The sequence below is a fragment of the Mytilus californianus genome, unplaced genomic scaffold (assembly GCF_021869535.1).
Source record: "Mytilus californianus isolate M0D057914Y unplaced genomic scaffold, xbMytCali1.0.p SCAF_8, whole genome shotgun sequence".
NCBI lineage: Eukaryota > Metazoa > Mollusca > Bivalvia > Mytilida > Mytilidae > Mytilus > Mytilus californianus.
Window position 1 is genome coordinate 34112096 of NW_026262734.1, and position 288358 is coordinate 34400453.

A 288358-nucleotide genomic window follows, 5' to 3' on the forward strand; every position below is an offset into this window, starting at 1 on the left:
GACTGAACTCGTGTCTAGTGTATCAAATCTTAATCATGGTATCTATGATGAGTTTATTAGTGTAAGAATATTTGCAGTATTGACCGTTTCACTACTGGTCAATCGAAGACGATTAGTTATGTAATTTACAAAGAGCAATATCACTGCGCACGCGACCTTTTTCATTTTAATCACAATTTACATCAAATGATTTAAAAATTAATCAGGCACTTATTTACGACTAGAATATTATATTAATTAAACTATTAAATGTCACCAATCTATAAAATTATCACGCAATTTGACTGCCGGTAACGAAGTGTTATGTCCAATTGAAGATCCAGTCTTCATTTATATGGGTTAACTGGTGGACCCATTGGCAGATCTTTCGGCGGGTCATTTGGGCTCCGACTGGACGGAGTGTAACAATTACATAATACGCCACAATATTTGCTCTATATATCTTTTAATATTGTTTCTCTAATTCTTCGTCAATTTATCCCTTTCTGCACCAATTGTATAAAAAAAATTTAATCAACGTGTGGTTCGTTTGATCTCAGTTCTTCATTAGTTAAAATCCTATTATGACGTCGAATTTTCTTGCTTTCCTCTGAATTTCCTATTGTGACGGCATGAAAAAAGGCGACCATGCCTGATGACGTCACATAGAAAGAACACATCTTTTTGCAGATCAGTCGAAAAGAAGGAATAAATTTGCCTGCGTATTGTTTGAAAATCATTAGAGAAACAGATTCCACCACCAAATCTCGTGTAATAGGATATTTATCCACTCTCGACAGTTAAATTTTAAATATTTAAAACGCTCGGCGAGCCTCGCGTTTTAAATTTGAAAATGTAACTGTCTCGAGTTGATAAATATCGTATCACACTCGATGCAGTGGTAGAATCTATATTTATCTAGTTAATAAAATGAAAACAACACTTTATCAATGCCATGCGTCCGCAGCGCTTTTCTGGATTAAACTTCACCAAGAACGCTCAAAGCAGAATATTTGAAAGCCAATGATGTATCAGAACGGATACATTTGAAGAGTTAATGTTTGTTTACAATTGTGTAGTTTTGTAATAAAGCTGTGATCAAATAGGACAAATGCCCTGTTTGCGATCATTGCGTATCATTAATAAGCACTTTGGTAGATACAGTTTCTTTTGATATTTTTAACCTGAACAGACATAACTGGTAAATCGATATATTCACATAGAGACACTATCTAATAATTCAATTCCCCGTGACAATGGCGAACTTGAAAATCTATCTAAAGAAACTCAGATAGATTCCCAGGAATTGCCGTACTTTAAATACTATATGGAATAATATATACTAAGTACTTGGTGTATCAGAAAAACAAAAAAATAACAAAAATACCGAACTCGAAGGAAAACCCAAAACGAAAAGTCCCTCGTCAAATGGCAAAATCAAAAGCCAAGACAAATTAAACAAATGGAAAAATACTGACATATTCTTGACTTGGTAAAGGTATTTCTTTATGAAGAAGATGGTGGATTAAACCTGGTTTTCTTTCTAGCTAAACCTTTTAATTGTATGACAGTCGCATACAATTTCATTTTATTGACAACAATTGTGAACAAAACAAACAGACATAATGGGTAAAATTGTCAAAAATAGGGGTACAACAGTCAAAATTGTGTTTTAATCTAAATCACTATAAAAACAAACAAAATATGTCAACAAAGAGAAACAAAATGGCATATAAATAAAGCACATAAGCAAAAAAAAGAGAAGAATACAAAAAATGACCACAGCAAAAATACACAAAGCCGGGATGTATACAGTCCTTCGATGGTGTAAACTTCCCACTCACACCATACACCATTACACCATTCACCATACACCATTACACCATACACCTTGTGCCATTACACCATACACGTTACACCTTTGCACCATACACATTACACATAACACCAAACACCATTCCCCATTCTATCTACACGATCCGAAATTACCCATAATGCAATTAAATTTCAAAGAAAGCGTGCGACTACAAAATTATTTATTTGATTTAAAAAACGAATTTTGATCACAACATTGTAAATTAATGTATAAAATTAAAATCTCCGTGGTCATGCCTATGATGGTTATATAAACAATACAGATTAAATATATATACATGTATTTGTAAATAAAGTACGCATAAAACTTTGCTTGTAATGCAAATTTATCCGCGATCTGCCTATCTATAATTTAAAAACGATATTGGTTACAATGCTATTATTATCGGTTTTAACATGTATCGTAAATCTTATAAAATCGACAAACAATGCCAAAAATGAATACTTCAGGATGACTGGTACATGTACAACATGTACAACAAAATTATTTTAAGCATCAACCAAAACTGACCATATTTGCACTTATAATTATAAAATTGAGAATGGAAATGGGGAGTGTGTCAATCTGTTAATTTATATAGGGTTAAAAAATTTGGAAATATTTTTGCCCTCCTTTTATTAAAAATATTGTCTCGCTACAAAATTTCAGTAATTTTGATACCTCAGGCTGACTCATATAACAAAATTATTTAACTCATCAACCAAAACTGACCATAATATTTTCACTTTATTATATAGATCTATATAGCCGCATAGTAAATCAGAAATATTTTGATGTCAGGGTGGATTGTATAAGGGGACGACCATTTGATATTCTGGGGGGGGGGGGGGGGGGGGGGGCAGGAGGATTTTGAAAATAAATAACTCAGCCTTGATAATCACAAAAATAAATGGTTTGTTCTGTGGTTGTTTGAAAATAAATTACCTGACTTGCAATGTATTGAAAATAAATAACTCAGCAGGTCTAATCGAAAGTATGAGATGGCACATTAGATTCTTCATAAATTCATCTTTTTTCCCAAAAAAAAATCGGGAAACACTTCCCATATCTTTTAATAATAAAAGTATAAATATTTAAATATACTTGAAATGTCAGAAAATTGGTTTCATTTAACTTGAGGTTAATTGTCTCAGGAACACTTACCTCACTTTTATTAAATCAGGGCCGTAACTACATTGAGACAAATGCCTCATGTAGGAAATTTCAAAACCAAACGCTTGTCTCCATATCAAATTGTGTTCACCGTGAGTGTCTTGCAAGAAGCAAGTTCTGTTCTCCCTTAGACGTAGCCCCTGATTTTTCGGGATTAATGTTTCTTATTTATTTGTCTTTTGTTCATTGATTGCCCTTCTGTATTCTGTTAGTGTTGCATTCATTTTGTAATTTAGTAATTTTATTATTAACTTGATCATGAGTTTAAAAAAACACAGCAGCCACAGACTTAACTATGTGAATCACATTTTTGCTTTATCATGCATATTTGTCTTTTGATGTTGTCCCTAGAAACTTAAGTCGTACACTGAATCTATAACGTGATTTTGCTTTGAGACCAAAATATTGTCATAAAATTATTAAAACAGAACTTCAATTTTCAGTATAAGAAAGGGTCTGGGGAACACCCAGAAGGCATGATTTTGCATCATTTGATCTATAGCTTCTTGGGCCTTCAGCGGTTCAAAAACCCTTCAAAAAAATTTTGTCTCGCTCCGCTCGGCGAAACATGTTTGCCAATACTTTTAAAAGAGCCTTAGTTACAACCAAACTTTAATACTGTGTATATATGCAATACATGTATATGCATTGGGAAATATAGAAGATTCATTTCTGCAGAGGATAATAATTAATTCTGATTAAATGGTACATAATGACTTGACTATACATGAATTATTTATAATAAACAAATAATTTAAAAATTGTATGTTTTCGAATATTATAAATATAGTTGTGAAAATAAATAATCAGTCCCTTGCTTTAATGAAAATGAAAAATCTTGCTTCAATAGTGCAGAAAATAGATAATCTGCCCTCTCAGTTTACAAAAATAAATAACTGATCCAAAACAAATCCTCCTGGCCCCTCCCCAGAATATCAAATGGTCGTCCCCTAATACAAATGACAGCAACATTGCAAAACAACATGTACAATGACAAAAATTTGTCCCCATCAATCTTGATTGCCAGCATGTCCTCTTTTTATTCAATATATTGTCTCGCAACAAAATTTCAGTAGTTTTGATACCTCAGGTTGACTCTTATAACAAAATTATTTTAACGCATCAACAAAAACTGACCATATTTGCACTTTATTATGTATATCTATAAAGCCACATAGTAAATCAGCAATATCTTGTTGTCAGGATGGATTGTATAACACAAATGACAGCAACAGTGCAATACAATGACAACAAAAATTTGTCCTGATCAATCTAGATAGCCAGCATGACCTCTTTTATTCAAAATATTGTCTCGCAAGAAAATTTCAGTAGTTTTGATACCTCAGGCTGACTCGTATAACAAAATTATTTTAAAGCATCAACCAAAACTGACCATATTTGCACTTTATCATGTAAATCTATATAGCCGCATAGTAAATCAGCAATATTTTGATGTCAGAATGGATTGTATAATACAAATGACAGCAACATTGCAACACAATGACGACAAAAAATATACCCATCAATTTAAATAGCCAGCATGTCCTCTTTTTAATTAAAATATGGTCTCGCAACAATTTTTCAGTAATTTTGATACCTAAGGCTGACTAGTATAACAAAATTATTTAAACGCATCAACAAAAACTGACCATATTTGCACATTAGTATGTATATCTATATAGCCACATAGTAAATCAGCAATATTTTGATGTCAGGATGGATTGTATAATACAAATGACAGCAACATTGCAATACAATGACAACAAAAATTTATTCCCATCAATCTAGATAGCCAGCATGTCCTCTTTTTATTCAAAATATTGTCACGCAACAAAATTTCAGTAGTTTTGATACCTCAGGCTGACTCGTATAACAAAATTATTTAAACGAATCAACCAAAACTGACCATATTTGCATTTTATTATTATGTAAATCTATATAGCCGCATAGTAAATCAACAATATTTTGTTGTCAGAATGGATTGCATTATACAAATGACAGCAACATTGCAACACAATGACAACAAAAATTTGTCCCCATCAATCTAGATTGCAAGCATGTCCTCTTTTTATTCAAAATATTGTGTCACAAGAAAATTTCAGTAGTTTTGATACCTCAGGCTGACTCATATAACAAAACTATTTTAAAGTATCAACCAAAACTGACCATATTTGCACTTTATTATGTAAATCTATATAGCCGCATAGTAAATCAGCAATATTTTGATGTCAGGATGGATTGTATAATACAAATGACAGCAACATTGCAATACAATGACAACAAAAATTTCTCCCCATCAATCTAGATAGCCAGCATGTCCTCTTTTTATTCAAAATATTGTCTCGTAAGAAAATTTCAGTAGTTTTGATACCTCAGGCTGACTTGTATAACAAAATTATTTTACAGCATCAACCAAAACTGACCATATTTGCACTTTTAATATTATGTATATCTATATAGCCACATAGTAAAGCAGCTATATTTTATTGTCAGAATGGATTGTATAATACAAATGACAGCAACATTGCAACACAATGACATCAAAAATTATCCCCATCAATTTAGATTGCCAGCATGTCCTCTTTTTATTCAAAATATTGTCTCGCAACAAAATTTCAGTAATTTTGATACCTAAGGCTGACTAGTATAACAAAATTATTGAAACGCATCAACAAAAACTGACCATATTTGCACATTATTATGTATATCTATATAGCCACATAGTAAATCAGCAATATTTTGATGTCAGGATGGATTGTATAATACAAATGACAGCAACATTGCAATACAATGACAACAACAATTTGTTCCCATCAATCTAGATAGCCAGCATGTCCTCTTTTTATTCAAAATATTGTCTCGTAAGAAAATTTCAGTAGTTTTGATACCTCAGGCTGACTTGTATAACAAAATTATTTTACAGCATCAACCAAAACTGACCATATTTGCACTTTTAATATTATGTATATCTATATATAGCCACATAGTAAAGCAGCTATATTTTATTGTCAGAATGGATTGTATAATACAAATGACAGCAACATTGCAACACAATGACATCAAAAATTATCCCCATCAATTTAGATTGCCAGCATGTCCTCTTTTTATTCAAAATATTGTCTCGCAACAAAATTTCAGTAGTTTTGATACCTAAGGCTGACTAGTATAACAAAATTATTGAAACGCATCAACAAAAACTGACCATATTTGCACATTATTATGTATATCTATATAGCCACATAGTAAATCAGCAATATTTTGATGTCAGGATGGATTGTATAATACAAATGACAGCAACATTGCAATACAATGACAACAACAATTCATTCCCATCAATCTAGATAGCCAGCATGTCCTCTTTTTATTCAAAATATTGTCACGCAACAAAATTTCAGTAGTTTTGATACCTCAGGCTGACTCATATAACAAAATTATTTAAACAAATCAACCAAAACTGACCATATTTGCATTTTATTATGTAAATCTATATAGCCGCATAGTAAATCAGCAATATTTTGTTGTCAGAATGGATTGCATAATACAAATGACAGCAACATTGCAACACAATGACAACAAAAATTTGTCCCCATCAATCTAGATTGCCAGCATGTCCTCTTTTTATTCAAAATATTGTGTCGCAAGAAAATTTCAGTAGTTTTGATACCTCAGGCTGACTCATATAACAAAACTATTTTAAAGTATCAACCAAAACTGACCATATTTGCACTTTATTATGTAAATCTATATAGCCGCATTGTAAATCAGCAATATTTTGATGTCAGGATGGATTGTATAATACAAATGACAGCAACATTGCAATACAATGACAACAACAATTTGTTCCTATCAATCTAGATAGCCAGCATGTACTCTTTTTATTCAAAATATTGTGTCGCAACACAATTTCAGTAGTTTTGATACCTCAGGCTGACTCGTATAACAAAATTATTTAAACGAATCAACCAAAACTGACCATATTTGCACTTTATTATGTAAATCTATATATTGCCGCCTAGTAAACAACAATATTTTGATGTCAGAATGGATTGCATTATACAAATTAAATGACAGCAACATTGCAACACAATGACAACAAAAATTTGTCCCCATCAATCTACATGTAGATAGCCAGCATGTCCTCTTTTTATTCAAAATTTTGTCTCGCATGAAAATTTTAGTAGTTTTTATACCTCAGGCTGACTTGTATAACAAAATTATTTTAAAGCATCAGCCAAAACTGATCATATTAGCACTTTATTATGTCATGTATGTAAATCTATATAGCCGCATAGTAAATCAGCATATAGCCGCAAAGTAAATCAGCAATATTTTGATGTGAGGATGGATTGTATAATACAAATGACAGCAACATTGCAATACAATGACAACAAAAATTTGTCCCCATCAATCTAGATAGCCAGCATGTCCTCTTTTTATTAAAAATATTGTCTCGCAAGAAAATTTCAGTAGTTTTGATACCTCAGGCTGACTCGTATAACAAAACTATTTTAAAGTATCAAACAAAACTGACCATATTTGCACTTTATTATGTAAATCTATATAGCGGCAGCCGCATAGTATATCAGCAATATTTTGATGTCAGGATGGATTGTATAATACAAATGACAGCAACATTGCAATACAATGATAACAAAATCTTGTCCGCTTTAATTTAGAGTGCCAGCATTTCATCTCTGTATTCGTTATATAAAACTGTCACTAAAGTCAGTATCAGTATCTGTATTTCCCACTTCCATGACTTCTGAATATGAACGGGTACATCACAGATTCCTTTTGGGCTATTGTGTGATGGGTTGGTCTGCGCATAAATTAGTCGTGCTTGCTGAGGTGTGATGATTTAAACTCAGTAGTTCAGGATGGTTTGTATAATAAAACTATTCCACCTCATCATCCAACAGTGTGACTGACATGACAGATTTCATTTGTACTTTATAATGAAAAGTATGAGAAGTTCTCTTCTAGGAAAAGTATACTGTTAGTATATTATGTCGGTTGGTTGATTTTATTGGTGGCTAAATATCAAGTGGCAAATATTTCATTCCGTTTCACATAAGTATATTTTTTCGGACGTTCAAGATATCATTTATAATCCGTAAAGACAAATCTAACGAAATTGACGAGATTGTTCATAATTATACAACACCTTATGTGCAATAACACTGTACAATTTTCCTTTGAACATTTTTTGGAAAACAGAATCGTAAATCCAAGGCAAACATAGGTGAATGACGATAAGATATTTATAAAGAGACTGTCAAAAGTGGGGAACGAAGCAACTTTAAAAATGATGTTGATAACCCGTGATATAAAAATACTGTTCCGATGCGTGGATAACCTTTCTATCCGCCTTCTAGTTTAAATAAAATCCTTTCTTTTATGATAACTGCATGTGATCACAAGTGTGTAATTTTAAAGCCATTGTTTAATGTAAATAAGAATATGAAAAAAAAAGATTTTTTAATATGTGTATATTAAATATATATGACATAGAGTCTAACGAGTAATTTGCTTTACTGGGAAAAAAGAACAATAGGATTATTATTATTGTTTATGTTTACAATCCGAAAAATTAAAATAAAATGAACTTCGGTTTCAACCAATGAAATGTCGTACACCATTCATTCACACCATTCCCGATCGCACGTTACACAATCACACCATTCCTCATACACCATTACACCATTCCCCTTACACCATACACCATAGCACCATACACCTTCTACCATTGCACCATATGCCATACACCATTACACCATACACGTTATTTTGGGAAGTTTACACCATCCAAGGGCTGTAAGTACCGAGCCACCCACAGTAAAGGTTCATAATTCACAAATAAAAGAACACTATAACACGTAGAAGTTACTATAGAAGAGCTTTCATTTTGCATGCAATTCTGTAAGTTTGTTCTCAATATTCAAATCAACATTGGTTTACTAGTGTTGACGCATAAATGATGCCAACGGTAGATTCTTTCCCCCCATTTTAGCATCATCAATTTAAGTAACATATGTCAATTTTGCTGTTTAGAGACTTATTACACATTTAAGCGGCAGAGGAGGACGAAGATTGAACCCGTACACTTTGGTCGTGTCTGTAGTGACGTTTTAAATTTCAATGAAAGTAATCTACATGTACGTAGAATTTTTTACGTCAATCACAAAATACTTAAAGCCTTCACCAACATGTAATTCTCTCATAGATACAAATTGTATAAGCGGTTTTTTACAAATTAAGTTTGACGGTGCCTCTAGAAACCTTATTAAAAATGGATAAAACTTTCTTATTTTTACGTTGATGTTGTTTGTTGAGCGCGTTAACTTTGATTGGAATATGCTTATTCGTTAAGGTTATCATTTTAATTATGTACAAAGATCTTTGAATATTGTCTTTTTTATTTCTATCAATGATTTTTTTTTATAATAAATGAAGCGGAGACAATTTCATGTCAAACTCTAAAAAAGACAAAAGTAAAAAATAGTCTTAAAAACAAAACAACGAAACCTTAAGACAGAGCAAAACAACCTCGCCAAATCCGTGCGGTATCAGATTCCTCCGAAGATTTAGCAGGTCCTGCTTACTTTGTATCGCTCTTTATTTTCCTCATATAAGTACAAACAAATTCAGGGATATCATATTCGATGTAAGTGAACGGGAATCTGGTTAAAACAATTGGTACATATCCTTAGTCATCTGTAAAAACAATATTTCATAACAAACTCAGGATTGTCTTTGTAAAATTTTCGAAGAGACGAAATTTTAAAATCTTGGCTTAATAGCTTCCTTATACGCAGAATCCCTCTATCGAGCAAAACATGATATGTAATGCATGCTGTGGAATATTATTTCGGCTGGGAAATATATACTCCATATACAGACCCTGCTGGAATATTGCGACATATTAATGAAAAGTGCAGAATAAGGAAGACGTACTAATCTATTTTATCTTTTAAATCAACCCTCAGTGAAATTCGTTTATTGTTTGAACATAAATCGAGCCTTGGTATTACTGTTTGATTGGTTTTACATTTTTTTATTTTTTTGTTCTTTGATAGCTACCTAGCAATACAATACGGGTTTTTGTTCATTGTTTAAGTAAGAAATAATGGTAAGGTTTTACCTTACCAGATGCGCATTTCAACAATAACTGTCTCTTCAGTGATGTTTGAGGTCAATATATTTGAAAATCCAATGCTTTATAAACAGTTGCAGAGCTGAATATAAATCATTTCAATTATATTTAAATTCGGTTAATTACACCCGCTTGACTAAGTTAAACGAAACATACATAACACTGTTTCCTTTTAATTATTTTATGAAGGTGATCAACACAAATTTATATCATAAATGCAGTGTCATATGTTAAGTTTTTTATATTTTATAAAATCTTCTTATTGGCGAAAACCATCTTTATATAAAATATACAAATAAAGAGTTCGACTAATCTTAGACAGCTATGTCATTCGGGTACATTCACATTCCTTGTCAAAGAAATAAGATCTGACAAGTAATTTGTTTCACACTACCTTTTGTTATTTTATGTATACAAGTGTAGTTATATGATGTATGCATAAGGTTGTTATGACTTTGGTAAATAAAGATTATTATTAATTTCAATTCGGATCAAATAGTATTTGTATTCGATTAAACTATCTTAAAAGAATGCAAGCTGCATTTGAATAATGTTGTAATACAATCGTAGTTGATATCAGATAACGACTTTAAATTTCTATAAGAATATTTTATTTTCATTCTTTCAGATATGGATTGTCGTAATCTCGGTTAAGAGCCAAGTAGTCACCACTTCTGTGTTGATACTAATTATCATTGATATGGTCATAATAATGCAATACCTGTTCAAAAACTGAAATTTTCTTAATACTAATGATTAGAAAACCATATGTATTTGTCAAAACTTTCGGAACTTTGGATCTTGAATGCTCTTCAACTGCATACTTTTTTTGTTTTTTCGAGTGTCAGTGATAAAGTCTCATTGACGATACGCGCGTCTGGCGTACAAAATCTTAATCCTGGTATTATTAAAAGTTTATTAGTGTAAGAATACTTGCATTATTGACTACTTGTCAGTTATCTGTTATACAAAGAGCAATATGAAAGCGCACGCGACTTTTTACATTTTAAATTCCTACGTTCGAACAAAGAAACCGGACGGATTATCATTTAGGTTTGAAAAAAAACACCCTTCCACCACTATATCTCGCACAACTTCGCATTATAAATGAACATGTTTCTGCTGTTAGTGTAATAGATTTTTTAGGATGACCTTTGGCAAACAATTGCGGGAATCATTAACTCAGCAGTAAATGGAGAACATGCATTATTTTGGCGTATGTGTATTTATCTGTTTTGTTTGCTTGGGAACAATGCTTGTATTTGTCCGTTAATATGAACATCACGAACTCTAAATTTAAGAAATAGGCACATTTCGATTTTTTTTCCATATATGCGACATTTTGCGTCAAGTTTCAAGTTAGATCCGAATCATTTGATACTGTATATCTCTGTATCATAGCAACCACTACACAAAAAATGATATATCTCTGTATTCCATTATTCATTCAAATGGATGGTTCGCTCATTGAAAATTTTTAGTAATCTACTAAGTTAGCTAGTTATCTTTTTGTGATTTATCAATATGAAAGTTGACCACGTCCTATTAATCATATGTTTTTTTTTCTTCATTTATAGTCCTTATGAATATCCATATATTTACACAAAATCACATGTACCTTTGTATTATTGTTATCGGTAAAACAAAAAGGCACTAATTCAAATAAGTGTTCTTTCTCATATTTCTTTACAAACACTTTACCTTACTTCATTTTATATATATAGATATATATATATTACATAATTTATATTAGTTTACCAATTTTTTATATTCATTTTACCTGGAGACTAATAAAAATATCAGAATAATTCATAATTTTATGTTTTTGCTTACACGAGAAACGATTTGATCTTTAATTGAATTAAAATGAAGGAAGACAACAAAATTAGTATGATATCAATATTTTAGATGATAATGTCAAAGGGTAAAATGATAAGAACCCACAATGTCAATCATGTTCATTGTGTGTAGAATATGACTTAGGAATAGAAACAGGCATTTACGTACAATGTTAAATGCCGGAATTATTTGTTCAAGCATTTGATATATTCCTTGTAAAATGGATATGTAACAAAAGTTGAGACCCATCTGTCAACTACTATGGACTCAATAGAGTTTCTGTACTCATGGTGTTAAAAAAATTAAATATGTTGTTCATGTAAAAATTGTATTCATAACACCAATCAGAGGCAAAGAAAATCAAACTTGGTATGCATATGCAACCCTTATCATTTAATCAGCTCACCTAACCAATGGTATACCACATGATGGTTAGATTGGTTAATCAGTTAGCAAAACTGTATAAATTGAAACGTCGCATCTTTAAGATTTCATCCGCAAAATAAACATAGAAAGTCGTTGAAATTGTAATTAAAAATGAAAATGGGTAGTTTCAACCTTGTACGATAATACACGTGCATTTAATTACTCTTCTTAGATCAAAATTACAGATCGATTGTTATCTGACTTGTAGATGACTTATGTATATTTAAGAGAATGATGATCTCTCTCGGGATGAGAAAGTACTAGCGTCAACAAATACTTGTACTACTTTCTTGTATGTTCTTTCCGACTGGGCCCGAATTAGTGGTTCTATACCTTAAAAACCAACAGGCACAATTCATGCGTAATCCATCTCTAGTTAAAAGGCTAAATTGAAGGTCACATGAATACGGATTCAATGAGGTCGAATTAATCAGTTGCAAAACATAAATTATTCCAGATTTTATGTACAGATTATTTATCATAATACCATACAAACGATGAGAACGATTATGTAATAATTCAACACTAAATAAATAGTATGCATAGATTAAGAAGTTATACCACCACCATCAATAAGCAAAATACAAAAAAAAAAAAAAAAACAAAACAAAATCAAATACAAATTATAAATCACAGTCAGTTTAGTTCAATCAAATAAATCATATCATAATACATTAATGATAAGATAACATTATCATAGAATACAAATGATTCTGCCAAAAGGTTTTCATTGTCATAAAACGGAATATTGTCTGCCTTTTCTGCATTCAAAGTGTGAATCAACTGATACTAATGACATCAAAATGTTACAAAAAGCAGTAACGTCATGATGGGAAATTCAAAACATTTAAATTATATATAACTTCAGAATAAACAACCACTGGGTCGATGCCACTGCTGGTGGAGTTTTAATTCCCCGAGGGTTGTATTTGGCCTTTTTAACATTTTTTTATTCGAGCGTCACTGATGAGTCTTTTGTAGACGAAACGCGCTTCTGGCGTAAATATTAAATTTTAATCCTGGTATCTATGATGAGTTTAATTATAAGACATATAACAAGAACGAAACCTTATTTCCCAGGGAAAAAAATTGAATCATTACAAAATATAAACTGAAAAATTTATCGTACAGAGATGGTACATAAAAGGATTTGAACTTCGAAAAACGGATATAGACAAACAACTAATATGAAGAAGTTACAAAGCTATCTGTTTCTACAAATGTTTATTAATGCCAATGAAAGTCACCACATAAAATACATTATACCGAGTTCTATGCCCCCTTTAAGTTTTGTGACAATGTTTGTTCAAACTTAACTGCATATTTTTATCATTGTTAAAAATTCAAAAGATCATTGAAGCAATATTAGGTTGCTCTGTATCTGGGCATTATTGTAACGCTTAACGTTGATATCCACAATATGATTAATGGATATGACAAAAACATTGATAAAACGAAAATAGTTATTGGGAATATAATAGTGTTTCCAGCAATTTTTAGTATTTTAAAGAGTCACAATGACACCTCTTAAATATACGAAAGGTCACTGATTAAAATGATCACTAAATCAATAAAAATGATGTATTTGGAAGCGACAACCTTGACCGCTTGTCTCAAAAGTTGTAGGTTTTTAAACTTGTCCTTTTTTCATTTAAAGTCCATATGAATATCCGTATATTTACAAAAAAATTACATGTACCTTTGTAATATTGTTACCGGTATAACAAAAAGGCTCTCATTCGAATAAGTGTTCTATCTCATATTTCTTTACAAACACATCACTTTACCTTTTTTTATATACATATTACACATATAAGTTTACCAATTTTTAACAATCATTAATTTAACCTGGAGACTAATCAAAATATCAGAGTAATTCATACTTTGGTGTTTTTGCTTACACGAGAAACGATTTAATCTTTAATTGAATTAAAATGAAAGAAGACAACAAAATGAGTATGATATAAATATTTTAGTTGATAATGTCAAAGGGTAAAATGATAAGAACCCACAAAGTTCATAATGTTCATTGTTTGTAGAATATGAATTAGGAATAGAAACAGGCTTTTACGTACAATGTTAAATGCCGGAATTAATTTGTTCAAGCATTTGATATATTCCGAGTAAAATGGATATGTAACAAAAGTTGAGAACCATCTATCAACTACTATGGACTGAATTGAGTTTCTGTACTCATGGTGTTAAACAATTAAATATGTTGTTCATGTAAAAATTGTATTTATAACACCAATCAGAGGCAAAGAAAATTAAACTTTGTATGCAACCCTTATCATTTAATCAGCTAACCTAACCAATGATATACCACATGATGGTTAGATTTGTTAATCAGTTAGGAAAACCGTACAAATTGAAACGTCGCATTTTTAAGATTTAATCCGTAAAATAAACGTAGAAAGTCGATAAAATTGTAACTAAAAATTAAAATGGGTAGTTTCAACCTAGTACCATAATACACGCGCATTTAATTACTCTTCTTAGTTCAAAACCACAGATTGATTGTTATCTGACTTATAGATGAATTATGTATATTTAAGAGAATGATGATCTCTCTCGGGATGAGAAAGTACTAGCGTCAACAAATACTTATCATCAAGAAAGGCATAATCTTTCTCTTACAAACTTAAAATATTATAAAGTACTCAAAGCTCAAATGGTGGTTTTATTCAAGAATTTGTTCCATTGTCAGTGCAATGTTTTTAATTAATGGATTGCTCCTTTCTTAGGCTTCTTAATTATATATTAGTCTAAGTGAAGTGAAGACGTAATTGTAGTTTTGGAAATTGTGTACCATTGTGTTTTAGACATTAGTTGACACAACGGTACAATGAAATGGTAGAATTTGTATAAGTTTCTCAATTGTGAGTATGAGTGTAAATTATCTTTTTGTTTATTTACTGTTCAAATTATAAATAAAAAAAAATAGATTTACAACTGTAGTGCATTCCAAAACCAATTTTATTTCAGCATTTACATCAAATGCTACTTAATTAACTTAAATTTAACAAATAAAAGATACTGCGGATACAATAATTGGATTTTTGGTAAGCGTATTATCTAAAAATTCAGGTTAAATTTAATATAAGAAGTGTTTTTTTATTCTCTATCGGCTTTCACATTGCTTTGATATTGCTTATTTTTGTTTTGCAATTTTGAAGTTCTAAATATATTCACCTAATAATCTAAATGATCACAATTATATTTCACACGTAAACTTCGAACATATTTCTTTTCTGTTTTCTTTTCTTCTAAATTGAACATTCAATAATAATCCTGTCAATTTGATAAATGTGCTTCAAGCAGTTGTGACTCATTTCTATAAGTTCTTTTTTTAACTGTAAATAGGCAAAAATGATATTCTTATACCATAGAGAACATGTTTACATTCATTCTTCACAATTAATGAACGCCAAATTTTACAGTTTGATTGGTCGAAAGCACTTTGCTATATATTCTAATATATATATACACATACTAATACTCGATCATCCTTGTTTTCATAGAAAAATCTGATTGTCTTTAATTTTCTATGTACAAAAGCCGTAAAAAGAACTTTAAAAATATGAATATTTGAAAATCGATTGATACCGACATCAAGTTTGTAAATACATCGTAGCTGTATCCAGACTGTTTTGAAACCGATGACATCTAAATCCATAACTCGAATAAAAAAGTCTTAGCACAGAATTTAAAGTCGACCACATATCCTTCCTATAGTTAGAAAAATCAATGCAAATACTAGCTCTCATAAAAGCTTGTATATACCTATTAGAACCATCACGATTATTCAGAAAATCATAATTTATGATAATATCATTTTTCGAAAAATCTTCTCGATAATTCAACCAGGCATATTTCCACTCACAAGAAATCCAAGCTTTCATGCTTTCACGTTCTAAATGATGTATGTCGCTTAGAAGAACGAGAATGCTTTTAAATTTCGATACGGTATCAATTATTTCTTCTTCGCGTGGTCTACCAGGCTGGCAATCGCGATACGGTAGAAAAGATTTAATTCCCCTATCGTTAAGATGCGGTAAAAGCTCACACGATATCCAGTTACGAAGTCCATCGTCGTCTTCATTACAAGATATGTAAATATCATATGTGAAGGAGTTTCTAGAAACTGGCCTGCTAATTTTCTCAAAAAGCGTCGCCAGAGAATATAAATTTCAATATAAAAATTATAGCCCGTAAATGCAAAAATCTCGACAAGGCTTACTATGATTCCAATACATAAGCTGAACCATTTAAGATGATAATCTTCTGTACATCCGAGCTCGCTTTTTGTAATTTGAGTAATAGATTTGTAACTGGTTTCGGTCTTACAGAATATCCGTGTGTTATTATAGCACGGCATTGTTGATGACGGTAGCCAACTCTGGAACCAAAGATCGTTACATGTACAAGCAAGATCTAGTCTTCCTAACTGAACATTGCAAGGCCGTAAGTTTTTTAGAGACATATCAATATCGGGTTATGTTTCATATTAATCATCGTGGTACTTTTTAGCTGATACACAACAAATTCCGAAATACTATCAAAATTGTTTCCTTCAAGATTGCTTTCTTTTATTCGGAAGGTGTAATTCTTTGTTCTTTCAAACTGGTTATCTATATCAGAAATTAAATTCGTAGAAAAATCTAAAGCCAAGTTCTGGTATTCTGGTAAAACTAAAAGAATTTTTTTCGACGCTAATTTCGTACGGCAATTGACAACAGTTTTGTTCTGACTTGGTTGATAAAAGCAATGACATTTGTGAGGACATCTTGCACACATTGAAATGTTGCAGACAAGTTAGTCTGGATAGTGCCGAAAGTTTTTAATAATTTTATTCTTAAACTGCGGTGGGCTATTACATTTGAAGTTGAAATGACTTGCATGCAGAATGTAAGAACTAATAGTAGCCTGCAATAAAAATTGATAGAATTTGCAATCGCATATCCAGTTGTTATACTGAAAGTCCAAACTGTAAAATTGAAGTTTCCCAAATAATTGTATGTCATGAAAACCGATTTTTTCAAAATTGAAAAAAATGGCTAAAATTGTTATATGTGAAGTCAAGATATCCCCCACGGCCGAAATCTTGTTCTGATTGAAATGAAAAGTTTGAGGGATTTGTTATTTCGTTCAGAGCATTATGAGAGAAATTTACAACGCAGAAGTATTGTTGTCTCGTCCAAACCATATGTGTGACGTCGATTTCTGTCATAGTATTAAACGATAGATCAAAATGAAACACACTACCCTCCATATATAGGAAAAATGTCGGTTCCAATTTGGTGATTTGGTTGAAAGAAACATCAACTCTACGGAGATGTTTCATTCCATGGAATGCGTCAACAATCAAAGATTGTATTTTGTTTCCCGCCAAAAGTAATGTATCTAGTAGAGACAAGCATGCGATATTTCGGATATCTATAATTTGATTGAATGACAAGTCGATGTAGACAATTGTATTTAAATTGCAGACTGAAATTGGAACGGCAGTAAGGTTTTCGAATGTGTAAGTTAAATTATAGAAATGAACATCATGGTCTTTAACTCTCAATTCAATATCATTTTTGACAAACAAGACATGAAAATGTCCAACATTAGTACCATTTTGTTTTCCTTCAACTATCCATAATGATGCAGCCGTACATGTACAACATTCCATACTATTTTCAAATCTCATTTTGTTGAGAAAATCTTGGGTTTCACATTCTTTAGCACAAGGTAAATCCGATCTATTGAACATCAATCCAAGTTGTTCGTCTAAAGAGTCACTGAAAAAACCATTACAATATAATATCACAATCAAAAATGGAATGCACAGTTATGACATTTTCCAATAAATGAACATTACCTAAATTCTGTATGCTGCTAACTGCAAGAAATTTAAAGTCATTCCTTCTACCTTGTTTAAATCAAACACATATCTTATTTCAACACAAAGAAAAAATAACATAGATCAATTCATGATTTCAATATTGTATGCTGTTAGCTGGCAGAAATTCAAAATTATTTCTTATTCCTTATTTAAATAAAACACATATCTTATTGTTAACACGAGGAAAAAATAAACGTTGTATAAACACACTTTTCTTTTTCAAAGCTGTTTCCTTTATTCAATTTGATACGACATGGTGATTCTTGTTTCAAGTTAGGGGCATGCATAATACATATTTGTCTATGTTAGGAGCACACATAATACACATGTGTCTATGTTTTCATAGGATTAATGACACAGTTTAACAAAATCGATCAACTTAAGGGTTATGTTAGACCGAGTATAACACAATAAAATCTGGAATAACAAGAATAAGTACATTTGTACTCTCATTGAAATGAATTTCACTATCTATTTGAGTGCCTATCTGTTATGGTTAAAACATAAGAAATAAGCATATTAGTAATTTGAAAGTTAGTTAAAATATTGTAATTTCACTCATAATTATGTCAACATTATTCTGTAGCAACCATCAATATGATTATGTATTTTGCTTCTGGTTACATATTTTGTATGTGTCTGAGTGTTTAAAAATAAGTATAGTGAAGTCGAAGTAAGATTCGGAAAGTTTACTCTCACATTACGTTTTTTTCTAGTGTAATTATTTTCTCATATGCAAAGTTTGATTGATTGATTGATCTATTTGTATTTAACGCCACTTCATCACTATTGTGATATATCTGCACTTTTCCTGACTTGGTACAGGCATTTCCTTGTGTCAAAAATGTTTTAATGGTCTCATAAATAGCCATACCGCATATCCTTATTGTACCCCACTTAATGAAGTGGGAGTAAATAGTGATTTGGTGTCTGTCCGTCCATCTATTCGGAGACAATTTCTACTAAAATTCTACTAAACTAAAGAATGAATCTCAACGAAACTTTCACATCATCTTTATTACGTAATGTATTAGTGCCTCTCTAATTTTACATTTGTTAAGAATAAATTCAGGGGCTTCATCTGACCAAAACATGGACTTTTCAATTAAATGGTATAGGAATGAACATCTCACATCCAAAACTTCTCCTTCACCGGTGACTGCATTTTAATAACAATTTAATGGATTGTTTATTACATAATGTCATGGTGCATCTCTAAATTTACTTTTCGATCCGAATAATTTATGGAGTTTCTTAAACAAAAGGACGGAATTTACCCCGACATATCAAGAAAGTGACCATTCCAATTCCCAGCTCCTCCTGAACTAGTTGATGACTGTCAATCGAACGCTTGCAGATTCTCCACAACATTATGCCATCGTATAATTTTACCTTTTGAACAGAATGATTGTTTAGGTTTCCCAGTCATCAACATGGATTTTGCTATTTCACATTATGATTATTACAATCCAAACTAAAACATCCTAAATCAGGAAAAATGAGATATATATATCAGAAACATCTCCAAGATGACCACATTACTCAAATGGAGGAAACAGGGGGTATACAGAAGTAGGTTTTGCTCACATTGTATTATCTTTTTTTCTTTATTTTAGTATGATTTTCAGAGTTTCCAAAAAAAATTATGTTCTCAACCTTCGAAGCGATGACAAGTTGGTGTATCAATTCACTTGCGAGCTATGTTCACAAATCTTCTATTTTTCATATTCGAAACCTCAAACTACGTAATTTAAATGTAGGTAATGAAAATAAATTTCGTAAATAATCTTAATAAAATAATACAAGCTTGGTAAGAAAGTAGCCGACAAGAACAAATAAAACAAAACAATATACCCAAAAAGCTCAATGTAAAAGGTTTAAAAAACACAAGAGGACATTTAGTCACTGATGCATGATTTTTTATTATTAATTGTTTTGGCTTTTAACTAGCTGTCAGTAACTGCGAGTACTCTCAAATCGTACTTTCTTGTTAATTTGACCTGTTGATACTATTTGTAATGCTTTTTTGTTATTTATTGTTAACATGGATCTTGTCCATATACCAGCTTTGATTATTTGGAATTACTACAAATTTTCACTTCTTCGTACTATGAACATCAAAATTATTTCATTTCTCCTTAAATATTGTTCTTGCACCTGTACAGGAAGTTTTATCTAGCACTAATTGTATAGTTTTATTGTTGATATTCACCCCATATGTACCAAGTGTTAGATTAGTTTTATTTATATTAAAGAAATTTCATGGTATTCCTAAACGGAAGATTTTATACACACAGAAGAATAAGTATACTTAACAACAACATTATTTTCATTTACCTGTGTATAATATGACGCAGTTTTTTTCAAAAGTGATGATTTTCTAAAATTTGTTGAACATTTCACAGTGATATCATACTTTAACTTTGTTTAAACCTGTTTATTTACTTTTGACCTTAATTATTTGTCCCTTATAATTTTTATTAACTATGTATTTTGCATTCGGGTATCACAGATCAAATTTATTCGTTCATTGTGTGTTAATTTGCGTTTTTTGATTGAGTTAAGCCTTTCAATTGATATTTTATAGTATGTTTTTCTATGTTGTGATGTTATACTGTTGTTTCAGAAAAGGGAGAAGGTTTGGTACCATTAAAACGTTTAATCCCGCTGCAAATGTTTACACCTGTCCTAAGTCAGGAATCTGATGTACAGTAGTTGTCGTCTGTTTATGTAGTTCATACGTGTTTCTCGTTTCTCGTTTTTATATAGATTAGACCATTGGTTTTCCCGTTCGAATGGTTTTACACTAGTAATTTTTAGGGCCCTTTATAGCTTGCTGTTCGATGTGAGCCAAGGCTCCGTGTTGAAGGCCGTACCTTGACCTATAATGGTTTACTTTTATAAATTGTTACTTGGATGGAGAGTTGTCTTATTGGCACTCATACCACATCTTCCTATATCTATTTGATTTTATTTAGTATTTAACCATGCACAAACTCAGACAAGGAAAGTATATCAGACTTATCAAGTATATAACTAAATAAGAACAATACAAATTATATAATTTCTTTTACTTTTCCGTCCATTCCTACACGATATCTACATTAATAATAGACCATACAAAAACAACATCATTTATCGTAACAATTTGAAATAAGTATCTAATTCAGTTTACATACCTAATAGAAAGCAGTTTATAGAAAGCAGTTACCTTTTAAAGTAGCCTAGAACTAACTTTGAATAAAGCTAATGGTAACAATAAAAACTGCCTTTCCTGGATCTTGATATCTATATCATTAAGCTTAATACCAAAATGTATGATAAAATAGTTGATTTTTCATCTCCTGTTGTTATGTATCCATTTTTAGATGGTGACGTTCCCTTGTCACCATCGTATGCTGATTATATATCTCAACTTGTACGATTCGCTCGTAAATGTAACAACGTATTAGATGTTAGCAAAAAAAATCTATATATTATTGTACAATTATAACACTAAGGTTTTCGAAATCACAAACTAGTCAAAACATTTACTAAAATTTTCATCGATACAAGGACATCATTCGTAAATATAAATCAACATGTAGACATCTTATATGTTCAGGTATTTCATAGTAATATTCTTTACAAAGCATAAAAATGTCGGCATTCACCTCAAAAGCTGACAAAACCATTGAACAGACTAATTAAGAAAGGATATAGTTACGATACCGTTGTCAGTTCATTCAATATGACATACTTTGGCTTTAATATTGATTTAATTATAGAGTCTTTGCATCGGAAATAAACACATTTATTCTAAAACCAATTGTTTGCATGATACGGGTTATGTTATGCTCATATATTTTATGATGATATGATACTAAACCGCTATCGGGAGGGATTGTGCTTGATATTAATATTATGAAAGCATAATCTTCCAATCAGTTTAACTGAGGTCTGAAGCAGGCATGTCAGTAACTGCTTGTCCTTTGTTAATTTATGAATCATTGTCATTTTGTTTAGTTTCTTTTGTTACCTATTCTGACATCGGACTCGAACTTCTTTTAAACTGATTTCACTGTGCGTATTGCTGTATGTTTTCTTTTTCTACATTGGCTAGATGAAACTTGTTCAACCCCGCCACATTCTGTATGTATGTGCCTGTCCCATGTTAGGAGCCTGTAATTCAGTGGTTGTCGTTTGTTGGTGTGTTAGATATTTGTTTTTCGTTCATTTTTTTTGTACATAAATTCGGCCGTTAGTTTTCTCGTTTGAAATGTTTTACATTAATTTGGTCATTTCAAGGCTATTTATAGATGACTATGCGGTAAGGGTTTTGCTAATTGTTGAAGGCCGTACGGTGACTTATAGTTGTTAATTTCTGCGTCATTTGGTCTCTTGTAGAGAGTTGTCACATTGGCAATCACACCACATCTTCTTTTTTATAATTATAGATGTATAGGGGGAGGGTGAAGATATAAAAAACATGTTAAACCCCGCCGCATTTTGGCGACAGTCCCAAGTCAGGAGCCTCCGGCCTTTGATAGTCATGTATGATTTTTAATTTTAGTTCATTTATATATTTTGGAGATTGTATTGAATATCCATTGATGGCCTTCTGCTGTTTTCTGCTCTTTGGTCGGGTTGTTGTCTCTTTAACACATTCCCCGTTTCGATTCCTAATTTTCTTTAATATGTTGAATGATTTTTCAACACCACTTTACTAGAAGTGTTTGATTAAGACAACCTTTAGTTGAAATTTGTGATTTCAATTTTAGTTTTATCTTTTTTGTATACACTTGAAAAATATAACATTTTCCTTAAAATATGTTGTCTTTTTTAGAGAGATGGATTTATATATGAACACTGCTCTTATTTCTTATCCGATGATTTGAATAAATTGTATATGTCGTATCTATTTACTCTTTTAGCTATACGCAATACCATATGTTTACACAAGTTACTTTGTCTTAAATGTATCACATTTGGAATATTTTCAAGACATTCATACGGTTAGAGCATTTGAAAACTGCTCATTCGTGATTTACATCAAGTTCGTTCTGTTTAAAAACGTACAGACTTGTACACACAAATAAAGTTTCGATGTTGAACATTTACTAGCACGGTGGTCATGATTACTTTTACTCTCTATCGCCGTTTCTAGTTCGATGAAATTAGCTTTGAAAGCGTTAATGTCATTTAATGTTTTACTCTTCTTTGTTACTGTTTTCGGAACATGTTGAAGGCTATGGTATACTTTTACATTTAAGCGTTTTGTGTGGTTGGAGAAATCTATAAAAGTATGAAGTTTCAAAAATGCTCCTAGATATTTCTTTGTTATATCTTTATATTTCAGCATATCGTAATTAATAATCACTATTTCTCGATTTAAATCCGACTTATAGTTAAACCAAGCATATTTCCTTTCTTTCTCAATCCAAGTTTCTGAGTAATCGTCATAATGTTCACTAAGAATAATTACAAAATTGAGACTTTTAGACATCGTTGCAATGATTTCTTCTTCTCGCGATCGTCCAAACTCGCTATCACGGAAGGGTAGAAATACTCGGATATTTTCGTCTTCAATGAAAGGAACAAGTGATGACGTCAACCAATGGCGTATAGTATCATCATCTTCACAGCAAGATATATAGACATCATAGCAATACAATTCGAGAGGAACATTAGTTGCTTTAAAGTATTTAATCAATTTCCGTGTCATTATAAATGTTTCGAACCGGAAGTAGTATTCTATTGTTGACGAAACAGCAATAATAAGTGCGATCACAGCCAAAGAGATGGCTAGCCATAATATATATTCACTGTAAAATGCACACCCTAGATCGGCATTGGTCATGCTAAGAATATTAACCAATTCATTGTTGTAAATGCAATATATTCTCGTATTATTGTAACATTTACTATGAGAAGGTGGCAGCCAATGTTGAAGCCAGGTATCTTTACATTCACACTGCAAAACGATATAACCAAAATATATCTGGCAAGGTTTGAGAGCTTGCAGAGCACGTGAAATTTTCTTCATTTTATTCCCTGAAAAATTGATCTTTGTTACGTTTCTCAATTTATAAAAGAGTTCGTCTGGAAGAATTTCAATGTTGTTGTACGATAAATCAATGCTTGTTATGTTTTGAAAGTATGAAAGTATTATACTCTCCTTATCTATTCTTGATATTTGATTATTCGAAAAATCTACTTTAAGATCTGTTTTATACGGCAGAGCAGACGGTAACTTTGTTCTTCCTGTCCCGGAACAATTCACAACATTCCTTGATTTACCAGGCTGGTAAAAACACCAACAATTTGGTGGACATCTGTCGGCAATTGATAGATTACATATCAGAAGGTCAAGAGCTTTATTCTTCATTAATTCAGGTAGATACACATTTCTCAATTCAGGTGGGGAATAACACTTTATGTCATATATGGTTCTGTGCTGTTTTTCCAGAAATGCCGTAGCTTTAAGAGCAAAACGATATATTCTACGGTCGCATGCCCATTTATTTTCCCGAAAATCAAAGTAATAGTCTAAAAAGTTTTCCGTATAGAAAGAACTTTTGAATCCTAACTCAGAAAAATCGAAGAAAAATGAGAAATTGTTGTTATTAAAGTATACTTTTCCACCATATCCAAACTGTGTATTCTCTTTGCACTCCCACCTCAGTTCATTGGTTATCTTCGATATTTGGTTGTAAGAAAAATCTACTTTACAAAAAGCAGGCTGTTTTGTCCACAATATATTGGTTACTTCCATACTTGTCAGTAAATTATGTCTAGCACCAAACCTTAACAGACTGCCAACCATTTTCATAAAAATTCCAGGTTCAATATATTTCAAAATATTATAGGAGAGATCAACAGAGCGAGGAAACTTCATTCTAAAAAACGTATCTTTTTTCAAATACTCTATTTCATTCCAATACATTGTTAGAGTATCCAATCCTTTTACACATGAAATAGTATCTATATTTGTTATTTCGTTAAAAGAGAGATTAATGTCAACAATACCTGTAAAACTGCATAAATTGATAGGAAGTTTTTTAGTAAAACTCGTGCGGTAAATTTGGTTTGTTTATAAAAGCCTCCTGTTAAACTGGATCATACACAAAATTCAATGTCGTCGTTGTTTTTCTTTTACTTCCACATTACAAATGCAGCAATTGACAATCTCTGACTCTTTTATGAACAAATCACACGTCACAGGACAGTGCCAGTCGGATCTGTTAAAAAGCACCTGCAAAACATGAGACGATGACATCAGACTGACTATAGGTAATACACACACCAGTATAAACCCTAATACTGCGAAGCCCATCGTTTGAACTAAATTTTTAAATGTGAAATGGGAACATATTTTCATATACTTTTTAGTATTTAACATCCGGAGAGAGACCAGTCTTTTGTACGAGATAAATTAGTCATTAAGTCGGGCTTGGTTTAGATCAAATACATTTGATTTTGTAAATGGACATTTTATATGAATGTACTTAACACTTTATGTATATACCTTTTTCATGTAGTTTTTACAGGTGTGAATAGGTATTTTAAGACGTTTGGCATATGAAAAATTGCTAAGAACTTCATAGCATGTTAATAAAGATTTCCGATTGTAAATGTACATTTTCAGACTCACTGTACATATTTATATATAGTCCTATATAATGTATATTTATTCAATGCACACAATAGCTTATATTAACGATCGTATAAACAAAGCAAATGAATACCGTGCTTTTGATTTATTCTTAATTAAAATAAGGCCTCATACAGTACTTGCAACCTTAGGCGTTACTATTTTAGCGATCAATCAGCGGTCATCGATCAGTCACCGATCAGTCAAGTTCGCGTCAAACTCTCGTCACCAATCCGTCAGACTTATAGTAAAAATATTTGACTGATCGGACGGATCGGACGGATTGACCTTTCTGACGGATTGAACTCTACTACGTCACATGATGAACTCATACAAATTACGGAATCTTAGTTTCGTTTCATTTAATCAAAATGGCGCCATAGAAAAAATACGAAACGTTCAAGTACACAAGCTCATCATTTTTTTATTAATTATTCAGCAAAGTTTTGAGAATTTAATAAAAAGAGAATACGCAGATAAAACTACTTTTAAATATTATTATAAAAGAATGGTGATTTTCAATTTTATTTACGTTATTTTTTTTTTTCAAACCCGAAGAGTGCTAAAAGGGTGTTTATCGCGATTGTTAATTCTTTATTTTCTGAAAATGCTCTGAAAAATGAAATGAAATGATCATTTATTGCAAATTTCGGTGTATTATTTTTAATATTTTAAAGTATTTTTATCCTAATTATATTAAAATTCTTATTGAACAAAAACAAAAGTTTATGCATATTTATCCTTTAATTATTCACATTTTATACAAAATTACTTATCTAAAGGCATTTATAATGACTGATTGCAATTGACGTTGCATTATTTCTGATACAAAAGAAGAAATATTTGCATTTTTAATCAACGCCAACAAAAATTTAGTATCTTTTCCCTGAAATTCAGCATATTTTATGAAAAACAACCAATCCTGATGTACAAAAAGTAGTGAAATCAAATGGCGGTTCATAATTTCTATCAAAAAAAGAAATTATTGGATTCGTATTAAACGTTAACAAAAGTTTAAGTATTAATCTCCTTATACTTTTAAAATTCTTATAAAATAATCTTATCTTGAGGCCTTTGAAATAACTAGTTACAAATAACATTGCATATTTTTTATCAAAAGAAAAAAAATTGGTAATTTTAAACAATGCGAACAACATTTTAGTATATTTTCTCTGATATTCTTTTAATTGTATGAAAAACAACCAATCCTGAACTACAAAAAGTACAAAAATCCAATGGTAGTCAATAATTTCCATTAAAATAAAGAAATTATTGCATTCTTATTCAACAAAAACAAAAGTTTATGCATATTCATCCTTAAATTATTTAAATCTTATAAAAAATTACTTATCTAAACATGCTAAAGGCATTTATAATGACTGATTGCAATTGACGTTGCATTATTTCTTATATAAAAGAAGAAATGTTTGCATTTTTAGGCAACACGAACAAAAATTTAGTATCTTTTCCCTGAAATTCAGCATATTTTATGAAAAACAAACAATCCTGATGTACAAATGTACTGAATTCAAATGGCGGTTTATAATATTTATTTAAATATACAATTTATTGCATTCTTATTCAACGCAAAAAAAAGTTTAAGTATTTGTATCCTTATTATATTAAAATTCTTATGAAAAAAACTTCTCTTGAGGCCTTGAAAGTAACTAATTACAAATAACATTGCTGTATTTTTTATAAAAAGAAGAAATATTGGTAATTTTAAACAATGCGAACAATATTTAAGTATTTTTCCTCTGATATTCATTTAATTTTGTGAAAAACAACCCTTTATGATGTAAAAAATCCAATGGCAGTCAATAAGTTCCATTAAAATGAAGAAATGATTGCATTCTTATTGAACAAAAACAAAAGTTTATGCATATTTAACCTTAAATTGTTCACATTTGATACAAAATTACTTATCTAAAGGCATTCAGAATGACTGATTGCACTTGAAGTTGCATGATTTCTGATATAAAAGAAGAAATATTTGCATTTTTAAGCAACACAAACAAAAAATTAGTAATTTTTCCCTGAAATTCAGCATATTTTATGAAAAAAAAAACATTCCTGATATACAAAAAGTACTGAAATCAAATAGCGGTTCATAATTTCTACCAAAATAAAGAAATTACTGAATTATTATTCAACACAAACATTGTTTAAGTATTTTAATCCTTATTATATTAAAATACTATAAAAAAAAACTTATCTTGAGGCCTTTATAATAACTAATTACAAATAACAGTGCATTATTTTTTATAAAAAGAAGAAATATTGGTAATTTTAAACATTTTAATATCTTTAATCTGAGATTCTTTTAATTTTGTAAAAAAACAACCCATTATGATGTACAAAAAGTACAAAAATCCAATGGTAGTCAATAAGTTCCATTAAAATGAAGAAATGATTGCTTTCTTATTCAACAAAAACAAAAGTTTATGCATATTTATCCTTAAATTATTCAAATCTTATACAAAATTACTTATCAAAAGGCATTTATAATGACTGATTGCAATTGACATTAAAAGAAGAAGTATTTGCATTTTTAAGGAACGCGAACAAAAATTTAGTATCTTTTCCCTGAAATTCAGCCTAATTTTCTGAAAAACAACCAATCCTGATGTACAAATGTACTAAAATCAAATGGCGGTTCATAATTGCTATTTAAATATAGAAATTATTTAATTTGTATTCAACACAACAAAATTGTATGCATATTTATCTTTAAATTATTCACATTTTTTAAAAGAAAATTATTCAAAGGCATTTAAAATAACTGATTGACAACAATAGTGCATTATTTTTGATAAAAAGAAGAAATATTGGCATATTTAAACAATGTGAACACAATTTTAATATCTTTTCTCTGCTATATATCACTATTTGTGAAAAACCACCCATCCTGATGTACAAAAAGTACTAAATTCCAATGACGGTTCATGATTTCCATAAAATAAAGAAATAAATGCATTTTTATTTAAATGAAACAACAGTTAAAGTATCTTTATCCTTATATTATTCACATCTTACACAAAATTACTTATCTAAAGACATTTATAATGAATGATTGCAATTGACGTTGCATTATTTCTTATATAAAAGAAGAAATATTTGCATTATAAGCAATGCGAACAAAATTTTACTATCTTTTCACAGAAATTTAGCATATTTTATGAAAAACAACCAATCTTGATGTACAAAAAGTACTAAAATCAAATGGCGGCTCCTGATTTCAATTAAAATAAAGAAATAATTGCATTCACAATCAACCCAAACGAAACTTTAAGTATCTTTACTGTTTAACTATTTTTTATTTTCATCATCTAGTGACATTAAAATGCATAATTGCTAAATAGGGTACTTATTTCGAATGATAACATTTTATTGCTGTTTAAAATTGAGAATGGAAATGGGGAATGTGTCAAAGAGACAACAACCCGACCATAGAGCAGACAACAGCCGAAGGCCACCAAAAAAGTATTTAGTTGTACAGAAACATTCTGAGCATGACATTATTCTGCTCGTATATAATTCATTTGGCAGAAAAAAAAAGAGAATATGAAGTAATACATAAAATGCGTGAAAGTAATTGATATGTTTTTTTTTATGTGTTATTGCGACCATGGAAGTATTATATTTTCAATGTCAAGCGACCAAGTTGATTATAAATTAACGAGTAAAGGTTTCTTCGTAGAGGTCCGCGTTTATCGCATGTAAATACCGTGGAGTTCGTTTTACATAAGAATTTTAATTATATACGTACCCGTCCGATCGTGCATATAATTAATTTACTGATCGATCGCTGACCGTTGTCACGGTAACTCTCACATAGCTTATTTGACGTATCTGACGGATTCTATGTGTCATCGATCACCGATCAGTCATCGATCAGTCAAACATTCGTCACCAATCATTCACCGATCAGTCAAGTTCACGTCAAACAGTAACGCCTAAGGTTGCAAGTACTGTATATGATACAGTATATTTACTCAGTACACAAAATATATTAACTTAACGCATTTATACACAAAGCAAACCGATACCGTTTTATTGCTGTTAAACACATTTGTACATTGTATCTCAAAGTCCTTGTGATGTATAAAACCACTGACTATCACAAATTATAATTGGACATTTGTTGAACTGTGTTAATACCAACAAAGTAGTACGAGGTAACTACTAGTATATAAATGATCACAGTAGTGTTAATCAAATATGCAAACATTTCATGTATATTCGTTCAGTAAAGTGGTTGGACCTTGATGAAAAGCAGCACACATAAAGACTGCCATTGCTGATACTACTCGCAAAACAAATCGTGAGTCCCTCTTCAGCATGGGATGTACAAGTCGGAAAATTGGAAAATCATTTAGCATTTCTTTCATTTAAGATGTAAATAAAATATCTATATATAAAAGAAATTGTGTGTAGAAATATGAAAAAAAGCCATTACTAAAATCAAAGCAAAAACAAAACGTATCATACTGTTTTCCTTTTTTTAAATAAATTTTAAAATCATCTCGGATAGCATCAAGCTAACAAACTAGTCAAAAAAGTGTGTAAACTTGAAAAAATAACCTGACATTTCTTTATAGTAAAAGCTTTGATTAACACGGGAAAACAACTTCAAATTGATAGTAATACTGGTACAGCATCCATTGAAATATGGTACAATATAATTCAAAATTATAGCTAATGACTTTAAATGTTAAAAGGTACCAAGTCCTATTACTATACTTTGTTGCAAATGAAGTTTATTCGTATACCTGACTTATCAGTTAATAGAACTGATATAGTAGACCCAGGGTTTCTCCTGAAAATGAACGGAAATTTATTTTATCTTAATTTATCCTTTAATAAGCTGGCTACAATGGATATAACAAATGTAATTGCGCAAAACAGCAGTATTTGTGTGTGGTAAATTACTCTAACAATTCAATAAAAACTGTAACAAATGAACTATCATGGAAATGCAAAGACAAAACCATACTCGGTCATAGAGGCATAGTGGATGTGTCAAATAATTTGTTTACGTCATTCTTTGATATGAAGATGTTTAAGTTCTTTGGCTTTCAAAACCTTCTTCAAATCGGAAAACGTATCTATTGCGGAGTTGACTTCAGAGATAATAAATTGGATTGTGATTGCAAAATATATAAATTTGCAAAATCTGTAGAACGATTTGTATATGCAATAACGAGGGATTACTTTGACTTTAAATTCTATTCACCGAAATCATTTATAGATAGGTCAATTTTGACAATTATCAAAGAGGCCAATATGAAACAGAACTTTAATTGATTGTTCTAGTTCAGATCGCACAAAGATTCCATACAAACAAACGACCTACTTTCAACGTGTTCATTTGTTCAATTTTACAAACAACAACATTGAAAATCTACCACGATCTAATTTGTTCCTGTTAAGAAATGCTGAAATAGATTTTAGGGGAAACAATTTTAATTCATTATATATATTTATTGAAGTATTAAACCCTTGTAGCATGTATGTAGAAACTATAATTATGCAATGCGAATGTGATGATATTTGGTCACAAGAATGGCTTCCAAAGAGGAAGTCTCAGTGTGCAAAAATTATACAAGTACTATGTAGAAAAGAGAAACAATTTATTTCCATAAAGAATATGTCCAAGGAGGATCTTGGGTGTAGAAAAAGCGAATAAAACATCATATGGATAAGCATTGTGATCATCGCTGCATTCGTTCTTGTAGTCTTAATGTCGGCAGTTATATTTTTCTTTCGATTCGAGATACATATCATTGGACGTAGAATTGTTAAGAATTAAAAGAGAAGTTCAATTACATTAACACTTTCTTACGATGTGCATATTCCTTGCAATGAAAACGTTGAATTTATACGCTTGTGGTTGTCATCAAGTATATTACCAAATCTGGAGCAAAGAACGCTTAAGGTGTTTTGGCCTTGCAGAGATAGTGTAACATGGTCATCACGTGAACAGAAAATAATTGAGGTGATTTCCAGTAGTCGCTATTTTGTTATTATTTTGAGTTAAAAGTACAATGGACCTTTGCTTTGGAATGAGAAAGCTCATACCACATCTTCTTCTTATATCTATTAATCTAGCTATACACTTGATCGTCATCGTAATATAATTATATAAATATAGTTAACTATGATCTACTGGCAGCTAATGAAATTGCCCAAAAGTATTTAGGAGCTTTTTTACGAATTGGACTCTATATCGTCAATAGTTGTAAACGATAATACAATTGCGAGAAATTATCTACTTGAAAATCAAAATGAGGTTAAGGTGGTATTGGTAATTTAAAAATGATATAATTTGTTCATACTTTGCCAAAACGTAGTATATATTGATATATGTTAAAATTTTTTTAATTTTTTTTAACTTGTTCAAAATTATAATAAAAATGGTAGGTGACCGCACATTTTCTTAAGCTGCAGGTTGTGACAAAATGACACATTTTGTATGGATTGTACAGGAAAAATCAGCGTTATGTGATTAGAAGCTAAACTAAATGATAGAATTGTAAAATGAAATATGAGAAGATAGCTTTTAGAAAATGCTTTGAGAATATTAAAAGAAAAGATAGGGTAACCGCACGTTTTTGGTGGCAAAAATACAAAATAGCAAAATTCCATGCAGATTCCTTCAGAAAATGCACCATATCAGAGCTACCTCCCCTTAAAATGCAAATTTAAGACCAATAAAAATCAAGCATATATAATTTGCACATGTAAAAATATTAATATTTACAAGTTATAATCTTATAAATTTGTTCTTTTTAAATGAAAATTCACATTAGTCATCTGCATTCCTGCATCAAATTTTGCTAACTTGATTGAAAATCGAGACCTTAGGTTCTCTGTTTTTTACAATCCAAGTTGGCGAAAGACACCCATACCACCTTAAAGAGAAAAAATTTCCATTTTTGAACAAGTTTTTTCTTCTCAAAATGTCCTGTACCGTGTCAGGAAAACGGCAGTTATTATCTTATAGTTCGTTTCTGTGTGTGTTGCATTGTCGTTTGTTTTTTTTTTGCACTTCAGTGTTCCTGTTGTTTCGTTGTTTTCCTCTTACAGTTGATGTGTTTCCCTCGGTTTTGGTTTGTAACCCGGATTTATTTTTCTCTCAATCGATTTATGACTTTCGAACAGCGGTATACTACCGTTTCCTTTATTTGCAAAATGTGAATTCTCACCATTTAATAAACTTTGAGTTCAAACCGATTTATTGTGTTATCTTTAGTTTTTCCTTGTCCGCTATTTTGTATTATTCTTTCTGTTGACAATTGTGCTTTCTATTCCCCAGTTTGAGTATTTGAATACTTTATTTATCTGATATATATGGTGTTTTAGGAGCATTGTACTCTTTTTGAATCATTGTGACCTTGCAGAGATAGTGTAATAGGGTCATTACGTGAACAGGAAATCTGTATCTGTACCGATTGTGCACAATTTACGAGTGTAAACTGAATATGTATTAGCATGACGGGTGATGCAGTCATAGCAATAGAAGCGAACCCTGTCGTCGCAACCATTTTTTTTCAATTGATCATTTTTCTGTTTTGCGTTGATTTGTGTTCTTCGTTGATTGTAATATCTATACTATTAAAGAGAAGACCTCATTTTGTGTGTCGCTTCTCTTCCTTCCACAATGAATTAATCATCATGCCTTTGTGTCCTATAGGTACCATGCATAGTCGCATTTGTCATCCTCGCTTATGATTATTCCGTTTGGGTTATTTTGGGAGAAAAACGATAATAAAGGCGTCCGGATATTGTTTCCGTCATCGGTTGGACTTTTAAGTAATAGACTAGACTTCCGTTTACGACGGTTTAAAATTACATATAGTTTTCATGAGGGTTGTAATGGGGGTACCTTCATGAAGAATAACGGTAAAAGTTCTTGCCAAATGACGTTAACGGTAATTTTTGGTGTATGACGCTAAAAATGTAAATTTTCTTTTAGACGATAAAAACATCGACTGATTTTGACGAATCACGTTGATTTTTTTCAAAAAATGACGGTAACGATAATTATTTTAGACCTCTGACGAATCACGATAAGGATATTTTGACGAATCACGGTAAAATTTTAACCAATTTGACGCTAACGGTAGCCGAAATGACTGTTTGATGCCTGACGTTAAAGGGCATTACTAACCCTCTTTCATAGGTGCTTGGTAGACAGGACATTTTTTTTAGCTTTACCTGTATACTATGAACATACATATACTATAAATAAAGTGTACATTGTATTTGCTTTTTACTATCAATTCCATGTTTACCATCAACGGCGGTCATATATTACATGCTTAACTTTTACTTTCTTTTTGGCTACTTATTTTTATTTGATCCGACTTATTGTGTACTATACATATATGGATATCTATTATGTGTTTTCTCTCTTTTTTTGCTGTTTGTTTGTTATCTATATCAACCACACTTGCATTAAAATGCATTACATATTTATAAAAACAAAATTTATAGATTCTTTATCTACATATTCTTTAAGAACTTAAATAGTTCTCATTAATCCTTTCTTTTATCTCATTGTTTGTATCGTAATGAAAATTATTGGTGTTGTAATGTTTATGCCTTTTGGGACCCATAATTGGAAAATAAAATATCTTCTTCTTCTGCTAGTATATAGAGGTTATAATATATGTGTGTTCACAGTATATGGAAAAATAATAGAAAATAAAAAAAAATAACGGATTTGGAAAAAAAGGGGGAGGGCTAAAATAAATTGCTCTGCCACCAAGTACCTTTGACTTTTGATACCTTTCCTGGAATTCTCCAGTCATAAAATCTTTAATCACCTACAACAGTTTTAATACTTTCAACCAAGCTCTAAATGCCCGCGATTTCGCGGGTCTGTTCTAGTATATAAATAAGTAAACCACTGTTGCCTTAATCTATGATGCTGCGTAGACACATCAGCCTAAAACGACAGCTATGTTTTGCATTGACTTTGACATAAATTGATTTCAGGAGAAAAAAGGAGAGAAGAGGTTTAATAATCCTAAAGTCCGTCCATCTGTTAGTTTGAGTATACCCTCGTTTCAGGCCGAACATTCTTTTTATTTTATGTTTAATAATTTAATAGTAACATTCTTAATATTCATGTATTATTTTGATGTCATAATAAGCTTTGCAATTTCAAAAGTTTTCGCCTTTATCATCACTGAAGAGACATTGATTGTCGAAATACGCATCCGGTGCAATAAATATATGTACCGTTTATATTATTTAATTATTACTAATGTTATGGTTTATCACATTTTGCTTTTAAGGTATTTTGTTTAATTTATATAAATGTCATTCGTGAATATAACCGTCTAAATCAGTTACTTATCTAAATGGAAAAAGGCAATAAAAAAAAGAACAAAAATAGAAAAAATATTATGCTTTTGTTTTAATGCGATATTATTGGTTGAATAAATCAATCGTAGTTTCATATCTGTAATACATATATCATTTAGTTAACATTGAGTAGTTTTAGGTGATATAATTATAGATTTTCATTGGTCATCTGAACGAGTTGATTTGCTCGCTACAGCCGGCACGGCGAAAGTGAGAAAAACAATCGAATTGAGATTACCAATGATACTCTGTTTATCGCTATTTCACCTATGACGACGTTGTTTATTTCATTGACAACTTGCACGTGCGCCCTTAGTTTCTAGCGATAACTTTTCATATCATTCTACTGTACTGAGAAAGGAAATTATCAGTCAGTAGGATCAAAGGGAAATTTCGTAAAATACTGATAATGTGGATTATTTCCTACGATATGGTTACCTATTTCCTACGGTTTAACATCATATAACTGTCAGCACACCAGCTTTAGATGATATTTCATAATCTTTAAGGTTTGTATGTATTGTATGTGAACCATTACATACACTTGCTATGCAAAGTAGAACAATATTCAACTTAAGTGTTTATCAGTTTAAATTTGTATATATCCAAAAGCAATTCTAATAATAAAGGTAAAAAGTGTCTTATAGAAATCAATAATTGACTTGTTTAAGTCAGGAACCTTAAGATCAGTGGTTGTCGTTCGTCTGTCATATCTATATTTGTAAATTGTTTACTTATAAAAGAGACCGGTAAATGTTTTTCATGTTGGAGCCTTTTATGGCCGACTATACGATATGGTTTTTTCTCATTGTTGAAAGTAGTACGGTTGCATATAGTTGCTTACATCCAATTCATTTGAACTTTGGTGGATAATTGTCCCATTGGAATCATACCACGTCTTTTTATTTTTGCATTGTTTTTAATTATGTACAAGAAGTATCATGTTAAAAACAAAACATTATGACTTACGTTTAGCTAACAAAAGACGGTAATTGTCAAAAGGGGCAATAGCTGTCAAATTAATGTTCACCGATTTGAATCAAGTTCTTATATTTGATTTATAACCATGTTAAACATTTATTTAAATTATAAAGAGTCTAAAATAAACATTTTACAGGACATGGGCTCGATAATATGAAGCTTCGTTACGTGTGTATTTTAGTCTTGACGCCATCTAATTAACTATCGAGTTGACCTCCGAAGAATTCCGATGGTCATATTAGCGATAGAAACATAAATATAGATATAAATAGAAAGAGAACTCGTGCAATTGGATTTTTCTAGATCTGTTTAATTTCATATTATAGATTAAAAATATTAGTAAATCATCGTTTTTACAAGTTTGAACAGATTTTTTGTTAATCGAATTAGTAGTTCAAATGAATTACCTTTGTTTCACATTCAATATTGGCATTCTTTTCCTTTAAATAACCAAACAAGCACAATTCGTGCATTATCCATCTCTAGGTACAGGGTTAAATTGAAGTTCACATGAATACGGATTCAATGACGTAGAATTATAAACTTGCAAGTGAATAATTTATCATCAATGTTTCTTAGCTTTATTTGACTATATTGAACCATACTGCCTGCTAAAAGCGAATTATCATTTCACTATTTCACTCTCATTAATATTTGAACAAAACATCATATTTTTTTATATATCTCGTAGCTAGTGCCCCTTTAACGTTTTGCAGACGTAATTGAACATTATTATGTTCCAATCATACATATAGACATATATCTCTTAGTTACCACATTTGTGGTTATCAACAAGCTCAAAACATGTACATTAATAAAACTAATCATCTATGTCGAAGCTACAACATCTTTCTTGTTCATGTGTATCTCATCGAACACAAAATATCTCCAAATTAAAGGACATGGAAAAATAAAGAAGAAAAAAAACCGACTGTGACTTAACTTGTAGAACTGAAACTTATCTCCTAAGGACAACATAAATGATTTCAATTTCCAGTTAAGTGTTTTTGAAGTCTGTTTCATAACCCTCGCTTCAAGCCTTGTCTATTTACGACATGCTTGTTATTGCTATCATGGTTAATATCGCCCAAAATAATTTAACCGTGAGGTATATTAATGTTTTTATTTAAATTCAGAATCTGGTAGAAGTGTCTGTTCCTGTAATAATGTGCTGTTTTGTCATTTGTGTGTTAGATCATTTGTAATCTCTTAAATTTATTCGGTACTTTTCGAAACTGTCACCTATACATATTATGCAAAAATAAAGGCAACAGTGATTTACCGCTGTTTGGTAGTCATCAATTGATTAAGCGAAAACAAATCGGGGTCGGAAACTAAAACCGAGGGAAACACATCAACAATATGAGGAAAGCAACGGAACAACAGAAACACTAAACAGCTACAAAAACAAACCCTTACATACATAGAAACGACTATTTGATAACAACTGTCATATTCCTGACTTGGTATAGGACATGTTTAGAAAAAGTGGTGGGTTGAACCTTGTTTAATGGCTACCCAAACCTCCCGCTTATATGGCAATCTTAAAAATGCCGTTTGAATGACAACATTAATCCGTGTAATGCTGTAGGTCTCTTGAGGATTTTTTATGTTGTTTTTTAGCTGTATAGTTGACGTCGAGCAACATTTAATAATATATAAAATCCTCAAAATTTGCTTGTTAATTTAAAACATGCATTTTATTGCTGCTATGATTAATATCGTCCTAAATAATTTAACCATGCAATATTTTGATTTGCATATGCCAAGCCAGAACCCGGTAGAATTGTTTGTTTCAATACTAATGTGTTTTTTGTCATGTGTTTGAATTTTATGTTAACGACAGATCATTTATAGTCTCTTGAATTTATCCAATACTTTTCGAAATTGTCAGCTAAACATATTGTGCATAAACCCAGGTATTGTTGTAGACCTCTTGATAATTTTGTATGTTGTTTTTTAGTTGTCTAGTTGACGCTATCGAACATTTATTAATATATTGACCCCTCAAAATTTGTTTTTTTCCATTTTTACTGTAAATAAAGAAAATATAGTGGAATTTTGATATTCATGCATAAACTTGAACAGAAGAAGTATTTTAAATACATTTTTCGTTTATGCTATTATAAAGCTTAATGGAAAGAACACTCAAATTTTGATTATTGGATAAAAGTATTCGAAATTTTTGTTCTATTTTACGGACTGCAGTGAATTTTCAGATAATACATTTAAGACAACACTTTGTAAATTGCAGCTCTTTTACAAAACACACCTCTTTTGGGGAGATATATAATGTTCATATATATTTTGTTTTGTTTACGTTCTGGTTCCCAGATATGATCTATATGTTTCATCTCATAGAGACATAAGTTGGGAATGTTACCAGCATAAATGCACATGGTAGGCGGTGGAATTGAATTCTAAAGACCTACAGTGAAGTGAGGGGTAGTGCGGAAATTGAGTATAGGTCGAAACTCTTAGAGGTTCGGGGCATATAAATGTTGAGAAAAAAATCCTATCTTTTGACCTTTGAATAAAAAAGTAGTGCATATCAACTTTCCATTGTGGTATATATTTTTAAACGAATTTTCATAGTAAAAGTGTTACAGTTTTAGCCATAAAGAGAGTTCCTATGAGAAATTGCATTGTCTATATTTTCAGAAATGCAACCATAAACTGACAACGCCAATTAAAAAAAAAAAAAAAGAAACATACCAAAAGATAAACAACAGTTTAAAAAACGCAGCATTCTAATGGTGTATATACAAATACTCAAGAATATTGAGATATGGGTTATACGTAACGCTTATATACAAAGACTTGAGTAGCAGGAGATATAATATATACGCTTTCTACCTCAGGAATGGATTACCTTAGCTGTATTTGGCAAAAGTTTAACTCGTGCGTCACTGATGAGTCTTTTGTAGACGAAACACGCGTCTGGCGTAAATACAAAATGTAATCCTGGTATCTATGATGAGTTTGTTTACAACAACTGGGTCGATGCCACTGCTTGATGGCGTTTTAATTCCCCGAGGGTATCACCAGCCCAATAGTCAGCACTTCTGTGCTGACATGAATTATGATTGATATGGTCATATTTATAAATTAACTGTTTACAAAACTTTTAAATTTTTGAAGTACTATGGCTTTTCTACCTCAGGAATAGATTACTTTAGCTGTATTTGGCAAAACTTTTAGGAATTTTGGTCCTCAATGCTCTTCAACTTCGTACTTTATTTGGCCTTTTTAACTTTTTTGGTTTCGAGCGTCACTGATGAGTGATTTCTAGACGAAACGCGCGTCTGGCGTCAATAAACATGTTTAATCCTGGTATGTATGATGAGTTCATTTACAACAACTGGGTCGATGCCACTGCTGGTGGAGTTTTAATTCCCCGAGGGTATCATCAGCCCAGTAGTCAGCACTTCTGTGCTTACATGAATTATGATTGATATGGTCATATTTATAAATCAACTGTTTACAAAACTTTTCTACCTCTGGAATAGATTACCTTAGGTGTATTTGGCAAAACTTTTAGGAATTTTGGTCCTCAATGCTCTTCAATTTCGTACTTTATCTGGCCTAAACATTTTTTGGATTCGAGCGTCACTGATGAGTTTTTTGTAGACGAAAAGCGCGCCTGGCGTAAATACAAAATTTAATCCTGGTATCTATGATGAGTTTATTTAAAACAACTGGGTCGATGCCACTGCTTGATGGAGTTTTAATTCCCCGAGGGTATCACCACCCCTGTAGTCAGCACTTCTGTGCTGACATGAATTATCATTGATATGGTCATATTTATAAATTAACTGTTTACAAAACTTTTGAATTTTTGAAATACTAAGGCTTTTCTACCTCAGGAATATATTACCTTAGCTGTATTTGGAAAAACTTTTAGGAATTTTGGTCCTCAATGCTCTTCAACTTCGTACTTTATTTGGCCTTTTTAACCATTTTGGATTCGAGCGTCACTGATGAGTCTTTTGTAGACGAAACGCGCGTCTGGCGTAAATACAAAATTTAATCCTGCTATTTATGATGAGTTTATTTACAACCACTGGGTCGATGCCACTGCTGGTGGAGTTTTATTTCCCCGAGAGTATCACCAGCCCAGTAGTTAGCACTTCTGTGCTGACATGAATTATCATTGATCTGGTCATATTTATAAATCAACTGTTTACAAAACTTTGGAATGTTTGAAATACTAAGGCTTTTCTACCTCAGGAATAGATTACCTTAGCTGTATTTGACGAAACCTTTAGGAATTTTGGTCCTCAATGCTCTTCAATTTCGTACTTTATTTGGCCTAAAACTTTTTTGGATTCGAGCATCACTGATGAGTTTTTTGTAGACGAAAAACGCGTCTGGCGTAAATATAAAATTTAATCCTGGTATCTATGATGAGTTTATTTACAACCACTGGGTCGATGCCACTGCTGGTGGAGTTTTAATTTCCCGAGAGTATCACCAGCCCAGTAGTCAGCACTTCTGTGATGAAATGAAGTATCATTGATATTGTCATATTTATAAATTAACTGTTTACAAAACATTTGAAGTTTTGAAATACTATGGCTTTTCTACCTCAGGAATAGATTACCTTAGCTGTATTTGGCAAAATGTTTAGGAATTTTGGTCCTCAATGCTCTTCAACTTCGTACTTTATTTAGCCTTTTTAACTTTTTTGGATTCGAGCGTCAATGGTGAGTCTTTTGTAGACGAAACGCGAGTCTGGCGTAAATACAAAATTTAATCCTGGTATCTATGATGAGTTTTTTTTATGAGAAAGAAACAGAAAACACCCATACAACCAAAAGACATTTATTTGTCGTCCCATACGTCTGCACTCAGGTATATTAATTTATAAACCACATGCATATATGCACCGTCTTAAAAATCGATTATAAACGAGAGAATATCAACAGCTTGGTCATAACACTGCTGTTTTAGAGTTTTCTAGTTTTTATCAAATATCCCAGTTGTTCGACATATGACTGTGTTTTACTCTTCTATAGTTTATCGCTGTTTTATGAATTTATACCAGTTTGCGATATCGCTAGTCTACACAAATAATGACAATACATTACATGATTGTAATGTGTTGAATAAAGACACAGAAATATAAAACCACCAGGGTGTCTACTCTCTTAAAAAATGAAATAAGAAAAATGATTTGAAAGGAAGTATCAAAATAAATTCGTTACTGCAAGAAAAAGATCGAGTAGATAAGGCTACAAAACTGTTGCAAAAAAAAGCGAAAAAAAATATATCTTACAATCAGTTCTGCAAGGTTTCATATGTTCATGTCAAATTCTGTAATATACCATTCGACTTGAATAAATTTTTTAGAATATCTAACGACTAACAGTTTTCAGAAACGTTTCCGCATAGTATTTAATCAAAATCGGATGTATTTGTGAGAGGCCAGGAAGTTCATAACATATCAGATTATTAGAATGAAAATATATTTGACGTAAAATATTGGTATTCCTTGAGTGATTCCTACAAATCAATCATGTTTGTATGACAATTAAACATGCACTACTTGAACTTTGACTATAATCATTTAAATGATAAATTAAGGAAGTGTTTCGTTGCACTTCAATACTAAGTATTTAAGGAAGTATTAAATTTCACTCTTTAAATTGTGCAAATGTCACGTGAGATATTAAGAGTTATTTGAAATAAAGAAACAGATAAAGACGGAATAAAAATATATATCGAGTGAAAACAGTTATTGATGATTAATCAGTTTGATAGCATTTTAAAAAATAGCGAAGCTAAGCCTTCAAGGATGAGGATTAACATTATTTTGATAACATTTATCTTGCAGGTTTTCACAATGATTCAAGCATTACCACATAATCATATTGAAGAAGACATGCAATCATTATTCAATAGAACTGATTTAAGATGTCCAATGAAATGTAACAAGGTACCGACATTGTTTCAGATGTCCTGCTGTATTTGTCATTCCAAATCAGATGTTGAAAATCTGGGACCTTTAGCAATAGTAAACAAAAGAAACCATTATGGTTCGGAAATTGTGAATTATGGAGGTAAACATAAATTTTATGCGCTGAATCATCGACATGGCCATCTTGAATTTATGCCTGGGAATACCTGTAATTTTAAAGGATTGTTCATGATAGATTTGTCTTTTAACAAGATAAAGACTTTAGACACAATTTCGTGCTTGAAAAACTTAGATACCCTGATGCTTCGTGGCAACACTATTCAGTATATGAATAATTACACGTTCGTGAATATGAGGTTCCTTCGTATAGTTGATTTATCAATGAATAAAATCAGTTTAATGGATCCAGGTTTTCTCTTTACTATGAATGGAAATTTATTTTACATTAACTTATCTTTTAATGAGATGCCTACTCTGGATATTACAAATGCAATTGCAACAAAACAGGAATATTTTTGTCTGGTAGATTATTCCCATAATACAATAAAATCCCTAACAAATGACCAGACATGGGTATTAAAATCGAATTCCACAGTCGGGCACGGAGGAATGGTGAATCTATCAAATAACTCACTTACCTCGTTTTTTGATGTGAATACGTTGCGTTTTCTTGGATTTGAACACCCTCTCCTAATTGGAAGACTTATGTTCTATGGATTTGACTTAAGAGATAATAAATGGAACTGTGACTGCAAAGTGTTTCAATTTGCCAAAGCAGCAGAACGACTTGTACAGGTAATGACAAGGGATTACTTTGACGTTAAATGTTATTCCCCGAGAACCTTAAAAGATAGACTAATTGTTACAATAATAAAAGAACGTCAATATGATGGTTTGATTTGCAATTTATCGTTAGCCGAAAAGTGTCCACCGAGATGTCGCTGTATATATCAACCAGCTGTCAGAAATAGGACTCTCATTGATTGTTCGGATTTGCATCTCACAAAGCTTCCACTCATGCTTCCTGATTATAATGTGTTAGAGGTTGATTTATCAAATAACAGCCTACACAATCTGACAAACCAGTTTAGTCACATACATAAACATGGACGAAATATTAAAAACTACTTCGAGCGTATTCGTTTATTTAATGTTTCAAACAACCATATCCGAATATTACCACGCTCAAATTTGTTTCAGTTAAGGGAAGCAGAAATCGATTTTAGAGGAAACAATATTTATTCATTACATAGATCTATTGCGGACTTAAACCCTTGCAACATTTATCTAGACACCATAGAGATGCAATGTGAATGTGAAGATATTTGGTTGCAACAATGGCTTCCTAAGAGTGATTCTAAATGTAACAAAAATGTACAAGTGTTGTGCCGGTTCAAAGGACAATTAATTTCCATACAGAATATGACAAGGAAAGACCTTGGATGTAGAATACCGGATACTAATGTTATATGGATAAGTACAGTTATCGTTGCAGTGTTTATTACTGTCGTTTTACTGTCAGCAAGTATATTTTCCTTTCGATTCGAGATATTTATAATTGGACGGAAATTCATAAAATATTTCAGGGGAAATTCTTATCCTTTGACATTGTTTTACGACGTATATATTGCGTGCAATGAAGAAGATGAAAAGATTCGTCTGTGGCTAACAACGCATTTACTGCCTACTCTAGAGGTGAACAACATGCTAAAGGTGTTTTGGCCCTGCAGAGATAGTGAAATAGGAGTACCTCGCGAAGAAGAAATGATACAAGTGATGTCCCATACTCAAACCTTTATCATCATTTTGAGTGAAGAGTATAAAGGACCTGTTCGATGGAATGAAAAAGAATGGAAACATGCCTGGCACAATTATACACGTGATCTGAACAGGGAAATTATTATTGTTAATTACGATTTACTGGAAGCAAATGAAATCGCAAAGCAATATTTGGGAGCCTTTCTCCGAATTGGACAATTTATTGATTTTTCTAATCACAAGAAGTCGATAGAGGACGAAATAGCCTCCTTATTTACAAAACAAGATAAAAAGTTAAAAAAACCTGCTAGCAAAAAATGTACTCATTCCCAAATAAATGACGAAAAATTCCCATTTCTTAAACATTATCCTTTATATTCAGAGTTTCGATGTAAGAAATAGCAGATATACATTCGATATTGTATAATTTATCCTTGACATATCATATGCTATACATAAATAATTATAAACCTTTTTCTAAAAGTTCTTTCTCCAATTCTGTTTCAGGAGACACATATTTTTTTTATTTTGTGTTTGCATTAAACTTGGGTCTTTTCCAAATGATAAATAGGTTCAATTTAAAAGGAAGACTTCCTGGTCTATTTTTAAATGGTTAACTACTTCAAAAAAGTTTAAATTGCGTATAGTGATTTATTATATTGCATGTAAATATTTGAAATAATGAAATCAATAGCTATTTTGTAAGTGGTTTTAAAATTAACAAGTACATAACAAAATTGTAAATGAGGCCCTTCATGGATGTACCTGTTTATCGTCGTTCATAGATTTTTGCAATGTTAGCATTTGTAAATAAACTCATTATATATACCAGGATTTAAATTTGGTACGCCATTTGTGCGTTTCGTCTACAAAAGACTCATCAGTGACGCTCTAATCAAAAAAGTAAAATAGGCCAAATAAAGTAATGAAAACCTACAATTCCTCAAGGAATACAAATACATCTAAGATAATCTATGTAGTTGTCTAAAAAAAAACACATAAAAAGTAAAGACTGAGTAACACGAACCACACCAAAAACCGTAGTTATCTCAGATGGTCTGGAAAGGTAAGCAGATTCTGTTCAACATGTGCAATAAGAATTGTTGCTCATATAAATACGAATTTGATGATTTAGAATGCCCAAAATTGATGCTTTATATTCAAAGATTCGATAAAATTTTGGAATTATTAACTAAATTTCAAATGACAAATCAAAAAAGGAAGAAGATATCAACGGACAATTAAAAACCATAGGTTCAAAAAATACTACAGTAGTCAAAAACCTGAATTCACGAAGTCGAATATCTGTAATAAAATAGACAAAAATTCCACGGACGATCTTTGCTAAAATGAATATGAAAAAGATGCAATTTAAAGAAACTCTTATTAAAATAAGGTTGCTTATATATGTTACCTTAGTCTTTAGTGGATAGTTTCTTTGATGTCATCACTCTCTCCAGCTTTGCATGCACATACATATTTTGATTTTACTTGGCATATACTTAACCCTTATGCATATCTAGAACCCTATTCATTTTCAAGTTCATAGATCAAAGTTCAAGGTCACAGTGGGACTTATAATTTCTTTAACACCCTTGTTAGCACTCTAGACTCAACATCGTTCCAGGGATTTTGACCAAACTTTGCACATACTTAGTCCTTATGAATATCTAGAACCTTATTGATTTTCAAGGTCTATGTCAAAGGCCATACATCAAAGGTCAAGGTCACAGTTGGACACTTAAATCCCTCCAAATTATGTAATTTTAGCTGACAAAATTTATGCAAACCGTGCACCAACTGTTACACCATATAAGAGATATCAGCTAAGACGGAAAACGCCGATGGAAAAAAGGAAATGTAAAAAAGTAAATAAAAGAATGTCTGAGTGTCGTGTGTATGTTGAACACGCAATACGAAATTTGAAGACATTCATGGTCGTTGTAACTTTATGGAGACATCATAGGGAAGAATTAAATCAAATAGTTGAATTATGTGCTGGACTTGTTGAGAGACAAACTTAGTTTTTTTCGTATTAAACAAATGCTACCCCATCATACAATTCTTATGTTATTAGGCAAGCGACTACAAAATCCCAAATTTGCATTTTAAAATAAAGCATCGAGCATTCATCTTGTGTAAAAGAAGGACTTGTGTTTTGCAAAATAAATTGTTTTATTCTGTTTGTTTTTTTAAATCGTTCCGGAATGAGAGTAAAACAATAGTTTGTTTCCACTGGGAGTTAAGGCGGGACAAAAATCTTGTTCCTTTAGTTTTTTGCAAGAATTTGTTGATTCTGTAAAAAAAAAGAAACATCCCCCTTTTTCCACAATAGATAAAGATTTGCTTTATTGTTTTATTATTTTTTTTGCATTCTTTAATCAAATAATTACAAATACATGTATGGTTATAATTATCTTTAATATACCACGTAATTGATTTTAAAATACATATTAAATAATTAATTTTGGTTTTTTTAAAAATGTTCGATTGATAATGTCTTGCATACTTTAAATAACGTATTTCAGCGGTATCAAACACGCCCATACAGGTAATAAAAACCGATAGAGTATTTATACTTTTGGAGATGACCCCCACACCATATTGTATTCATCTGCCATCCAACACGAGCGCCAACAGTAGTATTGACTTTCTAACACATCTATTATGATAGGTTATTTTTCGAAACGGTGGCCACTTATTCATTGTTCAATTTACACCAAAAAAAGGAGCGATACACATAACCGATCAAGTTATATTTTTTTGTCATACAGTTTGAGTTCTGCAATAATACGTATCTCTTTCGTTGAGGCTGTACTTTGGTGAAATTTTAAAGATCTAGAATTTAAAATTGATACTATAAGTCAGAAGAGCATAAGTCAAGGAACAAAATAAGCTAAAAATATTGACAGATTATGGAACTCCTTTTCGATATATTTATCTTTTTTAAAATGGGGGGAAAAGGCTGACTCGGACTTTAATCTTATATTTGCATTGGTATTATTTTGGTCTCGAATCGAAAGAAAAATAAATAATACACATTTGCTAGGGTCTGATGTATATTCAGATATATTTAAGACAAGACAGGAAATGGATAGTACAATAGGAAAACTTAATTGATTCCATACATGAGAGTTTTGTATAAAACTCGCGATAAAAATAAAGCAACTTACTAGTTACAAGAAAAAGTAAAACTTTTAACTGTCTAACATTGCATTTACCGTGCGGCGTATAGCGGAACTATGTACATGAATATTTTGTACTGAAAAAATATATCAATCATATATACAGAGGAAGAATCATGTATATAAAATAAGTTGTATTAATTCTTACTCTTTATGTTTGTAGAAAATTAATCATTCAAAAGTTTGAATACAAATTATTTATCATAATACCATATAAAGCATGAAAACAATTATGCTATAACTATAGTAAATGAAAACAGTTTGCATAGTCTGGGAAGTAATAGCGCCACCATCAATAAACAAAATAAAGAGAAAAAAACTAAATTACAAATTACAGTAAGTTTAGTACAATCAAAGATATCATATCATAATACAATGGTGATAAGATAACAATAGCTTACGGTATAAATATCCTGCCAAAGTGTTTCCATAGCCATTAAACGGAATTCTATGTGCTGTCTCTGTATTCAAAATTTAACAACAGCTATAATCAATGGCATCATTCATATTTCAAAATGTTTCAAAAAATTAGTAACTTCTTGGTATGAAATTCTTAGTAAAATGACTGAATGTTTTTTTTTTAAATGATATCCTTGCATGACGATAACATATTCGGTAACAATAATACAAAACGGAATCGGACACCTGTGTATGTCATTCCCTCTATGAAGAGCGTGATCGTTAAAAGTAAATGATGTCTGGGATAACGAAACGGGATCCTTTATAGTAATCAAACAGTATTTGATAAATTAAAAGATAAATATAAATGGATTTCAGAATAGACACTTATTGAAAAATGAATTTGTAAGTTCCACTGTCAATTCAAAACATTTGAAAAACATACAACTTCACAATAATAAAATATCTGTAAAGAACGGAAAATTAGTTCCAAATAAAAAAAAATCGTTATAAGCATTACACAAAACTGAACAAATATATATCAGACGGAAATGTAACATTAAATGGAATTGAACATTGACTACGGAGCTGGACTGGAAATTAGTTTGGAAGAAACTACACAAGCTACCGGTATCGTACAAGTTTTAACAACTCTAATAACCATATAATATACATTATACCGAGTTATAATTATACCAAATGCAAAAGTCCGATGGCTTTTTTAACTTTTGTGGCAATTTGTTTTAATTTAAACTTGAAATAAAATTGAGAATGGAAATGGGGAATGTGTCAAAAAGACAACAACCCGACCAAAGAGCAGAAAACAGCCGAAGGCCACCAATGGGTCTTTGACACAGCGAGAAAATCCCGCACCTAGAGGCGGGCTTCAGCCGGTCTCTAAACAAAAATGTGTACAAGTTCAATGAAAAGGGACGTCACATTAAACTCCGAAACATATAAATGAACTAAAATAAAAAAAAACATACAATACTAACAAAGGTCAGAGGCTCCTGACTTGGGACAGGCGCAAAAAAAGTGGCGGGGTTAAACATGTTTTTTGAGATCTCAACTCTCCCCCTATACATCTAGCCAATGTAGAATAAACAAACACACGGCAATACACACAGTAAAACATAGTGTTTTCAGGAGTATTCAGTATTTGGAAAGGTCACAATGACATTTATTTTACATAAAAGTATTTAATGAAACCTTTTTTTTTCAGTGTATGTTTAAGAAGGGTACGAATGATTTTACCAAAATGATCACTTAATCAAATAAAAAGCATTTTTTTTGCAATTGAGAACTTTAACCGTTTGTTTTAAAAATTGTAATGTTATTAAAACTTGTATTTGTTGAGTTATACTTCTTATGAATGTGCATATATTTGCATGAAATTACGCGTTCCTTCGTACCATTGTTATCTTTAAAACAAAAACATAAAACACTCCGTCGAATTAGTGTACTATTTACATATTTCTTTACAAACAATTTTCATTGTCTATTAATATTTATATTACATATATTAGTTGTTGTTATAGTCGTTTACATAGGTTCATGGTGTGAAGAATATTAGTTTGGAACAGAAACAGGGTTTTACGTAGAATGTAAAAGACTGGGAGTGATTTGGTCATGCATTTGGTATTTTCATAGCAAATGAGATCTGAAACAAAAGATTGGACCCATCTGTCAGCTGCACAGGACTGCTTAGATTTTCTTTATTCCAGGCAGGTGTTTAAAAAATTAAACATGATATTCTTGTTAAAAAATTTCCATAACAATAATCATAGGCAAATAATTTGAAACTAAAAGAAAACTTTGTATTCAACCATTTCATTTAACCAGCTAACCTAACCGATAATATAACACATGATGGTTATATTTGTAGATCAGAAAGCGGAATCGTATGTCTTGAAACGTCGTATTTTTAAGACATCATCAGAAAATTAAATTTGAATGGTTTGAAAATTTATAAAATTTAAATATAAAATAGAAAGGGGTAGTTTCATTTTAAACAATTACACACAAACATTTAATTAATCTTTTTTGTTCAATATCAAAGATCGATTGTAATCGTACTTCTTCGTGAATTATTTTATATGCATAAATACTTATAATCAATCATCATGTTCTTCATGGCAGAAGCTGAGTATCTATTCCAAGTAAAACAACTATGAAAAGAACATTTTTGTAATAATAAGAAATTAAATTTTTGTAAAACAATTGATACCTACATCAAGTTTGTATATGAATCAAGGTTATTTTGAAACCGATGATATCTAAATCCATAACTCGAAGAAGAACATCCTAGCAAAGAATTTAATGTCGACAAAATATCCTTTTTGTAATTAGAAAAATCAATGCAAATACCAGCTCTCATAAAAGCTTTAATATACCTGTTAGAAACATCACGATTATTAAGAAAATCATAATTTATAATGATAACATTTTTCGAAAAATCTTCTCGATAATTTACCCAAGCATATTTCCACTCACAAGATATCCAAGATTTCGGGCTTTCACGTGTTAAATGATGTAGGTCGCTTAGAAGAACGAGAATAATTTTAGATTTTGGTAGGATATCAATTGGTCTACCAGGCTGGCAATCACGATACGGTAGGAAAGAGTTTAGTCCCCTATCGTTCAGATGCGGTAGAAGCTCGTACGATATCCAGTTACGAAGTTCATCGTCGTCTTCATTGCAAGATATGTAGATATCATACTGAAACGAGTTTCTACAAACTGGTCTGATAATATTTCTCAAAGAGCGTCTCCATAAAATATAAATTTCAACATAAAAATTATAGCCCGCAAATGCGAAAATGATGATAAGGCTAACTACTAATCCAATACATAAGTTGAACCATTTCAGATGATAATCTTCTGTACATCCTAGCTCGCTTTTCGTAATTTGAGAAATAGATTTGTAACCGGTTTCGGTCCGACAGAATATTTGTGTGTTATTATAGCACAGCATTGTTGATGACGGTAGCCAACTCTGGAATCATAGATCTGTACATGTACAAACAATATCTAGTCTTCCTAACTTTACATTGCAAGGCCGTAAGTTTCTTAGGGACCTATCAATACTTGTTATCGGGTTATGTTTTATATTGATCATCGTGGTACTTTTCAGCTGAGACACAACAAATTTAGAAATACTATCGAAATTGTTTTCTGCAAGATTGATTTCTTTTATTCGGAAGGTGTAATTCTTTGCTCTTTTAAACTGGTAATCTAGATCAGAAATTAAATTCTTAGAAAAGTCTAAAGCCAAATTCTCGTGTTCTGGTAAAACAAAAGGATTTTTTTTCGACGCTAATTTCGAACGGCAATTGACTATAGTTTTGTTTTGACTTGGTTGATAAAAGCAATGACATTGTTGAGGACATCTTGCAGACATTGAAATGTTGCAGATAAGTAAATCCGGATGATGCTGGAAGTTTTTTATCAGTTTATTCTTAAACTGTGTTGGACTGTAACATTTTAAGTTGACATAACTTGCATGTAAAATTATCACCGCAATAGTAGCCTGCGAGACAAACGGATAAAACTTGCAATCGCATAACCAGTTATTATGCCTAAAGTCGAAACTGTATTTTTCCAGTTTCCCAAATAATTTTATGTCATTAAAACCAATTTTTTCAAAATTGAAAAAATGGCTAAAATTGTTATATGTGAAGTCAAGATATCCCCCATGGCCAAAATTTAAATCTTGTTGAAATGAAAAGTTTGAGGGATTTGTAACTTCTTTCAGAGCATTATGAGAGAAATTTACAATGCAGAAGTATTTTTGTCTCGTCCAAACAATGTTTGTGACATCGATTTCTGTCATATTGTTATACGATATATCAAGATTAAACATACTACCCGCCATATGTAAGAAAAACTTCAGCTCCAATTTGGTGATTTGGTTAAAGGAAACATCAACTCTACGGAGATGTTTCATCCCATGGAATATGTCAGCAATCAAAGATTGTATTTTGTTTCCTGGCAATAGTAATGTATCTAGTATAGACAAGCATGAGATATTTCGGATATCTGTAATTTGATTGAATGACAAGTCGATGTAAACAATTGTATTAAAATTGCAGACTGAAGTCGGTATGACAGTAAGATTTCCGTACGTGTAAATTAAGTTATAGAAATGAACATCACGGTCTTTAACTTTCAATTCAATATTATTTTTAACAAACGAGACATCAAAATGTCCAATATTAGTAACATTTAGTTTTCCATTCAAATTTCCTTCAACTATCCATAATGGTTGAGCCCTACATGTACAGCATTCCATACTATCTTCAAATCTCATTTTGTTAAGAAAATCTTGGGTTTCGCATTCCTTAGGACAACGTAAATCTGATCTATTGAACAACACTCTAAGTTGTTCGTCTAAAGATTCACTGGAAGAACCATTTAGACATAATACCACCATCAAAAGCGCAAGGCACAATTCTGACATTTTCCAATGAATGAACGCTAACTAAATTCGTGATGTGAATTCTGTATGAAGTTAGCTGGCAGAAAATTAAAATTAATGCTTCTTCCTTGTTTAAATCAAACACATATCTTATTGTTAACACAATGAAAAAAAAACATAGTTCAAACAAACTTTTCCTTTTTAAATGTCAAGGTTTTTTCCTGTATCCAATTCGATACGAGTTGGTATTTCGGGTTTCAAGTTAGGAGCATAAATAATACACATTTGTCAAAATATAAATGACACAGTAAAATAAAACGATCCTCTAAAGAGTTATGATTGTAACACAGAAGAATAGAAAGAATAAATTACTTTATTTTAAATCTACATTTGTACTCTCATTTGAATATTTAATTATCGAAGTAAGATTGGAAAGGTTTTCACACAAATTACGCATTTCTCCGAGTCAAATTGTATCCTTGTATACAAAAGAACTATGATACATCATCAAAAATCTTTAAACAAAGATCACCAAGTATAAACCACAGCAGTCATATATTTGTATTGCCTATCACTGCAATCGATAATCAAATTGTGGCATCAGGCATAAAAGAAATTTAAACTCACAATTAAAAACTCACAACCTGAAGACACATCGTCAGGTATGAATCACAGCTATACATTTTTTTTAAATCAAGAATTACTCTTGCCCGTTACTGTATGTGCATCAAATCAAATTCATGCATCAGCCAATCATGCGATACATACACAACATTAAAAATCGGCTTAGTAGTTAATTTCTGTGGCATTTGGTCTCTTGTGGAGAGTGTCTTATTGGCAATCATACCACATCTTTTTTTTTAATTAAAATTGGAAAAACTTGTCTTAGTTAACAACAAGCGTGTTTCCATATGCTGATTCCTGCTATAAATTATTTATAACTGATTGAAGGTCTTCAAAAGAAGTGAGACTATGTGCATCAACAGTATAAGCAACTTCAAATGGAATGATACTAGGTGTATCAACAGAATAAGTATCCTCAAACAGGATGAGGCTAGATGCATCAACAGAGTAAGTTACTCAAAACACAGTGAGACAACGTATTTAAATAGAATGAGTGTCTCCAAACAGATAATGAATAGGTGCATAAGCAAAATGAGTATCGCCGAACAGAGTGAGACTAGGTGCTCAACAGAATAAGTATCTCCAAACAGAATGAAATAAGGGACATCAACAGAACGAGTATCTCCGAACAAAATGAAGTTAGGTGTATCAACAGAATGAGTATCTCCAAACAGAGGCAGACCAGGAGCATCAACCGATCAAGTTTGTTTATTGATACACGGAATGAGAGCGAGGTGAATCAAAGATTGTCAGTTTCTTTGTGCATCAAAATACAAAGTATTACCAAACAGAGTGAGACTCAGTCGATATGAGAATAGCTGCATTAACACTGTTGTTATATTAAGACGGAGGGACACGTGGTACATCAAATGGAATGAGACTAGGTGTCTTAAAAGAATAAGAATCCTCACACAAGCTGAGACTAGATGCATCAATAGAGTAATGTTCTCCAAACAGAGTGAGGCTAAGTATAGCAATATAATGAGTGTCTCCAAACAAAGTGATAATATGTGCATTAGCAGAATCAGTATCTCCGAACAGAATGAGACTAGGTGTATCAACAGAATAAGTATCTCCAAACAGAATAAGGCTAGGTGTATCAATAGAATGGGTATCTCCAAACAGAGGCAGACCAGGTGCATCAACCGATCAAGTTTGTTTATTGATACACGGAATGAGAGCGAGGTGAATCAAAGATTGTCAGTTTCTCTGTGCATCAAAATACAAAGTATTTCCAAACAGAGTGAGACTCAGTCGATATGAGAATAGCTTTATTAACACTGTTGTTATATTAAGACGGAGGGACACGTGGTACATCAAATGGAATGAGACTAGGTGTCTTAAAAGAATAAGAATCCTCACACAAGCTGAGACTAGATGCATCAATAGAGTAAGTTACTCCAAACAGAGTGAGGCTAAGTATAGCAATAGAATGAGTGTCTCCAAACAGAGTGAGAATATGTGCATTAGCAGAATGAGTATCTCCGAACAGAATGAGACTAGGTGTATCAACAGAATAAGTATCTCCAAACAGAATGAGGCTAGGTGTATCAATAGAATGAGTATCTCTAAACAGAGGCAGACCAGGTGCATCAACCGATCAAGTTTGTTTATTGATACACGGAATGAGAGCGAGGTGAATCAAGATTGAAAGTTTATCTGTGCATCAAAATACAAAGTATTTCCAAACAGAGTAAGACTAGGTGTATCAACAGAATAAGTATCTCCAAACAGAATGAGACTAGGTGTATCAACAGAATAAGTATCTCCAAACGGAATGAGACAAGGTGCATCAACAGAATAAGTATCTCCAAACAGAATGAGACTAGGTGTATCAACAGAATAAGTATCTCCAAACAGAATGAGACTAGGTGTATCAACAGAATAAGTATCTCCAAACGGAATGAGACAAGGTGCATCAACAGAATAAGTATCTCCAAACAGAATGAGACTAGGTGTATCAACAGAATAAGTATCTCCAAACAGAATGAGACTGGTATATCAGAAGAATAAGTATCTCCAAACAGAATGAAACTAGGTGTATCAACAGAATAAGTATCCTCAAACAGGATGAGACTAGAGGCATCAACAGAGTTAGTTACTCCAAACAGAGTGAGGCGAAGTATAGCAATAGAATGAGTGTTTCCAAACAGAGTGAGAATATGTGCATTAGCAGAATCAGTATCTCCGAACAGAGTGAGACTAGGTGCATCAACAGCATAAGTATCTCCAAACGGAATGAGATTAGGGACATCAACAGAATAAGTATCTCCAAACAGGATGAGACTAGATGTATCAACAGAATAAGTATCTCCAAACAGATGGAGATCTAGACCAGGTGTATCAACAGAATAAGTATCTCCAAACAGAATGAGAAAAGGTACATCAACAAAATAAGTATCTCCAAAGAGATACACGGAATGAGAACGAGGTGAATCAAGATTGTCAGTTTCTCAATGCATCAAAATACAAAGTATTTCCAAACAGAGTGAGACTCATTTGATATGATATAGCTGCATTAACACTGTTATTATATTAAGACGGAGGGACACGTGGTACATCAACTGAATAAGCATTTTAAAACATATTAAGACTAGGTGAAGCAAGGTGAAACTAGGTGAAGAGTTTTTATGTCTAAACAAAGTGCGAATAGGTTCAGCACCAAAGTAATCATATCAGAACTGAGTTAGATAAGGTGTATCAACAGAACAAGAATCTCCGAACGGACCAGAGTTAGACTTGCTGCATCAACCAAGAGAGTTTCACAAAACAGAGTAGGTTACTTCAGTGCTAAACGGAGTGAAACTAGGGGTTTCATCGTGTGAATTTCTCCACAAGGAGTGAGAATAAGTTCATCAACAAAATGATTATCTCCAAACAGAGAGTAAGACTAGGTGTATTAACATAGTTATTGTCATCAAACGGATTAAGACAAGGCGCATGAGCAGTGTTAGTATCTTAAAACGGAGTGAGATTTGGTGCATTAACATAATGTGTATCACCAAAGGGACTAGCATTTGTGCATAAACAGAGTTAGTATTTTGTTCGAACGCTGTGAGGCTAAATGAAATAAAGGTGTTCATAAAATAAGTATATTCAACACAGTGAGACATGGTGCATCAACAAAGTAAATATCTCTACACGAAGTGAAACTTTGTGCATCAACAAAATATGTTTATCCAAAATGAGTGAGATTTGATGCATCAACCGAGTAAGTTTCTCCAAACGTTGTGACAATAAGCGCATTAGCTGAGTCAGAATCTCCAACATTGTGGGACTAGTTGCGTCAACAGCGTATATATCGTAAAAACAGAGTGAGACTAGATGCATGAACAAAGTAAGTATCTCAAATGGGTGTGAGTCAAAATGCATTAACAGAGTTATTTCATTTTATGATACATTGAATGAGACAAGGTGCACCAACAGATTCAGTATCTCAAACGAAGTGAGACCAGGTGCATTAACAAAAATGTCGATAGACAGTGAGACTAGGTACATCACTAGAGTAAGTAACTCCAAACAGAGTGAGACTAGGTATATCAACAGAGTAAGTAACTCAAAACAGAGTGAGACTAGGTACATCTACAGAGTAAGTAACTCAAAAGAGAGTGAAACTATGTACATCGACAGAGTAAGTAACTCAAAACAGAGTGAGACGAGGTTCATCAACAGAGTAAGTAACTCTACAAAGAGTGAGACTAGTTTCATCAACAGAGTAAGTATCTCAGCACAGTCAGTATCTCCAAACAGAGTGAGACTAGTTGCATCAACAGAGTAAGTTACTCTTAATAGAATGAGACTAGGTGCATGAGCGGAGTAAGAATATGCTAAGAGAGTGAGACTAGATGCATCAACAGGGTAAGAAACCTTAAACTGAGTAAAACTAGATGCATCAACAGAAAAAGTATCTCCAAACAGTGTGAGACTAGGTACAATAACAGAGTAAGTAACTCCAAAAAGAGTGAGACTAGTTTCATCAACAGAGTAGGTATTTTCAAATGAGTAAGACTAAGTTCATTATTTTTCCAAACGGTTTGAGGCTAGATGCATTAATATATTAATTTTTAACGGGTTGGGTTAGAAATGGTTCACCAACAACATAAGTGTCACCATTGGGAATGACTTTAGGTGCACCAAGGGGATAACTATCGCCATTGATATCTCAAAACAAAACAAAAGAAGCTTTCCGATCTTTAAGTTCTCAATTCACAGTATCATCGCTCCATGTATGTATCTTCAGAATCACATATCACATATTTATTAATAATATAGGAAATAATCACAATTTTGAATCTATACAGATATGGATCGAAACATAGATGAACATAAAAATATCTCACAGAACCCTAAAATCAGGGGATAAAAACGTGAAGTATATTTTCCATTAACAAATTTTAAAAATAAACGTAGCCCATGATTTGTTCATCTACTTCAAGGTTTGAGGGTATTTTTGAGTATTCGTTGGTCTTGCTTGACTATTCTATTAATCGATAACAATTAGGTCATATCGATAAATCAGATTTTTTTATTTAACTGCAACTTACAAAGAAAACCATACTTTGAATTATTTAGTGAGAGGACATCGTCTATATATTGGAACTTGAAGTTAAAGGAGAATACCAGATTAATTTCATTCGTCTGAAGAATATTGTTCGAATCAAGGAACAAGTCGGCAAGAAGAGGAGCACAGTTGGTTTCCACGGGAATGCCGATTGTTTGTTAAAAAATCTACTTTGGCCATTCTTTTTTTATGTAACAAAGCAGGCCAAATTCTTTTAATTTGTCTTTTAGTTTGAAATTTTAAAAACGTGTGTAAAGGGTCGAAAAGTCAAGTGTTTTAACACTATTGCCAGATGAAAGAGACTTTGATTGTATGTACCTTTACAGATCTTTTGAATTTTCAGTAAATTCAAATTGCAAAAAATCAAAAAGAAACAATGAACAATGCATAGACTCGTTAAAATGTATCGGCATTTCGTGCGTATTTTAGACAAGACGCCATCTAATTATCCATCGATATGACCTCCGAAGACGGTCGATAGTCAAATAACCCGATATAAACATAAACGTAGATAAATATTGACAGACAACCACGTTCAATCGTATAGAGACGATTTTTCTAAGTCTGTTTGATTTCATGTTCTTATTGATTAAAAATACTTGCATGTCATCGTTTTATTGGTATAAAAATGATTTTCTGTGGGCAGGATCAGTCAATGAAGTGGTTATTCCTAGTTTCTATCTTATTTCATTTTTCAATTTTGACATTCTTTTCTATTTTCATGAATGAACAACATACTGAACATTTGCGCAACCTTCGCCACCAAAGTTCAGATTAAAGGTTGCATAAATACTGATTTAAATGAGTTGAATTATTGACTTGTAAGCACATGATACATAAGAAGCGATGCTTGTTTAGCTTATTTTGACGAATATAAAGCAAACTGACAGCTCATAGCTAAATATTAATTCTATATTTCTTTTTTATAAATGTTTGAAACAGAAAAAGAAAAAAATGTATTTGAATATTTTGTCTAAATCATAGCTAATGCCATTTTAAGCTACATTAACCGTTTATCATGTTTATAAAAACATCGCTATAATAGTTTTATAAGAGAGTTCATAATTTCTTATTTCATATCATATTTGCTTTACCGACTTTTTGATTTTAACATCATGCATTTTTGTTTTATCATGTTGAAAAATGTTGACAATTTCTTATTTTATTGTAAGAACGTATTGAATTCTTTACTGATCTGGTCTTAGAGAATTCTATAATTGTATTCAATTTTCCTTAAATCCATGTAATTGTAGAACTGATATTATAAGATTGGGCGTGGCTAAATCTGTATAAATTACTATTCAATATAATGTGTCGTGGTAGGTGTTGTGCTTCAGGTTCCAAAACATAGACAAATAAATTTCATTTCTCGAATTAGGAATATTGTATATTGTTGACATTAAATTCATATATCCAAACCGGTTTTGTATTCGTATTGTTGGTTTTAATGAAAATCAGTTTGTATTTAAATTTTTCGCAATTAGTGAGAATGCGAACACCTCCGTCCCTAATTTAAAAATGCTGGTCGTTTACACGTCGTTCGATCTATAGTACGAAAGCGTAACAGTTGTCTGCAGCATTTTTTTTATTTTTATGAAGAGGGCAAAAGTTTATAATTGTAAATGAAGATGTGAATAGTTATTGTATTTCAACTTTGTATCATAATACTGTTCAGATGCATCTTTATTCATACATTGATAAGTCCAGTGTATTTATCCATAACATAAAGAATTCTTGTAACTTTATTGTCTGTAGTCTGTAGATTGCTTGTTGTAAAGCATAATTTCTTTACTTTTACCAAATGACAGTCCAAGTTTTCCGACATTCACCGTAGTCTACCAACCTTGCCGAACTTCACCATTTAATGTAAAGTTCATTTTTTTCTCGTCCGGTATATGCTTAAAATTGTTATATTTACATGTAAATTCATCAATTCTAACAGAACGTTAACTAAACAACAAACAATATTGGTCATTTGAAGAAGTGTCTCAGTATCGCCAAGTATAAACGCCTCTCAAACATTTCCTATGAATACATAAGTTCTAACAACCATTGAAGAATTATTTTATAATATTTATCGGCAGAGCATATACAAGATATAAAGAAGGTAAGTGAAAAACGACAAAGTCTGATTGATACATATCCTTTATCTTTTTTAATGTTTATGCCAATGGACGTTCAGCAACCATCAATCTATCAGTCTCTTTTATAACAGGATTGATGCTGCAATTGATGTAAATTAATTATTTTCATGGTTTGAAATAAAAGCCTACCAAACAATAAAACAAACGTTGTGATCTATGCTATATCAATACCAAATAAGTAAGGAAGACATCAACCAATGCAAGCCACTGAACTACAAGCCTTTGACTTTTGAAAGGTACTTAAATAATGCAGCGCGTTTAATATTATTTGTAAGCGCTCAATTCTTTATCTAACATAGGACAGTTCTGGTGAAAAAAACAACACTACAAAAGAACAAACCTTGAAAAGCAGTTGGAAATGACTTGAAATATAAAAGCCGCGCGAAGCATCTTATGAGGTGTATGCTAAATCGACACATAAGCTGTAAAATACCAGTCTCGACGATAAAGAATGCAATGTTGAATACAATGATAAGTCTCCAAAAGAAATGTGAGAAAAAGTAATGACAAATATCCATATTACACCATAAAACAGACCAATCCTGAAAACGTGAACTGAGGAATTTCGTAATGGAAACATATATCAAATCATAATTCTTATATGATTTGCATACTAGGAAATACGTTTATATGATTGGTCGAGAGGGCTCTTGGTAGTGGCTCTTTAAGTTATTTATTTTTTCGATAGACGACACTGACGGAACTACTTTTCGTAACCAATATATACAAGATGGCGGTGACAAAAAAACACAAACCGCCTCGATGTTAAAAATATTTATTTTCACTTCGCGCTCATCGTTAAATTAAATAATAAACACAAAACATTCATTTGATATTTTTGTAGTTTATTTTTTATCAGATACCAATTTCATGGAGTACATTTTTTTGCGTTAACCAAAAAATATATTCATGCGCAAGGCCATTTCAATGACACAAATGTACAATTTACGTGTGATAGAGGTTACGAGTGGGGAAATTAAATTCCTTATCTCCAATTTTAAAGAATGATAAGGATTAAACGCATTTATAAAGGAATTTATTGGTGTATAAACAGGACCAAGTCACTCACAAACACATCATCATCTTGTTTGTGAGTGAATTGGTCCAGTTTATACACCAATAAATTCCTTAAAAAAGGCGTTTTATCCTATAATACATATCGGAATTGCTGATGACGAAGATGAATCATGACATTGATAACTTGAAATAGGAACTGGTATAACATAACCTATAAAAGTATTTCATATAGTGTAGCATAAGGACTTATTGTCTCCATTTTCAAATAATACAAAAAAAAATCATAATGGTACATTGGATTTTTATGCTATTGATAAATAATATAATTGATCTGATATTATTACATAATGAATGGCATTAAAAGAGTTATTAGACGCAATGTGTTTAAAAATTGAAAACAAATTGCAATGTCCGATGAAATGACGTTATTTCAGTAGCGCAACGATATCTTCTTCAATGCTATTGTTAAAATTAGAGAAATCTATGACTTTTCTCAGAGTGAAAAATCCTCTGAAGAAATGTTTGACAACATCATCATATGTAAGCAAATCGTAATTTATGATGATTAGTTCTCGACTAAAGTCCCACTTGTAATAATTCCATGCATATTTCCATTCTCTCTTGTTCCATTGTTGATTTCCTTTTGTATCGTCACTAAGAAGTATTATAAAATTGCGACTTTTTGAAATGACGTCAATCGTCTCTTGCTCCCGAGGTTCTCCGATTGTACCGTCCCTGAAAAATAGAAACACATCGAAACCTTTTTTCTCAAGGCAAGGAACTAAAGAAGCTAACAACCATTTACGAATTAGTTCATCATCTTCATTGGAAGAAATATATATGTCATGTATTACCGAGGTTGGTGATAACGGATTCCTGAAGAAAGTTATAACTGTTCTTGTTAATATGAATAGTTCAAACCTAAGCTTGTATATAATCATTGCACATGTAATTACAGCAAAAAATGCCGCACATATCGAACTGTTTACCAATGAAACATTTATAACTGACGCTGAGCAGCCAAGATCTTCTTTTTCTATTTCAGTAATAGAACGAAGCAGTCCATCATTATTGCATAAAACCTGTGTGCTGTTCGCGCAGTTTTGGTATTGTAACGGTAACCATATTTTTAACCAAACATCGTCGCATGTACATTTCATAATAATGTTTCCCAATGAAATCTGACATGGCTTCAACATCTGTAAAGAACGTGGAATCTTTTTAATATCATTGTCTCTCATATTTACTAGTTTTAGTTTTCTAAACCTATTAAGCGCTATATTTGAAAGTATTGCAATGTTGTTGTTTGAAAGATCAATTTTTGTTATCCGTTTAAAATAATCTAACTTACTCCGTTCAATCATATTCAAATTTCTTAAGCTATTATTTGAAAAATCAATTTCCAAATTTCCATATAAAGGTAGAACTGAATAAAACCTTGTTAGTCTGGATCCAGAACAATCAACCACTGTTCTATTCTCTACAGCAGGTTGATAAAAACAGTGGCATTGTAGTGGACACCACTCAGCTAATGACAGGTTACATACTAATTGATCAAGCTCAGAAGCAGCTATGACTTCAAAAAATGTTTTATTTTTTAGTTGGCGTGGCGAATCACAATTCATGAAAAAGTTTAATTGATGAAACAATGCAACAAAAATTTCAAGTGATTTGGCAAACGGGTATACTTTACAGTCGCAAATCCAAGGATTTTTCCTTGCGAATATCGCCCAATAATTCAGTTTTCCTGCATGTTTAAGGTTAAGACCATTTTCATTAAACATTGAAAAGTGTTTTAAGTTATTAAACGATGCATCCAGCACTCCGTGAATAGAAAACACGGAATTGTCTTGACTTTTCCAATTCAGTATGTTCGTAAAAGAATTTATAGAATTATGTGAAAAATTTGCTTTACAAAATATGAGTTGTGTCCATAAAATGTTTGTAATATCAAGGGTAGTAAGATAGTTGTAAGACACATCGAATTTAAACAAACTTCCATTCATGTTAATTAAAAATCCAGGCTCGATATATTTTAGTCGGTTATGAGACAAGTCAATTACACGAATGAATTTCAAGTGAAGAAATGTTGTATTACTGAGGTATTCCACCAGGTTATGATGTAGTATAAACGTATCTAAGAATGTAATGCATGATACAAGATCGATGTCTTTAATTTTGTTGAATGATAAATCCATTAGAACAATTTTCGGAAAATCACATATATTACCCGGAAAACTATGTAAACCATTATAACTGGTGTTTAAGTGGTAGTATGAGTTATTAGACGTCGAACTAACTGTCAGTATGCTGATGTTACTAGTGTCCATCTCAACCGACAATTCATCTATGTCATCTATTTGCTGATATGTACTGCAAATGCAATGACGTAAATTACGCGAAAATGAACTACAATTTAAATCATTTCGTTGAAATTGTGTTTGTAGCACTTGCCACAAAATATGTGCTATAGGTCTTGATGTTTGCTCAGAATTTAAAAGTTGTAATAATGGAATTAGATGTTCTGGCAATCCATATAATGTCGGATTTTCCGTACGCACAGAAATAATAATCAATACAAAACCTAATAACACATTACTGCGAATCATCTTGCAGAATATGCTAGCTTCTTTAGCCAGAGACAAACTTTTTCTAAATACCACAAAAAACACAGCGTTACATATGATTTGTTTTATTTTGAACATGCGCCATGTCTCTAAAAACTTAAAAGAACGAAGATAGGCATTAGTAATATATAAGTAAAGATTTACGTTTAACTATTAAGTATCTTCCCAAGTGCTAAGTGTTTTTATTTCCTGAATTTAACATCTTTAATATCCAAATCTTTATAATCTGTATTTAAGTATTACTCTTTCGTAATGTCCTTCATCTTGAGCTTCATAAGCAGACACTTGATGAAAGAGGACGATCTATATTAAATAGTAAGAATGTTCCTCTCCATCGTATCTTTAAGTTAATAAATGAACATTTTTAGGTACCATTTAATATAATGATGGACAACTCAATTTTTTTTTATTACATACGAATTGCGGTGGGGCTATTTTCACAACATTTTAATATTGTGTGTAGTATAAATCATATGCTCGAGTTTATGGTGACATATTCAAAGATAAAGGTTTGTAATTATGATTAAATCATTAGCACCTATATCATGTATATACCAACATTTAACTGAGCACCTCAAATCACACACGGTTTTGAAGTCTGTTGTTTGTCATTTCGTCGTTTTAAGTTTTTATGCCATTATTGTGTCGGTCCTTCTCCGACTAATGAGATAAGTATGTTCTGTCTCTTCTCTCAAAACTGTGTCAAACAAGAAATTAGAAAGATCGAATGAAATCATTTCTTTACAAGTTCTACGGTTGTTGAAATATATTGGTTTGTCATAACTATGTCGCATTTTCTCAGCTCATTGACTTTTCAATAGACAAATCATGTCAGCTGTTAATCATTTCGACAATGCAACCTATTTTATCGTGTTTTCGGCCATGTCATTTATAACTGGATGTTACTTTTCAAATACTTAACAAATGATGCATGCATAGCAGGCAATGCTTAGCCGGTCATTCAATCATCATTTAAAAATAAAAAGATCTGGTATGATTTACAATAGGTCAACTTCCCGACAAAGACCCAGTGACATAGAAGGTTATCAACTAAAGGTAACCGTACGGCCTTCAATAAGTAACAAACCCATACCATGTAGCAAGCTATCCGACCGTGCAAGTCCCTCATGGGTAGTCAAGGTCGTTAAACCTCCCCACTCGTCGTAGCAAGCTATAAAAAAGCTACGAAATGACATTGACAAATGTAAAACAAAATGAGAAAAATGACGTCTTGATTTATATACAAAACTATAAACGAAAAACAAATATGATATACAGCAACAAAAGGCAAGCCCTGAATTACAGGCTCCAGACTTTGGACAGGCACATACAGAAACATTGATGCGCACTCACCAAATATGTGAAAAACAACCGTCAGATTTTCTGAGAACGTTCCTACAAAAAATGCTTCAGACATGCCGATTTATGATTTTTGTTGATTATTGGATAATGGGAGATAACTTATCTCGGCTAGATAACATGTTTCGTTATAGTGCTTAGATAATACGATTTTGTGAACATTAATCGAAGGTTGATGTTGTGTATATTTTTTTATTCGGCTATATTGCCTTGAATGTGATTTAAAGCTGCATACTTTTAATCCCTATTATAAATCATGAGTAATTAATTATAATGAGTCGTTTATAAAGAATGTTTTAACAAAACTTACAGCTTATGATTATTCTAGGCGTATATCGGGTTTCATGTTGAAAAATAAAACAAAATATCAGAATATTTAAAAATACCAACATATTGTCCTACAATGTTAATATAGTACACGACAATGTGATTTCTCACTGAAGATTACGACAGATAACAAATAGATTTAAGTGTTTCTCGTTTCTCGTTTTTTATATAGATTAGACCGTTGGTTTTCCCGTTTGAATGGTTTTACACTAGTATTTTTTGGGCCCTTTATAGCTTGCTGTTCGGTATGAGCCAAGGCTCCGTGTTAAAAACCGTACTTTGTCCTATAATGGTTTACTTTTATAAATTTTGACTTGGATGGAGAGTTGTCTCATTGGCACTCATACCACATCTTCATATATCTATTAACAGCTTTTTTGTATGGGATGTTTGCATCTATCGTACAACAACTTTCTGTAAATCTATAGTTGTATTTGTTAACTTTTCCAATCAACGTGAAATTATAATTAGTATTGCATAAGTTTCCATTAAAATGATGACGATAGATTTGATTTGGACCTTTATGATGATATATTAATAGCAACAGTGGAACACCTTTCATTTCGATAGTTTGCCTTTTTGTCTAATACATTGAAGAGCTGATAAAATCAAGAAGTAAAAAATCATTTTAAGGCGTTTGTTCCGTCACTTGTGTATTACAACAATGTATGATTTTAAGTTGTTTATTTCAAATAGATTTTCATATACACCGACCATCAATGTAAAAATAAGAATCAATTTATCGATCCAATTGTGTTCTAGATGTACTTATTTGGAATTATACACTGTTATATGGGTAAATAATATAGAAAATTAACAATTAATAGATGCCATACATCAGATGCGTTTTTGTTTTGGATTTACCTTCATCGGGAGCACTCAAACCGAAACAAATAAAAATGATGGAAAAATCACTCATATAAAAATATCATTAAGTGAAATAGGTTACATCACTTTTTATTCATATTAAAACGTTATTGAGTTCGATAGAGGGAAATGAAATGTCAGGATGTTAGATATTATATTTCAATCTATATATGCATTTATAAACATAAGAGTCTATAGAAAACAACCAATTAGCAAACTTAATAAGTACCGGATCGTATGAAATTTAGACTTTTACTTATAAATATAGATACTTATCAAACGTCGAGTTCATATTTATGGACAGCTTAAACAAGGAACAATGAGGTTCTTGGGCACATATTTTATGATTTTTAGTTCTTTCGCGTTTGTGGATCTACTTTCTACGACCGACATATTCAAGACTTTATTCAACCGAACAGATCTACACTGCTCACTTTATTGTAGGAGATATGAGTATCATCTTGTCAGTTGTTGTATGTGTAATGTGCACAAAACGCGAGAAAAACTACATTCATTGAAAGTTTCGTACAATGCAGTATTGGAATATCCTGAAATAGAAAAACCAAATGTTTTGAATGTTCATTATCGGGTAAAACACATATCTAGATACATAACGAGACTCCCAGTCAACCTATGCAATTTTACTGGAATCGTTCAAATGGATTTTTCTAACAATGAGATAAAAAGAATGGACAATATTTTTTGCATCAAAAGCTTAGACACTCTTAAAATGCGTAAAAACAAAATAGAGTATTTGAGAAACGATACCTTTATCGGAATGAAAGTTTTACGCAATATTGACCTTTCATACAACCGTTTGAGGTACATAGAACCAGGATTGTTATTAAACATGGCTGCAAGTCTTCTTAATTTTGATGTGTCTAATAATCTATTGACTACAGTAGATATCACTAATATTGTGTGGGAAAATCAACCAGCGTTCTGCGAAACTGATTTTTCCTTCAATAAGATATCAAGTGTAAGCAATCAACTAGATTGGAAATGTAAAACTAATACACACTTTGGATTTGGAGGAATGGTTAAATTATCTAACAATAATTTGTCACATTTTGTGAAATTTTCTAAAATAGGATTTAGAAATTTCTTTTTCTTAGGAAAACTTCTATCCTCTGGATTTGATTTACGAGAAAACAATTGGATATGTGACTGCCAGATGTATTTCTTTGCACTAAAATCGTCCATTATTTTAGATAAGATGCATAGAACCTATTTCGAAGTCACTTGTCATTCTCCTCCAGAATTGAAAAACGTCCTTCTAATTGACATTATTAAACACCAATCTCTCGATTGTTTAATCTGTAATCTAACAATTGCTGACAGATGTCCTCCAAAATATCGTTGTTTTTACCAGCCTAGTAAATCAAGAACTGTAGTGGATTGTTCCGGAACGAGAAGGAGTAGATTACCATCTGCGTTGCCATTGCGAACTGATCTTGAGGTAGATTTTTCAAGTAATAGATTATAAAGTATGCTTAACAATAATCATGAAATAAAAACTACCAGTAATGGAAGCATACTATATTATTATAGCAAATACATAAGAACACTGGACTTATCAAACAATAACATCGAAATAATCCCGGACGATCTTATTTATAAATTACGAAATGTAAGTTTGATTAATTTATCAAAAAACAAAATAACGAACACTCCACGTACTTTGCAAATTTTAAACCCTTGTCAGATATACTTAGGAGAAGTTGTGATTAACTGTAAATGCAAAGACGTTTGGCTTCAAAATTGGCTGCCATCATTTCATAGCAAATGTTTCAATAATACGATAGTATATTGCAAGTACAAAAATGAAAAAGTTCACATATTGAATATGACTACACATGAACTTGGTTGCAGACTTTACAATGACTTTATCATATGTTTGAACATTTCACTTGCCGTGGCAGTGTTAATAGTAACTGGATCGTCGCTTTTTATATATACCCTCCGTTTTGAACTGTTCATAATGACACGAAAATTTCTGAAGTACTTCAAAGGGAAAATAGTTCCACCAGACGCATATGCATATGATATCTACATATCTTGCAATGAAAATGACGTTTATTTGCGACATTGGTTGACGTCATCATTTGTCCCTTTTCTTGAAGAAGAAAAACTCCGTGTGTTTTTACCTTACCGAGATTGTCAAATAGGGCGACTACGTGAGGAGGAAACAATTGATATAATGTCCACGAGTCTTAATTTCGTAATTTTCCTCTGTGAGAATAATGAAATTTCAACAGAAATGTGGATAAGGAAAGAATAGAAATATGCATGGTACAACTATAGGTATGATATTAGTCGGGAAATCATCGTTATAAACTATGACATGCTGGAGTATAAAGATGTGGCACACAAATATTTGAGAGCATTTTTAAAAATGCATAACTTTATAAATTTTTCAAAAAAGGATAAACTCATAAAGGCAGAAGTGTACTCAAGTCTCCAACATGATGATGGTGTCGTATTCGGAAAGAAATTCTGCAATGGACAACATGCAACAAGGCGTGATAGTAATATAGACACTGACATTGAGCTGAAAAATCTTAATATCAAACATGACAATAAATTAAAAGATTCTTTAGATGTATAGTTATAAACTCATTTCAAAATTATCTCTCCAGCAATAAAGAATTACAAAATACTAAGTAATAACAACCTATTTCACATAAAATAGATAAATAGATTAACATAGATCTCAGCATTATAGTGTACTGACTTGATATTGTATTAAGATTTAGTTATTAAATGACTTCAAGGAACAATCTACGTAGAGGTAAACTGGGAAGTTGTGTCAGTAGGGAACATTTGACTTTCAAAATAGTCTGATGAATTGTTCAAATTTATAAAGTACATGTAAATTTTATACAATTAGGATGATTGTTAACGTTACAAATTATTTGGAGATCGACTGAATGATACACTTGTTAATTATGTAATAGTTAAAGAATAACAGGATGTACATTTGCAAAATATTTATCAGAAGAAACGAACTGCTTGATAGAGACATGCATATCTAAATGATAAAAACAATTAAATCAGCAATTGACCATGAACTTTAGTTCCTTCCGTTATTATAGTTACATAGGACTTGTTTGTATTTTTTAAAGAATGATTAGCCATTTGGTCTAGTACTATAATAAAAGTGTTTATATTGATTGTGTAGTTGTTTTTATATGCATCTTCCGTTTTGAGGTTTTCAACGACAATAAAATTTGTTAATTTGTTAAACACTTCAAGAAAATAATAGTTTTATATTATGTCTGCATATGTTGTAAAGAAGCTGATGCTTGTTTGCGATTTTGGTTGACGTCATCATTTGTCTTGTTTCATGAAGAAAAAAAAGTATTTTATCCTGACCGAAATCGTATGAATTAGGAAGTTCAAGTGCGGAGTAAATTAGTGATGAATGTCCAATAAAAAAACTCATGAACAATACAAGACTTATAATTGTGTACACCAGTCGCGCGTTTCGGCTGAAAAAGACTCATTGGTGGCCTTTGGCTGTTTTCTGCTCCTTGATCGGGTTGTTGTCTCTTTGACACATTCTTTGTTTCCATTCTCAATTTTATCAACAATTAAAAGGCCAAATAAAGTACAAAGTTGAAGAGCATTGATGGCCAAAAATTTCTAAAGAAGTTTAATTTTGTATTGTTTCTGTACGAGGACTACGAAGGTTTGGTAGACATATGCACTTGGGTTCAGTTAGAACGGATATATGCATGGTACAATTATAGATAGGATATCACGAATTATGATATGCTGAGTATAAAGATATTGCATAGAGATATTTGAGTACTCTTTTTAAACTTCACAATTTTATTGATTCAAAAAAAGGATAAACGTATTAAAGGGGATGTGTATTCAATTATCTTAAGTTTTTAAGGTTCAGACATTGCGAAAAATAGATACGGTAATGACCAAGAAGCAACAATGTAACATACAGTTGATAGACTGGGGGCGGTTACAAATAATGTTACGTATCATTGAACGCTATATGTTGACATCTAGTTGGGTCTTTATGGGTTGGGTATCTGTATAATGGACGAATAACCCACTACACCTTTTGTTCACAGACATTGAAAGTCTATATGCATGTTTCGAATAATCAGTTGAATTGAGCTAAACATAAGTTTCGGAGTAGTATGTTTAAATCATTAACGTTTTGATGTCCCTTTTCTCCAAATTCGACACTGTTGTTGATAAATCATATTTGGCAGACTGGGTAATTGTCTTTCACATTGCCTCGTTTTTCTAAGGTATTGAATGTCATTGAAAGTTTAAAGGATATATCAATATTTACAATCATCAAACAACGCCGATTTGATGATTTAATTTGTAATTTGTCTTTAGCAGAAAAATGTCCTCCTCAATGCCGAAAATTCATAAAATATTTTAGGGAGACTCCTTATCCTTTGTCATTTTGTAACGACGTATATATTGCGTGCAATGAAGAAGATGAAAAGATTCGTCTGTGACTGACATCGAATTTACTTCCAAATTTAGAAGAGCATAAAATGCTTAAGGTGTTTTGGCCCTGCAAGGATAGTGAACCTGGAATAGCCCGGGAACATGAAATGATACAAGTGATGTCACGTACTTCAACCTTTATCATCATTTTGAGTGAAGAATGCCTGGGACAAATTCGTTGGAATGAAAAAGAATGGAAACATGCCTTACACAATTATACACATGACCTGAACTGGGAAATAATCATTGTTAATTACGACCTTCTGGAGGCTAATGCAATTGCAAAGCGATACTTGGGAGCCTTTCTACGAATTGTACAATTTATCGATTTTTCTAATCATAAGAGATCGATAGAGGACGAAATAACCATCTTACTAACAAAACAAGATAAAAAGTTACAAAAGGACCAAACAAAAAACCTATACTCTTTCTGCAAAAGGCGAAGAACATTACTTAATGCTGAAGCAGTATCAGAGTTTAAGTTACGATCTATGTGAGGTAACGAATACCATCTATGAATGGGTTTATTGTATAATTAGTTACTAAAGTATTAATTTTCATATATGAATAAATACAATCCGTCTTTAAGAAGTTGCTTTTTTTGTCAAGTTATTTGTCAATATGTGATATATTTGCATTACAGAGAGGCGTTTATTAAACATAAGAAATGAATCAAGCTAAACAGGAAGACTTCTTGGTCTATTTTTAGATTTTTAACTGCTACATTAAAGTTTGAATTGCTTAAAGTGGTCTATTATATTTCAAACCATCTTGAATGTAAACACTTTTAACAATGACATTTATTGAAATTGTAAAATTAGTTACATAATGCACAAGTACCTAACAAAACCGGAATCGAGACCCATTGTTAATCGTATAAGTTACAGTTTTGGTGGTGTTGAAATCAAATTATTATTAATGTTTTGCCATGTATATCATTTCGCCGTGTTTTACCATTAACAAATATTTCTTACCACAGAAATCATAATTACATTTTTTTATTTTTCATTTAACTGGTTGTAGTAAGTCTCTAAAAAGCATCTAAACTTATTTTTGTTTTATATTCCAAGAATGACAAAATATGTTGGGTTGTAATCAGAAATTTTTGAAAAGGGGAAAAGATATCAATGTCAGTAAAAACACAGGTCGATAAAACACGCAAACAGTCTCACAGTTAGTGCCAATTGGAATACTGCATGTTTGTTGAAATATCAGATCAACAAATCGGATAAATGTGTTTTCGATAATTAATTCTGACATTTTGATGCTATCATACTCAGTCTATGTGTTGTTATGTTGTATGTTGGAGATATTTCGTGACATAGAACACGAATTTTGTATCTACGATTTCCATGTTATCTAGAAAAGCACTGTGCAGCACAAATTCTAAAAACTACTACATACTACTCAACACAACCCCTTCCTCCTTTTCCAAAAAATAACTGAGGTTGATTGCAGGTGCTTCGGACAAGTTAGCAGATCTCGTTCCAAATGTAACACCCTTGTGGTGTTGTTCATGGTAAGTACAAATTCGGTAATAAGTCTAATTTAGGGATGTCACAAACAAGGACGGAGGACGTAAATAAGACAATAAGAACATATCCGTGTCATCTGTGACGCAGATATAGGTATGAGAAAAGACTGCAATAGTTTTATCATTGAAATACCTTGTAATCAAGTATTATTTTCTTTAACAGAATTTTAATAGCAAACATTGCTTATGTTGGCATAATTTTTAAAAACCGTCATAATTAAAATCCCACTAAAAAGAAAACTACAATTTGTATCATTTCGGAAGTAGTCACTGGTTTGAATTATCTCTCTTACTCCAACAAAATATAAATGGCCAAACAACAAAAAATGACTTCGTTTGGTGTATCATGAGTCCATTCAAGTATGCCTGTGCTGTCTCAAAACTTCATAGAAATGACCAACGTGACTCTAATAAGAAATCTTCTGAGTATCTTATTGCGAGTTAATCTGACCATTTTACCACTGTTATCGTTTCAGACGCGACGGGGAGGGTACACAATTAAACCTGTGTTTATATCAACAGAAATATAAAACCATTCACAACATAAATATAAACATAAAAACAAATCAACCTGTGGCTATTCTGCTTTTTTTGGTACCGTGAATGTTAAATAAAACCATAAATGACAACACTATTTTTTTGTTGGAAAAAACTGTGTTTTTATGAAATATTTACAGTAGCATAAAATTTAAGGTGTCGAATTACATTCAGAGTGAATGTGTGTGTTGATCAAGAATGACGTTTGCATGATTGTTTTTTTATATTAACACAAATGGTGAGGATGAAAAGATGCAGAAAATTAGGGGTTTTATGTGTGAAATAATAAATCCAGAAATGCAGAAATAAAACTAAAAAGACGTGTGTATGCGATCCCAATATTTTAACTCATTAACATATGAAGGTTCATTATTTTGTCAATGCTGTGTTAACCGGAACAAAATCACGATCTATATGCGAAATTTTTAATGTTTGATTCGTAAAAATCAGGACATTATAGGCATTACAAAAAAGAACGCACAACTCTTTAATTACAAAAAAAAAGATGGAGGCATAACGATGATTGAAATTGACTATTGAAAGCCGACAGCAAATTTCTTTCACTTGCAGATTATTGATTAGGACAAGTTGCATTTTGTGGCGGCAAAAAATATCCTAGAAAATAAATCAGCTTGTTTTCTTATCAATTGAATACGCCTTTGAATAATTAGCAAAAATGCTCATACACAATACCGCATTCCATACGGCATTGCACAACAGCGTGATAGCGTTACTCATATAAGCGTTGAAGTTGTGCCGACTTCATTAAAGACATCAATTATGACGTCGACAATTTTCTTTTTTTTTTCCCGCTAAAGATTAACCTTTTATGTATATAGCTTGAAAACTAGTACGATTGCTAAGGACTTTCTTAACACCAGTCGATCTATCGTTTATCTTTGAAATGTAAATCAATTAAAAAAAATGTGGACAAATAGAACAGAAAATCTTGATAAAGTACAAAATGCTTGCCGAATTGCATGAATTTTCTCCATAGATATTTTGTAGTATTGGCGTACCATGTTGTTAAATTCAGCAGCTCGTTTATCAAAAAGGAAAACGGTTACCCCTATTTTTTATTTTATTTTATGGTGTATCTTTACAAGCAGAACTCATATGTAAAATAAAAAAAATATGTTGAGTAGTTAATTACAGACAGAAACAGAAAAAAGACTTATTGTTACGATTACCATGGATACAACACGTGTTATCTAAAACACGAAATTAGAATTGTTGAGTCGATTGATTGATATCAAGTTCTTATTCAGTTGTCCCGATCACCAATTGGGGAGAATGTGCTATTGTATGTTTTATATTTTAAGCTTTTCAAACTATTGATCCCGATATTTTGACCCATCAATGACTTTGAAAACCGAGAAGGCAACATGAAATGAACTAATCGACGAACTAAGGCGTTATAACAGTTTTACCGATAAAGTTTTAATGTCGCAACTTGGCTTATTATTTTAAGAGAAGTTGCAATTTTCTGACCACATATGATTTTTTTTAATTAAGGCTGTCCTGTGCAGCTCAAATATAGGTGACGGTCATACACGTTTTACCTATTATATCTCTAGCTGTATCGTCTTGGAGTGGTTTGAGGAAGGTTCATTTTAGAAACACTTTTCTTTTAAAGTCCAACCGGTATCACAATTTAATTTGTCGAATTCCACATTCCTTATTTGATGTGATCACTTAACGATGAATATAAAATATCATGAATATTATATAGTGTATGGTATTTATTTTTTTAATACGATTAACATGATTAATACATAAGCTATTCTTTTTTTTTCTCTTCCAAATATTAAAGAAAAAAATATTTACCTCACTTGAGCAAGAGTTAAAGCAAGAGTTTAAGCAAGATTTGTATTCGAGGTGATTTCAATGGAAATTTAAACGAAACATAGGAGACCAACTTCTTTTCTTTACAGACAGACAAATCGCCTATCGTTGTTAAACTTATGATTTATCAAGATAAGTTATCATAATAACCCATAAAGCGCTTTTCTTATTAAAAGACAGTCATGAACAGCCCGTAATTTTAGATACGAAACAGGAACTCTTACCGATCCTTTAAATAAACTTATTCTTAAAGGTTACCAACTCAACACTGTAATTAGATCTTTGAATATAATATAATATAACATTTACAGTCCTACAATCTATCATGTCGATAGAAGACAAGGCGAAATATACCAAATGGACATTCAAACTCATAAGTCGAAAAAAAGTGACAACGCCATGGATAAAAAAGAAAAAGACAAACAGACAAACAACTGTACACAAAACACAACTAGAAAACTAAAGACTGAGCAACACGAACTCCACCAAAAACTGGGGGTGATCTCAGGTGCTCCAGAATGGTAAGCAGATCCTGCTCCACATGTCCCACCCGTCATGTTGCTCAAGTGAGTGATAAATCTAATTCGGTAGGTCACATTTGGGGAAAAGGGGACGGGATTGTCATTACGACAGTAGGAACATACTCGTTGTCATCTGTGAAACAGATATTATATAACGGTCAACCAACTCGTGATGGCGTCCGTAAAATTTATGAAGGGATGATTTTGACTTCACCACTTGGAACTCTTGGTTTAATAGCTTCCGTGTGAGCAGCAACCCTCTATCAAGGAAATCGTGATAAGAAATACAAGCCCTGAAATGTCGTTTCAACTGGGAAATATATACTCCGTATGCAGGCGCTGCTGGAAAGTTCACAATTAAGAAGCTGAAATCATCTCTTTTGTTGTAATGTTATGTTTTCAACCGACCTACAATGTCAATTTCTAGATGTAAGTCAAGATAGGAGGCAGAATTAACTGTATTATTTGTATCCTTTATCTCAAGTACGATGGGATAGATGCGTTCAACATAGACACCAAATTTTGAATTATTTAGTGATAGGAAATCATTTCTATAGCGAAAAGTAAAGTTGAGGGACACTGCCAACTTCTTTTCGTTCTTCCTAAGAAGTTCCTGTATGAAGTTAGCCTCATATGAATAAAAGAACATGTCGGCAAGAAGAGAGGCACAGTTGGTTCCCATGGGAATGACGATTGTTTGTTGAAAAACACGTCACCAAATACCTATATTTTGGCATTGCACAAGGTCATGTTTTTCTCTGATTGCTTATGATGCGTTAAATTAGATCCATTGGATGCTTGATGTGTACTGATTGATATTTTAGTCTTTGACACATGATTTTTTTCATCAGTTGATATTGGCTCTGAACTAGCGTTCAGTGACTGTGAGTGCTCTCAGATCTGTACTTTTGTGTTTTTGTTAAAAAACAATTGTGCTTTGGATCGAACTGATGAGTTAAGCCCTTTTCAACTTATTCAGTTAATTAAGCCGGTAATTCAGTAGTTGTTGTTTGTTGCTGTATATCATATTTGTTTTTCGGTTTATTGTTTTGTACATAAATCAGGGCGTTGTTTTTTCTCGTTTGAATTGTTTTCACAGTTTTCATTTAGGGGCCTTAATACATTTTTGTAATAGTTATTAATAACAGTATACTTATAACGTGTTCTTTATCATCAGATATTAATTAGTACTATGTAATAAGCATGATAAATTAACTGACAAAGATTTTGAAGTACAGCGGTAGCATATTATTATCTATTACAATTTGTTACGGTCAAACTACTAAAACATTTTACGGTTGTTTTTGTACAACATGTACAAATACAGATGAACAGTCATTCCATTGAACATTTTACAAGAAAACAATTATGTTGACCAAAATAAAGGAAATTAAATAGTAGCATGTACAGCAAGATATATAGATACTATATAGAAAAAAGCACGTACAATACATTTTCCAAGTCCCTTTCGATATTTCTTTAATCGGTGTTTTCAATTTTTTTCAATTCTTCTTGTATTTACTGTTATTTGGCTGTTTCATGCTTTAGCTTCAGGATTATCTGCATAACCATCTGACAGGCCTTCACCAAAAGTTTAGGGCATCTCCATTAGGAAATTTCATTTGTGAGATTTATAAATTCTCAGTTTCTGTCTCAATATCCAAAATAGAAAAAAAAACTTGAAAAAGCATAATACATAGACTAATTATGTTCTTTGTCAAGGTGTTCAGCATATTTGTAATCAAACTTTCACACATATCCGTTGAATTTCTCGTTTGAATTGTTTCTCATTTTTCCTTGTCAGAGTGTTCTACAGCTGACTATACGGTATGGATATTTTCATTGTTGAAGTTTGTACGGCGACCTATAACTGCTTTCTTCCACGTCATTAGAACTCCATTGGATTATTGTCTCATTGGAAATCATACCACATCTTCTTATTCGTTCATTAATAACGTATGAAACATTTTTTCAAATCAATTGACTAGCAATCGAATGACTGACTTCAAATCTGATGTTATTTGTTCAAAAATGTCCTTTTGGGGAAATTGTAACATTGTTGAACGTAACAAACAGTATTGTTAGACACATTACGTCATTCAGTACATGTTCTTTTTCTTCTTTTGTAATCAAGTAAGGTTCATACCACACAATTATATGTTGACTTATTATGCTATTTCATAACGTCTATAATTGAGTTAGCATCAGTACAGTATGGATAACTTTAAATTAGAGATCAATGATAGAATCAATTTACATGACCACCTACGAAATTGATGTTCTGTTCGAGTTAGAAGAGAGTCAATTAGCAATCCGCTATTGCGTGATGACAAACCACGTGATATAATTTATTAACATATTTTATAGGAGCAACACGACGGGTGTCACATATGATTTTATAACCCTTCCGGGCAGCATCCGAGGTAACCTCTGGAGAGGTTCGTGTTGCTCAGTCTTTTTCTTTATGTTGTGTTTTGTATACTGTTGATTGTCCTTTATTCGCATTTTTTTTTGCCAAGGAAATGCCATTTCTTTTTCGCCTTTTCTGTATCATAGAGACTGTTCATGAAATACAAGCTTTAGGACTCATTAAAACTTTTAAATTTATTTTATTCCAACAAATATTTTGGCATGAAAAGAACGATAACTCGTCAGCAACAAAGACTTTTCTTATTTCAGTAATATTAGAATATCTTTTTCAATATTATCATCAAATTCGAGAAGTTAATGACCTTTCTTAAAGTAAAAAAACCTCACAGAACTTCTTTACAGTGTCATCACATTTAACAAAATCGTAATTGATGACGATAAGGTTCCAACTGAAGTCCCATTTGTAATAGTTCCGAGCATATTTCCATTCTTTCTTATTCCACTCTTGAGTACTATTGGTATTGTCACTAAGAAGTAAAATAAAATAACGACTTTTGGACATGACGTCAATCGTCTCTTTTTCTCGAGGAGCTCCGAACGCATGGTTCCTGAAATATAAAAACACATCAAACCCTTTGCTCACAAGATATGAAACCAAAGAAGTTAACAACCATTTCCTGACTAGTGGATTATCCTCATTTGCAGAAATATACATGTATATGTCGTGTTATATACAATTTGGCGCTACTGGCTTCTTTAAGTAGTTGAAACGAGATCTTGTTAAGATAAAAAATTCAGACCGAAACTTAAATATAATTGATGCAATCGTGATCACTTCAACCAATGCTGAGCATACCGAAATGTTTATCAACGAAGCATTGTTATTTGTCTTGGAACATCCAAGATCTACTTTTTCTATTTCAGTAATAGAACGTAGTAGTCCATTGTGTTTGCATAAAACCTGTGTGTTCCTAGAACATTTTTGGTATTGTAACGGTAGCCATACATTTGACCAAAGATTCTCGCATTTACATTTCATACCAATTTGTCCTAAAGTAATCTGGCATGGCTTCAGAATCTGTAATGACCTTGAAATCCGTTCTATTGCATTGCTTGTCATATTGACCAGTTGTATTTTTATAAAACGATATAGCACTAGATCTGAAATGCTTATAATTTGGTTATTTGAAAGATCAAGTTTCTTTATCCTTTCAAAAAATTTCAACCCAAACTGTTCAATCCTTTTTAAATTTTAAATGCTATTGTTTGTAAAATCTATTCTGTTCATACCAGGGCAGGGCTGACGGAATTCGTCTAAGTCTAGATACAGAATAATCAACCACTGTTCTATTGTCTAAAGCTGGTTGATAAACACAGTGGCATTGTGGTTGACACCGTTCAGCTAATGACAAGTTACAAATTAATTGATCCAAATCGGAATTATCTATGATCTTTTACAATGTTTTCATCATCATTTCTATTGGAGAATCACAAACTATGAAAATATTTATATCATCCATAATTTTAACAACTGTTTCAGATGGTTTTGCAATTGGATAAAGTTTACGGTCACAAATCCAAGGATTTCCTTCCAAGCGTATAATCCAGTAATATAACTTTCCTGCATGTTTAGCTTTTAGACCATTTTCATTAAAAATCGGAAAGTATGTTAAATTATTCAACGATACATCAAGAGATCCGTACAAAGAAAACACGAAACTGTCTTGACTTTTCCATTCCAGTTTGTTTGTTATAGAGTTTATAGAATTATGTGAAAAATTTACCGTATAAAATATTATCTGTGTCACAAATGTATTTGTAATATCAAGATGGTTGTATGAGACGTCAAATTTAAACAAGTTTCCATTCACGTTAATCAAAAATCCAGGCTCGATATATTTCAGTCGGTCCCAGGAATAGATTACCTTAGCCGTATTTGGCACAACTTTTTGGAATTTTGGGTCATCAATGCTCTTCAACTTGGTACTTGGCTTTATAACTATTTTGATCAGTCTGGCGTATTAAATTATAATCCTGATACCTTTGATAACTAATTAGACAGCTGGTCAATTACCCGAATCCAAGTCATGTTAAGAAATTTTTCTTTACTAAAGTATTCCACTAGGTTATGGTGTAGTATTAATGTATCAAAGAATTCAAGACATGATACAAGATCGATATTTTTGATTTTGTTGTATTGTAAATATATTTGACCAATTCTTCGATAATCACAAATATTACTAGGTAAACTATGCAAACTACTATTAAGGTGGAATATGATATACCACAGAGGAAACGTCCAACTATCATCAACTAGTATGCTTTTTTAATCAGGTTTTTTTTTACGATTAATAACTCATAGTCTTCTAACTCCTTATAGGTATAGCAAATGCATTCCTGTATGTTTCTACTAAACGAGTAACATCTTAAATCATCACATTGAAAATTGTCTTGTAAAACGTCTGGTAAAATAAGTCCTGTACCGTTTGAGGGCTTCATCAAATTTAAATGTTGTAGTTCTTGTTGTGTCAGTTTATCCAATTTCTGGTATTGATCTAAAGATTCACAAGCTTATTCCAAAACTTTCTGACTGTCAAAGAGAAACAAAATCGATCATCTAAAAAGTTGTGTATCACTGAAAAAAACAATGATTAATTATGCTTGATTACTAGATTTGTTTTTTTATTTGATTTTTCTTATTATTGGAATAAGGTTGGAGAGATGAACACGGAAAGTACAAATGTTCTTCCAATCTAGTCGACATATATGTAACATTGACAAAAAAATCAAAGTTTGTTTGTTTGTTGTTGGTTATTTTGTTTCCTCAGCAAACTAGCATAACAATTATTACATGTGGAGCAGGATTTGCGTACCCTTCCGGAGCACCTGAGATCACCCCCAGTTTTAGGTGGGGTTCGTGTTGTTCAATATTTTTCTATGATGTGTTTTGTGTACTGTTGTTTGTCTGTCTTTTTCTTTTTAAGCCATGGCGTTTTCAGTTTATTTTCGACTTCTGAGTTTGACCCCTTTTGTTATCATTTGCCTCTCGTTTACAGTTAGAACAGTAATGAAATAAAGTGTTGAAACAGAGATATGTCTCGCCTTTTTGTGATTTTAATAGTATAATGTGAATATTGAATCCAAATGGTAATATTTAAACATACAAACTATGCAAAACATTGAAAGTCAATGAACCATGAATTAGGATGCATGATCAAATTATCTTCATGAAAATAATACATGCCCATGCTTATAAAACTGCATACCAAATTCTATTGACTTCCCATAAATGGTTTTATAAACACCAACCTAAACACAAACATGTAAACGTTTCAAAGTCAATGAACCGTGATAGGGGGTCGGGCCAAATCATCTCTATAGAAATGAGACCTGCAAATGCTAATAATTGCCTTAACATAAGTGGCTTTTCTTAAACTGATCTAATCACAAACTTTATCATTCAAACTATGCAAAACATTTAAAGTCAATAGTCCATGACTGAGGAGGCGGAGCAAACAAATCTCCATGGAAATGAGATATGCATACTGCATACAAAATATCATTGACCTACCATACTGCATACAAAATATCATCGACCTACCACTAGCGGTTCCCTTTAAAATGACATAATCACAAAATAATACATGTTTGGTAAGCAAAAGTTTAATAGTCAATAGACCATGACGGAGAGGGCGAGGCCAAATAGTCTCCATGGAAATGAATTATGCCATTGACCTGCCACTAGTGGTTCCCCATAAACTGATCTAATCACAAACTAATACATTATTGACGCCGCCGCCAACGCCGTCGTCGGAAACATCATATCTAAGTCTCGCTTTTTGACTCCGTCAAGGCGTCCTCTTGCGTCCAAATAGCACATATGTAATCACCTGCAAAAGGATCGCCAAAAGCCAACAACCCGAAAAAGAAATAGTATTTTCTGCAAACATAGTGTTAAGATGTTCATTTGTTCCTGGTGAATCGTAAGCCAGAAAACCGCATTTGACGCAAGAAATTTAAAAAGTGTTATTTTCATTTTTTAATCACGTAAACCATAATGTTTCACCTAAATTGATAGACAATCTGTCAGTGTTTATAGAAATTCAAAGTAATTTATTATATTTAGTGGGCACTAGTTACGAAATGTGCAATATTATTTCTTTGTGCTTTGAAGAGATAAAACTAGCTGCGATAAACAACACGTATTTTATTTTATATGTTTATTACTTACCACATCTATTTTAAAAAAGACAGAAGTTTAACGGCAGAAATATTCAAGTATGTATGGACTTATGAGTAATAATTACTTAAGGATTCAATGTACTAGTAGATAATAAAAATTGTAAACTGAGGGAATCTCATTTACTCCAAAAAGAGTAAGACGGAAAGAGTGTATTGTGCAATGGTAAATGATTAATGGTGTAGTATAGATAAGCATCTTGTATGATTTAGATTCTTGTATCAACAATCGGGATTGGTGTATAATGCAATGGATAACGGTGTATACTAGTACGGTTTGCACATTCTGTAAGAGTTCAGTTATAGTCTTATAAAACAGGAAATGAAAATAACTAGAATTTCATAATCTCCAAACTGAGTAACTACGAGTATCAACAGAGTAAGAATCTCAAACTTAAGTGCACTAGGTGCATAAAACAGTGGGAGTCACCAAACGGAGTGACACTATGAGCATCAATAGATTGTTATCCAACCGAAGTGAGACTTGGTGGATCAACAGAGTTTCTATCCAACCGAATTCAGATCAGTTGCATCAATATAATTATTATCTTTTAACTTCCTTTTCTGCTATATAGATGATGTCCTCTCACTAAATAATTCAAAGTTTTGTGATTATGGTGAACGCATGTATTCCATCGAACTTAATATAATGGATATAGTTAAGTCTGCCTTATATCTTGACTTACATCTAGAAATTGATAATAAGGATCGGTTGAGAACAAAACTTTACGAAAAAAGAGATGATTTCAGCTTCTCAATTGTGAACTTTCCATTTCTATGTAACAATATTCTAGCAGCGCGTGCAGTGCTTGCGTTTCCTATCATGATTTTCTTGACAGAGGTGGCTGCTCACAACGAAGCTATTAAACCAAGAGTTTCTAGTGTAGAAATTGAAATCATCCATTGAAAAATTTACGGACGCCATCACGAATTAGTTGACCGTTTTGGAAAATCTCATGCACAGATGACGATAGTTATGTTCCAATCATCGTAACTACAATCCCGTCCTCCTTTTCCCCAAATGTGACTTATCGAATGAGACTTATCACTGGGTGTGTACTTACATGAGCAACACGGGTGCCAAATATGGAGCTGGATCTGCTTACCCCTACGGAGCAACTGAGATCACCCGCGGTTTTTGTGGGGTTCGTGTCGCTCAGTCTTTAGTTTTCTATGTTGTGTTTTGTATACTGTTGTTTGTCATTTGGTCTTTTTCGTTTTTGCAATGGCGTTGTCAGTATTTCGACTGATGAGTTTGACTGTACCTTTGGTATCATTCGCCTCTATTTTATTCAACCGGAGTGAGACTGGATGCATCAACAAAGTGGGAATCACCAAACTGAGTGAGTCTATGAACATGAACAGAATTGTCATCCAACCGGAGTTAGAATAGGCGAATCAATAGTGTAAATATATCCAACCAGAGTTGAACTAGATGCATCAACAATGTGGAAATCGAATCTCCAAACGGAGTAAAACCATCAGCATCAACAGAAGTAGTACCCAACCGGAGTGAGAATAAAGTGAATCAACAGATGTGTAAGTATATCCAAACGGAATGAAAATCAGTGCATCAACAAAATGGGAATCGAATCTCCAAACGGAGTAAATTTATGAGCATCAACAGAGTGAGTACCCAACCGGAGTGAGAATAAGTTGAATCAACAGCTTTGTAAGTATATCCAAACGGAGAGAAAATCGGTCCATCAACAATGTGGGAATCGAATCTCCAAATGAAGTAAAATTATAGGCATCAACAGAGTTAGTACCCAACTGGAGTGAGAATAACTTGAATCAACATCTGTTTAAGTATATCCAAACGGAGTGAAAATCAGTGCATCAACAAAGTTAGAATCACCAAACTGAGTAAGACTGTGAGTACCAGCAGAGTATATTTTTAACCGGAGAGTGGTAATCGGTGAATCAACAGTGTTAGCAATTGCAAAAGGAGTGAGCTAAGGTGTGTCAACAAAATGAGTATCACCAATCAGAATAAGACTGTGCACTTAAACAGAGTATATTTGCAATTAATCTGAGTGAGAATATGCGAATCAACAGTGTAAGAATACCGAAATAGAGTGAGACTGAATGCATCAACAAAGTGAGTTTGACAAACGGCCTGAGACTATGAGAATCAACTCAGTATATCTGAAACCGGAGTTAACATAGTCGAATCAATAGAGTAAGTATCACCAAGCAGAACCAGGCTAGGTAAACAACAAAGTAAGTATATCAGACAGAATAGACGCGTCAATAAAGCAACTATCTTCGAACAAAGTAAGACTATGTGTATCAACTGGCTAAGTATATCAAAACAGAGAGAGACTAGGTACACCAAGCACCTGCCGAGGGATTTGAACTCATAACCTCAGTGTTGACCCGGTAGTGGTAAAGTAGATGAAGATGAACTACTTAGACTATTCTGCAACCGTGCACCCCTCCCTCCAGTTAAAATTCCGAAAAAAGACTGAAAATCTGTACAATCATAGAGATAATAATGTAGTTCCGAATATTAAAAGCATGGGAAAATATGCATTTAATTATGTTTTGGGGATTTTGGGGCTATATCAAGGTCGTTATTAGGGTCTTCGTGGATTTGTAGATGAATTTTAGTCTGAAACGGTCATTTTAATCTTAATATCATCTGAAAAGTCTGAACAATGAATTAGTCAGTCATGTTCAGTCTTACAGTCAATTTTCAGACTTATCTACTACGGTCAAGGAGTTCAGATAATTCGCTAGCAGTCAATTCAGTACTGTTCTGTAGCTTTCCAAGCAATTCAGCATGATTTGTGTACAGTAAAATAACAACTACTGGACAGTATGAACATAAACTGAAAACATCATATTTGATCAAGAAGTTTCAGATCAAAATTGGTTTACTAGGGATGACGAAAAACGTTATTAATCTTACAAAATAACGTTAACGGGAGTTTCTTTTCCGCCATTTTATCATCGTCAAATTTAGTTTCATATTTCAACTTTACTGTTAAAAGACTTATTACCTAGTTTAGCAACAAAGCAGGATAAACAAGCTTGAACCCGAACAATGTAGAGACGTCGACGTTTTAAATTTTAATGAACGTAATTTACATGTACGTATAAATGGTAAATTATTACGTAAATCACAACATATATACTTAACGCCCGTTCCCAATTGTTTCTTAGATACATTTTGTACAAGCGGTTGGTTACGAAGTTGGGATGTGCCTCTAGAAACAATATTACAAATAGATATTACATCCTAATGTTTACGGTGATATTGTTTGTTGAGCGATTAAATTTTGATTTGAATACTTATAATCAATCAAATAGAAAAATCTTGAAAAACACTTTTTTTCACAACAATACTTATTTTGAAAAAACAATAACACAAAATAAGTCTTAAAAACACAAACACACAAAAAAATAAATGCTTTGAATTTGAAATTGAATTCGTAATCATCCGTGTACATTATATTTTTCAAAATATACTTTGAATGATTAGAAATATACAAACGAGACAGGTTTGATCTATACTTTGAACATATTTGGTTTAAATAATATTTTAATTGATGATTCAAGATAATTTCGGTTACTAGCCTAGTAGTCAGTACTTCTGTTTTGACATGAGTTATCATTGATATGGCCATCACTATAAATTAACCGTTTACGAAACTCAGAATATTTCGAAGTACTAAGGATTGTCTACCCCAAGAATAGATTACCTTTACTAAACCTTTGGGAATGTTGGGTCATGCATGCTCTTCAACTGCCTACTTTATTTTTTATCTTTTTTTTTTATTACTCGTGCGTCACTGATGAGAATTGTAGACGGATAGCGCGTCTAGCGTACAAAATTTTAATCCTGGTAACTATAATGAGTTTATTAGTGTAAGAATACTTGCATTATTGACCGTTTCACTTCTTGTCCATTGAAGTAGATCAGTTATCTGATTTACAAAGAGCAATATGACTGCACACGCGACCTTTTTCATTTAAAACTCCTACGTTAAATAAAATCGGTGAGAATATTATCTAGGTTTGATCCACTTACGAACAATTGTGTAAATCATTAACTCAGCAGTATACAGAGAACCTCTAGTATATTGTCGTCTGTGTATTAATCTGTAGTTTGCATAAGAACAATGCTTGTATGTGCCTGTTGATATGAACATTCTGTACTGCAAATTAAGTAATGGGCACATTTCGATGCGTTTTATTAGAATATGCGACATTTTGCCTCAGATTTTATGTAGCATCATGGTGGATCTCTGTATCATAGCAACCACTACACAAACAATCTACGAATCTCCGTATTCCAGGATTCATTTAATTGAATGCTTCAATCCTTGAAAGTTCTCAGTAATCTTCTAAGTTATCTAGTTATCTTATTGTTCTAAATAGAAATCAAATGTAATCACAGTTTACATAAAATGATTTTATAGTTAATCAGGCACTAATTCCGGACTAGAATATTGTATGAATTGAAACTATCAAATGTCACCAATCTATGAAATTATCACGAAATGTAACTGTCAGAAACGAATTGTACTACCCACTTGAAGATGCCGTCTTCCTTTATAAAGGTTAACTGGTCGGATCCATTGAGGGATCTTTCGGCGGATCATTTGGGCTCCGACTGGACTGAGTGTAGCAATAACATTATACACCACAATGTTTTGCTTTATGTATCTTACTTGTTTATCTAGTTAAAAAAATGAAAACAACACTTTATCAATGTCATGTATTCGTAACGCTTTTCTGGATTTAACTTCACTAACAACACTCAAAGCCGAATATTTGAAAGCCAAGGATGTATCAGAACTGGACAGTTGAAGACTTAATGTGTTTTTATAATTGTGTAGTTTTGTAAGAATGCTATGATCAAATAGTGCTAATACCGTGTTTGTGATCAATGCGTATCAATAATAAGCATTATGGTAAATCTAGTTTCTTTTGATTTTGACCTAAACAGACATAACTTGTAAATCGATATATTCACATACAGACACTATTTTATAATTCAAGTCCCCGTGACAATGGCATACTTGAAAATCTAGTTTTAGAAACTCAGGTATATTCCGGGGAATTGTAGTACTCTAAAGACTATACGGAATACTATGTCCTTAGTGAATCAGAAGAGCTTTCAATTTGTATCCTTTAGTTTTTTTCTTAATTCAGATCAAAATTGGTTTACTAGGTCAGTCATCTTGCAAATACAGTAGCTTCTTTTCCGCCATTTTATCATCGTCAAATTAAGTTACATATTTCAACTTTACTGTTTAGAGATTCATTGCCTTTTTCAGCGGCAGGATGAACAAGCTTGAACTCGTACACTTTGGTCGTGTCTGTAGTGACCTTTCAAGTTCAATGAACGTAATCCACATATACGTATAAATGGTACATTATTACGTAAATCACAAAATACTTAAAGCTTTTACCTAATTCCTTCTTAGATACACGTTGTACAAACGGTTTATTACAAATTAAGTTTGGCAGTGCTTCTAGAAACCTTATTACAAATGGGTAGCACATCCTAATTTTAACGTTGATGTTGTTCGTTGAGCGTGTACATTTTTATTTTGATAAGCTTATTCGTAATAGTTATTATTTCAATACTGTAAAACGATCTTTGAAAATTGTCTTTTTAAGTACTTTGTTTAGAATTAGTGAAGCGAAGACAAACTGACATGGCATGGCAAATCCGGAAAAAAGACAAAAGACAAAATAAGTCTTAAAAACAAAACAAAGAAAATTATAAAGACTGAGCAACATAACCTCGCCAAATCCGGGTGACATCAGATTCTTCCAAAGGTTTAGCAGTTCCTGCTTTCTTTGTATCGTCCGTCATATAAGTACAAATTCGGAGATGTCATGTTCGATGTAAAAGAAGGGGATTCTGGTTACAACAATTGGTACATATCCTTCATCATCTTCTGTGAAACAAATATTCCAGAACCAACTTGTGATGGCTTTCGTCAAATTTTCGAAGAGATGAAACTTTAAACTCTTGGTTTAATAGCTTCCTTGTAAGCAGAATTCCACTATCAAGCAAAACATGATATGAAATGCATGATGTAGAATATCATATCAACTTGGGGATATATACTCCATATGCAGGCGACACTGGAATATTGCAAAATGGTAATGATAAGTTCACAATTGGGAAGCTGAAATCATCTCTTTTGTCGTAAAGTTTTCTTTTAAATCAACCCAAAGTGAAATTTGTTTATTGTTTGAACATAAATCGAACCCCTTGGTATTCTCGTTTGAATTGTTCTACATTTTGTCATTTTTTTTGGTTCTTTGATAGCTACCTAGAAATACAATATGGGTTTTGTTTATTGTTTAAATAAAAAATAATGGTACCAATTTTACCGTACCAGATGCGCATTTCAATAATTAATGTCTCTTCAGAAATGTTCGAGGCCAAATATATTCAAATCAAAAACTTAATAAAATATTGAAGAGCTGGAAATCAATCCTTTCCGTTATGTTTAAATTCGGTAAATTACATCCGCTTGACAAAGTTAAAAGGAAAATACCTCACAGTGTTTTCTTTCAATTATTTTAGTATGGTGATCAACACAAATTTATTTGAGAAATGCGGTGTAATATATTTTATTTTATATATTTTAAAAACCTTATTATTGGAGAAACCTTCTATCTATATATATAGACAATAACTAGTTCGAATAACTTAGACAGCTATATCATTCGGGTACAATCATATTTCGTGCCCAAAAAATAAGATCTTACAAGTAATGTGTTTCACAATACCTTCTGCTATTCTGTGTATACTATGTGTAGTTTATATGATGTATTCCTAAGGTTGTTATGACTTTGGCAAATAAAGGTTATTATTAATTTCAAATCGGATTTACTAATACCCGTGTTCTTTTAAAAATATTTAAAAAGAAAGCAGGATGTTTTCCAATAATGTTGTAATACAATCGTAGTTGATATCAGATAACGACTTTATATTTCTAAAAGAATGTTTTATGTTCCATTCTTTAAGAAATGGATTGTCGGTATTCGAACTTAATGCTTTGAATTTAAAATTGAGTTCATAATCATCCGTGAAGATTATCTTTTCAAATATACTTTGAGTGATAAGAAATATACAAACGAGACAGGTTTGGTCTATACTTTAACATCATGGGTTTCAATAATATTATTATTTATTATTCAACAAAATCTCGGTTACTAGCCTAGTAGTCAGCACTTCTGTTTTGACATGAATTATCATTGATTTGGTCTTAATTATGAATTAACAGTTTACAATACTTAGAATTTTTTTAATACTAAGGATTTTTTTACCACAAGAATAGAATTCCTTAAATTGGCAGTTTCATTTCTTGTCAATTGAAGGATATCAGTTATCTGATCTACAAAGAGTAATATGACTGCACAAGCGACCTTTTTCATTCGAAATTCATACTCTCGAACATAAAACAGGACGGATTATTACTTTGACAAAGCACACTTCCACCACTATATCTTGAACAACTTCGCATATTTTATGAATTTATTTCAGTTGTGTCTTTAATAGATTTTTCAGGATGATCCTCTTTAAATCATTAGCTAAGCAGTATGATAGAACATCTAGTATATTGTCTTCTGTGTATTAATCTGTTGAACAATGATTGTATGTGCCACACGGTAGGTAGTGTCCGGCTGAGATCGTGTTTTTTTCAAGTGAATCGGTCCACTTTTTTCGAGTGTAGATCAAGTTGTTTTCGAGTGATATCACATGCGATCAGATCGATTTACTGCAATTTCGCAAGTATGATAGTTTTATTCGTGATTGTTCATCTTATTCTGAATATTATACATATTTAGAACACAAACTACGAACATTTCCTCGAATTTCACTCAAAATTCAGCGTGTTACATTGTCCGTGTTTTTTCGAGAGCAAAATTTAAAACCTCCAGGTTTTTTAACAAACGGTCTGGGTTTTTTAAAGAAAATTCGAAAAAGAAAGAAGGCAATCTTTGCATTAAAATCCGATTTGTTCTAGTTTATAAATAAAATTTAGTGAAGAACAATATTATATTTTCCCGATAAGTCACAAAAATGAAATACAATGTTCATCAAATTTAACTATTTTCGATTCAATGCGAATTTTCTGTACTGAAAACATTTAACTTGCTATATAACTAAATATCAGAAATCACTGGGTGGTCCTTTTTAAATTAGTCTTTAAAACCGAGTACAGAGGCTCAATTTCATGATTGATATATATTACTGTGGCGAACCTGTGTTTTAAAAATATATAAAGAAAACTAAGGAATAGAAGTAAAATCCTAAAAATTACAATAACAAAAATCAAAAACACAAAAACGCAAAAATACAAAAAAAAACCACACAGTTAATCCGTCAATCTTCTATTTCCCATTGACAATACGATTTGAATTGAATGGAATATCTAACAAACAATTAAAACAACACTTCATAAATTGCATGCGTCCGAAATGCTTTTCTGGATTTATATTCATCTGGAACGTTCAACGCCGAAAATGTGAAAACCAGGGATGAACAAGAACCGAAACAGTTGAAGGGCGATATGACTAAAAGGGACCTGAAAAATATCCAAATCAATCTAAGGTTCAACTGTGCAATTTTTTAAATTTATAAACAGATAATTTTAAATGATTAATTGTTTGTTGCTTAACGTCCAGTGGCAAATGCGTCATGCGATTCAGGAATTAATACAATAGGTTCTGTAATAGAGGTCGTTCGGGATGAAGGTCGAGAAATTTAGACTGCAACTGGAAAATAAGTGTATATTAGAAATATAGATACAGAAATTTTCCCTTGGAACAGGCCACCTACGGACTACTTCTGAAAGAGTTGTTGCAAGGCTTCTTAACGTGTAGAGAACGTGGCACTCTCTCTACACGCCCCGTTCTTACCGGACGTGGCTGTGTACTAGTATATCCCGCACAGTCAAACGGACGTCGCACTTTGGCAAGGGTTTTACGAGCGATCGAAAGAGGACCTAAGTGACCATAATTCAATTCCCCTGTCCCCCTTTGAGGTACATATTGCTTGAAATGTTTGATATTAATCATGTCAGTACTGACTACTGAGCTGATGATAACCTCGGGGAGTTATCAAATGTAAATAATGAAATAAACTATATACAAATAATAATTAAAAAAAACGAAATTTATATATTATATGCGTACACCCATCTTCGCTAGCCAAGGGTTACGATCCACTTCCCTCCTCTTCGCCCTTGGCAGATTAAGCCAACATTTGTGATAACAATGTTGCGCCATCTATCGGTAGATTAAAGTCACGCCCATTCCGAATACATTATTCTTGACCAATGGTAGCACTTGAACTCTTCAATTTGGAGGTAAAAGCACGGAAGCGTCTAGATTCTACACACTTGGTAATGCAGGAAACGAAAATAAACGTTGACATTCATGCATTTGTGCAAGAAACATACACAGGAACTTCTATTAGTTGATTAAAAACATTCAAATTGTCACTAAATATAGTCGTATGTTTAGGGATGTAAAGACTTGTTGCACAATAAGCACGTGGCAATTGTTTACATACACTTTCTACATTTACACGTGATCATGTTATAGGCGCTTTTTGATTGGATGCAGCGAGTTTCGACTGCAACCAATGAAAATCATTACCTTGTGTCTCGGAAATTCTATCTCAATCCGCCAAGGGTGGAGAGGAGAGAAGTGGATCGTAACCCTTGGCTAGCGAAGATGGCGTACACCTCACAATGATAAATTGTCAATTTTCATTCTTTTAATTTCTGATAGAAAAGAAGCTTTGATGGTGCTTTATCTCTTTGTGACCAAGCATAATATACACTTGAGCAGACTCCTTTTCAAGTAGGGTCATTTGCACAATATTTTTTTTTCCATTTCTAGAACTATAAAACATATTACCATCAATACAAATAGTAAATGAAACATCTAAATGTATTTGTTGTTAAAAAAGCACACATTTATCCGCTTTACACACTATACGTACATACGTCTCAATCCAACATATCTGTTCTTACATAAAGATTGTTTATATCACGAACTATTTATTGTATGATATCCATATCGGTACACTTACACGAAGATTGTTCACATCACGTAAATTTATTGTATCAAATCGACATCGGTATACGTATATGTGAATCGATACAACATGTTTACCTGGGTGTTGGCTGGGTGTGGACATGTTGGATCGATAAAAAAATACGTAAAAAAAGAGGGCGTGTATGGTCTTTACTTGGGCGCAGACATGTTTGATCTATCCAAATATACGTAAGCTGGTGTCCATGTATTTGATAAGACTTAGCAAACAAAAATATATACAAATGCACGATGCTATTTATAAAATGTACGTTTTATTACAGCACTATCAAACTTGGTTAGTGCATTGGTACTTTATTTAAACCTTTTTATTGTTTTTTAAACGTAAATGCACGGACATATTCCTTTTTAGCCATAGAAAATTTTTTTAAATTTTTTTTTTCACTCGATAAAACTTGGACGCACTCGAAAAAGCACGGACTGCTCTCGAAAAAACACGGATATATAAATAAATTAACTGTCCAAAATGTCGTTATCAACACAATAACTAAAATTTTGTAAAGTGCCTGTATGTATGTATGTATTTCCTTTGACATTTTCATTGGTATGTGTATAAAAATTGCTTTAGTCTAAATTTTAGAATAAAGCATTGTAAGGCTAAATTAAAAGTTTTTAAAACATAATAATGTAGGATTGATAATATCTTTTTATCACAAAAATTATTAACCTTGTATGATCTGGTATTTTAGGTTCTAGTACCGTTGTTTACGTCTTGGTTGTGTCTGTTTGTTTACATTTTTGATCATATTCACTAGAATAAACGTGGTCACCCTAAAAAACAAAACAATCAAATCACTCGAAAACACGCTATCCCAGCCTGACACTATACTTACTGTGTGCCTGTTTATATGAACATTCCATACTGCATATTTAGTAATGGGCACATTTCGATGCGTTAATTTAAATACGCGACATTTTGTGTCATATTTCATTTAGGGTATCGTGGATCTCTGTATCATAAGAACCAGTACACAAACGATTTACGAATCTCTGTATTGCATGATTCATTTACTTGGATGATTCATTCATTTAAAATACTTAGTAATATAGTTAATTATCTTTTTGTTGTGTGTCAATATGAAACAATATTAAGTCCATTTATTTATCTATTGTAACGTGAGTCTTTAAGGCCAAGGCAGAAAACCAACAAACAAATTAGAATTATCGCGAAGTGTAACTACCTGTAACGAAATGAACTGTCCACTTGAAGGTTTCAGCTTCCTTTATAAACGTTAACTGGTCGAATATATTGACGGACCTTTTGGCGGATCACTTGGGCTCCGACTGGACGGAGTGTAACAATACTTGCTCTATGAATCTTAATTGTTTAATATATAGATAAAAATCAATTACATGCTTTCCGTGGCGCTTTTCTGGATTTACCTTAATCGTGAACGCTCAAAGTCGAATATTTGAAAGCTAAGGATGTATAAAACCAAAAACGTTGAAGAGATAATGTGTGTTTATAATTATGTAGTTTTGTAATAAAGCTGTGATCAAATAGTGTCAATGCCGTGTTTGTGATCATTGCGTATCAATGATAAGCATTTTGATAAATATACCTTATACTTGAAGTCCCAATGACATTAGCGTACTCTTGACTCTAGTTAGGAGTCTAGAAGGATACCAAAGGGACATTCAAATTCATAAGTCGAAAATAAACTGACAACGCCATAACTAATAAGGAAAAAGACAAACACGCAAACAACAGTACACAAAACACAACACAGAAAACCAAAGACTGAGCAAAACAAACCCTACCAAAAACTGGGGGTGATCGCATGTGCGCCAGAAGGATAAGCAGATCCTGCTCCACATATGGAATCCGTCGTGTTGCTCATGTAAGTACAAACCAGGGGACAAGTCTAATTCGGTAGGTCACATTCGGGGTAAATGGGACGGGATTGTAGTTACGATAATTGGAACATATTCGTTGTCATCTGTAAAAAGGATATTCCATAACGGTCAATCAACTAATTAGCTATTTTGTTTGTTTGTTTGGTTTAATTTTTTTACGCCACTTTCTTGTCTCAAACAAAGAAAAACAAAAAAAACTCATCCTTATGTGCAATAGTGATTTTGAGACGAAGGTAAAAAATAATGCCCATATCAATTCAGGAGCTTTCTTTGATACGATATCGCGGAATTTTAAAATATTTTTTTCTTATAATAACATAGACATAAGGAATAACACGAGATAAAATTCTAATCTGACTGTAACATCAATTTATTGAGATCAATAAACTGTATGAAATGCGTTTGTCATCTAGGATGAATATATGAAGTAATTGTCATAAGGTCATATAAGTCTCTGGGGGGAAACGAACTCTCCGGATGTTAGATAACATCCTTAACATACATATGATATCATATAAACTTATAAAACGCATAATCCTTTTTGATGAGACTGTGTTAACAATTAATGATGAAGTCCATTTGCTTAAATTTGATAATATTGAACCTTGTTAATGTCGTGGATTTGTTAAATAATGACGACATATTTAAAGTCATGTTAAACCGAACAGACTTACTATGTCCCATGTTCTGTAATGGATATCGTCTGGTCAGTTGCTGTATGTGTAATGTACAAAAAACACCAGAAAAACTACAGACATTAAATGTTGTGCACAATGCCAAAACGGAATATCCTAAAATAGAAGATCCAAAAGTGTTGAACATTCAGTACCAGATAATACACAGATTTAGAAAGACGAAGAGACTTCCAGTTAACATATGTAATTTTACAGGAATTGTTGAAATAGACTTTTCTTACAATGAGATAAAAAGAATTGACAATATTTCTTGTGTTAAAAGTTTAGATATTCTGATCATGCGTAGAAACAGAATAGAATATTTGAGGAACGATACCTTTATCGGAATGAAGTTTTTACGAAAGATTGACCTTTCATATAATAATTTAAGATATATAGAACCAGGATTTTTAATAAATATGGCTGGAAGTCTTCTTAATTTTGATGTATCTAATAATGTTTTAACAACAGTAGATGTCACTAATTTTCTGTGGGAAAAACAACCAGCGTTCTGCAAAACAGATTTTTCCTTTAATGAAATATCAAGTATAAGCAATGAACTACATTGGACATGCAAAACGAATACACAATTTGGATATGGAGGAATGGTTATTTTTTCAAATAATAATTTTTCACATTTTGCGAATTTTTCTGAGATAGGATTTAGAAATTTCTTTTTGTTAGGAAAACTTCTAGATTATGGATTTGATTTTCGAGAAAACAATTGGATATGTGATTGTCGGATTTATTTCTTTGCATTTAAAGCATCCCTGGTTTTAGATAAGCAGTATAGAGATTATTTTGAGTTGTCTTGTCATTATCCTCCAGAATTCAAAAACATGCTTTTAATTGATTTTATAAAAAGTCAAACTCTAGATCGTTTAATCTGTAATCTAACGATTGCCGACAGATGTCCACCAAAATGTCGCTGCTTTTACCAGCCAGGAAGATCAAGAACTGTAGTAGACTGTTTCGGAACCGGAAGAAGAAAATTACCCTCTGCGTTGCCATTGAAGACTGACCTTGAGGTAGATTTTTCAAGTAATGAAATATCAAGTTTGCGCAACGATACGGGTAGTGGAAACATAATATATTCTTATAGCAAATACATAAGTAAACTGGATTTATCAAACAATACAATCAAGATGATCCCGAACGATCTTGTTTTTAAATTACGAAACATTAATTTGATTAATATATCAAAAAACCACCCCATCCTATAACTATTTGCTTCATCAATAAGAAAGTTATTAGTGTTATTAGCCTTTTTGAAATTGTAACAACGTATACTGTATATACCGTACAGTATGCTGCAGTATGCTGTTAGCTTATTCGAAGATGAAATGTCTTTTCGGAAACACTCGCTTTCTTTTTGAATTTTAACAAATTATACTGTATATACTGTACAGTGTGCTGTTAGCTTATTTAAAGATTAAAAGTCTTTTCGGAAACACTCTCATTTGCTGTTTTAGAAAGAACGTGGTACTTGAACAAGAAGAAAGCTGCGGCCATTTTAACAAATTTGGTAGTTTTACATTTTAAAAGGTAGATAGATTAACTACATGTACTGACACCTTGGGTTAATATATAAAGGAGCAATACGCACAATATTAGTCTAATTTTTGATTAATTTTACGCTGCAAATTATGAGACAAAATTGAAATTTATGAGCAATGCTGTTTGTTTTTTTTTTTTAAAGAAAACTAGTTGATTTACTGTGTTATCAGGACTTTTGTTTACAATTACCAAACATTTAGATTGAATTTTCGACTGTTCGACATACTAAGGAGATAGTAAAAATGTTGTGAAGGGATGGTAACGATATTTTTTTACTTGCCATGCTTGAAGCAAGAATCATTTTTGTGATACCGTTTTATTTTCTTTTATTTCTTCCTGGAAGCACATTATAGAGCCTGAATATTTATTTTAAAGTTCTCAGTGTCTTCTATTCCTCCTGAGACTATTATACTAACACGTTAATAGTCCCAGATTGCTCCAAAAATATTTTATTTTACGATTTATTTACAGCTTGAAAATAGCATGGGTGACCCTCAAAAGCAAGGAATATCATGACCCATCCCAGTCCCCCCCCCCCCCCCCCCCCCCTCCCCTCCGGACCCTCGAGGTTTTCTTTCATTTCAAAAAAATAACTTTGAACGATCTCATTTTGAGGAATGTGAACTTTAATAATTAAATTTACAGACTAATGGTATCTGAAATTCAATTAAAAGTATCCGTTTGGGCTTAAAATGATAACAAAAATCGAATTAGAATGCAACAAAATTAACTTAAAACGTAATATTCTGTTTATTTTGCCAAACAAACATAGTAATGGTACACTTCCGGTAGGGTAGGGGCGTGTACAATACTGAAACCATCTCGGTGAAAACATGACTTTTCTGGATTTTGACAATAAAAACATAAAAAGAAAAATGAATCCTAACTACTTATCTCACTTTATTTTTACAACGAAACTGGAACCAAACTATAAGAATAAACTTTCATTCCTAACCTAGTCAATTAGAGATGATGACAAAAATTTAGCAAAGTTTAAATCCTTAAAAATAATTTAAGATCATGGAAATTAATATAAGATAGAACTTGTGGCCTTAATTGTTTAAAGTTATGGATAGGTTGATAGTATTTTAGGTAAAATAGGTATATGCCATACCTAAAGTAAGAGAGGTGGTGAATAAAAAAATTTCACAATTTCGAAAAACAAAAATATATTTAAAGACTTGTACAATTTAGTTTCTAATTAAAAAGTTTTACATAAACATCAAAGCTATATGACACAAAATAAATGGCTTATAAATTTACAAGCCTATATACTATTATAAATCCAATAGGAATATTTAATAGGAAATTTGTCTGAAAACCCTTACATAAATTTAGGTTTTTCTGGTTCTATGGGTCAATAAATCTATAATTATGATTATTATAGTGAACATTTTAGTAAACTTTTTATTTAAAAATTATTTTTTTTAGAAATATACTGAATTGTAAATGATAAAATTTGTTAAAGGGGAGATAATCAGAAGCTTTCATTTAAAGTAGCATTTCATCAGTGCTTTTTTTATTCTTATGAATAGGATTAATAATTAGCACCAATAGTTACTCACACAGAAGAGACAAATAGAGCTAAATATATGATTGCAAAATAAATGGAATACAATAGAGTGGTTTACGTGTAAAACCCCCTTCTGTTAGACAAAAAGTAAAATGATATCATCACAACATTAATTGTATAAAGAATAAAGTGGTTTACCAAGAAATACAAACACAAAATATATGAGGAATATGTCAATGAGACAGCAACTGAACAATACAAAAAGAGACAAGTAGAGGTCAGTACATGGTCTACAGAGAAATTCAAACTTTTAGATATATATGAAAATAATTTGTAGCAAAATAAAAGTGACCTACTAATTTACAGTTTGTTTTTTTTTAGTTTGAAGATATAATAATACTATGCGCTGATGTAGCTGAAGGCTAGGGCAAGTCATACCTATTGGTAAGTAAACATTGTAGTCAAATTGTATAGGAATGTCTACTAGAGTTTGTTCATAGTGTATTTCATTTGTAAATGATATAATTTTGAAAGGGGAGATATTTAAAAGGTACTTGTTTCATTACAAGTAGCATTATATCAGTGCTTTTATTTCCTTTGCAATGTATATGAACATTTTGCACTAATAGCAACGTTGGTTAAGGCAAAACGTAACATGAAATCATTGCACTATAAATTGCATAAAGAAATAGTGGTTGACCAAGAAATACAAACAAAAAATATGAGGAATATGTCAATGAGACAGCAACCAACCAAATACAAATAGAGACGAGTTGAGGTCAGTGGATAGTCTACAGAAAAAGTTATAACTTATATACATACATATATGAAAATAACAGCAACTGAATGTGACCTTTATAATTTACTGAATGATATTTTAGATTGAAGATAGTTTACTGTGAACTCATGTGATCCAAGGTCCAGTTAATTTAATACTACATGTATTGGTAAGTAGGCACTAAAGAAACTATTTGCTTATTAATTTTATCCAATACAATTGGGAAATGTTTTTTAATTGTAATTTAATTATAAAATTATGAAAGGGGAGGTAATCAAGCACTTTTTAAATAGGATTTACATTTTGCACTAGGAGCAATATTTTTTTGATATGGTACAAGGGAGTGCTCTTATAAAAGGAGAAAGATATAGAAAAATAAAAATACATACATTTGATATATACTATTGGTTTCAGTATCTGAAAATGAATGTGACCTTAATAATTCAATTATATTTTCAGTTTGAAGAGCTAATAACTACTGTGTACTGATGTCATGTGTTTCAAGGCCACGTTAAGTTGTTATTACATTTGTATTGGTAAGTTGTGGCATTGAAGTCAAATATATAGGAACTTTTACTTATTCATTTAATCAAACAAAATTCAGGAATAAATTTTAATTCTAATTGAAAAAACTCTGAAAGGGGAGATAATCAAGAATTGTTCCATTAGAAGTAGAATTACACCCGTTCTATTAGTAGACAAAAAGTAAAATGATATCATCACAACATTAATTGTATAAAGAATAAAGTGGTTTACCAAGAAATACAAACACAAAATATATGAGGAATATGTCAATGAGACAGCAACTGAACAATACAAAAAGAGACAAGTAGAGGTCAGTACATGGTCTACAGAGAAATTCAAACTTTTAGATATATATGAAAATAATTTGTAGCAAAATAAAAGTGACCTACTAATTTACAGTTTGGTTTTTTTTAGTTTGAAGATATAATAATACTATGCGCTGATGTAGCTGAAGGCTAGGGCAAGTCATACCTATTGGTAAGTAAACATTGTAGTCAAATTGTATAGGAATGTCTACTAGAGTTTGTTCATAGTGTATTTCATTTGTAAATGATATAATTTTGAAAGGGGAGATATTTAAAAGGTACTTGTTTCATTACAAGTAGCATTATATCAGTGCTTTTATTTCCTTTGCAATGTATATGAACATTTTGCACTAATAGCAACGTTGGTTAAGGCAAAACGTAACATGAAATCATTGCACTATAAATTGCATAAAGAAATAGTGGTTGACCAAGAAATACAAACAAAAAATATGAGGAATATGTCAATGAGACAGCAACCAACCAAATACAAATAGAGACGAGTTGAGGTCAGTGGATAGTCTACAGAAAAAGTTATAACTTATATACATACATATATGAAAATAACAGCAACTGAATGTGACCTTTATAATTTACTGAATGATATTTTAGATTGAAGATAGTTTACTGTGAACTCATGTGATCCAAGGTCCAGTTAATTTAATACTACATGTATTGGTAAGTAGGCACTAAAGAAACTATTTGCTTATTAATTTTATCCAATACAATTGGGAAATGTTTTTTAATTGTAATTTAATTATAAAATTATGAAAGGGGAGGTAATCAAGCACTTTTTAAATAGGATTTACATTTTGCACTAGGAGCAATATTTTTTTGATATGGTACAAGGGAGTGCTCTTATAAAAGGAGAAAGATATAGAAAAATAAAAATACATACATTTGATATATACTATTGGTTTCAGTATCTGAAAATGAATGTGACCTTAATAATTCAATTATATTTTCAGTTTGAAGAGCTAATAACTACTGTGTACTGATGTCATGTGTTTCAAGGCCACGTTAAGTTGTTATTACATTTGTATTGGTAAGTTGTGGCATTGAAGTCAAATATATAGGAACTTTTACTTATTCATTTAATCAAACAAAATTCAGGAATAAATTTTAATTCTAATTGAAAAAACTCTGAAAGGGGAGATAATCAAGAATTGTTCCATTAGAAGTAGAATTACACCCGTTCTATTAGTAGACAAAAAGTAAAATGATATCATCACAACATTAATTGTATAAAGAATAAAGTGGTTTACCAAGAAATACAAACACAAAATATATGAGGAATATGTCAATGAGACAGCAACTGAACAATACAAAAAGAGACAAGTAGAGGTCAGTACATGGTCTACAGAGAAATTCAAACTTTTAGATATATATGAAAATAATTTGTAGCAAAATAAAAGTGACCTACTAATTTACAGTTTGTTTTTTTTTAGTTTGAAGATATAATAATACTATGCGCTGATGTAGCTGAAGGCTAGGGCAAGTCATACCTATTGGTAAGTAAACATTGTAGTCAAATTGTATAGGAATGTCTACTAGAGTTTGTTCATAGTGTATTTCATTTGTAAATGATATAATTTTGAAAGGGGAGATATTTAAAAGGTACTTGTTTCATTACAAGTAGCATTATATCAGTGCTTTTATTTCCTTTGCAATGTATATGAACATTTTGCACTAATAGCAACGTTGGTTAAGGCAAAACGTAACATGAAATCATTGCACTATAAATTGCATAAAGAAATAGTGGTTGACCAAGAAATACAAACAAAAAATATGAGGAATATGTCAATGAGACAGCAACCAACCAAATACAAATAGAGACGAGTTGAGGTCAGTGGATAGTCTACAGAAAAAGTTATAACTTATATACATACATATATGAAAATAACAGCAACTGAATGTGACCTTTATAATTTACTGAATGATATTTTAGATTGAAGATAGTTTACTGTGAACTCATGTGATCCAAGGTCCAGTTAACTTAATACTACATGTATTGGTAAGTAAGCACTAAAGAAACTATTTGCTTATTAATTTTATCCAATACAATTGGGAAATGTTTTTTAATTGTAATTTAATTATAAAATTATGAAAGGGGAGGTAATCAAGCACTTTTTAAATAGGATTTACATTTTGCACTAGGAGCAATATTTTTTTGATATGGTACAAGGGAGTGCTCTTATAAAAGGAGAAAGATATAGAAAATAAAAATACATACATTTGATATATACTATTGGTTTCAGTATCTGAAAATGAATGTGACCTTAATAATTCAATTATATTTTCAGTTTGAAGAGCTAATAACTACTGTGTACTGATGTCATGAGTTTCAAGGCCACGTTAAGTTGTTATTACATTTGTATTGGTAAGTTGCGGCATTGAAGTCAAATATATAGGAACTTTTACTTATTCATTTAATCAAACAAAATTCAGGAATAAATTTCAATTCTAATTGATAAAACTCTGAAAGGGGAGATAATCAAGAGTTGTTCCATTAGAAGTAGCATTACACCAGTTCTTTTAGTTCTTTTGAAAACAGAATAAACATTTTGGCTAAGTATCTTTTGTCACATGGTAGAAAAAAAGTAAAAGGATATCATTACAATATTAATTGCATAAAAATATTTTAGACCACTGTGGTTTATCAAGAAATACAAACAAAAAATATATGAGGAATATGTCAATGAGACAGCAACTGAACAATACCAAAAGAGACAAGAAGAGGTCAGTATAAAGTCTACAGAGAAAATTCAAACTTTTAATTGCTTAAAAAATATAGTGGTTTTCCAAGAAATACAAACAAAAAATATATGAGGAATATGTCAATGAGTCAGTAACTGAACAATACAAGAGACAAGTAGAGGTTAGTACATGGTCTGCAGTGAAAGTTAAAACTTATATATATATGTATATATAGAAGTCTATAAAAAGGACCAACCAGCAAATTTACTATGTACATATATGTATACACAAGTCTAAATTGAAAACAACGTTCAAACCTATGATTGCGTTGGATAAAAACCGCAATTTTTATACGTGTGCATGCAAAACAAATTTCTTGGTAGAGGGGTCTAAATACAGCACAAACAACATATATGTATACATATATATATATTGTTGGTGATGTTGTACCCTTTTAGACTGGTTATATATTGTATTTTGTAGTGTACTGTATCATAATTATATGATCCATCGCTCCGTAAGATTTATTGTTGGCTATTATTCAGTCATTTTATATATATATATATATATATATCATATATGAAAATAACAGCAACTGAATGTGACCTTTATAATTTACTGAATGATATTTTAGATTGAAGATAGTTTACTGTGAACTCATGTGATCCAAGGTCCAGTTAACTTAATACTACATGTATTGGTAAGTAAGCACTAAAGAAACTATTTGCTTATTTATTTTATCCAATACAATTGGGAAATGTTTTTTAATTGTAATTAAATTATAAAATTATGAAAGGGGAGGTAATCAAGCACTTTTTAAATAGGATTTACATTTTGCACTAGGAGCAACATATTTTTGATATGGTACCAGATAGTGCTCTTTTTGGAGGAAGATACAGAAAATACATACATGTGACATATACTATTGGTATCGGTATCTGATTCCACATGGCACTTGTTAATCATTGTCAATACCTATAATGTGGAAAACAAAAGGGTTGGACTGATGTAATTTTTAATCAACACCATTGTCCTATATAAGTTATGTATAAGTCAAATTCTTTGATTTGTCGTGTTTACGTCATGAAGGCTAACAAAATGGACCTTGTTATTTTAGTATTATAGATATATATATAAGTGTGTCTAAACCTGTGACAACTTTATATGACAGACATTCTCTGTTGGATTATCTGTGGTTATACAGCGCTAACACCATAATATATATATATCATCGTCTCATAGGTTTTCGTTAATATTAAGAATGCATTATGACGTCACGATTTCCATTGAAAAAGCATGCATAGTTCGAAAACATATGACTACGAAAACATATGATATGACCATATGTATGAAAGGCAAACAATGATAGTGACCTTAAGAATTTGATATATTTTCAGTACGAAGATTTATAACCAAGTACTGATGTAATTAAAGGTCCATTCAATTTATATTGTAAGTAAACATTTTAGTCAAAATGTTTAGATATGATAATTTAATACAACCTTCTATAATGTATAATGAAATAAAATTCAGAAATATATCAAATCTTTTAAGAATACTTATTAAATTTATTTTATCAATGAAAATTCAGAAATATATTTTAATTGTAAATGGTAAAATTTTGAAAGGGGAGATAATCAAGCATAAGTTGTTTATTCTTAGTAGCATTACACCACTGTTTTTTTTCAAATTTTGAACTTAGCAACTTTTGGACTGAGTAACATGACATATGAACACAACGAATTGCCTAAAAAACAGAGGAATATGTCAATGAGACAGCAATCAAACAATACAAAAAGAAACTGATATTTTTATATATAATATATATTCTATAAATACAAATTGATAATTTAATTGTACTTTTAGTTTGATGATTTTTAATTATTTATTTTTTAGATGTCTCATATAAAGAAAAGAAAGGTGCCATGCACTTTTGTAGTCCATCAAAATGGGAAAAAGAAAACAATAACTAAGTCATACAAACCTTTATCATCAATTGATAAAACTGCTGGTGCCAAAAATGATAAAGATGAAACTATAAATGCACAGGTGATGAACAATGAACCAGAAAGAAATGGGGATGTACAGCTGAACAATGAGCATGAAACACCTTTTACAGTTGACCCTAAAAATAGTATGTGAAGTGTAATTATTTTAAAGTGGCATTTATGATCTCCTTAAAGTAGAATTATGGGTTATAAGATGAATAAAGAGGTGTGCCATGAGTGCATTATATGCCCTTCATTTTTTCAATGAAAAAATGTCCATAACTCATCAATATCATATCAGAAATGTATTAAAAAATAAAGGAAGCTTATCTTAATAGATATAAACCATTCACCAAAGTTTCAAGTTTCAAAGGTTTAAGCCTTTTTTGAGTGATTCTCAGACGTGTTGATTACAGACGGACAGACAAACAACAATATACAATAAAACGAATGTTCTGTAAACGGGCTTATAAAATTGAATTTTTTAAGCCAGAAAGAACTTGAAAGTTGACCAAAAAATGGTATAAAAAAAAATTGATAATTCTGCATATTCTGTCATCATAATTTTATTGGTATTTTTTAAAAGGTGCAAATGTGTTAACATCATTGATGAAGGTGACTGTAAAATATGTGTTGTAATTATTCATTAAGTATAAATATCATGCAAAAGATTGTCTAATTAGAATTTAATTTTGATATTTTTAGGTTGTTTTTTATACTTACAGTACCAAATACTTTAGTACTTTTTTTTAAGAATATGCTAAAGCCAAGTTCCAACGTTTAAACCATTGGTCAGAATTATGCAAGAAGCTGGTGTCTGCAGCAAAAGAAAAAGAAGCAGTATTCGATTTTAAATGCCAGGATTGTGGAATTGAAAACCTTGATCTCTACCGATGCATAGATTGTATATCTTGGCCAGTTATATGTGAAAGTTGTCTGGAAATTAGGCATCAATTTCCACATTTACATGTTTTTGAGAAATGGATGGTAAGATTTTCCCCTTTTTTTAAAGAAAAACCATGTAAAATTAACTTGTAATTTAGTAAAGCAGATCTTTTCAGTAAGAATTTCTGAAATTAATAAAAATGTATGTGTGATGACAGCCCCCCTTCTTAATAAAGCATGAAGATACATGCAGATAATTGCTTTATGAAATATTTATCATAGACCAGGTTGTTTTTATGGTTTCATGTATTGATTTTTGTTATAAATGTATAAAATTAGAAATAGGTGTTGATTGATCATATTATTTCTGTTTGTTTAATTATTACAATTTTTGTGGAAATTGGCCATGCTTGGTTTAATTTATTTGAGGCATGATATCTGGATGTATTTTCTTTTTGTTGTCAATGTTTGTTATTTGGTTGGGGTCTCTTTCACCCCAATGTCTCTTCTTATTCATACTTATTGGCAGTTTAATATAATGTTTTTAGCTCACCTGGCCCACAGGGCCAAGTGAGCTTTTCTCATCACTTGGCGTCCGGCGTCCGGCGTCCGTCTTTGTCGTCGTCGTCGTCGTCCGTCGTCGTTAACTTTTACAAAAATCTTCTCCTCTGAAACTACTTGGCCAAATTTAACCAATCTTGGCCACAATCATCATTGGGGTATCTAGTTTAAAAAATGTTTCTGGTGACCTGGCCAACCAACCAAGATGGCCACCATGGCTAAAAAATAGAACATAGGGGTAAAATGTAGATTTTGGCTTATATCTCTGAAACCAAAGCCTTTAGAGCAAACCTGACATGGAATAAAATTGTTTTTCAGGTCAAGATCTATCTGCCCTGAAATTTTCAGATGAATCGGACAACACGTTGTTGGGTTGCTGCCCCTGAATTGGTAATTTTAAGAAAATTTTGCAGCTTTTGGTTATTATCTTGAATATTATTATAGATAGAGATAAACTGTAGAGAGCAATAATGTTCAGCAAAGTAAGATCTACAAATAAGTCAACTTGACCAAAATGGTCAGTTGACCCCTTAAGGAGTTATTGCCCTTTATAGTCAATTTTTAACCATTTTTCGTAAATTTTTGTAATCTTTTACAAAAATCTTCTCCTCTGATACTGCTACGACAAATTTAACCAAACTTGTCCACAATCATCATTAGGGTATCTAGTATAAAAAATGTGTCCGATGACCTCGCCCGCAAACTAAGATGGCGGACATGGCTAAAAAATAGTACATAGGGTAAAATGCGGTTTTTGGCTCATATCTTTGAAACCAAAGCATTTAGAGCAAATCTGACGTGGATTAAATTGTTCATTAGGTCAAGATCTATCTGCCCTGAAATTTTCAGACCAATCAGGCAACATGTTGTTGGGTTGCTGCCCCTGAATTGGTAATTTTAAGAAAATTTTGCAGCTATTGGTTAATATCTTGAATATTATTATAGATAGAGATAAACTGTAAACAGCAAAAATGTACAGCAAAGTAAGATCTACAAATAAGTCAAACATGACCAAAATTGTCAATTGACCCCTTAAGGAGTTATTGCCCTTTATAGTAAATTTTTTACAATTTTCATAAATTTTGTAAATTTTTGTAAATTTTTACAAAATATTTTCCACTGTAACTACTGGGCCAAGTTCATTATAGATAGAGATAATAGTAAGGAGCAAGAATGTTCAGTAAAGTAAGATCTACAAACACATCACCATCACCAAAACACAATTTTGTCATGAATCCATCTGTGTCCTTTGTTTAATATGCACATAGACCAAGGTGAGCGACACAGGCTCTTTAGAGCCTCTAGTTTGCAGTTATTGGAATACAAAAAAAGGTAGTGATTTTATTAAGATCCTGGATTTCATAATTTAAAAGAAGTTACTGAACACAATTGATTCTTATATTCAACATACCCCTACCCCTGTGATAGCTTGATATATTAGTTTTTTTAAATTACAACAACCTATAAATTTGATGATATATGCACTGTATGATTATATAAAGAAGAGATTTTGGGTATTTTTTAATGCGACAATAATATAATAACATTGAAAAGCAAACCATTGATCTGAGTATCATTAAACATTATGGTTTTGTCTTTCCTCATGCACACACATTAACAATTGTTAAATTTAGCAGTAAGGGCAGTTGAAGAAGACCATTAAAATTAGTTCAAAACAATAGTTTAGGTTTTTATTGTAGACTTTGGTTGAACTAATAATAGTTTACTATAAGAATTATATCAAAGATTAGTATTATTTTTGTAATGATGAACCAATTTAAGGTAAATTGATTAAAACACATGCTTCTTTTATAGCATGGGGCATTTATAGGCTATGCACCTCCAACTAAGCCTTGGAAGAGAAGACAACATGACATGTGTACAACTGACTACATGAAAGAAATAGTAGTTATCGATGATAAAGGTATTCTTTATATAGTAACTAACATACTTTCTTTTGTAGCATTTCTTAGGTTGGATAAAGGTATCAATTACTTTTAAATGGACATTTGATATGATTTAGACAAAAAAATAAAAAAAATATATACATATACCAAATTGCAACTATTTTGACAGATTTTTCACCTGTAACATTCATTTATGATCCAAACAAAAGTTTCTATTTTGTGTTTATTTGGTAGATGAATCCTTATTTACTATAAAGTTCCATTAATTGGAATTTGAATCTATATCGAATCATAGAAAAATGGGTTCGAACCGACCTTCATACGATCCATGAGTCTGTTATGAGGAGTACCCAAATTGCATCCATGCTTAAATTCACATCCTTAGAAGTTAAATAAAAGGTGTTTTGTTTTATTTCTTCAATCATTTAGAACAATTTAATGAATTAGTGAATACTTTATCTGTTGATTTGTACTGTATTTTGTGAATATTTAGATATATATATACCTATATTATGCAAGTCTTTCAAATACTATTTGAAAGACTTGCATAATGTCAAATTATAAAAAAATACAAATTGTTTAGTCCCTAAGAAATCTTGTAAGATTTTCGCTGCTATTTTTGCTAAATAGGCGAAATTTGGGTACTGTGACATTAAATATTTTTTTTCAATTAAAATTTTTAAAGTGATAGGTGGTCCAAAGTGGAATACACTAATTAACTTCTGTTTTTTAAGCATTTTTTTTGCAAGACTTGTATGTTTTAAAAACAATTTCTCTATTTATTGTTACCTGTAATAATTGTCTTTATTTTTCAGGTAGACAACATCTTAGAACAATTCAATTTTGTTCTTGTGAGGAGGAAGCAATTACCTTGTTGTCATACAATCTGTGGCCTGCCTCACCAAAAACACCTCATTTAGCCTTCCACATTGATTTACTTCGCTGGTTAAATGGTTTATTGCTCGAGTGCCATGTATCCGTGAAGGGGTTTTGTGAAGCTTTAAAAGCTAGACAACCAAAGTTGTACAAGATGTTGGTCACAAAAGAGGTTAATTTAATTAAGATTCCATACTAATGAGATTTATAGTTTTGCTGTTATAAAACCCTCAGCATATCCTACTGTTATATAACTTATATAAGGCATTTCAAAAAATAAATGACACTGTATACATTTGAAAGAATGAAAAGTACCAATAAAATATATGTCTCGAAAAATTTAGATAATTATGTTTTTTATAAAGGATACAGTATTTTTTTACACATTTATATATAAAATGATGTGGTGTGATTGCCAATGAGACAACTATTCACAAGAGATCAAATGACACAGAAATTAACAACTATAGGTCACGGTACAGCCTTTAAGGTTTGGTTGGTGGTGGTGGTGAGGGTTTTATCTTTTCCCTTATAATCCATATAGCCACAATTGCGTATTCTTAAATTTAATTTTTAACTCTACTTTTAGGGAAAAGAAATTTATAAGAGTTTAATGGCAGAAACAATTCACCAATTTCGTCAGTTTGTATACCAAATGGACTATTTAACCAATAATTTTCCAGATCTAGATGATGGTTGTACCTGTCCAGCTTGTTTTGAGGTATAATTGATATAATGTGCTAGATTAACATTGAATGATTGATATATTTTAATGAAATATTTGCCACAGTATAAAAGCAATAATCAGTAGAATACAATAGCCCACATGCAACACCATAAACAAAAAGAGGAACAACAATCAATCAATCACTGTACTATCAGATTATTGCATGGCATTTTTCATATCGCATGTATTATCAGTCCTAGGTTCAATATCAGCCCAAGAGTCGCATGGCTCGAGGGCTGATATTGACCGAGGGCTGATAAAACATGCGATATGAAAAATGACGTGCTATGATCTTTTTATCATATACTTCAACAATGGAGAAAATAACAGATTAATATAATAAATCCTTTTAAGTGGTTCTCAAATAGAAGTTCAAAGAGTGAAAAGTTTACAGACGTCGGACCCCAAAGGTAGTACATCCAAAATGAAATTCTATCAAATGCATCAACAGAGAAGAAAAACAACAGTATGATCTATTCTTATATGGACGATTAAAAAAAATTCGACAATAGATGTAATGAACACCGTTTGGAAAAGTCATCATTTTAAAGTAACTTTCAGAAATATGTTGGTATTTTTTTAAAATGCTTTTATTTTATCATTTGTTAGTTTGTTTGTTTGTTTTTTATTGAATTTTACACAATATACTTTCCTGTATCCAAATAATTGTTTTGTACCCTACTTTGTAATGTTTTTCACTGAAAAGTACCATTGGTGTGTATTTTCCGGAATTTCCCGAGTATAACCGGAATGCCATGCGATAAGGTTACGGAAAGGGCCATGAGATAATATTCGAAGCATGTGATAAACTTTTCATTCAGCCCTCTAAGCACCAATTCGAAAAAAACATGGAATTACGTTAATTTTCTGCTATTATCATACGGTAAAAATCATATGTTATTTAGTGTAAGTATATGATAAAGTGAGTTATCAATTTCTTTTGTTATTATCATCACTTTGAAACAGCTTCACAAAATTTTGAACTGAAATGATGCTTAGCGCACCTATGTTCATTCCTTAGCAAGAACCCATCTCTACTTAATACACTCCTTAAATGATGTTGACGTAAGTTTTTATTTATTTTAAATATTTATCTGATAATTTATCTGATAATTATATTTTTAATTATCCGGTGCACTTTCGTACAATTGACTGATATTTTAGTTTCTAGTAAAAACATTTTGCGTATGATTTTCATTATAACAGTAGATTAATATACCCCAAACATTTCTTTTTTAGACAGAAACCAGTATCTTTTGTTTTGATGCAGACTTTCAGTTGGTTCGGAAATCTTCATCTGGTAACCACTGGCTTGAACCAAAACACAAAGATAATTTTTTCGTTCAACAGGAATTGGTAGATGATTTCATAAAGAAATATGACACTCCAAAAATAGAAAAGGTATTTTGTGTTTCATATTTTATTTATTTACCATAGGCGGATCCATGGGGCCCAGCCCCCCCCCCCCCCCCCCTTATGTGGGAAAAAATTGATTGATTATGTAGGGAATTACTGAAGCAGTCAAGAGACCTGCATACATTTTAAAACCCTTTCACACCCATCCATACTAGCTAATTAAAGTTGCCTTCCATAAGTTCCATATATATATGTTTAATTAAAATGCCTCATGAATTCTAGACATAAAAATCAAAGATGAAGAATTCCAAAATTGTTTCCAAAATTTCTTCAAATTTAGGACTATTGCATTTGAGGAATAATATATTTTAGGTTTTTATTTTTAGTAGATATAAGAAGATGTGGTATGAGTGCCAATGAAACAACTCTCCATCCAAGTCAAAATTTATAAAAGTAAACCATTATAGGTCACAGTATGGTTTTCAACACGGAGCCTTGGATCACACCGAACAGTAAGCTATAAAGGGCCCCAAAACTTACTAGTGTAAAGCCATTCAAACGGGAAAACCAATGGTCTAATCTATATAAAAAACGAGAAACGAGAAACACTTATTTTAGTACATTTGAGACATATGGATATAAAAATAATTAATGCTGATTTTTTTTGTATTTGAAAAACGGCAAGTAGTTAAAAAAAAGATGAGAAATTGATAGCTTTTATATCTTTTTTCAGGAATGTAGCGATTTCCAAGCAGGAAATGACTTAAGATCCAAAGCAAAAAACAAGAAATTGTCGGAAACAGCAGTGTTTGGAGCTACCTGTAGACACGATTACCCTCAGAAGTTTTTTAGTTTAAAACATGGTGAAAAGTTAGTTCTATTATAGATAATTTTTAGAAAATGCAATTTTAAGGCCTTCCTTCCTTATTAGGTTTTCAGATTTGTATGTCATTTGTTCTCCTTCCCATATCAGATAAATGTTTTTGTTTAGGATATTTGAACAAATGTTGTGGTTACATCAACTTGAAACTTAGAACATGCAGTCATTAATATGTGAACTTTCACCATATATGGCTTTAACCCTTATTTTATGGTTCATTAAACACAGAAGTAGGATACTGTGAAATTAGTTCATTTTCAGATTAAAATAATAATTTTTTTTATTTACCATGAAAACTGTGACCTCACCAGTTAGTATGTTCATGTAAGGCTAACTTTCCAAATTTATGCCTATTTATTTCACCTTATGTGTTTTATAGAAATATTTGCATATCATGTAATGTAATCAATTTTTAGATTGATGTTTGATAGAATCTTATGCAATATATTCAAATAAAAAAATCAATACAAATTTTATTTAAAGTCACAGTTCAAATAAAAGTCTATCAAAATACATTAAAAACTACACTAAAGTCGAAGTGATGTTGAAGGGTTTTAGACTACTGAAAGGTTTTTGTTGCTCATGACATAAATCTAAATTAAATGAGAATTGTATTCAGTGGTAAGGAGACGTGAATAGAAGAGAAAAGGATTATGGTTATGAAAGAATAATTTAATTTTGGATGTAACGCTTCTTCTGATTGGCTGACGGTGTTTTGTTTATCAGCTCATATAGACATAATTTAGTCAAGTGACCGTGACGTCTTCAACGTTTTTTCATGATTTACTCTGGTTTAAAATGGAATTTAGAATTAAATTATAAGGAATGACTGTAATATTTTTTCTGTCTATTCTAAATAACATAAAAAATGTGGTGCACACTTTAAAATAACACGCTACACGGGTTATTCAGTGTGCACCACTTTTTTGATGTTATTTCTTCATAGACAGAAAAAAAATTACAGTCATTCCTTACAGGGACATATGCAGTTTGAATTTGAATTCACTTAAAAATAGGAAACCAATTTTTTGTTATTTCAAGAAACATTTCTCTTTTTATTTTGTAGACTGGGATATGCTGTTTTTCTGATAGAACTGCTTTTAAGTGCAAACAAAGACAAACACCTGCACATCTCGTATGACATTGCATGTTTGTTAAAAAGACATCTAGAGGTTTGAAACTTTTTTCATTTGTACTGTATATAGTTTGGGCAGTAATGTAATTCAATTTATAAGAAAATACTAGAAAATTTACCCACGAATCTTAAAACTTCATTAAATAATTACAAAAAATTAAGCCATGCACAGCCTGGTAAGAAATTTTTATGATTTTTTTTCATCAACATAGTAATATTTCACAAAATTTATACAGGACACCAAGACAGTATAAACTTTATGTAATAAATTCTCTGACAGTTTTAATGACACAGAGAGGTTACAAACTTATTGCAGTTGTGCATCTGATATCATATTATAGAAATGTTTCAAGGATTTCCTTCCATTATTTCGACTTGACATTTACTGGGTGTCATTTTAATAAATTTACAAAATACAGTATTAGTCAGTCCCATTCCTTTCTCGTATGATGTATAATCTAAATCCCTTAAACTTTACATAAATATTGCAGTCATATTGAAGTTGTAAATTTGCACTATTACAGTTAGATTTTTTTATCATTTGCAATCATACCACATCTAGTTTTATCAATTAGTTATTCAGCAGTTTGAATCAAGATCATTGAAACTTTATAAAAATGTTTACAGGATTCTTAATTCGATTCAACACAATCTTTTTTTTTTTCAGAAAGCAGGGCGAAACGACATTTTAGAAAAAATTACATTTTCTATACCAATTTTCCACTGCTATGGACACAGTATTTCATGTCAAGTAAGATAATCTAATTTCACATGTTTGTTAAACTATTGGTTGGTTCAGTACATATTTGTATATGTAATTGTTATACATTAAAATGGAAACTTAAGAACTCACAAAACTTTAATTAGACATCAATTGACTGTGTTGCTCATATATCATGTACTCGCATATTGTGTTTATATATATTATACTAGAATGGTTTGAAAAGATTTTCAGTATATGTTAACATGAAAATTTTTTTTATAGCAAGTTTTAAGACCAAATATGTTGTTTTCTATATGGGTTTACTATGATATGATTTCTCTTTTCTTAGCAACATTTTAAATTTTGAAGATTTTTTAATATAAAAAACTTGGTATTCATATTTAAATGACTGTTGTTAGACATTTGTCTATAATATATTGAAGTTTATGTTTTAATATTTATATACTTGTAGATTTTGTATGGACCTAGGAGGACAGAAAATCATGGTCTTACAGACGGCGAAGGTATCGAAAGGTTATGGTCTTATTTGGGTGGATTTTCTTCTATCACAAAAGAGATGACGCCTGAAAATAGAACAGACCTGTTGACAGATGGCCTTATTTACTTCGGTCAGAAAATCAGAGATAAATTAGGTAATTACAGAAAATTGCAAATGTGTAATGGAGGAATGCTGCCTGTGACTTGTTGCATATAGATATAGGAAGATGTGGTATGAGTGCCAATGAGACAACTCTCCATCCAAGTCAAAATTTATAAAAGTAAACCATTATAGGTCAAAGTATATGCATGCATGTTTATCATAATATAACAGCTAATGATTTCGTATTTATAAAAGGCAGATGAGACATTTCTTTAATGCCAGTTTTATCAAGTCAAATAAAAAAGTTTAAGATACTAAATTAATTTTGCTCCCTTGATTTAGAAAATTTTATTTTAGAATTGAGGGGAACATAGAAATTCTGCTTGTCCTTCCATCTGGTCAACAGTTAGCACTCAAACATATAAAATTATTGCCAAATTTTTATAAAACTTGTATAATAGGTTTATATCAGCAATTTTAGAGAATCAAAATTTTATATTGATAATAAAACTTAATTCCAACATGCAGGTTACACATTGGTTATGAAATTCAAAAGATCAAAGAAAATTGAGGAAAACAGTGATGTGGCCATGAAGGAGATTGTATCAACTGTTCATGGTAAGAAACTATCTTTCAAAAATAAATAACTTGTTACTTTTATTTAGTTATTACTATTTAATGAATATCATGTGTCCTCATATGCTGAAGTTGATTATCTGTTCATATCATTTATAAAGGCATTATAAAAATCTTTAGATAAAAAACTTTTACCCAGAAACAAAACCAATCAACTCTTTTTATTGCTTTTGAGAAAGTGTTTCAATAAAATTTAGTTTTGTCTGCAATTCAGTCAACCAACTTCCTATCTTGGAACAGTTAACTGCCACAAATAGTTTGCTTAGTCATTTTAGCTCAAATTACCTAAGGAATGAGTTTTTGCCCTCACTTTGTGTCTGTTTTATGTAAAAAAAAATGTTAAACACCTTATCTGAGACCAAAGCACAAATACAAACATTAAATATTATGATTAAGGATGCTTTCTTCACATTGAACAGCATTCCAACATGATTGAAGAAAAATATTTTCATCTATTTAATCCATTAATATTATAACCAAATGTTCAGGTTGAAAAAAAAATTAAACCACAGATAATGTTAATTGTTACAATGAAATTTTTGTTGTATATTTATATAAGTTATGTGTAAAACATATGTGAAGTATATCAACTTGCAAACTATAATCCATGTTTGTTTGTATTCAGACAAGGTTATTGGAAATGATAAGATTATCCAATGGATTGAAGAGGAAAAGTCTTCAGTGCTACACACTCAAAACAATGATGCAACAAGTAAGTTTTAATAATCCATATGTTTTAAATTTATATTTCAATGAAAAATGAAAGAAACTGTATCACACAACGCACTTATACATCTCCTATTTTCAAGTTTTGTCAAAACATGATCATTTTCTACTGTACTGTGTTCAAAATTAAAACGTTTCGGGTTACATGTCACATATATGAAAGTATCTCACAGTAAGACCTCCTTATATTTTAGTAAAAAACTCTTTTTTTTATAGTTAAGAGGACTCTGAATTAATTTTGATATAATTTCCATTCTAGACATATTGAGTATTAAAACTATATACATTGTCTTAAAATATCAAAATTTATTAGCCAGCTAGGATCAGAAACATGTAGATTGGTTTCGTAACATTTCTATCATGTTCGGAGCTGAGTACAATTTCTACTTCAAATTAGTAATATATTTTGAGATAATATTTGGTTGTTACATTATCTTTGTACACTGCAACTCTACCAACTGTTCCAAAACTAATATATGGTGTAGAAACAAAACATTTGGAATTAATAAAGGATGTCATAAAAATTAATTTTAAGCAAGCATTCTTTCCTTACTAATGCCATATATAAACTCTATGTTTACACATATAGAAATCACAAACAAGGTTTTTTATATCAGAGGCTGTAAACTACTTTTATATTTACTACATTTGATTCTTGTAAATGCCAGTAAAAATTAATTTACCTTCTTCATTTGTGTTCGGTTTTATTTTCCAGTTAAACTGAACAAGACAGATGAATATATTCTCAGTCTTCAAAGATATTACAGAATTGGGTATGTCAAAAAATAAACAGTACATTTTAAGGCCTCGATATCATATTGAATATAATATGATTACATATAACATTTCCATCATGCATCCTCCAGTACTCATCAACTAATGAATTGAATGGTCATAGAAGTTCCACAATAATGACCAGTAAAATGTGAATAAATTATTATATTTGTTTTTGTTCATTATGTTGTACATAAATCAGGCCGTTATTTTTCTAAATTGCATATTAGTTTACATTTATCCTGCAATCAGCCAACTTTTGTACAAATAACAGGTACACAAATAAAGTTTTGCTTTATTTGTACTTGTACAACAGGAAACTCACTAAAACTGGAGGTGATCTAAGGATAAGCAGATCCTGCTCCACATGTGGCACCCATTACAAAATTACTCATTTTAGTACAAACCCAGAGTTAAGTCTAATTTGGTTGGTAACTTTCAAGGAAAAAGGAACAGCATTGTAGTTACAACGATATTATTAAAAATCATGTTGAAAATGTACAATATTGACCATGCATATATTATGATTGACAGAATATACCAATAGTACATTCCATTTATTTTTATAGTGATTCCATTGTTTGATGATCAAAGTGTTTATTAGTGTTCACATCTTAGGTGTTTTTTATGGAAAGTGGTCTCATTAGCAATATATTAACTAATCATGCCAGATGTCTTTATTTATAAATGATTTTCTCTAATTCTATGGAAATATATCCCTTTCCGAACCCATTGTATAAAAAAATTTAATCAATGTGTGGTTGTGTGATCTCAGAAGATGACTGGCTGAGTTTAAGGGTCATAACCTTTCTCAGCTCTCTGAAATGATCAAAATGTTCTAACAAGTGTTAATAAAATTGACAACTTCATGGAAAGTGGAAGGCACTCGAAGGGGATTTTAGTTTAGAAAAAAAGGAAAATTTTTATCATTAGAGAAACAGATTATTACATAGTTACGCGTGGATTATCAGATTTATCCAATCTCGATCCAATCTTGCCGAGGCTCGGACTTTAAAATTGATAATTTAACTATCTTGATTGGACAAATCCAATATTCCACTTGTATCAATGTAATAATCTATATTTATATTGGTTGTGATTAGGGCTACAACATGACTGCTACCAAAAATGATTACTCATTTAAGAGAAATAAATAGAAGATTTTTATGTACTTTTAAGTAATAAGCTTTTTGTAAGTATATATATTTATTTCTAATATTGTCATTCTTAATTTTCAGATATGAACAACTAGATGACAAGTTCAAGGAAGAAAAAGAGAGGTGCATGATTACGAAAACTTTAAGAAATTGTAATAATATTTATTTTGACAGCAATTGCCTTTTTTTTTACAACCTGGCATGATGCATATTTAGGGCAATTATATACAGTATCATTTAAAATATAAAACAGAAGGGAAAATAACATTCTTATCTATGTCATCCTTTAATAAAAGTTTAAAAGATATAAAACTAGTTAACATGATGATCTAAAATTAATTGTGACCTTATTTAAATACCTTAGAAATGTTTTAACATGTATGAACATTTGAAAACACGCATATTACACTAGAAAAGCTACAATTTTGTGCAAATATTCTGAATTTTGTACAATTTTTGTCTTCAGTTTTTACCCAATATAAAGTACATACATGGAAAGTCAGGCTTGTTTTGCCGATCAGTTGAGTCTTACTACTCACTTGTGATCTCATGAGCAGAGTTTTGCCTGGAAATTCCGTGAAATGACTGCTGATTATGTTAAAAAGTTGTTTTGAAAGGCATATATAACAATATATAAAAATAACTAAACATTTTGATGTATAAATTTTTTATTCAAATATCTTTACAGACTAGAGAAAACCTTATCAACATTTGAAAAAAAGAACAAGACCTCTAGATTGCATCAAACTGACGAAAACTATAAGAAGGATGTAAAGATTGTGAAAGAAAAACAAAAAAAATTACAACTTGTAACCCTGAAGAAACATGTTTCAGAGAGGCACTATTTACTACGGTTATTGCGCAAATATTCAAGTAAGCAAAGTTTTATTACCCATAGAACGAAGGGAAGGGAATCTAAAACTTCCTTTATGTAAGCATGCTCAATCCTGTGATGCTTTTTTCATTTATCTCTAACAACTTCATGTTTACTGAACTTACTATGCTTTATTTTACAAATAATGGCCATGTATGAAATTTTAGTAACATTTTTCGGTAGAACTGCAAATCAGATCTTCCAGAAATTTTTATCATGCAGGCTTCCTCGTGTAATGCACTTTTTCATTCCATACTTATAAAAAAGAAGATGTGGTATGATTGCCAATGAGACAACTCCCCACAAGACACCAAATGACACAGAAATTAACAACTATAGGTCACCGTATGGCCTTCAACAATGAGCGAAGCCCATACCGCACAGTCAGCTATAAAAGGCCCCGAAATGACAATGTAAAACAATTCAAATGAGAAAACTAACGGCCTAATTTATGTACAAAAAATGAACGAAAAACAAATATGTAACACATAAACAAACGACAACCACTGAATTACAGGCTCCTGACTTGGGACAGGCACATACATACAGAATGTGGCTGGGTTTAACATGTTAGCGGGATCCCAACCCTCCCCTAACCTGGAACAGTGGTGTAACAGTACAACATAAGAACGAACTATAAAAATCAGTTGAAAGAGGCTAAACTCATCAGATGGATAAAAATACAAATACTACAAATACAAGTGGGCATGGCCGGGTACTTGTACATCCAAACAACAAAAAGACACTAAGTACAGATCTGAGAGTACTCGCAGTTACTGACAGCTAGTTCAAAGCCACTAACAACTAATAAAAAAAAAATATTATGCATCTAAGACTAAATTATCAATCCGTACACATCCAACATCCAATGGATTTAGTGTTAAGACATCATAAACAGTCAGAGAAAAACATGACCTTGTGCAATGCCAAGATACAGGTATCGACAGATTGTAGATCCATAAATGTGTATATGTAAATAACAATAATATTTAGTTTGCTTTTAATTTACTGATAACAAAATCAATATCAGTACCAATTAAAACAATATTTAATAATCTATGTTGAACTTGCCTTCTTTGAGCTAACATAACTTTATGATATTTTTTGCATAACGACAATTTATGAAAATTGAAATAAGATTTTTCTCAATACAAAGAATTAAAACACTTCATAACACCCTTAAATTTAGAATCAACAATAATGTTAGCAGGCTTTACTGTGTGATTGATTCCTTTAAAATTCATTGGTCTTCAACTTCCATCGAAACTGAATGCATATACTGACCATGACATTATTTAAGAAATAATTCATGGAAGCCATAGATTTGTTGGAAATTTACACATGGCCTGGGCCGTGATATTCGAATTTTATCCTGAGCATTAGTGAGGGATAAAATTAACGAATATCACGGCCCAGGCCATGTGTAAATTTCCAACAAATCTATGGCTTCCATGAATTATTTTGATTCTAAGAGGACAAATACGGTCATTAAAAAACTGAAGCGAGAGTGGGTATGCCGTATGTGGGGCTGTTCTTTTTTACTCCATTTTAGATAAAGCTAAAAAATTCTAATAAATCTGTAGCTTGCATAAATATTTCGTGAATAACAGCTAGAAAAATTGTTCTTAATTCTTTTAATTTTCAAACCCAACATTTACCATTTTTGATTACATGTTTTTCTCGTAATCCAAAGTTGACATTTCCTTACTAAGGAGCCAAAAGCATTAGTGGACTTTCGCGGAATTTTATTTTATTTGGATTTTGTGGATTTCACCGAGCACTTGTGCATTTATTCTTTTTGTTATGCATCCGAATAAGAATAAAAGTTCTGTAGTCTTTTTTTTAATTGCAATTTTTAAAAAAAAATCTGCATAGCGTTTGCAAATAGGTTTCGATACATGTTGATTTACATGGGAGGTATATTGTAACATCCATTATTATGTATATCTCGGAGTTTGCGCTAAGTATAGATATATTGAGAATTTTATCACGGTGTTGTTTACAAAGCGAACTAGCGCGTCATATTAGAATAAATATTTAAACATTATTTCTTGTTGACATCCAATTCCTCTATGAAAGATGTGTTAGCACTGTTTACTTATCTCATATGTATAACACTATATAATACTATAATATTGTACATTTTATTGATATTTCAGAAGGACAGGCTGTTTTCATTAAACTGTCAAAACAGTTAAAGTGCATATCAAAAAAAATTCACAAATCCATTGCAGCTTACAACATGATTGGGGATTCCTCTGAAGGTTTACCAGAGCAGATCACTTTTGATACTGTCAAGGACATTGACAGTGAAATTTATAAATGCATGGTAGATTTGGAGGTTGTGTCAGATATTCCAAACACAATAAAACAGGAAATTATTCAACTGAAATGCCTCATTGATCGAGCCATCGAAGAACAAACTTTGCTCAAGCAAGAAATGAGGTCTGTCACTAATTGGTACAAACATCAGTACAATATTGTGAAAGTAAAACTAGGGGAACATCGAACTGCAGGAGAAACTGCATTCTTAATAAAAGAAGGAATGTACTATGAAATGGTTATTATAAGATTAAACAGGCAGTTTTCAGAGTACATTGGGGAAGTGTCTGTTGAATCTCAGTTAACTGATAGCATATTGACTGATGATCATGAAAGGATGCAACAAATGTTGAAAGAAATGGCTATAAAGGAGGAGATATCAGTTGAGGACATTGAAAGTGATGATGAGGAAGAGAGTAGTGATGAAGAAGACATGGAGGACCTCTAAAACTGTCTTTCTCTTAGCGTTCCTTCTGGGCATACTTTTTTGGATATTATAATAAAATTACTGTGATTTTCTTATTTTCAATGTATTTAAACAAAAAACAGCTTTAAACAATAAGAAAATACAAAATTTAACAGAGGTAAATGTGCTTGCAAAGTATGTCGGATGATTCCTCATCAAATCATCACTCTTTAATGAGAATTTCAACTTTTTAATCTAATTTAAAAATGGTTATTTAATATCCAAAACATTGGAATTCATCTTTTATGATTATATAAAATTTCATTCTGGAATCGATATCTACAGAAGTATTTCTAAAAACAACTGTCTATCTAAAATATTTAGTAGTATCCTGAATAATAGGCTAAAAACGTTTATGTAAGTCGGTGTTTGGTCTATCAGTTTTGTTTCAGGAAAAAACAAATAATATTCAACACTTTTTTTTTATTTTGAAAGCTTTGATTAATAAATATTTGCATAAAAAATATCAAAAAATATATGCATGTTCTGTGGACTTATAATTTATTCTAGGCTACATACTAAAGTTATTATTTGGCTATTAAAAGGAATTGTTTGAAATCTTTAAGATGTTAGATGCACAGAATGTATATTCATGGTATATATATTTCAAAGATATTATGATTCTGAAAATTAATTGTCATGCAAAACTATAAAGGAAATTGAATCTATAGAAATGTTATTAAAGCAAGAATTTCTAAATATTATAATATGATATAGAAGATGAATTTCATTTCTTTTTCCAAAAGAAATAAAAATGAAAAAAAAGTTACTTCTCTGAAATTATTTCTAAAAAAGCTGACTTTATGAGTTGTACTTACAAAAAAAAGTTACAATACATACTCAAGCCCTCAAATTACAAAATTTAGGTTCCTTTTCTAAATCATCAATGGAACTGAGGACAAGTGACTCTTGATAAACTTATTGTTATAAGATTTGTTGTTTGTTGTATATTATGCTGTAATTTGCATTTTGTTTGTAACACAGCAATAAAGAAGCTGAGTTTTTTATACTATACAACAACAAAGATTAACTAATAATCTTAACAGTTTCAAAACATTGTATTGGAAATAAAGGTTTTTGCTTAAGATGGAGTGAATGTGTCAGGAGCAAAATTGAGAACTACAAAAATTGGATCTCAGAAGTTCATCAACTGATTGGTATAATATTTGTTGTATACATGTTGTAACTTGCATTTTGTTTTACCACAAGCTGAATTTTATATTCTTAACTGCAATACATATTAATTAATGAAAATAAGAGTTTAAGGCTATTGTATTGAAAAATTACTTTTGTTAAAGAGAGACAGAGAGAAACTGTAAGCAACGAAATTGTTTCTTATTGGATGCATAATAATTTTTTATTCAATGAGCCTTTATGTAAACCCCAAAAAAAAACACTGTATACATAAATTAAATGTACAATTTCTTTAATAAATATATTTACTTGCATCATACACTGTTTCTGTTTCTCAAAACTACAACTAAAGCAATGCTTCTCAGCATAGCTAGGTCCCCTCTAATTATAAATTTGCAGCCATTCTGTCACACTAAAGTCATGGATCATTAATGTCTTTTTCAACTATTGTATACCAATGACAATATGTTTTGTATATTCCCTGAAAAGTGTGAAAAACACTTTACAATGCAATTTATGACTGGAGAATCCATTTAGTATAAAAATAAGATGTGGTATATGATTGCCATTAAAACAACTCTCCACAAGAGAGAAATAAACAACTATAGGGCACTGTACAGTCTTCATCAATGAGCAAACTCCATTCTTCATGGTCAGCACAAAGGGCCATTTTCATCATTTCTCTGACAATTTAAACTGTTGATGACCAATGCATAACCTAGCAGTCAAAACCTGATGAAAAAAATATAGTATTGAGTTTCAAATCATGTTACAAAATCACTATAAGCACATGTAATAAGCCATCAGTGAATCGAAGGAACATCACTTTTATTTCTGTTTGTCATCTCAAATTCACAGAGATGCCTTAATCATGGAGCAAAATTTTTCATCTCACAACAAATTTACTAAAAGAGTTATCTCCCCGTATATGGCTTATTTAAAAAAATGCATTGGCAAAACACAAATATTTGGTATTTGATAAAACAGACTAAATAATGCAATTCGCCAATCAAGTTTATTCCGTTCAATACACAGTCTTACACAAAAATTGCCAACATGTCTCATAACTTGTAGATTTATGCAATGAACTAGTCCGATTGTGTACTGCTATATTTCTGAATCCAAGATGGTAGTATACACTTAATGTATCTTAAGATACGTATAAGCCAGTAGTCAAAAGTCTGGGACTGGTCATCTGCATTAAGTAAGCCAAGCTCTGGATGGTGAACAACATCAGTGAGAAGAACACATTTTAGACGATAGGACGTTCTTGTGGCTTTTTAAATGCCATTATCAAATACCCAAATGCATATTCTGGTCAAGAACTAATTAATATGATGGATAGACTGCTTTAATAATGTTCTAAAGAATTTGGGAAATTATTGGGTCAAAACAAAAGAGAAATCATTGGGTCATTCATACGAATGCGAATATGAAAGTTTTATTTTGATTCACATAAAAAAAAGAAAACGTGGTATGGTTGTCAATGAGACAACTCTTCGCAAGAGACCAAATGACATAGATATTAACAGCTATATGTCACCATACGACCTTCAACGAACAAAGACCAAACTGCATCCCAAACGAGAAAACGAACTGATTAATGTACACACAAAAAAATGAACGAAAAACAAATATGTAACACAGCAACAAACGACAACCACTGAATTGCAGGCTCCTGACTTGGGATATAAGAACGAAATATAAAAATCTGTTGAAAAAGGCGTAACGCATCAGATTGATACAAATATATATATATATATATATATATATCACATTCATAATTGCTAAGTATATATATAATAGATATATAACCTGCCACTGGACGACAAGCTGTTATACATCATCTTCAATTTCAATTTAAAAATATCATATATATATAAAATGCAGCGAAATTAACCTAAATATATTACAGGAGATCTGGTTCTTTACTCCCTGCACGTTCGTGGCTGTAACGTGTGGCAATTTTCATTTCTCACTTCTAGGCAACACCGCCAAACAATAATTATTGCGGATAACAGATCTCCTTCATCATTACGATTATTCTAATGTAAATGAATCAACTGATGGATTTCTACAACCCGATAAGAGTAGTCCATGTCACATGCCTTTCATCAAGCTACAATAAAGAAAGATATAGGACAGGTCTGTAAAGAAAAAGATAAATTTTGCAAAATGGTTGTTTCTCCAATTCATGTCATAGGCGTACTGATTGTTGTTTGTTTCTGAAACCTCTAACAACCATTTTGCGTGTACTGCACACAGATATCAGTGGCGGTTCATGCCAAAATATCGCCGTCAAGACATTCAATAAACTACATAAACACAAGCTATAATGTCAACACAGAACAGGTGTTATGTGCTTTTGACTCCAATCTTAATTGACTAAGTGCATGCGTTCAACGGCGAATCAAGCCCCCTCCCCCTTTTTGTGGGAAAATATTTTAATTGACTACGTGCATGCGTTGAAAGGCGAATCAAACCCCTCCCCCATTTTGTGGGAATAAATCTTAATAGACTAAGTGTGTAACAGCCACTATGGTCCGTCATTTACTTTGTTCCGGCGGAACTTTTGAACTAGTTATTTCGTTCCGATGGAACTTTCCAACTAGTTGTTTTATTCCGAGTGCAGTCGAAAAGTTCCGGAAAAAAGTAGCTAGTTGAAAAGTCCCGGAACAATGTAGCTAGTTGAATAGTTAACCCTAACCCTAACCCTAACCATAACCATAACCCTAACCCTAACCCTAACCTAACCCTAACCCTAACCCTAACCCTAACCCTAACCCTAACCTAACCCTAACCCTAACCCTAACCCTAACCCTAACCCTAACCCTAACCCTAACCCTAACCCTAATCCTAACCTAACCCTAACCCTAACCCTAACCCTAACCCTAACCCTAACCCTAACCCTAACCCTAACCCCTAACCCTAACCCCTAACCCTAACCCTAACCCTAACCTAACCCTAACCTAACCTAACCTAACCTAACCTAACCTAACCTAACCCTAACCCTAACCCTAACCCTAACCCTAACCCTAACCCTAACCCTAACCTAACCACAACCCTAACCCTAACCCTAACAAAGAGGAACTTTGTGACTAGTTGATTAGTTCCGTTTGACTTTTGTGGCTAGTATCTTTGTTCCCCTTTGAAAAGGTTCAAAGATAATATGTTGCGCTTTTACTTTGCATCAATTCTCCAAATGGAACTTTGTGACTGGTTGATAAGTTCCGTTGGAACTTTTGGGCTAGTTTGTTAGTTCCGGTTTTGACTTATTTGCCAAAGAGGAACTTTGTGGCTAGTTGATAAGTTCCTTTTGACTTTTGTAATCAGTATCTTGGTTTCCCTTTGAAAGGTTCAAATATAATATGTTGCGCTTTTACTTTGCATCAATTCTCCAAATGGAACTTTCTGCCTGGTTGATAAGTTCCGTTTGAACTTTTGTGCTAGTTTGTTAGTTTCGGTTTTGACTAATTTGGCAAAAAGGAACTTTCTAACTAGTTGATATGTTCCGTTGGGACTTTTCAACTAGTCACTTTGTTCCGGTGGAACTTTTAAACCAGAGGAAGAACGAAGTAACTAGTTAATAAGTTCCTCCGGAACTTTTCGGCTAGTTAGTTCTTTCCGCCCGGAACTTTCCAACGTCGGAACAAAAGAGCATTTACAAGTGCATGTGTTCAAAAGCGAATCAGGCCCCTCCCCCTTTTTGTTGGAAAATATCTTAATTGACTAAGTGCATGCGTTAAAAGGCCAATCAAACCCCCTCCTCCTTTTTGTGGGAAAATTATGGTTGCTTATATAAGGAATCACTGAAGCATGAATGGAGCGAACTGTACCCCCTCTTAATGCAGTCAGTGGATCCGCCACTGCCGTTAAGCACCATGCAACGACTCAGGTTCACACCCGGTGTTGATTTTATTTATATAGCTCATAAAGTATGTTAAACGAGTAATTTAATTTGTTAATCGTTTACAGAACATGTGAAAGATACTGCCATTGAGTGTAGTTATGTGTTGATATAGACTTCTTCTTTCGTTACAGAAAACCATCAACGACTTGGTGAACTTTTTGGAAAACACAAGAATATTTAATTCGTTCTTTTATAACAACCGGGGATATTTCACCAACATATTGTATGAATTGTCTACTGATTTAGATTAAAAAAAAAACGACAACTAATTACACACAGAATATCTAGTAAAGTGTAATTTAGGTCTTTCTGTCTACACCAGTGTTTAACTGAACGCCTCTTAGTTGGCTTCATTGTCGTCAAATGGTATACTAGTATTATATTGCTGGGTTACTGATTGAATGACTTATACTCCATAACAAGTTTTAGGTATCTATGTTGCTTTATCTCTGCCGTACGTAGATTCGGTGTTGGATACCAAATAACTAATAAATCAGTCATTGTATTTTTTGTCTGTCATATATATTTTATCATTGATTAATAAAATTGAGAATGGAAATTGTGAATATGTAGAAAAGACAACAACCCAACCAAAGAGCAGATAACAGCCGAAGGCCACCAATGAGTCTTCAAAGCAGCGGGAAAATCCCGCACCCGGATGTGGGCCTCAGCTGGCCCCTAAATAAAAATCAGTCAGTAAAAATGGACGTCATACTAAACTCCAAAACATATAAATGAACTAAAAAAAATGCAAGACTTACAAAGTTCAGAGGCTCCTCACATGGGACAGGCGCAAACTTGCGGCGGGATTAAACATGTTTTGTGAGATCTCAACCCTCCAGCTATACATCTAACCAATATAGAACAAAGAAACACACATCAATACGCACAGTAAAACTCAGTTTAAAAGTATTCAGAGTCCGATGTCAGAATAGGTAACAAAAGAAACTAAGGAAAATGACAACGTTAACGATACATAGATTAACAAAGGACTACTAACAGTTACAGACATGCTAGCTCCAGACCTCTATTAAACTGATATAAAGATCATGTCTTCATACAGAGAATCAAGCACAATCCCTCCCGTTAGGGATTTAGTATCATACCATCATAAAATATTTGAACCCGTGTCATGGTTTGAGAATACGTTGAGTTTATTTCCGATGCAAAGACCCTATATGAGTGAATCAATATTAATACCAAAATATGCCATTCTTAATGACTTTACAAAAATATCGGAACTATATCCCTTCAGATTAAGTCTGTTTAAAGGTTTGGTTAGCTTTTGCGGTGAATGCCGACATTTTTGTGCTATGCAAATAATATTACATCAAAAAAGTGGATGTGAAATACATGAACGTACAAGATGTGGTGTATTTTTTTGTTTGTTATTATTATAGGTCGTCATGTAAATGTAATGTTAATGTTAATTTGTTTGTGCAAATAAATATTGTCTATTGTAGCGTATAGTTGCTCATATCCACATCCATTTTATCAGAAGTTGTCTTTTTTAATAATGTATGTGACATTATTTGTTTTAGGTAGCGGTCATCTTGCATTTTCACCACAATGCTATATCTCATTTACGCCAAAACTTAAAAACAAAACACTGATTATTTCACATATTATACATAACATGATCTTAAAGTAGCATTTGGCTATATATAAAAATATAAGAAAGTCAAGTAATAAGTTTCATTTTGTATTAATTGTATAATAATACATTTTAATACATACATATTTATTCAACAACAAGTGTGGAAACAGATCAGTCTGGATAGTATATTAGGATGTTTGACAGTGTTTTCAGACATAGAGAGTTCTCTGGTTTTTCCCAATAGGTTTCTATGTTGAACTGTGGTGCACAGTGACAGCCAACCTGTGTCTTTTATCTAATATTTAGTTTCAATGTTCAAGACTGTTATGAAAGAGACACTAATTTAAATCAGTACCAACCGTTCATAAATTTTATTTAGATAAAAACTGCTATTGATATCAAATCTATATATTGGCCAACATTCTATGACTGCTTCGTGTATATAATATGTATATTCCTGTAATTAAATTTTGTGCATGCCCAACTTTCCTTTCGGGAAATTTCTTTCAACATTTGGAATAACTTCTAATTCAATACATTTATATTTTTAACAACGATCCTTTAAGGGAACACAGCTTGCTGAGTGGGCCCCAATGCTGCAGAGATTTACGTAAAGAAACAGTAGATTGGAAATATTGCCAAATGATTCCGATAAAATAAGTTCCACAATTTTTATTTCGGATAGCAGGAAAAGCTCAAAATAGGAAGAGGATCGATATCACACAAGGCGCATTTCTGCAAGATGTTATTTTAATATGCGAGATGGTATCCGAGAACCTGCAAGAATGTTATATTTGTATGGTTCTATTTATGTTTCTTTGAGGTGTTAATTTCTTACTTGGGTTTGTCCACGACCACCATGACTAAGGGGGTTAACCAACTAATTTTCATGGATGCGATGTTGTAATTCTGCCAACAACACACCAAATATTGTTGATTTACCATTACTGGTGTCCTTCAAACTGAACTAATCAGATTTAGCATATAAACTGATCAATGATTTTTGGGGTCAGACCCCCTTATATCAATAGAATGAGAGATGCAAATGCTCCTCCAACTATATTATAGAACACGTACATACCACGTATCATTGACTTCCCATAAGTGTTTCCTGTTACTAACGAACATGTAAACAAACAGTACTCTCCCAAATTTAACATGTCCAACAATTGTTATTGGCAGAAAACTTGTCCACTTGATAAAACTTTAAGCTCTAATATGTCCTCAATATTTATGCACAAAGGTTTACGACATTTAATGATGGGTAAACAGACACAAGATAAGATAAATGGGATATGTGTCCATGGGACACAGATGATAACCCTGCTTGCATATATGATTATAGATGAGCATAACTAAAGAACGGCAAAAGAGACACTACCCAATTGTGTGCTTAATCTGTGTTTTGTGGTAATAAGCATTGGTTATACGTTTCATAACATTTGCTGGAGGCTAACTTACGTTAGAGAACAAAACGAATAAATGAGGAATGTGTCCATGGGACACAATCATATGATGCCCCCGCTTGGATATAATGTTATAAAGGGACATAACTCAAGAATTGTAAAAGTGACGCTACACAAATTTCTACTTGATCTGTGTTTTGTGGTAATAAGCATTGTGTATACATTTCATAACATTTGGTTGAGTCAAACTAAAGTAGGAGAATGGAAATGAAAAGTTAAGCAATGTTTCCATTTGTAAAGGGACATAACTATAGAACGGTATAAGTGACACCACCAAAATTCAAACTTGATCTGTATTTTGTAGTAATGAGCATTGTGTATAAGTTTCATAACATTTGGTTGAGACAAACTAAAGAAAGAGAACGGAAACAAAAAATTTAGCAATTTTTCCATTTGTAAAGGGGCATAACTCAAGAACGGTAAACATGAAACCACCAAAATTCAAACTTGATCTGTGTTTTGTGGTTGCATTGTGTATAAGTTTCAAAACATTAGGTTGAGGAGAACTAAAGTTAAAGAAAGGAAACCAATTTGGGGACGTACGGACGTACGTACAGACTGACAAGGGTTTGCCAGTTTTTACTAGACTAGTTTCTCAGTGCTCTAACTATTGATTAAGTAGCCCGGTATGTACAGGCAACGGTTTGTGGTCAATGTCAGTTGTCAGTTGTTTATATTAAACATAATCATTTGCAACACATACATTAAATCTTGGTGGTTGATTGCTTGATGTACAGTCGCAAATATGCATTTTTTCCATTTGTAAAGTGGCATAACTCAAGAACGGTAAAAGTGACACCACAAAATTCAAACTTGATCTGTGTTTTGTGGTTATAAGCATTGTGTATAAGTTTCATAACATTTGGTTGAGGAAAACTAAAGTTAGAGAACGGAAACCAATTTGGGGACGTACGGACGAACGTACAGACGGACAAGGGTAAAACTTAACTAAAAAGGAGAAATAACTGTATGCAGCCCTAAACAATAAGATAGTTTATTTTCACTTTTTTGTTAGATTTTTATTAAAACATTTTATGAAATAATTTGGAATGTTCTTTCTTGGTTCCCAGGTAGCTTCGGAAGATTCATATCCTTCCCAGTGCACCAAAAAGAACTGTTTTCTTCCAATTTTCTTTTTGGCAAGAAGACTGGACACTTTGCACATGTCATTTGACTCTTCTTCTTCTGAAATAAAGGAAAAAAATGAAATAAACAAAATATTATTCATAAATTGATTAACTCAAATGTTCATTATACCATGTCTTATGACTTGTACATATTCAAATTTAGATAGGCTCCGTGTCATTTGGTCTATGGTGGAGAATTGTTGCATTGGCAATTATACCACATCTTCTTGTTTATATCTTTAGAAGAAATTCATTGTAATTGTCTACAAGTGTTTTGAAAACCCCTCACACTTATCAAACAATTCATTAATATAAAAAATGTGCAATCGTTCTGTGAATGTTCTATTTTTTTCTCTTAAAATTGAATAATTTCTTTAACAATTCCATTATATTAGATGCTTATCAGATGCACAACTTAAAAGTTGGGTTCAAAACTGTACCAGTTAATGATACGAATCTTGTACACTCTTCTATAAATTTTGTTAAAATATAACTAAGTCTTATTGTAAAAAAATGCCCCAAACAATTCTATAATAGCTTCAACTTGTGCTATCTATTTATGAACATTCGGGGATCTGAGATGGAAAAAACAAGGAAGTGATTTCATCAATTAGGTAAAAACAACCACTTTATAATTCATCCGGCCAATACAGTGTTGAGCCCAAACAGCAATTAAAGGAAGATAGCAAAACAAACCTTTAGGTATAATAACACTTGTTTGCTCCTCTACAGCATCACCATGAATTGTTGCAGCTAATGAATCTAAAACATCTGAAATGAAAGGATAAACACTTAAAGATTAATGTTTGCCAGCTGTCATTGTAATAATAAAATATTTGGTAACATAATCATACGACTATAAATTGACTTTTAGGTTATAGCAACGAAATGAATTCTGAAATATACACAAGAAACTAAAATTAAAAATCGTACAAGACCAACAAAGGCCAGAGGCTCCTGACTTGGGACAGGCGCAAAAATGCGGCGGGTTTAAACATGTTTTTTGAGATCTCACTCCTCCTCCTATACCTCTAGCCAGTGTAGAAAAAGCAAACACACAACAATACACACAGTAAAACTCAGTTCAAAAGAAGTCCGAGTCTGATGTCAAGAAAGTTAACAAAAGAAACTAAAGAAAGTTTGGATCAAATTACTAACCTAATGGAATCTCTGGAGCACCTGTGATTTCCTCCATGTGCATGTTACTCAGATCTACATAAAATAAAAATCAGGTATTAGTATAACTTATTGTATAATCAAACATCACATCTAACACAATCATTAACATTAAACTTCAAATGCTGCATTAAAATTCTAACTTCGTACTAAGTTTCATCCTGAACATGCATGAACTATTTGCCATTCAGGGGCGTAGCTAGGTATCCAATAAACTGCAGGCACAAATTGCGGCAGGGGGTTTGGGGGCCGCTCAAGGCCCCCAGCGGGTCCAGGGAAGTGCCCTGGTATGGGGTTAAGGGGGGCGAAGCCCCCAGACGGAAAACGGGTTTCAGCATTTCAGTTGCCAAATTTTATGACAAAAAAACATGAAAACTAGTCATTTTATCATGATAATATACATGTCCCGTTTGAATGGTTTTACACTAGTAATTTTTGGGGGCCCTTTATAGCTTGCTGTTCGGTGTGAGCCAATGCTCCGTGTTGAAGGCCGTACCTTGACCTATAATGGTTTACTTTTATAAATTGTTACTTGGATGGAGAGTTGTCTCATTGGCACTCATACCACATCTTCCTATATCTATGAAAAAAATTTCGAAGAAATTATAATATACATAATTTTACAATTATATCTGACTGATGAATTAGCCGGCAGTACAATTGGAAATATATTAAAAATAAATATTTACAATATGCATTGCCCAGCGTGGATAAGAGTAGCCCTTTATTAAGCAGCACAACCTGTTTATAGTATTTTTATAGCTATTCCTTTCTGATTGAGGATAATTGGTATATATACGTCAATTGATAGTACATATTGACTATCCTTCATTTAAAAGAAACCTTCACCGTCCCCTGGCTACACAAACACATACACACACAGTCGATGCCTCATGCAGAAGTTCTGTTCTGTTCATACTATCGAAATAAATTCAAGAAATTCATATTTCCTTATATCCTGTACTATAAAATCCCTACCTGCTTAGGAATTTGAATAATTATGGTCATTACACGTAGATCTGAGAGTACTCAAAGTTACTGAAAGCTAGTTGATTGATTGATTGATTGCTAAACATACAGTTGCAAATAGTTCATGCATGTTCAGGACAAAAACAAATTTACAATAAATACAACAGGTAGCTAGGTCCTGTAATAGGGGTCATCCAGGACGAAGGTCTGGAAAATTGGAAACGCCATGCATTTGGAAAATGAGGGTTTATTGGATAGAAACAGAAATTTTGCCTTTCAGTAAACTTACGAACCCCTCAAAGAGTTGTTGCAAGTTTCTTAACGTGCAGAGAGCGTGGCATTCTCTCTACACTAGGTATCGGATTTAACGTCTCCATTCTGACCAGACGTGACTGTGTATTTATACATCCTGCACAGAACGAACGAACGCCCAACTTTGGCAAGAGTTTTATTGTAGATCGGATGAAGAACAAGTGGAAAGCTAGTTGAAAGCCAACAACAACTAATTAAAAAAAATCATGTGTCTAAGTTGAGGTTCATTCCAGTATTTGTTGATAGAAGTGAAATGATCTGAACCAAAGTTCTAGTTTATAGTTTCTATATAAGGGGGAATATAATGACATACAATTCTATCCAATACTCCATTCACTAAGGATGATAGACTAGTGTACACATGACATTCGATTATTAAAGAGTTTTGACGACTTCACTAGCGTGCGTCTACAGATAACGTTGTTTTTTGTTTTTTTTTAATAAAAAAAATTTGTGAAAAACTTATGTGTAGGCACCTGCCTAAAGTGCCTAACGGCAGCTACGCCACTGCGCGGGCATTGGACATTAAGCAATCAACGATCAATCAATGCAAAATTTTATGATGATTGCAGACAAGCTATATTTTCCTAATATATATATATATATAAACCAAAATAATGCAGAAAAAACTGTAATCAAACCTGTAAGTACTTCAACACCATGCTCCTCTACAGCATCACTGGAAACAGCATGGGCTAATGTGTCTGAAACACCTGAAATGGAAAGAGTAAACACTTGTACCTAAATGTAAGTATTATCTTTTTTATAGTGTTTTCAATACAGTTTTTGTACTAAATCATGCAATCTTTCAAAAAAAAAAATATAGGATTTCCTCTTTTCTTGCAGAATGAATTAATATACCATACATAATCGGTTTAGATTTAAACAAATGTAAATAAAACACATAAATAATCAAAACCGAAAAAAAGATCGTACAGTGTATTTTTTATTTTTTTTTCATTCATCACATCCTTAGTACAAATGGTGGATAAAAAAAAACTAACCTATAGTAATATCTATAGCATCGGCTACTTCCTCCATGGGTACTTCTCTCAGTTCTATATAAAATAAATATAATTCTGCTATACAAGCGTAATGTGTTAGTGTATATGTATATGTATTGGTATATGGCGCGGAATCAGGGTCAAAAATATTTATTTACGTATATACATAATTATTTCTGTTCATACAGAAATAATTACGTATATACGTAAATCGAATTCCGTATATACAATTATGTATATACGTAAATAATTACGTATGTGAAGAAATATTATTGTATAAACGGAATTCGATTTACGTATATACGGAATTCTTTGTGTATATACGTTAATATTTTTGTATACTAGACATTAATACAACCTGCCAATGAAATTCATTGTTATAACATATTTCTGTATATACGTAATTCGATTTCTGTCTTTACGGAATTATTTCTGTATGTACGTAATTCGATTTCTGTGTATACGGAATTATTTCTGTTTATACGTAATTCGATTTCTGTGTATACGGAATTAATTCTGTATATACGTAATTCGATTAACGAATATACGTAATTATTTTTGTATATACGTAAATCGAATTATGCGTAAATCGAATTATGTATATACGTAAATAAGTATGTTTGACCTTCATTCCGCGCCATATTATGAACTCAAGCCGTATAAACATTTTGAAAATAAGAATATGAAATATATGTAGCGTATTCTATACATTCATGGACTCTGAAATATTGTGAAGTTAATACATTGTACAGGTTATCATTTACAATCGTGACTCGTGTGTATGTATATAAAATTGAATATTGTGTAAATATCATTATGATATTGTATGTACTTTATTAATATGTTATAACGTAAAGTTGTTACTGCATATTTAGAGACTTTGATATGTGTTTGTGTTATTTCGTTTGTATATCTTTACAATTTATAAAACTCATATTTTCATATGCATACAAAACCACCGAGAAAACACAAATTCATCCTTGATAATTTAATCTAATCAAAAGCTTTAACTTGAAGTGGATAACATAATAAATCTCATACATTGTACAAACTTTGGATCAAAATACCAACCTAAAGGAATAGCTGGAGCATCCGTGACATCCGTAATATTTCCATTTTCTAATTCTGTAAATATAAAATTACTCAAGCTTAAAATAAAATCAGTGATATTTTATTTCAGCACATGCATTATAAACGTTTTGAAAAATAGAAATATATTCATCTTTATGATGGATTTCGGTTGATTGAGGTAGATATAGATGTTTAGGAAAAATTTTATGAACCAATTGGCAAAACATAGAACTTAATATATTGTTTTTCTGAATCTAAAAATCATCCGATGGCCTGCTTGTTTCAAGATGTTCGAAAAATACGAATTACTTGTACAAACCTTATTTACATATATTATACAAGATTTACAGAATGTCAAACAGAAAGTTACACGACAAAAAGTCACAGACAAAAAGTCACGGACAAATAGTCACAGACAAAAAGTCACAGGACAAAAAGTCACAATACCGTTTTGTTATTATTTTTCATTGAACAAGAAAACACTCATTTTATAAATATTTGTTTGTTTTTTTTTTTGAAATATAATATATATCACAACTTTGTTATTAAAAGTTATTCAATAAATATCAATAATGATTAAAAAATTGTTATGAAAACAAAATGTCAAAAAAATTCCTTTGGATAATTAAAATTTAAAAAATACCATACATAATCGGTTTAGATTTTAACAAATGTAAATAAAACACATAAATAATCAAAACCGAAAAAAAGATCGTACAGTGTATTTTTTTTTTTTTTATTCATCACATCCTTAGTACAAATGGTGGATAAAAAAAACTAACCTATAGTAATATCTATAGCATCGGCTACTTCCTCCATGGGTACTTCTCTCAGTTCTATATAAAATAAATATAATTCTGCTATACAAGTGTAATGTGTGAGTGTATATGTATATGTATTGGTATATGGCGCGGAATCAGGGTCAAAAATATTTATTTACGTATATACATAATTATTTCTGTTCATACAGAAATAATTACGTATATACGTAAATCGAATTCCGTATATACAATTATGTATATACGTAAATAATTACGTATGTGAAGAAATATTATTGTATAAACGGAATTCGATTTACGTATATACGGAATTCTTTGTGTATATACGTTAATATTTTTGTATACTAGACATTAATACAACCTGCCAATGAAATTCATTGTTATAACATATTTCTGTATATACGTAATTCGATTTCTGTCTTTACGGAATTATTTCTGTATGTACGTAATTCGATTTCTGTGTATACGGAATTATTTCTGTTTATACGTAATTCGATTTCTGTGTATACGGAATTAATTCTGTATATACGTAATTCGATTAACGAATATACGTAATTATTTTTGTATATACGTAAATCGAATTATGCGTAAATCGAATTATGTATATACGTAAATAAGTATGTTTGACCTTCATTCCGCGCCATATTATGAACTCAAGCCGTATAAACATTTTGAAAATAAGAATATGAAATATATGTAGCGTATTCTATACATTCATGGACTCTGAAATATTGTGAAGTTAATACATTGTACAGGTTATCATTTACAATCGTGACTCGTGTGTATGTATATAAAATTGAATATTGTGTAAATATCATTATGATATTGTATGTACTTTATTAATATGTTATAACGTAAAGTTGTTACTGCATATTTAGAGACTTTGATATGTGTTTGTGTTATTTCGTTTGTATATCTTTACAATTTATAAAACTCATATTTTCATATGCATACAAAACCACCGAGAAAACACAAATTCATCCTTGATAATTTAATCTAATCAAAAGCTTTAACTTGAAGTGGATAACATAATAAATCTCATACATTGTACAAACTTTGGATCAAAATACCAACCTAAAGGAATAGCTGGAGCATCCGTGACATCCGTAATATTTCCATTTTCTAATTCTGTAAATATAAAATTACTCAAGCTTAAAATAAAATCAGTGATATTTTATTTCAGCACATGCATTATAAACGTTTTGAAAAATAGAAATATATTCATCTTTATGATGGATTTCGGTTGATTGAGGTAGATATAGATGTTTAGGAAAAATTTTATGAACCAATTGGCAAAACATAGAACTTAATATATTGTTTTTCTGAATCTAAAAATCACCCGATGGCCTGCTTGTTTCAAGATGTTCGAAAAATACGAATTACTTGTACAAACCTTATTTACATATATTATACAAGATTTACAGAATGTCAAACAGAAAGTTACACGACAAAAAGTCACAGACAAAAAGTCACGGACAAATAGTCACAGACAAAAAGTCACAGGACAAAAAGTCACAATACCGTTTTGTTATTATTTTTCATTGAACAAGAAAACACTCATTTTATAAATATTTGTTTGTTTTTTTTTTGAAATATAATATATATCACAACTTTGTTATTAAAAGTTATTCAATAAATATCAATAATGATTAAAAAATTGTTATGAAAACAAAATGTCAAAAAAATTCCTTTGGATAATTAAAATTTAAAAAATACCATACATAATCGGTTTAGATTTTAACAAATGTAAATAAAACACATAAATAATCAAAACCGAAAAAAAGATCGTACAGTGTATTTTTTTTTTTTTTATTCATCACATCCTTAGTACAAATGGTGGATAAAAAAAACTAACCTATAGTAATATCTATAGCATCGGCTACTTCCTCCATGGGTACTTCTCTCAGTTCTATATAAAATAAATATAATTCTGCTATACAAGTGTAATGTGTGAGTGTATATGTATATGTATTGGTATATGGCGCGGAATCAGGGTCAAAAATATTTATTTACGTATATACATAATTATTTCTGTTTATACAGAAATAAATACGTATATACGTAAATCGAATTCCGTATATACAATTATGTATATACGTAAATAATTACGTATGTAAAGAAATATTTTTGTATATACGGAATTCTTCGTGTATATACGTTAATATTTTTGTATACTAGACATTAATACAACCTGCCAATGAAATTCATTGTTATAACATATTTCTGTATATACGTAATTCTATTTCTGTCTTTACGGAATTATTTCTGTATGTACGTAATTCGATTTCTGTGTATACGGAATTATTTCTGTTTATACGTAATTCGATTTCTGTGTATACGGAATTCATTCTGTATATACGTAATTCGATTAACGAATATACGTAATTCGATTAACGAATATACGTAATTATTTTTGTATATACGTAAATCGAATTATGCGTAAATCGAATTATGTATATACGTAAATAAGTATTTTTGACCTTCATTCCGCGCCATATTATGAACTCAAGCCGTATAAACATTTTGAGAATAAGAATATGAAATATATGTAGCGTATTCTATACATTCATGGACTCTGAAATATTGTGAAGTTAATACATTGTACAGGTTATCATTTACAATCGTGACTCGTGTGTATGTATATAAAATTGAATATTGTGTAAATATCATTATGATATTGTATGTACTTTATTAATATGTTATAACGTAAAGTTGTTACTGCATATTTAGAGACTTTGATATGTGTTTGTGTTATTTCGTTTGTATATCTTTACAATTTATAAAACTCATATTTTCATATGCATACAAAACCACCGAGAAAACACAAATTCATCCTTGATAATTTAATCTAATCAAAAGCTTTAACTTGAAGTGGATAACATAATAAATCTCATACATTGTACAAACTTTGGATCAAAATACCAACCTAAAGGAATAGCTGGAGCATCCGTGACATCCGTAATATTTCCATTTTCTAATTCTGTAAATATAAAATTACTCAAGCTCAAAAAATAAAATTAGTGATATTTTATTTCAGCACATGCATTATAAACGTTTTGAAAAATAGAAATATATTCATCTTTATGATGGATTTCGGTTGATTGAGGTAGATATAGATGTTTAGGAAAATTTTTTATGAACTAATTGGCAAAACATAGAACTTAATATATTGTTTTTCTGAATCTAAAAATCATCCGATGGCCTGCTTGTTTCAAGATATTCGAAAAATACGAATTACTTGTACAAACCTTATTTACATATATTATACAAGATTTACAGAATGTCAAACAGAAAGTTACACGACAAAAAGTCACAGACAAAAAGTCACGGACAAATAGTCACAGACAAAAAGTCACAGGACAAAAAGTCACAGGACAAAAAGGCACAGACAAAAAGTCACAATACCGTTTTGTTATTATATTTCATTGAACAAGAAAACACTCATTTTATAAATATTTGTTTTTTTTTTTTCTTGAAATATAGTATATATCACAACTTTGTTATTAAAAGTTATTCAATAAATATCAATAATGATTAAAAAATTGTTATGAAAACAAAATGTCAAAAAAAATCCTTTGAATAATTAAATTTAAAAAAATTTCATTTATCAAGGCTTATGAACAATTTCCTACAATTAAAATTGAATACATGTCCTGTGACTTTCTGTCCGTTTACCCATATACATACCCTTGGATGATGTTGTAGATGAGGCAAGTGTGGAAGCTGGTGTCACGTTTCTTCAAGAGATTATTACAATTATTGCAATTTATATTAACAATTATTTTGAACTCAGAAAACTATCAAAATAGTACAGATATGTTTGTATGTAACCCATTGAGAATATTTGCCTGTTAATATTAAATATAATTGACTAATATTTTTACTAATATGTGTATGGCTCTGATCTGGCTGTGGTTTAACATCTTACAATTGAGATGATTATATTCATATTTATATATGATTTATATCAACATTATTGTGTCAATTATCAAAATCATTGTAATACATGTTTTTGCTCGTCATGGGCCCTTTAATTGGAATAAAAATATCTTATCTTATCTTATCTTATAAACGGTTTCTTTACAAATATTTGCATTATCAAAACTCACAATTGATCGACACTGGTACAAAATAAGCAGGATAAAGCTTGATACCCTTGCTATGACTATCGATAGATGCTTCATATTCCTAGCACTTGTTATGGTATTTTCAAGGAGCATTTGAAAGTGTCTGCACTAAATGTTTGACTCAACTCATTTATATTGTTATTTCAAATCTTTTGTTCTAGCACTAAAATCAGCATAGACAATCGTTGTAAATTGAGAAAAATCTAAAACTTAAAATGCAATTCAAGTTTCTAAATAAAAAATATTCGTGGCTTCATAATATTAAATGTGTGACTACTTCTACATGTTCTACGGGTAATACATACACAAATTTGATGGATTCTTTCTGGCTTATGATTTGCCTAAGAGTAGACAAACCATAAGAATTAGGGTCTTTGAAAATAACACCATCAGGCAGACCCTCCATTCTATATGAGTTGTTTTTAATGATATTCCCATAGGGTACTGCCTGATTCTTCAAACTGACAGATGCTGAAAAGAGATATGTCATCACATAAATCTGCAAGAAGGAGTAGTATTAATTAACTTCAGTTTATCAAAAAATCGCTACAATAAGCCAATTCTTATTTTAAGATGTCACAATCAGAATTTTAAAGATGAAAATACTACACAGACAGCCATAAGACAATATTTTTTTTTTAACTTGATATATATAAACATGTTACTTTTATTATTCTTCCCTTGGTTTACTTATTTTGTATTTACATTGTGTCATAGGTCAAATTTATTTGTTCAGTGTATGTTCAATGGTGTTAATATGTCCTTTGATTGAGTTAAGCTATTTCAGTTGATATTTTATAGTGTGTCTTTCTATGTTGTGATGTTACACTATTGTTTCAGAAAAAGGGTGAAGGTTTGGTACCATTAAAACGTTTAAACCCGCTGCATTTGTTTGCACCTGTCCTAAGTCAGGAATCTGATGTTCAGTAGTTGTCGTTTGTTGATGTGTTTGATAAGTGTTTCTCGTTTCTCGTTTTTTATATAGATTAGACCGTTGGTTTTCCCGTTTGAATGGTTTTACACTAGTAATTTTTTGGGGCCCTTTATAGCTTACTGTTCGGTGTGAGCCAAGGCTCCGTGTTGAAGACCGTACTGTTACCTATAATGGTTTACTTTTATATTTTTTGACTTGGATGGAGAGTTGTCTCATTGGCACTCATACCACATCTTCTTATATCTATGTAAACATATATTTAATAACCAGTAATCAGCATTTACTTTAACATTCAATTGATCGATATGTCTGCAGCGTTTTGTAAATCTAGTACATATTGTAGTTTGCCTGCTGCGTCTGTCTTTTTATTATTCTTTCGTAAACATAGGCTGTCTGTTCCGCCTAAGAGAAGTTCCCCTTATCAGTTAAGGGCAATAATTCCAAAAAGGAATTATCCAATCGTTTCTCATAAATCAACATGTTTGTTGACCATCCAAAGATATACGGCAGTTTTATCATTTAATAGACTCTCTAAATCTGATATATTCTACTGTTTTAGTTTCTAAACTATACATCATATAGAAATTGTGATAAAAAAAGTACTCATAATTTACAGCGTGTTTGATATGAACAAGTTGATTAACATTTTCGCAAAATAAAATATTTCGAATGTATTCCTTACGTGTTCTTAAAATTATAAAAAAAAAATTGTTCATAACTGTGCTTACTTTAGGGAAAAGACATAAACGCCCATCCCAAATTACAGTGTAGCTTTTACACATTATTTTTTTTTAAGTGAGAAGGGATAATTTTTGCTATAAGATCAACTGGTAAATAAAGGACTTTTTAAAAATCATTTAGAAAATTAAGTTGTCCCTAAGATGTTTTTTTTTAAGTTTGCATGTTTCTTTTATTTCGTATTTTTTTCGACATATTTTAATAGACTTAGTACCCCAACACGAATTGAAAATTTTTTTAACTTTTTCAGTTAGTTCTTTTTTGGTCTCTTTGCATGTTATACTATCTCCAACATACACAATGTGTCCTTAAAAATATAGTAAAACAAATATAAAACATTTTCGAGTACACTTCCCTTCATCTTTTCATTTATTGTTGCATTACCAAATGTGAGTTATTGCAGCTTCTTTATATGCAACGAGCGACTTGACGGGTTCCAATATTGAAGCACGAATTGCTTATTCATCTGGAACATATATTCACCTCCTAATTTTGTCAACATTCGAATTTCTCACTCTTTTTTATTCTGTAAAGTGTTATATTTCTGCTTAATCTTTTTCGTCATGATGTTGTCATGTAAAATGTGTCAAACACCATGAAAATTAAGTGTAAATTTATACTCTTTGGTTCCTAGAAATTTACAGGGTATATGTGTATGTGCTTAAAATAATTCTTATCATATACGTGACTGAATGGAGGCAAGAATAGGACTTATATTGTAGGCTGTATTTTAAAAGGTTTTTGAATTACAAGTACGTTGTATGAATATCTTGATTCTCCGGTCGTCCATTGAAAAAAACATGAAGTATAATCTTATAATATTTAACTCATTATTACTAACTGAATACAGATTCTCGGAATTCCTTTTGTAATTTCACGTCTTGGATGAATTCCAAGCCTCTTGGGGTCCCAAACAGTTGCGATGACTCGCTCTCCTTTGCGGCGATAGCGGCAACCTCATACCCTAATGATTGCAATACAGCACACTGAAATATAAATATATAATTTAATATACATTTATAGCTACCATTGCACTTTAAAATACATTTAAGGTCAAGGTACAGTATAATTTAAAAAAAAAAATGATATGTTGTGGATACATACAATTTTAATGGTGTAATATAAAAATAGGATCAGTCACTGCGTTTCTATGGTTGAAAGTTAACCAATTACAAAGTCAGTCATCATATGGTTATATTATATCAATCAAACGGATTTTTTTGTGTACATGTTTCAACAATAATCATAGAAAAATTATATAGATTTCTAAATTAACGACATAATGTTTTCAGAATTTTTTTCGACAATTTTTTGTGCTTTCAATATATATATGGAAGTTTTTAACGACCTTGACTGGCTATACAGCCCTTGCATGGTCGGCAAGTGTTTTCAAATACAAAGTTTCCATTATTTTAAGGTAGTTCAGGGGTATACCGCCATCTTGAATTGTACCATCACAGTAAATAATCGGTCTAGTTCTTTGCCCAAATCTGAAAATTTGAAGATAGATTTGCAATTTATTGGTTACACTGTATATTTATATAAGGAAAACTTAGTTATTCATTGCATTATCGAACATGTTTTAACAAATACCAAATATTTGTGTTTTTAAAATTAATTTTTCAAATAAGCCATTTAAGGGAAGATAACTCTTTTAGTACAAAATTTATACTGGACATATAAGGAAATTTTCATTTTTTACTTGTAGCAAGAAAACAAGTTCGGTGACACGATTTTTTCTTTTTATTTTCTTAAAATGTATTATAAAGCCTATCTTCTCATACTTTATTTCAAAATTCTGATTCATAGATTTCCTTTTATGCACAAAAATGTGTTTTATCATGAACAATCTAATCAAATTTTGGCAATTTTGAACGACTCGTACTTTGAAAAATCGCGCGGTGACCCATACTTTTTATTATTTTTTTGGAAAAAAGCATAGTAAAATCTTCATTTTGGCAAAGTATAAGAAAATTTTGTCATTTTTTTTCTATACTCCTGAACTACCTTAAAGACTTCATTTAGTTGCATATCATAAAATAAAAAAGATTAATGCATTATTTAATTTCAGTTAAAATTTCGAAAAGATTAAGTTGCAGAAAAAAATGTTAAAAGAAAACTGCTGTATTTGCTTTCGTGTACCTTCCAAATAAAGTATGTTTTGTTCCATTGGCAATATTGTGATCATTAAATCTTACATATTCTTTGGTATGTCCACAGGCACTTGTCTCAGAATTTTTTTCCCCTGTATACCTTAATGTTATATTAAGGTATATAGGAAATTTTTTTCTGAGACAAGTGCCTGTGGGTATGTCATAGAAATATCTAAAAATATTGCACCATTTTTATAAACCTATCTTCATTATAGTTTAGATTTAAGTCTTTAAAAAACAAAACTGTGAACATATAAAAGTTAAAACCCATACATGATGATGCTGTCGTAAAACAGAAATGTAGATAATTTTGTCTTTATTAAATATGACAGGTTTTGCAAAAATAAACCAACCGAATTTGTTATGGAGTTCATATGAAATTCAGCAAACTCCTCTGCTGTCCTGCCCTTCAATGGGTCATTCCTAATTTCTTTGGCCTGTTGTCGGAAGGCCTCCTTTTCTTCCTCTGAAGTTCTTCCCCACTTCTCCCCTAGTGACCTCAGGTGTTCCTCTTTGGGTGTATCACCTAATAACGGGGATTACAATCTTATTGGTGAAATGAAATGCCAAGATGTAAAGTCATCTTAAAATGAACCAGTAAGTTTTAATAGAACATTTGATATTGCCTGAGCAGAAACATTCATTCAAATTTTAAAATAACGCAACTTTATGAACGGACCATCGTTATTTCAAGAATCGCAAAGACACCTGGAAATTCATACAGGAGCTCTCCACGTTTTACGACAAAAGTTAAGAGTTAGATGACTTTTAACTATTGACACACATGTTTGCCTCGCCTTATTAGTTTGTGTTCGCATCAACTTTTCATTATTGTTGAAGGCCACACGATAACCTATAGTTGCTTACATCCACGTCATTTGGATTTTGAATGCCACATTTCACAATTTTGTATTAACACTTAAGTAGTTTACATGTGTGTTATGAAGTAAACTGTTTATAGTTTATATATAAATATTGTGTAGACAATAGACAACGATATTTCTTATATGATATGCATACATGTGAAACAATATTGTACAAAATAGATAAAATATAAAAAAAAATGATCGTATTTGATATTTAGTTCTGATAAGCTAAAATAATAATTAAACATGTTTTGACTATTTATACTATTCTGCACTTGCCTCTTTTAAACTGTTGTGAAAAGAGGGAATACGCCGTTGGGCCTTTTACCGTCTTTCTTTTTTTGGTAGGAACAACTCCCTGGCCACCACGCTTCTGTTTGGCCCTTCTGTTACCAATCCAGACCTGGAGGTAAAATACTTAAAATATTATGTTACAAAAATATAATAATTAATGTCTTACTGTCATGAGGACGTTTTCATCAGATCAGATATTTAACAATAAATAAACATTTAAAACGTTTTCATTATTGCTGAACATTTAAAAACGTACAGGACATTGATGATATGATATGATTGTTTGATTGATTAATTGATTGGTGTTTAACACCACTTTCAGTAATATTGGCTATTCTTGGCGGTGCCACGTGTGGAGCAGGATCTGCATACCCTTCCAGGGCATCTGAGATCACCCCCAGTTTGTTTTAGTTTTTTGTGTGTTTCTTTTTTTTTTTTGGGGGGGGGGGGGGGGGGGTGTCGTGTAGCTCAGTCTTTATTTTTCTATGTTGCGTTGTGTGTATTTTGGCTTGTCTGCTGGTCTGTTTCTTTGCTAGCCATGGCATTGAAAGTTTATTTTCGACCTTTTATTTATGAATGTTCTTTTGGTATCTTTCGCTTCACTTTTTAATCACATTTATTCGACAATGAATGTAGCATGACAGTGCTATTTCTTTACAAAATAAATGACATTCCTATATTTCTATGGTCCCCCAAATAAAGTTTGTAAACTCGTGATTTCCACTTTGGACAAAAGCTAAATAACTAGCATACCGCAATCCTCTCTCTGCTAATTGATGTTTCATTTACTAAAACATCAATTTCTGTTGCATGGTCTTTACTTGTTGAAGTAAGGCCTTTCTGCCATGCATCCTCAAGCTTTTCTAACTGCAATTTTGAAAAGTCAAGTCTTGTTCTAGTTGACCCCTAGATTAACAAAAGTTTGAACTAAATTTTCAAAAAAATGCAAGTAAGGTTTCATATGTATCTAATATAGACATTTGAGGTAACATTTCAAAAATGTTTTAATTGTTTGAACGGAAATCGGAATGATGTTTATTATTTTTTAATGGACATCTGTATAAATCTAGATGAAAAACAGCAATAAAAACGCTGTACCTTTGCTTTTAGTATGTTTTTTTTGTTCTAGTGCATTTACTGATATTTTGTCATGGATGGATACTCTATATTCTTTGTTTGTCTATTATCACTGTACTAAAATTCGAGTACATGCGATAAGGGTGGCGATGACATGGTCAATTTTGAAAACGGTATAAATGCATTTTTAGGTATAAGAGGTAAAGGTCTAGATTATAAACAATTCTAAAACCCTTTACATAGTGATGTTTGCTTATTATAATGAAAAAATCTTCAAAGTTAAAATTGAATCAAACAGTATTTGATGATGTTGGTCCGAACATATACGGGCAAATATGATCACAAGATTTACCGCAGCTATGATAAATAAGAAATAGAGGAAAACAATTAATGGAAATAACAATATACTCATTATTTTCAACAACAAAAATCTAGAATAAAAGCATATGCACTATAACTTTGACATTTGGCGCGGCATATTAAATTTCTAGTACTAGTAACTAGTAATGTCTTCTTTAAAAATGAGTGAATCATCATTTCAAGTAATTTTATATAATGCCTTTATTAATGGTGTGCGTACAAGATTCTTTTAGAAGATGAAAAACAAAAAAAAAATCTTGAAAAGACAAACTTCTCTCTGTAATGAACATTTTACATGTTCTCCATTTTTTTTAGAACGTGGTTTATCAATCTGGGTCACTATTACGGTAAAGAATATACAGGACAATTGTACACCAATTAAGGCAACAATGATACATAGTTGTTCAGGGGCGTAGCTACCTTCTTAATGAAGTGGAATCACAAACTATAGGGCGAGGGGTCTGGCGGCCGGCCCCTAGTAGGTACAGGGCAAAGCCCTGGTAGGGGGGCCAGGGGGGCGAAGCCCCCCGGAAGCTCCGCATATATAGCGTTTCAAAACAATCACAACCGAAATAAAACTTGGACATTTTTGTTGTGGTTTTTTGGTCAACTATTTGTTTAACTTCGAGTCGAATGAAGACTTAACATTGTCGCTTGCGTTTTTTTAGTACGTGCAAGCTTTTAAAAGCACGGAGATTTGTTCCATATGCTAGTATTTGTATTGAGCAAAGTAGATTTAAAAAAAAACACATTAAACATAAACACAATACTATATGTGGAATTTCTGTTAGCGTAAACATCATTGGATACCAAATACTTGGTGGACACATTCTCATATATTTTGCTTAACATATGTATTTAAATGTTTAAAAATTTTGAGGGTAAACTCTACAAGAGAGAGATGGGAATTTCGAATTTTACGTAGTTAGGAATATTCGAAGTTGAAATTAATGAACTTTTTCAGAGTAAATGGTACTTTGATCACGATCTTTTTCATGATCTGTGTTTTTAATAAGCCAGCTAATTAACAAATGCATATGCATTCGACCAGTTGTATGGCAATATCTAGATGATAACAGTGAAGATAAGTGTAATAAAAGTTTGGTGTATCTTTCGAACAAGAATCAGCAGTTTAGTGTCCTACTCGGACAGACAGTTCTTTTTAAAATTGAAAGACCTAATAGTCCAGTAAAACGAGTTAGAATTAACAATTTATTTAAATGGTTTTACAATCAACCATTCGTATAGCCGGCCCATATAGAAACGACTTCGAATTATCGAATCTATATAAAAGATTTGTTTGTAAAATAAATAAAAACGTAAAACATGTACTGGAAAATGTGTACTTTTTTTTTTTATAATAACAGCAGTTCCAACTTTTCATCTACTAGTATACGAAAACTATTGATTGATTGAATGGTTATTAATGTCCGGTAGCAAATATTACATGCACACAGGACGAGATACGTTGACGTGATGTGAAAATGAACTATTCGTGTTGTCAAGACCTACATACTTAGTCAATATTGAACTAGTTCACAGGGTAACATTCATTATTCCCGGATCGATACGAGTTGAAGAGTCTTCATTCTAGTAAGATGTGTGCTTTGGGGCGAAGCGGAAAATAATAATTTTCAAGTTTTTTTGTTATCCCTAAAGGGATTATGTTTTTTTTTGCACTCAAAGCGAGTATACGGTATGGTTGTGTTACCAACAACTATGTAGCTGGTATTTCCTAAACAATGCCCGTAATATAAAAAGTTCCTCTAAGTTTACACCAGTTGTATGTATTTATCGTACACATACATGTCTTACAGGATTAAAAATTCCGTTGCATGTGTATTCCTCTTGCTTTTATTCTGTGTGTAGTTTTTAAAATGCATACATAGAAAGACCAATTCCTATTTTTTAACTTTATCCCTCTCTCTCTCTCTCTCTCTCTCTCTCTCTCTCTCTCTCTCTCTCTCTCTCTCTCTACGCCCCTGTTGTTTGCTGCGTACACAGTTTACCAATGCAACAGGCGTTCAACTATATTCTTATAATCTTAAAGCAATGCCGTCATATCATTGAGATAAATTTGAGAAGGTGTGCTTCTTCATTCTTCTTTAATTATTGATTCAAGTTATTTCATATACATTCATTGTGGTGCTTGTTTGGTTTGAAGGTTATATATGATAGATATGAAACATTTTATAACAGCATCTTTTATATATTTCTTTCCAAAAATAAATTTCAAATATCCCTGAACTTTTCGATATAAGCACATATGTAGCTAGTTTAAAGCCTAGTTGTCTTTTGGATGAAAAACAGCAGTGCAAACTCTTTGTTTTTGTTTTATATATTTGTTCATGTATGTATTGTGAATTTATGCAACGAATTGATACACCATATACAAATGCCGGAGTTGGGGTGGCATGGTTGTCAATGAAAACAAACTATCCATAGAGATCAGCGGACAATGATGGGAACACATGCAGGTCACCACATGGTCGCATAAAGAATGTGGCGAGTTAAACCTGAGATGTAACGTAACAACATGACAACACAATATTAAAATCAGTTGGAAGGTTTCAATTGGGACTTATACATTTATGATCATTTATATGTTAGTCACAGGTTCCGCTCTTCAAATTAGTCCGAAGTACACAAAGTAACAACTGGAGAACACTCGCCTTTACTTAAACCTTGTCCAAAACACAATATCAACCTTTCTTCAAAGCATGCATTGTTTTCCCACATTGAAACGCCATTCAACTACGACTGGGTATAGTTTATCAGCAGTCTATTTATTTCATATATACATAACAATTTTGTAATTATATTCTAATCCAATTAGACTCATGCAGATCGACGTCCCGTTTCTCAAATCTACGTCCTATGTAAAGGTATGTTCTCAAATCCACGTCCTACGTAAAGGTATGTTCTCAAATCTACGTCCTTTGTAAAGGTATGTTCTCAAATCTACGTCCTTTGTAAAGGTATGTTCTCAAATCTACGTCCTATGTAAAGGTATGTTCTCAAATCTACGTCCTTTGTAAAGGTATGTTCTCAAATCTACGTCCTATGTAAAGGTATGTTCTCAAATCTACGTCCTATGTAAAGGTATGTTCTCAAGTTAATGTCCAATATTTGTGCCGGCTTCTGGTCGACGTCCAATTTGAAGTCTATATAGTTGTAAACTTCTACCTTGTTTAGTATCTGGTGGAGTGTTATCTCATTGACACTCATTCTACATTTTATTTTTCTATAAAACAACGAGACAACAACCCAACAATTGATATAACCAAAATACATCTAGGGTGCAATATACAGTCTAATTCATGCAGCCTGCCTCTGATTACAATGGAGTTTACAAACCAAGCAGAATCTGGTAACCCGTTTTGGATCATTTGAGATTCCTGTTTAAGATTCGTGTATATTTTTATACTTTTTTATTTATTATTTGACTTTTTTCTTACGATATTGTATGTGTTACTTCAAAATATGCCCATTGGTCTTTTCCCCATTAATGGATGTTTATTTGTTTTTTAAATTATAATAAACTATTCTTTCAGCAGCCATAGAAATAAGAAGATGTGGTATGAGTGCCAATGAGACAACTCCCGTCCAAGTCACAATGTGTAAAAAGTAAACCATTATAGGTCAAAGTACGACCTTCAACACGGAGCATTGGCTCACACCAATTAGCAAGTAATAAATCCTGAGGAACCTACTAGTGTAAAACAACTGGAAAACCAACTGTCTAATCTAAATAAAAAATAAAATGCTCCGCTGGGCGCAGCTTGATACGACCGCAGAGGTCGAACCCTGAACAGTTGGGGCAAGTATGGACATAACATTCAAGCTTGATACAGCTCTGAATTCGGATTGTGATTAAATATTTGACACAGCATAGGTTTCTGACACAGAATGAATGTGGTCTAAGAACTTGAACACAAGTTATTGTCTGGAAACTAGAAAAATGCTTATTTTTAGTCCCTTAATCCTAAACGTTTTGGGCAATTATTACCCCCAAACTCAATTCCAGCTTTCCCTTTGTGATTTGGAACCTTGTAGTACAATTTCAGAAAGATCCATACACCTACAAGTTATTGTCATGAAACTAGAAAAATGCTTGTTTTTTGCCCCTTTTTTGGCCCCTAATTCCTAAAATTTTGAGGTAATTACCCCCAAAATCAATCCTAGCATTCCCTTTGTGATATGGAACCTTGTGGTACAATGTCAGAGAGATCCATACACTAACACACAAGTTATTGTCTGGAAGTTATAAAAATGCTTATTTTTTGCCCCTTTTGGCCCCTTATTCCTTAACTGTTGGTACCATAACCCCCAAAATCAATCCCGACCTTCCTTTTGTGGAATTGAACCTTATGGTAAAATTTCATAGAGATCCATTCACTTAAACTAAAAGTTATTGTGCGAAAACGAATGTGTCTTCGGACGATGACGACGACGCCAACGTCATACCAATATATGACCGCAAAATTTTGTTCGATTTATAAAGGGGAATAACTCTAGAACAATTAAAGTTTCGCCACAAAAAAATCACACGTGGTAATAAGCATTTTGTGTAAGTTTCATAAAATTTGATTGAGGCAAACTAAAATTAGAGAACGGAAATGAAAAATTCAGCAATTTTTCCATTTATAAAGGGGGATAACTCTAGAACCGTTAAAGTGACGCCGCCAAAATTCAAACTTGATCTGTGATTTGTGTATTAGCATTGTGTATAAGTTTCATAACATTTGGTTGAGGCAAACTAAAGTAAGAGAACAGAAACCAACTTTAGGACATACAGACTGACAGGTGAAAGAGATTGACCTGCTAATCATTTTCGTTCATATCAGATTTGCTTTATATTCAACTACTTCATCTTTTCAGATATAAATCAGCTCATGTGTTATTATTTAGCAAAAGCTGCCATGTTTTATCATGATGGATCAAATCCTGGGATATTTTTTTATTTAGAGAAGACACCCTACATAACATCCAGGTTAAGTTTGGTAATCTTTGGCATACATTTTTTAACTGATTCAGAAGGGAATTAAAATGACTGCCAAACAGAGGAACATAAATTGATGGCAAAAACTCATATAGGCCAGGTAAGCTAAAATGCAAACTGGGCCAATTTTTTACTGCCAGGAAAAATATACATATAAATAAAATATTTTAATGATGAATGAAGAACAAATAATATTCAAAATATTTTAAGCATTATAGCATGTATAGAGATTATTTTCTTAATACTTCTTTTTTCTATTTTTTATTAAAAAAAACACATTTCACTTAACAGTTATTACACTTCTTTGACACCATTCAAAGCTTACCAGCATATTTTTGTAAAAATACAAATGCAATAAACACACCTAATGGATGACTTTGACAATTCCAATTTCCCAAATATTTTAAGTCCTGGCTCCAGTTATCCAAGTGTACGTTAAAAAAAAGCATTTCATCATGTATTATCAGTTCTTGTTTTAATATATAATATCACATATATATTTTAATACAATTCCAATACTTCAAATAAATCAAGATTCAATAGGGAACCAACCTAACCAATTGTTACTACATCTAAAATTACACAAATTGTAAACAAATAAAATGCTTCGCTTAGCGCAGCCTGATACGACTGCAGAGGTTGAACCCTGAACAGTTGGGGCAAATTTGGACACAATATTCAAGCTTGATACTGTCTGAATTTGGATTGTGATCAAATGTTTGACATAATATAGGTTTTTGACACAAAACAAATGTCAAGATCTTACAAATATATTGCGCAATACTGTGCAATTAAAGATTTTTTCTTGAAACTTTTCAAAAATTTGAAATTTGAGATCCATACACTTAAACACAAGTTATTGTCTGGAAAACTAGAAAAATGCTTGTTTTTGACCCTTTTTTGGCCCCTAATTCCTGCATGAATGGGGCAATAACCCCCAAACTCAATCCCAGCTTTCCTGTTGTGACATGGAACCTTGTGGTACAATGTCAGAAAGATCCATACACCTACACACAAGTTATTGTCCAGAAACTACAATAATGCTTGTTTTTGGTACCTTTTTGGCCCTTAATTCCTAAACTGTTTGCACCATAACCCCCAAAATGAATCCAAGCCTTCTACTAGTGGTATTAAACATTGTGGTACAATTTCAGAGCAATTGAAATACTTATACACAAGTTTTTATCCTGAAAGTAGAAAAATGCTTGTTTTGGGCCCCTTTTGGACCCATTATTCCTAAACGGTTGGGACCATCATCCCCATAATCAATCCCAATCTTTCTTTTGTGGTATTGAATCTTCTCATTAAATTTCAAAGAGATCCATACAAGTAAACTAAAGTTATTGTCCGGAAACCAAATGTGTCTTCGGACGACGACGCAGACGACGACATCATACCTTTATACAATCCCAAAAATCTTTTTGCAATTGTATAATTAAAAGGAATTATGGTAAAATAATTTTCACAGGCAGACTAAAATATTTGAACCTTCCAGTACTCAAGTCAATAACCATGATAACAGATTACTTTAATATAATGAAAGTGTTTTACCTTTTTTCACTACATGCAGCTTAAATTAAAAATAAAGAATATTGTGTATAGGTTTCATAATGTTTGGTTGGGGCAAACTTAAGTTACAGAATGGAAACTAAAAATTTTGCAATCTTTCGATTTATAAAGGGGCATAACTCAATAATGGTTGAAGTGACACTACCCAAATTCAACTTGATCTGTGTTTTATCAGTGGAAGTCAAAATCAAACATTGCATTGTATAAAGCATTAATTGTAGTTGATTCAACTATAATCATGGACAAAGGAAGATAACTCCAATTTTAAAAATTACTTGATATTTAGAAGAAAATAAAAATTTTGCAATTTTTCTATTTCTAAAGGGGCATAACTCTAGAACCGTTAAAGTGACGCCACCAGAATTCAAACTTGATCTGTGTTTTGTGGTAATAAGCATTGTATATAAGTTTCATAACATTTGGTTGAGGCAAACTAAAGTTAGAGAACGGAAACGATAAATTCAGCAATTTTCCATTTGTAAAGGGGCATAACTCTAGAACAGTAAAAGTGACGCCACCAAAATTCAAACTTGATCTGTGTTTTGTGGTAATAAGCATTGTGTATAAGTTTCATAACATTTGGTTGAGGCAAACTAAAGTTAGAGAACGGAAACCAATTTTGGGACGTACGTACGTACAGACGGGCAAGGGTAAAACTTAATGCCCCCTCTGCTACGGCGGGGGCATAAAAAAAATAATGTACAGCCATTTGACTTACAGTAGATCTTATAATTTGCCTGATTTAAGTTTTTATATTTCTATTAGAGTTCTGAAAATATTCTGTAAATGGTAAAAATTTAATTTAAAGGCAATAACTCCTATAGGAAAATGTTTGACAGTTTTTACTTCAATGGGCAGCAGATCTTTGCCCACTGTTAAAATTTCTCTATTCATAGGGGTTGGCCTTGTATGTCATGTTGGTTTGCAGACAGGATGACAGGGTCATTAGATACATTTTTCTAAAAATCTTTGAGCCAGGTGAATTGAAATTTAAAGGTGAACATGTATACATGTACAATAGACCAAATTCATGGCTAAAACAATTAAATTGTTAAAGGAAACCTGATGATATTCTAATGGTTAATTTATAATCTATATATGACATTAAGGGATAACATTTATACAAGTCATTCTTATTTTATTGACAATGTAAGTAATATTTACATATATAATAAGCAAATTTGAATGATATTTATTTTGATATCATGGTTTTAATTGTCTCCCCTTAATTTTCTCAAAAAATTTTCTTATATATATCATGTTTATATTCATTATATATACAGGTTATTTTTTATTTACAACCCCTTAAACTTGTTAAATGCTCTAGTTGTGTGTGTTTTGGGAGGTCAAAACATGCCTTAAAAGAATTTTTCTGGTTAGCTATATAAATTTAAATATCTAAATTAGATAGAGAGTCAGAACTACACAGAGAAATTGTTTGTCTACAGCCTTGAAAATGCTCCCTTAAGCTTGAACCTTTTAAATGAACAGTATTTCCATGATAACAGACAAATGAGATTTTCATTGTCCTTGAAATCATAATACTTTATTGAATAGGAATAACAACTGTTATTGACAAACAGTTAAACACTCTATTAAGGCAACGTAGTCTGACAAGAAAATTTCAAGAATAAAAAAACAATAAGACTTTTCAACTTATATACATATAAGTAAAACTGTTACACTACTAAATTTCTAAGGGATAATACTCTACCTCCAAAATAGTTTACATATAAACCAGTAAATAAAAAAAACCACTTGTTTAAAAAGTATTACCCCTGACTGTACATGCTGTATGACAAACTTCAAAAATATTAAAATGACTATATCTACATGTTATTTTCATTATCATATCAATGGTTCAAGTATATATACATGATATATAAAATCTGTTCTACAAAATGTAGTATCACATTAAATATGTAAAACAATACAATTAATTTATCAATTTTACTAAAAATATATACAATTTTAGAAATTTGCACACACTTAAAGATGTACATTTGTAATTAATAGCATTTTCCTATTGATACATTCCATGCATTACATTGAAATAATTCTTTTTTAGATTGCAATTCTAGTTTAATAATCATAGAATTGAAATTTAAATTAACAAAAATCTACTGTGCATTAATGTCAGTGGCAGATCCAGTAATGAGGACATGCAACCCTAAGGCCTAGGCTACTTGTCCCCTTTCATTGCCATCTTTCTTGCAATTCGTTTTTTTTTAGCTGAATGTTTATCCTCATAAGATAATCTTCATACATAATCAAGTAAAATTTCATTTTAAAAGAAGAGTATTGCAAAAACATGTAGCAATACATAGTATCCAACTGATTAAAATCCATTGTACTTGAACAAAATGCAAGATTGATTGTTTTGATGCTAACTTGATCTATACATTTGTAACTAGTCATGGTGTAAACTTTATAACAAATATCCATTCAATATCTTCAAGCATGAAGAAAGAAAAGTGAGGAAAACTGATTATCTGAGTGAATTTTTTAAGTCCAAGGACCATAAATCTACACAAAATCATCAAACAGGTACAAAATTTTAAACTTGATCTGTTACCATGGTTATTTGTCATAATTAAACTATAACCATTCAATATCTTCATTAATTTATTAAGTTCAAGGAACATAACTCTGCACAAAATCATCAGACCAGAACAATATTTAAATGTGATCTGTAACTACATGTAGTCATGATGAAACTATATACCAATCATCCATTCAATGTCTTCATGCATGACGTGTGGAAAACTGATTATTTGAATGAATTTTCAAAGTCAAAGGACCATAACTCTGCACAAAATCATCACACCAGAACAAAATATAAAGTTGATCTGTAACTTGTCATGATAAAACAATACACCAAATATCAAATCAATATCTTCAAGCACAAAGAAAAAAAAAGTGAAAAACTGATTTGCTGGACTGAATGTGGACAGACAGACAAATGATTTAATTAATGGAGTGCAAACCTGATCCCCTTCTATATCATCACAAGGGAACTAAACAGAGGGATCGATGTTCTTGATTTTACGCTTATGATTAAAATGAGCTAAAAAAAAGCCTTTTTTTCAAAATATATAAGTGATAAAATTGAAAGTGAGTTTGAATTATGGCAAAAAATAAATCCAATTTAACATGCTTTTAAGTCATCATCCTTTGGACTACCAGTAATTTAAAATTAATCAACATCAGGAAAAGCATAAAAATGATAAAGCATTACTGAGTCAAATCCTTAATTAAAAATACATTAGTTGTTAAGTGATTTCCTCAGCAGATGTTTCAACTACATGTACATGTACATTTTTGTATTTATCAAATAGCTAAAATATGTTCTACATTGACTTCAACTTGTTTTAACATGTTTAAAGTAAACGATTTACAAATACCAAAAAATTCATAATACTTGTTTAAATGCAAAAGTTCTTCTTTCCTATGTGATGCCATCACTAATGCAGCCAGCAGTCATCTTGTAACTTTGAATATCATTACAAATTTTATAATGCTTAATTGCTATTGACCAGTTGCATTGGTTCTCTTCAATTCTCTTCAATTCAAAATAATCCTTATATATATTCATCTTCATACTATTTGAGTGGTGCTGAACTCTTTATTATCATACACATTTTACATTTACATGAAAGTATAGGCATGTAAAGGCATTGTTATCATAAATGTTTAGGATGTATGGTGCCTGGTGGTCAGGTGTAATTTTGTTGCTTTCCTTTATCATGTTTATTCGCGTTATTGTTTTAACTTATCATGCTTATAGTGATAAACACAATCTTCCAATTCGTTGTATTTTTCCTATGAAAAGAATATATATCCTTTCCACAAAATTTGATATGACACTTTTCCCAGCAAATCACCCCAGGTAAAGGCTTTAAAGCGGCGCATTCATAAAATGTCTGTGTCTAGGGATATTTCAGGAGTCTTTCCCCTACTAACGACAAAGCATTCAAATATGTTAGTGAATACGAAAAAATTTCCCGGTTGCAACTGGTATCAGGTGTTTTATATTATAATTTATATTACACCTTGTAGATCAGTCCAAGATTTACAGTACCATCCATATAATGTTACTTTCTCCGAATTTTTCACCATTTTCCACATTTTACCTCTAGGTCCATTATCGTATTTTACTGTTTTCATAACCGTTGTTATACAAGGTTATGCAGGCAAAATGGTTGATCCTTCAAACAAAAAATCAAATGTATGCAATCAAAATTATTTATCATTCAAAATATCAAATTAACAAATCAGGATTCATGAAGAGTTATCTCTCTTGCAAACTTATAATCACAAAAATGTCGGTAATGATCTGAATATATCCCGTTTTCAAGGAATGTATGCATCTCATTAATGCTTCTTTAAAAAAAAAAAGGATAGGCCCTAGAAGAAGGTTTAAAAGCACGTTTAAATCTTCAACTGTGTAGTTCAAGGATTTTTCAAATTTATTTTAACAAACGTCACTAGTAACAAATGAGTAACGGCTCCACGTACAATACATAGACGGGCGGATTAAATAGTTCATTTTTATCAATATGAAAGAACTCTTTGTCGATCATTTTTATCCAAATGGAACATTTTCGTAAGAGTATAATGGTAATGAAAACACTGCCCACCACGTGCTATCTCAAAAGCACCATTAACTGGTCTTTTATCGTTAGATATTACCAGTAATTTCAAGTTCATAAGCTATACCTGAAATAATGCCATTACTATATAAATTAAGACTACTGGAAACACAAGTATAGATGTAGCTTAAGTGCTGATTGCTGGTGAAAAGTAAACAATGGCTGGATATTATTGGAAGCAGTTCTGGAAGTGATGACCTAATTCCGAAACAAATCAGTAAGCATTCCTGCAACGGAAATTACGGATGTCTAGCAAAACCTGTTACTGCTTTAATAAGCTAATAGCATACTGCAGCATACTGTACGGTATATACAGTATACGTTGTTACAATTTCAAAAAGGCTAATAACACTAATAACTTTCTTATTGATAAAGCAAATAGTTATAGGATAGGGTAACTATTTGCTTCATCAATAAGAAAGTTATTAGTGTTATTAGCCTTTTTGAAATTGTAACAACGTATACTGTATATACCGTACAGTATGCTGCAGTATGCTGTTAGCTTATTCGAAGATGAAATGTCTTTTCGGAAACACTCGCTTTCTTTTTGAATTTTAACAAATTATACTGTATATACTGTACAGTGTGCTGTTAGCTTATTTAAAGATTAAAAGTCTTTTCGGAAACACTCTCATTTGCTGTTTTAGAAAGAACGTGGTACTTGAACAAGAAGAAAGCTGCGGCCATTTTAACAAATTTGGTAGTTTTACATTTTAAAAGGTAGATAGATTAACTACATGTACTGACACCTTGGGTTAATATATAAAGGAGCAATACGCACAATATTAGTCTAATTTTTGATTAATTTTACGCTGCAAATTATGAGACAAAATTGAAATTTATGAGCAATGCTGTTTGTTTTTTTTTTTTAAAGAAAACTAGTTGATTTACTGTGTTATCAGGACTTTTGTTTACAATTACCAAACATTTAGATTGAATTTTCGACTGTTCGACATACTAAGGAGATAGTAAAAATGTTGTGAAGGGATGGTAACGATATTTTTTTACTTGCCATGCTTGAAGCAAGAATCATTTTTGTGATACCGTTTTATTTTCTTTTATTTCTTCCTGGAAGCACATTATAGAGCCTGAATATTTATTTTAAAGTTCTCAGTGTCTTCTATTCCTCCTGAGACTATTATACTAACACGTTAATAGTCCCAGATTGCTCCAAAAATATTTTATTTTACGATTTATTTACAGCTTGAAAATAGCATGGGTGACCCTCAAAAGCAAGGAATATCATGACCCATCCCAGTCCCCCCCCCCCCCCTCCCCTCCGGACCCTCGAGGTTTTCTTTCATTTCAAAAAAATAACTTTGAACGATCTCATTTTGAGGAATGTGAACTTTAATAATTAAATTTACAGACTAATGGTATCTGAAATTCAATTAAAAGTATCCGTTTGGGCTTAAAATGATAACAAAAATCGAATTAGAATGCAACAAAATTAACTTAAAACGTAATATTCTGTTTATTTTGCCAAACAAACATAGTAATGGTACACTTCCGGTAGGGTAGGGGCGTGTACAATACTGAAACCATCTCGGTGAAAACATGACTTTTCTGGATTTTGACAATAAAAACATAAAAAGAAAAATGAATCCTAACTACTTATCTCACTTTATTTTTACAACGAAACTGGAACCAAACTATAAGAATAAACTTTCATTCCTAACCTAGTCAATTAGAGATGATGACAAAAATTTAGCAAAGTTTAAATCCTTAAAAATAATTTAAGATCATGGAAATTAATATAAGATAGAACTTGTGGCCTTAATTGTTTAAAGTTATGGATAGGTTGATAGTATTTTAGGTAAAATAGGTATATGCCATACCTAAAGTAAGAGAGGTGGTGAATAAAAAAATTTCACAATTTCGAAAAACAAAAATATATTTAAAGACTTGTACAATTTAGTTTCTAATTAAAAAGTTTTACATAAACATCAAAGCTATATGACACAAAATAAATGGCTTATAAATTTACAAGCCTATATACTATTATAAATCCAATAGGAATATTTAATAGGAAATTTGTCTGAAAACCCTTACATAAATTTAGGTTTTTCTGGTTCTATGGGTCAATAAATCTATAATTATGATTATTATAGTGAACATTTTAGTAAACTTTTTATTTAAAAATTATTTTTTTTAGAAATATACTGAATTGTAAATGATAAAATTTGTTAAAGGGGAGATAATCAGAAGCTTTCATTTAAAGTAGCATTTCATCAGTGCTTTTTTTATTCTTATGAATAGGATTAATAATTAGCACCAATAGTTACTCACACAGAAGAGACAAATAGAGCTAAATATATGATTGCAAAATAAATGGAATACAATAGAGTGGTTTACGTGTAAAACCCCCTTCTGTTAGACAAAAAGTAAAATGATATCATCACAACATTAATTGTATAAAGAATAAAGTGGTTTACCAAGAAATACAAACACAAAATATATGAGGAATATGTCAATGAGACAGCAACTGAACAATACAAAAAGAGACAAGTAGAGGTCAGTACATGGTCTACAGAGAAATTCAAACTTTTAGATATATATGAAAATAATTTGTAGCAAAATAAAAGTGACCTACTAATTTACAGTTTGTTTTTTTTTAGTTTGAAGATATAATAATACTATGCGCTGATGTAGCTGAAGGCTAGGGCAAGTCATACCTATTGGTAAGTAAACATTGTAGTCAAATTGTATAGGAATGTCTACTAGAGTTTGTTCATAGTGTATTTCATTTGTAAATGATATAATTTTGAAAGGGGAGATATTTAAAAGGTACTTGTTTCATTACAAGTAGCATTATATCAGTGCTTTTATTTCCTTTGCAATGTATATGAACATTTTGCACTAATAGCAACGTTGGTTAAGGCAAAACGTAACATGAAATCATTGCACTATAAATTGCATAAAGAAATAGTGGTTGACCAAGAAATACAAACAAAAAATATGAGGAATATGTCAATGAGACAGCAACCAACCAAATACAAATAGAGACGAGTTGAGGTCAGTGGATAGTCTACAGAAAAAGTTATAACTTATATACATACATATATGAAAATAACAGCAACTGAATGTGACCTTTATAATTTACTGAATGATATTTTAGATTGAAGATAGTTTACTGTGAACTCATGTGATCCAAGGTCCAGTTAATTTAATACTACATGTATTGGTAAGTAGGCACTAAAGAAACTATTTGCTTATTAATTTTATCCAATACAATTGGGAAATGTTTTTTAATTGTAATTTAATTATAAAATTATGAAAGGGGAGGTAATCAAGCACTTTTTAAATAGGATTTACATTTTGCACTAGGAGCAATATTTTTTTGATATGGTACAAGGGAGTGCTCTTATAAAAGGAGAAAGATATAGAAAAATAAAAATACATACATTTGATATATACTATTGGTTTCAGTATCTGAAAATGAATGTGACCTTAATAATTCAATTATATTTTCAGTTTGAAGAGCTAATAACTACTGTGTACTGATGTCATGTGTTTCAAGGCCACGTTAAGTTGTTATTACATTTGTATTGGTAAGTTGTGGCATTGAAGTCAAATATATAGGAACTTTTACTTATTCATTTAATCAAACAAAATTCAGGAATAAATTTTAATTCTAATTGAAAAAACTCTGAAAGGGGAGATAATCAAGAATTGTTCCATTAGAAGTAGAATTACACCCGTTCTATTAGTAGACAAAAAGTAAAATGATATCATCACAACATTAATTGTATAAAGAATAAAGTGGTTTACCAAGAAATACAAACACAAAATATATGAGGAATATGTCAATGAGACAGCAACTGAACAATACAAAAAGAGACAAGTAGAGGTCAGTACATGGTCTACAGAGAAATTCAAACTTTTAGATATATATGAAAATAATTTGTAGCAAAATAAAAGTGACCTACTAATTTACAGTTTGGTTTTTTTTAGTTTGAAGATATAATAATACTATGCGCTGATGTAGCTGAAGGCTAGGGCAAGTCATACCTATTGGTAAGTAAACATTGTAGTCAAATTGTATAGGAATGTCTACTAGAGTTTGTTCATAGTGTATTTCATTTGTAAATGATATAATTTTGAAAGGGGAGATATTTAAAAGGTACTTGTTTCATTACAAGTAGCATTATATCAGTGCTTTTATTTCCTTTGCAATGTATATGAACATTTTGCACTAATAGCAACGTTGGTTAAGGCAAAACGTAACATGAAATCATTGCACTATAAATTGCATAAAGAAATAGTGGTTGACCAAGAAATACAAACAAAAAATATGAGGAATATGTCAATGAGACAGCAACCAACCAAATACAAATAGAGACGAGTTGAGGTCAGTGGATAGTCTACAGAAAAAGTTATAACTTATATACATACATATATGAAAATAACAGCAACTGAATGTGACCTTTATAATTTACTGAATGATATTTTAGATTGAAGATAGTTTACTGTGAACTCATGTGATCCAAGGTCCAGTTAATTTAATACTACATGTATTGGTAAGTAGGCACTAAAGAAACTATTTGCTTATTAATTTTATCCAATACAATTGGGAAATGTTTTTTAATTGTAATTTAATTATAAAATTATGAAAGGGGAGGTAATCAAGCACTTTTTAAATAGGATTTACATTTTGCACTAGGAGCAATATTTTTTTGATATGGTACAAGGGAGTGCTCTTATAAAAGGAGAAAGATATAGAAAAATAAAAATACATACATTTGATATATACTATTGGTTTCAGTATCTGAAAATGAATGTGACCTTAATAATTCAATTATATTTTCAGTTTGAAGAGCTAATAACTACTGTGTACTGATGTCATGTGTTTCAAGGCCACGTTAAGTTGTTATTACATTTGTATTGGTAAGTTGTGGCATTGAAGTCAAATATATAGGAACTTTTACTTATTCATTTAATCAAACAAAATTCAGGAATAAATTTTAATTCTAATTGAAAAAACTCTGAAAGGGGAGATAATCAAGAATTGTTCCATTAGAAGTAGAATTACACCCGTTCTATTAGTAGACAAAAAGTAAAATGATATCATCACAACATTAATTGTATAAAGAATAAAGTGGTTTACCAAGAAATACAAACACAAAATATATGAGGAATATGTCAATGAGACAGCAACTGAACAATACAAAAAGAGACAAGTAGAGGTCAGTACATGGTCTACAGAGAAATTCAAACTTTTAGATATATATGAAAATAATTTGTAGCAAAATAAAAGTGACCTACTAATTTACAGTTTGTTTTTTTTTAGTTTGAAGATATAATAATACTATGCGCTGATGTAGCTGAAGGCTAGGGCAAGTCATACCTATTGGTAAGTAAACATTGTAGTCAAATTGTATAGGAATGTCTACTAGAGTTTGTTCATAGTGTATTTCATTTGTAAATGATATAATTTTGAAAGGGGAGATATTTAAAAGGTACTTGTTTCATTACAAGTAGCATTATATCAGTGCTTTTATTTCCTTTGCAATGTATATGAACATTTTGCACTAATAGCAACGTTGGTTAAGGCAAAACGTAACATGAAATCATTGCACTATAAATTGCATAAAGAAATAGTGGTTGACCAAGAAATACAAACAAAAAATATGAGGAATATGTCAATGAGACAGCAACCAACCAAATACAAATAGAGACGAGTTGAGGTCAGTGGATAGTCTACAGAAAAAGTTATAACTTATATACATACATATATGAAAATAACAGCAACTGAATGTGACCTTTATAATTTACTGAATGATATTTTAGATTGAAGATAGTTTACTGTGAACTCATGTGATCCAAGGTCCAGTTAACTTAATACTACATGTATTGGTAAGTAAGCACTAAAGAAACTATTTGCTTATTAATTTTATCCAATACAATTGGGAAATGTTTTTTAATTGTAATTTAATTATAAAATTATGAAAGGGGAGGTAATCAAGCACTTTTTAAATAGGATTTACATTTTGCACTAGGAGCAATATTTTTTTGATATGGTACAAGGGAGTGCTCTTATAAAAGGAGAAAGATATAGAAAATAAAAATACATACATTTGATATATACTATTGGTTTCAGTATCTGAAAATGAATGTGACCTTAATAATTCAATTATATTTTCAGTTTGAAGAGCTAATAACTACTGTGTACTGATGTCATGAGTTTCAAGGCCACGTTAAGTTGTTATTACATTTGTATTGGTAAGTTGCGGCATTGAAGTCAAATATATAGGAACTTTTACTTATTCATTTAATCAAACAAAATTCAGGAATAAATTTCAATTCTAATTGATAAAACTCTGAAAGGGGAGATAATCAAGAGTTGTTCCATTAGAAGTAGCATTACACCAGTTCTTTTAGTTCTTTTGAAAACAGAATAAACATTTTGGCTAAGTATCTTTTGTCACATGGTAGAAAAAAAGTAAAAGGATATCATTACAATATTAATTGCATAAAAATATTTTAGACCACTGTGGTTTATCAAGAAATACAAACAAAAAATATATGAGGAATATGTCAATGAGACAGCAACTGAACAATACCAAAAGAGACAAGAAGAGGTCAGTATAAAGTCTACAGAGAAAATTCAAACTTTTAATTGCTTAAAAAATATAGTGGTTTTCCAAGAAATACAAACAAAAAATATATGAGGAATATGTCAATGAGTCAGTAACTGAACAATACAAGAGACAAGTAGAGGTTAGTACATGGTCTGCAGTGAAAGTTAAAACTTATATATATATGTATATATAGAAGTCTATAAAAAGGACCAACCAGCAAATTTACTATGTACATATATGTATACACAAGTCTAAATTGAAAACAACGTTCAAACCTATGATTGCGTTGGATAAAAACCGCAATTTTTATACGTGTGCATGCAAAACAAATTTCTTGGTAGAGGGGTCTAAATACAGCACAAACAACATATATGTATACATATATATATATTGTTGGTGATGTTGTACCCTTTTAGACTGGTTATATATTGTATTTTGTAGTGTACTGTATCATAATTATATGATCCATCGCTCCGTAAGATTTATTGTTGGCTATTATTCAGTCATTTTATATATATATATATATATATATCATATATGAAAATAACAGCAACTGAATGTGACCTTTATAATTTACTGAATGATATTTTAGATTGAAGATAGTTTACTGTGAACTCATGTGATCCAAGGTCCAGTTAACTTAATACTACATGTATTGGTAAGTAAGCACTAAAGAAACTATTTGCTTATTTATTTTATCCAATACAATTGGGAAATGTTTTTTAATTGTAATTAAATTATAAAATTATGAAAGGGGAGGTAATCAAGCACTTTTTAAATAGGATTTACATTTTGCACTAGGAGCAACATATTTTTGATATGGTACCAGATAGTGCTCTTTTTGGAGGAAGATACAGAAAATACATACATGTGACATATACTATTGGTATCGGTATCTGATTCCACATGGCACTTGTTAATCATTGTCAATACCTATAATGTGGAAAACAAAAGGGTTGGACTGATGTAATTTTTAATCAACACCATTGTCCTATATAAGTTATGTATAAGTCAAATTCTTTGATTTGTCGTGTTTACGTCATGAAGGCTAACAAAATGGACCTTGTTATTTTAGTATTATAGATATATATATAAGTGTGTCTAAACCTGTGACAACTTTATATGACAGACATTCTCTGTTGGATTATCTGTGGTTATACAGCGCTAACACCATAATATATATATATCATCGTCTCATAGGTTTTCGTTAATATTAAGAATGCATTATGACGTCACGATTTCCATTGAAAAAGCATGCATAGTTCGAAAACATATGACTACGAAAACATATGATATGACCATATGTATGAAAGGCAAACAATGATAGTGACCTTAAGAATTTGATATATTTTCAGTACGAAGATTTATAACCAAGTACTGATGTAATTAAAGGTCCATTCAATTTATATTGTAAGTAAACATTTTAGTCAAAATGTTTAGATATGATAATTTAATACAACCTTCTATAATGTATAATGAAATAAAATTCAGAAATATATCAAATCTTTTAAGAATACTTATTAAATTTATTTTATCAATGAAAATTCAGAAATATATTTTAATTGTAAATGGTAAAATTTTGAAAGGGGAGATAATCAAGCATAAGTTGTTTATTCTTAGTAGCATTACACCACTGTTTTTTTTCAAATTTTGAACTTAGCAACTTTTGGACTGAGTAACATGACATATGAACACAACGAATTGCCTAAAAAACAGAGGAATATGTCAATGAGACAGCAATCAAACAATACAAAAAGAAACTGATATTTTTATATATAATATATATTCTATAAATACAAATTGATAATTTAATTGTACTTTTAGTTTGATGATTTTTAATTATTTATTTTTTAGATGTCTCATATAAAGAAAAGAAAGGTGCCATGCACTTTTGTAGTCCATCAAAATGGGAAAAAGAAAACAATAACTAAGTCATACAAACCTTTATCATCAATTGATAAAACTGCTGGTGCCAAAAATGATAAAGATGAAACTATAAATGCACAGGTGATGAACAATGAACCAGAAAGAAATGGGGATGTACAGCTGAACAATGAGCATGAAACACCTTTTACAGTTGACCCTAAAAATAGTATGTGAAGTGTAATTATTTTAAAGTGGCATTTATGATCTCCTTAAAGTAGAATTATGGGTTATAAGATGAATAAAGAGGTGTGCCATGAGTGCATTATATGCCCTTCATTTTTTCAATGAAAAAATGTCCATAACTCATCAATATCATATCAGAAATGTATTAAAAAATAAAGGAAGCTTATCTTAATAGATATAAACCATTCACCAAAGTTTCAAGTTTCAAAGGTTTAAGCCTTTTTTGAGTGATTCTCAGACGTGTTGATTACAGACGGACAGACAAACAACAATATACAATAAAACGAATGTTCTGTAAACGGGCTTATAAAATTGAATTTTTTAAGCCAGAAAGAACTTGAAAGTTGACCAAAAAATGGTATAAAAAAAAATTGATAATTCTGCATATTCTGTCATCATAATTTTATTGGTATTTTTTAAAAGGTGCAAATGTGTTAACATCATTGATGAAGGTGACTGTAAAATATGTGTTGTAATTATTCATTAAGTATAAATATCATGCAAAAGATTGTCTAATTAGAATTTAATTTTGATATTTTTAGGTTGTTTTTTATACTTACAGTACCAAATACTTTAGTACTTTTTTTTAAGAATATGCTAAAGCCAAGTTCCAACGTTTAAACCATTGGTCAGAATTATGCAAGAAGCTGGTGTCTGCAGCAAAAGAAAAAGAAGCAGTATTCGATTTTAAATGCCAGGATTGTGGAATTGAAAACCTTGATCTCTACCGATGCATAGATTGTATATCTTGGCCAGTTATATGTGAAAGTTGTCTGGAAATTAGGCATCAATTTCCACATTTACATGTTTTTGAGAAATGGATGGTAAGATTTTCCCCTTTTTTTAAAGAAAAACCATGTAAAATTAACTTGTAATTTAGTAAAGCAGATCTTTTCAGTAAGAATTTCTGAAATTAATAAAAATGTATGTGTGATGACAGCCCCCCTTCTTAATAAAGCATGAAGATACATGCAGATAATTGCTTTATGAAATATTTATCATAGACCAGGTTGTTTTTATGGTTTCATGTATTGATTTTTGTTATAAATGTATAAAATTAGAAATAGGTGTTGATTGATCATATTATTTCTGTTTGTTTAATTATTACAATTTTTGTGGAAATTGGCCATGCTTGGTTTAATTTATTTGAGGCATGATATCTGGATGTATTTTCTTTTTGTTGTCAATGTTTGTTATTTGGTTGGGGTCTCTTTCACCCCAATGTCTCTTCTTATTCATACTTATTGGCAGTTTAATATAATGTTTTTAGCTCACCTGGCCCACAGGGCCAAGTGAGCTTTTCTCATCACTTGGCGTCCGGCGTCCGGCGTCCGTCTTTGTCGTCGTCGTCGTCGTCCGTCGTCGTTAACTTTTACAAAAATCTTCTCCTCTGAAACTACTTGGCCAAATTTAACCAATCTTGGCCACAATCATCATTGGGGTATCTAGTTTAAAAAATGTTTCTGGTGACCTGGCCAACCAACCAAGATGGCCACCATGGCTAAAAAATAGAACATAGGGGTAAAATGTAGATTTTGGCTTATATCTCTGAAACCAAAGCCTTTAGAGCAAACCTGACATGGAATAAAATTGTTTTTCAGGTCAAGATCTATCTGCCCTGAAATTTTCAGATGAATCGGACAACACGTTGTTGGGTTGCTGCCCCTGAATTGGTAATTTTAAGAAAATTTTGCAGCTTTTGGTTATTATCTTGAATATTATTATAGATAGAGATAAACTGTAGAGAGCAATAATGTTCAGCAAAGTAAGATCTACAAATAAGTCAACTTGACCAAAATGGTCAGTTGACCCCTTAAGGAGTTATTGCCCTTTATAGTCAATTTTTAACCATTTTTCGTAAATTTTTGTAATCTTTTACAAAAATCTTCTCCTCTGATACTGCTACGACAAATTTAACCAAACTTGTCCACAATCATCATTAGGGTATCTAGTATAAAAAATGTGTCCGATGACCTCGCCCGCAAACTAAGATGGCGGACATGGCTAAAAAATAGTACATAGGGTAAAATGCGGTTTTTGGCTCATATCTTTGAAACCAAAGCATTTAGAGCAAATCTGACGTGGATTAAATTGTTCATTAGGTCAAGATCTATCTGCCCTGAAATTTTCAGACCAATCAGGCAACATGTTGTTGGGTTGCTGCCCCTGAATTGGTAATTTTAAGAAAATTTTGCAGCTATTGGTTAATATCTTGAATATTATTATAGATAGAGATAAACTGTAAACAGCAAAAATGTACAGCAAAGTAAGATCTACAAATAAGTCAAACATGACCAAAATTGTCAATTGACCCCTTAAGGAGTTATTGCCCTTTATAGTAAATTTTTTACAATTTTCATAAATTTTGTAAATTTTTGTAAATTTTTACAAAATATTTTCCACTGTAACTACTGGGCCAAGTTCATTATAGATAGAGATAATAGTAAGGAGCAAGAATGTTCAGTAAAGTAAGATCTACAAACACATCACCATCACCAAAACACAATTTTGTCATGAATCCATCTGTGTCCTTTGTTTAATATGCACATAGACCAAGGTGAGCGACACAGGCTCTTTAGAGCCTCTAGTTTGCAGTTATTGGAATACAAAAAAAGGTAGTGATTTTATTAAGATCCTGGATTTCATAATTTAAAAGAAGTTACTGAACACAATTGATTCTTATATTCAACATACCCCTACCCCTGTGATAGCTTGATATATTAGTTTTTTTAAATTACAACAACCTATAAATTTGATGATATATGCACTGTATGATTATATAAAGAAGAGATTTTGGGTATTTTTTAATGCGACAATAATATAATAACATTGAAAAGCAAACCATTGATCTGAGTATCATTAAACATTATGGTTTTGTCTTTCCTCATGCACACACATTAACAATTGTTAAATTTAGCAGTAAGGGCAGTTGAAGAAGACCATTAAAATTAGTTCAAAACAATAGTTTAGGTTTTTATTGTAGACTTTGGTTGAACTAATAATAGTTTACTATAAGAATTATATCAAAGATTAGTATTATTTTTGTAATGATGAACCAATTTAAGGTAAATTGATTAAAACACATGCTTCTTTTATAGCATGGGGCATTTATAGGCTATGCACCTCCAACTAAGCCTTGGAAGAGAAGACAACATGACATGTGTACAACTGACTACATGAAAGAAATAGTAGTTATCGATGATAAAGGTATTCTTTATATAGTAACTAACATACTTTCTTTTGTAGCATTTCTTAGGTTGGATAAAGGTATCAATTACTTTTAAATGGACATTTGATATGATTTAGACAAAAAAATAAAAAAAATATATACATATACCAAATTGCAACTATTTTGACAGATTTTTCACCTGTAACATTCATTTATGATCCAAACAAAAGTTTCTATTTTGTGTTTATTTGGTAGATGAATCCTTATTTACTATAAAGTTCCATTAATTGGAATTTGAATCTATATCGAATCATAGAAAAATGGGTTCGAACCGACCTTCATACGATCCATGAGTCTGTTATGAGGAGTACCCAAATTGCATCCATGCTTAAATTCACATCCTTAGAAGTTAAATAAAAGGTGTTTTGTTTTATTTCTTCAATCATTTAGAACAATTTAATGAATTAGTGAATACTTTATCTGTTGATTTGTACTGTATTTTGTGAATATTTAGATATATATATACCTATATTATGCAAGTCTTTCAAATACTATTTGAAAGACTTGCATAATGTCAAATTATAAAAAAATACAAATTGTTTAGTCCCTAAGAAATCTTGTAAGATTTTCGCTGCTATTTTTGCTAAATAGGCGAAATTTGGGTACTGTGACATTAAATATTTTTTTTCAATTAAAATTTTTAAAGTGATAGGTGGTCCAAAGTGGAATACACTAATTAACTTCTGTTTTTTAAGCATTTTTTTTGCAAGACTTGTATGTTTTAAAAACAATTTCTCTATTTATTGTTACCTGTAATAATTGTCTTTATTTTTCAGGTAGACAACATCTTAGAACAATTCAATTTTGTTCTTGTGAGGAGGAAGCAATTACCTTGTTGTCATACAATCTGTGGCCTGCCTCACCAAAAACACCTCATTTAGCCTTCCACATTGATTTACTTCGCTGGTTAAATGGTTTATTGCTCGAGTGCCATGTATCCGTGAAGGGGTTTTGTGAAGCTTTAAAAGCTAGACAACCAAAGTTGTACAAGATGTTGGTCACAAAAGAGGTTAATTTAATTAAGATTCCATACTAATGAGATTTATAGTTTTGCTGTTATAAAACCCTCAGCATATCCTACTGTTATATAACTTATATAAGGCATTTCAAAAAATAAATGACACTGTATACATTTGAAAGAATGAAAAGTACCAATAAAATATATGTCTCGAAAAATTTAGATAATTATGTTTTTTATAAAGGATACAGTATTTTTTTACACATTTATATATAAAATGATGTGGTGTGATTGCCAATGAGACAACTATTCACAAGAGATCAAATGACACAGAAATTAACAACTATAGGTCACGGTACAGCCTTTAAGGTTTGGTTGGTGGTGGTGGTGAGGGTTTTATCTTTTCCCTTATAATCCATATAGCCACAATTGCGTATTCTTAAATTTAATTTTTAACTCTACTTTTAGGGAAAAGAAATTTATAAGAGTTTAATGGCAGAAACAATTCACCAATTTCGTCAGTTTGTATACCAAATGGACTATTTAACCAATAATTTTCCAGATCTAGATGATGGTTGTACCTGTCCAGCTTGTTTTGAGGTATAATTGATATAATGTGCTAGATTAACATTGAATGATTGATATATTTTAATGAAATATTTGCCACAGTATAAAAGCAATAATCAGTAGAATACAATAGCCCACATGCAACACCATAAACAAAAAGAGGAACAACAATCAATCAATCACTGTACTATCAGATTATTGCATGGCATTTTTCATATCGCATGTATTATCAGTCCTAGGTTCAATATCAGCCCAAGAGTCGCATGGCTCGAGGGCTGATATTGACCGAGGGCTGATAAAACATGCGATATGAAAAATGACGTGCTATGATCTTTTTATCATATACTTCAACAATGGAGAAAATAACAGATTAATATAATAAATCCTTTTAAGTGGTTCTCAAATAGAAGTTCAAAGAGTGAAAAGTTTACAGACGTCGGACCCCAAAGGTAGTACATCCAAAATGAAATTCTATCAAATGCATCAACAGAGAAGAAAAACAACAGTATGATCTATTCTTATATGGACGATTAAAAAAAATTCGACAATAGATGTAATGAACACCGTTTGGAAAAGTCATCATTTTAAAGTAACTTTCAGAAATATGTTGGTATTTTTTTAAAATGCTTTTATTTTATCATTTGTTAGTTTGTTTGTTTGTTTTTTATTGAATTTTACACAATATACTTTCCTGTATCCAAATAATTGTTTTGTACCCTACTTTGTAATGTTTTTCACTGAAAAGTACCATTGGTGTGTATTTTCCGGAATTTCCCGAGTATAACCGGAATGCCATGCGATAAGGTTACGGAAAGGGCCATGAGATAATATTCGAAGCATGTGATAAACTTTTCATTCAGCCCTCTAAGCACCAATTCGAAAAAAACATGGAATTACGTTAATTTTCTGCTATTATCATACGGTAAAAATCATATGTTATTTAGTGTAAGTATATGATAAAGTGAGTTATCAATTTCTTTTGTTATTATCATCACTTTGAAACAGCTTCACAAAATTTTGAACTGAAATGATGCTTAGCGCACCTATGTTCATTCCTTAGCAAGAACCCATCTCTACTTAATACACTCCTTAAATGATGTTGACGTAAGTTTTTATTTATTTTAAATATTTATCTGATAATTTATCTGATAATTATATTTTTAATTATCCGGTGCACTTTCGTACAATTGACTGATATTTTAGTTTCTAGTAAAAACATTTTGCGTATGATTTTCATTATAACAGTAGATTAATATACCCCAAACATTTCTTTTTTAGACAGAAACCAGTATCTTTTGTTTTGATGCAGACTTTCAGTTGGTTCGGAAATCTTCATCTGGTAACCACTGGCTTGAACCAAAACACAAAGATAATTTTTTCGTTCAACAGGAATTGGTAGATGATTTCATAAAGAAATATGACACTCCAAAAATAGAAAAGGTATTTTGTGTTTCATATTTTATTTATTTACCATAGGCGGATCCATGGGGCCCAGCCCCCCCCCCCCCCCCCCTTATGTGGGAAAAAATTGATTGATTATGTAGGGAATTACTGAAGCAGTCAAGAGACCTGCATACATTTTAAAACCCTTTCACACCCATCCATACTAGCTAATTAAAGTTGCCTTCCATAAGTTCCATATATATATGTTTAATTAAAATGCCTCATGAATTCTAGACATAAAAATCAAAGATGAAGAATTCCAAAATTGTTTCCAAAATTTCTTCAAATTTAGGACTATTGCATTTGAGGAATAATATATTTTAGGTTTTTATTTTTAGTAGATATAAGAAGATGTGGTATGAGTGCCAATGAAACAACTCTCCATCCAAGTCAAAATTTATAAAAGTAAACCATTATAGGTCACAGTATGGTTTTCAACACGGAGCCTTGGATCACACCGAACAGTAAGCTATAAAGGGCCCCAAAACTTACTAGTGTAAAGCCATTCAAACGGGAAAACCAATGGTCTAATCTATATAAAAAACGAGAAACGAGAAACACTTATTTTAGTACATTTGAGACATATGGATATAAAAATAATTAATGCTGATTTTTTTTGTATTTGAAAAACGGCAAGTAGTTAAAAAAAAGATGAGAAATTGATAGCTTTTATATCTTTTTTCAGGAATGTAGCGATTTCCAAGCAGGAAATGACTTAAGATCCAAAGCAAAAAACAAGAAATTGTCGGAAACAGCAGTGTTTGGAGCTACCTGTAGACACGATTACCCTCAGAAGTTTTTTAGTTTAAAACATGGTGAAAAGTTAGTTCTATTATAGATAATTTTTAGAAAATGCAATTTTAAGGCCTTCCTTCCTTATTAGGTTTTCAGATTTGTATGTCATTTGTTCTCCTTCCCATATCAGATAAATGTTTTTGTTTAGGATATTTGAACAAATGTTGTGGTTACATCAACTTGAAACTTAGAACATGCAGTCATTAATATGTGAACTTTCACCATATATGGCTTTAACCCTTATTTTATGGTTCATTAAACACAGAAGTAGGATACTGTGAAATTAGTTCATTTTCAGATTAAAATAATAATTTTTTTTATTTACCATGAAAACTGTGACCTCACCAGTTAGTATGTTCATGTAAGGCTAACTTTCCAAATTTATGCCTATTTATTTCACCTTATGTGTTTTATAGAAATATTTGCATATCATGTAATGTAATCAATTTTTAGATTGATGTTTGATAGAATCTTATGCAATATATTCAAATAAAAAAATCAATACAAATTTTATTTAAAGTCACAGTTCAAATAAAAGTCTATCAAAATACATTAAAAACTACACTAAAGTCGAAGTGATGTTGAAGGGTTTTAGACTACTGAAAGGTTTTTGTTGCTCATGACATAAATCTAAATTAAATGAGAATTGTATTCAGTGGTAAGGAGACGTGAATAGAAGAGAAAAGGATTATGGTTATGAAAGAATAATTTAATTTTGGATGTAACGCTTCTTCTGATTGGCTGACGGTGTTTTGTTTATCAGCTCATATAGACATAATTTAGTCAAGTGACCGTGACGTCTTCAACGTTTTTTCATGATTTACTCTGGTTTAAAATGGAATTTAGAATTAAATTATAAGGAATGACTGTAATATTTTTTCTGTCTATTCTAAATAACATAAAAAATGTGGTGCACACTTTAAAATAACACGCTACACGGGTTATTCAGTGTGCACCACTTTTTTGATGTTATTTCTTCATAGACAGAAAAAAAATTACAGTCATTCCTTACAGGGACATATGCAGTTTGAATTTGAATTCACTTAAAAATAGGAAACCAATTTTTTGTTATTTCAAGAAACATTTCTCTTTTTATTTTGTAGACTGGGATATGCTGTTTTTCTGATAGAACTGCTTTTAAGTGCAAACAAAGACAAACACCTGCACATCTCGTATGACATTGCATGTTTGTTAAAAAGACATCTAGAGGTTTGAAACTTTTTTCATTTGTACTGTATATAGTTTGGGCAGTAATGTAATTCAATTTATAAGAAAATACTAGAAAATTTACCCACGAATCTTAAAACTTCATTAAATAATTACAAAAAATTAAGCCATGCACAGCCTGGTAAGAAATTTTTATGATTTTTTTTCATCAACATAGTAATATTTCACAAAATTTATACAGGACACCAAGACAGTATAAACTTTATGTAATAAATTCTCTGACAGTTTTAATGACACAGAGAGGTTACAAACTTATTGCAGTTGTGCATCTGATATCATATTATAGAAATGTTTCAAGGATTTCCTTCCATTATTTCGACTTGACATTTACTGGGTGTCATTTTAATAAATTTACAAAATACAGTATTAGTCAGTCCCATTCCTTTCTCGTATGATGTATAATCTAAATCCCTTAAACTTTACATAAATATTGCAGTCATATTGAAGTTGTAAATTTGCACTATTACAGTTAGATTTTTTTATCATTTGCAATCATACCACATCTAGTTTTATCAATTAGTTATTCAGCAGTTTGAATCAAGATCATTGAAACTTTATAAAAATGTTTACAGGATTCTTAATTCGATTCAACACAATCTTTTTTTTTTTCAGAAAGCAGGGCGAAACGACATTTTAGAAAAAATTACATTTTCTATACCAATTTTCCACTGCTATGGACACAGTATTTCATGTCAAGTAAGATAATCTAATTTCACATGTTTGTTAAACTATTGGTTGGTTCAGTACATATTTGTATATGTAATTGTTATACATTAAAATGGAAACTTAAGAACTCACAAAACTTTAATTAGACATCAATTGACTGTGTTGCTCATATATCATGTACTCGCATATTGTGTTTATATATATTATACTAGAATGGTTTGAAAAGATTTTCAGTATATGTTAACATGAAAATTTTTTTTATAGCAAGTTTTAAGACCAAATATGTTGTTTTCTATATGGGTTTACTATGATATGATTTCTCTTTTCTTAGCAACATTTTAAATTTTGAAGATTTTTTAATATAAAAAACTTGGTATTCATATTTAAATGACTGTTGTTAGACATTTGTCTATAATATATTGAAGTTTATGTTTTAATATTTATATACTTGTAGATTTTGTATGGACCTAGGAGGACAGAAAATCATGGTCTTACAGACGGCGAAGGTATCGAAAGGTTATGGTCTTATTTGGGTGGATTTTCTTCTATCACAAAAGAGATGACGCCTGAAAATAGAACAGACCTGTTGACAGATGGCCTTATTTACTTCGGTCAGAAAATCAGAGATAAATTAGGTAATTACAGAAAATTGCAAATGTGTAATGGAGGAATGCTGCCTGTGACTTGTTGCATATAGATATAGGAAGATGTGGTATGAGTGCCAATGAGACAACTCTCCATCCAAGTCAAAATTTATAAAAGTAAACCATTATAGGTCAAAGTATATGCATGCATGTTTATCATAATATAACAGCTAATGATTTCGTATTTATAAAAGGCAGATGAGACATTTCTTTAATGCCAGTTTTATCAAGTCAAATAAAAAAGTTTAAGATACTAAATTAATTTTGCTCCCTTGATTTAGAAAATTTTATTTTAGAATTGAGGGGAACATAGAAATTCTGCTTGTCCTTCCATCTGGTCAACAGTTAGCACTCAAACATATAAAATTATTGCCAAATTTTTATAAAACTTGTATAATAGGTTTATATCAGCAATTTTAGAGAATCAAAATTTTATATTGATAATAAAACTTAATTCCAACATGCAGGTTACACATTGGTTATGAAATTCAAAAGATCAAAGAAAATTGAGGAAAACAGTGATGTGGCCATGAAGGAGATTGTATCAACTGTTCATGGTAAGAAACTATCTTTCAAAAATAAATAACTTGTTACTTTTATTTAGTTATTACTATTTAATGAATATCATGTGTCCTCATATGCTGAAGTTGATTATCTGTTCATATCATTTATAAAGGCATTATAAAAATCTTTAGATAAAAAACTTTTACCCAGAAACAAAACCAATCAACTCTTTTTATTGCTTTTGAGAAAGTGTTTCAATAAAATTTAGTTTTGTCTGCAATTCAGTCAACCAACTTCCTATCTTGGAACAGTTAACTGCCACAAATAGTTTGCTTAGTCATTTTAGCTCAAATTACCTAAGGAATGAGTTTTTGCCCTCACTTTGTGTCTGTTTTATGTAAAAAAAAATGTTAAACACCTTATCTGAGACCAAAGCACAAATACAAACATTAAATATTATGATTAAGGATGCTTTCTTCACATTGAACAGCATTCCAACATGATTGAAGAAAAATATTTTCATCTATTTAATCCATTAATATTATAACCAAATGTTCAGGTTGAAAAAAAAATTAAACCACAGATAATGTTAATTGTTACAATGAAATTTTTGTTGTATATTTATATAAGTTATGTGTAAAACATATGTGAAGTATATCAACTTGCAAACTATAATCCATGTTTGTTTGTATTCAGACAAGGTTATTGGAAATGATAAGATTATCCAATGGATTGAAGAGGAAAAGTCTTCAGTGCTACACACTCAAAACAATGATGCAACAAGTAAGTTTTAATAATCCATATGTTTTAAATTTATATTTCAATGAAAAATGAAAGAAACTGTATCACACAACGCACTTATACATCTCCTATTTTCAAGTTTTGTCAAAACATGATCATTTTCTACTGTACTGTGTTCAAAATTAAAACGTTTCGGGTTACATGTCACATATATGAAAGTATCTCACAGTAAGACCTCCTTATATTTTAGTAAAAAACTCTTTTTTTTATAGTTAAGAGGACTCTGAATTAATTTTGATATAATTTCCATTCTAGACATATTGAGTATTAAAACTATATACATTGTCTTAAAATATCAAAATTTATTAGCCAGCTAGGATCAGAAACATGTAGATTGGTTTCGTAACATTTCTATCATGTTCGGAGCTGAGTACAATTTCTACTTCAAATTAGTAATATATTTTGAGATAATATTTGGTTGTTACATTATCTTTGTACACTGCAACTCTACCAACTGTTCCAAAACTAATATATGGTGTAGAAACAAAACATTTGGAATTAATAAAGGATGTCATAAAAATTAATTTTAAGCAAGCATTCTTTCCTTACTAATGCCATATATAAACTCTATGTTTACACATATAGAAATCACAAACAAGGTTTTTTATATCAGAGGCTGTAAACTACTTTTATATTTACTACATTTGATTCTTGTAAATGCCAGTAAAAATTAATTTACCTTCTTCATTTGTGTTCGGTTTTATTTTCCAGTTAAACTGAACAAGACAGATGAATATATTCTCAGTCTTCAAAGATATTACAGAATTGGGTATGTCAAAAAATAAACAGTACATTTTAAGGCCTCGATATCATATTGAATATAATATGATTACATATAACATTTCCATCATGCATCCTCCAGTACTCATCAACTAATGAATTGAATGGTCATAGAAGTTCCACAATAATGACCAGTAAAATGTGAATAAATTATTATATTTGTTTTTGTTCATTATGTTGTACATAAATCAGGCCGTTATTTTTCTAAATTGCATATTAGTTTACATTTATCCTGCAATCAGCCAACTTTTGTACAAATAACAGGTACACAAATAAAGTTTTGCTTTATTTGTACTTGTACAACAGGAAACTCACTAAAACTGGAGGTGATCTAAGGATAAGCAGATCCTGCTCCACATGTGGCACCCATTACAAAATTACTCATTTTAGTACAAACCCAGAGTTAAGTCTAATTTGGTTGGTAACTTTCAAGGAAAAAGGAACAGCATTGTAGTTACAACGATATTATTAAAAATCATGTTGAAAATGTACAATATTGACCATGCATATATTATGATTGACAGAATATACCAATAGTACATTCCATTTATTTTTATAGTGATTCCATTGTTTGATGATCAAAGTGTTTATTAGTGTTCACATCTTAGGTGTTTTTTATGGAAAGTGGTCTCATTAGCAATATATTAACTAATCATGCCAGATGTCTTTATTTATAAATGATTTTCTCTAATTCTATGGAAATATATCCCTTTCCGAACCCATTGTATAAAAAAATTTAATCAATGTGTGGTTGTGTGATCTCAGAAGATGACTGGCTGAGTTTAAGGGTCATAACCTTTCTCAGCTCTCTGAAATGATCAAAATGTTCTAACAAGTGTTAATAAAATTGACAACTTCATGGAAAGTGGAAGGCACTCGAAGGGGATTTTAGTTTAGAAAAAAAGGAAAATTTTTATCATTAGAGAAACAGATTATTACATAGTTACGCGTGGATTATCAGATTTATCCAATCTCGATCCAATCTTGCCGAGGCTCGGACTTTAAAATTGATAATTTAACTATCTTGATTGGACAAATCCAATATTCCACTTGTATCAATGTAATAATCTATATTTATATTGGTTGTGATTAGGGCTACAACATGACTGCTACCAAAAATGATTACTCATTTAAGAGAAATAAATAGAAGATTTTTATGTACTTTTAAGTAATAAGCTTTTTGTAAGTATATATATTTATTTCTAATATTGTCATTCTTAATTTTCAGATATGAACAACTAGATGACAAGTTCAAGGAAGAAAAAGAGAGGTGCATGATTACGAAAACTTTAAGAAATTGTAATAATATTTATTTTGACAGCAATTGCCTTTTTTTTTACAACCTGGCATGATGCATATTTAGGGCAATTATATACAGTATCATTTAAAATATAAAACAGAAGGGAAAATAACATTCTTATCTATGTCATCCTTTAATAAAAGTTTAAAAGATATAAAACTAGTTAACATGATGATCTAAAATTAATTGTGACCTTATTTAAATACCTTAGAAATGTTTTAACATGTATGAACATTTGAAAACACGCATATTACACTAGAAAAGCTACAATTTTGTGCAAATATTCTGAATTTTGTACAATTTTTGTCTTCAGTTTTTACCCAATATAAAGTACATACATGGAAAGTCAGGCTTGTTTTGCCGATCAGTTGAGTCTTACTACTCACTTGTGATCTCATGAGCAGAGTTTTGCCTGGAAATTCCGTGAAATGACTGCTGATTATGTTAAAAAGTTGTTTTGAAAGGCATATATAACAATATATAAAAATAACTAAACATTTTGATGTATAAATTTTTTATTCAAATATCTTTACAGACTAGAGAAAACCTTATCAACATTTGAAAAAAAGAACAAGACCTCTAGATTGCATCAAACTGACGAAAACTATAAGAAGGATGTAAAGATTGTGAAAGAAAAACAAAAAAAATTACAACTTGTAACCCTGAAGAAACATGTTTCAGAGAGGCACTATTTACTACGGTTATTGCGCAAATATTCAAGTAAGCAAAGTTTTATTACCCATAGAACGAAGGGAAGGGAATCTAAAACTTCCTTTATGTAAGCATGCTCAATCCTGTGATGCTTTTTTCATTTATCTCTAACAACTTCATGTTTACTGAACTTACTATGCTTTATTTTACAAATAATGGCCATGTATGAAATTTTAGTAACATTTTTCGGTAGAACTGCAAATCAGATCTTCCAGAAATTTTTATCATGCAGGCTTCCTCGTGTAATGCACTTTTTCATTCCATACTTATAAAAAAGAAGATGTGGTATGATTGCCAATGAGACAACTCCCCACAAGACACCAAATGACACAGAAATTAACAACTATAGGTCACCGTATGGCCTTCAACAATGAGCGAAGCCCATACCGCACAGTCAGCTATAAAAGGCCCCGAAATGACAATGTAAAACAATTCAAATGAGAAAACTAACGGCCTAATTTATGTACAAAAAATGAACGAAAAACAAATATGTAACACATAAACAAACGACAACCACTGAATTACAGGCTCCTGACTTGGGACAGGCACATACATACAGAATGTGGCTGGGTTTAACATGTTAGCGGGATCCCAACCCTCCCCTAACCTGGAACAGTGGTGTAACAGTACAACATAAGAACGAACTATAAAAATCAGTTGAAAGAGGCTAAACTCATCAGATGGATAAAAATACAAATACTACAAATACAAGTGGGCATGGCCGGGTACTTGTACATCCAAACAACAAAAAGACACTAAGTACAGATCTGAGAGTACTCGCAGTTACTGACAGCTAGTTCAAAGCCACTAACAACTAATAAAAAAAAAATATTATGCATCTAAGACTAAATTATCAATCCGTACACATCCAACATCCAATGGATTTAGTGTTAAGACATCATAAACAGTCAGAGAAAAACATGACCTTGTGCAATGCCAAGATACAGGTATCGACAGATTGTAGATCCATAAATGTGTATATGTAAATAACAATAATATTTAGTTTGCTTTTAATTTACTGATAACAAAATCAATATCAGTACCAATTAAAACAATATTTAATAATCTATGTTGAACTTGCCTTCTTTGAGCTAACATAACTTTATGATATTTTTTGCATAACGACAATTTATGAAAATTGAAATAAGATTTTTCTCAATACAAAGAATTAAAACACTTCATAACACCCTTAAATTTAGAATCAACAATAATGTTAGCAGGCTTTACTGTGTGATTGATTCCTTTAAAATTCATTGGTCTTCAACTTCCATCGAAACTGAATGCATATACTGACCATGACATTATTTAAGAAATAATTCATGGAAGCCATAGATTTGTTGGAAATTTACACATGGCCTGGGCCGTGATATTCGAATTTTATCCTGAGCATTAGTGAGGGATAAAATTAACGAATATCACGGCCCAGGCCATGTGTAAATTTCCAACAAATCTATGGCTTCCATGAATTATTTTGATTCTAAGAGGACAAATACGGTCATTAAAAAACTGAAGCGAGAGTGGGTATGCCGTATGTGGGGCTGTTCTTTTTTACTCCATTTTAGATAAAGCTAAAAAATTCTAATAAATCTGTAGCTTGCATAAATATTTCGTGAATAACAGCTAGAAAAATTGTTCTTAATTCTTTTAATTTTCAAACCCAACATTTACCATTTTTGATTACATGTTTTTCTCGTAATCCAAAGTTGACATTTCCTTACTAAGGAGCCAAAAGCATTAGTGGACTTTCGCGGAATTTTATTTTATTTGGATTTTGTGGATTTCACCGAGCACTTGTGCATTTATTCTTTTTGTTATGCATCCGAATAAGAATAAAAGTTCTGTAGTCTTTTTTTTAATTGCAATTTTTAAAAAAAAATCTGCATAGCGTTTGCAAATAGGTTTCGATACATGTTGATTTACATGGGAGGTATATTGTAACATCCATTATTATGTATATCTCGGAGTTTGCGCTAAGTATAGATATATTGAGAATTTTATCACGGTGTTGTTTACAAAGCGAACTAGCGCGTCATATTAGAATAAATATTTAAACATTATTTCTTGTTGACATCCAATTCCTCTATGAAAGATGTGTTAGCACTGTTTACTTATCTCATATGTATAACACTATATAATACTATAATATTGTACATTTTATTGATATTTCAGAAGGACAGGCTGTTTTCATTAAACTGTCAAAACAGTTAAAGTGCATATCAAAAAAAATTCACAAATCCATTGCAGCTTACAACATGATTGGGGATTCCTCTGAAGGTTTACCAGAGCAGATCACTTTTGATACTGTCAAGGACATTGACAGTGAAATTTATAAATGCATGGTAGATTTGGAGGTTGTGTCAGATATTCCAAACACAATAAAACAGGAAATTATTCAACTGAAATGCCTCATTGATCGAGCCATCGAAGAACAAACTTTGCTCAAGCAAGAAATGAGGTCTGTCACTAATTGGTACAAACATCAGTACAATATTGTGAAAGTAAAACTAGGGGAACATCGAACTGCAGGAGAAACTGCATTCTTAATAAAAGAAGGAATGTACTATGAAATGGTTATTATAAGATTAAACAGGCAGTTTTCAGAGTACATTGGGGAAGTGTCTGTTGAATCTCAGTTAACTGATAGCATATTGACTGATGATCATGAAAGGATGCAACAAATGTTGAAAGAAATGGCTATAAAGGAGGAGATATCAGTTGAGGACATTGAAAGTGATGATGAGGAAGAGAGTAGTGATGAAGAAGACATGGAGGACCTCTAAAACTGTCTTTCTCTTAGCGTTCCTTCTGGGCATACTTTTTTGGATATTATAATAAAATTACTGTGATTTTCTTATTTTCAATGTATTTAAACAAAAAACAGCTTTAAACAATAAGAAAATACAAAATTTAACAGAGGTAAATGTGCTTGCAAAGTATGTCGGATGATTCCTCATCAAATCATCACTCTTTAATGAGAATTTCAACTTTTTAATCTAATTTAAAAATGGTTATTTAATATCCAAAACATTGGAATTCATCTTTTATGATTATATAAAATTTCATTCTGGAATCGATATCTACAGAAGTATTTCTAAAAACAACTGTCTATCTAAAATATTTAGTAGTATCCTGAATAATAGGCTAAAAACGTTTATGTAAGTCGGTGTTTGGTCTATCAGTTTTGTTTCAGGAAAAAACAAATAATATTCAACACTTTTTTTTTATTTTGAAAGCTTTGATTAATAAATATTTGCATAAAAAATATCAAAAAATATATGCATGTTCTGTGGACTTATAATTTATTCTAGGCTACATACTAAAGTTATTATTTGGCTATTAAAAGGAATTGTTTGAAATCTTTAAGATGTTAGATGCACAGAATGTATATTCATGGTATATATATTTCAAAGATATTATGATTCTGAAAATTAATTGTCATGCAAAACTATAAAGGAAATTGAATCTATAGAAATGTTATTAAAGCAAGAATTTCTAAATATTATAATATGATATAGAAGATGAATTTCATTTCTTTTTCCAAAAGAAATAAAAATGAAAAAAAAGTTACTTCTCTGAAATTATTTCTAAAAAAGCTGACTTTATGAGTTGTACTTACAAAAAAAAGTTACAATACATACTCAAGCCCTCAAATTACAAAATTTAGGTTCCTTTTCTAAATCATCAATGGAACTGAGGACAAGTGACTCTTGATAAACTTATTGTTATAAGATTTGTTGTTTGTTGTATATTATGCTGTAATTTGCATTTTGTTTGTAACACAGCAATAAAGAAGCTGAGTTTTTTATACTATACAACAACAAAGATTAACTAATAATCTTAACAGTTTCAAAACATTGTATTGGAAATAAAGGTTTTTGCTTAAGATGGAGTGAATGTGTCAGGAGCAAAATTGAGAACTACAAAAATTGGATCTCAGAAGTTCATCAACTGATTGGTATAATATTTGTTGTATACATGTTGTAACTTGCATTTTGTTTTACCACAAGCTGAATTTTATATTCTTAACTGCAATACATATTAATTAATGAAAATAAGAGTTTAAGGCTATTGTATTGAAAAATTACTTTTGTTAAAGAGAGACAGAGAGAAACTGTAAGCAACGAAATTGTTTCTTATTGGATGCATAATAATTTTTTATTCAATGAGCCTTTATGTAAACCCCAAAAAAAAACACTGTATACATAAATTAAATGTACAATTTCTTTAATAAATATATTTACTTGCATCATACACTGTTTCTGTTTCTCAAAACTACAACTAAAGCAATGCTTCTCAGCATAGCTAGGTCCCCTCTAATTATAAATTTGCAGCCATTCTGTCACACTAAAGTCATGGATCATTAATGTCTTTTTCAACTATTGTATACCAATGACAATATGTTTTGTATATTCCCTGAAAAGTGTGAAAAACACTTTACAATGCAATTTATGACTGGAGAATCCATTTAGTATAAAAATAAGATGTGGTATATGATTGCCATTAAAACAACTCTCCACAAGAGAGAAATAAACAACTATAGGGCACTGTACAGTCTTCATCAATGAGCAAACTCCATTCTTCATGGTCAGCACAAAGGGCCATTTTCATCATTTCTCTGACAATTTAAACTGTTGATGACCAATGCATAACCTAGCAGTCAAAACCTGATGAAAAAAATATAGTATTGAGTTTCAAATCATGTTACAAAATCACTATAAGCACATGTAATAAGCCATCAGTGAATCGAAGGAACATCACTTTTATTTCTGTTTGTCATCTCAAATTCACAGAGATGCCTTAATCATGGAGCAAAATTTTTCATCTCACAACAAATTTACTAAAAGAGTTATCTCCCCGTATATGGCTTATTTAAAAAAATGCATTGGCAAAACACAAATATTTGGTATTTGATAAAACAGACTAAATAATGCAATTCGCCAATCAAGTTTATTCCGTTCAATACACAGTCTTACACAAAAATTGCCAACATGTCTCATAACTTGTAGATTTATGCAATGAACTAGTCCGATTGTGTACTGCTATATTTCTGAATCCAAGATGGTAGTATACACTTAATGTATCTTAAGATACGTATAAGCCAGTAGTCAAAAGTCTGGGACTGGTCATCTGCATTAAGTAAGCCAAGCTCTGGATGGTGAACAACATCAGTGAGAAGAACACATTTTAGACGATAGGACGTTCTTGTGGCTTTTTAAATGCCATTATCAAATACCCAAATGCATATTCTGGTCAAGAACTAATTAATATGATGGATAGACTGCTTTAATAATGTTCTAAAGAATTTGGGAAATTATTGGGTCAAAACAAAAGAGAAATCATTGGGTCATTCATACGAATGCGAATATGAAAGTTTTATTTTGATTCACATAAAAAAAAGAAAACGTGGTATGGTTGTCAATGAGACAACTCTTCGCAAGAGACCAAATGACATAGATATTAACAGCTATATGTCACCATACGACCTTCAACGAACAAAGACCAAACTGCATCCCAAACGAGAAAACGAACTGATTAATGTACACACAAAAAAATGAACGAAAAACAAATATGTAACACAGCAACAAACGACAACCACTGAATTGCAGGCTCCTGACTTGGGATATAAGAACGAAATATAAAAATCTGTTGAAAAAGGCGTAACGCATCAGATTGATACAAATATATATATATATATATATATATATCACATTCATAATTGCTAAGTATATATATAATAGATATATAACCTGCCACTGGACGACAAGCTGTTATACATCATCTTCAATTTCAATTTAAAAATATCATATATATATAAAATGCAGCGAAATTAACCTAAATATATTACAGGAGATCTGGTTCTTTACTCCCTGCACGTTCGTGGCTGTAACGTGTGGCAATTTTCATTTCTCACTTCTAGGCAACACCGCCAAACAATAATTATTGCGGATAACAGATCTCCTTCATCATTACGATTATTCTAATGTAAATGAATCAACTGATGGATTTCTACAACCCGATAAGAGTAGTCCATGTCACATGCCTTTCATCAAGCTACAATAAAGAAAGATATAGGACAGGTCTGTAAAGAAAAAGATAAATTTTGCAAAATGGTTGTTTCTCCAATTCATGTCATAGGCGTACTGATTGTTGTTTGTTTCTGAAACCTCTAACAACCATTTTGCGTGTACTGCACACAGATATCAGTGGCGGTTCATGCCAAAATATCGCCGTCAAGACATTCAATAAACTACATAAACACAAGCTATAATGTCAACACAGAACAGGTGTTATGTGCTTTTGACTCCAATCTTAATTGACTAAGTGCATGCGTTCAACGGCGAATCAAGCCCCCTCCCCCTTTTTGTGGGAAAATATTTTAATTGACTACGTGCATGCGTTGAAAGGCGAATCAAACCCCTCCCCCATTTTGTGGGAATAAATCTTAATAGACTAAGTGTGTAACAGCCACTATGGTCCGTCATTTACTTTGTTCCGGCGGAACTTTTGAACTAGTTATTTCGTTCCGATGGAACTTTCCAACTAGTTGTTTTATTCCGAGTGCAGTCGAAAAGTTCCGGAAAAAAGTAGCTAGTTGAAAAGTCCCGGAACAATGTAGCTAGTTGAATAGTTAACCCTAACCCTAACCCTAACCATAACCATAACCCTAACCCTAACCCTAACCTAACCCTAACCCTAACCCTAACCCTAACCCTAACCCTAACCTAACCCTAACCCTAACCCTAACCCTAACCCTAACCCTAACCCTAACCCTAACCCTAACCCTAATCCTAACCTAACCCTAACCCTAACCCTAACCCTAACCCTAACCCTAACCCTAACCCTAACCCTAACCCCTAACCCTAACCCCTAACCCTAACCCTAACCCTAACCTAACCCTAACCTAACCTAACCTAACCTAACCTAACCTAACCTAACCCTAACCCTAACCCTAACCCTAACCCTAACCCTAACCCTAACCCTAACCTAACCACAACCCTAACCCTAACCCTAACAAAGAGGAACTTTGTGACTAGTTGATTAGTTCCGTTTGACTTTTGTGGCTAGTATCTTTGTTCCCCTTTGAAAAGGTTCAAAGATAATATGTTGCGCTTTTACTTTGCATCAATTCTCCAAATGGAACTTTGTGACTGGTTGATAAGTTCCGTTGGAACTTTTGGGCTAGTTTGTTAGTTCCGGTTTTGACTTATTTGCCAAAGAGGAACTTTGTGGCTAGTTGATAAGTTCCTTTTGACTTTTGTAATCAGTATCTTGGTTTCCCTTTGAAAGGTTCAAATATAATATGTTGCGCTTTTACTTTGCATCAATTCTCCAAATGGAACTTTCTGCCTGGTTGATAAGTTCCGTTTGAACTTTTGTGCTAGTTTGTTAGTTTCGGTTTTGACTAATTTGGCAAAAAGGAACTTTCTAACTAGTTGATATGTTCCGTTGGGACTTTTCAACTAGTCACTTTGTTCCGGTGGAACTTTTAAACCAGAGGAAGAACGAAGTAACTAGTTAATAAGTTCCTCCGGAACTTTTCGGCTAGTTAGTTCTTTCCGCCCGGAACTTTCCAACGTCGGAACAAAAGAGCATTTACAAGTGCATGTGTTCAAAAGCGAATCAGGCCCCTCCCCCTTTTTGTTGGAAAATATCTTAATTGACTAAGTGCATGCGTTAAAAGGCCAATCAAACCCCCTCCTCCTTTTTGTGGGAAAATTATGGTTGCTTATATAAGGAATCACTGAAGCATGAATGGAGCGAACTGTACCCCCTCTTAATGCAGTCAGTGGATCCGCCACTGCCGTTAAGCACCATGCAACGACTCAGGTTCACACCCGGTGTTGATTTTATTTATATAGCTCATAAAGTATGTTAAACGAGTAATTTAATTTGTTAATCGTTTACAGAACATGTGAAAGATACTGCCATTGAGTGTAGTTATGTGTTGATATAGACTTCTTCTTTCGTTACAGAAAACCATCAACGACTTGGTGAACTTTTTGGAAAACACAAGAATATTTAATTCGTTCTTTTATAACAACCGGGGATATTTCACCAACATATTGTATGAATTGTCTACTGATTTAGATTAAAAAAAAAACGACAACTAATTACACACAGAATATCTAGTAAAGTGTAATTTAGGTCTTTCTGTCTACACCAGTGTTTAACTGAACGCCTCTTAGTTGGCTTCATTGTCGTCAAATGGTATACTAGTATTATATTGCTGGGTTACTGATTGAATGACTTATACTCCATAACAAGTTTTAGGTATCTATGTTGCTTTATCTCTGCCGTACGTAGATTCGGTGTTGGATACCAAATAACTAATAAATCAGTCATTGTATTTTTTGTCTGTCATATATATTTTATCATTGATTAATAAAATTGAGAATGGAAATTGTGAATATGTAGAAAAGACAACAACCCAACCAAAGAGCAGATAACAGCCGAAGGCCACCAATGAGTCTTCAAAGCAGCGGGAAAATCCCGCACCCGGATGTGGGCCTCAGCTGGCCCCTAAATAAAAATCAGTCAGTAAAAATGGACGTCATACTAAACTCCAAAACATATAAATGAACTAAAAAAAATGCAAGACTTACAAAGTTCAGAGGCTCCTCACATGGGACAGGCGCAAACTTGCGGCGGGATTAAACATGTTTTGTGAGATCTCAACCCTCCAGCTATACATCTAACCAATATAGAACAAAGAAACACACATCAATACGCACAGTAAAACTCAGTTTAAAAGTATTCAGAGTCCGATGTCAGAATAGGTAACAAAAGAAACTAAGGAAAATGACAACGTTAACGATACATAGATTAACAAAGGACTACTAACAGTTACAGACATGCTAGCTCCAGACCTCTATTAAACTGATATAAAGATCATGTCTTCATACAGAGAATCAAGCACAATCCCTCCCGTTAGGGATTTAGTATCATACCATCATAAAATATTTGAACCCGTGTCATGGTTTGAGAATACGTTGAGTTTATTTCCGATGCAAAGACCCTATATGAGTGAATCAATATTAATACCAAAATATGCCATTCTTAATGACTTTACAAAAATATCGGAACTATATCCCTTCAGATTAAGTCTGTTTAAAGGTTTGGTTAGCTTTTGCGGTGAATGCCGACATTTTTGTGCTATGCAAATAATATTACATCAAAAAAGTGGATGTGAAATACATGAACGTACAAGATGTGGTGTATTTTTTTGTTTGTTATTATTATAGGTCGTCATGTAAATGTAATGTTAATGTTAATTTGTTTGTGCAAATAAATATTGTCTATTGTAGCGTATAGTTGCTCATATCCACATCCATTTTATCAGAAGTTGTCTTTTTTAATAATGTATGTGACATTATTTGTTTTAGGTAGCGGTCATCTTGCATTTTCACCACAATGCTATATCTCATTTACGCCAAAACTTAAAAACAAAACACTGATTATTTCACATATTATACATAACATGATCTTAAAGTAGCATTTGGCTATATATAAAAATATAAGAAAGTCAAGTAATAAGTTTCATTTTGTATTAATTGTATAATAATACATTTTAATACATACATATTTATTCAACAACAAGTGTGGAAACAGATCAGTCTGGATAGTATATTAGGATGTTTGACAGTGTTTTCAGACATAGAGAGTTCTCTGGTTTTTCCCAATAGGTTTCTATGTTGAACTGTGGTGCACAGTGACAGCCAACCTGTGTCTTTTATCTAATATTTAGTTTCAATGTTCAAGACTGTTATGAAAGAGACACTAATTTAAATCAGTACCAACCGTTCATAAATTTTATTTAGATAAAAACTGCTATTGATATCAAATCTATATATTGGCCAACATTCTATGACTGCTTCGTGTATATAATATGTATATTCCTGTAATTAAATTTTGTGCATGCCCAACTTTCCTTTCGGGAAATTTCTTTCAACATTTGGAATAACTTCTAATTCAATACATTTATATTTTTAACAACGATCCTTTAAGGGAACACAGCTTGCTGAGTGGGCCCCAATGCTGCAGAGATTTACGTAAAGAAACAGTAGATTGGAAATATTGCCAAATGATTCCGATAAAATAAGTTCCACAATTTTTATTTCGGATAGCAGGAAAAGCTCAAAATAGGAAGAGGATCGATATCACACAAGGCGCATTTCTGCAAGATGTTATTTTAATATGCGAGATGGTATCCGAGAACCTGCAAGAATGTTATATTTGTATGGTTCTATTTATGTTTCTTTGAGGTGTTAATTTCTTACTTGGGTTTGTCCACGACCACCATGACTAAGGGGGTTAACCAACTAATTTTCATGGATGCGATGTTGTAATTCTGCCAACAACACACCAAATATTGTTGATTTACCATTACTGGTGTCCTTCAAACTGAACTAATCAGATTTAGCATATAAACTGATCAATGATTTTTGGGGTCAGACCCCCTTATATCAATAGAATGAGAGATGCAAATGCTCCTCCAACTATATTATAGAACACGTACATACCACGTATCATTGACTTCCCATAAGTGTTTCCTGTTACTAACGAACATGTAAACAAACAGTACTCTCCCAAATTTAACATGTCCAACAATTGTTATTGGCAGAAAACTTGTCCACTTGATAAAACTTTAAGCTCTAATATGTCCTCAATATTTATGCACAAAGGTTTACGACATTTAATGATGGGTAAACAGACACAAGATAAGATAAATGGGATATGTGTCCATGGGACACAGATGATAACCCTGCTTGCATATATGATTATAGATGAGCATAACTAAAGAACGGCAAAAGAGACACTACCCAATTGTGTGCTTAATCTGTGTTTTGTGGTAATAAGCATTGGTTATACGTTTCATAACATTTGCTGGAGGCTAACTTACGTTAGAGAACAAAACGAATAAATGAGGAATGTGTCCATGGGACACAATCATATGATGCCCCCGCTTGGATATAATGTTATAAAGGGACATAACTCAAGAATTGTAAAAGTGACGCTACACAAATTTCTACTTGATCTGTGTTTTGTGGTAATAAGCATTGTGTATACATTTCATAACATTTGGTTGAGTCAAACTAAAGTAGGAGAATGGAAATGAAAAGTTAAGCAATGTTTCCATTTGTAAAGGGACATAACTATAGAACGGTATAAGTGACACCACCAAAATTCAAACTTGATCTGTATTTTGTAGTAATGAGCATTGTGTATAAGTTTCATAACATTTGGTTGAGACAAACTAAAGAAAGAGAACGGAAACAAAAAATTTAGCAATTTTTCCATTTGTAAAGGGGCATAACTCAAGAACGGTAAACATGAAACCACCAAAATTCAAACTTGATCTGTGTTTTGTGGTTGCATTGTGTATAAGTTTCAAAACATTAGGTTGAGGAGAACTAAAGTTAAAGAAAGGAAACCAATTTGGGGACGTACGGACGTACGTACAGACTGACAAGGGTTTGCCAGTTTTTACTAGACTAGTTTCTCAGTGCTCTAACTATTGATTAAGTAGCCCGGTATGTACAGGCAACGGTTTGTGGTCAATGTCAGTTGTCAGTTGTTTATATTAAACATAATCATTTGCAACACATACATTAAATCTTGGTGGTTGATTGCTTGATGTACAGTCGCAAATATGCATTTTTTCCATTTGTAAAGTGGCATAACTCAAGAACGGTAAAAGTGACACCACAAAATTCAAACTTGATCTGTGTTTTGTGGTTATAAGCATTGTGTATAAGTTTCATAACATTTGGTTGAGGAAAACTAAAGTTAGAGAACGGAAACCAATTTGGGGACGTACGGACGAACGTACAGACGGACAAGGGTAAAACTTAACTAAAAAGGAGAAATAACTGTATGCAGCCCTAAACAATAAGATAGTTTATTTTCACTTTTTTGTTAGATTTTTATTAAAACATTTTATGAAATAATTTGGAATGTTCTTTCTTGGTTCCCAGGTAGCTTCGGAAGATTCATATCCTTCCCAGTGCACCAAAAAGAACTGTTTTCTTCCAATTTTCTTTTTGGCAAGAAGACTGGACACTTTGCACATGTCATTTGACTCTTCTTCTTCTGAAATAAAGGAAAAAAATGAAATAAACAAAATATTATTCATAAATTGATTAACTCAAATGTTCATTATACCATGTCTTATGACTTGTACATATTCAAATTTAGATAGGCTCCGTGTCATTTGGTCTATGGTGGAGAATTGTTGCATTGGCAATTATACCACATCTTCTTGTTTATATCTTTAGAAGAAATTCATTGTAATTGTCTACAAGTGTTTTGAAAACCCCTCACACTTATCAAACAATTCATTAATATAAAAAATGTGCAATCGTTCTGTGAATGTTCTATTTTTTTCTCTTAAAATTGAATAATTTCTTTAACAATTCCATTATATTAGATGCTTATCAGATGCACAACTTAAAAGTTGGGTTCAAAACTGTACCAGTTAATGATACGAATCTTGTACACTCTTCTATAAATTTTGTTAAAATATAACTAAGTCTTATTGTAAAAAAATGCCCCAAACAATTCTATAATAGCTTCAACTTGTGCTATCTATTTATGAACATTCGGGGATCTGAGATGGAAAAAACAAGGAAGTGATTTCATCAATTAGGTAAAAACAACCACTTTATAATTCATCCGGCCAATACAGTGTTGAGCCCAAACAGCAATTAAAGGAAGATAGCAAAACAAACCTTTAGGTATAATAACACTTGTTTGCTCCTCTACAGCATCACCATGAATTGTTGCAGCTAATGAATCTAAAACATCTGAAATGAAAGGATAAACACTTAAAGATTAATGTTTGCCAGCTGTCATTGTAATAATAAAATATTTGGTAACATAATCATACGACTATAAATTGACTTTTAGGTTATAGCAACGAAATGAATTCTGAAATATACACAAGAAACTAAAATTAAAAATCGTACAAGACCAACAAAGGCCAGAGGCTCCTGACTTGGGACAGGCGCAAAAATGCGGCGGGTTTAAACATGTTTTTTGAGATCTCACTCCTCCTCCTATACCTCTAGCCAGTGTAGAAAAAGCAAACACACAACAATACACACAGTAAAACTCAGTTCAAAAGAAGTCCGAGTCTGATGTCAAGAAAGTTAACAAAAGAAACTAAAGAAAGTTTGGATCAAATTACTAACCTAATGGAATCTCTGGAGCACCTGTGATTTCCTCCATGTGCATGTTACTCAGATCTACATAAAATAAAAATCAGGTATTAGTATAACTTATTGTATAATCAAACATCACATCTAACACAATCATTAACATTAAACTTCAAATGCTGCATTAAAATTCTAACTTCGTACTAAGTTTCATCCTGAACATGCATGAACTATTTGCCATTCAGGGGCGTAGCTAGGTATCCAATAAACTGCAGGCACAAATTGCGGCAGGGGGTTTGGGGGCCGCTCAAGGCCCCCAGCGGGTCCAGGGAAGTGCCCTGGTATGGGGTTAAGGGGGGCGAAGCCCCCAGACGGAAAACGGGTTTCAGCATTTCAGTTGCCAAATTTTATGACAAAAAAACATGAAAACTAGTCATTTTATCATGATAATATACATGTCCCGTTTGAATGGTTTTACACTAGTAATTTTTGGGGGCCCTTTATAGCTTGCTGTTCGGTGTGAGCCAATGCTCCGTGTTGAAGGCCGTACCTTGACCTATAATGGTTTACTTTTATAAATTGTTACTTGGATGGAGAGTTGTCTCATTGGCACTCATACCACATCTTCCTATATCTATGAAAAAAATTTCGAAGAAATTATAATATACATAATTTTACAATTATATCTGACTGATGAATTAGCCGGCAGTACAATTGGAAATATATTAAAAATAAATATTTACAATATGCATTGCCCAGCGTGGATAAGAGTAGCCCTTTATTAAGCAGCACAACCTGTTTATAGTATTTTTATAGCTATTCCTTTCTGATTGAGGATAATTGGTATATATACGTCAATTGATAGTACATATTGACTATCCTTCATTTAAAAGAAACCTTCACCGTCCCCTGGCTACACAAACACATACACACACAGTCGATGCCTCATGCAGAAGTTCTGTTCTGTTCATACTATCGAAATAAATTCAAGAAATTCATATTTCCTTATATCCTGTACTATAAAATCCCTACCTGCTTAGGAATTTGAATAATTATGGTCATTACACGTAGATCTGAGAGTACTCAAAGTTACTGAAAGCTAGTTGATTGATTGATTGATTGCTAAACATACAGTTGCAAATAGTTCATGCATGTTCAGGACAAAAACAAATTTACAATAAATACAACAGGTAGCTAGGTCCTGTAATAGGGGTCATCCAGGACGAAGGTCTGGAAAATTGGAAACGCCATGCATTTGGAAAATGAGGGTTTATTGGATAGAAACAGAAATTTTGCCTTTCAGTAAACTTACGAACCCCTCAAAGAGTTGTTGCAAGTTTCTTAACGTGCAGAGAGCGTGGCATTCTCTCTACACTAGGTATCGGATTTAACGTCTCCATTCTGACCAGACGTGACTGTGTATTTATACATCCTGCACAGAACGAACGAACGCCCAACTTTGGCAAGAGTTTTATTGTAGATCGGATGAAGAACAAGTGGAAAGCTAGTTGAAAGCCAACAACAACTAATTAAAAAAAATCATGTGTCTAAGTTGAGGTTCATTCCAGTATTTGTTGATAGAAGTGAAATGATCTGAACCAAAGTTCTAGTTTATAGTTTCTATATAAGGGGGAATATAATGACATACAATTCTATCCAATACTCCATTCACTAAGGATGATAGACTAGTGTACACATGACATTCGATTATTAAAGAGTTTTGACGACTTCACTAGCGTGCGTCTACAGATAACGTTGTTTTTTGTTTTTTTTTAATAAAAAAAATTTGTGAAAAACTTATGTGTAGGCACCTGCCTAAAGTGCCTAACGGCAGCTACGCCACTGCGCGGGCATTGGACATTAAGCAATCAACGATCAATCAATGCAAAATTTTATGATGATTGCAGACAAGCTATATTTTCCTAATATATATATATATATAAACCAAAATAATGCAGAAAAAACTGTAATCAAACCTGTAAGTACTTCAACACCATGCTCCTCTACAGCATCACTGGAAACAGCATGGGCTAATGTGTCTGAAACACCTGAAATGGAAAGAGTAAACACTTGTACCTAAATGTAAGTATTATCTTTTTTATAGTGTTTTCAATACAGTTTTTGTACTAAATCATGCAATCTTTCAAAAAAAAAAATATAGGATTTCCTCTTTTCTTGCAGAATGAATTAATATACCATACATAATCGGTTTAGATTTAAACAAATGTAAATAAAACACATAAATAATCAAAACCGAAAAAAAGATCGTACAGTGTATTTTTTATTTTTTTTTCATTCATCACATCCTTAGTACAAATGGTGGATAAAAAAAAACTAACCTATAGTAATATCTATAGCATCGGCTACTTCCTCCATGGGTACTTCTCTCAGTTCTATATAAAATAAATATAATTCTGCTATACAAGCGTAATGTGTTAGTGTATATGTATATGTATTGGTATATGGCGCGGAATCAGGGTCAAAAATATTTATTTACGTATATACATAATTATTTCTGTTCATACAGAAATAATTACGTATATACGTAAATCGAATTCCGTATATACAATTATGTATATACGTAAATAATTACGTATGTGAAGAAATATTATTGTATAAACGGAATTCGATTTACGTATATACGGAATTCTTTGTGTATATACGTTAATATTTTTGTATACTAGACATTAATACAACCTGCCAATGAAATTCATTGTTATAACATATTTCTGTATATACGTAATTCGATTTCTGTCTTTACGGAATTATTTCTGTATGTACGTAATTCGATTTCTGTGTATACGGAATTATTTCTGTTTATACGTAATTCGATTTCTGTGTATACGGAATTAATTCTGTATATACGTAATTCGATTAACGAATATACGTAATTATTTTTGTATATACGTAAATCGAATTATGCGTAAATCGAATTATGTATATACGTAAATAAGTATGTTTGACCTTCATTCCGCGCCATATTATGAACTCAAGCCGTATAAACATTTTGAAAATAAGAATATGAAATATATGTAGCGTATTCTATACATTCATGGACTCTGAAATATTGTGAAGTTAATACATTGTACAGGTTATCATTTACAATCGTGACTCGTGTGTATGTATATAAAATTGAATATTGTGTAAATATCATTATGATATTGTATGTACTTTATTAATATGTTATAACGTAAAGTTGTTACTGCATATTTAGAGACTTTGATATGTGTTTGTGTTATTTCGTTTGTATATCTTTACAATTTATAAAACTCATATTTTCATATGCATACAAAACCACCGAGAAAACACAAATTCATCCTTGATAATTTAATCTAATCAAAAGCTTTAACTTGAAGTGGATAACATAATAAATCTCATACATTGTACAAACTTTGGATCAAAATACCAACCTAAAGGAATAGCTGGAGCATCCGTGACATCCGTAATATTTCCATTTTCTAATTCTGTAAATATAAAATTACTCAAGCTTAAAATAAAATCAGTGATATTTTATTTCAGCACATGCATTATAAACGTTTTGAAAAATAGAAATATATTCATCTTTATGATGGATTTCGGTTGATTGAGGTAGATATAGATGTTTAGGAAAAATTTTATGAACCAATTGGCAAAACATAGAACTTAATATATTGTTTTTCTGAATCTAAAAATCATCCGATGGCCTGCTTGTTTCAAGATGTTCGAAAAATACGAATTACTTGTACAAACCTTATTTACATATATTATACAAGATTTACAGAATGTCAAACAGAAAGTTACACGACAAAAAGTCACAGACAAAAAGTCACGGACAAATAGTCACAGACAAAAAGTCACAGGACAAAAAGTCACAATACCGTTTTGTTATTATTTTTCATTGAACAAGAAAACACTCATTTTATAAATATTTGTTTGTTTTTTTTTTTGAAATATAATATATATCACAACTTTGTTATTAAAAGTTATTCAATAAATATCAATAATGATTAAAAAATTGTTATGAAAACAAAATGTCAAAAAAATTCCTTTGGATAATTAAAATTTAAAAAATACCATACATAATCGGTTTAGATTTTAACAAATGTAAATAAAACACATAAATAATCAAAACCGAAAAAAAGATCGTACAGTGTATTTTTTTTTTTTTTATTCATCACATCCTTAGTACAAATGGTGGATAAAAAAAACTAACCTATAGTAATATCTATAGCATCGGCTACTTCCTCCATGGGTACTTCTCTCAGTTCTATATAAAATAAATATAATTCTGCTATACAAGTGTAATGTGTGAGTGTATATGTATATGTATTGGTATATGGCGCGGAATCAGGGTCAAAAATATTTATTTACGTATATACATAATTATTTCTGTTCATACAGAAATAATTACGTATATACGTAAATCGAATTCCGTATATACAATTATGTATATACGTAAATAATTACGTATGTGAAGAAATATTATTGTATAAACGGAATTCGATTTACGTATATACGGAATTCTTTGTGTATATACGTTAATATTTTTGTATACTAGACATTAATACAACCTGCCAATGAAATTCATTGTTATAACATATTTCTGTATATACGTAATTCGATTTCTGTCTTTACGGAATTATTTCTGTATGTACGTAATTCGATTTCTGTGTATACGGAATTATTTCTGTTTATACGTAATTCGATTTCTGTGTATACGGAATTAATTCTGTATATACGTAATTCGATTAACGAATATACGTAATTATTTTTGTATATACGTAAATCGAATTATGCGTAAATCGAATTATGTATATACGTAAATAAGTATGTTTGACCTTCATTCCGCGCCATATTATGAACTCAAGCCGTATAAACATTTTGAAAATAAGAATATGAAATATATGTAGCGTATTCTATACATTCATGGACTCTGAAATATTGTGAAGTTAATACATTGTACAGGTTATCATTTACAATCGTGACTCGTGTGTATGTATATAAAATTGAATATTGTGTAAATATCATTATGATATTGTATGTACTTTATTAATATGTTATAACGTAAAGTTGTTACTGCATATTTAGAGACTTTGATATGTGTTTGTGTTATTTCGTTTGTATATCTTTACAATTTATAAAACTCATATTTTCATATGCATACAAAACCACCGAGAAAACACAAATTCATCCTTGATAATTTAATCTAATCAAAAGCTTTAACTTGAAGTGGATAACATAATAAATCTCATACATTGTACAAACTTTGGATCAAAATACCAACCTAAAGGAATAGCTGGAGCATCCGTGACATCCGTAATATTTCCATTTTCTAATTCTGTAAATATAAAATTACTCAAGCTTAAAATAAAATCAGTGATATTTTATTTCAGCACATGCATTATAAACGTTTTGAAAAATAGAAATATATTCATCTTTATGATGGATTTCGGTTGATTGAGGTAGATATAGATGTTTAGGAAAAATTTTATGAACCAATTGGCAAAACATAGAACTTAATATATTGTTTTTCTGAATCTAAAAATCACCCGATGGCCTGCTTGTTTCAAGATGTTCGAAAAATACGAATTACTTGTACAAACCTTATTTACATATATTATACAAGATTTACAGAATGTCAAACAGAAAGTTACACGACAAAAAGTCACAGACAAAAAGTCACGGACAAATAGTCACAGACAAAAAGTCACAGGACAAAAAGTCACAATACCGTTTTGTTATTATTTTTCATTGAACAAGAAAACACTCATTTTATAAATATTTGTTTGTTTTTTTTTTTGAAATATAATATATATCACAACTTTGTTATTAAAAGTTATTCAATAAATATCAATAATGATTAAAAAATTGTTATGAAAACAAAATGTCAAAAAAATTCCTTTGGATAATTAAAATTTAAAAAATACCATACATAATCGGTTTAGATTTTAACAAATGTAAATAAAACACATAAATAATCAAAACCGAAAAAAAGATCGTACAGTGTATTTTTTTTTTTTTTATTCATCACATCCTTAGTACAAATGGTGGATAAAAAAAACTAACCTATAGTAATATCTATAGCATCGGCTACTTCCTCCATGGGTACTTCTCTCAGTTCTATATAAAATAAATATAATTCTGCTATACAAGTGTAATGTGTGAGTGTATATGTATATGTATTGGTATATGGCGCGGAATCAGGGTCAAAAATATTTATTTACGTATATACATAATTATTTCTGTTTATACAGAAATAAATACGTATATACGTAAATCGAATTCCGTATATACAATTATGTATATACGTAAATAATTACGTATGTAAAGAAATATTTTTGTATATACGGAATTCTTCGTGTATATACGTTAATATTTTTGTATACTAGACATTAATACAACCTGCCAATGAAATTCATTGTTATAACATATTTCTGTATATACGTAATTCTATTTCTGTCTTTACGGAATTATTTCTGTATGTACGTAATTCGATTTCTGTGTATACGGAATTATTTCTGTTTATACGTAATTCGATTTCTGTGTATACGGAATTCATTCTGTATATACGTAATTCGATTAACGAATATACGTAATTCGATTAACGAATATACGTAATTATTTTTGTATATACGTAAATCGAATTATGCGTAAATCGAATTATGTATATACGTAAATAAGTATTTTTGACCTTCATTCCGCGCCATATTATGAACTCAAGCCGTATAAACATTTTGAGAATAAGAATATGAAATATATGTAGCGTATTCTATACATTCATGGACTCTGAAATATTGTGAAGTTAATACATTGTACAGGTTATCATTTACAATCGTGACTCGTGTGTATGTATATAAAATTGAATATTGTGTAAATATCATTATGATATTGTATGTACTTTATTAATATGTTATAACGTAAAGTTGTTACTGCATATTTAGAGACTTTGATATGTGTTTGTGTTATTTCGTTTGTATATCTTTACAATTTATAAAACTCATATTTTCATATGCATACAAAACCACCGAGAAAACACAAATTCATCCTTGATAATTTAATCTAATCAAAAGCTTTAACTTGAAGTGGATAACATAATAAATCTCATACATTGTACAAACTTTGGATCAAAATACCAACCTAAAGGAATAGCTGGAGCATCCGTGACATCCGTAATATTTCCATTTTCTAATTCTGTAAATATAAAATTACTCAAGCTCAAAAAATAAAATTAGTGATATTTTATTTCAGCACATGCATTATAAACGTTTTGAAAAATAGAAATATATTCATCTTTATGATGGATTTCGGTTGATTGAGGTAGATATAGATGTTTAGGAAAATTTTTTATGAACTAATTGGCAAAACATAGAACTTAATATATTGTTTTTCTGAATCTAAAAATCATCCGATGGCCTGCTTGTTTCAAGATATTCGAAAAATACGAATTACTTGTACAAACCTTATTTACATATATTATACAAGATTTACAGAATGTCAAACAGAAAGTTACACGACAAAAAGTCACAGACAAAAAGTCACGGACAAATAGTCACAGACAAAAAGTCACAGGACAAAAAGTCACAGGACAAAAAGGCACAGACAAAAAGTCACAATACCGTTTTGTTATTATATTTCATTGAACAAGAAAACACTCATTTTATAAATATTTGTTTTTTTTTTTTCTTGAAATATAGTATATATCACAACTTTGTTATTAAAAGTTATTCAATAAATATCAATAATGATTAAAAAATTGTTATGAAAACAAAATGTCAAAAAAAATCCTTTGAATAATTAAATTTAAAAAAATTTCATTTATCAAGGCTTATGAACAATTTCCTACAATTAAAATTGAATACATGTCCTGTGACTTTCTGTCCGTTTACCCATTTACATACCCTTGGATGATGTTGTAGATGAGGCAAGTGTGGAAGCTGGTGTCACGTTTCTTCAAGAGATTATTACAATTATTGCAATTTATATTAACAATTATTTTGAACTCAGAAAACTATCAAAATAGTACAGATATGTTTGTATGTAACCCATTGAGAATATTTGCCTGTTAATATTAAATATAATTGACTAATATTTTTACTAATATGTGTATGGCTCTGATCTGGCTGTGGTTTAACATCTTACAATTGAGATGATTATATTCATATTTATATATGATTTATATCAACATTATTGTGTCAATTATCAAAATCATTGTAATACATGTTTTTGCTCGTCATGGGCCCTTTAATTGGAATAAAAATATCTTATCTTATCTTATCTTATAAACGGTTTCTTTACAAATATTTGCATTATCAAAACTCACAATTGATCGACACTGGTACAAAATAAGCAGGATAAAGCTTGATACCCTTGCTATGACTATCGATAGATGCTTCATATTCCTAGCACTTGTTATGGTATTTTCAAGGAGCATTTGAAAGTGTCTGCACTAAATGTTTGACTCAACTCATTTATATTGTTATTTCAAATCTTTTGTTCTAGCACTAAAATCAGCATAGACAATCGTTGTAAATTGAGAAAAATCTAAAACTTAAAATGCAATTCAAGTTTCTAAATAAAAAATATTCGTGGCTTCATAATATTAAATGTGTGACTACTTCTACATGTTCTACGGGTAATACATACACAAATTTGATGGATTCTTTCTGGCTTATGATTTGCCTAAGAGTAGACAAACCATAAGAATTAGGGTCTTTGAAAATAACACCATCAGGCAGACCCTCCATTCTATATGAGTTGTTTTTAATGATATTCCCATAGGGTACTGCCTGATTCTTCAAACTGACAGATGCTGAAAAGAGATATGTCATCACATAAATCTGCAAGAAGGAGTAGTATTAATTAACTTCAGTTTATCAAAAAATCGCTACAATAAGCCAATTCTTATTTTAAGATGTCACAATCAGAATTTTAAAGATGAAAATACTACACAGACAGCCATAAGACAATATTTTTTTTTTAACTTGATATATATAAACATGTTACTTTTATTATTCTTCCCTTGGTTTACTTATTTTGTATTTACATTGTGTCATAGGTCAAATTTATTTGTTCAGTGTATGTTCAATGGTGTTAATATGTCCTTTGATTGAGTTAAGCTATTTCAGTTGATATTTTATAGTGTGTCTTTCTATGTTGTGATGTTACACTATTGTTTCAGAAAAAGGGTGAAGGTTTGGTACCATTAAAACGTTTAAACCCGCTGCATTTGTTTGCACCTGTCCTAAGTCAGGAATCTGATGTTCAGTAGTTGTCGTTTGTTGATGTGTTTGATAAGTGTTTCTCGTTTCTCGTTTTTTATATAGATTAGACCGTTGGTTTTCCCGTTTGAATGGTTTTACACTAGTAATTTTTTGGGGCCCTTTATAGCTTACTGTTCGGTGTGAGCCAAGGCTCCGTGTTGAAGACCGTACTGTTACCTATAATGGTTTACTTTTATATTTTTTGACTTGGATGGAGAGTTGTCTCATTGGCACTCATACCACATCTTCTTATATCTATGTAAACATATATTTAATAACCAGTAATCAGCATTTACTTTAACATTCAATTGATCGATATGTCTGCAGCGTTTTGTAAATCTAGTACATATTGTAGTTTGCCTGCTGCGTCTGTCTTTTTATTATTCTTTCGTAAACATAGGCTGTCTGTTCCGCCTAAGAGAAGTTCCCCTTATCAGTTAAGGGCAATAATTCCAAAAAGGAATTATCCAATCGTTTCTCATAAATCAACATGTTTGTTGACCATCCAAAGATATACGGCAGTTTTATCATTTAATAGACTCTCTAAATCTGATATATTCTACTGTTTTAGTTTCTAAACTATACATCATATAGAAATTGTGATAAAAAAAGTACTCATAATTTACAGCGTGTTTGATATGAACAAGTTGATTAACATTTTCGCAAAATAAAATATTTCGAATGTATTCCTTACGTGTTCTTAAAATTATAAAAAAAAAATTGTTCATAACTGTGCTTACTTTAGGGAAAAGACATAAACGCCCATCCCAAATTACAGTGTAGCTTTTACACATTATTTTTTTTTAAGTGAGAAGGGATAATTTTTGCTATAAGATCAACTGGTAAATAAAGGACTTTTTAAAAATCATTTAGAAAATTAAGTTGTCCCTAAGATGTTTTTTTTTAAGTTTGCATGTTTCTTTTATTTCGTATTTTTTTCGACATATTTTAATAGACTTAGTACCCCAACACGAATTGAAAATTTTTCTAACTTTTTCAGTTAGTTCTTTTTTGGTCTCTTTGCATGTTATACTATCTCCAACATACACAATGTGTCCTTAAAAATATAGTAAAACAAATATAAAACATTTTCGAGTACACTTCCCTTCATCTTTTCATTTATTGTTGCATTACCAAATGTGAGTTATTGCAGCTTCTTTATATGCAACGAGCGACTTGACGGGTTCCAATATTGAAGCACGAATTGCTTATTCATCTGGAACATATATTCACCTCCTAATTTTGTCAACATTCGAATTTCTCACTCTTTTTTATTCTGTAAAGTGTTATATTTCTGCTTAATCTTTTTCGTCATGATGTTGTCATGTAAAATGTGTCAAACACCATGAAAATTAAGTGTAAATTTATACTCTTTGGTTCCTAGAAATTTACAGGGTATATGTGTATGTGCTTAAAATAATTCTTATCATATACGTGACTGAATGGAGGCAAGAATAGGACTTATATTGTAGGCTGTATTTTAAAAGGTTTTTGAATTACAAGTACGTTGTATGAATATCTTGATTCTCCGGTCGTCCATTGAAAAAAACATGAAGTATAATCTTATAATATTTAACTCATTATTACTAACTGAATACAGATTCTCGGAATTCCTTTTGTAATTTCACGTCTTGGATGAATTCCAAGCCTCTTGGGGTCCCAAACAGTTGCGATGACTCGCTCTCCTTTGCGGCGATAGCGGCAACCTCATACCCTAATGATTGCAATACAGCACACTGAAATATAAATATATAATTTAATATACATTTATAGCTACCATTGCACTTTAAAATACATTTAAGGTCAAGGTACAGTATAATTTAAAAAAAAAAATGATATGTTGTGGATACATACAATTTTAATGGTGTAATATAAAAATAGGATCAGTCACTGCGTTTCTATGGTTGAAAGTTAACCAATTACAAAGTCAGTCATCATATGGTTATATTATATCAATCAAACGGATTTTTTTGTGTACATGTTTCAACAATAATCATAGAAAAATTATATAGATTTCTAAATTAACGACATAATGTTTTCAGAATTTTTTTCGACAATTTTTTGTGCTTTCAATATATATATGGAAGTTTTTAACGACCTTGACTGGCTATACAGCCCTTGCATGGTCGGCAAGTGTTTTCAAATACAAAGTTTCCATTATTTTAAGGTAGTTCAGGGGTATACCGCCATCTTGAATTGTACCATCACAGTAAATAATCGGTCTAGTTCTTTGCCCAAATCTGAAAATTTGAAGATAGATTTGCAATTTATTGGTTACACTGTATATTTATATAAGGAAAACTTAGTTATTCATTGCATTATCGAACATGTTTTAACAAATACCAAATATTTGTGTTTTTAAAATTAATTTTTCAAATAAGCCATTTAAGGGAAGATAACTCTTTTAGTACAAAATTTATACTGGACATATAAGGAAATTTTCATTTTTTACTTGTAGCAAGAAAACAAGTTCGGTGACACGATTTTTTCTTTTTATTTTCTTAAAATGTATTATAAAGCCTATCTTCTCATACTTTATTTCAAAATTCTGATTCATAGATTTCCTTTTATGCACAAAAATGTGTTTTATCATGAACAATCTAATCAAATTTTGGCAATTTTGAACGACTCGTACTTTGAAAAATCGCGCGGTGACCCATACTTTTTATTATTTTTTTGGAAAAAAGCATAGTAAAATCTTCATTTTGGCAAAGTATAAGAAAATTTTGTCATTTTTTTTCTATACTCCTGAACTACCTTAAAGACTTCATTTAGTTGCATATCATAAAATAAAAAAGATTAATGCATTATTTAATTTCAGTTAAAATTTCGAAAAGATTAAGTTGCAGAAAAAAATGTTAAAAGAAAACTGCTGTATTTGCTTTCGTGTACCTTCCAAATAAAGTATGTTTTGTTCCATTGGCAATATTGTGATCATTAAATCTTACATATTCTTTGGTATGTCCACAGGCACTTGTCTCAGAATTTTTTTCCCCTGTATACCTTAATGTTATATTAAGGTATATAGGAAATTTTTTTCTGAGACAAGTGCCTGTGGGTATGTCATAGAAATATCTAAAAATATTGCACCATTTTTATAAACCTATCTTCATTATAGTTTAGATTTAAGTCTTTAAAAAACAAAACTGTGAACATATAAAAGTTAAAACCCATACATGATGATGCTGTCGTAAAACAGAAATGTAGATAATTTTGTCTTTATTAAATATGACAGGTTTTGCAAAAATAAACCAACCGAATTTGTTATGGAGTTCATATGAAATTCAGCAAACTCCTCTGCTGTCCTGCCCTTCAATGGGTCATTCCTAATTTCTTTGGCCTGTTGTCGGAAGGCCTCCTTTTCTTCCTCTGAAGTTCTTCCCCACTTCTCCCCTAGTGACCTCAGGTGTTCCTCTTTGGGTGTATCACCTAATAACGGGGATTACAATCTTATTGGTGAAATGAAATGCCAAGATGTAAAGTCATCTTAAAATGAACCAGTAAGTTTTAATAGAACATTTGATATTGCCTGAGCAGAAACATTCATTCAAATTTTAAAATAACGCAACTTTATGAACGGACCATCGTTATTTCAAGAATCGCAAAGACACCTGGAAATTCATACAGGAGCTCTCCACGTTTTACGACAAAAGTTAAGAGTTAGATGACTTTTAACTATTGACACACATGTTTGCCTCGCCTTATTAGTTTGTGTTCGCATCAACTTTTCATTATTGTTGAAGGCCACACGATAACCTATAGTTGCTTACATCCACGTCATTTGGATTTTGAATGCCACATTTCACAATTTTGTATTAACACTTAAGTAGTTTACATGTGTGTTATGAAGTAAACTGTTTATAGTTTATATATAAATATTGTGTAGACAATAGACAACGATATTTCTTATATGATATGCATACATGTGAAACAATATTGTACAAAATAGATAAAATATAAAAAAAAATGATCGTATTTGATATTTAGTTCTGATAAGCTAAAATAATAATTAAACATGTTTTGACTATTTATACTATTCTGCACTTGCCTCTTTTAAACTGTTGTGAAAAGAGGGAATACGCCGTTGGGCCTTTTACCGTCTTTCTTTTTTTGGTAGGAACAACTCCCTGGCCACCACGCTTCTGTTTGGCCCTTCTGTTACCAATCCAGACCTGGAGGTAAAATACTTAAAATATTATGTTACAAAAATATAATAATTAATGTCTTACTGTCATGAGGACGTTTTCATCAGATCAGATATTTAACAATAAATAAACATTTAAAACGTTTTCATTATTGCTGAACATTTAAAAACGTACAGGACATTGATGATATGATATGATTGTTTGATTGATTAATTGATTGGTGTTTAACACCACTTTCAGTAATATTGGCTATTCTTGGCGGTGCCACGTGTGGAGCAGGATCTGCATACCCTTCCAGGGCATCTGAGATCACCCCCAGTTTGTTTTAGTTTTTTGTGTGTTTCTTTTTTTTTTTGGGGGGGGGGGGGGGTGTCGTGTAGCTCAGTCTTTATTTTTCTATGTTGCGTTGTGTGTATTTTGGCTTGTCTGCTGGTCTGTTTCTTTGCTAGCCATGGCATTGAAAGTTTATTTTCGACCTTTTATTTATGAATGTTCTTTTGGTATCTTTCGCTTCACTTTTTAATCACATTTATTCGACAATGAATGTAGCATGACAGTGCTATTTCTTTACAAAATAAATGACATTCCTATATTTCTATGGTCCCCCAAATAAAGTTTGTAAACTCGTGATTTCCACTTTGGACAAAAGCTAAATAACTAGCATACCGCAATCCTCTCTCTGCTAATTGATGTTTCATTTACTAAAACATCAATTTCTGTTGCATGGTCTTTACTTGTTGAAGTAAGGCCTTTCTGCCATGCATCCTCAAGCTTTTCTAACTGCAATTTTGAAAAGTCAAGTCTTGTTCTAGTTGACCCCTAGATTAACAAAAGTTTGAACTAAATTTTCAAAAAAATGCAAGTAAGGTTTCATATGTATCTAATATAGACATTTGAGGTAACATTTCAAAAATGTTTTAATTGTTTGAACGGAAATCGGAATGATGTTTATTATTTTTTAATGGACATCTGTATAAATCTAGATGAAAAACAGCAATAAAAACGCTGTACCTTTGCTTTTAGTATGTTTTTTTTGTTCTAGTGCATTTACTGATATTTTGTCATGGATGGATACTCTATATTCTTTGTTTGTCTATTATCACTGTACTAAAATTCGAGTACATGCGATAAGGGTGGCGATGACATGGTCAATTTTGAAAACGGTATAAATGCATTTTTAGGTATAAGAGGTAAAGGTCTAGATTATAAACAATTCTAAAACCCTTTACATAGTGATGTTTGCTTATTATAATGAAAAAATCTTCAAAGTTAAAATTGAATCAAACAGTATTTGATGATGTTGGTCCGAACATATACGGGCAAATATGATCACAAGATTTACCGCAGCTATGATAAATAAGAAATAGAGGAAAACAATTAATGGAAATAACAATATACTCATTATTTTCAACAACAAAAATCTAGAATAAAAGCATATGCACTATAACTTTGACATTTGGCGCGGCATATTAAATTTCTAGTACTAGTAACTAGTAATGTCTTCTTTAAAAATGAGTGAATCATCATTTCAAGTAATTTTATATAATGCCTTTATTAATGGTGTGCGTACAAGATTCTTTTAGAAGATGAAAAACAAAAAAAAAATCTTGAAAAGACAAACTTCTCTCTGTAATGAACATTTTACATGTTCTCCATTTTTTTTAGAACGTGGTTTATCAATCTGGGTCACTATTACGGTAAAGAATATACAGGACAATTGTACACCAATTAAGGCAACAATGATACATAGTTGTTCAGGGGCGTAGCTACCTTCTTAATGAAGTGGAATCACAAACTATAGGGCGAGGGGTCTGGCGGCCGGCCCCTAGTAGGTACAGGGCAAAGCCCTGGTAGGGGGGCCAGGGGGGCGAAGCCCCCCGGAAGCTCCGCATATATAGCGTTTCAAAACAATCACAACCGAAATAAAACTTGGACATTTTTGTTGTGGTTTTTTGGTCAACTATTTGTTTAACTTCGAGTCGAATGAAGACTTAACATTGTCGCTTGCGTTTTTTTAGTACGTGCAAGCTTTTAAAAGCACGGAGATTTGTTCCATATGCTAGTATTTGTATTGAGCAAAGTAGATTTAAAAAAAAACACATTAAACATAAACACAATACTATATGTGGAATTTCTGTTAGCGTAAACATCATTGGATACCAAATACTTGGTGGACACATTCTCATATATTTTGCTTAACATATGTATTTAAATGTTTAAAAATTTTGAGGGTAAACTCTACAAGAGAGAGATGGGAATTTCGAATTTTACGTAGTTAGGAATATTCGAAGTTGAAATTAATGAACTTTTTCAGAGTAAATGGTACTTTGATCACGATCTTTTTCATGATCTGTGTTTTTAATAAGCCAGCTAATTAACAAATGCATATGCATTCGACCAGTTGTATGGCAATATCTAGATGATAACAGTGAAGATAAGTGTAATAAAAGTTTGGTGTATCTTTCGAACAAGAATCAGCAGTTTAGTGTCCTACTCGGACAGACAGTTCTTTTTAAAATTGAAAGACCTAATAGTCCAGTAAAACGAGTTAGAATTAACAATTTATTTAAATGGTTTTACAATCAACCATTCGTATAGCCGGCCCATATAGAAACGACTTCGAATTATCGAATCTATATAAAAGATTTGTTTGTAAAATAAATAAAAACGTAAAACATGTACTGGAAAATGTGTACTTTTTTTTTTTATAATAACAGCAGTTCCAACTTTTCATCTACTAGTATACGAAAACTATTGATTGATTGAATGGTTATTAATGTCCGGTAGCAAATATTACATGCACACAGGACGAGATACGTTGACGTGATGTGAAAATGAACTATTCGTGTTGTCAAGACCTACATACTTAGTCAATATTGAACTAGTTCACAGGGTAACATTCATTATTCCCGGATCGATACGAGTTGAAGAGTCTTCATTCTAGTAAGATGTGTGCTTTGGGGCGAAGCGGAAAATAATAATTTTCAAGTTTTTTTGTTATCCCTAAAGGGATTATGTTTTTTTTTGCACTCAAAGCGAGTATACGGTATGGTTGTGTTACCAACAACTATGTAGCTGGTATTTCCTAAACAATGCCCGTAATATAAAAAGTTCCTCTAAGTTTACACCAGTTGTATGTATTTATCGTACACATACATGTCTTACAGGATTAAAAATTCCGTTGCATGTGTATTCCTCTTGCTTTTATTCTGTGTGTAGTTTTTAAAATGCATACATAGAAAGACCAATTCCTATTTTTTAACTTTATCCCTCTCTCTCTCTCTCTCTCTCTCTCTCTCTCTCTCTCTCTCTCTCTCTCTCTCTCTCTACGCCCCTGTTGTTTGCTGCGTACACAGTTTACCAATGCAACAGGCGTTCAACTATATTCTTATAATCTTAAAGCAATGCCGTCATATCATTGAGATAAATTTGAGAAGGTGTGCTTCTTCATTCTTCTTTAATTATTGATTCAAGTTATTTCATATACATTCATTGTGGTGCTTGTTTGGTTTGAAGGTTATATATGATAGATATGAAACATTTTATAACAGCATCTTTTATATATTTCTTTCCAAAAATAAATTTCAAATATCCCTGAACTTTTCGATATAAGCACATATGTAGCTAGTTTAAAGCCTAGTTGTCTTTTGGATGAAAAACAGCAGTGCAAACTCTTTGTTTTTGTTTTATATATTTGTTCATGTATGTATTGTGAATTTATGCAACGAATTGATACACCATATACAAATGCCGGAGTTGGGGTGGCATGGTTGTCAATGAAAACAAACTATCCATAGAGATCAGCGGACAATGATGGGAACACATGCAGGTCACCACATGGTCGCATAAAGAATGTGGCGAGTTAAACCTGAGATGTAACGTAACAACATGACAACACAATATTAAAATCAGTTGGAAGGTTTCAATTGGGACTTATACATTTATGATCATTTATATGTTAGTCACAGGTTCCGCTCTTCAAATTAGTCCGAAGTACACAAAGTAACAACTGGAGAACACTCGCCTTTACTTAAACCTTGTCCAAAACACAATATCAACCTTTCTTCAAAGCATGCATTGTTTTCCCACATTGAAACGCCATTCAACTACGACTGGGTATAGTTTATCAGCAGTCTATTTATTTCATATATACATAACAATTTTGTAATTATATTCTAATCCAATTAGACTCATGCAGATCGACGTCCCGTTTCTCAAATCTACGTCCTATGTAAAGGTATGTTCTCAAATCCACGTCCTACGTAAAGGTATGTTCTCAAATCTACGTCCTTTGTAAAGGTATGTTCTCAAATCTACGTCCTTTGTAAAGGTATGTTCTCAAATCTACGTCCTATGTAAAGGTATGTTCTCAAATCTACGTCCTTTGTAAAGGTATGTTCTCAAATCTACGTCCTATGTAAAGGTATGTTCTCAAATCTACGTCCTATGTAAAGGTATGTTCTCAAGTTAATGTCCAATATTTGTGCCGGCTTCTGGTCGACGTCCAATTTGAAGTCTATATAGTTGTAAACTTCTACCTTGTTTAGTATCTGGTGGAGTGTTATCTCATTGACACTCATTCTACATTTTATTTTTCTATAAAACAACGAGACAACAACCCAACAATTGATATAACCAAAATACATCTAGGGTGCAATATACAGTCTAATTCATGCAGCCTGCCTCTGATTACAATGGAGTTTACAAACCAAGCAGAATCTGGTAACCCGTTTTGGATCATTTGAGATTCCTGTTTAAGATTCGTGTATATTTTTATACTTTTTTATTTATTATTTGACTTTTTTCTTACGATATTGTATGTGTTACTTCAAAATATGCCCATTGGTCTTTTCCCCATTAATGGATGTTTATTTGTTTTTTAAATTATAATAAACTATTCTTTCAGCAGCCATAGAAATAAGAAGATGTGGTATGAGTGCCAATGAGACAACTCCCGTCCAAGTCACAATGTGTAAAAAGTAAACCATTATAGGTCAAAGTACGACCTTCAACACGGAGCATTGGCTCACACCAATTAGCAAGTAATAAATCCTGAGGAACCTACTAGTGTAAAACAACTGGAAAACCAACTGTCTAATCTAAATAAAAAATAAAATGCTCCGCTGGGCGCAGCTTGATACGACCGCAGAGGTCGAACCCTGAACAGTTGGGGCAAGTATGGACATAACATTCAAGCTTGATACAGCTCTGAATTCGGATTGTGATTAAATATTTGACACAGCATAGGTTTCTGACACAGAATGAATGTGGTCTAAGAACTTGAACACAAGTTATTGTCTGGAAACTAGAAAAATGCTTATTTTTAGTCCCTTAATCCTAAACGTTTTGGGCAATTATTACCCCCAAACTCAATTCCAGCTTTCCCTTTGTGATTTGGAACCTTGTAGTACAATTTCAGAAAGATCCATACACCTACAAGTTATTGTCATGAAACTAGAAAAATGCTTGTTTTTTGCCCCTTTTTTGGCCCCTAATTCCTAAAATTTTGAGGTAATTACCCCCAAAATCAATCCTAGCATTCCCTTTGTGATATGGAACCTTGTGGTACAATGTCAGAGAGATCCATACACTAACACACAAGTTATTGTCTGGAAGTTATAAAAATGCTTATTTTTTGCCCCTTTTGGCCCCTTATTCCTTAACTGTTGGTACCATAACCCCCAAAATCAATCCCGACCTTCCTTTTGTGGAATTGAACCTTATGGTAAAATTTCATAGAGATCCATTCACTTAAACTAAAAGTTATTGTGCGAAAACGAATGTGTCTTCGGACGATGACGACGACGCCAACGTCATACCAATATATGACCGCAAAATTTTGTTCGATTTATAAAGGGGAATAACTCTAGAACAATTAAAGTTTCGCCACAAAAAAATCACACGTGGTAATAAGCATTTTGTGTAAGTTTCATAAAATTTGATTGAGGCAAACTAAAATTAGAGAACGGAAATGAAAAATTCAGCAATTTTTCCATTTATAAAGGGGGATAACTCTAGAACCGTTAAAGTGACGCCGCCAAAATTCAAACTTGATCTGTGATTTGTGTATTAGCATTGTGTATAAGTTTCATAACATTTGGTTGAGGCAAACTAAAGTAAGAGAACAGAAACCAACTTTAGGACATACAGACTGACAGGTGAAAGAGATTGACCTGCTAATCATTTTCGTTCATATCAGATTTGCTTTATATTCAACTACTTCATCTTTTCAGATATAAATCAGCTCATGTGTTATTATTTAGCAAAAGCTGCCATGTTTTATCATGATGGATCAAATCCTGGGATATTTTTTTATTTAGAGAAGACACCCTACATAACATCCAGGTTAAGTTTGGTAATCTTTGGCATACATTTTTTAACTGATTCAGAAGGGAATTAAAATGACTGCCAAACAGAGGAACATAAATTGATGGCAAAAACTCATATAGGCCAGGTAAGCTAAAATGCAAACTGGGCCAATTTTTTACTGCCAGGAAAAATATACATATAAATAAAATATTTTAATGATGAATGAAGAACAAATAATATTCAAAATATTTTAAGCATTATAGCATGTATAGAGATTATTTTCTTAATACTTCTTTTTTCTATTTTTTATTAAAAAAAACACATTTCACTTAACAGTTATTACACTTCTTTGACACCATTCAAAGCTTACCAGCATATTTTTGTAAAAATACAAATGCAATAAACACACCTAATGGATGACTTTGACAATTCCAATTTCCCAAATATTTTAAGTCCTGGCTCCAGTTATCCAAGTGTACGTTAAAAAAAAGCATTTCATCATGTATTATCAGTTCTTGTTTTAATATATAATATCACATATATATTTTAATACAATTCCAATACTTCAAATAAATCAAGATTCAATAGGGAACCAACCTAACCAATTGTTACTACATCTAAAATTACACAAATTGTAAACAAATAAAATGCTTCGCTTAGCGCAGCCTGATACGACTGCAGAGGTTGAACCCTGAACAGTTGGGGCAAATTTGGACACAATATTCAAGCTTGATACTGTCTGAATTTGGATTGTGATCAAATGTTTGACATAATATAGGTTTTTGACACAAAACAAATGTCAAGATCTTACAAATATATTGCGCAATACTGTGCAATTAAAGATTTTTTCTTGAAACTTTTCAAAAATTTGAAATTTGAGATCCATACACTTAAACACAAGTTATTGTCTGGAAAACTAGAAAAATGCTTGTTTTTGACCCTTTTTTGGCCCCTAATTCCTGCATGAATGGGGCAATAACCCCCAAACTCAATCCCAGCTTTCCTGTTGTGACATGGAACCTTGTGGTACAATGTCAGAAAGATCCATACACCTACACACAAGTTATTGTCCAGAAACTACAATAATGCTTGTTTTTGGTACCTTTTTGGCCCTTAATTCCTAAACTGTTTGCACCATAACCCCCAAAATGAATCCAAGCCTTCTACTAGTGGTATTAAACATTGTGGTACAATTTCAGAGCAATTGAAATACTTATACACAAGTTTTTATCCTGAAAGTAGAAAAATGCTTGTTTTGGGCCCCTTTTGGACCCATTATTCCTAAACGGTTGGGACCATCATCCCCATAATCAATCCCAATCTTTCTTTTGTGGTATTGAATCTTCTCATTAAATTTCAAAGAGATCCATACAAGTAAACTAAAGTTATTGTCCGGAAACCAAATGTGTCTTCGGACGACGACGCAGACGACGACATCATACCTTTATACAATCCCAAAAATCTTTTTGCAATTGTATAATTAAAAGGAATTATGGTAAAATAATTTTCACAGGCAGACTAAAATATTTGAACCTTCCAGTACTCAAGTCAATAACCATGATAACAGATTACTTTAATATAATGAAAGTGTTTTACCTTTTTTCACTACATGCAGCTTAAATTAAAAATAAAGAATATTGTGTATAGGTTTCATAATGTTTGGTTGGGGCAAACTTAAGTTACAGAATGGAAACTAAAAATTTTGCAATCTTTCGATTTATAAAGGGGCATAACTCAATAATGGTTGAAGTGACACTACCCAAATTCAACTTGATCTGTGTTTTATCAGTGGAAGTCAAAATCAAACATTGCATTGTATAAAGCATTAATTGTAGTTGATTCAACTATAATCATGGACAAAGGAAGATAACTCCAATTTTAAAAATTACTTGATATTTAGAAGAAAATAAAAATTTTGCAATTTTTCTATTTCTAAAGGGGCATAACTCTAGAACCGTTAAAGTGACGCCACCAGAATTCAAACTTGATCTGTGTTTTGTGGTAATAAGCATTGTATATAAGTTTCATAACATTTGGTTGAGGCAAACTAAAGTTAGAGAACGGAAACGATAAATTCAGCAATTTTCCATTTGTAAAGGGGCATAACTCTAGAACAGTAAAAGTGACGCCACCAAAATTCAAACTTGATCTGTGTTTTGTGGTAATAAGCATTGTGTATAAGTTTCATAACATTTGGTTGAGGCAAACTAAAGTTAGAGAACGGAAACCAATTTTGGGACGTACGTACGTACAGACGGGCAAGGGTAAAACTTAATGCCCCCTCTGCTACGGCGGGGGCATAAAAAAAATAATGTACAGCCATTTGACTTACAGTAGATCTTATAATTTGCCTGATTTAAGTTTTTATATTTCTATTAGAGTTCTGAAAATATTCTGTAAATGGTAAAAATTTAATTTAAAGGCAATAACTCCTATAGGAAAATGTTTGACAGTTTTTACTTCAATGGGCAGCAGATCTTTGCCCACTGTTAAAATTTCTCTATTCATAGGGGTTGGCCTTGTATGTCATGTTGGTTTGCAGACAGGATGACAGGGTCATTAGATACATTTTTCTAAAAATCTTTGAGCCAGGTGAATTGAAATTTAAAGGTGAACATGTATACATGTACAATAGACCAAATTCATGGCTAAAACAATTAAATTGTTAAAGGAAACCTGATGATATTCTAATGGTTAATTTATAATCTATATATGACATTAAGGGATAACATTTATACAAGTCATTCTTATTTTATTGACAATGTAAGTAATATTTACATATATAATAAGCAAATTTGAATGATATTTATTTTGATATCATGGTTTTAATTGTCTCCCCTTAATTTTCTCAAAAAATTTTCTTATATATATCATGTTTATATTCATTATATATACAGGTTATTTTTTATTTACAACCCCTTAAACTTGTTAAATGCTCTAGTTGTGTGTGTTTTGGGAGGTCAAAACATGCCTTAAAAGAATTTTTCTGGTTAGCTATATAAATTTAAATATCTAAATTAGATAGAGAGTCAGAACTACACAGAGAAATTGTTTGTCTACAGCCTTGAAAATTCTCCCTTAAGCTTGAACCTTTTAAATGAACAGTATTTCCATGATAACAGACAAATGAGATTTTCATTGTCCTTGAAATCATAATACTTTATTGAATAGGAATAACAACTGTTATTGACAAACAGTTAAACACTCTATTAAGGCAACGTAGTCTGACAAGAAAATTTCAAGAATAAAAAAACAATAAGACTTTTCAACTTATATACATATAAGTAAAACTGTTACACTACTAAATTTCTAAGGGATAATACTCTACCTCCAAAATAGTTTACATATAAACCAGTAAATAAAAAAAACCACTTGTTTAAAAAGTATTACCCCTGACTGTACATGCTGTATGACAAACTTCAAAAATATTAAAATGACTATATCTACATGTTATTTTCATTATCATATCAATGGTTCAAGTATATATACATGATATATAAAATCTGTTCTACAAAATGTAGTATCACATTAAATATGTAAAACAATACAATTAATTTATCAATTTTACTAAAAATATATACAATTTTAGAAATTTGCACACACTTAAAGATGTACATTTGTAATTAATAGCATTTTCCTATTGATACATTCCATGCATTACATTGAAATAATTCTTTTTTAGATTGCAATTCTAGTTTAATAATCATAGAATTGAAATTTAAATTAACAAAAATCTACTGTGCATTAATGTCAGTGGCAGATCCAGTAATGAGGACATGCAACCCTAAGGCCTAGGCTACTTGTCCCCTTTCATTGCCATCTTTCTTGCAATTCGTTTTTTTTTAGCTGAATGTTTATCCTCATAAGATAATCTTCATACATAATCAAGTAAAATTTCATTTTAAAAGAAGAGTATTGCAAAAACATGTAGCAATACATAGTATCCAACTGATTAAAATCCATTGTACTTGAACAAAATGCAAGATTGATTGTTTTGATACTAACTTGATCTATACATTTGTAACTAGTCATGGTGTAAACTTTATAACAAATATCCATTCAATATCTTCAAGCATGAAGAAAGAAAAGTGAGGAAAACTGATTATCTGAGTGAATTTTTTAAGTCCAAGGACCATAAATCTACACAAAATCATCAAACAGGTACAAAATTTTAAACTTGATCTGTTACCATGGTTATTTGTCATAATTAAACTATAACCATTCAATATCTTCATTAATTTATTAAGTTCAAGGAACATAACTCTGCACAAAATCATCAGACCAGAACAATATTTAAATGTGATCTGTAACTACATGTAGTCATAATGAAACTATATACCAATCATCCATTCAATGTCTTCATGCATGACGTGTGGAAAACTGATTATTTGAATGAATTTTCAAAGTCAAAGGACCATAACTCTGCACAAAATCATCACACCAGAACAAAATATAAAGTTGATCTGTAACTTGTCATGATAAAACAATACACCAAATATCAAATCAATATCTTCAAGCACAAAGAAAAAAAAAGTGAAAAACTGATTTGCTGGACTGAATGTGGACAGACAGACAAATGATTTAATTAATGGAGTGCAAACCTGATCCCCTTCTATATCATCACAAGGGAACTAAACAGAGGGATCGATGTTCTTGATTTTACGCTTATGATTAAAATGAGCTAAAAAAAAGCCTTTTTTTCAAAATATATAAGTGATAAAATTGAAAGTGAGTTTGAATTATGGCAAAAAATAAATCCAATTTAACATGCTTTTAAGTCATCATCCTTTGGACTACCAGTAATTTAAAATTAATCAACATCAGGAAAAGCATAAAAATGATAAAGCATTACTGAGTCAAATCCTTAATTAAAAATACATTAGTTGTTAAGTGATTTCCTCAGCAGATGTTTCAACTACATGTACATGTACATTTTTGTATTTATCAAATAGCTAAAATATGTTCTACATTGACTTCAACTTGTTTTAACATGTTTAAAGTAAACGATTTACAAATACCAAAAAATTCATAATACTTGTTTAAATGCAAAAGTTCTTCTTTCCTATGTGATGCCATCACTAATGCAGCCAGCAGTCATCTTGTAACTTTGAATATCATTACAAATTTTATAATGCTTAATTGCTATTGACCAGTTGCATTGGTTCTCTTCAATTCTCTTCAATTCAAAATAATCCTTATATATATTCATCTTCATACTATTTGAGTGGTGCTGAACTCTTTATTATCATACACATTTTACATTTACATGAAAGTATAGGCATGTAAAGGCATTGTTATCATAAATGTTTAGGATGTATGGTGCCTGGTGGTCAGGTGTAATTTTGTTGCTTTCCTTTATCATGTTTATTCGCGTTATTGTTTTAACTTATCATGCTTATAGTGATAAACACAATCTTCCAATTCGTTGTATTTTTCCTATGAAAAGAATATATATCCTTTCCACAAAATTTGATATGACACTTTTCCCAGCAAATCACCCCAGGTAAAGGCTTTAAAGCGGCGCATTCATAAAATGTCTGTGTCTAGGGATATTTCAGGAGTCTTTCCCCTACTAACGACAAAGCATTCAAATATGTTAGTGAATACGAAAAAATTTCCCGGTTGCAACTGGTATCAGGTGTTTTATATTATAATTTATATTACACCTTGTAGATCAGTCCAAGATTTACAGTACCATCCATATAATGTTACTTTCTCCGAATTTTTCACCATTTTCCACATTTTACCTCTAGGTCCATTATCGTATTTTACTGTTTTCATAACCGTTGTTATACAAGGTTATGCAGGCAAAATGGTTGATCCTTCAAACAAAAAATCAAATGTATGCAATCAAAATTATTTATCATTCAAAATATCAAATTAACAAATCAGGATTCATGAAGAGTTATCTCTCTTGCAAACTTATAATCACAAAAATGTCGGTAATGATCTGAATATATCCCGTTTTCAAGGAATGTATGCATCTCATTAATGCTTCTTTAAAAAAAAAAAGGATAGGCCCTAGAAGAAGGTTTAAAAGCACGTTTAAATCTTCAACTGTGTAGTTCAAGGATTTTTCAAATTTATTTTAACAAACGTCACTAGTAACAAATGAGTAACGGCTCCACGTACAATACATAGACGGGCGGATTAAATAGTTCATTTTTATCAATATGAAAGAACTCTTTGTCGATCATTTTTATCCAAATGGAACATTTTCGTAAGAGTATAATGGTAATGAAAACACTGCCCACCACGTGCTATCTCAAAAGCACCATTAACTGGTCTTTTATCGTTAGATATTACCAGTAATTTCAAGTTCATAAGCTATACCTGAAATAATGCCATTACTATATAAATTAAGACTACTGGAAACACAAGTATAGATGTAGCTTAAGTGCTGATTGCTGGTGAAAAGTAAACAATGGCTGGATATTATTGGAAGCAGTTCTGGAAGTGATGACCTAATTCCGAAACAAATCAGTAAGCATTCCTGCAACGGAAATTACGGATGTCTAGCAAAACCTGTTACTGCTTTAATAAGCTAATAGCATACTGCAGCATACTGTACGGTATATACAGTATACGTTGTTACAATTTCAAAAAGGCTAATAACACTAATAACTTTCTTATTGATAAAGCAAATAGTTATAGGATAGGGTGAAAAAACAAAGTAACGAAAATTCCACGTACTTTGCAAACTCTAAACCCGTGCCAGATATACTTAGGAGAAGTCGTGATTCATTGTAAATGCAAAGACATTTGGCTTCAAAATTGGCTGCCATCATTTCATAGCAAATGTTTTGATAATACAAGAGTATATTGCAAGTACAATAATGAAAAAGTTCACATTTTAAATATGACTAAACATGGACTTGGATGTAGACTTTACAATGAAGGTATTCTATGGTTGAACATTTCACTGGCCGTGACGGTGTTTATTGTAACAGTTTCGTCGGTTTTATTATATATCTTCCGTTTTGAGATTTTCATAACAGCAAGAAAAATCCTAAAGTACTTCAAGAAAATAGTCGTTTCATCAAATGTATATGCATATGACGTCTATGTATCTTGCAATGAAGATGACGCTACTTTACGACGTTGGTTGACGTCATCATTTGTCCCTTTTCTTGAAGACGAAAACCTCCGAGTATTTTTGCCTTTCAGAGATTGTGAATTAGGAAGTCCGCGTGAAGAGGAAATAATTGATGTAATGTCAAAGAGCCTTAATTTTGTAATTTTTCTGTGCGAGGATTACGAAGGCTTAGCAGACATATGGGTTCAGAAGGAATGGAAATATGCATGGGTTAATTATAGGTATGATATGCATCGAGAAATCATCGTTATAAATTATGACATGCTGCAGTATAAAGATATTGCAAAGAAATATTTGAGAGCATTTTTAAAAATTCGTTGTTTTATTGATTTTTCAAAAAAGGATAAACAAGTTAAGGAAGAGGTATACAAAAGTCTCCAACAAGTTCAAGGTGATTCAGAAGCTTTTGCCAAACAAAGGTACTGTAATGACCTAAATGCAGCACGGAGCGTTATTCATATAGACGTTACTTATAAAAATATTGACAATGAGATGACAAATCTTAATATAAAACATGACGAAAACGTGGATGCTACTAAATTTAACAGATATAAAGGCATATCTTAAATCAGTCTATGGAAATAGTCACTTATATTTAGAGTGAATGTAAAGATAAAATTCACCATAAGATAAATCAGCTTAAAATGAGAGGAAGTTTTGCGCTATTGGACTTAAGATAATTATTAAAAGAGATGATGTATAAATGCATACTAAAACAATGGAAGTTGTGGCTGATGGAAACATTTATAAACAACATAGCCTTGAAAAGTGTTACTGTAAACATTCATATATGAATCCGTACAACAAATTTTGTCGATGTTTAATGAAACGAATTCTAGATCATTCACAAATTAAAATTAATTCAAACACTAATGACAGATTTAACAACACATTTCAAAGACGATCTATCATTATCAAGTCACTTTCATTTTCATTTTTATTGTTGAGGTTGTGAGTCGAAACCCCACTCGTGGAATGTACGTTCCACCACAATCTCAATTGACTAGGATTGCCATGCTGTTGCTGAAGGTTGTTGGTTTCCCCCAGAAGCTCCATCATTCTCCGCTAATAAAGACTGACCGCAATGATATTTAATGTCAAAAGTGCTGAAAGTGGCGTTACAACCCCAACAATAAATAAATTAATCTATCACGTTCACTATAATTTTCTATGGTCAGTTTTGTAAAGCAAACAGAAAATCCTTTTACAGCTTTCTTCTGGACGTTAACGAAAATAAATTTGTACATTTGTTACTTATGTTGTTACATGTAGAATTATATATAATGTTAACTTCTATAAGAGACAAATACTCAGTATCAAACAACCACTATATATATTCTGAATACAAACAACAATTTGCACAAAACAATTGCTTCCTTAAACACGAGACTGTATATTTTTAAGATATTTTGACTTATTTGGTTAATGTCTAATTGAATTTACATGAAACAGTTTTGATTGGCTGTAATGCACATGTTGCATCTGTGACTAGCTCCGATATCTGATGAGGTTTGTGTTGATATGCACTTAGTTTTTCTATATAGTGTTGTGCCTACCATGGTTTTTTTTTATCGTTTTTCGTATTTGGCCATGGCATTGTCAGTTAGTTTTCGACTTCTGAGTTTTAATATCCCTTTGGTGTCTTTCGCCTCTCTTTTAATTTTACAGTTAAATTAACAACATACGTTTTCCTACTATATAAAGCCAATTCATATCGTTTTATACGTATAATGCAATTTTAAGTATGACATGTATGAATCTATATCCTTTTCGGAAGACATAATTATCCCACATACTTAAGATATATTTAACAACTTGAAGTTAACCCTAAAGAACGCGGAAAGAGGATGGTTAACTTCAATTGTTAATACTGCGCAGTTTTAAGTGTTGTAAATTATTATCGTTTAACTATAAGCACTTGTGAGATATACATCCACAGCAATTAGGGGAGGTAATAAAAAAACAAATAAAAACATATAAAGATCAACAAAACTGTCTTTAACAATAAATAATTTCATATACATTTATCCAGTTCTTTATTGCCAGGAAAGTTATGAATTAATTTCATTGAGACTTAGATACGCCATTAACACCAGATTACTATAAATCAAAACAGTCTCGACGGGGTTTACAGAATAGCGAAATTTTGTAATTTCTGACCAAAAAGTGCAGAAAAAAGGACAAAACAAATAAAAATAGACAAAACAAATAAAAAAAAAAAAAGACAAAACAAATAAAAAATAGAGAAACATGGTAAAAGTATATAAATATTAGAGAAAAATTCGTCTAAAATCTAAAGAATAAAAAAATGAAGGACCCCCATCCAGACTCTCATAAAGGAAAAAACAATTCAGGTTTTAAGACAAACAACCGCTGATCATGTTCTTTGTGGAAACAAACATATCATGAGCATATGAAGGGGTTAAACCACAGAAATAAGTACACTTAGTAATGTTGTGGTATGATGCCAATGAGACAACTATCCAAAAATAGACCACATGACGTAGATGTAGGCAACTTTAGGTCAACGTACAGCTTTCATCTATGAGCAAATACCATGCCGTATAATAAGCTACAAAAAGCCCCGACACACAAAAACAAGAAAACGAAAGGCCTGAAAAATGAAGAAAATATAAACAATATACTAAAAGTAAATATGAGAGACAACAAACAACGACAACCACTTAAGTACAGGCTCCTGATTTTGGACAAGCCCAAATAAAATGTTGCAGAATTTAAACATGTTTTCGAGCGTTCAACCCTATCCCTAACATGGGACGATGTAGTAATAACACAACAAAAGAACAACTTGTAAAATCAGTTGTTAAGGGCTTTGCTCATCAAATCGGCACAAAGCACATACATCAGTTAGTTCTTATTCCAATTAGATGAATAACAAATGGAACATAGAAATTGTACAATTCAATAATATGAGAAAAAGCATTTAACACTCGCAGTTGCTGAGACAAACGCAAAGGAACATTTTTTGCGCCTGTCCAAAGTCTTGTTCGTTTTTTTAATTTTTTGTTCATTTGTATTTTTTGGAGTTAAGTATGGCGTCCATTTCGCTGAACTACTATACATTTTTGTTTAGGGGCCAGATAAGCCCGCCTCCAGGTGCAGGATTGTCTCGCTGCGTTGAAGACCCATTGATGGACTTTATACTATTGTTTCAGAAAAGGGAGAAGGTTGGTACCATTAAAACGTTTAATCCCGCTGCAAATGTTTGCACCTGTCCTAAGTCAGGAATCTGATGTACAGTAGTTGTCGTCTGTTTATGTAGTTCATACGAGTTTCTCGTTTCTCGTTTTTATATAGATTAGACCGTTGGTTTTCCCGTTTGAATGGTTTTACACTAGTAATTTTTGGGGCCCTTTATAGCTTGCTCTTCGGTGTGAGCCAAGGCTCCGTGTTGAAGGCCGTACCTTGACCTATAATGGTTTACTTTTGTAAATTGTTACTTGGATGGAGAGTTGTCTCATTGGCACTCATACCACATCTTCCTATATCTATTTGACTGTTTTCTGCTCTTTGATCGGGTTTTTGTGTCGTTTACACATTTCCCGTTCCCGTTCTCTATTATATTAACCTGTAGATAGTCTCACATTAATTTATAACTTTCTCGTACGATCCGTGAAATTTTATAAACAAATGGATATCAAAAGAGTGTATGGATATAACTGTATATTCACCTTAGGCTACTACCTCTTCCGGAGCTTAAAAGTATAAATATAAAAATAAGAAGATGTGGTGTGATTGCCAATGAGACAACTCTCCACAAGAGACCAAAATGACACAGAAATAAACAACTATAGGTCACCACATGGCATTCAACAATGAATAAAACCCATACCGCATAGTCAGCTATGAAAGGCCCCGAAATGACAAATGTAAAACAATTCAAACGAGAAAAACTAACGGCCTGATTTATGTACAAAATAATGAACGAAAAACAAAATTATATACAAACAACAACCACTGAATTACAGGCTCATGACTTGGGACAGGCACATACAGAATGTAGCGGGGTTAAACTTGTTTGAAGGCCTTAACCCTCCCTCAAACCTGGGACAGTGGCGCAACAGTACAACACAATAATAAACCATAACAATCAGTTGAAAAGGACTAAACTCATCAGATGGATACAAAGCAGAAATATATCTAACAAAAACACAGAGTGGACGTGGCAGGGTACGTATACATCCCCACAACAAAAAAGACACTAAGTACAGATCTGAGTGTACTCGCAGTTACTGACAGCTAGTTCAAAACCAATAACAACTAATAAAAAAATCATGCATCTAAGACTAAAATATCAGTCAGTACACATCCAACATCCAATGTTTTTAGTGTAAAGTCGTCATTAACAGTCAGAGTGAAACATGACCTTATGCAATGCCAAGATACAGGTATCGTCGGATTGTAGAGCCATGAATGTGCATATGTATATAAAAATAATATTTAGTTTGATTTTACTTTACTGACCTTGATAACTAAGGTTATTTTAAACCTAAATTGACTAATTATGGAGCTATGACAATCAAGAACTATAAATAATTACGTCTGAAACGGGGCTTTTTGTCCGACATTTGCTTCTTTCCGGTGTTGCTTTTTGTCCGATAATTTTGCTTTTTGTCAGACACTTTTGCTTTTTTTTTTTTTTTTTTTGTATATGATACGCTTTACACTCTGGTTTCAAAGAAACTATAGTTTGCTTTGACTCTCCTAACTTTTGCAGTGTTTACTTCTATTTTCTTGCATATTTTATTAGCGTCTTGAGTTGTAGCTGTCGTGGATCGGTCTATAGATTATGTTTTGAGATTTTAAATACCTTTTATCTCACTTGATTTGGTAATGTTCTTTATTCTACTTTCAAAAGCATTTAACGATTTGTTTTTCCTAAGTTACTATCAAACTTGGAATAAAGAATCAGAAAGGCTTTCAAACAGATACATGTACAACTTTACTGATTATACTAATCACAAGGTAATATGAAATATGTTGTAACCTTTTAAACTCGACTGTTACAACTTCAGTCAGCAAGCTTGGGGAAGAGCAACTTTAAAATTGACAATTGTAGCTCCCTAAGTCACGGTTTAAAAAAACTCTAAACAATCATCGAGACATATATTATAATGAAGGTATTAAGTTTTTTCTGATAAAGTTAAAACTTTAATGGTAACAAGAGTGTGCGTCCTCAGGACACCGTGTCTCGCTCGCGATATCCCATTAACATGTTGAGTAGACTTAAAAATCTGGATCCTAAACCTAGGTTTAACAGTTTACATTATAATACAAATGTGACCTAAACGTCGTAGCAAATTAACTTACACTAAAAGTTAAACCAAACTTTTAACCTGATCATGGAATCGCGAAAACCTTATTTGGCATATATGTTTTAAACTTCACATCATAATGAACATGTTTTTAAAATTGGCGTAACTATAACTTCCTCTTAATAAATTTTAACCTAGAACCTTTAACCAAAACTTTAACATGCTCAATGATTCGTAAAATCTATGACATACATGAAGCCCTAATTTGGCATATATTATAATAAGGTCACAACATAATGAACATGTGCACTAGGTTTTAAGTTGATGTCACCACAATTTCATGGTAAGTCCTTAAACTAGACATTGAACCTGATTATGGACGAAAGAATAGATGGACAGACTAGTCGTAAAAACGTTTCTTCACCAATCACATATGCATTTACGTATGTCATACCATTCAGATATGTACAGTAAGGACAGATTGCGTATGTCAGACCAGTCAGATATGTACAGTAAGGACAGATTACGTATGTCAGACCAGTCAGATATGTACAGTAAGGACAGATAACGTATGTCAGACCAGTCAGATATGTACAGTAAGGACAGATTACGTATGTCATACCAGTCAGATATGTACAGTAAGGACAGATTACCTATGTCAGACCAGTCAGATCTGTACAGTAAGGACAGATTACGTATGTCAGACCAAATCAGATATGTATAGTAAGGACAGATTACGTATGTCAGACCAGTCAGATATGTACATTAAGGACAGATGACGTATGTCAGACCATTCAGATATGTGCAGTAAGGACAGATTACGTATGTCAGACCAGTCAGATATGTACAGTAAGGACAGATTACGTATGTCAGACCAGTCAGATATGTACAGTAAGGACAGATTACCTATGTCAGACCAGTCAGATATGTACTGTAAGGACAGATTACGTATGTCAGACCAGTCAGATATGTACAGTAAGGACAGATTACCTATGTCAGACCAGTCAGATATGTACAGTAAGGACAGATTACGTATGTCAGACCAGTCAGATATGTACAGTAAGGACACATTACGTATGTCAGACCAGTCAGATATTTACAGTAAGGACAGATTACGTATGTCAGACCAGTCAGATATGATCAGTAAGGACAGATTACGTATGTCAGACCAGTCAGATATGTACAGTAAGGACAGATTACGTATGTCAGACTAGTCAGATCTGTACAGTAAGGACAGATTACGTATGTCAGACCATTCAGATATGTGCAGTAAGGACAGATTACGTATGTCAGACCAGTCAGATACGTACAGTAAGGACAGATTACGTATGTCATACCAGTCAGATATGTACAGTAAGGACAGATGACGTATGTCAGACCATTCAGATATGTGCAGTAAGGACAGATTACGTATGTCAGACCAGTCAGATATGTACAGTAAGGACAGATTACGTATGTCAGACCAGTCAGATATGTACAGTAAGGACAGATTACCTATGTCAGACCAGTCAGATATGTACTGTAAGGACAGATTACGTATGTCAGACCAGTCAGATATGTACAGTAAGGACAGATTACCTATGTCAGACCAGTCAGATATGTACAGTAAGGACAGATTACGTATGTCAGACCAGTCAGATATGTACAGTAAGGACACATTACGTATGTCAGACCAGTCAGATATTTACAGTAAGGACAGATTACGTATGTCAGACCAGTCAGATATGATCAGTAAGGACAGATTACGTATGTCAGACCAGTCAGATATGTACAGTAAGGACAGATTACGTATGTCAGACTAGTCAGATCTGTACAGTAAGGACAGATTACGTATGTCAGACCATTCAGATATGTGCAGTAAGGACAGATTACGTATGTCAGACCAGTCAGATACGTACAGTAAGGACAGATTACGTATGTCATACCAGTCAGATATGTACAGTAAGGACAGATTACGTTTCATACCTACCTATTTGTATCGTTTTTGTTCAGAGATCAATATAAAGCGACGCACTTCATCAATAGAAACAAACCCGGTTTAATCAATTTACTTATTTTTTATTATTTTTTGGAAAACGTACCTCTATTTAATCGTGGTGTAAAATATATAACACACCAAAATTTAGAAATGTTATAAATCATGTCAGTTCTGAAGAACAGACTACTGAGCTGATGATACACCCTGTTGTTCTAACTGACCACCAGCAGAGGTATCGACCCGTGCTAATAAATAAAAAACAAAACACTTTACAAATTTCGTGCGTCTAAAGCGTCTTTCTGGATTTATCTTTATCTGATTCTAGTTTACTGCAATGTGATTCACATAAATTCAAACCTATCTGCCTGTGTATTTAGTCTACTTTTAAGCAAAAGAAGCAAACAAATGGTATTAAGACTCAAAATTATGACATCGATTTCAAATGTGTACATAACAAGACAGATAGATGAAAAAAGAGTTAATATATTCCAAGTTGGTAATTATCGTAAAAATTGTAAAAGATAGAAAATATGTATTCCTTATCTAAAGACGATTCCTTTAATCGCAAAATTTTGTTTAAATGTTGAAACTAGAAAATTAGCCTATATTATTTTTTCGTTTTTTTTTTGTTTTTTTTTTCGTTTTTCGGGAGCATCATCTATATATATTATATCTTAGGCATTTGGTTTCATTATTTCAGTTAAAGTGGTGAAATTTTTAAATCCATACTTTTTGGGTAATTGTTTCCATGCACGATATACATCAACTGAATTCTCATATCCATGACTCGCAACAATGCCACCTGCGATTCTGTGTCCTTTCTTCTTTCCATCATAAAATAATGGTGCACTAATAGGCCTGATATTTAATTTATGAGACACTATACCAAGGAATACATCATCCATATGTATTGGTTTTACATATGGAAAAATTATTTGAAACTGTCTTGCAGTTTTCATTGATACTAAATAAGCTCCTCCCATTATATATGGCGGCCATTTGTCATATGGATATTCCTCCCACGTAATATACCACTTTGAATCTTGGTCTCGGTAGGGTATTGCTTTTGACGTAATCGATCCCAAATAAACATTCTGCTTATTTTTACATCGTTGTGGCAATGTCATTAAATTGGCAACATTTACGAAATAATCGTCGTCAACTAAAAACAAATAGTTGGCAGTTAGGCAATACTTTACCGCCCAATTGAACCCCATTATTGTCTTAATAGTATTGTTTCTATAAGCGTCAATAAAATTTTCTTGTATAATATCATTGTATTTTGTCTCTTTAGCAGACAAAGGGACATCCCCAACACCAAGCATAAATACTACCGACACATCGGAAGAGTTACCCGTATTTCCCCAAGTATTTCGTATTACTTGCCTCCTATCAACATTCCTTATGTCGGACTTTACTATTATAATAATTGTCCAGTTTGCCCGAACTATGAAATTGCATTTATGTTTAGGTAATATTGTGTAGCTAAACGGATGTGGATTAATTATAGTGACTTTGTCACGTGTGATGTTTGAACTGATATCACGTGATAATTTGATCATGTCTATTTCTAATGGGTATTTGAAATTCTGCTTGTAAGGCAAGCCATGCTTATAAGTTTTTTTGATGAACTCATTTGAAATTTCTGTTATCTCTCGTAGATTATTGGGGTTTGTAGTCAACGATGAAACGTTTCTTATAGATATCTTTTGTCCATAAAGTGCATAGATTACTACCAGGAATAAAATTTCAATTGCAAATAAGGAATAGAATATTTTTAGTATGCGTATATTTCGTAGTCCTGTAATCACATGCTTCCAAAGGAACATTTTCTGAAATTTAAAATGAAAATGTGATAGTTTGACATACTGATTATAATAGAAAAAATGCAAAGTTACACAAAGACGAGTGGCCCTCTTCAACAACAACGAAAATGTTGTAAAGTGGACGATATTTCAGCATGATTACTATACTAGCAGATTAGGTTTTAAAAATTGCATTGAATAACTGCCAACATTTAAAAACCGTATTATTTCGAACTGTTTTAATGGACTTATTTCGTATAACTGACTTTTGCGCGGGTAGTAACGTTGTCATATCGAGGAGCGTTTAGTACAGTGATTTTGTCATAGTGTGGTTAAGTTCGTCATGGATTATTTAGGTTACTAACAAGAACGGTTGCCTCAGTTCTTTTCAAATGAGCAAATACAAAGCAAATAGCATGTTTGAATCTATATTTAAGTCAAACGATCTAAATTAAAATTGTTGTTTTTAAGAAACTAACGCCGGATAATCAACATATTGAAATTGGTATGATTTGGTTAAGCAATTGACATGGTTCAGTTGAGTGTGTAGAAATTCGTCATGGTTTAGATCCAAATTAATACATATTTGTTTAACCTTAATATATATTATTGATAGTTTGTTTGAAGCCGCTTGTGAAAAAACGAAGTTACACAATTTACCAATTGACTAAGAAGAAAAAAAGCCTTTTTACCAAATTTTGGTTGGCGTAATCTGCAAATTTGATCGTACAATTATACATTTTAATTTTGTTTTGTTCATAAGAAAGACTTCATATAGCCACTGCTCGTTTTAATTGTCATTCGATAAAATAAATTACAAAAACAGAAAGCGTTGCTTCTGTTTCTCCTAGACTCTTTCCTCCATATGTCCATGATGGACTCTGCCGGGGATATCGTGAGCGGCGTCACTAATCAAATGATTAAAGACGTCTACTTAGAGTTGCAAAACGTAGCAGCTAGTAAAAACTAATCTTTGTTTTACATTTTTTTTTAACAAACTATACATCTGTTGTTTTTATTTGAACCAAATTATGTCTATGATGAATATAAGGAGATTTGGGGGTTATATGCCCATGACACAGTAACCCAACTACAGAAGTAACCTAACGATATCGAGAGGGCTCCATACAGTCTTCAACCCTCCACGGAACAAAATGTTAAGATGCACAACAGTTTAAATTAAACTTTTTTTTTTTAATAAACTATTAGTGAAATAACTATGAAAAAACCTTTCAAAGTTCCGAATTTAAATATATGAAAGATCAAAATTTCGAATTAGAAATAGGTCGATATAATGTCCATTTTTATCAATTATTATTACGAATGAATAAAAATGATTATGTTTTGTCGTATTGTTTAAGTGTATTGTGTAGTATCACTTACCCGTTTATTTTTTTATGCAATAAAGTTTCGATGATATCGGAAAAAAGCTCTGTCGGTCTAGTACACATGTAGTATTTAGTATGCAAATTAAAATGTACATATTAATTAGTTGTGATTGAAAAAAATAATTTAAATTCCAAGATACACGTGTTATTTTGTTCCGTACAAGTACATTTAAACTGTGTACGACCTTATTTTTGACACGACTAGACATGCTAGACGAGAAATCATCGTTCTTAATAGCAGAGAATAAGATGGAAGAAGATAAATATTGGCAACAGAATTCCATTCTGAAACAAACAAAAAAGTAACGTTTATCATCTTAATTACGTGTTATAGTGTCCTTTTATTTGTATTTGTAAATTATTACTTTTACTGTTTAGTCTATTTTTGGTAATATCCATTTGACGTGGCTCGGTACTTATACATCCCGTTATTGTGTTATTGTGCTATGGTAAATTTTTGTATTCTTGTCTTTCGTTTTTGCTAATGTGCTTTGTCTATATGCCTTTTTGTTTTTTGTTGTTGACATATTTGTTTGTTTTTATAGTGATTAAGATTATTACACAATGTTGACTGCTGTACCCTATGTTTGACATGTTTATCTAATATGTCTGTTTGTTTGGTTCACACATTGTTGTCAATATAATGGAATTTTATGCGACTGTCATACAAGTGAGTTTAGCTAGCTAGCTTTAAAGCCAGATTTAATCCACCATTTTCCTCATAAGAAAATGCCTGTACCAAGTCAGGAATATGACAGTTGTTATCCATTCGTTTAATGTGTTTGAGCTTTAGATTTTGCCATTAGATTAAGGACTTTCCGTTTTGAATTTTCCTTGGAGTTCTGTATTTTTGTTATTTTACCTTTTGTCTTGGATTCATGATTTTTGATTAGTTGTTATTCAACTTATTGGCTTGGAACTTCCAGTAAATGCAAATACTCACAGATCGGTTCTTTGTTATTTAGTGTTTATGTTACTTGATTATTTTGCTTTGTATCGATCTGATGAGTCAAGTCTTTTTCAACTGATTTTTATAGTTTGTTCTTCTTTGTTGTGCTGTTACGCCATTGCCCAGGTTCAGGCGAGGAGAGGGTTGGGAGCCCGCAAACATGTTAAACATCGCCATATTCTGTATGTGCCTGTCCTAAGTCAAAAGTGTGTAATGCAGTGGCTGTTGTTTGTTACTGTACATCATATTTGTTTTTCGCTTATTGTTTTGAACATAAATCATGCCGTTGGTTTTTTCATTTGGATTGCTTTACATTTAAAGTTGTCGGAGCCTTTTATTTCTTGCTAAAAGGTATGGGTTTTGTTAATTGTTGAAGGTCGTACGGCGACCTAAGATGTACGTCATTTGGTCTCGGTGGAAAGTTGTCTCATTGGAAATCATACCGCATCTACTTATAATTTTATATATTACTATATGCTTTCTTAGGTCCTTTTGTATTCCAAATAAAAGTACTTTTAAAGAAAATTGCTATTGAAATCAACAATATATTATCTTATATTTTCAGCGTTAATATGTGAAACTCAGATCTACTCGTATGGGAACAAAAACAACAACATTAGGAAATGGCGACAATATATTGCCTCAGAATAGGATAGTATATAAATAACACATAGCTGAGAGAGTGATAGAGCAGATTGTTACCCCGAGAAAACATTGTCAACTGAGGCGAAGCCAAGGTTGACAATGTTTTTTCGAGGGGTACCAATCTGCTCTATCACCCTCTCAGCTATGTGTTATTTAATATTTTATACTGAATGTCCTAGAATTATTGTCATTTACTGCTGAATTTTAAAAAGTATTTAACTATGACGTCACGTACATTACAACGTTACAGATAATAGAAAATTCAAGAGAAGTGAAGCAAGGTGGTCTATTTTCATTATTTTGACAGTCTATGAAAAAGTTCTGAGCCAAAACGTAAAACTTGAGCATTGTCTTTAATTATTTGATGTAAATTCAATTTATTGTCCTTTAAACTATCGGTTTTTGATTGGTCTGCACGAGAGGGTGACATTCAAAACAATTGTCTCCCGCTCAGCCATGGGATAGAGTAAATTGTCTCCCTCGTATTAGCCAATCAAAATCTGGCATTTTAACGTGAAGTATAATAAAATGGGTTAAACGCTGAATAAAAAGTATTGGCGAAAATATGTTTTAACAGTATTTCAATAGTTGAATATTGTCGTTTTATTTTTATCGTCACTCTTCCAATATACACGAAAGGAATCACAGAACTGAACCATGCCGAACATGAACTAAACCATGACACTACTGAACCAAACCATGACATCGAATTTTCAGTAAACTTAAATTGTGTGCAAATGTCACTTTATTTTGGAATAATCGACGGCAGGTTTATATCATAATGAAATATGTGATGTAACAGACAGTAAACACATCAACTTTCTTTATGCATAAAAAAACGAATTACAACATTTAAAATTTGACATACGCAAGCATTATTCGGTGTCAAATTATTAACTTTATGATACAAATTTTTATGTACTAACATATTAGCCGTACACAAAGATACTTATTAGCTTAAATTTATGTTCAGAAGTTCCTTAATAAAAAAATCCGAATGTTTATATTGTGTCATTGTTTGTCAATAAAAACACTTAACACAATAATGTCCAATTTAACCAAAATATGACAAAACCACTGTACTAAACGCTCGTCGATATGACGACGTTACTACCCGTGTCTTGGTTCCGGAGTATATAATTTTTCTACAGGTTACCTTCTTTTGTGGTACGACATTCAAGTACTCGGTCAAGTAAGGTCAACTATAAGAAGTAAAATCAAGCTTACAATCAGATCAATGAAAATAGGTAGAACAAACTGCGCAATGTTATTAATTTTGGATGCACCTCTGTTATAAATACTTAACCTGTGTGAACTTTGAAATTTAGAACTATACAAAGTCAAATCACGCAGTGCTATTGGTTTTGGGTCTACATCTACACAGTCTCTGTTGTAAATACTTAGCCTGCGTCAATTTTAAAACTTTTTAATTATACAAGCGTGGTAAGGTTTTTGACTTGTATTACGTTCAATATAAAAAGAAGGAGATGTGGTATGATTGAATGAGAACTATCCACCAAAGTTCAAATGATTGTTTTAGTTAAATGAGAATAGATTGATATGATTCATTTTATATTATACTGGTGAATGATATCTGTTTATCCGAAATATTCATTGATACTTGTATTAAATGTTTCCAGTTGTTAATATTGGTGTTGTTTCGTACACTTTTTAATCGTATATATAATTTATTTATTGTGTACAGTATCGTTTTTATAACGATTCAACGCCCTCGTGAGGAAGATCTTTGGCTAATATCTAATCGCTCATAAAATAACAAAATCTAAAGAACGTACCTAGTGCACTGGTTATACCATTTCCTCAACGGATGTCACACCCGGATCTGTATCACCTGTTTAAAACTGTCATGTGTATTAGATGAGTTAAAATATGAAACAACTTTATACATTATAAAACACTTTGTAGCTTGTGCATAAAATAAATATACTGACGGACGTAATAAACGCAACTCTAGATTATTTTTTTGTGTATTTTGATTGTCAATTTTCCAATACTTGTAAAATACACATATGTAAACATAAAATGCATGTATTACTCCATCGTCTTGATAAAAATAGCAGTTCGAAAGTTGAATTAATTTCGTCAAGTTTAATGTTCAGATCATATGGTTTGTACTGAAAACCTGCGACTCATTTCACAAAAAATCTTATGAGAAAAAATACTCGCTAAATATGAACATTTTAGTATAACTTACGATCAATTTTTATTCTATTAATAAGACTTTTTGTCAAAAGAGCCCCTGGTTTGTATTCCATTAATGGGTGTTTACCGCCAAAGACAATGACTGCATGTAACCAACGTCAAAATGATTGACAGAGAAATTGACCAGTTCTGTTTCGGAATGTTTTGATTTCAGTTTTGTCCCTTCTGGTTTGGCCTTTGTTTTACCCATTACTGTCTGTTCTGGTAATTGTGCGGTTTAAACTATTCAACTCAAAATGATTTTCTGCCGTTGATTTTGTGGAATTTCAGGTATACGGGAAACATATTTGGCGTGCATATGTCTACCATAACAACCGACGACTTGGTTAGCAGTTGAAGTTACAGTCGTAAATCTGTTTCGCAAATGACATCTAATTGGAGTTGCGTTGTCACTACAGGTTGACCTAGTCATGTATGGATGGCCATTTACGAATCCCATCTGTCTGTTCCGTTGTTGTTAGAACTGATTGGGATATTTCTGACGTGAAATTGTCTAGCAACATCATGTTGACTTATTCCCGTCAGCAATATTCTGAAAGCCTGATTCATATTATTATTGCTGAGCATCGGCATTATGGAAACACAACATTTTTGAATGATTTAGGTGTTATTACGTATTCAAAGAAATGTTTTACTAAGAAAAAAACACCAAAAAAAATCCCGCATGTGTTTTAAATCTCGAGTCAAGAAATTTGTACGGCGTCAATAATCCTGTATGTGCAATTACTTCTGGTCTTTCATTTTTCTGACGGAATGAAGTTTGGTAAGCATGAATAGCATTATATATATATCATGTATATCAATCATGATTTGGTAGAAAAAAATCACCAAATATGTGTTGCGTTTTTAAGGTGCGTCAGTATATATTTGCAAACATTTAAATGATTTAAATGTTTACATTCACCTTTGTTTTAACAAAAACGAAAACTTAAGTTCCGGTTCAGTAATTACTTAATATCAAATAACTTACTGACTTTTTTGTTGTGAGAAATACAGTAACTCATTAAATTATTAAAGTTCGTTATTGAATTTATAGTACAAATTAAAAAGTTCAAATGTTTTATCTTCAACAAGGTTGCCAGGCAAATTAGGAAATTTATTATTAAATTTGGCATGAATAAATGTTAAGTGCGTTTTTTATTGAAACATGATATTTTTATTATTTGCACTGACCGTTTATAGATTTCGTTAATCCGGTTTGTATTGTAATGGCTACCAATCATAACATAATTTTAAATATTTTCTAAGCCTTTCAATTGAAAAAAGATTCTATCAAATAATAATAATAATAATAATAATAATAATAATAATAATAATAATAATAATAATAATAATAATAATTATTATTATTATTATAATAAGTAAAAAAAAAACCATAAAAATGCTGCTACTTGTATTAATGTACTCTTGACTAGCAACTTTTACTCTTTAACGTTGAAAACAATGTACTATCAGTACACACGTGCAACCATCATAATTATAATTGTCTTGATGGCTAAATTCTAAATCAATTATTATCAATGTTTTGAATTATAAAAATCTTCTGGTTCATTGGTTTTAAGAAAACATATTTGAAAATTATATGTATTTTCGAAAATTAAACGTGTTGTTTATTTGGTTGTTTGCTCGTTTGTTTGTTTATAGATATAAGAAGATGTGGTATGAGTGCCAATGAGACAAATCTCAATCCAAGTCAAAATTTATAAAAGTAAACCATTATAGGTCACAGTACGGTCTTCAACACGGAGCCTTGGCTCACACCGAACAGTAAGCTATAAAAGGCCCCAAAATTTACTAGTGTAAAACCATTCAAACGGGAAAACCTGTCAACGTATATTTGTTCCGCCTAACAGAAGTTCCACTGGAAACTTTGTTATAAACAATGTCATAATATCTGTTCCTGTTGGAACAAATATTCTATACCATTTATTCCGTTAGGAACATTTACTGTAATATTTATTCAAGTGGAAATAATATTCCAGAATATTGTTTCCATTTGGAAATTATATTATGAAGGAACTTCTATTCCGTGACAAACCAACGGTCTAATCTATATAAAAAATGAGAAACGAGAAACACTTATGAACCACATCATCACACGACAACTACTGAACAACAGATTCCTGACTTATGTTTACGTTCCTGTCAACAACTTTGGCTATATCATGGCGGTCGATCGGTTTTTATTAGCGGAGGAAGTCAGAGTACCCCTACAAACCATCGACCTTCGACAGTAAAATATCAATCCTTAACACTTCTATTGTAGTTAGGGAGCAGTACCGGATAACCATTTAGAAGGATATAGATACATCCCTGGTTTTTGATGGACCTCGTGTTGCTCAGTCCTCTGGTTTTCTATGTAAGGTTTTGACTGAAGTTTGTCCTTCTGTATCTTTCTTTAAGACAAGGCATTATCCGTCTTTCTTCGGGTGATGATATTAATGGGTTTCATTTAACTATGTGAACCCTGCTTCATATGTGGCATTAAAAATTGTACTTTTAACCTTCATGTACCGTGACAGTTAAGTATGGTGAACATTTTAAAATGTTGTTGGGTTGTCTTTTTCACATAAGAACCAATCACATGTTCCTATAACATAAGCAACACGACGGGTGCCACGTGTGGAGCAGGATCTGCTTACCCTTCCGGAGCACCTGAGATCACCCCCAGTTTTTGGTGGAGTTCGTGTTGCTTAGTCTTTAGTTTTCTATGTTGTGTCATCTGTACTATTATTTGTCTGTTTGTCTTTTTATTTTTGGCCATGGCGTTGTCAGTTTGTTTTCGATCTGTGAGTTTGACTGTCCCTCTGGTATCTTTCGTCCCTCTTTTATCAATGTGTCAAAGTTGAGATATTTACAAAACATTTAGTATGGAAGTTAAAAGGTTGAAGGTGTCTCCCAATATTCATTGTACGTGTGAAATACTTAACTTGGCTCAAGCTAGCAGCCACTTTTAGCAGCCAATCAAGATAGCAGCCATTTTTTTTCCAGCAGCCAATTTTTATGATATGTCTAAAAACCAATAAACTGTATCAGACACATTCAAACTTCCAAAATATCTCAAAATCTTAGTTAAATAGAATAGCAGCTCCTTTGACTGCAGAATTCGAAATTTTCACGTCTTGTCGTGATTCTCATAAGATGACATAAAGATAATAGTTAGACAATCAATTTTGAAACATTTATACGCACAAAACTGGGTTAACTTCTGTAATACCTCTGCTTTCTTTTCAATTGAATCCTTAAAAATAATTAGGCTTTTCCACGAAGGATATATGCATGCAAAGTAAAGCAAGTAATAAAAATGACAATATTGAAAGTTACAAAAGAGTATTTTTTTTGGCATTTTTGTACCGGTATTCACACTGGTATCCTGCTATCCCCGTTTTGCGATTCCCATGAATGGCCTCATTTGTACATATATGAATTTAAAATATGGTTGATAATAGCCTGGAGGGGTATTCCATGGAAATTGAATAGTTAAGTCTATAAAATAATCGATCTAGATTTGAATATGAAAACTTTGTAAAGAAAAAAAAATAACTTTATCTATCAGATAGAGTTATCTATCTTTGTTTGTCATCATATTGGCAATTATGAGTTGATATTGATGGTGGAGGTGATTCCATTTCGTTGTTTTTCTTAGATTCGAGAAAGAAGCAACTTTTTTTTTAAACAAAAAGACTTTCATTGTTTATCATGATTATGATTCCTAGTAGTAGTCACACAAGGTCGGCACATTTTTTTTTCGCGAAAAGAAGTTGTTTTTCCAATATACAACACCAAAAGAAATACACAACTAGTACTCTTTTCTTAGCAAATTTGAAATCATAGTGCTAAATCTTGTACACTAACAGTACCAATAAGTAAGAAATTTTGACATTTTGTTGTTTAAAATTGTCATGTAAAAAAAGGACCGATAAAAAAGTATGGTGCACCATCTTTCAAACTTGTATAAATCTTATACCTTTAATTGCGTTCGATCAATACGTCTGATATACTTATATGCACTAACAATGGCATTAAAGGTTTCATTTAGCACTTTATTATTATAAAAATAGTTTAGAAGCAAAAGTACACACTTTGTAAGCTATTTCCTTGTATGACTGCAGACTAATTAAGCTATGACGTATCGGATGCAATATCAGAGATCAAAGTTCTAAACAAAATTGAATGATGAAAATCAGGCTATTCAAGAGTATCAAAAAAAAGTAAAATAACAAAAATACCGAACTTCAAGGAAAATTCTAAACGGAAAGTTCCTTATCAAACCAACATGGCCATTAAATAACTAAATAAATACAGGGTAATATAATAATAAGCTTCCCATTGTTTGAAGTAATATAAAGCATTGTAATTTGATCGAATCCCCAAAGAAATAATTAGAAAAAATAATGAGCGTTACATATAATTTTTAGAAAGTCTTTCAACTAATTATAGACAAGACTTTATACAAAATCATATTGAAATATGAAACTAAAATAATCCCACTCCTAAATATAAATATATACAAGTTTAGAATAAGCTCACTCAAAAGTTTTTTTTTCTTTTATGATTCATCATTTACTGAATTATCAGGTTGTTCGCTGATAGAAAATAGCGGATATGGGCAATCCATCCAAGACACAAAATCAGTAAATGCACAGCAAAAAGTACACAAATCAAAGGAACAGTGCTGGTATTGTTTATTGATTATTGATTAATTTTGATTCAACTCAACTGCCTTGGTGGTCCCGTTGTAGCGAGTGTGGGAGTTTGTGGGTTCAACCCCCCGCCGGGTCAAACCAAAGACTTGACAATTGATATTTGCTGCTTCTTTGCTAAGCACGCGACATTTAGGTGGAAGAGCAAAACCTAGTCGGACCGGAGTCAGAATGATGTGTCCGGGTAGCGTGACATGTTTATCCATCTTGTCTGTTATCTTGTGTACTAGCAAGTTTAAAGTCCGGCTCAGTGTATCGGTCTAGTAACAAAATCAAGTATATCGTCTTGCATTAATAAGTCCCAGTCATGAATACTATGTGCATTTAATTTTCCACTGAAGGTTAAACAGCCCTCCATAATCGTCCTTATAGTCTGATACTAAGTTCACTTCATTCTTGGTAAAACACGGCGTAGATGTTAACAACTATGTGTCACCGTACGGCCTTCAACAATGAGCCACACCCGTATAGTCAGCTATAAAAGGCCCATACCTGACAAAATGTGAAACAATTCACACAGGAAATCAATAAAGGCCTACTTTATAATAAAACAATTTACGAAAAACAAGTATGACAGACATGAACCAACGACAACCACTAAATTACAGGACCCTGTTTTGAGACAGGCGCATAAAGAATGGCGGGTTAAACATCTTTGTGGGCACTCAAACCTCCCTTAACCTGGGACAGTACACAACAGGCTACTGACTGCTACATATAACTAAAATGAACGTCATTGAGATAGCAAAACATCGATTTGAAAACAAAATAAAACTAGAAGGCAGCATATGGTTTTCAACAATAGAGAACTTTCTGTACAATATAAACTCTAAATCGTCCCGAGCATATTAACAAAGTTTATCAGGTTCAAATAATTGAAAAATACTATAAAATCATTAAAAACTCCTTTAAGGATAAACATATTAAGATATAACAGATGAGATTCCTGTATGTGACCATAAAGCGTGGTTATGGGGTAATCACAAGTTCCTTTTCCAGTTTTCCACATAAATTTAGAATTATTACACAATTTGTTTTTAAAAACACACTTGACGCCAAAAGAAATGAATGGTCAGGGTTCTACCCAAAAGTCATATAAATTATCAAACGGCAAATTTTTGTCTTTTCTTCTATTTTTTTTTTAACTTTAAAGAGATAGTTTTCTGTGAAGCAAGTAGTTACTCCTTTTCATTTTGCACAGATTGACAGAAATTTATGTATGGGATGGGGTTCATCTTGCTCAATATTTAGTTTTCTGTGTGCATTTATTTTGATTTTGTCTTTTTGTCGTTTTTCTCTTTGGCCATGGAATTGGCTGTTTTTCTTCGACAAATGTATTTGTATTGCCTCCTAAGATATCGCCTCCCTCTTTTTTAAACTCATGTCTGAAATACTATTTAGACTGCAATGTGACCAATAACACAAAAATAATGAAAGAATATCGCGACAGTAAATCGGTATTTCTTGTATGTCATAACTTATGTTTTTATAAATATCACGGCAGTTATTCGGTATTTGTTGTATGTCATATCGTATGTTTATACGAATATCACGACAGTTATTCGCGATTTGTTGTATGTCAAATCGTATGTTTACACGAATATTACGACAGTTATTCGGGATTTGTTGTATGTCATATCATATGTTTACACGAATATCGCGGCAGTTATTCTGGATTTGTTGTATGTCATATCGTATGTTTATACGAATATCCCGACAGTTATTCGGGATTTGTTGTATGTCATATCATATGTTTATACGAATATCACGACAGTTATTCGGGATTTGTTGTATGTCATATCATATGTTTACACGAATATCGCGGCAGTCATTCGGGTTTTTTTGTATGTCATATCGTATGTTTACACGAATATCACGACCGTTATTCGGGATGTGTTGTATGTCATATCCTAAGTGAGATCTCGCGAGAATCACGAGGTGATTCAATCAGTCTTAGCTGAACAGCCGACGAGTACGGATCATTTTTGGACCAGCGGCTTTCTTCGAATTCGTTGGTGTTTGGACAAAGCCTGTTTAGGTAATTATTTATTTTATTTTATTTGGTTGTGCAATAGATAGTTTTAAGGCTATAATTGCAGTTTTGGTCGGATAGCTTGGCGTGTCATTTTGGGCACGAAGCTTTGTAAATTTTGTTCAGTGTTTCTTTGAACACGTGTTGTGTTTTAACGTTTTTAATTTGATTTGATTTTATTTGGTTGTGCAATAGATAGTTTTAAGGCTATAATTGCAGGTTTTGGTCGGAAAGCTTGACGAGTCATTATAGGCACGAAGCTTTGTAATTTTTGTTCAGTGTTTCCTTGAACACGTGTTGTTTTTTAACGTTTTTAATTTGATTTGGTTTTATTTGGTTGTGCAATAGATAGTTTTAAGGCTATTATTGCAGGTTTTGGGATAGCTTGGTGTGTCATTTTGGCTCGAAGCCTTGTTATTTTTATAAGTTTTGTTGGTTTAATCTCGGCGTGCTTTGTACACGTGTTTTTTAACTTTTTAAAAAATAAAATTTTGGTATTATTTCTTTGGTTTATGCAATGCATTGGATAATTTAAAGACTATATTGCAGGCTTTGGATAGCTTAGCAGATTTTGTTAAATCGTGAGTTTCGGCGTGTTTTTTGAAGATCTTTGAACACGCGGTATTAATTTTTTACTTATATTTTGGTTTTGTTGGATTTTCAGGGTGTGTTTTGTAAAGCACTTTTATGCGTTTTGTGAGAGTGTATGGGTCTTGAGTAGCTGTTTTATTTTTATTCGTTTTTGCAGAGAATTAGAAATCTAATGGTAGTCCCAGGTCGTTAACCAGTGGCGACCATTTTCTCGTGCGTTCCATGAGAGCGGGCATTTTATAGCCGTTTAATTTTATTTTCGTTTACGTGTTCTACAGTGTCACGTTACATGTGCTTTGAAATTGAAGGCTTTATTTTTCTTTGGGATACTATTTTGCTTTGTGAGCTTTCAGGTAAATATTTTGGAGAACAAGATCGCATTTTTATTTATGTTTCAAAAATACTTTTATTTTCTTATTTGTAATGTGTACAGATTTTCTTGAGTACTTTTCTCCACGGCACGTGGTCAATTTATCGACCGCTTTCTCTTTGTACCTTTAAACTTTGTAGTAATTTGTAAACATAGCATATCTAGGTTAAATTTTATGCACTTGCGATTTTTTAAATGGCCGGCTCACCGGGCGACTCTTGGACTTTTTGTTTACAGTTAGATCTATACTGTTTATGTTTGGTTAAAATATTTCTACATGTCAGTATGAACATTTTATTTGAAATTTGTAAGATCTATGTTTCTCCTTTTACACCAGTAATAGTCTTTCCGATGTGTCTGAGATTTTTTACGGTAACTGAAAAGTTGATAGTATAAATATTTTGTTTATTTCAGGAGAATGGACCAGGCACAGGTCTTGAAATCCAGGTATTCCCTGGTAGGGAAATCTTTAATAGCTATTATTCTAAAGGTCAAGGCGCACCAGACCCAGATACTAGATGAGAGTTTTAACAAATTAAAGAAGGACCACTCTCTCCTTGACTATTCGTTTGAGGAATTGGAGACTGAATTTAACGGACTTACGGGAGAGGTCATGAGCGATGTTTTGGCGGTAAGAATATTTAATTTGAAATTTGCTGTAAACTCCCCTTTTTACTTTAAATTTGTATTAATGTCACATATGTGAATTTTGGATGACTGTGCATATGACGTGAGCTATTTGATATTTATTTTACAGGAATTATCATTTTTTAAATATCGTCTTTCTTTTCACCTGTTGGGCTGTAGTCAAGGCTAGGTCTTCGGTTGGTACCCTAGTCCATCTGACCGTCACCTTTTGGTTAAGGTCCTTATTTTAGGTGCTACTTGTAGTAGAGTAATGATTTTGAGCAGTAGATATGTCTTGGTCTGGTTTAAGGTGATCAACCTATTTTAGGTTATTTTGACCTATATTTTACGCCTGAATGACTTTGGTCACAGGAATTTCTAGTTTTGGTTTATATAGAAATAAGAAGGGATATGGTGAAGTGCAACAAATACATCAAATTACATCAACAAATAAATATGTTTTCCTCATATCCAGAGGGCGAGTACTGTACGCTGGGAAAAAAAAGTATAGTCCATGATAGAGAGCAGTTTTAATAAGTCTTGTTAGTACATGTATTTAATTTGTATGCTAATTTATGACGAATTTTAACGGAAAAACACAATTTTCAACCTTTATTTTACTGTATTTTGTAGTTGTGTGGCAAGGAACCTTTGATAGAGAATGCTCGCTGCCTTGTGCATTTTACAATTACGCAGGCTAATCTTGTCGGGGCCCCAAGGGGCAAGACTCTGGCACCCAAGGCTGTGCCCGAGCCTAGCGCCAGTACCAGTAGTGGAGCTGTGGGTGGGAATATACCAGTTCCAGATCCCAGCACGACTCCAGATTTCGTGCCTTTAGGTGAGATATTGAGTTGTTTCAGTAAAATAATAAAAATATATAAGGTTATGGGGAATGTGTCAAAGAGACAAAGTTTTCTATTTTGAGAAAAAAAAATAGCTCCCTTAAGAGTCCTGTAAAATCTTCACACTCGGGGGTTGATTGTGCCCAGAAAAGTTATGTATTTTTTTTGCTCCAGTGATTTAGATGTCTTTCTGGTACATAGTATTATATATCCGTTCGTCTGTTATACTAGGAATCTGTTCCTTCTTTTGCTTGCTTACTCCTTAGCTATAGATAGTGTATTCTGTATGTATTTAGTCTGTAGTGGGATACTCTGATATGATTGTAAATTTTTAGGGCCCCGAATTGAGAAAACGGGAGCCCTATAGTTCTCACTTTGTCCGTCCGTCCCTCTACAATGTAAAACTTAAACTATTAAGATACAGAACTGAAATTTTACACACTTGTTTAGCAACATATGTAAATGTGAATACTAAAATTTGTTTTGATCAGTTGTATATTTTGGGTAAATTTAGGTTTTTTTTTGTTTAATCATTTTTATCAACACAAAAACGTCACAACTATACAAGATAGAAACCTAAAATTTTACACGGTTGTTAACCTACATTCTCTATCAAAGGTTCCTTGCCACACAACTACAAAATACAGTAAAATAAAGGTTGAAAATTGTGTTTTTCCGTTAAAATTCGTCATAAAATTCGTCATAAATTAGCATACAAAAATTCGTCATAAAATTCGTCATAAATTAGCAAACAAATGTAGATGTGCATATTCAAACTTGGTTTAGATTTGAATGAAAGTTTTCGGAGAAAAAAAAAAAAAAAAAAATCTTTTGATGCAATATTACAAATTTTTGAGAATCAAAGATCAAAAGTGCCGAGGGGGCCCTTCCTGATACTGTTGCTATTCTATTTTTGTTGAAACCTCAATTCCGAAAACATTTACTGAGTTATTTACAGGATACTTGTTAAAAGTTTTGAATTTTATTTTTATTTTTTATTTTCTCTCAGGAAATAAGTCCAATGACATAGAGAGGCGGCTGAAAGATATGGAGAATAAGATGACCTCTTTTTCTAATAAATCCGCCGAAAGCCAGGTAGAAGAGAGTTTAGCACATGTAAGGATACTGGCGTCTAGGCCCAACTTAACACCGTCACATGTTCTATTGGCTGCCATAGAATCTCTTGTTACTGTTGCTACAAAATATGGACATAAGGAAGCAGAATTTTTCTCTAAGGCTTATACTTACTGCAAAAAGTTCGAGGATTCTATGGATATCTGTAATTTAGCAATGAAATTATTTGGATCGGCAGAGGACAAAAAATTAGCTAATATGGTAGCCGAGTGGATGAAGGGTAAAAAGTATGAGGCTTCTCCGAAGAAGTCTGTAAGAATTGAACAACCTGATAAAGAAAATGATATTAAAATGCCACATAATTTTGGTGCAATTAATAATCCTGCCTCTTTTGGTTACCCCTTTGTTCAAGGTCCAATGCCTATGCCACCTTTGTATGGCTCTCAGGGTTATTCTAATTTTTAGGGGAATTTTGGGAACGGAAGATTTAATAGAAGGGGAAGGGGAGGGTACTCCAGAAGAGGCAACTGTCTTTTTTGTAAAGAAAGTGGGCATTATGTTGCGGAATGCCCGAAGATTAAGAAGGACTCTTAAAATAGTATTGATTTGTTCAAAAGTGTGAATTTCTTATTTTGGGATATTTATTCAGGTATTTGTGTTTTGTGATTTTGTACATTTTGCTTACATTTTCATATCGTTTAAATATGATTTTATGGATACTAGCCTTTAACCCAAGGGACATTGAAGCCCTAGTGAATTTTATATTAAAGTGGGTTTGGGGCTGAGTATCCACCTCTGTAATCTCTTGGTCTAAGAATGGTTTTATAATTATTTCAGGGAGAAGTTTTAAGCCATAGTAGTGATAAAAAGAGGCAAAACATTATACCAGATATTCCTATTTGGGAGTTGAAATCTAGTTTTAATCCTTCAGGAATACAGAGAAGGATAAGGGAAGACTACATTGATTACAGAGGTGCGATATCTCAGCCCCTAACCCATATTTCTGCAGAGGGTGTAATTAACAATAATGAAGAGTTTGATTTGTGTAATTTGAAGTTTAGAAACCCTACCAATTTTATAGCAGGCAGTTTGCATGATCATTTTGATGAATGGGAAAAAATTTGTACGGATAAAAAAGTCCTAGATTGGGTCAAAAATGGTGTAAATGTTAATCATTTTTTTAAGCTTTTCAAGGGAAACTTTAAAGGGAGGCATTATGACCATAATATTCCTCCGGGTATTTTACTACCTAACGCTAAGATTTGTGAAGACTATACCCAGTTTATTGCTGAAACTTTGGAGGAAAGGTTAAGGAATGGCTCTTTGACATTACTAGGGAAAAAGTGTGAATGCGACCCTCCTTATTTAGTGCTTCCTCTGACTATAGAACCTAGTAAACCGAGACTTTGTCATGACGAAAGATATCTCAATTTATGGATTATTGATAGTCCCTTTTCTCTGGAAACCTTAAGAGACCTCCCACGCCTTGTTCGTAAATGTGACTTGATGTCTTCTTTAGATGACAAATCTGGTTATGATCATATTTTTCTGGATGAGAATAGTAGAAAATATTTTGGTTTGCAATTTGGTGGGTATTATTTTGTCTTTAACACTATACCTTTTGGTTTCAAGACAAGTGCATATATATATCAGATGACTGGACTGACTGCTACAGGGTTTTGTAGATCCCTGGGCGTACCTTGTTTACAGTATATAGATGATAGATGGATAGGAGAGCTGATGGGGAAACCTGATGAGGTACAGTGTGTAAGGCAGGAGAATGCGTTCAAGTCCTTGTATGTTGTTTGCGAAGTCTTAATTAGGTTAGGTTATTTCATTAATATTGAAAAATCTAAGTTTGTACCTAGTACGGTAATTAGGTTATTGTTCAAAAGTGTGAATTTCTTATTTTGGGATATTTATTCAGGTATTTGTGTTTTGTGATTTTGTACATTTTGCTTACATTTTCATATCGTTTAAATATGATTTTATGGATACTAGCCTTTAACCCAAGGGACATTGAAGCCCTAGTGAATTTTATATTAAAGTGGGTTTGGGGCTGAGTATCCACCTCTGTAATCTCTTGGTCTAAGAATGGTTTTATAATTATTTCAGGGAGAAGTTTTAAGCCATAGTAGTGATAAAAAGAGGCAAAACATTATACCAGATATTCCTATTTGGGAGTTGAAATCTAGTTTTAATCCTTCAGGAATACAGAGAAGGATAAGGGAAGACTACATTGATTACAGAGGTGCGATATCTCAGCCCCTAACCCATATTTCTGCAGAGGGTGTAATTAACAATAATGAAGAGTTTGATTTGTGTAATTTGAAGTTTAGAAACCCTACCAATTTTATAGCAGGCAGTTTGCATGATCATTTTGATGAATGGGAAAAAATTTGTACGGATAAAAAAGTCCTAGATTGGGTCAAAAATGGTGTAAATGTTAATCATTTTTTTAAGCATTTCAAGGGAAACTTTAAAGGGAGGCATTATGACCATAATATTCCTCCGGGTATTTTACTACCTAACGCTAAGATTTGTGAAGACTATACCCAGTTTATTGCTGAAACTTTGGAGGAAAGGTTAAGGAATGGCTCTTTGGCATTACTAGGGAAAAAGTGTGAATGCGACCCTCCTTATTTAGTGCTTCCTCTGACTATAGAACCTAGTAAACCGAGACTTTGTCATGACGAAAGATATCTCAATTTATGGATTATTGATAGTCCCTTTTCTCTGGAAACCTTAAGAGACCTCCCACGCCTTGTTCGTAAATGTGACTTGATGTCTTCTTTAGATGACAAATCTATCTGGTTATGATCATATTTTTCTGGATGAGAATAGTAGAAAATATTTTGGTTTGCAATTTGGTGGGTATTATTTTGTCTTTAACACTATACCTTTTGGTTTCAAGACAAGTGCATATATATATCAGATGACTGGACTGACTGCTACAGGGTTTTGTAGATCCCTGGGCGTACCTTGTTTACAGTATATAGATGATAGATGGATAGGAGAGCTGATGGGGAAACCTGATGAGGTACAGTGTGTAAGGCAGGAGAATGCGTTCAAGTCCTTGTATGTTGTTTGCGAAGTCTTAATTAGGTTAGGTTATTTCATTAATATTGAAAAATCTAAGTTTGTACCTAGTACGGTAATTAGGTTTTTGGGTATGTTGATTGACTCAGACCGATTGGCTTTTCTGATTCCTGAAGATAAAGTTGACAAATTTTTAGTATTGAAGGATAAAATCTTAGCTGTACAGGAAGTTGATTTGAATACTTTACAAAAGTTTGCTGGGAAATGTATCTCTTTCTTGTTGGCAGTGCCTAGTGCTAAATTCTATACTGACTAAGGAGGTTAACAAAGCTATAAGTATAGCAGGGAAAAACAGTGGTTATGTTAAGCTTTCTCAGGATTTAAGAAATGAAATTTCTCACTGGACTTTCTTACAAAGCTAAAAGGGGTGTTTCCCTTGGAGAGGTGAAAAACATTTACAGGTTTTTATGGTTACGGACTCGTCTTTATACAAATGGGGAGCATTAGTTTATTCACAGGACAATCCTACTGAATTTTCTGACTTTTGGGATGAAAAGGATGAACGGGCTATTCATTTAAAGGAAACACAAGCTTTGATTAATGGTCTTAAATCAGTTTCGGTTTCCATCCAGGATCATAGGGTGGACGCTTTTGTTGATAATATGGCATGTGTGCAGGCATGGGAGAAGCAGACATTTAAGGATTTGGCTTTAAATGAATTGATGAAGGATCTTTTCAATTTCACAGTTGAGTTCAATGTTGATTTGAGGTTATCTTACATTCCTTCTAAAGAGAATCCTGCAGATTTGCTTTCTAGAAGTCTGTCTGCCCAGGATTGTATGTTGAATAGAGATAAGTTTCTTTTAATAGAGCAAACTTTTGGCCCGCACCATATAGATCTTATGTCTTTAGACTCTAATGTGATGAGGGATACTGTAGATGTGCCTTTGCGCCATTTCACCCCGTATCCAACCCCAGGTTCTGCGGGTGTCAATGTGTTTTCTCAGACTTTGTGTCTATCTGATAATTTGTACGTTTCCCCTCCTTTTGCTTTGATCCTTCCGGTTTTGAGTTTTCTGAGAGATCAAAAGGTGAGATTTTGCACTATGGTTATTCCTGATGAGGATGTTAGACCCATTTGGTGGCCATTGTTGTCTAATTCGTTGGTAGACCATATTGTTCTTGGTAGAAGAGGAGAGTTGGGTGTCCTTCTTGTACCGTCTAAGAAAGGTTTTGTTCCTGATAAGAGGGGACTTAAGTGTGATATTTGGGCAGCTAGGTTGAAGTTTCATTAAGTTATGCTTAAATACAGTATGAGTTTGAAGTTGAAAGTTTTTCATTTTTTGTAGGCATTCGTTTACAGAAATATTAGACAGATAGATTATGAAAGTTGCAAGATATGTGGCTGTCTTAATCATAAGGATTTTCGATTTTGCCAGTTTTGTGGGGATAGAAGAGAGGATACTGGAGAAGTCTCTATTGATGATCAGGATTTAAAATCTTATAATGCTAAGAAACGTATACTATACCTAGAAAACATGCTAAACAATAAAACATATGATAAGAAAAAGGTTTCTTCGAAGAAAGATTTAGAATCTTTCTTAATAGGTCGTGCTAAAAATCTGACTTCTGCCACTCCAGAAGACATAAGATTGTTTTTGATTGACCGTGATATGAAAGGGAAAACGAAAATACATGATTTATGTTGTCCATTTTTAGAAGACAAGAAATTTAAGGATTGTTCTTGTCCTTGTAGACTAGCTTCTGGCACTGTATCCTCTTTAGCGAGTCAGTTGAAGGTTATTTTTGATTCTTTCGGTAGAAAGGGTGAATGGACCGAGTCTGGTCTTATCAAATTCGGAAACCTTGTGTCGAGTACTATAGTTAAGCGCTATTTAGAAGCAGTAAAACTAGAACAAGCAGTAGCCCATGTACCTATCGTGCAGGCAAAACCTATATTTTTAGACAAGCTGTAAAAAAATCAGTGTTTACATAACAGAACAGTTGAATGATCATACGTTAAAACCTGGTAAACGTTTTGTATATTTAAGAGATAGAGCATTTTTTACTTTGCAGTTTTTTGCGGGAGATAGGGCCAGTGATTTAGGCAAGTGTTTAGCGCAAGAGGTGAAAAAGTTGACAGATTCTGAGGCTCTTTTATTTCGTCATACAGTAGGCAAAACTTTAGGGAATGGCAAAATCAATGAGTTTGTGATTTCACCAGTCTCCGATAAGTTGATTTGTCCTGTTGAAAATTTAAATCAGTATGTTTCTGGAGCAGAAGAAATGGATATCGATTTATCAGTAGGTTATCTTTTTAGGACTTTAGACCCTTCTCACTCTCGTGTTATAGAATCTCCAGTTTCTTCTTCGGGAATGGGCATCCGTTTGCAATTGTACCTTAAAGATTTGAATATTTTTGAGGGTGAAACTATACATGGCATTAGAGGAGGTTGTGCTATAACTATGATGTCTTCGGGTATAGCTTCTAGTAAGGAGATTATGGAACATGTTGGTTGGTTTAACAAACGTTCCTTAGATAGATATTCAAGAATGAATAGATTAGTTGATGCAGGGTCAGTGCGTTCTTTATTTTCGAAAGTTGCAGACTCTAATCTTTCTGATGCTGGGAACATTTTTCACAAGTTAGGGGACTCCTCTGATTTACCCCCAAGCTTTTAAAAAGTAGGCTAGTATGACAATATTGTAATACAATGTGTAAAAGTTAACTATGAACGTAAATTGTTTGCCTTCATTTATATATGTATTTCTTTTATTAATTTGTAGAATGGGAAACTTAAATGTGAGGTATTTACGGATAGCCTACACCATTTGTTTAAATCACTTTTGATACTATATATTTAAACACACACTCATGTAGAGACTGTTTTAGCATAATCAAACTTTTACACATGGTAATATTAGCTTTGTAATTTTAGGTACTGGTAGTTATGTTTATATAAATAATATAATGAAAGGAAAATTGTATTTTGCTAATAAATGTGTTATTTTGAAAGTTTTATTTTATTTATTTGATAATATCATATAATAAAACTAAGAATATGGGGATATGTCATGAATGTTAAGGGTTATTTGGGAAAAGTTTTGAGGGTTGGGAATATTTTCTGTAGTTTTGGGTAAGTAATGGGAGGTTTCGTTGGTTAAAGGGTTCAATTTTAGGAATTGGTGTTTAGGTTGAAGAATTTTAGATTAATTGGGGTTACTCTTTCATCCCAATACTTAATAAATCCCGAGTGTATTTGAGCGAGTCTGACTTTGGATAGGGTAGTATCCTAAGTGAGATCTCGCGAGAATCACGAGGTGATTCAATCAGTCTTAGCTGAACAGCCGTGGAGGCCTTTTCCTGCTTGTGACTGGTGGCGTTATTCTAGGCTTGCTTTCTTTTAGCTCATATAAGATGTGGAAACTCAAGTTATTTTGGAGAAAATTGTGTAAACACAAGAGGGAATGGTTTTTGGAAAAAAAAAAAAACAACAAACAACAAAACAACAAAACAACATACTAAATATAAAACAAACAAAAAAAAAACCCCCAAAAAATTACAATGAACAAACAACCCCCCAGGAATGGAAGGAAAACCAAGCTGAACGAACAATAACAAAATAAGAAAACTTCACAAGAAAATGATTACTAGCTAACTCAACTAGAAAACCAAGATATGAATATTTAAAAAAAGAACAAGGGTAAATTAAAACCATGAGGAGACTTTGGCAGTTGCTCGTTAGTCGAAACATATATCAAATGTAGAATATATAAAAGGTCCTGTTGATCAGACGATATCAGAATGCATCAAATTAGTTTATTTTATCACAACGTCAAATGTTTTAAAGGATGAAACCAGGCAAACTGATGATACTTACCAGGTTTGTTTGATGCTGTTGACTAATGTTAGTGACACTCGAGCATAAAAAAGGGATTGCAAATATGCTGTTGTACTGTTATGTGGCCTGACCACATATGTGAGCGGGATATATAGTGTTATCCTTGTCCATAAGTATTTGGTTAAGGACCATATCTTGGTAACTACATGTAGTACAGCACTGATACAGTAGATATCTTTTGGGTAGAAGGTTACTACAAATTAGGTCACCTTGACCTATGATTCACGTTTTAAGGATTTTGGTTATGGTAGGACTATCTTGTCTAATAGACAGTTTCTAGTACCTACATGTATAAATGGTATTTGATATTGAGACTTGTTAGTTCCAGAAATAGACAAATATTTATATGATGGGATGGCGTTGTACAACAGATGACAAGATTTGTGACCGAAATCAGGTCCTAGTGTAAGGCCTAAAATAAAATAAATAATGCAGTATGTAGTCACAACTATTGATTAAGCGGCACTCGCTCTTTTGACTCTGGGGTTACTCTTTCATTCCAATACTTAATAAATCCCGAGTGTATTTGAGCGAGTCTGACTTTGGATAGGGTAGTATCGTATGTTTACGAGAATATCGCGGCAGTTATTCGCTATTTGTTGTATGTCATATCGTATGTTTACACGAATATCACAACATTTATTCGTGATTTATTGTATGTCATATCGTATGTTTACACAAATATCGCAGCAGTTATTCGCGGGATTTGTTGTATGTCATATGGAATGTTTACACGAATATCGCGGCAGTTATTCGGGATTTGTTGTATGTCATATCGTATATCGCAGCAGTTATTCAGGATTTGTTGTATGTCATATGGAATGTTTACACGAATATCGCAGCAGTTATTCGCGGGATTTTTTGTATGTCATATGGAATGTTTACACGAATACCACGACAGTTATTCGGGATTTGTTGTCATATCGTATGTTTACACGAATCCCACGACGGTTATTCGGGATTTTTGTATGTCATATCGCATGTTTACACGAATATCACGACAGTTACTCGGGATTTGTTGTATGTCATATCGTATGTTTACACGAATATCGCGGCAGTTATTCGGGATTTGTTGTTGGTCATAACTTGTTGGGTTTCTTTATTTTGGAAAGTGTGGTTGACGCAGATAAATTTGGTTGTTTTTATTAAATAAATTTACAACCCTTAAAGATAACGGGACGATGTAGCGCTTGACATATTGTGTAGACATCTGTGTATTGTTGACTATCACATTTTATGGGATGGGGACATGGATTAAAACGTTGTGTTTTATTCTATAAAAAATATTTAGTTTTAAAGGGGGGAAAATAATAGTTCGTTTACATTAAAAATAAGTGATAAAATAAATATAAACGACATTCAGTTTCAATATAAAAATAGTTTCTATATGGTATTGAATAAATAGTCGAAACAAAGTGGAAAAATATTGTTTGTCCCATGGAAAAAACACACACCCTCCCACAGAAAACGATCGGTCAGTGCTTTAGGAGCATTTACATGATATAATAAATGATATTCTTCACCAATTTCAGTTAACCGCCTCGGTGGTCTCATGATAGCGTGTTCGCCTCGATTGCAGAAGGTCGTGGGTTCGAACTACGACCGGGTCAAAGCAAAGACAAATTGTATAATTAAATGTTGCTGCTTTTCCGCTAAGCACGCGGCATTAAGGAGTAAAAGCAAAGACTGGTCGGCTTGGAGTCAGAATATTTATAATGTGTTTTGGTAAGGTGGGGACTGCTACATTGTGAACTAGCACATTAAAAATTCGGCTCAGCTTGTTGGTCTAGTACAAAGAAGGGTTCATATTCATATCGAATTAACATGTTCTCGTCCTAAATAAGCATTTAATTTGCCACTGGACGTTAAACACTCATCTTTCCAATATCAGTCATGTCAGTTGAATCGCAAAGACAGCACACCATTTTATAAAAAAAATGTTAAACCCGTCGACACATTTGGTCTCAATACTTTAGAGTTTATTCTTTGTTGATTACTTTTAATCCCATGTGTTGTCTTTTTGTACCTGGATTTATGTTGCAATTAAAGTCATTAATTTTACTTTACAAAGTAAATAACGTAATTATATTTTTTTCTCATTGCTTTCACACAATGACTGATTGAGTATCAAAATAATCAGAGATGTTAATAGCTTATCCTTACCATTTCAAAGTACCATGTCTTTATGTTCCAGTATTAATGATAATGATCTTCATTTATCCTACGATATCTGTAAGAGCAATCTAGAGCACAAAAGTCATAAAACTAGACAATAAAGTATTGATTTAAACTAATATCAATTGACATCGGTGAATCCATAAAATATTTTCGTAGACTGCGATGAGGTAAAGCGTACTTTCAACAACACTGATTATGTTTTATAACGATTTGTAAATCACCAAGTTGGGTTTCTAAAATCTTGTTCATGAGATTGCTAAAATCTCGTTTATGATATTGTTAAACGAGAAACGTCTTTTGTTGATGTGGTTCATGAGAATGCTAAATTCTCGTTTATGAAATTGTTAATATATATTGTTCATGAGATTGCTAAAATCTCGTTTATTCATAAAATTGTTAACGTTCATGAGAATGCTAAATTCTCGTTTATGAAATTGTTAATATATATTGTTCATGAGATTGATAAAATCTCGTTCATTCATAAAATTGTTAACGTCTCGTTCTCAGAATGGTTAAAATCTGATTCATTATGAAAACTTAACAAATCTAAACCCTCTGCAATTGTTTGCACCTGTCCTAAGTCAGGAATCTGATGTTCATTTGTCGTCGTTTGTTGATGTGGTTCATAAGTGTTTCTCGTTTCTCGTTTTTTATATAGATTAGACCGTTGGTTTTCTGTTTGAATGGTTTTACACTAGTTACTTTTGGGGCCCTTTATAGCTTTCTGTGCGGTGTGAGCCAAGGCTCTGTGTTGAAGACCGTACTTTGACCTATAATGGTTTACTTTTATAAATTGTGACTTGGGTGGAGAGTTGTCTCATTGGCACTTATAGCACATCTTCTTATATCTACTATCATGTACGAGCAAACCTCGATATTGCTGCTTAAATTTTGCTTTAAATATTTTAAGTAATTCAAGATTGCACTTATAGTTTGACATTTTTTCCCTTCTGGAGCACCCGAGTTCACTGCTTTCTGTAGTGTGGTTCGTGTTGCTTTATTTTCAGTTTCCTACATTTTTTTTTCTCGAGCACTTGAGTTCACTGCTTTCTGTAGTGTGGTTCGTGTTGCTCCATTTTTAGTTTCCTACAGTACGTCATTCTAGAACACTTGAATTCACTGATTTCTGTAGTGTGGTTCGTATTACTCCATTTTTAGTTTCCTACAGTATTTCCTCCTCGAGTACTTGAGTTCACTGTTTTCTGTAGTATGGTTCGTGTTGCTCTATTTTCAGTTTCCTTCAGTTTTTCCTTCTCGAGCACTTGCGTTCACTAATTTCTGTAGTGTGGTTCGTGTTGCTCCACTTTCAGTTCCTACAGTATTTCCTTCTCAACCATTTGAGTTCACTGTTTTCTGTAGTTTGGTTCGTGTTACTCCATTTTTAGTTTCCTACAGTATTTCCTTTTCGAGCACTTGAGTTCACTGCTTTCTGCAGTGTGGTTCGTTTTACTCCATTTTTATTTTTCCTACAGTATTTCCGTGTCGAGCACTTGAGTTCACTGCTTTCTATAGTGTAGTTCATGTTGCTCAATTTTTAGTTTCCTACAGTATTTCCTTGTCGAGCACTTGAGTTCACTGCTTTCTGTAGTGTGGTTCGTGTTTCTCCATTTTTAGTTTCCTACAGTATTTCCTTCTCGAGCACTTGAGTTCACTGATTTCTGTAGTGTGGTTCTTGTTGCTCCATTTTAAGTTTCCTACAGTATTTCCTTGTCGGGCACTTAAGTTCAGTGCTTTCTGTGGTGTGGTTCGTGTTACTCCATTTTTAGTTTCCTACAGTATTTCCTTGTCGAGCACTTTAGGTCACTGCTTCCTATAGTGTGGTACGTGTTGCTCCATATTCAGTTTCCTTCAGTATTTCCTTTTCTAGCACTTGAGTAGTAAACTGCTTTCTGTAGTGTGGTTCGTGTTACTCCTTTTTTAGTTTCTTACAGTATTTCCTTCTTGAGCACTTGAGTTCACTGATTTCTGTAGTGTGGTTCGTGTTGCTCCATTTTTAATTTCCTACAGTATTACCTTCTCGAGCACTTGAGTTCACTGCTTATTGAAGTGTGGTTTGTGTTGCACTAATTTCAGTTCCTTCTCGAGTACTTGAGTTCACTGCTTTCTGTAGTGTGGTTCGTGTTGCTCAATTTTCAGTTTCCTACAGTATTTCCTTCTCAAGCACGTGAGTTAACTGCTTTCTGTTGTGTAGATCGTGTAATTTTAATTTCCTACAGTATTTCCTTCTCGAGCACTTGATTTCACTGATTTCTGTAGTGTGGTTCCTGTTTCTCAGTCTTCAGTTACCTACATCATTTTGTGGACTTCTTTGTCGTTCATCTTTTTTCCTTTCGTCAATGCGTAGTCTGTCGATCTTATATTTATGATTGTATAATAAACGATTGATTGATAGATATTTGGTGTTTTTTAACTTTCAACACAATAACTATTTCGTGGCGGCCATTTTTTACTGGAAGAGCTAGGAAGCTGGAGAGAACCACCGTGGTTCGGTAGGAAAACTGACAATCCTAGTCATTTAAGATTGGATTCGAAAGCACTTACCTTGACAGGCTAGTGATACAGTACTTGAAGTACTTTTGCCGCTAGGCCACTGAGACCTCTATAATAAATGAATTGTGATGCCCGAAACTAGGAGGTAAAATAATTCAACAAAACAACGAAAGCTTTAAATAAAGACTTTTGTAATCAACAAGAACAAAGATTTATAAAATATTAAGAAAAAAGCTCACGCAATACAGAAAGATGACGACGACTCCTATCGTCGACATTTAAGTGGTGTTTTTTGGTATTCATCGAGATCCGTCTTATAGGACTACGTGTCTTCTAGAGTGTTAAACTATTTCATTCTATTAAATCGTAACTTGCTGACACTGTTGAAACATGTTAATTGGTTTAAGATAAAAAAAAAAAACGTTCAGTCATAGAATAATAACAATTACACAAAAAGAAATGCTATCTTTTATGTTGGCTTGTCCATAGAGACAAATAATCACTGATATGTATAAAGTAAACAGTTATCAACTTTTGAATCATCATCTCTTAAGGGCAAATAATCATGGCACTGTGACAGACACAAAGCAATAATTCCGTCAATATTTAATTGTAATAAATGACTTCAAAGAACCGTGGTAATCTAAAAGCATGTTTTTATAAATCTTTATAATCAGTACAAAGTGAAAACAATCCGCACAAAGTGAATCTCTTGCATTGGTCATGGGAATAAATTGAAGATATTAGAATACATCGCTTCTCGATTATATAGATGAACCTTTGATTAGGAATAGGAGTACATACATTAAGTGTATTAGTCAACGAATGCATTGCACACTACAGTGATTGATTGTCAAGATATTTATTGTGCAAAATTCGGTGGGAGAAAATATAATAGTTTATTCGCTTTCAATTCTCAAGAGAGACGAAGGATACCAAAAGGATACCAAAAGGATATTCAAAGTCATAAGTCGAAAACAAAGTGACACTTCCATGGCAAAAATAAAACATTTGTCACCCTTCGTGTTGCCCATATAAGTACCAACCCGATGACGAAGTCTAATTCGGAAGGTCACAGTCGAGGAAAAGAGTGCAGGATTGTAGTTACGACAATTGGAACATACCCGTCGTCAACTATGAAACAGATATTCCATAATGGTCAACCAATTCGTGATCGTCCGCAAAATTGTCGAAATGATGATTTCAACTCCACCACATTGAACTCTTGGTTTGTAATATCAAGGAAATATTGATAGAAAAAGCATGCTGTGGAATATCACCTGGGAGATATATACTCCATATTATGCAGGCGTATACATAACATGCACATGGTTCTTAACTGCTGTTTGTATAGGTTTTATGGAACTAGGTGTATTTATATCAAAATGAATTGGAAGGAGATTGAAAAGCAACCACCAAAAGGTTAAAAAAAAAGTTATTCGAGGGGAAGAACTCCTACAAGGGGCCAATAGATGAATTGATTTCGGTCATGCTGACGTATTGGTATACATACATATTAATGTATAGAATTAGATTTAGTCTTGCGTATTTTTTCCATGTTAAAATATTCTCTATCGATTGTATAGTGGTCAAGATTATTATTGAAAAAAAAGCCAAAAGACTGAACATTAACCTGTAATTTTTCAATTCTTTGTCTTTATTTTGATATCTTTTCATAATTTTACAGACAGTCAAGCTTTTGTCATTTCGAAACACTCCCAAAAAAGAGTCAAACCAAAAACCAAAATCTAACATGATTCATACATGTAATATCGTCAATAGATAATGCATTTAGCTATATATATATATATATATATATATATAGGGAGGTCGAGAAATAAGGGATGTCAGCTCGGTCACTTGACAAAATCTACTAAACTCAAAGTAAACCAAACATTTTTCTGTTTTGGGTATAAAAAACCAAACTGGTGCAATGGTTATTAAAACTCTTGAAAGACGTTTAGAACTCTCGATTATTCGATGATTTCTAAACGTTAAAAATCATTTTGAAATTAATTTTATTCGTAAATTTTGTGTTATTTGATGATATACTAAGTTTGTGTGGTTGGGTTGTTGTGTAGTCAACGTTTACTTCACGGCTGATTTTATTTTAAGTACTCCATAAAAGTCTCTTTAGGAAAAATAATTCTTGATAGTTTTTTTTTTAATCATTCTTTCAGTTTTTACAAGGATTGGTGATGAGTAAACCGTATTGATTGATAAACATATAAAATCTTAGGTAGAGCGATATCAATGCAAATTACTTCGTGACAGTAAAATGTACAGTGTATAGAAATGATAGTGGTGAAAATTGTTTCCTGTGAATAAAAGTGTCATAGAACGGCATTGAAAATTTTCTACGCGAAAAGAAAGAAAAAAGCAGAAACGTTATTAAATTATTAAGTGTTCATACTTCTTTGAAAAGTATTTACGGAAGCGTATTAGCGCCACACACACTTTTTTTGAAAATTAGTTTTCCTATGTTTGCGTTATAACACAAAGCTTTGCGAAATAACGCAAACAGTATTAATAATCCATGCTAACAAACACAAAACAATGATGGTCTTCCAAATAGATATGTTCTAGGATTATAGACATCACAATTATTTTTTTTATCACTGTATTATGAAAAGTGAACTCTAATGCAACGATTGGATAACTCCACAATTTTCATGGCATCAATTCCACGATTAATTTTTAATATCAAAATCCATACAAGATATATACTAAAGAGGTTCAGAGTTATTAATAAATATAGAAGATTTCGTTAATTATCACACTGACCAATTAAGAAATTACATGTTTATAGAAACGAACGTTACAAATCCATCAGGCAAAGTTGTCCTTAGATGAATCTGACCATTCTTTTTAGGTCGTATTTGGTTATTTAGCTCATACAGTGTTATCCGTATTTCTTTGACGTTTGAGCTTGTGGTTTTGTTACTCCATTTGTGTATCTTCTTTCCCTTGTTTAAATTCTGAAAATGAAATTCTAATCGATCAGGTTGTGTCGACGCCTCGGATAGGTCCGGCTGTTCTGTCATTTACAGTACTTAATATCACGTTTGTTCATTCCATCAACTCTGACCGACCGACCTTTGTTGATTCGAAATCTCAGTTAACTCAGTGTATGTTAAAAGGACATAAGGTTCTGGACAACAAAATAAAAGTATGATTTTGTTTTGGTTCAAACATTAATTTTTTGTAAAAATAAGCTCACAAACATCTCTTTCAGGACACTAATATTGCCTCATTTTGGTCCCAATGCATGCAACCTCGAATTTTTCTCTTAGTTGCGGATGGAGTATGCACGTGCTCAACATGTTCAGTTATTCAAAAGAAAAGAAAAATGTCAAATTTGAAAAAGGAAACAAGAAAAGTACCTGGAGAAACCATTTTGTTGATTTCTTCGGTCCAAAAAAATCATTTTGTAAAGGTAAAACTACGTTTTACATATTCATTCATCTTTGACATGAAATCAAACATGAAAGCGAACACATCTAATCAAATTTGTCGTTAAACTACTGTACGAGCTTGTCTGCAGTCTTTATATTTATAGTTATGTTAATATCGGGTCACATGACCATTTGGGTGTATTGGCAGTATTGTGAGGGTCATCTCAATGGTTGATTAAAAATCCTACGCGCGTGAAATGCTGATACTTAACTGTGAATTCATGCATTGTTTTTTTTTAATTCCTATGCATATTTTTGTAATTCTGGTAAATATTTCAGTATGTTCTAAATCAAATTGAAGAGTCTGAGTCAATCGGTGGTAATGAATTTGGCCCTTTTAAGCTTAAGACCACTCGCAGAAAATAAACATGTCAAATTATTGCCGATGTTTTGAAGTTCAATGCATTAAACAATTTGGAAGAAAAAGATAACTTTAAAGTTTAAATTCTGTGTAAACAATTTAGTATAATAGTTATTTTTATTCATTATGAATCGTAATTAATTGATACTTGGCATGTTTATCAGTTTGTTGACACTTTTGGTGGTTTATCAAGCGAAAAATTGTGTTTACGGGACTCATTTTAAATGAGATAATTACAGAAGCAACTAAATCATCAATTAATATTAATATAAAAATCATTAGAATTGCTACTAGAATTGACTGGTAAAAATAACAGACCACAAAGACTGGTTCTCACCAGATATCGTCTAAGGAGAACGTGGAATGGATCTTGCATATACCTCCCGCCAACAGTTTCCTTCTACAATTACTTCCCTGTTTGCATTGACTGAATCAATTCTTTGTTTGCATTAAACAAAAGCATTGTTTTAATTTCCTGTCGATGCAAATTGGTTGGAATATAAAACACATTGCAATATTTACATACAAGGTTGACAATACAAGGTACATCATCGAAATGATTTATATTCATTACATTGTTGGATCATGGCTGATTTATATCCCTGTCTTCTTACTACATATCTGTTTCTTTTTTCTTTTTTTTTTCTTTTTTGCTTACTTTTTTTAGTCCTGTTTATCTGGGTTCATTGCGAGCTATATGTTTATAACTAGTGCTTTCTGGTTATGTTGTGATCTTATTAAATATTTTGAGTGCTTTTGATTTATGTGCATACTGTTTTATTTAAAACTTGTTTGTACCTAATTTATTTGATGATTATGGGTGCCAATTGTTTTATACTTATGTATGCTGCTTATTTTATTTCAGTTTTTGCTTATTGTGATGTTTATTATATATTTGTTGGTGGTAAGAGCTTTCGTAGATCATGTTTAGCGTTCACCGAATATATGTACCGACTCTAAATAAAAACTTACTCGCAACAACATGATGTAATTCACAACATCGATGATCTGTGACCTCGACTTATCCAGGTTCGACTGTATTATAAATTCTGTAAATGTTAAGGATAAATATTAACCAAATGTTCTGTTTATCTTGAAGATTAATGGGTGATTACTTTTCTAAATGTAGCTGTTTTGGTTACTGAAAACAAAATATTGTCAATTGACATGTGTATGATAAAACAAAATTCCATATTTTTATATATGCCCAATTGCTATACAACTTTAAGACAGTGAAAAGATGGTACAATGGCATAAGAATAATTGTTTGTGACATTCAAGATTGTCAGAATAAAAGGGATTTCAATCATTACCAAAGTGAATGGACATTTTATGAAGAAAAACATAATGAAAAACAAATCCTGCAGTCAAATATAACAAAAAAGTAAACGAACCGGTCCAAAATCTACAACACCATCAGTGCATGTCTTTGTTTATATCTTCATGAACATGCTTTCACATGCAGCACAGTGCATGAGAAAAACCACAATAGTTTGTGACTACATGTAAAAGACTGAATGTAACAAAAACACTCCCTCAAAACCAAGCTTTATTATAGGTAAAAACATCATTTATTGATATAACTAAGTGCAACCAATTTCGAAGTACATGACTTAAGACATGCACATCTAATCAATTGTAAGGTTTCGTAAGGTTGTAAAACAAGCATATGCACTTCATTGGCATATTGCTTTGGGGTCCAGACCATTGTTTGTTTTAAATTGAAGATATGATACATAAGCATTTATTTTTAACGCCGTTCATATTTGTACTCATTGAATTGGTCCTACCGTACGCTCGCAGTCTTAATGCTAATTTAGGTCTGTCACATATTACCACAAAATAACAATTAGAAATTTAATACAATCAAAAAACAATCGTTCACTCGCATTAATAGCTTCCTCTTATTGAGAAGAATTTGATCAATTTGGGTATAAAAAGCATTTTATTTTTAGGAGAATATCTAGAAAATGTGAATTAGTGCAACGTAACTGAATGTCAATGAAAACAACTGCATTAGACAATAACAGTTAACACAGATGATAGTATGAACAAAGACTTATAATGCATGTGTTATATGTCCCTGGTATAAATAGAAAAATGTTTGAGACTGATTTGAAATTAAATGAATTCAATTTATTGGTGTCTTATTTAATATTGCATTTAAACCATTCTGAAGTTAAATGAATGAAAATTTAAAAAAAAACCAATCAGAAGTATTATAACAATGTATAATATTTGATAAATTTACAAAAGTCTGTTGATCGATGTTGGTGGGTGAGTTCCCATTCTGTTTCAAACATAAATGTGTGTGAAACTGACCTCATGAAGATGCTTATTTCGTTTATTGATAACACATTTTATACATCTGAAGGACACATTTTTAACAAGCGATCGCCATTCCCTTCGAAACCAACTGTACTCATCTTCTTGGCGACGTGTTTCGTTTTTACTTATGAGGCAAACTTCATAAAGGAGCTTCTCGAGAAAAATGACAAGAAGATGGCATTTGTAACAGTATATCCCTTCCACTAGTGTATTTGTTCAAGAGGAAAAGTTACACTAATGTAAATCTTCCAGAGGAATTATTGCACCAGGTTACTATTTCCATACCTAGTGTGCATTATTTGTTGAGTTGTGTATCCAAGACATTCTTAAAAGTCTTTTTAGGGGGACTATTAAAAAATGGGGCATTGTTTATTAAAGTTATTACATTTACTTTAAAAAGTATGACATTAAATAACGTAATGATAGTCTTTTTCTCATTGCTATCACATAATGGCTGATTGAGCATCAAAATAATCGGAGACGTTCATAGCTTATCACAACTATTGCAAAGTACCATGTCTTTATGTTTCAGCCTTAATGATAATGATCTTCATTTACCCTACGCTGCCTGTCAGAGCAATCAAGAGCATAAAAGTCATAAAACTAGACAATAAAGTATTGATTTAAACTGATTACAATTGACAACGGTAAATCCATAAAAACGTTTCGTAGACGGCACGGAGGTATAATGTACTTCCAAATACACTAGAATTATATTTTAAAGAGGCTTAATGACTCACCAAGGTGGGTTGCTAAAATTACGTTTGTGAAACAAGTTTTATTTATCGTTCATGAGATTTCTAAAATCTCGTACATGAAATTGCTCAATCTCGTTCAAAAATACAGACCAATTGAAACGATATATTTTGTACAAGCAAACCTCAATATCATAACTTTAAATTTTCCAATTTGCACTAAAAGTTTGAGTCACTTCATCTGTTTTAAAAATTAGCCGACCTAATAATATGTAGTAGAAATTTAAAATACTGTGAAAGTATCATTGATCGTTTGGGACAATACAATTTTCGAAGTTTTTGTAGTTCCTTCAGTCAAACACTTATATATTTCCTCTTTGATGTCTGTACTTCTTCACTGATGATTGTTATCTTTTTGTTTTTATAACAAATTGTGATGCCTCAAACTAGTATGTAAAACAATTCAACGAAATGACGAAAGTTTGAATAAAAACTTAGTTATCAACAATTGCAAAATTTTATAAAATATTGAGGAATATATTCAGAAAGATCAAGATGACTGACTGCATGCGTCAACCTTTTAGTGGTGTTCTTTAGTATTCATCAATATCCCCTTTATAGAACTACATGTCTTCTAGAGTGTTAAACGATTTCATTCCATTAAATCGTAATTTGCTGACACTGTTTAAACATGTTAATCGGTTTAAAAAAACAACATTCAGTCAGTGATAGATTAATAACAAATACACATTAAGAATTGCTATCTTTTATGTTGGCTGGTCCATAGAGACAAATAATAACTGATATGAATAAAAGTAAATAATTGTCAAATTTTGAATCATCACCTCTTAAGGGCAAATAATCATGACAATGTTACAGAAACAAAACATAAGCATTAATTCCGTCAATATCTTATTGCAACAAATGACTTCAAAGAACCGAGATAATCTAAAAGCATGTTTTTATAAATCTTTATAATCAGAACAAAGTGAAAATAATCAACACAAAGTGAATCTCTTGCATTGATCATAGAAATAAATTGAAGATTTTAGGATACATCGCTTCTCAATTATATAGATGAACTTTTGATAAGAAATAGGAGTACATGCATTAATTGTATTAGTCAACGAATGCATGGCACAATGCAGTGATCGGTTGTCAAGATATTTATTATGCAAACTTCGAGGACGGAATATAATAGTTTAATCGCTTGTCGATTAAAGCCAAAAATATTGAATGTCCAACCCGTGGTCCACCCACAGTTTACGGCAGTAATTCTGAAAACGGTATAGGATGAAATCCTACTATATATTTCATAGATACGATCATTTTTATAAAAACTTTAAATATTTGCTTAACTTTTATGCATTTATATTTCATTTGTACTTAGAGCTTCTTACAATGTTATGTCTGATTTCTGGACATATTTTATTGTTTTGAATGCTGAACACATATAACATATATATATGTATATGACTTTTTCCTATTTAGAACACCTTCCCTAAGAAAGTCAAAACAAAAACAAGACATTTGTCAAGATTCAAAGAGGCCGACAAATTAGGGAGGTAAACTCAGTCACGTTACAAAATCTACTGAACAGAAAGTAAATAAAACATTTCGGGGTTTTAGAGTATACAAAGAACTTGTTCAGCTGTCATTACAATTCTTGAACGATCTTAACAACTCTCGATTTTTCGATAATTATAAAATGATAAAATATCGGTTTGATTGATTAATTGATGGATAAAAAGTTGGTTGCTTAACTATCAGTGACAAATGTTTCATGCATGTTTAGGACGAGAACAATTTAACAATAAAACCAATTGAAAGGTACTGTAACAGTGGTCGTTCGGTATGAAGGTCGGGGGAATTTGGACAGCCACTGAAAAAAGAGGGTATATTGGATAGAGACAGAAATTTTGCCTTGCAACAGGCTTCCCACAGACCACTCAAAGAATTGTTGGAATGGTTCTTAACGTGCAGAGAACGTGGCATGCTCTTTACACGAGGCATCGAACCCATTCTGATCGGACGTGGCTGTGTACTTGTACAATCCGCATAGCCAAAAGGACGCCCCAGGACGCAAGGAATTTACAACCGGTCGAAAGAAGACCGAAGTGACCTTATCTATTCCCAAGGCACCCTTGGAATGTAAATCGGTTTGCAGATTATTTTATTTTTTTGTAAACTTTGTTCTATTTGATAATATGTTATTTGTGTTAGGTTTGTGTGGGTTATTGTCTCGTCAACCCTTACTTCACAGCCTATTTTATTTCAAGTATTCTATAAATGTCTTTTCAGGAAACATAATTCCAGATAGTTTTTAACCATTCTTTCAGTTTCTATTCTTGCAAATTTAGAATCAATTGATGAATTAAGCTATTGATTAATCAACATATAAAACCTTAGGTTGAGTGATATCAATGTTAATTACTTCGTGACTGTACAGTGTATAGACATGATAGTGGTGAAGATTGTTTCCTGTAAATAAAATTAAAGTGTCATAGAACGGCATTTAAAATTTTCTACACCAAGAACAAGAAAAAAAAACCCAGAAACGACATTAACTTATCAAAATGCTCATACTTTTTTGAAAGGTATTTACGGAAGCTTTTTAGCGCAACACAAACTTTTTTTCACAATTTTTCTTCGTATGTTTGCATTAACACAAACATTTAGAAATGACGCAAAGGGTATAAATAATCCATGCTAACAAACATAAAACAATGATCATGGTCTTCCATATAGATATGTTTTAGGATTATAGACAATACAATCATTTGTTTTATCCCTGTGTTTTGCATTATGAAAAGTGAACTCAGTCTGATGCAATAATTGGACAACTCACAATTCGTAAGACATCAATTCCACGATTGATTTGTGGTTTCAACTTCATTACTAGTCGAAATCAATACTGGACATCTACAAACAATCGCGCGTGGTTCAGATTTATTAGTACAAATTAAATATTCGTGAATTTTCACATTGATCAATTAAGAAATTATAAACAAACTAAGGTACAAAATCCTTCAAGAAAAGTTGACCTAAGATTAATCTGACTATTCTTTTTAGGCCGTATTTGGTTATTTAGCTCCTGACGTTTCAACGTATATAAACATACCTGGCAGGCGTTCAAATGTTTAGGCAAATCCAGAAAAGCGCTTTGGACGTACAGAACTTATAATGATTTAGCCGTCGTTCGTTTCAGTTGCATTAATTAATGCGGATAAAAGTATTGTATAGCATTTGCCGGTATCAGTTTTTGATTTGATGGTCGCATATATAATTTAACTGGCTTCGATAACGCGACACCAGTAAACGAAATTTGCGACAATCAAATCGCCGATTAATGCCCGAAAATCTACAAATACTGCTTTCCCAATCCTACTAAATGCAATAGCTTGGAACAGAAAAAAAATCGAGGCTGGCATCCATAATCTAAAAAACGTGTTAGATAGCATTTACATAATATAACTGTCATTTTATAATAAAAATAACCTGCAAGTAATCGTGGAACTGCTTGACAAATATTTTCCATCAACCTAAATGTTGGAAACATGTGTACAAAATTCAAATATTATAGAACGACACATTTGGACGTTAACATTGGAAACAGGGGTCCTGCATTGCTATTTATGACAAACATGTACACCAATTTTTCTTACGAATGAAGTTCTTTTTCTGTTACAAAGTTTGCAACAAAAGAGCTTGGTTTTTGGCGAAATTGATGGAAAATATTTGCCAAGCAGTTCCACTTTATTTGATTTTTTGGTATTAAACCATCTCTGTGGCATATTTATCGTATGTCGCATAACCTATACATCTCCCATCAAGTTTGCCAATAGAAGTTATAAAATATAAAAATCGACTCGAGGGTGTTTGTGTGTGTAATCCCACGAATCTTATACTGCAGTCCGGTTTTCTTTGATTTATAGACTTATGGCTTTGTTACTAATTTTTTACCTTCTTCTCCCTTTTTAAACATGCTAAAAATAAAATTATAATCGATCTGGTAGTGTCGAAAACTAATATAGGTCGAGGTGTTTTGTCGGTCCCAGTGACATCGTTTGTTCATTGCATTTTAAACTCTGATGAGCTGACTTATCTTAATTAACTCATTATATGTTAAAAGAGCATTAACTTCGATTTTAAACAACATATCAAAGTATGGTTTTGTTTTTGTTTCAAACTTTATTTTTCCAGGGGAATATTGGAATAATACTTAGTAATTGGCACCCAGTTTGATTAAATTATGTAAAAAAATAGGCCCACTAACATCTTTAATATATTATTTTCTTGCAAAACAATAATATTGCCTCACTTTGGTCCAAATACATGCAACTTAGTTGGAGATGGAATGTGCATGTGCTCAGTGTGTTCAATTATTGAAAGGAAAAAAAATGTCAAAATTAAAAAGTGAAACATGTGAACCACCGGAAGAACCATTTCATTGATTGATTCGGCCCACACAAAATAATTTTGTACAGTTTTACATTTTTTTTTTATCTTAGAAAAATCGTCGTTTCATATACTATTGCATGTTCTTGTTTGTTTTTTTTTTTTTTTTACTTATTTTTATATTTATGTGTATAACGAGTCACATGACCATTGGTACATGTAGTCTTGGGGTCATCTCGATGGTGAATTATATGGCGTCTAGTCTTAAATTACGCGTGAAATGCTGATTCCGGTAAATATTTCAGTATGTTATAAATCAAGTTTAAGAGTCAATTCCATGGTACTGAATTTGGCCTGTTAAAGACCACTCGAAGAAAAATGAACATACTGAATTATTCCAGATGTTTCGAAGTTCGAAGTTGAAAATTCAGATTTTTTGTTTTTGTTTTTTAAATTTTTTTATCGTAAATAATTTATAATTTGTCCATTGTATGATAATCAAAATTGCATGTTTATTAGTTTGTTTACACTTTTGGTGATTAATCAAGCGGAAAATTATGTTTACGTGACTGATTTTAATAATTATGAAATCAATTAAATGACACAAACCTAAAGCATCAATAAAGATGTAAAAAAAAAACATCAGAATTACTACTAAAGTTAATTTGTAAAAATAACGGAAAGTAAAGAATGGTTTTCACCAGATATCGTTTAAGGAGAACGTAGAATGGCTATATCTCCCGACACCAGTTTCGTTCTACAATAATATTTTTTTTACTTTTTTTGTTTACATTGACTTATTTTTTGGGCCATCGATGCAGATTGCAACATTTAAAGGGGCATTAGCTACGAGATATATCAAAAATTATAATATGATTTGTTTTTTGTTCAATCATTAATAAAAGTGAAATAGTGAAATATAATTCGTTTTTAGCAGCCAGTTTAGTTCAATTTTGTCAAAATAAGCTAAGAAACATCGCTGATGAATTGTTCACTTGCAAGTGAATAAATCGACATCATTGAATCCGTATTCGTGCGACTCTCAAAAGGAAAAGAAAGTCAACATTGAAAGTGAAACAAGGGGAAACCATTTGATTGACTGATTCGATCCAAAAAAACTCATTCTTATACAGGTAAAAACGATGATTAACATATTTTTTAACCTACAATATGAAATCAAACAGACCTACAAGAATCCAATTGCACGTGTTCGCTATCTTTTTATATCTATAGTTTATATCGGGTTATATGACCGTCTGCAGTCTTCGGAGGTCACCTCGGTAATAACTAGATGGCGTCTAGATGCTGATACATATTATCGAGTCCATGCATCGTAAACCGTTTATTTAAGACTTTTTGTCATTTGGAAATACGTTTTCGTATGTTATAAATCAAGTATGAGAATTTGGGTCAAATCGGTGAACATGAATTTGACAGCTAAAACCCTTTAAATACCAGGTTGAAGGTGCAAGGTACAACATTGAAATTATGTTTTTGTGCAGTGCAGTGCATGTACATTCACAACATGGCTGATTGATATTCCTGCTTAAGTTTTTTTCTTTTTTTTTCTTTTTACTTTTTTAGCTTCATGCTTTTTTATTCTTACTTATTGTCTCTATGTTTTGCTATATACTGATGTATGCAGCTTATTTTAGTTCAATATTTCGGTATTGTGATGTTTTGTATATATGTTGTAGTCGTTTGTAAGAGCTTTCGTGGATCATGTTTATATATATGTACGACTCTACATAAAACTTACTCTCGGGTTCAACATCATGATGTAACTCTCAACATCGATGACCTTTGACCTCGACTTATCCAGGGTCGACTGTTTGATAAATTCTGTAGACTTTGAGGATAAATTTTAACAAGATGTTCTGTTTGTCTTGGATATTAATGGGTGAATACTTCTCCATTAAATTTAGCTGTTTTTTGGTTACTGGAAACGGAAAATTGTCAATTGACATGTGTTTGATAATAAAAATCACTTTTTTTTATTTATGCCCAATTGCTATACAAGTTTCAGTCAGTGATACGATGGTACAATGCCGTTTAAGAATAAGTGTTTATGACAGTTATAATTGCCACAATAAAAGAGATTGCAATCATAACCAAAGTGAATGGACATTTTACGTAACTACAAAATGATTTTACATGTAGCACATTCAATGAGAAAACAACAACAATGATTTGTGAATGAATGTAACAGACTTAATGTAGCAAAAATCTGCCATCAAAACCAAGGTGTTTCAGATTCTGTACCATTTACTAAATTAGATTATATTCTAATTCGGCCAAGGCCGTATCTCCTCATCGTGTACCCTAGTCTAATTTTGTTTGTTTGAAAGTTATATTCGATACGTTCTTACTGTTGCATTTTAGGGTACCAGTTAAATGGCAAATGTATGTTCCTTCAATTAATCATTTTATAATTTGCAAAGAACACCAAATAACTTTTCTCATTTCGAAAAACACCGACATTGACCGAAAACCCTTTTAGCATTTCAAATACACCGATCAACATTTTTTATTATTTCGAATAAATTGATTAACCTTATCGTTCCAAATACACCAATCAAACAGATAATTTCTCTTTCAAATAAAGTGCAAAGAGAGGAAGACGATGACTTGCTTAAAAGAACACCAGAAGTTGGACATGTCATTGACAAGATAACTATTTCTGATGATGCACGATAGATTGGGGTTTAACGTCCAGTGGCAAGAATCACATGACTTTGTATATCAGGTCGTGACCATGCGCACATTTCGTTTTGATTGATGAATTCTGTCTAGAAAATCATAAACTCTTAGTAAAGTTCCCTGCTTGTCATAAAATCATCTTTTTTTTTTATTCTTTATTAAATACGGAACATTCTCATGGAAACGAGGTGCAACGAACGAAATAAGATTCGAACGAGACGTCAAAGCACTAGTATTTGGACCCTTTTTTCTTTAGAAATAACATTGAAAATGCAAACGGGAATGTGTCAAAGAGACAAAAGCCCGACCAAAGAGCAGAAAACAGTCCAAGGCCACCAATGGGTCTTCAACGCCGAGAAAATCCAGCTTCAGCTGGTCCCTAAACAATAATTTGGATAAAATGGACTTCACACTAAACTCCGAAACATATATATGAACCAAAATAATAAAAACTCATGAGACTAACAAAGGTCAGATTTCTTGAATTCGGACAGGAGCAAAAATGCGGCGGAGTTAAAGCCGGGCAGCAATTCTCATAATGGCGTCGACAATTCGACAAAGCTCATGTGATTTTCCATTCAAAAAATGGCATTTTTTAGAAACGGCATTGACGTCACGAAAAAGGCTGCGTAAAGACATTTAACCTATTTCCCATTCTTAACCAAGTATAGCCGTTGATGCGGCAGGTTCCAAACTTTCACTACGTTATTATTAAAAGGCTGAAAATACAATATTTCATTTCAAATTTGGTGGTGAAAGATGAAAATACGGGCCGCGGAAATGACACTTGAAAATAAATAAATGTAAATTGAAATGACACACGAAATAGTAACGTCTCTCCCTACAGATGAGATGATAACTATTGATATTTTGTTGAAGAAAAACCCACTGATAACAAACTCGACAGGTAAACCGGCCAAGTGACGATTCAACAAGTCGAAAAATAAGGACGTTTAAAGGGGAATAACTCGATCCCAAAACAACAACAATACGACGGTGATCATAAATGTCTGAACAAATGTTTTCCCCTTATTATTGATTTGTAAGCAGTGTTACTGGGCACAAATTTGAAAGTTTAATAAAAATGTGAGTTTCAGTTTATAAAAATATCATTGAAAAAGCGGTCATTTGTTAAATATCGTGTCTGCCTGCCAGTGTAACTGTAATTTTAAGGAGGTTAGTTCCGTCAGGATATAAACAGTCATGCCCCTCCTCTGTTACAAATTTATGTCTTTAATTTAAGTAAATGGTGGTCTCTAGAAGCTGACTGTTTGAATTTAACACGTCCACCGGTTTTATTGGTGGATACACTCCTGACATTTGTAAGAATGGATTGAAAAATATTTCATGGTTTTTATTTCAGTTACTCTTCCCATAAAAAATGTCATTCTTATTTTCTCAAGAATAGTTCATAGTTGTGATTCTTAATTGAATTAATCAGAGACATATTAAATCACATATCTCAGGTTAAATAATTATTTCTGAATAAATGTCAATGATAGAAACATTGTTTTAATATTTATTTATTTTAACTAAAATTGAAACCACAGAAATATATTTTTTGTCCATACTGTTCTAACAATATCCAGAAACCCTCTAGCAATCCAGTTCAAAGGATAATTTAACTAGCAAAAAATAATTAAAAAAATATATTGATGATCTTCATCTTCCTTTAAAAAAAATCCAGATGAAATAAATTAAAGTTACTAGATTATATCTGGCATACAGAATATTCTGCAAAGAGCATTTTATAAATTTTATGTTCAATTTTTCAATAACAAATAATCAGTTCCTTTGAACTGAATCATGAGCAGAACTCGTGTTTATTACCCCTTCATTAATAATTCAAAAACCCTTCTTCGATTATCAAAAGGGAAAAAAATACATTTGAAAAATCCAATTTTGTTTTTAATTATTGGTTTTACAGCTGAATTAAAACTTTAACCAAATCGAAAAAAGGAAAAACAATACATTTCAATAGTTAAACCTACACTAAAATTCATTTGTTTTTTGCAAATTAATCTTAACGAATTTTAAAAGTATTTATAGGAATAAATTTAGCCAATGCCAAAATAATATGAATAGTAAATCTATATATTTTTGCATGCAAACTTTTATCCAAATTATATATCATTTATTTCTGAACCTTTTAACTGAAATTAGTAATTTTAGATCACTAAGTCTTTTATTTTATAGTTTGAAACAAGACAAATAATTTACAAGTTTTATTTTACATTTAATTCCTTAAATGGAAAAAAAACTACTATTCACATGTTTAGTTTCTTAAAGTTGAAAAAAAAATATGATGAAAACATTATTTTTAAACCAAATGAATTCATTAATAAGGATTTCAAGATTTTGATTGGAATAAAAAATACATTTTATGTTTTAAATAATTGTCAACAAATATGTTATAAATTTTATGTTGAAGATTTATCCCATTTTCAATAAAAACATGATTGTTGTGTTTAGCAGTACACAGAGTTCTTCTCCTGGCTTTAACATTTAAAACATAACAACCAGCAAAACCAGAAAGGGGTATTTGCAAACTATTTATAAACAAAACAACTTATAAACAATGTAAACAAGTCATACTAACATTCAACCTGACAGTATTTAAAACTTAACCTTAACCCACCAATTATTGAAATTAGGTAAACCTTATGTTAAGTAATTATTTTAAAGAGAAATCAGGGCCATTTATAAAAAAAGGTTACCTTTTATAGTTAACCAGTTCCTTGAAAAAAGTTGGTCTTACTATTTTGATTCTTTTCTAATAGGATTTTATAAGTTATTTTAACTGATTGCATGATTATGTCTTTTTAAAATTAGACTTTTCAATCTTTTTTAAAAGTGATAAATCAGAAGTAAACTTTGCAATTTCACTAAATTTTAAAAGAAAGCATTATAACGAACTATAAAGCTACATAAAATTTAAAAAAAAGAAATATTAGTATCACCTCCACCTACTATTAAATCAGCATAATATAACTAACCTCTAAAAGAGGGAAACTTACAAATGCTTGGTAATCTGAAATTTCATAATTGTAAGTTTTATAATTGACTATGAAATGTTATGTGACCAGTTAAAGACAATGTTGTGAACTAATAAGTAAAAATATAAATAAAGGAAATGAAACTATAATAATAATCAAATTAAATAAATGAAATTATAAATAAGTAATAATAAAAATATAAAAAACAGAAGTGAATTAATTAGTAAAAAACCAGCAACTATTATGTGATGACCTTCATAGCATTCAATTATCTCGTCCAGGGAACTTAGCATTGCAAATAGGCAATCCATTTTACCACACAACTTAACATATATTCAACATGGAATCTGATATCAAATAAAATTGTGAAGGTGCAAATGTACAATGTGACAAAATCCAACCTAGGACATGGAGAACATAGTGACCTACATTTAAATGGAGTGACCTATGACCTTAAAAAGGTTCAGACCTTGCAACCTACATGTAATGGTGTAAATTTACTAGAGCACCATCCCCATTATGTCAATTATGTTAAAAACAAGGACCATTTGTGAACAATATTTCTAAATATTTTTAAATGTTTTAGAACCCATTTTTGATCATTTTCTTTTAAGGAGAAATAATTACAAAACAATTCCAGTTCATGTGATATTCATTTTACAGTACATTCATATTTCTTGCCAAAATAAAAATAAATTGTTGGGTCAACTCTTTTAAAAATACTGAACAAATAAATATGTACATCTACATATGAGTCATTTATTTGACATATTATACTTGATTGTGACCTTTTGAATATATATATGTTAAAAGCAATAAATTCAATGATCATGAAAAACTGTTTGTTCTCATTTTGTCTTTCTTAACTGCAAACTTAATCATTATAAGAACAACCAAGAGTTGTTGCTCATAATTATTTCCAGTATGAATTGGATTTAAATTGATGTTAATTCCTTCTAGATTATAATAGCATATGTGGAAATGAAATAGTTTATGATATTGAACAGTCTAAGTCAGTCAGTGAACAATATCTAATGCCATATATGGGTATGTGTGGTAGGACCTAGGATGAGATCAATTGTTGCTTTACACAGTTTTCATTATAATTTATAGCTACAATAAGTATAATATACAAATGAATGCCTTCATGGAACATCAGCATTCATGCATGTTATCAACTTAACTCATCTGTCTCAGTAGCAGTTAATGAACAATAGTCTTACCAAAAAGTTTAACTTTTGAAATTTATAAAACCAATGGCTGACATCACCATAAACGTCAGTGTCCAACCCTATGGACAACGTATCATGATGCCGTTTTGATTAAATATTATCAAATTCATCTAAAGAATAAAAGTAAAATTTAGAAATAAAAATGGATTAGATCCTTTTTATACTTTCCAATAGTATTTAGAACCTGTTGTATACACTTATATTACTAATTGGTTTAACTTGTATTCAATTGCAAGTTTGGTTAAAAAACTGGTACACATCATCAGATACAATGGGATAAACTTTGTGATTACATTCACAGTAAATGAATGAATAAATCAATACACATTCACAGTAAATGAATGAATAAAGCAATACATACATGTATATAGTTGCTTTCCAACCCCAAAGAAATTTTGTCTGCAAGTTGTTTTATATCTATATCATTCTTATATCTTTAAGATGGTGATACTTTCAGAACACTAAAACATATGTATATAAGACTCCTGTCTTATTCATAAGTTTTCAATTTGTGTCTTTTTCCCCGTTTTTTAATAATAATGCAACAATGCTAAAACCCCCAGCATTTTATATGCACCTGTCTTAAGTCAGGAGTCTTTGGTTTGAATTGATTTACACTGGTAATTTTGGGACCCTTTATAGCTTGCTGTTCGGTGTGAGCCAAGGCTCTATGTTGAGGGCCTTACTTTGACCTATAGTTGCTAACTTTAAATACATTGTGACTTAGATGGAGAGTTGTCTCATTTGCACTCATACCACATCTCCTTATTTATATTTAGCAATGAACAAAATGCAGAAAAAAGTATAACAGAATCAGCATATTGTATTGACCTTAACACTTGAGGAATTACAAAATAGTTATAGTCCTTTAGGAACTATGTGGTTTTATCTCAATATACCAGTCATACTATATTGGCCTAAAACCTTCAGGAATAATAGAAAAAAATATAAAACAAATTTGAAAAACAGCCTTATTTTCAGGTAAAAAAATCATTGCTTTAATTTGTAGTTAATTGTTATCTCATTCTATTGACCAAGACCTTTGTAGAATTACAAAATATGCAGCAATTCAATAAACAACTGAAAGCCTCATTTTAAAACTTGGTTTGTTATTGGTTTGTTATCTCATTAATGTATACCACCATATTGCATTTATGTAAACCATTATATCTGACCATTGGCAATTAACCCAATTAATATTCCATTTCAAAGCTTTCTGAAAAAATGTTCATATAGGATCCACAAAATCATTTTTTAGATTCAAATCCTCCAACTCCTTACATATTATTATATCTACTGGGTAAAAAAAATATAAACAGCAACTGTCCATCCCTGAGCACCTAATTTATCCTTGAGATATATGGGGTACAAAATGTACATGTCAATAAGAGAGCAATTATATCACAGAAAAAATTACATAGTTTTAAACAATGAACAAAAATACCTACATGTACAATATGTCAGAACCTAAACCACTCAGAGTATATTTACCCCATAAAAATAACCTTATGTAAATGTACTACTACTGCTTAGTTTCACACTTAAAAGAATTTGAAAAAGATTAACAGGCCAACTGGGTTTGCTTTTTGTCCATGTTTTTTCATGAGCCTGTGAATGTTATAACAATAAAAATAAAATTTAACTATTGAAGAATGAAAAATGTAAAAATGTCTCTATATACCAACATTAACCTAACTTTTAGACGGCTGTCCAAGAAGAGAATGCAAAAAAGTATGTCTATATACCAACATTAACCGAACTTATAGACTACTGTCCAAGAAGAGAATGCAAATAGGATATCTATATACCAAAATTTGTGTATTTGGAGGATGAGATTGTATTAAATAATTTTATGTTTCCTATTTGATAGATGGCAATGACCTAGGCTTGCAAAAACACAAACACAAAAAAATAAATAAATATTTGGATATGATTAAGGCACCTCCTTTCATGTTAAGTAGATTTTTTAATATTTTAAAACTATTGACTGACAATTTTTGGCATTTGTGGTATTGGTTTTCTCAATTTTTTTAATTACATCTGATTTGATCATTGTTGAAGATCTTCAGTATATTTAATGTAGATGCTGTACTGAAAATGTGTGTGTCTCATTCCAAATTTACCACATTTACTTTATGGCATTCAGTACAGCACCTCGAAGACTTTCATGCTCTCCACAGTGAACACATGGTCCAGGCTGTCTACCTTCATTAACAATATCACAGTTCGGCATTTTTACATTTATAAATAAGTATCACAAATAATATTCTTTTTAATCAAAAATAAAACGAATTGTATTGTATAAAAAAAATAAAATTAATAAATCAAAACAGATAAATTAATATAGAAAACCTTTTTACACTAAAATAAAATAAATAAATTTGAAACAAACAAAAATTTGCAGTCAAATCTGGTTAGAATACAAGTCGCTGTCACGACGTCCGTTAGCAGTGAAATACGCTTAAGCACACAATAAATATATGTATTTATTACATTGGTTGCAATGAATTACATTGATTTCCCATTGTAATAAAAACCGATAATTTCACATGTGAAATAAACGTGGTTATTTCACTCCTCTGACGTCATACAACAATAGGCGTTGTCAAGACGTCGATAACGTCGGATCAAAACAAATTGTGAATGCGTAGAAAAAGATATAGTTCCTTACATTTTCTACTTTAATTTCATAAAAAAAGCCATTTGCCAATGTAATTAAAAGAATAACTAATCAAAGAATTCAAATATCGAAAAATATTCAACTCGTGACCGAACAACACTGATAATTAACTCATGCGCTACGCGCATTCGTGAATTAATGTGTTGTTCGGTCACTCGTTGAATATTTTTCTCTATTTGAATTCTTCGATTAGTTATTCTATAAATATAATATATGGAAAGAAAGCTTCTGGAAATCAAGACGTACAGTCCCTGTAACGTAAAAGTTAACACTTTTTTCATTCGGGAATCGTACGTACAGCGTTCGGGAATCGTTCGTATAGCGTTCGGTCATCGTTCGTACATCATTCGTATAGCGTTCGTACAACGTTCGGTCAGCGTACGTTCATCGTTCGTTCATCGTATGGTAAATGTCATCGTTTAGGGTTTTGTATATCGTGTGGTTCATGGTATCGTAAAGCATTTTATTTGTCGTATGTAACATGGTATGGTTTAGCGTTTAACGTTTCGTTTATCGTATGGTTTAGCGTTTCGTTTATCGTATGGTTTAGCGTTTCATCTATCGTATGGTATATCGTTTTTCGGGTTTTATTTCAGAAAATTATTTCGTTTATTATTTTGAGTTGAAATAATTTTATATAAAAAAAAAAATGCGAGATAAAAAAAAATACAAGATTGGATAGATTAATAGTTGGTTGCGTACTTGTACATCGCAAGTAACAACCAAACGGATATCCCACTTTGGGATTTTTTTTTTTTTACTGTCAGCCGAAAGACGACCTGTAGTGATCATATTTCTATAACCTTGTCACCCTTTGTACTATATTAGATTGGAAAGATTGGATTGGAAACATTTCACTTGTTAATTAAAGCAAGTTATGTTAATTATTATATTTTTTATTTAATACTAATTGCGTAATTAATGACATTTCAAATTTGATCTTATAAAATGTTAAAAAAAAAAAAAACCTAAACAATACCCTTAACTAGTTCAATGGAACGTGAATTATCTTTATAGCTTTATAGCTTGCTGTTCGGTGTGAGAAAAGGCTCTGTGTTGAAGGCCGTACCTCGACCTATAATGGTTTACTTTCATAAATTGTTATTTGGATGGAGAGTTGTCTCATTGTCACTCATACAACATCTTCCTATATCTATCTATTTTACATAAAACTTATGTAGTCGTAAAAAATAGCATTGGTTGTAACGTTTTATCTTGATTGAGAAACGTTTAGCAATGCAATAAACTTACTTTAAATGTATTATAACTTAATGTAGATTTCGAACTGTATACCATTTCTTACCGATAGAAAAAAATGTTTGCAACTAATATCATTACACTTTGGAATAGCCTGCTGTATAAAACGAAGGGAAAACATTTCCTTCCATCACATTTTGACAGTAGTACATTTGTTGTATCATGAGACAAATACGGCGAAATATATAAGTCTCTCTCTCTCCTCCTCCTCCACCAAATATTTCTTTAATCCAAATATTTCCTTGACACAATAAACTATGTATAACTTTCTATAAATGAGGCTTTATATGAGATACACGTACTATATCTAAATGTATTAAAAGAAGACAAGTTATCAATGGTATTTGTTCCCCTCAATGTCAGAGTCTAATTTAAATCGAAGATTGCCAGGGATATATAAAAAAAATCGTGAAGACTTCTTTTAAACCCAGCGTCGCTTGCATTTGCTGTTGTTGGTGTTAAAACTGTTATTTTGACTGTACAAAGGGTTTAAGTCCATGTATGAGTAAAATACAGAATGAAAAAAATAACTCTACCTTTTTTTCATACATTTATTTATTTTAGAGGTAAGCTTCTGTCCAAGTTTCATAAGTTTTAACGCAAATCATTTAGATCGAATCACCTCAAATAACCAATCAATTGTATATTAAAAGTTATTGATTTATTCTTTACATACGAATCAATGAAATATTTGTCACTGGACGTTATGCATGCAATCAATGATCAATTACAAATCTACAGTATTTATAAACATACTGCAATTGTATATATGAAAGAGACTAAATAATATAAATATTAATTCTTTCACACATATTTGAAGGATCGAAACAATCAGTTCTACAACTGGTTGTTATTTAAAGACTTAATGCAAATTTTACAAATATTACATGCCTCTGTGAACTTTCATATTGGCGCACCAAACTATTTCCTTTTATCGTGCATAGCTCATTTTTCGATTCACTTAAGGTTTTTACCGATCTTCTAAATTGTTTATTACATTCTGAAACTAAAATCCTACACAAATTGCCAAAACTTTTATTCTCAGTCTAGACAGCGTAAAAGATGAATGCACCTTTGTACAAACGGTGTTTTGAAGACCGATATCCATTTGCGCTGAAAAAAAATTAATTTGCCACAACTTAATTACGCTTATTCTTCTTTTGCAGCATTCATTTGCGCCAAAAAATGTAAAATGTAGAAATACCGCAAAGGACCGATTAGTGCACGAAGAACAAAGTTTTGCACTTATTTTGAAATCAATGATAGTATTGACTCAAAGAACATGGCATATAGAAGGAGACTTTCTAAAAGTACATAATTTCAAATTTGAAAATTTATGATTTTAAACGAAAACCAATGTGGTTTTAGAAAGGGTTATTCAACAATTGATAATTTATTTGTAATTCATTCATTGTTTGAAATTTTAAAATTAAAAAAGAAAAAAATATTTTGTGCATTCGTCGACTTTGAAAAAGCGTTTGACACGATTTGGCGAGACGCACTGTGGTACAAAATGCTTTTGAATAATATGAATGGATGTATGTATAATGTAATTGTTAATATGTATCAAGGTACTAAGTCGTGTATTTCATATAACAATTCCATGTCTGATTTTTTCCCATGTAGTAACGGGGTTAGACAAGGCGAAAATTTATCGCCTTTTCTTTTTTCTCTATTTTTGAATGATCTTGATTCATTTTTGCAAACATGTAATATAGAGGGCCTTAAATCAGTTGCTTGAAGAAAAACTTGACATATTTTTAAAACTTTTTATTATTCTGTATGCTGATGATACTGTGTTGATGGCCGAATCGGCAACTGAACTCCAAAAACTATTAGATTGTTTTCTAGATTACACAGATGTATGGAGGCTAAAAGTAAATGTTGATAAAACAAAGGTCGTAGTTTTTTTCAAGGAGACGACCATCATGTAATTTTCAATTTTTCTTTAATGAAAAAAAAACTGGATATCGTTGATGAATTTAACTACTTGGGCATTATTCTAACAAGAACAGGCAATTTTAATAAAACAAAACAATTTAACGTAGAAAAAGGCCACTAAGGATCTTTACGAAGTGTTAAAACTAGGTCGTCTTCATAATCTTTCTATATGTAGTCAGTTGGACTTATTTGATAAAATGGTGAAACCAATATTACTGTACGGTTGTGAAGTATGGGGTATTGGAAATAATGACATAACTGAAATTTTGTAAATTATTATTAGGTCTGAAAACATCAACACCCTCTTACATGATTTATGGGGAGCTTGGAAGATATCCTATAGACTTGGACATAAAAACTAGATTGATCTCATTTTGGGGGAAATTAAATTCTGGTAAAGTGACGAAACTATCATATACTTTATATAAATTGTGTTATCACATGTCTATTAATGACAATGTGAATTTTTCATGGTTAAACAGAGTAAAGACTATTTTAAATGAATGTGGTATCCCAAATGTATGGGAAACACAATCATTTATAAATTGAAAATGGTTAGTTTCATTCATCAAGCTCAGACTTAAAGATCAGTTTGTACAAGTCTGGCATTCTCTGCTTGAAAACTCACCACAAGCACTTAATTATAAACTTTTTAAAGATTTTTTTGGAAAAGAAGATTATTTTGAAATTCTTGGGAACAAACTATCTATTGATTTGTGTAGATTTAGGACCACAAATCACAAGCTCCCTATTGAACAGGGTAGATGGAACAATATAGTTAGAAATAATAGACTGTGTCTTCTATGTAATAAAAATGACATTGGTGATGAATTTCATTACATATTAGAATGTAAATACTTTGAAGAAAACAGGAAACATTGTATGTCACATTATTATTTTAAAAATGCAAATATTGTAAAATACAAGCAGATTATGTCTTCAAAACACAAATCAAAACTGATTAAACTTTGTAAATTTATAAAGATTATCAACACAGGTATATGTGCTCCTGGCTAAAATTTATTTCATACATTGTCTTATCAATTGTCTTGTTTGTTCTGTCTTATTGTAAATACTGTACATAAATGTCTTCTCTATACCTATGTATATGGTTTATTGAGAATAAAGATATATATATAACTAACAACACAATTCATAGAAAATCATATCTTTAGTAATTATAAATTGATTTAATGTTTTATCGACACGCGCCACCCTCCGTTGATTGTCACTTGTGTAATCGATAGAAATTCGTGTTTGTTCAACCTTGACCCGTTTTGATCCACTTGTATACTGATTAAACATATTTATGGTATTTCAATTTTCTCTGATCTTTTTCGTTTGTTTATTACTGCCGTATTTATTTTGTTTTTCTGTCTGTTATATTTCTTAGTTCTATGTAATAGTGTATTTTCTACTATTTTTTTTAATTTGTGTTCCTTTTCTTTTGCTTGTTTGTTAAGCTTACTCTTTAATAGTTCTCTAGTAATTTTGTTTATAAAAATATTTTAGAATGTATATATATATTCTTATTTACCAGCACATAAGATACACATGTTCAAAGTATAACAGTTTATTACATTTTTGTCGAGCCTGCGACTTTTGTCGCAAAAGTGAGACATAGCGATCCTTACATTCCGTCATCGACGTCGCTGTCGGCTAGCGACATCCACAAATATTCACTGTAAGATTAAAGTTTTTGATATTTTAATTACTTTCTTAAACTATCCTGTATTTCTACCAAACTTGGACAGAAGCTTGTTTATGATCATAAGAAAGTATCCAGGAGAAAATTTTGTAAAAAAAAATCATGTTTATCCGTATTTTACTTATAAATGGGCTTAGTTTTTTCTGTCAGTTAACATTACATTCACTCTGTCGTAAAAGTTTTAAAAAGTTTAATTACTTTCTTGAAATATCCAGGATTTCTACCAAACTTGGACAGAAGGTTAGAATTATATTTATCCGTACTTTATTTATAAATAGACTTAGATTTTTCTGCCAGTTAACATTACATACACCCTGTGGTTAAAGTTTTTAAAATTTTAAAAACTTTCTTAATCTATCCTGGATTTGTACCAGTGACACGCGCTGATTAAAAAGTCAATAAGTTTACAAATACGTACCTATGTGCATTTAATAAAGCAACACTTGAACTTATTAATATCATTTTTTTTAGTGTAATTTTATTTTTATTTATATTTAATGTTACCCGATAAAATTCACTTGAATGAGTATTTCTACTGTAAATATCACACGTACTATCTACAATATACGGAAATGACACGGCTGCGTATTGGAAAGTTACTGAAGGAAGATTAATGTCAAATTCATATCCCCGGGCGGCGAAATTACCGGTTTGTCAAAGAATATAGAGAAAATGGAGAAATATAATGCGCGCTGTTAAATCATGCTTTGCAAGGATATTTACAGATGACTTCTTTTTTGGTCGTCAATTACTTAATTTTTTTCTAATGGACTTCTTCATAAATCAAAAACACGCACAAATTTTAGACCGAAAAACAATCACATGGCATTGAATGATTTTCCAACTAAAAACTAGTTATAATTGCCTATTAAATTTTTCATTTTTCTCGTTGGGTTGCTTGTCCATTGACATTTACACCATATCTTTTTTTTTCGGTATTTGTAAAAAGCTGCTCATCGATCAATTTCACAAGAGTCTTAGAAAAAACTTATGAGAAAAATACTCGTAAGTTATGAACATTTAGTATAACTTGCTATCACTAGATGTCCTTATGTGTTTTTTGTTGTTTGATTGCTGTCTTATTGTCGTTACCCAAGGTGTTCTCTACTGTTTAAATCGGTTTAAAACAATTCACATTTGAAATAATTTTGCTCAGATGAAGAGTAATAAATTGAAGAGGTTTATATATAAATTCTTAGTGCAAAGTAAACATTAAAAACAAAATCTTTTTTTCAATTTTTAACTTCCCAAAATTTTAAACTGTATTGATTTTGAAGATGTGTCTCATCTAAACGAAGTCTGAATGGTCTCCAACTTACCAGTTTAGTGTTACCCTGTTTGGCACATACCTACATATAAACCTCATCACATTTGATCCCAAAATTGTCAATAAAATTGAATTTGTCGTAGTAAATTCCATTGAGCACAAAACAAAACCAAACCAGATTTGAATTATATGGATATTCAAATTTTTTAAAAGAAATATGAAGAAAAATGATAATTATCTTGTTTGACTTTGAAACACGGATTTAATTCTTTAAATTACATTTTGCACGAAAAACACCTCAAATCTTCCTTGGAATGAGACCTCTTTCTTCATAGAAATGTATGAAATAGTTTACACTGGACATTAAACAACCAACAATCAAACAACTAAAATATATCCAAGGGATTATTATTATGCATGTACATGTACATAAATGCCAATTAAATACCATATAAATATATTGAATAATCAACAAAATATAATGCTGCCAAAAAGAAACATTATCATAAGGATATCAAAATAATTCACAGGTTTTTTTTTCAAAATGAATTGCGAACAATCCTCTTTCAGAAGCATTTTCCAATGTCCGTGCTATCGCTCCGTGTCGGTCAATTATTTTTAGCATAAAGTTTTTTAAATCGATGAAACACATTATTATATAAAGAAGTCACAGTAAACATTAAACTTATGCATGGCGGAAAAGAAACATAAGAAAATAATAGGTGCAATGTGCATGCAGCCTCGCAAATAATATTAAAAATTAATAACATTTAATTTATTTTTGATGGAATGATGAAGTTTCCAGAACATAGAAAATACACCAAAAAATCTATTAGACTAAAGTACACTATCAAAATGTGCTTGGTGTCCATTTTACAATATATCGTTTAAGAATTTAGTGTATTCTTATTCATTCCGACATCTGTGTCCCTGGATCTGAACAAGAAATTGCGAGGACGTTATGCTCAGTTTACCTTTAACATGATTTTTTAACAGAATGTTATAAATATAAAAAATTTTAAAAAAATTCTTCGCGAAAACAAGCTGGCCCTAAAGCTAAATGTCATCGTCAGATGTATAATGGAAGGCGATAAACACTTTAGAATATATACCACCTGCTGGTTCTTTTTACGTTGACACTTATTTTATTACGTAACAAGTACGAATGTAAAATTATCGATATGGTATATTCCAGTCGAATATACACGGTATCTCTGGACTGGGGTATTTAAGATATTTTGATCTGACACTCTATGTAAAGTAATTTGTGCTTTATGTAAAAAAAAATGCATATAACCATCGTATTTTCACAAAATCTTTAAAATGTGTTGACTTTGAGCATACATGTACATATATATATATATGTATTCAAAACCTGATTTCCAATAATGGACCAATCTCATTATTATCAGCAGTGAGCAAAGTATTTAAAAATGTATTTAATCACTTATTTAGTTATATTTCAAATAGACAAGAAAGCGTTTTTGTTTCAAGTTCATATTCGCCTTTTGAGAATACAAATGCAGGAGTTCCGCAAGGCTCTGTATTAGGTCCCCTATTATTTATGTATATTACATAGCTGGTAATTTGATAAGTCTACCTCGATTGAGTGCTGATTAAACATCCCTTTCTAATTTAAGTAATAGTCCTTACACAATAAAGGATGTCTAAAATAGCGATTTAGAATAAATAGTCTAAAGATTGGCTTATATTGATTTTAATCCTAACAAGACAAATGCAAAATATGCTATTTTCCTTTAATTTTTCCCCAGATGACATAAGATATCAAGTAGTAGAATTGTCTTCTGTCATTAACACTTAGGAATTACTTTTGATCCCAATGGTAATTTCTATACACATATAGAATACGTTTTAAGTTGTGCAAGCACAACATTAAATTAAAAAAAAATGAAATATGTACTGACTAGATGGTGTCTTCCCGATTGTCCCACTTTTTAAAATTACAGGTAAAAAAGTAATGAAATTTTGTGGGACAATCGGGAATATGTTTGTGGGACAATTGGGAAGCTTAAATGTGGGACAATCGGGAATTGTTTTGATAGTGATTAATTTGTTTGTATAGGGTGTAGAAGGAATAGTTACAGGTAAACAATCAGTGTACAATTGAAGTATCATCAATCATAGAATATAATATTAAGTAAAAAACATCACATATCAATTTTTCATCCTGTCTTGTGCAAAGTCATTTATTTTCAGTTAATACCAGGCCAAGTTATTCATTTTCAAAATCCTCCTCCCCTCCCCCTTTCGAAATCAAATGGTCGTCCCCTTATTGAAAGCTAATGTAAGGACGTCATCAAAAGTCTTAGAAAAGTATGATCATAAACATCGTTACTGTAAAAACTAGGATTCTACTATTACAGCATGTTTTACTAACTTACTGTATTTTGTAGAAAGTCTTTGAAAAAAGGATTATACATTCTGTATATGCCTGTCCCAAGTCAGTATCATGCCGGTATTTGAGTGGTTGTCGTTGGTTCATGTTTGTCATAATTTTTTTGGTAAATTGTTTAGTTATTTTGGCTGTTAGTTTTCTCAAATGAATTATATGAAATTTTTAAAAATTTTATAGCCGACCATACTGTATGGACTTTCTCATTGTTGAAGGCCATACGGTTGCCTATAAATGCTTACTTCCACATCTCCTTATTTTTATATTATACAACTAGTACTACATAAAATTAACATTATCAATGTTCCATGTAAATGAGGTAAGGTCAGATTAACTCTGTCACAAAGACATGTACACCCTGCTACCGTTCCATACACCAAAAGTATTTGACCCACTACTTATAGCATCTGAGATACGGCCTTGGCCATTGAAACTTAACCTTGTTCATAGATCCATAAAATGAGGTCGAGGTCATGTGAACGATGATGTCTGACGGACATGTAGGCATTGCAAGGATACCATACATTAGACTAGTAGCCAAGTATAGTTATCCTAGAACTTATGATAAATGAGACATTCACATGACGAAAACAAGCTATACAGTTTTTAGCAGTCACCAAACCATGAACATGAAGTCAAGGACAATGATTATATGACAGACGGGAACTTTGTAACACAATGGATCTATATACAAAATATGAGCCATCCGATTCCTCTACCCCCTGAAATATAAAGCTTTACAAATAGTTAACGGTGTTGCCGTCACCACCATCAGATTGTATTCTGTATGATAAAGAATCTTGTGTAAATGGCATCTGACTTCACTGGTAAAAGTGCAAAGACTAGTGGAAACATCTCTCCATCAACTAGTGCGTGTATAGTGTACAGCGTAATTAAGTTTTAAGTTACACTTTTCTTTAAATTGCATGGATCATATCTTAATTCATTTTAAAAACTTTCGAAAAAAAATTTAAATTAAAATCACAGTATTGATATTTGTTTTATATAAATAAACGTAAGCTTATAAATATAATTCATAAATGTTATATTATTTACTCAAAAGTGCATTAATCTGATGATATACCAAAAAAATCATATCTTATGCTTTTATAAAATGTATATTAAATAAAAGTTTGAACATGCAATAATTAATTCTTGTTTATCTAGCAAAACAAACAATATATACCTTGTTTATTTAAGAACATTTTACTTCATAAAATAATGTGGGACAATCAGAACTTTTCATGTGGGACAATCAGAACTCTAGAATTTTAAAAAGTGGGACAATCGGGAATAAACCGACTAGATAATCTTACTGGTTTGTTCTCATTTCGCCTTAGCTGTGAATTCCAGGTAAAAAAGGTAAAAAATATGGTACTGAGGCGAGATGGGAATTGAACTAAGGCGAAATGTGAATTTAGATAAAAATATTAAATAAACAAATTATAAACTTCTGTGTTCTTATAGCAATTTAAACAACATGTGATTATTATAGGGAATTGTTGTCATGAATTTAGAACATGACGTTAAGTTTGAAGCAGAATGATAAGTCACTGGGTCGCCCGTGTTTGCTAGTCGGGTAGTTATATATTTTCAGAGACACAGGGTGACATTTGCTAGTGGACAGAAGAAAGTCCAGAAAGCTCAATATGTTTTATTCTTCACATAATGGGACTGCCTCTACGATTTTGCCTCTTTTTGGTCAAATATCTAAATTATTATAATTTGCGAAACAGTAATAATTATGTGATACTCAGCATGCAGTTATAGATAGATATAACTATCGAATGAAATGGTCTTAACCTCGACATATGTACGTCCAGAAATATGAATATATTTATCTAAATTGATACTATTGGATTCAGATACATGATTGCACGCCAATCTTTATTATAAATAAACTCATCATAGATACCAGGATTACAATTTTATATTTACGCCAGACACGCGTTTCGTCTACAAAAGACTCATCAGTGACGCTCGATTGACAGTTGATTGGATAAAAGTGATGGAATGCCACGCCTATATTAAAACTGAGGTCCTATGAACCGACTGCAGATAGCTCCCAGTATTCGAATTTGATATAAAAAAAAATATTGATATCTCGTTTTGTTTCAATATTAAAAGTTTTGAGTAACGTAGTTGAATTTTAGATTAAATTTGGGAAGTCTTGTACATCCCCATTTTTAAAAGTTATTCAACAAGAAATGCAAAAAAAAAAAATCAGCTGGTTTTGAAATTTTTTAAGAGTTTGCAAATATTTAAGAAATTAGAACTATGATATAAAATGATTTTTTTTCCTCAACAGTGTTTACTGAAGCAATTTTTCCTCCGAATCCCGAAAAGTTAATGATATATTCCAGAGTTTAATACTTGTAAATCCCGAATTCACACAAGTCCCAGCCCGACGTTCGTAAAAGGTCTGTTCTAGAGTTTAGTTTAATTTTCAGAAATTAAAATCAAACAAAGTGTTTTATAAAAATTCGCGTTCAGACAAGTAAATTAATATAGGTAACTATAGGTGGCCTGGATTGTAATAGAAAATATCCAATGAAATGCATAAAATTTTCTAATGTTATAGGTCACGCATGGACTGTATTACTTTATAGAGATGCCCATGTGGCAAATCGAAGATAAGATTGATTTACCCATTGTACTTTAGAATTGCAACAAATTTTAAATTCACTTGAATACATTGACCTGTTATCTTGTCGACTTGAAAGCCAGCCACCAGAAGGCTTATATCCTAAGAAGAAACCTTGATGAAATTTTTAAGTTAAACAAATCTTAATTTTCACGGGAACGAATATTTTGTAAAAACGTTGTAGTGATCAGATCATCAATGACGTAATCTAAAAAATAAAAGATGCGAAGGTTGAAAATAGTTCTACCTCATAATGAAGAAAATATCAACCGTCTTATACGTAGCAAGAAAGTCTCCCAAAGCTTGTGGACATATGTTGCTGGTGGGTATAGTCACACCGACTTACACTTGACTTTTTCTCTGCGGTTACAAAGCTCGTGGTCGAAATCAACTAGGAAGCTAACATTAGATTTTTACGAGGGGGGGGGGGGGGGGGGGGGGGGGGGGGGGGGCTATGATGAAAAATTTTGTCCTGCATTTCTTTAAATGTATATAATCTCAATGTAAATGTAGTCCTGCCTTTTTATTTTACTCTTTGTGTCTCCATGTAGCCTCGAGATATGGGACTACGTATTTTCACGTCAGACAAACTTCTTCGTGCATGAGACTTCATATTCGATTAAGTAATTTCAAAAGGGAATGGAATGCCCATCGATTGATAAAGGGAAACCGTAGAAAAAAATTAGTCCATTCGATAATTCTTAACCTCATGTATAAACGTATATGTTAATTTATTATTGTGCACTGTTTAATATGGTCAACAGGGAATGTCACTTGCTGAAAGTCACAAATGATAGCTGAAACATATCATGAAACAATTACCACGATTATGATATTTCATTTGACTTCTTGGGTTAGTTGACCATGAAATAGTGCATTATAGTTTTAACAAAGAAGTAATTCGGGATCAGAAATGTCTAAATTGATAAGTTATACAATGCATTTAAAAATCCATTGCAAGAGTATTGTATACTTAGAAATCATCGCCCGCTGTTGTAAGTTCAGTTTTGCCATTTTTCGTGCTTGTCATGAGACGATATTTCAGGGGTTTCGATTGTTAAACTCATCAAATCAAATAACGAACATATTCCATCTCAACACGAGAAAGAGTGGCTCATTTACATCTATCAATATTTATCGCTTATAAGATGTTGTACTTTCAATGCTATCTATAAATGCAGAGTAAAATTTTAAATGTTTGGTATACAAATTTTAAATTATTCATCTTAAAAAAAAATCAGAAGATAATGGGAAATATCCAAAGAATCATGATATAAATTGAAAGAAAAGAAGAAAACCCAAAACATTTTTTTTTATATTGAAATTAATAATCCAACTGATCAAAAGTCGTATTGACGTTTAAAATTCTATACACATTAAACTAGACTAGTACTTATAGTATCTCAAAATGTCCAAACAGAGCCCGTTTTATAAACGCACACTGGACATAATTGTTATATTTCTATTTAGACTTTCCACATTTTATCAACCGTTTGTGAACTATTTTTGAAGATTACGAATCCGTAGCTTCATTGCACATTTTGCTCTGTTAAGAAAATAAAATACACAATTACTTGTATGTAAAATTGTTTTAATGGAAGCTTTCTGAAGGTACTTGATAGGATGTACGCCAATTGATGAGGGCGTGACACATTTTCACGAATGTTCAATCAGCCTTTTTTCTGTTGTACAAAGTTTGACGTGCGGTGATGTTTGAACATTGTGACTGTGTAACCTGATTCAAAACTTAATTAATTTAGAAAAAGTACTTTGCAATCGCTGAGAAGACGTTGATTGTATTTTACATTTGTCCTTTCGAAGCCTTGTATATCTTACCATGCTGTATGGATTTTGCTCATTGTTGAAGGCCGTACAGTGGCCTTTAATTGGTCATTTCTACGTTATTCATTCTATGGTTAAATTCTCTCATTAGACATTATCCCATCATAGATGATCAGGTGTAATATAAAAAATTCGT

The 288358-nt window shown here is 31.7% G+C and overlaps 7 protein-coding genes across 33 annotated transcripts; 3 read left to right on the forward strand and 4 right to left on the reverse strand.

Moving 5' to 3' along the window:
- Positions 1 to 23126: 23126 nt before the first annotated feature.
- LOC127711996 (toll-like receptor 6) lies at positions 23127 to 25120 on the reverse strand. The gene has a single exon (XM_052218153.1). The coding sequence runs from the start codon at positions 25118 to 25120 to the stop codon at positions 23342 to 23344; it is 1779 nt and encodes a 592-aa protein (XP_052074113.1). The 3' UTR covers positions 23127 to 23341.
- Positions 25121 to 41991: 16871 nt separating this feature from the next.
- Positions 41992 to 44810, forward strand: LOC127711767 (uncharacterized). The gene has a single exon (XM_052217889.1). The coding sequence runs from the start codon at positions 42048 to 42050 to the stop codon at positions 44382 to 44384; it is 2337 nt and encodes a 778-aa protein (XP_052073849.1). The 5' UTR covers positions 41992 to 42047; the 3' UTR covers positions 44385 to 44810.
- Positions 44811 to 60073: 15263 nt separating this feature from the next.
- On the reverse strand, positions 60074 to 63033 carry LOC127711775 (toll-like receptor 13). The gene has a single exon (XM_052217898.1). The coding sequence runs from the start codon at positions 62936 to 62938 to the stop codon at positions 60755 to 60757; it is 2184 nt and encodes a 727-aa protein (XP_052073858.1). The 5' UTR covers positions 62939 to 63033; the 3' UTR covers positions 60074 to 60754.
- Positions 63034 to 94908: 31875 nt separating this feature from the next.
- Positions 94909 to 182501, forward strand: LOC127712409 (uncharacterized). 11 transcript variants are annotated; one of them, XM_052218837.1, is made up of 25 exons: positions 94909 to 95217; positions 99796 to 99858; positions 159054 to 159119; positions 159410 to 159486; positions 159890 to 159952; positions 160390 to 160455; positions 160746 to 160822; positions 163109 to 163174; positions 163872 to 163926; positions 164371 to 164608; positions 165217 to 165449; positions 167724 to 167832; positions 168631 to 168863; positions 169281 to 169412; positions 170658 to 170819; positions 171508 to 171644; positions 172721 to 172826; positions 173457 to 173540; positions 173965 to 174145; positions 174622 to 174711; positions 175355 to 175441; positions 176171 to 176228; positions 177468 to 177509; positions 178075 to 178259; positions 180420 to 182501. In XM_052218837.1, the coding sequence occupies exons 10-25, from the start codon at positions 164371 to 164373 to the stop codon at positions 181028 to 181030; spliced, it is 2688 nt and encodes an 895-aa protein (XP_052074797.1). In that variant the 5' UTR covers positions 94909 to 95217; positions 99796 to 99858; positions 159054 to 159119; positions 159410 to 159486; positions 159890 to 159952; positions 160390 to 160455; positions 160746 to 160822; positions 163109 to 163174; positions 163872 to 163926; the 3' UTR covers positions 181031 to 182501. The 11 variants fall into 11 exon arrangements, with proteins under 11 accessions (XP_052074797.1, XP_052074796.1, XP_052074802.1 ...); XM_052218836.1 differs by lacking the exon at positions 99796 to 99858 and adding an exon at positions 158554 to 158616; XM_052218835.1 differs by lacking the exons at positions 94909 to 95217; positions 99796 to 99858 and adding exons at positions 156488 to 156655; positions 158554 to 158616.
- On the forward strand, positions 96886 to 121071 carry LOC127712408 (uncharacterized). 9 transcript variants are annotated; one of them, XM_052218826.1, is made up of 24 exons: positions 96886 to 97186; positions 97624 to 97689; positions 97980 to 98056; positions 98460 to 98522; positions 98960 to 99025; positions 99316 to 99392; positions 100296 to 100361; positions 102442 to 102496; positions 102941 to 103178; positions 103787 to 104019; positions 106294 to 106402; positions 107201 to 107433; positions 107851 to 107982; positions 109228 to 109389; positions 110078 to 110214; positions 111291 to 111396; positions 112027 to 112110; positions 112535 to 112715; positions 113192 to 113281; positions 113925 to 114011; positions 114741 to 114798; positions 116038 to 116079; positions 116645 to 116829; positions 118990 to 121071. In XM_052218826.1, exons 9-24 carry the CDS (start codon positions 102941 to 102943, stop codon positions 119598 to 119600), a joined length of 2688 nt encoding a protein of 895 aa, XP_052074786.1. In that variant the 5' UTR covers positions 96886 to 97186; positions 97624 to 97689; positions 97980 to 98056; positions 98460 to 98522; positions 98960 to 99025; positions 99316 to 99392; positions 100296 to 100361; positions 102442 to 102496; the 3' UTR covers positions 119601 to 121071. The 9 variants fall into 9 exon arrangements, with proteins under 9 accessions (XP_052074786.1, XP_052074785.1, XP_052074787.1 ...); XM_052218825.1 differs by lacking the exon at positions 100296 to 100361 and adding an exon at positions 101679 to 101744; XM_052218827.1 differs by lacking the exons at positions 99316 to 99392; positions 100296 to 100361.
- LOC127711997 (uncharacterized) lies at positions 121428 to 198564 on the reverse strand. Its single transcript, XM_052218155.1, has 17 exons — positions 198521 to 198564; positions 197450 to 197503; positions 196668 to 196721; positions 195597 to 195650; positions 194815 to 194868; positions 193744 to 193797; positions 137090 to 137143; positions 136019 to 136072; positions 135238 to 135291; positions 134167 to 134220; positions 133385 to 133438; positions 132314 to 132367; positions 131951 to 132022; positions 130011 to 130064; positions 129549 to 129623; positions 128831 to 128910; positions 121428 to 121484 (listed from the first exon to the last, which is right to left on the reverse strand). The coding sequence occupies exons 2-17, from the start codon at positions 197484 to 197486 to the stop codon at positions 121428 to 121430; spliced, it is 915 nt and encodes a 304-aa protein (XP_052074115.1). The 5' UTR covers positions 197487 to 197503; positions 198521 to 198564.
- A 25621-nt stretch (positions 198565 to 224185) lies between these two features.
- Positions 224186 to 232154, reverse strand: LOC127711623 (beta-1,3-galactosyltransferase brn-like). Of its 9 annotated transcripts, XM_052217727.1 has the most exons (6): positions 232031 to 232154; positions 225300 to 227279; positions 225006 to 225047; positions 224880 to 224963; positions 224418 to 224459; positions 224186 to 224375 (listed from the first exon to the last, which is right to left on the reverse strand). In XM_052217727.1, exon 2 carries the CDS (start codon positions 227274 to 227276, stop codon positions 226122 to 226124), a length of 1155 nt encoding a protein of 384 aa, XP_052073687.1. In that variant the 5' UTR covers positions 227277 to 227279; positions 232031 to 232154; the 3' UTR covers positions 224186 to 224375; positions 224418 to 224459; positions 224880 to 224963; positions 225006 to 225047; positions 225300 to 226121. The 9 variants fall into 9 exon arrangements, 7 of the variants coding, with proteins under 7 accessions (XP_052073687.1, XP_052073690.1, XP_052073691.1 ...); XM_052217730.1 differs by lacking the exon at positions 224418 to 224459; XM_052217725.1 differs by lacking the exon at positions 224186 to 224375 and having other exon boundaries at positions 224390 to 224459.
- Positions 232155 to 288358: the final 56204 nt, after the last annotated feature.

What these genes read in the sequence shown, in the direction of transcription:
- LOC127711623 (XM_052217731.1), bottom strand. Translation starts at nt 227,276, where the DNA reads ATGTTCCTTTGGAAGCATGTGATTACAGGACTACGAAATATACGCATA.
- LOC127711996 (XM_052218153.1), bottom strand. Translation starts at nt 25,120, where the DNA reads ATGGTTGGCAGTCTGTTAAGGTTTGGTGCTAGACATAATTTACTGACA.
- LOC127712408 (XM_052218826.1), top strand. Translation starts at nt 102,941, where the DNA reads ATGTCTCATATAAAGAAAAGAAAGGTGCCATGCACTTTTGTAGTCCAT. An exon ending in ATGTTTTTGAGAAATGGATG is followed by an intron (nt 104,020 to 106,293) that starts GTAAGATTTTCC and finishes CTTCTTTTATAG; the next exon opens with CATGGGGCATTTATAGGCTA. An exon ending in GAAAATCAGAGATAAATTAG is followed by an intron (nt 112,716 to 113,191) that starts GTAATTACAGAA and finishes TCCAACATGCAG; the next exon opens with GTTACACATTGGTTATGAAA.
- LOC127711997 (XM_052218155.1), bottom strand. Translation starts at nt 197,486, where the DNA reads ATGGAGGAAGTAGCCGATGCTATAGATATTACTATAG. An exon ending in TGCTATAGATATTACTATAG is followed by an intron (nt 137,144 to 193,743) that starts GTTAGTTTTTTT and finishes TTATATTTACAG; the next exon opens with AATTAGAAAATGGAAATATT. An exon ending in GAAGAAAACAGTTCTTTTTG is followed by an intron (nt 121,485 to 128,830) that starts GTGCACTGGGAA and finishes TTTTTTCATCAG; the next exon opens with GTTTTGACTGCTAGGTTATG.
- LOC127712409 (XM_052218837.1), top strand. Translation starts at nt 164,371, where the DNA reads ATGTCTCATATAAAGAAAAGAAAGGTGCCATGCACTTTTGTAGTCCAT. An exon ending in TGTTAAAAAGACATCTAGAG is followed by an intron (nt 172,827 to 173,456) that starts GTTTGAAACTTT and finishes TTTTTTTTTCAG; the next exon opens with AAAGCAGGGCGAAACGACAT. An exon ending in TTCAAGGAAGAAAAAGAGAG is followed by an intron (nt 177,510 to 178,074) that starts GTGCATGATTAC and finishes ATATCTTTACAG; the next exon opens with ACTAGAGAAAACCTTATCAA.
- LOC127711767 (XM_052217889.1), top strand. Translation starts at nt 42,048, where the DNA reads ATGATTAATCAGTTTGATAGCATTTTAAAAAATAGCGAAGCTAAGCCT.
- LOC127711775 (XM_052217898.1), bottom strand. Translation starts at nt 62,938, where the DNA reads ATGATTCGCAGTAATGTGTTATTAGGTTTTGTATTGATTATTATTTCT.